The 263836-nt window shown below is 45.1% G+C and overlaps 4 protein-coding genes and 1 non-coding gene across 8 annotated transcripts; 4 read left to right on the top strand and 1 right to left on the bottom strand.

Moving 5' to 3' along the window:
* Positions 1–1450: 1450 nt before the first annotated feature.
* On the top strand, positions 1451–87928 carry EPHX2 (epoxide hydrolase 2). Its single transcript, XM_061625861.1, has 19 exons — positions 1451–1645; positions 15489–15573; positions 18207–18366; positions 20101–20291; positions 23011–23133; positions 27528–27602; positions 29330–29425; positions 31510–31588; positions 35620–35654; positions 38118–38144; positions 58440–58525; positions 58698–58809; positions 63773–63847; positions 66899–66947; positions 69088–69190; positions 77490–77559; positions 80001–80081; positions 83361–83419; positions 86056–87928. Exons 1-19 carry the CDS (start codon positions 1539–1541, stop codon positions 86138–86140), a joined length of 1698 nt encoding a protein of 565 aa, XP_061481845.1. The 5' UTR covers positions 1451–1538; the 3' UTR covers positions 86141–87928.
* LOC133384705 (5S ribosomal RNA) lies at positions 57620–57738 on the top strand. The gene has a single exon (XR_009762645.1). It is a non-coding gene; the product is annotated as a 5S ribosomal RNA (ribosomal RNA).
* Positions 87929–120386: 32458 nt separating the features above from the next.
* LOC133384569 (L-gulonolactone oxidase) lies at positions 120387–179200 on the top strand. 2 transcript variants are annotated; one of them, XM_061626507.1, is made up of 12 exons: positions 120387–120579; positions 121413–121514; positions 123062–123187; positions 123926–124020; positions 125686–125776; positions 144611–144796; positions 166127–166234; positions 167273–167349; positions 170028–170177; positions 171809–171973; positions 178189–178279; positions 178935–179200. In XM_061626507.1, exons 1-12 carry the CDS (start codon positions 120577–120579, stop codon positions 179061–179063), a joined length of 1323 nt encoding a protein of 440 aa, XP_061482491.1. In that variant the 5' UTR covers positions 120387–120576; the 3' UTR covers positions 179064–179200. The 2 variants fall into 2 exon arrangements, with proteins under 2 accessions (XP_061482491.1, XP_061482492.1); XM_061626508.1 differs by lacking the exon at positions 121413–121514.
* Positions 179201–182292: 3092 nt separating this feature from the next.
* On the bottom strand, positions 182293–211941 carry FBXO16 (F-box protein 16). The gene is made up of 10 exons (XM_061626505.1): positions 211814–211941; positions 203553–203655; positions 200370–200405; positions 199001–199207; positions 197371–197535; positions 196439–196674; positions 194917–195022; positions 190303–190347; positions 186207–186432; positions 182293–182726 (listed from the first exon to the last, which is right to left on the bottom strand). The coding sequence occupies exons 2-10, from the start codon at positions 203646–203648 to the stop codon at positions 182614–182616; spliced, it is 1230 nt and encodes a 409-aa protein (XP_061482489.1). The 5' UTR covers positions 203649–203655; positions 211814–211941; the 3' UTR covers positions 182293–182613.
* A 215-nt stretch (positions 211942–212156) lies between these two features.
* On the top strand, positions 212157–250996 carry FZD3 (frizzled class receptor 3). Of its 3 annotated transcripts, none has more exons than XM_061625859.1 (7): positions 212204–212294; positions 219400–219951; positions 231497–231693; positions 234256–235273; positions 241047–241195; positions 248744–248977; positions 250543–250996. In XM_061625859.1, the coding sequence occupies exons 2-7, from the start codon at positions 219763–219765 to the stop codon at positions 250739–250741; spliced, it is 1986 nt and encodes a 661-aa protein (XP_061481843.1). In that variant the 5' UTR covers positions 212204–212294; positions 219400–219762; the 3' UTR covers positions 250742–250996. The 3 variants fall into 3 exon arrangements, with proteins under 3 accessions (XP_061481844.1, XP_061481843.1, XP_061481842.1); XM_061625858.1 differs by having other exon boundaries at positions 250528–250996; XM_061625860.1 differs by lacking the exon at positions 219400–219951 and having other exon boundaries at positions 212157–212294; positions 250528–250996.
* The last annotated feature ends 12840 nt before the right edge of the window (positions 250997–263836 follow it).

The following is a 263836-nucleotide window of genomic DNA, read 5'->3' as shown; positions in this document are numbered from 1 at the left end:
GTTGGGTATGCTTTAATTTGGATTCCTGCATTGAGCAGGGGGTTGGACTCTATGGCCTTATAGGCCCCTTCCAACTCTACTATTCTATGATACTGTGGCTATCACCCACCCTCGAACTACGAGGCCACTCACTCAGCAAGTGAACTTGCTTTCATATTATCCTGCTGTTGGATGATTGCCTGGTCTGCTAATTCACCTCCTCCATGTGGAAGAAGTTATTTGAAATGTGGTGTTAGAGGAGAGTTTTGCAGATACTATAGACTGTGAAAAAGACAAATAATTGGTGTTAGAACAAATTAAACCAGAACTATCACTAGAAACTAAAATGATGAAACTGAGGTTATCATACTTTGGACACATCATGAGGAGACCTGATTCACCAGAAAATATAATAATGCTGGGGAAAACAGAAGGGAGTAGAAAAAGAGGAAGGCCAAACAAGAGATGGATTGATTCCATCAAGGAAGCCACAGACCTGAACTTACAAGATCTTAACAGGGTGGTTCATGACAGATGCTATTGGAGGTCGCTGATTCATAGGGTCGCCATAAGTCATAATGGACTTGAAGGCATGTAACACACACACACACACACACACACGGAAGAAGACCAAGCTATGCTGAATGCCACAGCTATTGTGTGCTGTGTTTTGTTGAGGAAGTGAAAAGCACTTTCACTTTGGCCCACCTTGAGATCCACTCAAGCATCCACAGATTCAAAAGTATCCACAGATGCTTTTGTGACATCACAGTCAGCCAGCAGCCAATGGCAACCAATGTGGGCTGGTAGCTCTACATCAGCGGGGCACTGGAATCCAGGCTTTAGTCTGAATTTTTAAGGAGCTGTCCAAGGTGCCTAACCTACTGTGGGAGTAGGTGTCAGCACCTTGGACTGCTTCTTATATGGTTGGGCTAACACCCAGAGCGGATTCCACTGCCCCACTAACTTGGAGCCCCCAACCACCACTGATGGAAGCATATGGGGAGGTGTCCCCCTAATCTTCTCAGGCCGCACAGTTGGGAGGGATGGAAATTCAAATAATCCTAATAACAATAATGTGCATTTCTATAGCCCATCCCTTCACCAAGCAGTCCGAGAGCGGCTACCAATTTCCCCATATCTAGGAGGGTTGAAATCTCTTTTTTTGTGCGGGGGGGGAGTTTAACTAGCCAGTGAATATTTTTTCCAGGGGCCACCACAGAGCAGGACTGCCTGCTTGTGGGTTTCTTGGAGCCTTCCAACTGGCCGCTGCGGGAAACTGCTCTAGCTTGCAGGGCTCTATTTGGGCTTTTATGCCACTTTGTATATGAAAGGGCGGCACTAGGACCACGCGCGTATCCCCGGGAGAAAGAAGGCAGGAGGGAGAAGGCGTGGCTTCAAGGAGGCGGTGCCCCGTGGGGAGGGCGTGGGGCGTTGCCCGGCCCAAAGAGGCGTGGCTTTGGGGAGAGGGGCGTGGCCGGCGTGCCTGTTCCCTCAGAAAGGTGAACTTTCCTCCGCCTTTTACTTCAGAGCGGCTGTCGGCGGGGCTCGCGGAGGCGATGGCGGCCAAGCGGCGGGTGGTGCTCTTCGACCTGGGCGGCGTCCTCTTCGGCACCGGCTTGCAGGGCGTCCTCCGGCGCTTCGAGCAGGCTCTGGGCCTTCCCGGGTGGGTAGCCGGCCGCGAGTGGGGTCCGCCCGAGCCTCTTTCCCCTCCTGGCCCGGCGAACGTCAACCACAGTAATGATCGCCATGATTGCGTGTGTGTCGCGCCCGCCCGCCCGCGTGTGTGTCTGTGTGCTGCGCCGAGCTCTCTCTCGGGAGCCTCTCTGAGAGTCAGACAGAAGCACGGAGGCACAGCGAGGCGTCCCTTAAACGTAAACGCCCAGGTTCACGTGCCCCAGGGCGGGCGAGCCAGAGACGTTTTGTGGCTGCCTGTAGCAGTGGTAGTGGGATTGCACTCTGCACATGCTCAGAGGGGCTGTCCTCCATATGCTCCAGGTGTTACTCACAATTTTTTTTAAAAAAGTGTACACGTGGCAGAGCTTTGATGAGTGCCAAGCAATCCATTGGGTGGATGATGCATTTTTGGTGGGGTGAAGACTTGTAAGCAGTGCATTGGTGGGTTCTGTGGCGTCTGGTTCATGTTAGGGACTTTGAGGTGTGTGTGTGTGTGTGTTATGTGGTGCCACTTTTAAGGGTGGATGTGTCGGGGAGGGAGGGGAGGAGTCTGAGGAAGGAGCTATTGCTTTGCAGTACCTGGTGCTGACGATGTGCATGGTGCCTTACAGAATATGAGAGGACAGGTCTCTGCCCTGAAGACCTTGCAGTCTAAAATTTGATGCAGGGGAAATGGAGGCAGCTGGTAAACAGGAGAAGAATGTGTGATGATTGCGCATCTGTATATATGTGCTTGAGAGCGTTTGCAGCGTTTCTTCTGCATAACCCTTACAACAACCCAGCGTGGTAGGACACCGTTAACTTAATTATAACTGTAGCCAAGCTACGGAATGTTCCCCCTCAGGAGGCAGTGATGTGGGTTTATTTATTTATTTATTGTATTCAGATATCGCTCCATAGCCAAAGCTCTCTGCGTGGTTAAACGAGGATTAGACTGATTCACGGAGGATAAGGCTGTGTTGTGCCCCCACTTTTGGAGGCAAGATGTCTCTGAATGCCAGTTGCTGGAAGGCACGGGTGAGGAGAGTGCCATTGTGCTCAAGGTCTTGCTTGCACACTTCGCTGTGGCATTTTGGATGGTCTAATCATGGCGTTGCTGTCACAGGAATTGACTCTAGGGGAGGAGGAAGTGGATCTCTTCAAGAAAATTGGCTTGCGTGTAGTCCAGTCAATATAGGCCTTGTTCACATCTTTTGAACTCGGGTCTGGAGTTCATATCTTTGCCTCCGATGCTAGAGGTGGCATGTCTCTGGACTCCAGTGGTTGGGGAGCGCGGCTCTCACACTCAGGTCCTACGTGTGCACCTCCCATTGCTTGGACACTCTGAGAACAGGAAGCTGGACTAGATGGGCCTTTAGCCTGATCTAGCAGACAGGGCCGACTTATCCATTAGGCAAAGTGCCTAGGGCCCACAATACTTTTAGGGGGCCATGAAAATGTTTTAATTTCTTTTAAAATCAGAAGGAAAAAAATGAACTTTTAGGGTTGAAGAAAATGTTTTAATTTTTTTCTCACATCGGAAAAAAATGAAACTTTTAGGGCCCACGAAAATCTGTTAAATTTTGCCTAAAACAGAAAAAAATAAAATGTTGACGTATTTAAAGTTATATGAAAAATAATTTTTAATACTGATATTATTATGGTGGGAGGGGCCCATGAAGGCAAAGTGCCCAGGGTCCATGAAAGTCATAATTTAGCCCTACTAGCAAACAGGCTTTTCTTGCGTTAGAGACAGAGGAAGCTGCCTTAGGTCGAGTCAGACTGTTAGTCCATCCAACTCAGTATGTCTACACTGATTTGCAGCAGCTCATCTGGGTTTTGGGCTGCAGTTTCTCTAAGTGGTTATGGGAGGCTACTGTTCAGCACCATGAAAATTATCTTGTGGTATTCCACAGGGTTCCATCTTGTCCCGCATGCTATTTCACATCTATATGAAGCCGCTGGGAGCTGTCATCTGGAGATTTGGAGTGGGATGCCATCAATATGCAGATGAGACCCAGCTGTACCTCTCTATTCCATCTGAATCAGGAGAGGCAGTTGAGGTGTTGAACTGGTGCTTGGAGGCAGTGATGGTGCTGGATGTGGGCCAATAAATTGAGACTGAATCCTGAAAAGTCAGAGGGGTTATGTGTCCAGAGTTCTCATGTCCTGGAGATGGGAAGACGGCCTGTTCTGGATGGGGTTGCTCTTTCCTTGAAGTTGCAGGTCCACAGCCTGAGGGTACTCCTTGATCCAACACCATCACTGGAGGTTCAGGTGGCCTCAACGGCTAGGAGAGCCTTTTTCTAGCTCAGGCTGATTTGCCAGATTTGGCCCATTTTGGTCAGAGAACGCTTGGCCACAGTGCTCCATGGTCTGGTAACTTCTAGACTAGATTATTGCAGTGTCTGTATGTGCAGCTGCCCTTGAAGATGGCTTGGGAACTTCAACTGGTCCAAAATGCAGCAGTCAGATTACTGGCCGGGGTTCTTTTCGCATTGGTTGCTGGTTTGTTTCCAGGCCCAATTCAAGGTGCTCACATTAGTGTTTAAAGCCCTAAATGACTTCGGTCCCAAATATCTGAAAGTCCGCCTCCTTCTCTACAGACCCTCTCGGGTGTTGAGATCGGCAGAGGGGGCCCTTTTGGTAGTTGCACCACCCTTGGAAGTTTAGGAGGGTGGCCCGGGAGAGGGCATTCTCTGTGGTGGCCCCTAAGCTGTGGAAATCCCTCCCCACCAAGGTGCGTCTGGCAACTTCACTGTACAACTTTCGGCGAATGCTGAAGACCGTACCTCTTTACCCTAGACTTCGACACCTGAGATGCAGATGTTTAGGACCCACCCTGTTTTCTGTGATGTTGCTTAGGTTGCTTTTAACTTTTTAATTATGTGTTTTAAAGTTGTTGTAACCTGTCCCGGGACTTTGGGTGAAGGGCGGGTAATATTATTATTATTAATAATAATAATTAATAATAAAAACACATAAGTATTAATAACATTAAACATTATTAAACATTAATAAGTATGGATATTATTTATTTATTTATTTTAGCATGTCTGTGTCCTGTTCATGCTTTAAGTGTTCAGTATCCACCAGATAATAAGTCATTTCGAAACAAGATTGGGAATGTTTCAGAAAGACATGACCATGCTGCAGGCAACAATAAAAGGAAAAAGCATCATGTGTTCAGTCTTGGCTCCAAAATGGGACCCTCTCGGGTGTTGAGATCAGCACAGGCGGCCCTCTTGGTAGTTCCACCACCCTCAGACGTTCAGGGGGTGGTGGCCCTGAAGAGGGCATTCTCCATGGCGGTCCCTAAGCTGTAATAAGTCTAATAACAATAAGTAAACAGAGAGCAGAACCTCACTATAAGCCTTACAGAGCCCAGCTTGCTAGAGAAGTAAGGGGAGCAAGTGCCTGCTCTTCACTGGAGAATCTGTGGCTGCCCTGCCCCAGGTAAGCCCTAAAGGCTGAGTACCCAAAAATGACTTTTTTGTCTTGAAAAGAACCATCCTCTTTCCAGTGCCTGCTACTGGTTTGCCAGCATATTTTGAGTGCCTGGACATATTACGGGGCAGTGAAGGTCAGTCCATTAGGACCAATGGGACACTGCTCCACAAATCTCACTCTGCCTTCAACCAGCTCCCACCTGCCCGCCTTCTTATTTACAACCAGCCCAGGGGTTGGCCCTGGCTTCCAGCGTCCTCCTGCCGAGTCCCTATAGAGCTCAACAGCGAAGAGGACGGGGCTAAAGCCTGAACTGGTTGGCTGCCTGTCACTGGCTCTGTCTCCACTGCCCGTTGGGGTCCCTGCCTTGCACCCCACTGGCCACCACCCTTAGAGACTGCCCTGCCACCGCTCCTGTTACTGGAAGGTGCCTCTGGCACAGAAGGACCCACCCCACATTTAAGGTCTGCTATCTTTGCGCGTGCAGTTCGCCATTCAGTTCAAGGAAGCACATTAACGGCCACTCTCTCGCCTTCTCTGCAAGACATTTTACAGAGAGACTTTCTTGATTAACACAGCCACAGATCACGAGTTAGGGCTCCGTTAATCCTCCCTTGAATGTCAAATATGCTATGGCTGGATTTCACAGGCTCGGACCCAAGAAACTACTTTCTTCTGAGTCAGGTCGATCTAGCTCAGTATTGCATATGCTATCTGGCAGTGGGGGTCTCCAGGGTTCAAGCAAGGGGTTTTCCCAGCCCTACATGGGGGTGTCATGGGCTGAACCTGGGGTCATTTGCATGCAAAGCAGATGCTCTTAGCTTCCTCCTCAAAACAGTTCACTGAAGTCTCATTCTCTGCACTCTTGCAGTGCTCAGCTGTGATGGCCACCCCCTAATTTGCAAGCAAGGGCCTGAAGGACTCTCCAACATCTTAAGCCACAAGATGTCCACGTCCTTCATTACCTTGCATTTCATTCTTCTTCCAAGAAATTAGAGATATAAAATTTCCGGAAATTTTGAAGTCATGGGAAAAAACTTTTTTTTCTGTTGTTTTTTCAGAAAAAAATGGAAATTTTTGGAAAAATTGAAAAAATGCAATATTAGCACTTTTTGCAGATTGAAAGTCACTTTGTTACTTCAGGAACATCAAATGTAATTATGTACAAATTGGTTTGGCATAACATCACGTTTGGTATATTAAAAGTACATTTTATTCAAACAATTATTACAAATTGAATTTACTTTTTAAAATTTTTACTTTTTTTGGTAACAAATGGATCTACAAGATCCTGAACTGTAAGAACACCTGAACTTTAAGGGACCTATTTCGTTTTGCCAGTTTATGAGGAGCAGGCAAATTGTTTAAAAAAACACAGAAGAAACCGTCAACATTAATAACAAAGAAAATCATTTGTCTCCGCTAGTCCTCCACAGTGTCAACCAGACATATTTATTTATTTATTTATTTATTTATTTAAAATATTTATACCCCGCCCTATTTCCAAGGAACTCAGGGCGGCTTACAAATAAAAACCATAATCAGTTAAAAACAAGTAATATACAGTTTAAAACAATTAAAAATAGATTAAATCAGTAAAAGTTAAAAAATGACAATATTAGTTAAAAGCCCGTCTGAATAAAATAGTCTTAACCTGGGCACGAAAGGATGAAAGTGAGGCAGCCAGTCGAACCTCGCTAGGGAGGGAATTCCACAATCTAGGGGCAGCCACTGAAAAGGCCCTATTCTGTATTTTTACAAAGCAAGTTTGTGAGAAAGATGGAATAGTGAGCAGGGCTTCACCGGATGATCTCAAAGCTCGGACAGGGTAATAGAGGGAGACACGATCTAACAGATAGCTTGGACCTAAGCCGTATAGGGCTATATAGGTTAAAACCAGCACTTTGAATTGTGCTCGGAAACAGATTGGAAGCCAGTGGAGCTGGTACAACAGCGGGGTTGTATGTTCTCTGAGCCCAGCTCCAGTTAACATCCTGGCTGCAGCTCTTTGTACCAGTTTAAGTTTCCGAGCAGTCTTCAAGGGCAGCCCTACGTAGAGCACATTACAGTAGTCCGATCGGGATGTAACTAAGGCATGTGTCACCGTAGTCAAGTCTGACAGGTCAAGGAACGGGCGCAGTTGGCGTACCAATCTTGGTTGAGCAAAGGCACTCCTTGCCACAGCCGAGACCTGTGCCTCCAGGTTCAAGGCCAAGTCCAGGAGAACTCCCAAACTGCGAACCTGTGATTTCAGGTAATTTTCAGGATACATAAAGCATCCATTCCCATAAACAGAACTGAGAAAAAGGGAGGTGCAAAGATTCATTTTTATTCATCATGCTAAAACATTCCATAATTCATTTTTTCTTCATTTTTTCAATTTTTCCAGTTTTTCGGGGGGGGGGGGGACAAAAAAGGCTTCAGAAAAGACGGGAAAAATTTTTTTTCTGAATTTTTCAGTTTTTTCCCGAGACTTCACATTTCTACAAGGAACATAGGTTCCACACACCCTCATTTTGTCCTGACAGTCCCATGAGGAAGGTTAGGATAAGAGAGCAACAAGCCCAAGGTCGCTCAGTATGAATCTCTTCTGAACCCAGATCATCACAGTCAAAGACCTGCACTACACACTACTGATTCTCATAAGTGGTTTAAGGTACAGCCTCCTGCACTTTTCAGGCAGAGGTTGCAGCAGGATTTGCACTGGTGGCCGCCTTGTAACTTACCATGTGATACCAAGGGTGGGAGGCGGAAGAATGGAGTTGTTGTTGTTATTATTATTTAGTAAACTTCTATCCTGCCCATCCTCCCAGATGAAGCCAGGGCAGCAAACAAAGAACGAAACAGTGAAAACCTCTTAAAACATCTCAAAAACCAAACAAAAACACATTTTAAAAATAAAACATCTTTCAAATAGCTTTTAAAAAATCTTTACAACCATCTTAAAAAGCTATTCCAAAACAGACACAAAATGGGATAAGGTCTACTTGAGAGGCTTGTTGAAAGAGGAAGGTCTTCAGGAGGTGCCGAAATAACAGAGATGGTGCCTGTCTAATATTTTCTTATTGTTATGTGCCTTCAAGTCGATTACGACTTATGGTGACCCTCTGAATCAGTGACCTCCAAGAGCATCTGTTATAAACCACCCTGCTCAGATCTTGTAAGTTCAGGTCTGTGGCTTCCTTGATGGAATCAATCCATCTCTTGTTTGGCCTTCCTCTTTTTCTACTCCCTTCTGTTTTTCCTAGCATTATTGTCTTTTCTAGTGAATCCTGTCTTCTCATGATGTGTCCAAAGTATGATAACCTCAGTTTCATCATTTTAGCTTCTAGTGACAGTTCTGGTTCAATTTGTTCTAACACCCAATTATTTGTCTTTTTCACAGTCCATGGTATGCGCAAAGCTCTCCTCCAACACCACATTTCAACGAGTTCATTTTTCTCTTATCCACTTTTTTCACTGTCCAACTTTCACATCTGCCTTCACTGTTGGAGCTGTTTTAAAATGGATTGTATGAGTTCTAAAGAGACCCCGGGCCAGTAGCCTGGCTGCTGCACTTTAGACCAGTTGAAGTTCCCAAGTCACTCCATTGCAATGATCCACTTTGGAAGTTACCAGAGCATGGAATATTGTGACCAAGTCATCTCTGTTGTTAATCAATAGGACAGTCAATTGGGTTCTAGGCTTTGTAGCCTGGCCCCACTGAAGCAGTGCTAGAGGTTGTGCATGAAAAATGGGACACCTTGTTTTGAGCTTCCCAGGAGATCTGACTGGGGTGCTGCTCGAATGGGAAGGGCTGTGGCTCCGTGCTAGAGCAGGTGCTTTGCAGGCAGATGGTCCCAAAGGTTCAGTCCTCAGCATTTCCAGTTAGGGCTGGGGAATAATTTTGTCTGAAATCTGGAGAGCCGCACCCAGTTAGTTTAAACAATCCTGAGCCAGATGAACCAATGGTTTGACTCTGTATAAATCAGGGTTCTTGGTCTCATCCAACATAGCAATTCCTATTCCCTTTGCAGTAATATCTTATAAAGATTTCTTTCCCGGTTCCCCAAGCAGTGGAGTTCCTCATTATGTAATCTGATAAGTGCATAAGAAAATTCCAACTGGATCAGACCTTTTCATGTAGGAAGGCAGAAGTTGTTGTTCACTATCTTGGGAGCCATTCGTGGAGATGTCTCTCCTGTGCGTTTCTAAAAATTACGTATGAGCTTCAGTCGAGATCACCACTCAGCTGTGACTGGTGCGAACAGACTTATTTTGTCTGTTTTTCTAACCTGAAGTTCCAACCAGACAAGGCTGAGTCACTGTTAATGGGAGGTTCCCTAGACCAGATGGAGGGGATGTGGCCTGCTCTTCATGGGGTTACACTCCCTCTGAAGGAGCAGGTGTGTAGCTTGGGGTACTTCTGGTTCCATTACTGTCACTTAAGTGGCCTCGGTGGCAAGGACTGCATTCCATCAGCTATGGCTGGTGGCTGAGTTACCACCCTATCTGGACAGGGATAGCCTGATGTCTGTTGTCTAAACTCTGGTAACCTCTAGGCTAGATTACTGCAATGTGTTATATGTGGGGCTGCCTTTGAAGACAGTTTAGAAACTACAGCTGGTGCAGAATTCAGCAGCAAGATTGCTCACTGAGGCAAGATGGTCTGAGCACGTAACACTAATTCCTGTACAATTGCACTGGCTACCAATTAGTTTCAGGCTCAATTCAAAGTGCTGGTTGTGACCTGTAAAGCCTTATATAGCTCAAGACCTCAGTACCTCAAGGACTGCCTCTCCCCATATGAACCAACCGAGACCCTATGTTTGGCATCTGAGACCCCCTTCATATACACCCCCCAAGGGAGGTGTGGAGGGAGATGACATGAGAACGGGCCTTCTCAGTGGTGGCCCCTCATTTGTGGAATGCTGTCCTCAGGGAGTAACAGAAGAGAGTAGAAAAAGAGGAAGGCCAAACAAGAGATGGGTTGATTCCATAAAGGACGCCACAGACCTGAACTTACAAGATCTGAACAGGGTGGTTTATGACAGAGGCTCTTGGAGGTCACTGATTCATAGGGTCGCCGTAAGTCATGATCGACTTGAAGGCACATAACAACAACTCCCCAGGGAGCCATACCTGGTGCAATCATTATCTGTCTTTGGTGCCAGGAAAAACATTTCTTCCAGGCATTTGGCTCTTACTTTTGGAGTGTTTTTGATGTTGTAGCCTCCTTTAGGGGGTTGCCCTCTTCCACTGCCTTTTATATTAATGTACTGTTTAAATTTTATATCAGTGTACTGTTTTTAAGCTTTAATTTTAGTTTTTTATATTGGTTTTTATCTTTTTATTGATTGTAAGTCGCTTTGGGTTCACTTCTGTGAAGAAAAGCAACTAATAAATTTAATTAATAAATAAATAACCTCCCATCCTGCTCTTTGATTCTAGAATAGTTTTTTCCCCTTCCCTTCTCAGGAGCCTTCTAGATTACTATTTATACTCTCTTCTTCTGCGCACTGAGATCCCAGAGCAGCCCAAAGCTATACATTGCTGTGTTGGGGATGCTTAAAGCTCATCAGTCTCGGACAGCGCTGGCGCAGCTGCTTCTATTAAGAATGACCTTTACTTACATAATGCATATTTATGCTAATTGGCTTTCTTAATTTGGCAGCTCTGCTTTTTGTTTCATTTATTTGCATCATTTATGTCCAGTTTCGCCTGTCATCACAGGTACTATACCTTGGAGCAATTTCAAATTATAACAGTAAAATATTGGCCTTTGAAAATCGATGGTAATGAGGGTGGGTCATGGTTCAGTGGCAGAACACCTGCTTTGCATGCAGAAGGCTGCAGCTTGAGTCCCCAGAATCTCTGTCCGGAAAAGAATTGTTGTAAACCGTCCAGAGAGCTTCAGCTGTGGGGCGGTATATTGTCGGTGCGTGCGTATAGAGATCATACAAGGAAGAAATCCAAGTGTCGCATAGAACAGGAATAAGCCAGGCCAGGCAAGTTTCTTGTAAGAGTCTTTACTTAGCATAAGACATTAGACACAGTTCTCTCCACAAACGACTATTCCCCCACACTGAGCTTTTGCAAGCATCCCTCCTTATCTGCTTGCCAGCCAGCTGCTGACCTTGGCAAACCTGGCGCTCTGTTCTTCCAGCTTAACCCTTCTGCTTCAGGTTTCACTCTCTCCACTAAAAACCCTGTCTGTGAGTCTCACAGAATGCTTCACTGACCAACAGCCCCCACCTGAGACTCACAGATTACAAAACTTCATTGTTCATCATTACATTTCTACAATATTAACTTTTTCCATTACAATACACATCAGTTTGTTTCCTTACAGTTTCTATTTACATTTTCGGTTCAGTTTTTGTTTCTTTATTCCTTTATTCACACAAGTTTCACAGAGTCATTTTTGTTCACTTTTATTTGATAACACATTTATATTTCATTCCTCAACACAAAACTTCCACATGAGATCCATTGTTTCTTTATCTATTGGTCCTTCTTTTTCCCATTCTACCGGATATTCATCTGTCTCATCATTTTTATGTGTAACATTAAAGGTGAATCTCTGAGGTGGTTGTCCTTTTGTTTTTCTTTCTGATCTCCTAACATTATCTATTTCCATTTCTTCCTCACTCTCTATTTTACTTGGACCTGCACCTGTGTCTGCACTTGTACTTGGCACTTCTGTATCTTGCATTGCCATGTCTTCATTTCTCAGTCTTTTTACAGTACGTTTGCCACTATGTATTAGATCAGTCAATGCAGTTCTTAATGGAATTTGCTGCCCAAAAGGAACATCTGCTGCTTCCTGCTTGCTTGCACCCTCAAGTATCACTGTTTGACTGTCTCTCCAAGGTTTATCTATCACCTTTATGCTTCTGCTTAACACTAATTGTTGTTTCTCAGGCAACCAAACTCTATAATATGCATTCTGAAATCCCAAAACGCGTCCTGCCTGAGCTCTTGAGCCTAATTTACCATGCCTTTTCTGTTTTGCAATATGTACCCAGCATTTTGCCCCAAAACGCTCTATGTGTTTCACCCTGGGCTTTCTTCCAGTCAGTTTCTCATAGGGAGACATGCCTATCACTCTGTGCATAAGGCGGTTCTGAATGTATGTAGTGTACAGAATACATTCACCCCAATAAGTGTTATTCATATCTGCATCTGCTAGCATGGCTCTCATTGAATCCTGCAATGACCGGTTCCTCCTCTCTGCAGTTCCGTTGGAGGATGGGCTAAAGGGAGCAGTGAGACTCTGTATTATTCCCTTCTTTTCCAAATATGTTTTAAATGCATTACTGGTAAATTCCCCACCTTGATCTGATTTGATATTTTTGATAACAACCCCATATTGTGTCTCTGTCCTCTGTATAAATGCCTTTAATTTCTCTTCTGCTTCACTTTTCTTTTTCAATAAGAATACATGTGTAAATCTGGAGAAATCATCCACAATCACTAAATAAAACCTTGCTCCACCTTTTGAGCACTGGAAAGGTCCAGCCAAATCCACATGTATGAGCTGATAGGGTTTAGTGGTCGTGCTTTCACAGCTCTTATTTATCGGAGTTACAGTCATTTTTGTTTTATAGCATACCTCACATTCATCCACATGCTCACAATGTGTTAATTTCAAATCTTGACTATGCTTTGGGGTGTTTATCACTTTTTCAAAATGTGCGTGTCCCAATCTTCTGTGCCATTCATGTAAACAATTTTCATGTTTATTTTTATTTACTCCTATCCAGGCACACGTGGGTTTATCAAGAGTGCTCTCAACCATAAACATTTGGTTCTGTAATTTCCCTTGCATACATATTTCACCATCCTTTCTCACAAAACATCTATCCCATTCAAATGTAATTTTACAACCTATTTGAGCCAATTTTCTTACTGATAGAATGTTATATTTTAAACCAGAAACCAATAACACATCTGTCAATATAGTTCCCAAATTACATAACCTGAGCGTGCCTCTTGCAATTGCGTCCTGAGTCGATCCGTGAGCCAGATAAATCTTCTCCTGCACTGGCTTTGAAGTGTAAAGTAAACTAGAGTCTGTGATCAGGCAATTAGACGCTCCGCTGTCGAGAAGCCACTTAGAGTTAATTAGTTTATTGTCCTCTTTAGTAACAAAGTTCACGCTTGTTCTCTGACTTCCAAAGTCCCTGTTATTTCTCTTTTTCCTTAAACAATGTCTCTGTATATGTCCACGGGACCCACAAAAATAACATATTTTATTCTCTTGCCTGTTTCTTTGATGTTGTTGTTGTTGTACAGCCACAGTCTCTTTTAACTCATTTTTCTTATTCTCTTGTCTTCTATTCCATTCTTGTTGAAGTTTCTGTTCTACAAAGTCCAAATTCAGGTTTCCGTCTGGTAAACTTTCCAGGCTAGAGACCATGACATCCCATTTTTGATCAAATGAAGATAACAGTATATAGACCATCTGAATGTCACTATGATGCACTCCTCTATCTTGCAGCTCAGCATTTAATCTACGAAATTCAGCCAGATGCTCTGTCATAGTCACTTCATCTGTAAAACGCATCTGATAAAGTTTCCGTGCTAAACACAGCCTGCTCCCTGCGGTTTGCTGCACATGAGCGGCTCTTAGCTTCTCCCACATTTGATTAGCTGTCGGCTCATTACTCACCAGCAACAGTTGAGAATCAGACAGCCCCAGAGTAATAAAAGCCTTCGCTTTCTCATCTTTCTTCAACCACGCTGCTGAAGGAGCTGCCGGAGGGGGGTTTTCTACGACATCATTCAAATCTTCTTTAATCAGAACTGCTCTCATTCTCCACTTCCAGCTGGAGTAGTTTACAGCATTCAGTCTCTCCATCGGCATCCCGAATGACAGGTTTACAGCCATGTTGCCCACTCTTACTTGCCTCTTTCTTGCACTTTCGTTTCTCTCTGCAACAACGTCACGTCAACGACTCTCGAACCCGCTACCTTGTATGATAAGCTGGGCCCATAACCCCTGTCGGTGCGTGCGTATAGAGATCATACAAGGAAGAAATCCAAGTGTCGCATAGAACAGGAATAAGCCAGGCCAGGCAAGTTTCTTGTAAGAGTCTTTACTTAGCATAAGACATTAGACACAGTTCTCTCCACAAACGACTATTCCCCCACACTGAGCTTTTGCAAGCATCCCTCCTTATCTGCTTGCCAGCCAGCTGCTGACCTTGGCAAACCTGGCGCTCTGTTCTTCCAGCTTAACCCTTCTGCTTCAGGTTTCACTCTCTCCACTAAAAACCCTGTCTGTGAGTCTCACAGAATGCTTCACTGACCAACATATATAACAACAACAACAAGACAAGTTCATGTAGGAAAAGGTTGTCAGTGGCTACTAGCCACAATGGCTGTGCTCTGCCTCCGCAGTCGGAGGCGATATGCTTCTAAATACCAATTGCTGGAAACCACAGGAAAGGAACGCGCTTTTGCAGTGGGGTCTTGCTTGCTTGTGGGTTTCCCATGGGAAATTGTTTGGCCACTGTGAGAACAGGATGCTGGACTAGATGGGCCGTTCTTAAGCATTATCAGAGTTGAAGGACACAGTCCACTTGGACAAAATTTATTTATTATTTATTATTTCAATTTATATACCGCCCTTAGCAGAAGAGTTCTCAGGGCGGTGAACAAACAAGATAAAATACAATATATCATAGTAAAAAAAATCACAAAAACATGTACAAACAAACAGAAAGCACAACAAAAACGAAATACAACACATTAGACTAAGTTATTTTTAAATCACATGTGATACTTGAAAACAATTATCTAAGCAATTATTTAAGGCTTAGTTGACTTGTCAAACAAGCCCTATTCTATTATAGTAAAAGGTAAATTGTAATTATAGGATCAACTATCATTAAATTAGAACCAAAGAAAAGCCAATTTGCTATGTTATACCACAGAGCTTCTTATTATGAAAGTATCATTGCAACTCCTTATTTGTAATGCAAGCTATGAACCTTTTTTTTATTACAGCAGTACAACAGTTCACTATAAAGCGATACAATGGTAGTGGGACAAAAGCTATAATGCTTTAAACACTCTAGGGGTGTGTGAAGCCGGGCCAGTGAGGGGTGTGACCTGGGAAAAGAGGGTGTGGCTAGGGAAGGGCGTGGCCTAGGGGGAGTCCCAAGGGCCAGATAAGAGAGTCCCAAGGGCCAGATAAGAGAGTCCCAAGGGCCAGATAAGAGAGTCCCAAGGGCCAGATAAGAGAAGCCTAGAACGCTAAATCTGTCCCTTAGACCTGAGGTTACCCTCGCCTGGTTTAAATTGTTGAATCCATGCTTGGTCTTCAGAACATATTAGTTTTAACCAGAGTGCAAAGATTCACTTGAACCATTGCCATTGTTAGTCTGTTCTAATGTGTGTGTGTGTGTTTCATCTTCTAGCAACTTCTTCCAAAATGTCATCCTGCACGGAGGCCTTGAGGGACCTGTCTCCAAAGCGATGACGGGCCAGATTGGACTAACCCAGGTCAGACTGAATCACTGCAGCGAGTGGCCTTAGCTCAGGGCAGAGTGGGTTTGGAGGCACAAGCACCCATGCCCCATCCCTGGCATCTCCCCTTAGAAGGATTTCTAGGTGGAAGGACTGTTGGCAAGGTGGCCTGGCTCCTTGTGTCATTCTTGCTGCCACAAAAACTGGGTGCTGGCCGTGGCATGGCTGCCTTCTGGCAGGCCTGGCCTAGTGTCTCTGGCTGCGCTGCAAGGAAGTTGCCTTTTCTTGTGCGTCTGGCTTAAAATCCATGTAATTCCCCATAAGACTCAGTCTGTTGCAGACAGACCACAGCCTCTCCCTTCCCAGGTGGGCTTGTGCAGCACCCTTCTCTTAATGTGGAGATTTGCAGACTTCAGGCTTGTGGGAGCTGCTTTTTCAGTAGAGTTCTGAGGTCCACAGCCAGGTGTAACAAGGTGGTGGTGGTGGGTGGAGCCAGAGTCAAAATGGTGGATGTCAGGCAACAGGCAAACCCCCCCATGAGCCATGCATTGGGGCGATCTGCATGTGCAATTCAAATCTACCTCTGAGCTGCTGCAAGTCAGCGATTTAACGTTAGAATGCTAAAACTTCTCAAAGACCAGGTTATAAGCAGACAATTAATATTCACATTTTACAGGTGAGAAACACTCGGGTTGAGCAATGAACAGAAGGCCAGCCATAGCCAAGCACCTGGTAGCAGTTTTTCTTGCCAATGTGGAACTATTGGGTATCAGAAACCCTTGCTGATGCCACACAGTCACCCAGATGTCTACTGCTGGATCCCAATCTAGATGATGCGTATTTTGGGGGATGTGTACCAAACGTATTAAAAATGATTTTTTTATGCAAGCAAAAGGGGGGAAAGAAGAAGGCAAGGAAAAAACTGGTCAGTTCACATTAGTATCACAAGAAACACCAGGATATCCATCTTAGTTTACACATATAGCTCAGTATCTGCCATCTGTATGTCCGAATAGATACCCAGGCGAAGCTGGTGTTTATAAAAAGTACATTCAAATGTAGCAAAGGTGTCAACCATTGCACAATAGATGGCGAGTATTTCTCCTTCCAGGCTTAAAGCCGAAGTATTTTAAATACCAAAAGCACTCATAGACTTGGCGGGACACTAATTGTCCACTATATGAAGTAGTTAAAAATGGCTTAGAATGGGAAGAGACCCCTGGGAGTTATTTGTCCCAGTGCCCACCCTGGAACTATGGGACTGAAAAGGGCCCCAAATTGATAAGAATCCAGATTTCCATTGGTGGGTAGGCGCCTTAATCACCAGCCACCCACAGATGAGCCCATGCAATATGGTTTGGGTAGCACATCATAACTCTATTTTTCCATGAGTATATATACCTGTCCCAGCTGTTCTCTGGAAACCTTCCAAGATTGCAGCTTCTGTAATCTTCCAAGTTATATCCGGCTGTCTCCACAAGTTGTACCCTGTGGAATAAAGCATGTGGAAACCACAGCTTGGTGATTTGAATCTTGCATACCCACTGCTGCAGCCTGGATTTGGTTTCTGGTTTCCTGCAGTAAAAGTTGGGCGTTAAAGGGAGCAGGACCTATTTTGTAGGTATTGTAACCTCTCCCAGGTTCAGTTCCTCTGGTTGAAATGAGAAGGACCAAGAAAGGATCTCTAAGACCCACAGCCGGTCAGTGTACCCCTACCTTCTCCACCCTGGTGCCCCCCAGATGTCTCACACAACCATGCTGGCTGAGGCTGATGGGAGTCGTAGTCTAAAACATCAGGGTGGGGAAGGTTGGAATAGACAGTTGAGCATCTATGTGCACAGCCCTTTCATGTTACAGTCCACTGTGTGGGAGCTCTCAGGAAGGCCACATGGGGAGTGCAGTGCCTTGCAATTGGTGAAAATGGAAATGGGCTGCCTTCAAGTCAATCTCAACTTATGGTGACCCTGTGAATAGGGATTTCATGGTAAGCAGTATTCAGAGGGGGTTTCCCATTGCCTCCCTCTGAGGCTCGTCCTCCCCAGCTGGCGAGGGCCTGCTCAGCTTGCCACTGCTGCACAAGCTGGCCCTTTCCTTGTCCGCAACTGCCAGCTGGGGGGCAACTGGGCTCCTTGGGACTCTGCAGCTTGCCCACGGCTGCACAGGTGGCAGGGCACGTAACCCCTGAGACACTCCCTGTGGGGTGATCTTTAGCTGGCCCTTGACACCCAGGAGACACGAGCGGGGATTGGAACTCACAGACTCGACTCCAAGCCAGGCTCTCCTCCCCACTGTGCTATACCAGCTGTTGCAATTTGTGAAGGAGCCCCTTATTCCACCCTCCCAGGATAATTCCTAACCTTCAGTCTCAGAATCTGCCTAAAAATGGGCCTCCTTCTCTCTCCACCCACCCCATCACCCCCAATGGTATTAGCATAACAATTAATGCATTTTCGTTTGGGGCTTATCAGGAAGGATCGTAGCTCAGTGGCAGAGCGTCTGCCTTGCATGCAGAAGGCCCCAGGATCAATCCCCAGTGGCATCTCCAGGTAGGGCAGGGAACATACCCAGCCTGGAACCCTGGAGAGCCACTGCTGCCAGTCAGCGTAGACGGTACTGAAGTAGATGGGCCAAGGGTCTGACTCGGAATAAGGCCGCTTCCTGCGTTTCAGCTGATCAGTGACTTTGAAGAAGACTGTAAGAAGATCGCTGCTACCTCTGGAACCTCCCTGCCGAAACAGTTCTCCGTGGCTCGGGTCTTTGAGGAAATGACAGAAGGAGAGACTTTCAACTACCCTCTCCTGCGGGCAGCTGTGACCCTCCGAAACCATGGTAAAGGCACCCTCCGCTCTGCGAGGGGCTGCTGGTGGACAAGCCTCGGTGCCTGCTATGATTTAGCCCTGCATTTGCTGCTGTGATTCGTAACACAGATGTTTTTATAGTTCTGTTTTTAAATGCGCTTAGAAGAAGCTTTTGTTTATGTATACCCTGCCCCAAGAAGCCCGCCCTCCTCCCTCCCTAATGGTTTTTGGAGGTTTTTGAAAACCATCTTGTTCTGGAGAGCCTTTGGGAGGGACTGATGGGAGAGCCCGAGACTGTTTTTATGCTTTTTATTTTTATTTTTACTTTTTAGTCCCTTTAGTGTCACTCCCTTATATATATATATATATATATATTCCCATTTGTTGTTGTTGCTATGTGTCTTCAAGTTGATTTTGACTTACGGCGACCCTATGAATAAGTGATCTTCAGTAGCATCTGTCATGAACCACCCTGTTCAGATCTTGTAAGTTCAGGTCTGTGGCTTCCTTTATGGAATCAATCCATCTCTTGTTTGGCCTTCCTCTTTTTCTACTCCCTGCTGTTTTTCCCAGCATTATTGTCTTTTCTAGTGAATCATGTCTTATTATGTGTCCAAAGTATGATAACCTCAGTTTCATCATTTTAGTGACAGTTCTGGTTTAATTTGTTCTAACACCCAATTATTTGTCTTTTTCACGGTCCATGGAATCCATAAAGCTATCCCCCAACACCACATTTCAAATGAGTTGATTTTTCTCTTACCCACTTTTTTCACTGCCCAACTTTCACATCCATACATAGAGATCGGGAATACCATGATCTGAATGATCCTGACTTTAGTGTTCAGTGATACGTCTTTGCATTTGAATATACTCCCATACAGTAGGGCCCCACTCATACGGTAGGTTAGGTTCCAGACCCCCGCCGAAAAGCGAAAACCGCCGAAAAGCAGATCAGCTGTAGTGCGGGGGTCTGGAACCTAACCAGCTGATCACGCCGGAGGAGATGTCCTCCTCCGGCGCGATCAGCTGTAGCGCGGGGAGTTCCAGCCGCTGCGCTACAGCTGACAGTGGTCCCCGCTCTAAAGCTGTTTGTGCGCTATAGCTGTAGCACGCAATCAGCTGTAGCGTGCGATCAGCTGTAGAGTGGGGAGCTTCAGCCACTTGGCAGCGCTTGGCCGCTGAAGCTCCCCGCGCTACAGCTGATCGCCCCGCTGGCACCGTATTAGCGGAACGCTGAAAAGCCGGGCGCTGAAAAGTGGGGCCCTACTGTACTAGGAAGAGGTGTGAGAATGAAGATGCATTAGGGCCTGTTCTCAGAAAGTGCATGCCACCTACAGTTTTTAGAAGGACTTCGATTAAAAATATCTGGCTTAAACAATATTTTGCCTTATTAATCGGGAATGCCTTTTAAGTTGATTAAACATGTTTTTCTTATCCAGCTTATTAATTGGTTAGATTCGTTAATCCAACCCTACTTCATACGCTCACCTTGATCAAGGTGAGTGTGTCGTTTTCTCAGCCACATAGTGGTGGTGGAAATAGCCTGACAATGTTAAGATACCCCTCTCTCTCTCTCTGTCTCTCCCTCTCTCGCTCCCTCCCTCCCCCCCTCCCTTTCCCCCATTCTCTTTTCCATCTGAATCTGCATTTGGAATTAGCGCACATTTCCTGACTGTGGCACAGAGCACTGCAGTAGATAGGCCAATGGATCAAGCTTCCCTTTTTCTCCTTATTCTACTGAACTGTTTGCTGCCCCTTGCAGGCTTCAAGATTGCTGTCCTGACAAACAACTGGATTGACGACACCTCCTATAGGCATCGCACAGGGCTTGCCTTCACTCTACTAAGGAGATATTTTGACCGGGTGATTGAGTCATGCCGTATTGGGCTGCAGAAGCCAGATCCCAGGATCTATGAGTATGCGCTGGATATGTTGAAGGCAAAACCTGAGGAGGTCAGCTGTGCACATCTGTGAACCTTTTTGTCCTTGCAAGAGTGCCTGTTATCCCCTTCCAGATCTCTCTGTGCAGATTGTGTTTACTTCAGTCATGCCTCAGTACAGGGGTGGGGAACCTCTGGCCAGGCTCCCCCCATTTGGCCCACCAGGCCGCTGTTGGCTAAGATGCACTTACCCACCCTACAACTGATGTCATATATGTGCCCTTTGTTTTTAAACTGCTTCTAATGTACTTTAAATGGTTGTAACCTGCCCTGGGACCTTAGGGTGAAAGGCAGGTAATTAATAATAATTCAGACTCTGAATCCTAGCAAGATGGAGATGCGGTGGGTTCGTGGTCCCCGGGTTCGGATAATTGGTCAGTTGCCTGCTTTGGATGGGGTCGTACTCCCTCTGAAAGACCAGGTCCGTAGTCGGGGGGTGCTCCTGGATCCATCTTTGTCACTAGAGGCCCAGGAGACCTTAGTGGCTAGGAGTGCCTTTTACCAGCTTTGACTGGTGAGACATCTGCTGCTGTTTCTGGACCGGGATAGCCTGACCACTGTTGTCCACACATGGGTAACTTCCAAGGTGGATTACTGCAATGCGCTGTATGTGGGGCTTTCCTTGAGGTTGGTCCGGAAGCTGCAGCTGGTGCAAAATGTGGCGGCAAGACTGCTCACTGGGGCAGGGGATTGCCAACATGTCACCCCGCTGCTGAAAGAATTGCAGTAGCTGCCCATTTGCTACCAGGCCAAGTTCAAGGTTCTAGTTTTGGCTTGGAACCAGGATACCTGAAAAACCATCTTATCCCTTATATACCCAGTTGATCACTGCGCTCTGCAGGTGAGGGCCTCCTGCAGATGCCATCTTATCAGGAGGTCTATTCCACACAACATAGGAAATGAACCTTTAGCATTGTGGCACTGACATTTTGGAATTCTCTCCCCTTAAATATTAGACAGGCTCCGTCTCTGTTACCTTTTCGGTGCCTACTTGAAGACTTTCCTCTTTCAACAAGCCTTTTAAGTAGAGACCTTATCCCAGTCTGCGTCTGTGTTGGAACTGCATTTTGATATGTTTTTAAAGCTTTTTTTAAAAAAAGATTTTTAAAGTTTTTTAAAAAAAATGTTTTTAAAGATGTTTTGTTTTAATATATTCTAAAGTCTGTCTTTATGATGTTTTAAAGTGTTTTTGGTGCTTTTGTTTGCCTCCCTGGGCTCCTACTGGGAGGAAGGGCGGGACATAAATCTAATAAATAAAATGAATAATAATAAATAATAATAATCATTAATAATATATTACATCAGATGTGGGGCAGGTAAAGGCCAAAAGGGGGTTTGCAGGCACCACTGATCAGCTGACGGGCAGCACCTACAAAGCCCGAGGTGCAGCGCTTTCCAAGCGGGCAAAAACGGGTTACCTGAAATCATAGTGATGTCACATGATTGGCCCTGCCTATCATTATATGATTTTATTATTTTAAATTGTCCGCTGTTTTTAACCTATATTTTATGGTTTTAATTTTTCTCATAGTTTAATTCTTTTTTAATAATATACTCTGTATGTTTTAATGGGGTTGTTTTTAGTTGTAAGCCGCTCTGAGTCCTATTGGAAAAAGGGCGGGGTCGAAATAAAGGTTATTATTATTATTATTATTATTATTACCTGTCAAACTTTGCCTGTAGGAGTGGTGGTGATGGAAATAAGCTTCCCACCCTGCCATAGTGTATGAAGGGGGGCTGACTACATGTTCCATGATGCTATATCACAAGTTTAGTGTAAATTGGGCTGGCAGTGAAAGGTAGGCTTTTTCAGTTTCTTAATGGGATGTAGTTGGCTCTGTACAGCTATATGGGGTGATTCCAGAGAATCACATTAAAAAGTGCAGGATTGGGCCCCAAATCACACCTTCTGAGAGGAAATCAGAGGAGACCTTGGAGATCTGTGATCTGGTCTCCTTTCTCTTTTAATTTTTAAAAATAACTGTTTCTGTGTGTATTTACCGTAATTTGGACCCCACTAGTGGGTGATGGGGAGATCAGCCCCACACTGTTTTCTGTTCTGAACCACACAAGCTACTATTTGAGAAGTTAGGAAAAATGCCTGTGGCCCCAGTCGAAGCAGAGCAAACTGCAAGCGTGTGTGTTGGGCTTAGATCCAGGAAATGGTGGTAGGGAAAGGGTTAATCCCCTCCCCTAAATGCTGTGGTCTTGACCCAGTTCTGCCAGCCCTTCACTTTGAAACTCCTAAATAACAAAGCCAGAAAACAAAACCCGAGGGAGGCTTTGACGAGTGTGTCTGTCAAAATTGCGCTGCAAACACTCCCCCGCCCCCAGTGGCTGAGAGGATGTGCTTGGAAGCGGGTGATCGATGCTGCTGACCTCTAGAGGAGCAAGTGGATAAAATCCCCTTGGTTTTTTTTCCATTCTTTTTTTGTGCTGGAGGGGCTGGGGGAGGTTTAAGTGCCCAACAGCCCTCCTACCCTCTCCAAATTATGCAGATTCATCCAATTTGCATGTCATTTGCAGGTTGTTCAAGTTTTTCTTGTTGCAAAATTAGGATTGCCTAGGTGAAGAATAAAATTAGTATTAGTATTGTAGTAGACACACAGCTCCACTTGCAGCCTTAAGGAAGTCAGAGGTCCGCTAGATTTAATAATGGTGGAACAGGTTGGGTATGGTAGTTCTTTCCTTCCGTCTGACACTGAGATTTGACCACTTCTTCCTTACCCCAGGCTATTTTTCTGGATGACTTTGGTGTGAACTTGAAGCCTGCTAAGGAGATGGGAATAGCCACTATTCTTGTGAAAGATACCGGCTCTGCTTTGAAGGAGCTGCAGGATCTGACGGGGGTTCAGGTGAGGAGGTCTTCTATGTGGCTGTTGCATTGGAATGAATTTCTGTTGATCACATGGGGGACTGGTTGTAGTGTTGTAGTAGTATGCAGACAGGTGTGTGTGTGTGTGTGTGTGTGTGTGTGTGTGTGTGTACAAACTGGCATATTATACAAAAGTAAAATTCACCTGTGTTGCTGTGGTCGCTGGTGCCTCTGGCCCTACCCCACCACTGGCGTGCGGCCTCAGGAAGGTTCCCCAGGAAGGGAATACGGCCCTTGGGCAGAAAAAGGTTCCCCACCCCCATCATAGAGTTTTCAGCACATGCAGGGGGGTCCCTGTGATCCCCTCTTAGAACTCAAAGACTACTCCAATGCAACCTATGCATTAATAGCAAGCAGAAGGGAGTGCGTCTTCACAAAACCGCAGGATTAACTTGGGGGATTTGCGGCCCGTGTTGTGATGGCCCCAGCCGTCAATGACTTTAAAAGGAGAGTAGACGGATTCATGGAATCTATGAATGGCTATGTTGGCGTGTGTGCGTTGTTGCGTGAAACAGCATACATTACGTTGAAGTTAAGTTGAGCAAGAAACTTCTTCAGAGCATTAGAGCATGTTAAGAGTCTTTATTAGGACATTAAGGCTTTTCAGCAGTTTCCCCCCCCCCCTCTAGCTCTACAGCACATTTCTCTCCGAGAGCAAAAGTAAGACAGCCTCTCAGGTCAGAGGCATGATGCAGAAGGACACAACTCACAGACTCTGTTAGAACTTTCCCAGTCTATATCTTGATGGTTACCATAACAACGGCCTTCACTGTCCGTTCCCAGACTGGCAAAGACATAACTCCTCTTCAAAACTTTCAGACTTGATGGAAAACTACTAGGCCTCATGCCAACAGTCTAAATGGGGCTTCCATGTTTAGAGTTGGCGTACCTTTTGAATGTCAGATATATGGGGACAAATAACTGGGGAAGGCTAATAATGCCTTTATGTTTGGCTTGTGGGACTTTCTGGAAGCCTCCATCTGGCTACAGTGCAAGATTATTTTTATATATATATATTAGATGTATATCCTGCCGTTCCTCCCAGTAGGACACTGGGATTTAATAGGACACTGGGATTTAGGACACAGGATTTAGATGGTTGGCAACATGGTCTCCAGTCTCTTGCAATGGTGCCATTCCTGTCTCTCTAATGAGGTTCTGGCATATATAAATGGTGTTTTAAGTGACATTCAAAGCTTCTAATTACTTGGCGCCATATTTGTAACCAAGTTTGCTCTTTGCAGCTGTAGGCTGGCTACTTTTCCCACCTCTTAATGACAAGTTCTGTGTAGCTCACAAGCTTGTATGCCTCCGTACCAGTACATATTTAATCCAAAATCATAGGAAGCTGCCTTACACAGAGTTTGGCCATCTAGCTCAGTATTGATTACATGGATGTGACCACGCAGAGGAGGGCCAGGATCTCTTCTCGATCATCCCAGAGTGCAAGACACAGAACAATGTGCTCCAGTTACAGGAAGCCAGATTGCAGCTGAACATCAGGGGGGAAAAGCTTAACTGTTAGAGCAGTATGAAGGTGGAACAATGGTGGTGTACTTTCCAGCACTAGAGGCATTCAGGAGGCAGCGGGATCGCCACCTGTCAGGTATGCTTTAAGTTTGGATTCCTGCATTGAGGAGCAGGTTGGACTTGATGGCCTCATAGGCCCCTTCCGGCTATGACTGCCAGTGGTTCTCCAGGCTTTCAGATGGAATCTTTCCCTGCCAGTGACTGAGCCTGGGACCTTTTTGTAGGCACAGCTGATGGTCTGCCACTGAGTTAAGGCCCTTGCCTAAATACCATCGTATCTGGAATCTGCAAGCAACACCCCCACCCCCACTGACAAGGAATGAAATGAACCTGAGAAGAGGTTAATGGCAGGGCATCTGGAAGGCAGGGGGGAGGCAGCTGCATCAAGAGTTATACAGGACTGCTGATTTCAGCACTGTCGGGCGTATTAACCTTGTAAACCTTCATCCATGACTGGCTGACTTAAGCCCAACAGGATCTCGTTACTGAGTGTTGGAGCAAAGTGCCTCTCTGTAGTTCTTCCTAGGCTTCTTGCCTTCTTGCCATCTATGAAGGTAGCTCACGTAGCAGCTGATTCTTTGAAAGTGGATCCTCTCCATCCTCTGGAAGGTTTCTGTCTTCTGCTCTCCAGAGAGACATCTGTTGAGTGAACTGTTAACCACAGAAGTGTAGGAATTTCCTTTTCTGCACTCAGCCAGACTTGTACCCTTGCACTTGCCAAATTGCTAGGATTTGTGCTTTACATCCTGAAAAAGAAAATACAAAGGGCACTTTCAGATGGTGAGATTTTTAAGAGCAGGAAAAATATAAACCTTTGGATCTTCTTAGCTGCACTGCACTGTCTTTCAATGAGGGCATTTTGGGGTGGAATTGAATAGAATCTTGACTCTTGGCTTGGTTTTTTAAACATTAAAAAAGAAACAAATTCCCAGACCTCATAATTGTATACTCAATATCTGAAGACACTGTTTGCACAAGTCTTCCATGTCTGTGGGAGCTGAGCTTATTTGCTCTACATGATAAGTGCTTTTATCTCTTTGATATGCATGCATTTTGAGATATTTCCCCAGTTCTCTCCACTCTGCACCCCTTTGCCCATTAACTTACCAGTTCCTTTGCTGAAATATTGTTCTGTATTTTAAAAAAAACAATATAAAGCTTTATTCCATCTCTATAAAATCTCCCACATCAAATTTAGAATTGAAAGCAAGCCAATGGATAATGTATGTCAAACAAGCAAGAAAAAAGACCGCTATGCATGGCATGAATGCATAATTCTGAGCACATAATTAGTTCTTACTTTCTTAGTGTGGAATTTGGGGACTGAGGTTTGCAGGACTTCATTGCAGGTCAACTGTTAGTGTCTGCTTGCTGCTTGTTTTTGAAAACAACATCCCAAAACACTTCCAAACCCAAACACCACCTGCAAGATCCTGCAGTTGGGGAGCTGTGGTGAACAGAGGTTCTGAGTGCCCAACAGGTTATCAAACAAAGAGGCATGAAAAGGAAAAATAAAAATAAACAGAACCTTCCAAGTTAGCCTCACTAGATGCCCAAGTGTTGTAGCAGGTAGGGTGGTAGACACTGGGGTGGCTGGGTATGAGGGATGGGAAAAAAACCTGTCCATTTCTGTTCTCTGTTGCTCATTTTTCCAATCTTAATTTCAGTTCTCCACATTTCTGCATCAAGTTATGATTCTTTTTTATAAACAAAAATCTGCATGAAAATTTTCCAGCATTTCAGTGCACATTTCTCCTGATAAACACATTTTTGTAGACAGTTTGGACTAATGTACACATTTTTGCAAGCAATTTCTCATCATGTAATGCATTTTTGTATCTTATTTTCACTCACATGTTCATTTTTATGCACGTGTCCCCGTAACATGTGTATTCTTGTGAACATTGTTTGGTTGGCAAACTGCATTGCAAAATTGGAACGTGTGAATTTTGAAGGATGGCTTCTGATATGTTTCGGTTCTCATATTGTTTTGGAAAGCGTGAATTTGATTGATTCAGCTTGAAATGTGAATTGAATCTAATTTCTTGCCCATCTCTACTGAGTTCCCATCTCTGATCAGCCATGAAGCTTGCTGAATGCTTTTAGGCCAGTCTCTCTCTGCCTCTTAGCCTCGCCGAGGGATAGGGATGGAGAAGAAATTAGTTTGCATTTGCACTTAATTTGCAAATTTACCTAATTGCACTTTCTGAAACAATATGCAAACCGAGGCACAGCCATCTGTTGAAATTCTCATTTCTCTGAATTTTGCAGTTCCCCAGGCCAAGTAACGTGTAGAGAAATGCACATATTAAGGTAAAGTGTGCATAAAATGCATGTATTAGTGAAAACAGCAGACAAAATGCTTTATATTAGGGAAAATTGCTTTGCAAAATTGTATGTTGAGCAAAATTGCATACAAATGTTTATTAGGAGAAATTAGCACTAAAATGCTTGTGAATTTTCATAAGGACTTTTACAAAATTCACAAACATGTGGCAATGTGGGGAACTGAATTTAAGATTGAAAGAATGAGAAACTGAGAGAAACCAGAATTGACAGATTCGCCTGTCTCTACCCAGGGATGAACTAATTTTGCCAGTTTCAATTTCTCATTTTGCCACATTTTTGCATCATTTGCTAATTTCTTTTAAGTCCTTGTGAAAATTCGTCAGCATTCTAGTATGCATTTCTCCTAACGTACACCTTTTTTTGCAAATATTTTTCTCTAATGTAGTAGTGGGTTAGACAGGCTAGCAACTTCTCATGTTCCTACGCTCCCCAGGTCTGCAGAAGGCAATCTCTCTTTCTCTCTCTCTCTCTCTCCTTAAATTATCTACCTCATAGCTTCTTGAACAGGAAGAAAGCCTGCCCCCTGCTTGTGAACCGGAGAGTGTGGCCCATGGCTATGTGATGATCAAGGTAAGAGCAGGTGGACTGTTTTTAATGGCAATGCCATTTTAGTCATTTATAATTCTGTACATATTGTTACTTGAAAAACACCAAAAGAGCATTTGTTATTGGGTAGTATATGTAAATAAATAAAACTGGTACTGTTTTTGCTCTTTTGCGTGCCTCAAGTATAGCTGTGCAGATCCAGCGCTGGGTTCACAAGATGTGGGAGTGCTGCCTTTTTGACTGCTTGGCACTTATTTATTTTAGTCTAGTTTATTTGCAGATTTATAAGCCGCTTCACAGCCCAAAGATACCAAAGCAGAGTATAATAAAATAAGATAAAATTAAAAAAAGATTTCAAACTCAGTAAATAAAAGGCAACAAATCAATTTCTACAATTGTACAATTAATATTCCATAAAATGGTGGGCCATACATCAGGGAAAGCCTTCTTAAATAAAAGTATCTTCAATAGCCACCTAAATATCAAAATTCAAGGCGCTTTCCTGACTTCAGCTGATAACTGTTTCTAGAGGTCTGGAGCTGCAGCTTCAGAAGTCTGGTTTTATAGATCATACTAAGTGCACCTCTAGGATACATAGTACTTTAAGCTGTATCCTGTGTGAGCTCAGTTGCTGGGCATAGATACATGGAGCAAGTGGCTCCCTTAGGTCAGCTCAGTCTGAATTCCTCTGCTTGTCTTCCACTGGGGTCAGCAGATCTGGGCACAGTTCAGGCACTGCGCTTGAACCCTACATGCTTTGGGTCAGATGATCTTCCTTCTGTTCCAAGGCTATATTTAAGTTCAGTTGAGAGTTGTCATCTTGATTGTCAATTGTGTGTGGCACCTTAAAAGACTTGTGGCATGAGCTTTCGTGGTTCAGCATCAGTGCATCTAATGAAGTGGAATGTAGTCCATGAAAGCTTATGCCATAATAAATGTGTTAGGTTTTAAGGTACCACAAGGCTCTTTGTTGTAATTGTGTGTAGTCAGGTTCTAGCTGCAATGTCTCTTGGGGGGGTGCCCCTATTGGTTGCCCTCATGTGTAGATCTCTCTCTGCCTCCTCCCCAACTAGAAAGTTCATCAAAAGCAAAGACTGGCTATTTTCTGGAAGTTCTGGCCTTTTAAGCAGAGTTAAGCAAATGTGCAATAAGTTTAAATGTAGCCTTACCGTGGTGGTAAAATATTTATTGTTGTGTTGGGTGGGATGTGTATGGAAGGAGATCCTGCATAAAATAAAGGGTACCCAGGACCAAACTCAGACACAAAGTCTCAGCTGCTTTGAACTGGAACCAAACCCCTGAGCATACAATAAGTGCAACTTAACTGGCTTGATAATTGGAAGCTCAGGAAGAGCTTTTGAGGGTGTGACCTGTCCCCCCCTTTCAACACTAAAAGAGGTAGGCATGTGAGGGGGCAGGGACAGAAAGACAACTATATTCTCAGAAAGATCAGTGGAAAAGTCAGGGAGAGGGAAGAGCAGGATTATGGGGGGCACAGGAAGGAGAATGCCCTCCCTAAAGCAGTTTTTTGATTCATTTAAATTAAACAGGATTTGGGTATGGAAACATCCCTCTCAATCAGGGTTTGGTTTGTATTCACGTTCGTATGAATGGGTCACAGGCTTTTAAATGGAGGCTTTCCATACTTGATGGTCTTTGTCATGTTGGAATGTGTCCTCAGATTTAGACACACGGTTGCTTCTAGCTCCATCTGCGATTCTGACTCGGGTCTTGTGTTTCCCCCACTTTAGCCTGATACCCAGCTACACTTTGTGGAGATGGGTAGTGGTCCGGTCGTTTGCCTGTGCCATGGTTTCCCAGAGTCCTGGTTTTCTTGGAGGTACCAGGTAAGAGACGTTCCATTGGCATGGAGAGGAGGGTGGTATCCATTGCTCGTACTTGTTACAGAGAACTATCAGGGTTCACCACACTGAATATAGCAGTCTTCCCCAAACTGGTGCCCTTCAGACTTTTCAGACTACAGTTTCCATCATTCCCAACCAGCAGAGCTGAAATTTGTAGTCTAGAATACTTGTGATGTCTGGGGCTGATGGGAGTTGTAGTTCAAAACATCTGTAGGGCACCAGGTTGTGGAAGGCTAGTATAGAGTAACAAGCAAACAAATGAAGTCTCTGTCCTGAGGAGCTTACAGTCTAAAATTCAACACAGGAGGAGGCGACAGAGGGAAGTATGACTGAGGCGGACTTAAGGACACAGGAAGTCATTTTAGCTCATACATACTTGAGCACAATTTCAGTTCAGGCCTATGGACTTAACCTGAGTTTCAGTGGTGATTCCAGCAGTTCAAGAACTGGTTTTGTTTAAAACAGGGAAACTTTGGTTAGGCATGGGATTGCCATTGGAACAGGTTTGTTCATGTCATCCCGTGGTCATTGGGCCAAGTGGCTCAGTGACCTCTCTTGCTGCAGCTCTTTGTCTCTCTTGCTGATTGGGGTGATTCCAGAGCTGGTGGAGTAGCCAGAAATAGTTAAGGAGGGTTACCTCTGTCGCAAGTGGAGAGCCTACGAAAAGGAGGGGGGAGAGATGTTGTCGAGGCAGGCACAATGGAGGAAAATCAGCTTGGCTCCCCCTAAATAGACAGCCTCCTGTTTGGGGGCTGTGATAGTATTTAGGTTGGCTATGTATGTGTTCAGACTCCTGGCATTTCCAGTTAAAGGACTGGGCCAAGACTCTGGGAGCATTGATGGTTGATGCCATTGGGACTGGTAGGGTGGGAGGCAGGGAGACCAGCAGTGGGCGGAGCCACAGCCAATCACAGACAGAGCCAACTAATTCTAATTTTCCCATCCATCCTCCCCTCTGCTGAGTTCTAAGAAGAAGGGAGTCAGCAGCCAGGCTTCAGTGGCTGGTTTTAAGTAAGAAGGTGGTGGCTGGCTGAGGGCAGACTGAGGCTGGTGGGGCTGTGCCCCCCCTTGCCCTAATGGAACAACCTCCACTGTCCGGAAGGACCACTGGCCAGCAAAGTATATGGGTACCAGTGATCTGTTTTCTTACACCAAAGCTCCACTTGCAAAAGAATGACCTGCAGTGTAAGGCAAGAGAGAGGCCAAGGTCTAGGAGAGCTCAAGGACTGGCAAGTGCCCAGGATCAGCATCACAGGCTGTGCGTGGTATCCTGTCTCCACTAGAGACGCAGGTTGTGATTGCGAAAGATGGCCCTTTTAGCAGTGGTGCCAAAATTGTGGAATGCCCTGGGGAGATCCGCCGGGCTCTTCCTCTGTTGGGGGAGATGCTGAGAACCCATTTGTGTTGAGAAAGGTTTTCTTTAGTGGTTCACTGCCCCCAAAGCGAGTTCTTTAAGGTATCCTTTCCTCTCTCTCTGTTTTTCGATGTGCTGTCAACGGTGCCTTAATGTTTACAATTACGTTATTAGGTAACTTGTCAATTGCTCTGGTTATAGTTTTGTTTATAGAAATGCAGGAGGGGTCAGGGAAATCTATTAAATAAGTAACTAGTAAAAATCAAAGATCAGCAGTTCACCTGAGTGGCTCTGGTGGACAGGAGGAGGGGGAGATGAAAATGGTCTTGAGCAGGCAGACTGTCCAGGATTGGTTCTTCCTGGAGGTAGGCAACTCTGAACGCAGCCTGATTGGCTACAACTCCCATCAGCCAGCCTGCTGGGGCTGTCCTGTCCCCTCTGAAGGCCAAGCTGGAACTTACTCAAGAGCTGAGAAACACGTGACTGTGGCCTGCTTAGAGCCTCTTTGGAAAGAGGCAGCGAATCCCTTGTTCGCAGCAAGTGTTGACAGGCTGCATGTCGACTGACAAGGCCACCCAGGATGAAAGCGGAGGAGCAGTGTGTGGCCTGTGGGCAGGCCTGGGGGACAGAGAGGAACTGCACATTTAAATAATCCAAGTTAATCCCCCCCCCAACTCCTTTCCAGCTCACTCTGTTTCTTTCTCCGCCCCAGATCCCTGCTATAGCTGATGCCGGCTTCCGCGTCATTGCCTTGGAAATGAAAGGATACGGAGACTCCAAAGCTCCCCCAGGTGAGCTGGTGTTCAGCTCCTGTCTTGAGCTTATGGACATAGGAAACTGCTTCCTACTAATTGAGGCTACTAGTCCATCTCGTTCAGTGCGGTCTACAATGGGGTAGCCAATGTGGTGCCTACAGATGTTGTTAGATTATTATTATTATTAAATTTATTTATATACCACATTTTCTACAAATATACATGTGCTCAAAGCAGTTCACACGGTTTTCACACAGACATCAAATCATAAATGAGCATAAAGCTCAACAACAAAGCCAAAGCAAAAATATTTAAACACTAACCTCCAAGCTGATACAAAAATCTCTTCCGTCCCCGAAACCCCCACAGCTCCACCCAAAGGGCCAGAAAGTCTTCTGAAAGAAGCTGCGTTTCAAGGCTCCCAGGGCTGGAGAGTGGGGCAAGGCAGGTGGAAATAGCCTCCCCTGATGACTAACCGAGTCTCTCTCCCCTCATAGTCCTTCTCCTGAAGGCAGCTCCCTTTTGAAGGCTCCCAGGGCTGGAGGGTGGGGCAAGGCGGGTGGAAATAGCCTCCCCTGATGGCAAACCGAGTCTCTCTCCCCTCATAGTCCTTCTCCTGAAGGCAGCTCCCTTTTGAAGGCTCCCAGGGCTGGAGGGTGGGGCAAGGCAGGTGGAAATAGCCTCCCCTGATGACTAACCGAGTCTCTCTCCCCTCATAGTCCTTCTCCTGAAGGCAGCTCCCTTTTGAAGGCTCCCAGGGCTGGAGGGTGGGGCAAGGCAGGTGGAAATAGCCTCCCCTGATGGCAAACCGAGTCTCTCTCCCCTCATAGTCCTTCTCCTGAAGGCAGCTCCCTTTTGAAGGCTCCCAGGGCTGGAGGGTGGGGCAAGGCAGGTGGAAATAGCCTCCCCTGATGACAAGCTGAGTCAGCACCCTTCATGCATGACCATTGTCTATGCTCCCTGGGGATGATGGGAGCTGTAGTTTAGCAACATCTGGAGGGCACCACATTGGCTATCCTTGATCTCAACTGACTGACAGTGGTTTTCCAGGATCTCAGGCAGGAGTCTTTTCCTTGCCTTTTTTCGAGATAAGGGGACAGATCCTCTTTTTGGATCAGTAACTGGGTTAAAGGGTAGGAATCGGAGAGTCAGAATAAATGGGCAGTTCTCACAAGGGAGGGATGTAAAAAGTACCCTGATTAATAGTGGGACTTGTGCTTTTTAATTTGCTCACCAGAAATCTAGACCTTAGAGGTGGCCAAGTTTGATTATGATGCCTCGTTGTTCAAGGTGCTTAAAAAAACCCAGGATTGTGAGGAGCCCTAAAAGGATCTCTCCAAACTGAGCAAATGGGCAGTGAAATGGCCCATTTCCATTTGCAGTGCGGTGTAAGCAAGAGGAAAGTGATGCCCATTGTGCCCACAATAACAGTGGCCCTGGGTGCCCACCGTAACACTTGGGGACAAGGTGAAGTTAGGTGAATGGACTGTTGTCTTGCCTCTCCCATCTTTCCCTTGTGCTGCCTGCAGTCCAGAGCAAAACCCCAGGAGCCCTCCAGAGCACAAGGTCTGGCTGTAGCTGCTGGGCCATTTCCATTGGAGTTTGAGATACATTGCAGCGGGGTGCAGAAAGGAATTTGTCTGGTAAGATTGGTGGGTGAAGAATAAAGAAACTTGAGGTTAATTTCTCCTGGGAAGTAAAGCCATCTTGAGTACAGACATACATGTAACCATTATGGAGTCATAGAATCATAGATTGAAGGGGCCTATAAGGCCATCAAGTCCACCCCCTGTTCAATGCAGGAATCCAAATCAAAGCATTCCCAACAGATGGATGTCCAGCTGCCTCTTGAAGGCCTCCAATGTCGGAGAGCCCACTACCTCTCTAGGTCATTGGTTCCATTGTCATATGGCTCTAACACTTAGGAAGTTTTTCCTGATGTTCAGCTGAAATCTGGCTTCCTGCAACTTGAGCCCATTATTCCGTGTCCTGCACTCTGGGACGATCGAGAAGAGATCCCGGCCCTCCTCTGTGTGACAACCTTTCATGTACTTGAAGAGTGCTATCGTATCTCCCCTCAGTCTTCTCTTCTGAAGGCTAAACATGCCCAGTTCTTTCAGTCTCTCCTTATAGGGCTTTGTTTCTAGTCCCCTGATCATCCTCGTTGCCCTCTTCTGAACCTGTTCCAGTTTGTCTTTATTCTTCTTAAAGTGTGGTATCCAGAACTGGATGCAGTACTCAAGATGTGGCCTAACCAGTGCAGAATATAGGAGAACTAGTACTTTATGCGATTTGGAAGCTATACTTCTGTTAATGCAGCCTAAAATAGCATTTGCCTTTTTTGCAGCCACATCACACTGTTGACTCATATTCAGCTTGTGCTTCATGTGAATGCTTACACACATACTATCTGAGAAGAAAGAGGAAGGAAGTGAAGCCTGAGAAAACAAGTGCTTACTGCAGAAGGAATCAGTGAGGGAAGAATAGGCTGCCTTTCTGTCCATTCCCCCCCCCCGGTTTGGGTTAATTGTTACAAGCATTAGTGCATTACTCCCAACCGTTGTTAGGCAGGCTCCCACGGAAGTTTTTACCCTGCGGATGTGACATCTTCCACTGGTAGCCACAGGGCACCGGGTGCCCATTGCAGTATGAGCATTGAGAGGCAAAGGCCCTGGCACATCAGGCAGCAGAGCTGCTAATCTTTCTCCAAGGCTGCACCTGCGATAAAGGACTACCCTTCTCTCCCTTTGCCCTTGCTAACGCCAATGCATTTGCTGCAGCTGCTTATACCAGCCGAGGGCTTCTCTGTGAAGAACCTCTGCTGCAAACTGGTGCTGGAGATGAGCCTAGTGAAAGGGTGGGAAGGAAGGATGGAAGAGTGACGCTGCAGTCGTCTCCTGCTTGATGTGCTAACGCGAACTGTTAGAGCGGTACGACACCGGAGCCAATGACCTCGGGAGGTGGTGGGCTCTCCAACACTGGAGGCCTTCAAGAGGCAGCTGGACGGGCCTCTCTGTAAGGTATGCTTTGATTTGGATCCCTGTATTGAGCAGGGAGTTGGACTCAGTGCCCTGGTAGCCCATTCCAGCTCTATGATTCTATATGTGTTTCAATCAGTGCATGTCCCATAACCTCCTGCTGAAATGCCATAAACATTCCATGGTTTTCTTTGCCCTGCTTTTGTCGCGCTATGACACAAGAGCGCCCCCTCGGGACAGAAGAAATGTGGTACCATTGGGGAAGCATTGCAGCAGGGCCGGTGCCAGGCATGACTGCATCCTTGGGCACAAGCCCGCCCCAGGCCTGCAGCACCGTAGCCCAACACACACACACCCCATACAGGTGGTGCGGGGTTAATAAGGCCACCTGCGCTTCCCACTTACCTTTCATGTCATGTGAATGACATGCGAATGTAGCATACATGCCTACCATCAACCAAGATGGCAGTGGGGGCGTCAGCCCCTTAGGGAAGCCCCTGCCGCCATCTTGGGTGGTGGCAGGCATGTGCCATAGAGCCCATGGCATTCACACTGATGAGAGGTAGGTGGGGGGGGCTTATTGAAGCCCACACTGTCTGCATTGGGGGGCTGGGAGCTCCCTCTGTGATCCGCATCAGGATCTGATGCTGCTGCGGATCACAGAAAGAAGCGCCACCCTCCCACCTTAAGGAGGTGCTCTTCAGGGGCCCTTCTGGGCTGCAGGGGCCCTCAGTCAGGGCCCAAGCTGGCTGCCCTCTGACATTGGCCCTGTTTTGCAGAACAACTAACGAAGAATGATGTGTATAAATTCACCAACACAGTATTATTCTGTCATTGTCATGTTGCAGAATGCATCTGCCAAATAAAAAATAGAGGGACCAGTTAACCACTACACAACAGAGCCTTGCATATCTTCCTGTGATTGTCTACAAAAAGCAGTTTTCCTTTCTGTGTACAGCCCAAGGAGGCAAATGCTTGCATGTATCAGAAGGTGCATTGCTCACAGGGAGGCATATGGCAGCTTTTGAACATTAAAAATACATTTTGAGGGCACTGAAATGGCGTTAATAATATGTTTTATTTTTGCAGACATAGGGGAGTATTCTGTGGAAGAAATATGCAAGGTAGGTCACGGCATTCAAGAGAGTACCCCTGACATGTTCTCACTTGTATTGATCCTGTGCAGACACTTAAGATGCAAGTTTGTTTCAGAGTGAAAAAAAGGTAGCTTTGAAGGTGCATCAGTGGATTCTTGTTTGAGGAACTTGGAACTCGCACTTGCACTTTGGTTGTGACACAGAGCAAGCAAGGATAAGGTGGTGTTAGTGCTCCAGTTGTGCAGCCTGGTCTTTCTATATCCATTATCTGGAGGGTGCCAGGAAGAGGCCTAGTGTTCTGTCAGAAGAACCCAGGAAGCTGTCCTATACAGAGTGAAGCCATTGGTCCATCTAGCTCAGTGCTGCCTACACCAGGGGTGGTGGGCCTCCCCACTCAAGCCAGATTTGGCCCAGCACAGCTACCAGTTTGGCCCAGGAGGCCTCTCAAACCACAGCCAACTGCTGGATGTGCAGTTCCCAGTCTCTTGAGTTGCACCTGCAAAAAGCAGGCTGGAAGTTACCTCCCATCATAGCTGATAGGCAGCTGATCTCTTTGCAAGCCCTGTGTGGTGCTTTGAAGTCTGGGTGGTCATCTCCTGATGTCACTGTGATGCCAGGTGATTGACAGGTGGGCAGCTCTGCCCATGAAGGGTAGGGGAGACATGAATCTGGGCCCCTGGCATTTAAACAGACTGGTGGAGGCTCCCCAGGGCTTCAGGCAGGGAGCATTTCCCCTCCCAACCTGCAGATGCCAGGGATTGAACCTGGGACCTTCTGCATAAACAGCAGGTGCTCTGTCACTGAGCTACAGCCCATGTGGTCTTCTACCTGCATCCTGAAGTGACACACTCCCAGTTACTTCTCCATTATAAAATCCTGCTGATTTGAGCATTCCGGCTCCTAGTTCATCATCAATGTGATGCAAGGCTCTGGAAATAAAATTGCCAATATCATAATGCTGTTATGGTGCAACCACACTTGGAGTACCATGTAAAGTTCTGGTTGCTGCTTCTCAAAAAGGGTGTTGTAGGGCTGGAAAACGTGCAGAAAAAGGCAGCCAAGATGATCGAGGGGCTGGAGCAACTCCCCTAGGAGGAAAGGTTACAACATCTTTTTTTTTTAGTTTTGAGAAAAGGGGGGCATGATAGAGGCATGATAGATAAATGTCACTCTTGTAGTCCCCTTTAGTACCATTCCCTATATATATATATATAGTATTTTATGTGTTTTAATTTTGTTTTATGTATTTTAATTTATTTTAATGTTTTTGTGATTTTATTGTTTACAATTTTATTATGTACGTGTTTGATATTATTTTTGTAAGCCGCCCTGAGTGCCCTACTATAGGGTAGAAGGGTGGGACGGACATATTTTAAATAATTAAATAAATGAAATAGAGGTGCGGATGGCAACTTCACTGTACAGTTTTAGGCAAATGCTTAAGACACACCCTGGCCTTTGGCACCTGAGACAAGTATTTTTAGGACCCACCCTGTTTGGGGATTTTAGGTTGTTTTTAAAATGTTTTTAATGTCATGTTTTAAAATTGTTGTAACCTGCCCTGAGATCTTTGGGTGAAGGGCGGGTAACAGATGATGATGATAATAATATGAAATTACGCGTGATGTGGATACATTGGATAGAGAAGTTTTTTCCTCATATAATTAGAACTCAGAGTCATCCAGTGAAGCAGATTCAGGACACAGAAAAGAAAGGACTTCACACAGCACATAGTTAAACTGTGGAATTCACTGCCACAAGATGTAGCAATGGCCAACAATTTAGATGGCTCTAGAAGTCGACAGGAGAAATCCATGGAGGATAAGGCTGTCAGTGGCTGCTAGCCACAATGGTGACTCTCAGTGGCAGTAAGGGAAGGGCCGTGGCTCAGTGGCAGAGCACATACCTTGCATGCAGGAAGGTCTCAGGTTCTGTCCCTAAAGGCATTTCTAGGTAGAGCTGGGAGACACTCCTGCCTGAAACCCTGGAGAGCGCTGCCGGCCAGTGCAGACAGCACTGAGCTAGACGGACCAATGGTCTGACTCAGTTTAAGGCAGCTTCCTGTCTTCCTATGCCTCAGAATACCAGTTGCTGTTATATTGTTAATTGGTCAGGCACTGAGCAATATTGCAGAACCTACCCATGGAAAGTTGAACTGTTGCCCATTCACGTAGTGCAGCATTGCGATATGCTGGACAACCACCCAGAGTGGCTGGACAACTAGCCTAATGGGCGACTAATAAATCTAATAAATCTAATAAATAAATAAATGCCCGCCACGACCACTGCTGTGCTGGAGTGAAGAGGACGCATGGACATGTCCAAAGTGGATTGCACATGTTGTAATGTGGATCCAGCAGGTTAGCTGCCACTCACAATTTGCATCAACCTGTGATTAGCTGTAACTAGTGTGGATGCAGCAGCAATCAGAGGGTCCTGGTGGAAGAGACCTGGAGGGGTTGACCTCTCATTCTATTTTTGTTTCCTTAGGATCTGGTGGTCTTCCTGGACAAGTTGGTAAGTGGTTTTTTTTTTACTGTAGACTTAAACAAAAAAGACAAATAATTGGGTGTTAGAACACATTAAACCAGAACTGTCACTAGAAGCTAAAATGATAAAAATGAGGTTATAATACTTTGGGCACATCATGAGAACACATGATTAACTAGAAAAGACAATAATGCTGGGAAAAACAGCAGGTAGTAGAAAAAGAGGAAGGCCAAACAAGAGATGGGTTGTTTCCACAAAGGAAGCCACAGACCTGAACTTACAAGATCTGAACAGGGTGGTTCACGACAGATGCTCTTGGAGGTCGCTGATTCGTAAGGTCGCCATAAGTTGTAATCGACTTGAAGGCACACAACAACAACAAATTTATAAGGGCCTCATCTGTGTTTTAGTGGATTCCTGCTCTATCTCTTGTCTTTGTGATACTCTTCTACTGTCTTTATGCTGATTTGCATTACTTGTAAATGGCTTAGGATTTTTTAAAAAATATTGTTTATAAATACATTCAAATACATAAATAAAATCTCTGGGGTCCAAGGGCGTGTTTGGATCATGCATGTTTTGGTGCTCGCATGCACCCACTCATTTCTTGTCTCTTTCCTCATCTGTATGACAGATACAGGATTCTAAAGGGGCCAATGTGACTTCTAACCATCTACAGGGATCAATGTTTAGTGTAGGCATTAGTTAGCTGTGGCCTTCACTGGTGCATCAGGGGTGGGTTGAGTCCCTTGTGCCTTGGTCTCTGGTTTGGTCATAGATCAGGAATGGGGAAACTGTGGCCCTCTGGATGTTGTTTGAACTCCAGCTCCTATCATCCCTGACCATTGGCCCTATGCTGGCTGGGGCTGATGGGTGTTGTAGTCCCATAACTGCATCTGGAGGGCCACAGATGTTCCCCATCCCTCTGCTAGATCTCCAGCCCTTCACATTCCTGCAAAAGCACCTTCAGGTTAGCTCTGGAGTTCTGCTTCTCAACTCCAAACCAATTCCATTGTTTGCATTTGCATCTTCTTCCTGTGGCACGCCTCCTTAACTTCTGGGCAGAAAAATGGCAAATGCAATTCAATATAAACAAGTGTAAAATTATGCATATTGGAGCAAAAAACCTTAATTTCACATATACGCTCATGGGGTCTGAACTGGCGGTGACCGACCAGGAGAGAGACCTCGGGGTTGTAGTGGACAGCACAATGAAAATGTCGACCCAGTGTGCGGCAGCTGTGAAAAAGGCAAATTCCATGCTAGCGATAATTAGGAAAGGTATTGAAAATAAAACAGCTGATATCATAATGCCGTTGTATAAATCTAATAAAATTATGCATGGCATTGAGAAAGTGGACAGAGAAAAGTTCTTCTCCCTCTCTCATAATACTAGAACTCGTGGACATTCAAAGAAGCTGAATGTTGGAAGATTCAGGACAGACAGAAGGAAGTACTTCTTTACTCAGCGCATAGTTAAACTATGGAATTTGCTCCCACAAGATGCAGTAATGGCCACCAGCTTGGACGGCTTTAAAAGAAGATTAGACAAATTCATGGAGGACAGGGCTATCAATGGCTACTAGCCGTGATGGCTGTGCTCTGCCACCCTAGTCAGAAGCAGCATGCTTCTGAAAACCAGTTGCCGGAAACCTCAGGAGGGGAGAGTGTTCTTGCACTCGGGTCCTGCTTGCGGGCTTCCCCCAGGCACCTGGTTGGCCACTGTGAGAACAGGATGCTGGACTAGATGGGCCACTGGCCTGATCCAGCAGGCTCTTCTTATGTTCTTATGTTCTTATCCCTCTGTTTATAATTGACTGGGAAAAGATGATAAACAAAATGGAGATGCTGTTAAAATTCAGACGTCAGGGTTTTTTGGAGGGGGGTTGAACATCACAGGGAGAGAATAGTAAAGGAAGTTTTCCCAGTGTCTTGGCAAGCACCGGGAGTGAATGCTTTAATCAGTTTTCTCTCTTGGCTAAAGTACAGTCTCTCGTATCAGTTTAATAGCAGAGGCATCCTCTGTCAAGAAACTGACGCTTCAGGCCTGGAAATGGGAGTGTCAGCTAGCCGAAATCACACACAGGGGCACACTTTTGCTCTGTGCCATTGTCATAGTCTAATTAACCCCTAGATTTGTTTGGGATCATGAATTCTGATTGCCTCGGCTCTAATGCATCCCAGCATTTAGAAAGGCTTGATCCAGTAGGGGTGGGCGTAAGGGAGAGAGACTGTTTGTATGTGCCCCTTCAGCCCTTGGCTGCCGTGGTTTTTCAGAGTATGTTGATTTCCAGATGCAATTTAGTTGTGTGCGTATTAGGGCTTTGCTGAATGTCCTTGGGGTAAACAATTTTGGAACAAACAAAGCTTGATAGGGGGCAAAATTACATATTATTTCAGTGTATATCTTCACTTTTTACTGGTAACGCACAAGGCAGCAGTGGTAATAATAAAAGGTTCCTCGGAAGCCTAACTTGTTGTGTCTGTTTGCTTGCTCCTTGCTGTCTTCTTTGAAAGCTGCTTCACTGGATTTTTTCTCCACACAAGTCTTGTGCTACTTCCTTGCAACATGATGCAGCCAATCAGAGATCGTGCTGTGGGCATGATGCCATCACAGTGTGAGAAATAGCCGATCTGAGTTGGCAATGCGACAGTGTCACTGAAGGCAAGCATAGCCAATTTAGAGTGAGGGCAATGTTGTTTGTATTGCATTGCCCTCACTTGGAATGGACAGAGAAGGGAATGTTATGTCAGAAGGGATCTGGAGCTGCCAGTACTGCTGTTGCCTGCCTCCAAGATAAAGGGAGTATTTTCCACTTTCTGGTTTGTAAGGGTCTTCCAAAAACAGCTGAAAGTGTGGGGCCTTTTTTATTGCCTGACAACTATTTTGCAAAGTCAGGGTGTCTGTTTTGGCTTAGCCGTAATGAGCAAACCTGTATGTACCTACAGGTCCCTGATATCAGCTGTTGAAGCTCTGCTCCAGGCACTGTCTCTGAGTGCTTGGGTAGGGCCTTGCATTCTTGCAGCTATGGCATAGTCTCCCTGGGGAGGCTGTAGCTGCCACTTCACTTGCGCAGATGCTTTATTCCCATGTTGCTGCTGGTGCTGCTCCAAGGTTCCTTCCTCCTCTGAAGAAAGCAGGTAGCAATTTTGGAGGGAAGAGCAATACATCTGTCTTCCACCAGCTCCCAGACCCCTTTATCCTGTAGACCAGAAAAGGGGGACGTGTGGTCCTCCAGATGTTGTTGGATTCCACCTCCCATCAGCCCCAGCTAGCTCAGTGAGGTGGCTCATTTTAATGTGGTTTTATTTTTGAGCGTACACTCTTGTGGTGAGAGCTGGTGCTTAAGCAATTTTCCCTTCATGAAACTAGGACCTCTCTTATCTCCCACAACATGCTTGAGTAACGTGTGACGTTGTTGTTGTTTAATTTATTAGCCGCCCTTCACCCTGAGGTCCCAGGGAGTGTTACAACAGTTTAAAATACACCCTTAAAAACCATTTTTAAACAACTTGCAATAACAAACAATATAAGATATTAATCGAGCCAGTTGTGGATTTCATCCAAGGCTCGGTTCTGATTATGTGTTTTGACTGACGAGCAGATTAACAATTCATGTGTGCCCTTTTCATTGAAATATGCCTTCCTGCTTTGCTGACCTTCCCTGACAAAATGGCTTCCCTATCGCTCTTTTGATAAACGGTTTGTTCTCAAATATGGAGCCAAAGAGAGGTCACCAGAACTAGCGCCTCCAAAAGTAAATAACAATTCCTCCTTTGACCTCTGTGGGGACATTAATCTGTCTTGACAATATAATTAGGATTGTAGTTTAGATTGTCAGCCCCATTGGAAGGAAGAATCAATTCAGGATTTATTAAAATGAGAGGTGTGTGTGTGTGTGTGTATGTAACTAGAGAGAGAGAGAGAGTTTGAAGGATTGACGGGGGTGAGAAGCTGCAGTGTTGGCTTTGGCAGTTTCCCCCGTTGAATCTTTAAAATCTTGGAAAAGATCTAGAGCAGTTTTTTCTTTTTTGAAGTGGTTTTCTGCCAAAGAATTCAGTTTTTCTAAAACGAAAGGTTGATCTCCCCACCACGCTGTCCTACTGGATAGTTCTCTTGAAGAACTTCTGTCTCAAGTAAGCTACTGCTGTGAGGCTTCTTGCAACTGAGATGCACTCAGAGGAAGCTTCCCTCTCTGAGATCTTCTCCCAAGAAGCTTGCACCCAGTGCCCCTGCCTTCAGAAGTTAGACAGGTGATCCAAAGTCTGTAGTGGCATCTTAATTGTGGAATCTACTTCTCAGAGGTGCTTGTGTGGCGCCAACTTTGTTGACTTACATGCACCGGATTATTATAATAAGTTTTATTCTCTCGAGTTTTTAATTTAATGTTACTGATTAAATGTTTTTATACTATTGTCCTTCTGATGCCCGTCAAAAAATGAGGGGTAGGGGCAGATGTCCTTTTTATTGTGCATATATTATTATTTGTGCTCATGACGGTATTGGGGTAGTTTATACACAATCCCACTTTCAATATTATTTGTGCCTGCAAAAGTTTCAGGACACACTTCTTCATCTCCAGTTGCTGCATGTCCCATAAGTTCCTCCTGAAATCCTGTAACTTTTCATACCACAAATGTTCCGGGGCAAGGGGGAGGGGCGGTGTTCCACTTTTGTGGCACTATAGCACAAGAGTGCCCCTCCAGGGGGCAGTGCCTTGGGGATGCATCGCAGAACAAGTGATAAACTGGAATGACGTCTGAATGGTTTAGTATGAATCCAGGACTGATGCACTATTACTGTGTTAACGCCATGTGTTGCAGAATTTCTGGTTGTCATGTGTCTTCAAGTTGACCATGACTTCTGGCAACCCTATGAATCAGCGACCTCCAAGAGCATCTGTCATGAACCACCCTGCTCAGATCTTGTCAGTTCATGTTGCAGAATACACCTGCCAAAAAATCCCACCAGTCTGTTCAGGCCCTGAGTAAACAAATGTTTTCAAAAACAGAGTTGCCTTATTTCAAGGGAGAGATGATTCCACAGACCAGGCAGAATGAATGCTTCCGTATGGCAACTTATTGTGCACTTGTTGCTGCTTGTGCATGGAAACTTTGCTCAGCAGACATTATCGCCCTCATCAAAATGAAATAATGTATTCTCCTCCCACGCACGCACACATACTTTAATCTAGATTTACAGTTTTCCCGCTGAAAATTAGCTCTAGTCACTTGCAGGGAATGTGGTTTGTAGCGTTAACAGATCCTCTCCTCTGCTCTGGAAAATGTTTGTTGTCATCTGTACACCTCCTTGCTAAGGTCAGTAACTGTTCAGTGCTCTTGGAAGAATGAGAATTGCTGGCACAGCCACAGCATGAATAATTTGCTTAGAGAAGTGAAAGTTCAGCTGTTGGTGGAACAAGGACTTTGGAATGGCATTAGATAAAGCAGGGGAGAAAATGGCAGTAACAGAATTAGCTAAAGTGAATTGAACATATGTCGGTGCTTTAAATGTTTAATTCATGCAGTGACCTTGATCAGCTGTGGAGCTGTTCTGCTGCTCTGGTATGAGGCTTTGCAGGGAGCATTTGTGTGTCTGTGAAGGGGCAGGGAGTGCCTCTGCTGTTCTCACGGTCCCTGCTAATGGGCAAGACTGAATGTAGATAAGAACCTGTCAGCAGGGACCACAATAACAGCAAGACTGTATGTCAGGACATGCATGTCTCAGTGGGAAGCCTGCAAGCAGGAACTAGACAAGGTCCTCAAATGCAATGACATATCACAACACCAAAGTCAGGAACATTCAGACCATGGTATTTCCGATCTCTATGTATGGATGTGAAAATTGGACAGTGAAAAAAGCGGGTAAGAGAAAAATCAACTCATCTGAAATGTGGTGCTGGAGGAGAGCTTTGCGCATACCATGGACTGCGAAAAAATTGAGTGTTAGAACAAATTAAACCAGAACTGTCACTAGAAGCTAAAATGATGAAACTGAGGTTATCATACTTTGGACACATCATGAGAACACATGATTCACTAGAAAAGACAAGAATGCTGGGAAAAACAGAAGGGAGTAGAAAAAGAGGAAGGCCAAACAAGAGATGGATTGATTCCGTAAAGGAAGCCACAGACCTGAACTTACAAGATCCGAACAGGGTGGTCCATGACAGATGCTCTTGGAGGTTGCTGATTCAGAGGGTCGCCATTAGTCGTAATCGACTTGAAGGCACATAACAACAACAGCTACTGGTATTCAGGGGTAGCATCCCTTGTGAGAGTGGAGATGGATCCTAGCCACTGTGGCTAGGAGCCACTGACAGCCATTAATTTGTCTAATCCTCTTTTAAAGCCGTCCGTGTCGGTGGCCATTGCTACCTCTCGTGGGAGCGAATTTCAAAGTTTAACTGTAACTGTATGAAGAAGTCCTTTCTTTTGTCTGTCTTCCAACATCCAGCTTCACCGGGTGGCCCTGCGTTCCAGTATTTTATGAGAGAGGGAGAAAAACTTCTCCCTAGATGAACATACCCCTGAATAAGGCTAAATATGTCAAAGTGAGCACTTTGTATTATCCCAAGCGCTTGTAGGTTGGTAGCACAGATGTCCACAGCTTGGCTCCTTCTTGTCTGAACCCACCCTCTGGCAGATATACTGTCTGGCTTTAATGCCTCCTTGTGCTCTCTGGGATCTCCAAGGGATCTCCAAGGGTTGAGCAGTAAGTAACTAATCTGGATGGGAGCCTTCTCAACTCTCTTCATTGCTGTTTGTGTTGTCTACAAGTTAAAAAAAACCCAGCTACAGTGACTGCTAGCCATAATGACTATGTTCCGCCTACACTCTCGGAGCAGCTTGCCTTTGAATACCAGTTGGTGCAAATCGCAAGTGTGGAGAGGGCTGTTGGGTGCAAGCCCTGCTTGCAGACTTCCCATGGTCATGTCTTTGTCCACTGTGAGACCAGGATGCTGGACTAGATGGGCCACTGGCCTGATCCAACTACATGCATTCTGTTGCGCATGCAGGCACATATAAGATTTTATTTATTTATTGCATTTATATCCCGCCTTTCCTCCAATGAGGTGGAACACACAGTTCTCGTCCTCCCCATTTTATCCTCCCAGCAACCCTGTGAGGTGGGTCAGGCTGAGGGACAATGACTGGCCCAAGGTCACCCTGTGCAGTTCATGACTGAGTGGGGATTTGAACCCTGGTCTTCCCAGGTCACAAACCACCACTCGAACCTACATTTTCTTACATTTCTGTCCTGCCTTCCTTCCATCATGGAACTCACGGTGGTGCACGTCCAGGGTTCCCCGACAGTCGGCCAGACCCAGACCAGTGTAGCTTCAGCGTAGCCCCTTCAGACCATGCTTGCCCCACTCACAGCTTAGTGCCTGTTGTAGGAAGTGTTTCCTCCTTACGCTGATGGGGGGCGCTTTCAAGTGCAGGATGAGGACCTTTCCTCCCCCCCTTATCTTTCCTAACCTCTCCTCCATTCCCCCCCCCCAAAAAAAGGATCTTTCTCTGGCAGAAGCCAGCTTTGAATTTAATTAACTTTTCAGGTCAAGCCTTTGAACATGTAAGTGTTCTATAAGCGCTAGCTGAGGAAGTGTGCTTGGTCCTTTCGCCTGCTTTGCTTGCTGATTAAATGTCCCTTGCGCCATCTGGTGCCTGGCAGCAAGTGCGGAGGGAGATTAAGAAGAAGCGAGTAATCGAGAACAATGCACTCATGGTCAACTCCTTCTTTATTTTCATGTTAATCTACTCATCCAGTGCAAGATGCTTAAAGCCATTTGGTGGGGGTGTTTTTTTTTAAAGATGGGTTTCTCTAAAACACTTATACACTGCCTTTCAACTTTGCAAAGGTCTTCAGTGCAGCTAAATGGCAGTGGAAAGGTATTTTTTTCTTGCTTGGCTATATTAGAAAATAAAAAACGTTCTTTAGTGTTCTAATAATTAGCCTGCTAATTCATGTGGCTTGTTTATTCAATTCCCAGAGCTGAGCAAGCAAATCCCTCTCCCTTTGGGGGCAATTCTTGGCTGTTTAAAATTGACAACGAGGACATTGAACTTGTCAAGGATTATCAATACCTCGGCACAGTTATTAACCAAAATGGAGACAATAGTCAAGAGATCAGAAGAAGGCTAGGACTGGGGAGGGCAGCTGTGAGAGAACTAGAAAAGGTCCTCAAATGCAAAGATGTATCACTGAACGCTAAAGTCAGGATCATTCAGACCATGGTATTTCCGATCTCTATGTATGGATGTGAAAGTTGGACAGTGAAAAAAGTGGATAAGAGAAAAATCAACTCATTCGAAATGTGGTGTTGGAGGACAGCTTTGTACATACCATGGACTGCAAAAAAGACAAATAATTGGGTGTTAGAACAAATTAAACCAGAACTGTCACTAGAAGCTAAAATGATTGAAACTGAGGTTATCATACTTTGGACACATAATGAGATGATTCACTAGAAAAGACAATAATGCTGGGAAAACAAAAGGAAGTAGAAAAAGAGGAAGGCCAAACAAGAAATGGATTGATTCCATAAAGGAAGCCGCAGACCTGACCTTACAAGCTCTGAACAGGGTGGTTCACGACAGATGCTCTTGGAGGTCGCTGATTCATAGGGTCGCCATAAGTCGTAATCGACTTGAAGGCACATAACAACAACAACAACAGCTACTGGTATTCAGGGGTAGAATCCCTTTTGAGAGTGGAGGTGGACTTGAAGGCACATAATACACACACACACACGGCTGTTTGCAAATGCATTTGCAGCTTTTAATTAATAGTGTGTAATGCATCTCAAGGGATCTTTCCACTGCTCTTCCAGGCCTTGAATACACAAGGAGGAGCTATTGCAGCCAGAGTGCCACTCGTAGGGATGGGATCCATTGGCCAGGGCTGATTGGAAAGTATTCTGTCGACCTAACAGGCCAATATCGATTTGAGTTCATTCTTTGTCTGCTGCCTGCTGCTTTTGCCTATCTGTTTTTACCCTTCACAAAAAATATTGATATTAATATTGATCATTTCGAAAGTAAATATTGATCATTTTGAAAGGAAATGTCAATATTGATAAAATTATCATTCTTAATATTGATATCTTACAAACAGATTTTTTTTTTATCGCTACATAAAAATCCAATCCACAATGATAGAGAATAAGTAAATTAATGGAAAATTTGGTACCAATTCCAAATTGGGTGGAATTCTAGCACATCCCTAACCAGGGCTGTGGTGTGGGAGTCGTGGAATCAGAGTCGGAGCAATTTTGGGTGGAGTCTGAGTCGGTAGAAATGTTCCGACTCCGGCTTCAAAATAAATTTTGATTGACAAATTTTTTAAAATATAAATTCAAAATGTCAAAGAAGCTTCCCATGAAGTCAGCTGTAGTTGAGCATTTCACCATAACTCAAGATGGAAAACATTTTGTGTGTCAGTGTATGACACAGGACCCGGATGAAGACAAATGCTGTGATGCCAAGATCAGTGCATATTCAGGCAGCGATAAAAATGCTTCTATGAGAGCTTCCAATTTAAAAAGACATTTACAGCCCTTTCCAGGGCTGTGGAGTCGGAAGCAATTTTGGGTGGAGTCGGAGTCAAAGGTTTGGCTTACCGACTCCACAGCCCTGTCCCTAACCACTTGTGTTCTGCCTTCCCATCAAATTGTGTGCTCCAGGGACTAGCTCTTAATGCTTCTGTCCCGCAATCCCAGTTGGGAGAGTTGTGTGGATATGGAGACTCCTGATTATGCGTGCACCCCAGACCCCAGCTATGGGGAGCCTTGCATCTGGGTCCTTCTGGGAGGTCAGTCTTGTTTCCAACTATTATTTCATGGCATAAATTGCTTCTAAGTGCCGTCTGAAGCAAACAAAATCACCAGGCCCCTTCCAGTAAAACATTTGGCTCGCGCTGTTGTCTTCATCTGTGCAATGGAAGGTTAAACCTTTGCTATATTGTTCTCTCCTGTGCTTGCAAATCGCTGTCGGCTAAATTTTAGGAGGCTCAACCCTTCAATGAGGCAGGAAGGGATTTCAGGTGCAGTGGATTTTGTAGTGGGGGGATCAGGCTTTGCTGAACCTTCTGGCCCGGTCTTATCTAAACTTGACCTAGCACAATTTGTTCATTTCCCATCCACCTGGATATTCTTTAGGTCTGTGGCTTCAGACATGAGGGGAATAGGCAGCACAGAAATGGTTGTGTGTGTGTTTCGTTTTGTCTCTTTGTCTGCCGAAGTCTGAAATGGGGAAAAAATTGAGTTTGTCACATAATTGGTGCAGAGACTAAGCCTCTGTGGAGCGTCAGGGTCTGATAAGGGAACTTAAATTTCAGCCCTTCTCTGACACACCACAGAAGCACAGGAAAAATCCAATTAACACTCCCTTTCAGCAGCCACTGCATAGGAAACCTTGCTGAAAGGCTTTTGAAACTAAAATACCAGAAGGAGATTGTCTCTCACTTTAAAAAAAAAAAGATTTTGAGGCTTCACTGTTCTTTGCAGGGTCAGCCACCTGTCTCCATGATGCTAGCAGAGACTGCAGATTTGGGGGTTGCTGCTCCCTGGCCCTTAAAAAAAGGTTGCAGATTTGGTCCCCAACAAGTCTGGCCAATAGATCATTCTGTGCTGGGATACGTGTCTGCCAATCTCACGGACCTCCTCTCTCTTGGTGTAAGGGGAACGGCCGTAACTCAGTGGTAGAGCCTCTGCTATGATTGCAGAAGGCCTCCGTTTCAATCCCCAGCATCTGAGAGATGGGGCTGAGAGAGATTCCCTCTCTGAAAACTGGGAAAGCCACTGCCAGTCAGAACTGAGCAAGATGGACAAATGGGGCTAGCTCTGCATAAGACTGCTTGCTATGTTCCTCTCTGATGCCCTTGCTGTTCCAGGGCAAGCTAGAGGACACCATTTGGTACTTCAAGAAAGGATGAGAATGTGAGACGTGTTCTTCAGGAGCATGTGAATGTGCAAAAATGAAAATGGACTGCCTTCATAGAATCATAGAATAGTAGAGTTGGAAGGGACTTCCGGGAAGGGTGACTTAGCCTGTGCCTGCTTTTGAGACGGGCTCCTGCCTCAAAAGAAGCTTATTCAGATATATCAGTCAGTTTTTTCTTTTTTTTTTGACTGATTAAACTTCTCCCGGGCAGGGAGAAACGAAGAGATTAACCTCAAAGCCTATTTTTGTTGGGACGACCAGATCTCATTAATTTATGGGACGAGGTCCAGCCGACGAAGGTGGGACGGATTTTCAACAGCAAGCTCTATCTGTTAAAGCGAACGTTCATCTTATCTTCTAAGAGAGAACGCACTAACAGGCAAGCACCCTTCTTTCTATATTTTTCTTTTACTTGACTTAAATTGTTGCTGTTTAAAAGAGATTTGCCAGATTGATCAGTTTTTGACATCTCACTGGGGAGCCGTAACTTCTCTCTGCTACGCACTAATTAATAGCTTATCTCTGTTTTTGTTGCAAAAAGCTGTCCTGGATTTGCATTCTAAAGATATACACAGAAGAGGGATTTCTATTCCAGATTTTTATTTTGAAAAATATTATACTGTTTTGAGACTACTCTCTTTTTGGGCTATTTTATTTTGACGAATCTGTTTCTTGACGATTGCCATTAATTGTTTCGATCCTGGGAACTGCATTTTGTTTACTTAACTATTGGAGAGATAAGGCTGTCTGCACTGTTTATACTGTGATGTCACCAAGTTTGGAGTATTAACCCAATTGTTGCTGAAATAAGAAGTGGTTTTCCTATATTTTTCTTTTAAAATGGCAATTAAGAAAGTGGCTGAAAATCTGGAAATAACTATGTTTCAGAAAATAATGGATGAGATTGAGATAACGAAAATTGAATTGAGTAAAATGAAGCAGGAGATTAAAGATATAAGGGTCCCTGTGAGAGAGGTGACCCTGGAAGGGGTCCCTGTGAGAGAGGAGACCCCGGAGATTGGAACAGGGGTTCCTGTGAGAGAGGAGACCCTGGAGACTGGAATAGGGGTCCCTGTGAGAGAGGAGATCCCGGAGATTGGAACCAACGTGGAACAGGAACAAGATTTGGAGTCTATGGACTTTAGAAATAAAATCTATTGTTTGGAACTCAATGTTATCTCTGAAGAAATGAATGAAGATTCTAGAGATAAAGTTATCAATGGCATGGATAATCTTCTGGACTGGAATGATGTGATGGAGCCCAATATAGAGAAAATCTATGGAATTAACTGCAGCCATGTGACAATGGAAAAACTTTTAAGAGATGACCCAGTGCATTTTGAAAAAAAGAACAGAGATATGATTTTACAGCAGTATTTCAGCAACCTATTCAGAATGGATGGCAAGAAAATATTTGGGATAGAGGTAATTCCCATCAGACTCTTACTATATGACTATGGCTTTGACAGCAAGATTATTATGGAATACTGATAATGGAAGATTGGATATTGAAATTACTGGACTTAACAAGACTACTGAAGATGGAAGATGGAAAATGGAACTAATAGAGATAATAGAACAATGGCTACTGAAATTATTGAACCTAACAGATTCTGATGTGATGGATTAATTGAAATGTTTATTTTGACTATGGTTATGACAATAAGATTATCATAATTAGTAATGAGATGGATTAATCGATATGCTTATCTGGAAAAAAAAATTGATAGATATATTTCTTAAAGAATTGAAACCTCTCTTTGACTTTTTGTGGAAAGAATAAAGTAATGTTTATGAGATTTGATGATTAAGTAAGATAACTACTGGAGGAAAGTGATTTTATAATATGACTTAAGAGACAGGATTGTTATATATTATGGACTTATAACTGATTTGATCTTTGACAAATGGGAAGTCAATATTTTACTCTTTATTTTTTATTTTTGTTTTTTTTTTTTTTCTTTTTTTCTTTTTGTTTAACTATTTTTGATTTTGTTTTTTGTCTTTGAATGTTTTATGATTTTGTCTTGTATGTTTTATGAAAATCTGAATAAAAATTATTGAAAAAAAAAAAATAGTAGAGTTGGAAGGGGCCTATAAGGCCATCAAGTCCAACCCCCTGCTCAATGCAGGAATCCAAATCAAAGCATTCCCGACAGATGGCTGTCCAGCTGCCTCTTGAATGCCTCCAGTGTTGGAGAGCCCACTACCTCTCTAGATGATCTACCTTTCAAGGGATGCCGACTTATGGCAACCCTACGAATAGGGCTTTCATGGTAAGAGGTATTCAGAGGGGATTTACCATTACCTCCCTCTGAGGCTGGTCCTCCCCAGCTGGCTAGGGCCTGTTCAGCTTGCCACAGCTGCACAAGCCAGCCCTTCCTTGTCCGCAACTGCCAGCTGGGGGGCAACTGGGCTGCTTGGGACTCTGCAGCTTGCCCACGGCTGCACAGGTGGCAGGACACATCACCCCTGAGCCACTCCCTGTGGGGGTGATCTTTAGTTGGTCCTTGATGCCCAGGAGACACGAGCGGGGATTTGAACTGACAGACTCTGGACTCCCAGCCAGGCTCTCCTCCCCACTGTGCTATACCAGTTGTCCAGGGCAAGCTAGAGGACATCATTTGGTATTTCAAGAAAGGATGAGAATGTGAGACGTGTTGGTCAGGAACATAGGAATGTGCAAAGTGGCCTTATATCACCTTTGCTAACCTAGTGCCCTTCAGTTGTTTTGGGCTAGAAGTCCCATAGGCCCCTGCCCACTTTCCTGTGCTGGCTGGGAGACTGGTTGAGGCTGATAGGAGATGTAGTCCGCAGCATCTGGAGGGCAACAGGTTGGCAAATGCTACCTTATATTTGCTGGCCCATCTGGGCCATTACCGTTTTCAGTTCTGACTGTTGTCATCTCTCTAGGGGGTCCAGGGGGTCTCTCTCCTAGACCCCAAGGAGCAGCTCACTCTTTTGAGATTGGGCAACCAGAGCTGTGCATATTCATAGAATCATAGAATAGTAGAGTTGGAAGGGGCCTATAAGGCCATCAAGTCCAACCCCCTGCTCAAAGCACACCGACAGGTGGCTGTCCAGCTGCCTGTTGAAGGCCTCCATCTGTTTTTATCATCATATATTACATTGTTGTAACCTGCCTTGGGACCTATGGTGAACGGCAGTAAAGAAATCTTATAAAAAATAATACATTTTAAAAGTGGATTTTACCCTTTTCACTGTGCTACTTATGAAGCTGGCATTTTCCAGGGATAGCCACTCTTTCCCCCAAATAGTAGTCTGGGAATTGAGGGGAATGTGTGGCTTCTGGAAAGCTGTCCAAGCATTGGGCATCCTAATTCCCACGACTGGACAGCTGCTGGCTGTTCCCTAGCAAAAGGTCTGACACTTAAATGTCTGGGTCCAATGCATCACTAGCAGACACAGGCTAGTAGCTGTGTCTCTTCAGAGCAAGTGTTGCACTCCAGCTGCATAGCCATTTGGTATGCACCAGGCAGCGCTCCTTTGGGACATCAGGGCTGCATGTGGAGCACAACCAATTTGTGCAGTCTTAAACCACCGATGGGAGCTCCTTTCTAATCGCCGTGTTAGAGGCCTTGATAAGGAAGGCTCGCAAGGAGAACAGATGCCCTTTCCCTCTAGTCTTGATTGCTTCTTGGACTGAGGGCTCCTCCAGATGACCTGTCTTATAGCTTTTGTCCCGATTTGCTGTACAAAGCTGAGGCGGAGGAAGAGGTGGTGGTGGTAATAAACCTTCACCAGCAGGTCCCAGAGTGGGTTATAACAGTTTAAAATTCAGTATTAAAAACGTTTAAATTAAATTGCAATCACAGTAATACAAAGTCCACTGTTGATTGAGCATTCATTCTGATTTCATTATGGTCCCAGGCTATGGTCCAAAGGCACATGAGGCCAGCCCCCTGCTGCAGCTAAGCAGGGTCAGGTCTGGTCAGTGCCTGGATGGGAGACCGCCTGGGAACCATATGTAAGCCGCCTTGGGTTTCTATCATGGAAAGAAAGGCGAGGTAGAAATGTAATAAATAAATAAATTTGTTTGCAGGGAGCTTATATGGCAATGAGCATTCATCCTGACTTGCTTGCACAGATGAAATACATCTTCCTCTCAGTCAGTTGTTTATCTAACACTTTGTAGCACATTTCCAAAAAGTCTTTTTTGGATGTGTTATACGAGATCACTTTAATCCACTTTACTTGTGCAAACCTAAATTTCCCAGTATATAATTGAATTTCTTCTGCAAAATACTGAAAACCTAAAGGTAACCTGAGTTTACATTTCAGTTTGTGTGCTTCTCTCATTGGAAGGAGGGTGAAATAAAGCCCTCTGCATTTAATTCTGTCACCGATGTGCCACTTTGCAGGGAGAAGCCCCCCGCCACATCTTCCTGTCTTTCAGCTATAAACTTCCAATAGAGAAATGACAGAGGGCACTGCAGAGGTAGGTCATCTCTTCCCAACCCCACCCCACCCCACCCCGGCCAGGTGTATCCTAGATGTGAAGTGTACATTCTTCAGATTTTCATCATTGGATGTGTAAGAATGTAAGGGTTTGAGAGTGTGTGATGGGTGGATGGTGAGTTTGCGTGCAGGTAACGTGAGTTCCAGCATGGAAACACCTGTGTGGGGGAATAGAGCTGTAAAACTAAACTGTCCTTGCTCCCAACCAGAGAAGCAGACTCACGACTCTATGACTAAGTTTTAAACAAAACTTTATTCCAGAAGTCAGTTTAGGGACACAGCATCAGGCATCCTTGGCATGATTCAGGATGCAGAACATGAACAGACTAGGCATGTTCTCTGAAACATGTTCTCAGGTACCTCTCATGATATAAACTAGGCAAAATGGAAGCGACAGCAGACTACATATCTCAGGATACAAAGTAGGTGTGCAGAGACAACGGCAGACTGTTGTTGCAACACCTTAATCTCCATCCATCCATCCTAAATATAAGAAAGATGGGCAGGCACATACATGTCCAACCTATCTCAAGTACTTTCTTACTTTAGCTGCAAGGCAGGGGCTCCTTTTAGGAGCTGAGAACATATTCTGAAGCTGCCTTTTCTTTAATCTCCATGACCTTTATATTGACCTTCCCCACTATCTGAAACTCCTTCCAATCTTGCCAAAGGTTCTCCTTGCGGCCCATGACCTAAAGCACACAAAGTGGCTGCACATGTTTCACAGTGGACTTTTAGGAATCGTTGTTATTGGTATTAATAATTCCTGGCCTGTTGTTAAGTTTATTGCCCGTTCTTCATCAACAGTTCCCAGGGCGGGTTATAACAGATTAGAATTTAATATTAAAAGCTATTAAAACAAATTGCAGCCACAGGTATAGGTGGGTGTGTTGTCATTTTTAACATTTTTTTATATCACGTTAACAAAGAAAAAAAAAAGAAAAAAATGGAAAAATCCCCCAATAACAAAAAAAAGCCCAATGTCAGCTCACATTAAGAATACATCTCTCTCTCTCTCTCTCAGTCTCTCTCTCAGTCTCTCTCTCAGTCTCTCTCTCAGTCTCTCTCTCAGTCTCTCTCTCAGTCTCTCTCTCAGTCTCTCTCTTTCTCTCTCTCTCTCTCTTTCCCTCTCTCTTTCTCTCTCTCTCTCTCTTTCTCTCTCTCTCTCTCTCTCTCTCTCAATCTCTCTCTCTGTCTCTCTGTCTCTCTCTCTCACACTCACACACACACACACACACACACATGCCCTTTGATCTCCTATTGTAGCACAATCCGCTGCCATCTCATTTGCTGGCATGCAGCTCAGGCAAACGACTAAGCAAAGGAGCCTATTCAATCAAAAGAAATTTGCTACGCCAGGCCTGGCTGTGACAGCAGCTGCTGATGAGGCAGAAGCAAGAGCTTGGCATGCGGGGGGAAGCCGAGAACCTAAAGCACCCACAGCTGGGGGCTGATGGAAGCTTTCACACTGACGGCATGGTAGACCCTTCACTCTCTGAGTGATGGATGACTTAATCCATGCTGCAGGATGCACTGCATGCCTATCTCACAGCTGGGGTGTGAGTGAAGGGGTGGGTGGGTGTCCTTGAGCAGAATTGTATCACAAGCTTCCCAAGGCCTAAAGGATGCTGGGCGTCAAACCTCATAGAATAATAGAATAGTAGAGTTGGAAGGGGCCTATAAGGCCATCAAGTCCACCCCCTGCTCAATGCAGGAATCCAAATCAAAGCATTCCTGACAGATGGCTGTCCAGCTGCCTCTTGAATGCCTCCAGTGTCGCATTACCTCTCTAGGCCATTGGTTCTATTGTCGTATGGCTCCAACAGTTAGGAAGTTTTTCCTGATGTCCAGTCGAAATCTGGCTTCCTGCAACTTGAGCCCATTATTCCGTGTCCTGCACTCTGGGATGATCGAGAAGAGATCCCGGCCCTCCTCTGTATGACAACCTTTCATGTACTTGAAGAGGGCTATCCTGTCTCCCCTTAGTCTTCTCTTCTCCAGGCTAAACATGCCCAGTTCTTTCAGTCTCTCCTCATAGGGCTTTCTTTCCAGTCCCTGATCATCCTTGTTGCCCTCCTCTGAACCTGTTCCAGTTTGTCTGCATCCTTCTTGAAGTGCAGAGATCAGAACTGAATGCAGTACTCGAGATGAAGCCTAGCCAGTGCTGAATAGAGCGGAACTAATACTTTACGCGATTTGGAACCCCTGCTGTCTGTTGAGCTCCCTGGTCTTTGCCTCCCCTGCTGAGCTATAAATTGCAAAAGAAGTCTGCCCAGGCTGGGTTAATGTGGTTCCTTAACTAAGGAACACACTGTTGGTTCAATCAAAAGCATGCATTTCTAAAGGAAAAGACGATTATGTGTCTGGTTTCTCTCACTGCAGAACTAAAATGCATGATGGCTAAAAATGTTGCCGAGAGTTGCACAGGGGAGAGAACAGCCTTTTCAGTGGTGTCCCCCCGCCGGCCTATGGAATGCTCTGTCAAGGGAAGTTCACCTGGTGTCGCCAGAGTCGTTGAGTGACAAACTGTTGCTTCTTAGGGTGGGATCAGTTTGTAGCTATGAATTGTGTGGTGATGATGTCAAGACAGTTTTTGTACATTCTTATATGTTGTAACCAGATGGTCACCAGAATGAAATGTTTTATTGTGTTGTGAATTGATGAGTTTTTATATGCTTTTGTGATATGATAATTATGTTTTGTAATGTTTATTACCTAGAGACAACTAGTTTTAGGTGATCAATAAATCTAATAAATAACATTTCTGTGTTCAGCTATCCACTACGACTCCCAAGGTCTCTTTCCAGGTCGGTCGCCACCAGTTCAGACTCCATTAATGTATATGAGAAGTTGGGGGGGGGGAATGCCCCAGTGTGCATCACTTGGGCCCTTGCTTACATTGAACTGAATTTGTATTTTACTGCCCATTGACTTGGAGAGATCCTTTTGTAGTTCCTCATAATCCCCTTTTTCTTTTAACCACCCTGAACAATTTGGTATCATCAGCAAACTTGAATACCTCGCCCCAACTCTAACTCACTTATAAACAAGTTTAAAAGGTCAATCTCCAAGGGCTTCAAAAACCCCTTAGATATGCAGGGAAGGTTTTGGTCTGTCATCTTTGGATCAGTTTTCCTGAGAGAAGCGAGCCTCTCCCAGTGGCTGCGTCAGCAAAAGACTTGCCCCTTTGCGGAGGGGCTGCCCTAGGCAAGTCCACGCGAAAAGCATCTTGCCTCTCCCCAGCAGCCACGGCTGATTTAGGACTTGAAGGGCAAGCAAGGTGTGCTACTGTAGGTACTTGCCTCCTTTCTGTGGCCTTCATATCTTCTGCAAAAAGATGGTACTTAAAAGCAAGGACCCGTTCAAGTTAAGAGAGGGCCTGGATGCTTGGAATTCGAATTTTAATCCCCTCCCCACTCCTTTTCAAGAAAATTTGGCAAGGTGTCTCTTCCGAGCCCACATGGCTCTGTGCCAGTATGAAAAGACATCCTACTCAGTAGCCTCAACGGGTTTATTTTCCCAGGAGCAATTCTTTGCTCCATTATCCAGGGCTCAGTACCTCCCCTTCTCTCTCTTTCTCAATCGGGCTTGCCTAGACAAAAGAGCTCATCGCCAATTAAATAGTCTCCTGGACTGTACCATTACAAACTTCAGGTTGGGGTGCAGGACTGAATGCTCCCTTGTATTAATAATAATTGATTGTGCACGTAGATGTCAGCCATGGTGGCTGGTGCCCCTTGGGACTGGTAGGGCAGAAGGCAGGAGCCCAAGAGGAGGCGGAGCCACAGGCAGTGATGGGTGGAGTCAACTCATTCTAGTTTTGTCCCGCATCCTCCTTCCTGCTGTGTTCTACTAGGGCAACACTGAGGCTAAGGGAGTTGACAGCCGGGCCACCCCCGGGCTGGTTGTTGGTAGGTGGGTGGGGGAATGCTGGACAGAAATAGTCTAGTCCCTGAACTTCTCCCTGATCTTAATTTTATAGGGTGTTGTTCAATGCTGTTCCTACTCAGCAGTAGAGCCAGTGGAGTGAATAAACATGACTAACTTAGGATCATTAATTTCAATGGGTTTATATATCTGTCTATGGCCATACTACCCTGAACACGCCCGATCTCGACTGATCTCAGAAGCTAAGCAGGGTCAGGCCTGGTTAGTACTTGGATGGGAGACCACCTGGGAATACTGGGTGCCGTAGGCTTAGAGGAAGGCAGTGGTAAACCACCTCTAAATACCTCTTACCATGAAAACCTTATGAATATATATATATATAAGAAGATTCACAGGATCGCCATAAGTCATAATCTATTTGAAGGCATATAACAACAACATATCTGAGTGGGACTTTGTTGAAGAAGCCCCTCAGTGTTCAGAGAAGCATTTTCGTACTGGGCTCATTCGATCCCACAATTCCCTTCCTGAAGCGGTGCAGCCGAGAAACAACGTGAACATTTCAGTAGCTGATTTTTATATGCAGCATTTATTTTGATACTATGGAGGATGTTGTGTTGAGTTGTTAATTGTGTTTTAATGAATGTTGAAATACTTTGGTGTGAGGGTAGTTTTCTGGGGGGGTTGTACTTGTCATTTATTTAAGATTCTTAAGTTGTAAACTTATGTTATAAACTGCTTGGAGTTTTATTTAAATATAAGCGGTATAAAAATTGTCCAAGTAAATAAACTTTGCCATTTGACGATGGCCGGTTTCTTACCTGTGCCCAAGAGTCTTGTTCCATTCCTTCCATTTCCAAAAAGATAACTATGATGCTGCCACAGTATATAACCCACCTTCCGCAAAATTGCTCCCCCGCTTGAAGACCTGTGATGTAGGAAACGTACCTTATGCTTTTGGGAAAGATCTTGTCAGCATTGTGTTAACTTGTCACCATTCCTCTTCTCCAGGGCATCTCCCAGGCTACCTTCATTGGTCATGATTGGGGTGGGGCCATTGTATGGAATATGGCTCTTTTTTATCCAGAGCGGGTCAGGTAAGTTGCTTCTCATTGGTTTAGCATTTTTGTAAAAAAACATCAATAGGTTTAGTTATTTTTCTCACCCCCTTCAACATTTTATCCCTCTGAAATTTGCTGTTTCTCTACACTTTTGTGTTGAAACCTTCCATCTCACTCCCTTCTTTGATTTCTTGCTGTGGTGTATTAGGGCAGTGGCCGGGGTAAATACGCCCTACCGGCCTTCAAATCCCAAGAAAGATGTGATGAAGTTGATTGAAGCCAACCCTGTCTTTGATTATCAGCTCTACTTCCAGGAGCCGGTGAGTAAGAGTTGATGATGATGATGATATCCCACGCTTCTTCCCAGTGGGAGCCCAGGCAGGCAAACAAAAGCACTAAAAACTTTAAAACATCATAAAATCAAACTTTAAAACACATTAAAACAAAACATCTTCAAAAAGTTACTTTAAAAAGCTATCAAAACATCTTCTAAGATTAAAAACATTTTAAAAAAGAAGTTTAAGAACATATTAAAAAGCAGTTCCAACACAGATGCAGAGTGAGATCTGTTTATAAGCCAATGACGTGTCCTGTGCTGGTGTCAAGCTGAAGCTGTACCATAGAGTTGGGACATGTCTTTGGTTCCACAAGCCCAATCCTTATCAAATTTGGCAAGTGGCCAGGGCTGCCTACTTGTCAGTCACCTGACATCAGGTGCAAGGTGCTGCTAAAATGAATTTTTTTTAAAAAAAAAAACTCCTTTTAAACAAGACTTTCATTGAAAACCCATTGTTAAAACTGAGGAAAAAAACTTTTTAGCAGGAGTTTCCATTTGCATGGAATCCTGCTGAACTGAGTGGGATTTAATTCCCGCTCATCAGCTGATGAGGAGGGGTGTTAAATCCTGCTCCTTTGGCTATACTTCCCTGTTCCCTACTGGGAAGAGGGGCATGCAGCCTGTGCAGGATTTAACTCCACCCTCCCACTCCTCAGATGACATCCCGAGTGACAGAAGCTGATGGGCAGGGGGTCGTGGTTTAGGAAAATGCCCTGGCAAGACAGGACTGGCCCACGTGCCAGAGCTTCCCCACCCCTGGTGTTCCAGAAGCCAGGCTTGGGGTGAGGTTTCTTTTTCTCAATCCAAGGTCTCTGGTGTTCAGTGTTGCAACTGAACACTGAAGTAGAACACATGGAACATCCTGCTCTGCAGGGACAGAAGGCTGGGACAATCCAGAGGCAATCTAGCCAATCACAGGGGCTGAGGTCGCATAGCTGTATTCTTTCTCTGCCTGCTCTGAGACCTGAGTACATGGAAGGTAGTATCCAAACTAGCGTTTGTTGTTATGTGTACATAGAGATGGGGAATACCATGGTCTGAATGATCCTGACTTTAGTGTTCAGTGATACCTCTTTGCATTTGAGGACCTTTTCTAGTTCTCTCACAGCTGCCCTCCCCAGTCCTAGCCGCCTTCTGATTTCTTGACTATTGTCTCCATTTTGGTTAATGACTATGCCAAGGTATTGATAATCCTGGACAAGTTCAATGTCCTCATTGTCAACTGTAAAGTTGCATAAATCTTCTGTTGTCATTACTTTAGTCTTTTGGATGTTCAGCTGTAGTCCTGCTTTTGTCCTTTCCTCTTTAACTTTCATCAGCATTCGTTTCAAATCATTAGTGGTTTCTGCTAAGAGTATGATATCGTCTGCATATCTTAAATTATTGATATTTCTCCCTCCAATTTTCACACCTCCATCTTGGTCCAATCCCACTTTCCGTATGATATGTTCTGCGTACAGATTAAACAAATAGGGTGATAAAATACACCCCTGTCTCAGAGTTGTTGGATCTGCCTGCAGCCATAAAAGAGTCTTCCTTACTCTCCAGCACCTGTCCAAAATATGTACGGCCAACAATCCCACCTCATCAGCAGTTTGGCTAGCAGGGTTGCGAAGAAATAGTGCTGAGGCTGAGTGCTGAATCACAGCAGTGCTAGACTACAGCAGTAATCCAATTTAGCTTTGCAAAGAAGAGCTCCGTTACTCACAGCGAGCAGAGCGTGGATAGGGAATGACAAGCCTGACAATCCAGCTGCGTCCAGGCAATTGGAAACTGGAACCGACTGCCTCTTTCAACCTGGAGAGATGAGTGGCTATAAAATATGCTCCTGGCACCACCTGACTTTTATTGATTTATTAGTTATCTCAAATCAGGATATCAGGAGGGTGGTTTATTTAAAAGAAGAAGTTTCCCACCAGTTCTTTGAAAGCAAATTGGATTAAACTGACTTTAATCCCTTCTTTGTTTAACATCTTTAGTAGATAAGGGGAATGCGCTGAATGTAAAAACACCTGAATCTGCTACAAGGTGTTTTGCAGGTGCTGTTGCTGTGGGGCAATTGGAGGACTCTGTTGCCAGGGAGTACAGGCTGTTTTGAACGGTGCACTCAAAAATCGTGGATGTTGCCATGGCTGCCAGGTCTCCTGGGACTTGGGGGCTGGGAGGCAAGAAATGCTGAACCTGCTGGGATGGGGGGAGTTTCGTCAAGTCTGGTGCCAGAGAATAGAGAGGCAAAAAGTAGCAGAGACCAGACTGTTCAAACATACAAAACCGATTCTGGCCCGCTTGCATTGGCTGCCTGTGTTTCCGAGTCCAATTCAAGGTAATGGTTTTAACCTATAAAGCCTTACACGGCTTGGGACCACAATACCTGATGGAACGCCTCTCCTGACACGAACCTACCCGTACACTACGCTCAACATCAAAGGTCCTCCTCTGGGTGCCTACTCCGGGTGAAGCTGGGATTCTGGCAACAAGGGAGAGGGCCTTTTTAGTGGTGGCCTCCAAATTATGGAATGATCTCCCCGATGAAGTTCACCTGGCACCTACATTGTTATCTTTTCAGTGCCCGATCAAGACTTTCCTTTTCTCCCAGGCATTCTAACAGAATGTGCTGAGCTCTGACCCCAGGGCTTTTAACTTGTTTATCTGTGCTTCACGGTTTTTAAACTTTGTATAGTTTTAAAATTGTATATTTGTTTTAATGTTCAATGTTTTTAATTTTTGTAAACTGCTCAGAGAGCTTTGGCTATAGGGCAGTATATAAATGTAATAAATAAAATAGAAGGTAAGGATCGAAACCGTCAGAGCCGAGCACAAAGATGCCTGGCCTGCTTTGACTGTGCCCCCTTTTCCAGGAGATCGTGAGCAGGAAATTTTGAAACACTTTTCACTCCAAGTGAGAACCTGGGACTTTGCAGGCTGGGGTCCTGCAATCTTAGGCACTGCTTCCGGGGGGGGGGGGTTGAGGGGGGTTATATAAGGCTCCTCCAGATGACCTGCTTGTTGAGTATTTGTCCAAAATTGCTTCTGCAAAGCTTATGCAGTGGTTAGAGTATGTCCTGTTGTTATAGAGCATTTGTTCTGATTTATAGTTATGAGAATGAGCATTTGTCCTGATTTGCTTACGGGGTGTTTTTGTGTCTTCCCATTCATCATTTGCTTGTCCCACACTGTTTGCTACATTTCCCCATTACTTTCCTAATTGCAAAAAGCCTGTGTTTTAAAAAGAAGTGGATTTATTGCACCCGGCTGACAGAGCCCTTTCATCCACTGCAATTGCTCAAACCTAAATTTCCAACATGTGCTTGAATCCCTCTTGTAAAATACTGAAAGTCTGGAGACACTCAAAGTCCCACACTTTTTGTGTGGGTGTGGGGGGGGGGGGAGCCATGCATCTGAAGACCATTGGCTGTCTTTACCTTTTTTATACTTCATAATAACTACAGTAGCGTTAGCGGGTCAGTTTGAATACTCACCCATTCCATACAATTGCAGCCTTGACCTATTGCTGAAACCCTTTAAATTTGCAGAATTGCAAAATTCAAACAAGTTTTTAAAGGCCCTTTAAAAAAGAAATCTCTTGTGTTTTTCAACACTGACCTGAAAAGTCAAGCCAAATTCGTGGTGCCTTCCTGCTGTAAAAACGGGGACAGCATCAGTGCCAGGCAGATCGATAGACTGAATAGTGGATCTCTGAGTGTCTAATAAGGCTGCCAGGGCGCTGAGGCAGTGCGACTTCTGGGCTGCTTTATGGAGATACTTTTCTCTTTAGTGGCTTAAATAAAATGGAATCAAAGGAGCACTTTAATTGCAGAAAGACAAACTGCCTCCTTTTTCTTGGATGGCAGCTGTACAACGCTCAAGCAAGCCGTGGCAGAGCCACGGAGCCTGTTGTTGTTCAAAGAGAGTCCCTGCTGGCCGTTCTTATCAGTGGCGGGTGTGGGAAGGAAGGAGAGGTGATGGCCCTAAAAGAATTGAGCCCTCTAGGGACCAAGAAATGCCGGACCTTGGTGCAGTTGAGCTTTAATCTGTTTTGATAGGGGTGATTGGTTAGCAGAAGTTTTGATGTGCATGTTAAAATTTGACTCCCTGTTAATTGGCGGGGCATGCAGCAAGCAAAGATGCGCTTGCAGAGGATATATTGGAGACTGAGTGATAGGGCTGAGGAAGAAGGGGGAAGAAGGATGAGCAGAGCTTAGGCAAGTAGAGAACATAGCCCTCCTGGCCACAGGACTTGGGGGGGGGCTTGACCAGCAGTTTCCTGAGTACAATTCCAAGTGCAGCTTGCCACCTACAAAGTTATGGGACCAGGACACTTGAAGGGGACAGCCTGGCTGCCTGCTGTAATAGTTCAAGGCCCTGCTTTCTGCTCCCGTTGCTGTTAGAGGTCCAGTTGTGGAACCCCCAAACCCAGGAGATCAGATTGGCCCCTTTTTGATTGGTGTTCCTATGTGCTGGCGGAGCCTATTGGTTACGCCGCACCTTTTGGTTTGGATTATTCTGCCCCCCTTTTCCCCCCCTGAGATTTTAAAATATCTAGCATGTGTGTTTTGTCTTCACTCTTCGTGTTGTTTTTATGGGTTGTGTATGTTTTCGATTCAGCTTTCGCCAACTGGTGCCCTCCAACTGTTTTGTGCAACAACTCCTGCCTGTCCCTACCAGCAGAGTCACCTGGAGGGCTCCAGGTTGGGAAGGGTTGATTTAACTGACATTGTCTGCTACTTTGACCGGGAGTGTGTGAAATGGAGGAGGATGGCTGTGAAAGGCCAAGCACTGAGATATAAATAGTGTAATAAATGAATGCATCAAGTGATGATACAAGCCAAGCCTGGTAGCGGTGGGTTTTCGGGGAAAGAGGGATCCTCCGCCTACCGTACGTCCTGGCATGGGAGGTGCCCAACCCCTTGCATCCTCGTCAGTCTTTCTTGCCTTTCTCTCTGCAGGGAGTTGCGGAGGCCGAACTGGAGAAGGATCTGAGCAGGACTCTGAAGGCTGTGATCCGATCGACCAAGGAGGAGGTTGGTCCCCCTGAGTTGGGAAAGGAGGGGACAGCAGTGGAGGCTGGGGACTCCATTCTCAGTGGGGCAATGAGTCTGTTTTAGTCCGAACTTTCAGAAGAGTCAGAATATTGACCCATCTAGTCCTGTGTTATTGACTGCCTGGCAAGTGGTTCTGCAGGATTTTGGGAAGGGGTGTCCCTCAGCCTCTGGTACCAGAGATCAGTGACAGCTGGTGGCTCCATGTCAGTGGGGCGGTGGAATCCGCTCTGGGTTTTACCTTTAGCACCTTGGACAGCTCCTTGAAAGTTCAAACTAAAACCTGGAGCGGATTCACTGCCCCACTGACAACGAAGCCACCACCTTCCACTGAGGGACGGGCAGCGATGGAGATCAATACCATTTTAAACGGATTTATAAATGGAATCTGGCCGTTCCAATCCAGCCAAGCATTGCCCCTGTTGGACCGTCGCTTGCATCAAGTGCCTGCCTAGAACAGAGTTACACTTGCTTGTCAGAGTTTATTTTTTTTAAAGCCCAACTAATTATATGCAAAACACATGCAAATAAATATATATATTTACATGTAATACATATACAAGAATCAAGCCCCATGCAGTACGCTCTGTGCACCATAATTTTATAATATATAAGTAGTTTTGTACTTAACAGCTGGTCTAGCCCAGTGGGGAGGAGAGCCTGGCTGGGAGTCCAGAGTCTGTGAGTTCAAATCCCCGCTCGTGTCTCCTGGGTGTCTTCAAGGGCCAGCTAAAGATCACCCCACAGTGAGTGGCTCAGGGGTTACGTGCCCTGCCCCCTGTGCAGCCGTGGGCAAAGGAAATAGTCCCAAGGAGCCCAGTTGCCCCCCAGCCGGCAGTTACGGACAAGGAAGGGGCTGGCTTGTGCAGCGGTGGCAAGCCGAGCAGGCCCTAGCCAGCTGGGGAGGACTAGCCTCAGAGGGAGGCAATGGTAAACTCCCTCTGAATGCCGCTTACCATGAAAACACTATTCATAGGGTAGCCATAAGTCGGGACTGACTTGAAGGCAGTCCATTTCCATTTTCAGTTTTATACATTCTCGCATTTTTCTATGACTGTATTGTTCGTTTTATTTACTATTACTTATTCGATTTATATCCCACCCTTCCTTCCTAAGGAGCCCAAGACAGCAAACATATCCATAATGAAACAATTTACAATTTAAAAAAACATTAAAAAGCATTCTATCAACCAGGGTTGCCCGGGGAATTGACTGTAAGCCATCAGATGCCTGGCAAGACACGAATGTTATTAAAAGTGCCCTGAAAGTCAACAAGGGAGGGAGGGAAGGACAGCTCACCAGGGAGGGCGTTCCACAAATGCAGAACTGCTGTTGAAAAGGCCCTGTCACAGGTCAACAGCAGCCAGGGAGCCCCCAAAGCAGCACTACCCCCTCAAGGTCTCACCTGCTGATAGTAGCGTCCTGTTCGTGTGCTGGTTACTTGAGGAAGCCTGGCGTGTGTTTTTGGTGTAATATGCATGTAATACATATAATAATGTGTATAATGATGCACATAGTATGCAATAATTGTTTGTATTTTTATCAGAACTGGTGGGGAAAAATCATCCTCGTTTCTCGTCAAGTGAGACAGGAATTAGAAAAACTCCATCCCTAAAAGAGATGGTGATGGAAGTGCCCCTTTCAGGTCATGCTTTCCACCCTGGGTGATGTCAGGAATGGCTGGAGTTCAGTCGTCTAGCACAGGGACAGGCAGGAAAGTGGTCAACATCTCCAGGTAGATCTCTGGGTGTTCTGTAGTAGATTATCAAAGCTTCAAGACTCATGATTGTTCAACAATAGCAACAAGCTAAGAGACTTTTCTCCCATTAATCAGGTTGCAAAAATGAGGAAAGTTTGGAGGGAGAATAGGAGTGGATTTTAGGGTGAAAAGATTCTGAGCTCAGTTCTGGACAAACTCCTCTTCCGGAGAACCCTCTCAAATCTCTGTGTGTATCTGACTGGCCCTGAGCCACTAGATATACCTGTGTCCATCTGCTGGACCTTTGGCTGCTATTAAAAATCAAAAGTAGATTTCCACAAGCCTGAAGTCTGACTGCTGCCCTCCAAGTGAAGGTCACTGATTTCAGCACAACTGACACTCGGACACAGCCTGGTGGTACAGTCTGGGCTTAGGTTAGCCCTCATGCGGAATTCAGGCCTTTTTGTACTCTGTGCATGCTCAGAAGAACCACAGTAGTTTGAATGTGTTGCCGATGCCCTTATGGATGTCAAGGCAGGGTTTAATCAATAGTGTAGTGGCTATATCAGAAGTGCAGGGTCCCTTCAAGATAGTCAAGCCATACCCCCTCACAGCCACACCCCTTTTCCATTTTCCCTTGTCTCCCTTCCTCTCTCTGTCATGTTGTAAGTCCACACTCCTCTACAACAGATGTCCCTAGGAGCAATCAGCATGAAAAGGGAGGCTGTGTCTTAGCTACTGAGAAGAGTCTTCTAAGTGGCTGACTCATCTCCTTTCAGTCTGATTAGTTCCAATCAGCACAAAGGACAAGACTCAGTGGCTATACACTCCCCTTTCATGCTGATCGGTTCATACGTAGGGACCTGGCTGGGACCCTGCCCCCAAAACGTTAGGGGTCTGCAACCCCCGCAACCCGGGCAACTACACCCCTGGGTTTAATGGGTGAGCGTGCAATGCCTTACAACCTCAAAAGGCAGCGAGAAGGTGCGCAGTCAAACTTTGCAGGGAATGAGGCCCCTCCACATGACTGCAGAAGGTGAATTAAATGGTGCAGATTTAGTTTAATCTGCATAATTTTATTCAGGCTGCAAGAAAAGAACTTTCTTGGACTAAAAGTTTGGTTAACTTTGCTCAGATTTTTTTAAACTCTCTCTCAATACTGACTACCTTAAGAATGCTGAGGTATTTTGAGGTATATATATTTTTATACGCTGAGGTAAATATGCTGAGGTATATATTTTTAACTCCCTCTCAATACCACCTTAAGAATGCTGAGGTAAAGCACTCTTCTGTCTGGCCTAGCCAATCCCTTTCCTCAAAATCTTTCCTTTCAGGACGAGATAGAGGGGACTTCACTTAATGTCAGCAAAGTCCGGCAGAGAGGTAAGAAACTGTGGAGGCAGGAGAGCAGCTGACACGTGGTAAGAGGGGTATAAAATTATGCCTTCCGCGGGGCCGTTTGTCACATTGCTCTGGTGTCTTTCCATGTGATTTCCCCGCTGCGATGGTTCGTGGGATAGAGGTGTGAGAAACACTCATGCCATCCCTAAGGCTGCACAAGCGCCTTCTCTGTGAAGCTGCCGGATGTGGGATCTCCTCCTCTTCTGAGGGCATCTGGGGTTGTAGAATAGGGCTTAGAGCAGCCTTTTGCAATCTTTGGGTCCCCCCAGATATTGCCGGATTACAACTCAGTGGTCTGGAATTATGGGAAGTGTACACCAGCAACATCTGGGGACCCAGAGGTTTGGAAAGGCTGGCTTAGACAGATGCTTTCTTGTGGCAAACATCTTGGTAAGCAGTGGGCCAGTGGGAGATGTACATACGCAGGGCCGGCACCAGGCATGACTGGGCCCTTGGGCACCAGCCTGCCCTGGGCATGCAGATCCTGCCTGTTCCACCTACCTCTCTCCTGTGTTTGCTGCTGTGCACACAAGGCTACCATCAGCCAAGGTGGCGGCAGAGGCTTCTCTAAGGGGCTGATGCCCCTGCTGCCATTTTGGTTGATGGCACGGATGCACTGTATGCTTCATGCGTGCACATGCCTGCCATCAACCAAGATGGCGGTTGGGGCAATAGCCCCTTAGAGAAGCCTCCACCACCATCTTGATTGATGGCAGCCCTGCGCACGCAGCAGCGAAGACGGGAGGGAGGGAGGTGGAGCGAGCGAATGGGCAGGCAGCCTGGAAGCTCCCTCCCTGTGATCTACGGCAGGGACCCTGTCGCGGATCGCTACTCTCCCACCCTAACAAGGGGCCCTCTAGGCCACAGGGGCCCTCAGCCAGGGCCTCACCTGGCTGCCCTTTGGCACCAGCCCCGTACATACTTATGGCCATTAGCGGTGCTGGCTGGTGGTGTTGGAATTTTGGGCTTCAGCAACATCTGGAAGGCCACAGGATTCCCCATCCTTGCCCTAAATAAATAAAATTGTGGGGAACCTTGACTGGAAATTAGCTCTTCCACCCATACACTCACCTCAGCCAGCATGGCCAATGGACAGGACTGATGGGGGTTGTGGTCCCCAAAACATCTGGGGGGCTGCAGGTCCCCCATCCCCAGTTTAGACAGAATAATCTTTAGAGTTTATGCCCTACAAAGTGGGTAGAAATCCATTAAATAACAGTCCTGATCCCAGAAAGGATGAGCATAATCTGAAGTGGCCGGCAGTACCAGGTTTCATTTTTCTGCAGTGCCTAGGTGCTCCTTTTAGTGCGCTGTGACTCACTGCCCTGCTGCGTAATGAAACATTTATACAGCCCCACCCAACTGAGGTTGATGGACAGCCTAATGCTTGATCTTTTCCTGCTGAAAAGTAGAGCATTCAATAAATTCAAGCTGCAGACAGGACAGTCTGTTCCAGTCCTGCCTGCGAGGAAAGAAATTTGGTCCTTGAATGTTGACCGCTGTTCCTTCGTCTGTTTTGACAAGCCCAGAATGTAGCCTGTTTTGTTCTGATACGATGTGTTTCAGCCTTAGAACTCTATGCCTACAGATTAGCATAGTGTGATTTAAACATTATTCAGAGAGAGAAAACAGTTTGCAGATCACACTACATGGATGGTTTGCAAACAGATGCAAAGTAAATGGCAGGGACTGAGAAAGGCTTATTGCGGGGCATGCAAAAGTACTCGCTCTGCAGAAACTTTGGGCGCTTCTAGATACCCTGTTTACTGACCATCCTGATTTGTTTGCAGGGAGATTAGAGGATATTTACTATTAGTTCATTCCAAATTGTTTGCAGTGAGGTTAGATGCTGCTGCGTCAAAACAAGTGTTGTCCCCCTACTTTCCAGTATATTTTTTCTGTCACTTTTCTTATTGCAAAAAGTCTCATATTTTGGGGAGGCAGGCTTGCGGCACAAGACCTCTGAATCAACTATAATTGCGCAGTCTGAATTTGCTGATATGGGATTGAATCCTACCCAAGAATAGCAGTCTGGAAATGCCCTGATCCTGCCATTTGCAGTTAACTGTGGCAACAGCAGTGTTACTTTCATTCCAATCTTCCTTTTTGCACATCGCTGCAGGAGGGCTGCTGGTGGGATTACCCGAAGACCCACCTCCAAGTTCTCTTCTGCCAGAACCTGTTCTCCAGTACTATCTCCAGCAGTATCAGAAATCTGGATTCAGGTAAGCAGGGAATGGGTTTGAAGCAGGAGTGCCCCTTGCTTTTGTTAGGTCTGGAAGGTTGCACATGTTCCAGAACACGTTCTACAAAACATTTCTTCCCATAATGAATAGAATCATAGAATAGTAGAGTTGGAAGGGGCCTACAAGGCCATCTAGTCCAACCCCCTGCTCAATGCAGGAATCCAAATCAAAGCATTCCCGACAGATGGCTGTCCAGCTGCCTCTTGAATGCCTCCAGTGTCGGAGAGCCCACTACCTCTCTAGGTCATTGGTTCCATTGTCGTATGGCTCTAACAGTTAGGAAGTTTTTCCTGATGTCCAGTTGAAATCTGGCTTCTTATTCCATGTCCTGCACTCTGGGACATTATTCCGTGTCCTGCGCTCTGGGACAATCAAGAAGAGATCCTGGCTTCCACAGGAATTTGCTTCCACAGGACTGCTAGTTTTAAAATACTTTAGGCAAATTTGTGAACAGTATGGCTTCCAATATGTATGTCTTAGAGGCAGCATACAACTGAATTCATAAGTCCATTCTGTTCCGTTTCTGCCTTAATCTGTGATTTTTTTTTAAAGCACAAAATTTGTATTTAAGTATGTGCCTCAGTACGTATTTTATCACTTATTTAAATATATCTGTATGCTAATCTCAGTGTTTGCATTCCTGAACTTATTGTATCCTAAAATGCGTATTTTTGAAAGTATTTTGGTATACCATCTGAACATCACAGAAGTTGGAGGAGTCCGAAATTATACAAAGGATAATGATGTTCTGATCCGTGTATTATTCCAGAAGGTGTGAATTAGGTCAGTTTCTTTTAAAAAAGCAGACCAAACGAAATTATCTCTTCCTAGCTGCTCTTCCAAAGGTGCATGGAAAGTGATTATTGGCCCAGCTGGTTTCAGGTTTTGCACCCGCTCTTCAGGAGTAGCTGGCTTGATCCACTCAAAAGATGACTGAAGCAGGATTCTGTCTATTGAAGTTTGGATTGAATAGCCCAATAAATCTTTATTTATTTATTTATTTATTTATATCCTGCCTTTCCTCCCAGCAGGAGCCCAGGGCGGCAAACAAAAGCACAAAAACGCTTTAAAGCATCATAAAAACAGACTTTAAAATACATTAAAACAAAACATCTTTAAAAACATTTTTTAAAAGCTTTCAAGACATCTTTTTAATAAAAAGGTTAAAAACATAGTGTTTTAAAAAAAGGTTTAAAAACGTATTAAAAAGCAATTCCAACACAGATGCAGACTGGGATAAGGTCTCAACTTAAAAGGCTTGTTGAAAGAGGAAAGTCTTCAAAAGGCGCCAAAAAGATAGCAGAGATGGTGCCTGCCTAATATTTAAGGGGAGGGAATTCCACAGGGTAGGTGCTGCCACACTAAAAGTCCGTTTCCTATATTGGCAGAACGGACCTCCTGATAAGATGATATCAGGCACCTGGAAAAGCTGAGAGAGGCAGAGAGGAGTGTGGAGGAGGCCTTCAGGGACGTTATAGCTGTGTCCCACTCCAACAATGATAGCTCTTCTGCTATCATGGAGAACAATGGTCTCGAGGAAGGAGAGCATCCAGCTGAGGAAGAGGGAAACGATCCCTTAGAAGGGGCCCATTCCTTGGGGGATGAGCAGCTATCCTCTCGTGCCGAGGATATATCTCCAGGGGGTGGAGGGATCCTTGTAGTGGGTGATTCGATCATTAGGAACATAGACAGTGGGGTGTGTGATGGGCGTGTAGACCGCAAGGTGTTTTGCCTGCCTGGTGCGAAGGTTGCAGATATCGCCCGTTGTTTAGATAGTTTGGTAGACAGTGCTGGGGAGGAGTCAGTGGTCATGATGCACGTTGGCACCAACGACATCGGGAAATGCAGCCGTGAAGCAAAATTTAGGTTGCTAGGTAGGATGCTGAAAGCCAGGACCTCCAAGGTGGCTTTCTCTGAAATGCTACCGGTTCCACGCGCAGGCCCAGCCAGACAGGCCCAGCTTTGCAGTCTCAATGCGTGGATGAGACGATGGTGTCGGGTGGAAGGGTTTGGATTTGTTAGGCACTGAGGAACATTTTGGGACAAGCCGGGCCTGTACAAAAGGGACGGGCTCCACTTGAACCAAAATGGAACCAGACTGCTGGCACTTAAAATTAAAAAGGTAGCAGAGCAGCTTTTAAACTGACTGAGGGGGGAAACCCGACAGGAGCTGAGGAAGGTCCAGTTCGGAATACACCTCCCCCCTGGGATAAAAACCAAAGAAATGATGAAATTTTAAAAGGGGTAGGCCTAGAAGTAGGCATTGTGAGAGCAGGGCACAGGATATAAATTCAGAAGAGCAAAATTACCACAGGCTTAACCACAAGTGCCAAAGACACTTGAAGAGAGACACTGCTTACAAGTGCCTGTACGCTAATGCTAGGAGCCTCCGAACCAAGATGGGAGAACTGGAGTGCTTGGTCTTAGAGAAGAGCATTGATATAGTGAGCATAACGGAGACCTGGTGGAATGGAGAAAACCAGTGGGATACGGTTATCCCTGGATATAAACTATATCGGAAGGACAGGGAAGGACGTATTGGTGGCGGAGTTGCTCTATACGTGAAAGAAGGCATTGAATCCAGCAAGCTCGAAACCCCAAAAGAGGCAGACTCCTCCACAGAATCGTTGTGGGTGGTGATACCGTGCCCCAGGAGGGACTTAATACTGGGAACGATCTATCGTCCCCCTGATCAAAATGCTCAGGGAGACCTTGAGATGAGATATGAAATCGAGGAAGCATCCAAACTAGGAAATGTGGTAGTAATGGGTGACTTCAACTACCCGGACATAGACTGGCTGCATATGTGTTCCAGTCATGACAAAGAAGCAAAGTTTCTAGATATTCTAAATGACTATTTCCTAGACCAGTTGGTCATGGAACCGACCAGAGGGACGGCAACCCTGGACTTAATCCTCAGTGGGGACCGGGACCTGGTGCGAGATGTAAGTGTTGTTGAACCGATTGGGAGCAGTGACCACAGTGCTATTAAATTAAACATACATGTCAATGGCCAATTGCCAAGAAAATCCAACACGGTCACATTTGACTTCAAAAGAGGAAACTTCACAAAAATGAGGGGATTGGTAAAAAGAAAGCTGAAAAACAAAGTCCAGAGGGTCACATCACTCAAAAATGCTTGGAAGTTGTTTAAAAACACTCTATTAGAAGCTCAACTGGAGTGCATACCGCAGATCAGAAAAGGTACCGCCAGGGCCAAGAAGATGCCAGCATGGTTAACGAGCAAAGTCAAGGAAGCTCTTAGAGGCAAAAAGTCTTCCTTCAGAAAATGGAAGTCTTGTCCGAATGAAGAAAATAAAAATGAACACAAACTCTGGCAAAAGAAATGCAAGAAGACAATAAGGGATGCTAAAAAAGAATTTGAGGAGCACATTGCTAAGAACATAAAAACCAACAACAAAAAATTCTATAAATACATTCAAAGCAGGAGACTATCTAGGGAGGCGATTGGACCCTTGGATGATAAGGGAGTCAAAGGTGTACTAAAGAACGATAAGGAGATTGCAGAGAAGCTAAATGAATTCTTTGCATCTGTCTTCACAGTGGAAGATATAGGGCAGATCCCTGAACCTGAACTAACATTTGCAGGAAGGGATTCTGAGGAACTGAGACAAATAGTGGTAATGAGAGAGGAAGTTCTAGGCTTAATGGACAATATAAAAACTGACAAATCACCAGGCCCGGATGGCATCCACCCGAGAGTTCTCAAAGAACTCAAAGGTGAAATTGCTGATCTGCTAACTAAAATATGTAACTTGTCCCTCGGGTCCTCCTCTGTGCCTGAGGACTGGAAAGTGGCAAATGTAACGCCGATCTTCAAAAAGGGATCCAGAGGGGATCCCGGAAATTACAGGCCAGTTAGCTTAACTTCTGTCCCTGGAAAACTGGTAGAAAGTATTATTAAAGCTAGATTAACTAAGCACATAGAAGAACAAGCCTTGCTGAAGCAGAGCCAGCATGGCTTCTGCAAGGGAAAGTCCTGTCTCAGTAACCTATTAGAATTCTTTGAGAGTGTCAACAAGCATATAGATAGAGGTGATCCAGTGGACATAGTGTACTTAGACTTTCAAAAAGCGTTTGACAAGGTACCTCACCAAAGACTTCTGAGGAAGCTTAGCAGTCATGGAATCAGAGGAGAGGTCCTCTTGTGGATAAGGAATTGGTTAAGAAGCAGAAAGCAGAGAGTAGGAATCAACGGACAGTTCTCCCAATGGAGGGCTGTAGAAAGTGGAGTCCCTCAAGGATCGGTATTGGGACCTGTACTTTTCAACTTGTTCATTAATGTCCTAGAATTAGGAGTGAGCAGTGAAGTGGCCAAGTTTGCTGACGACCCTAAATTGTTCAGGGTTGTTAAAACAAAAAGGGATTGCGAAGAGCTCCAAAAAGTCCTCTCCAAACTGAGTGAATGGGCGGAAAAATGGCAAATACAATTCAATATAAACAAGTGTAAAATTATGCATATTGGAGCAAAACATCTTAATTTCACATATACGCTCATGGGGTCTGAACTGGCGGTGACCGACCAGGAGAGAGACCTCGGGGTTGTAGTGGACAGCACGATGAAAATGTCGACCCAGTGTGCGGCAGCTGTGAAAAAGGCAAATTCCATGCTAGCGATAATTAGGAAAGGTATTGAAAATAAAACAGCCGATATCATAATGCAATTGTATAAATCTATGGTGCGGCCGCATTTGGAATACTGTGTACAGTTCTGGTCGCCTCATCTCAAAAAGGATATTCTAGAGTTGGAAAAGGTTCAGAAGAGGGCAACCAGAATGATCAAGGGGATGGAGTGACTCCCTTACGAGGAAAGGTTGCAGCATTTGGGGCTTTTTAGTTTAGAGAAAAGGCGGGTCAGAGGAGACATGATAGAAGTGTATAAAATTATGCATGGCAAGTGCAAGAACACTCTCCCCTCCTGAGGCTTCCAGCAACTGGTTTTCAGAAGCATGCTGCCTCTGACAAGGCTGGCAGAGCACAGCCATCATGGCTAGTAGCCATTGATAGCCCTGTCCTCCATGAATTTGTCTAATCTTCTTTTAAAGCCGTCCAAGCTGGTGGCCATTACTGCATCTTGTGGGAGCAAATTCCATAGTTTGACTATGCGCTGAGTAAAGAAGTACTTCCTTTTGTCTGTCCTGAATCTTCCAACATTCAGCTTCTTTGAATGTCCACGAGTTCTAGTATTATGAGAGAGGGAGAAGAACTTTTCTCTATCCACTTTCTCAATGCCATGCATAATTTTATACACTTCTATCATGTCTCCTCTGACCCGCCTTTTCTCTAAACTAAAAAGCCCGAAATGCTGCAACCTTTCCTCGTAAGGGAGTCGCTCCATCCCCTTGATCATTCTGGTTGCCCTCTTCTGAACCTTTTCCAACTCTAGAATATCCTTTTTGAGATGAGGCGACCAGAACTGTACACAGTATTCCAAATGCGGCCACACCATAGATTTATACAATGGCATTATGATATCGGCTGTTTTATTTTCAATACCTTTCCAAATTATCGCTAGCATGGAATTTGCCTTTTTCACAGCTGCCGCACACTGGGTCGACATTTTCATCGTGCTGTCCACTACAACCCCGAGGTCTCTCTCCTGGTCGGTCACCGCCAGTTCAGACCCCATGAGCGTATATGTGAAATTCAGATTTTTTGCTCCAATATGCATAATTTTACACTTGTTTATATTGAATTGCATTTGCCATTTTTCTGCCCATTCACTCAGTTTGGAGAGGTCTTTTTGGAGCTCTTCGCAATCCCTTTTTGTTTTAACAACCCTGAACAATTTAGTGTCATCTGCAAACTTGGCCACTTCACTGCTCACTCCTAATTCTAGGTCATTAATGAACAAGTTGAAAAGTACAGGTCCCAATACTGATCCTTGAGGGACTCCACTTTCTACAGCCCTCCATTGGGAGAACTGTCCGTTTATTCCTACTCTCTGCTTTCTGCTTCTTAACCAATTTCTTATCCACAAGAGGACCTCTCCTCTTATTCCATGACTGCTAAGCTTCCTCAGAAGCCTTTGGTGAGGTACCTTGTCAAACGCTTTTTGAAAGTCTAAGTACACGATGTCCACTGGATCACCTCTATCTATATGTTTGTTGACACTCTCAAAGAATTCTAATAGGTTACTGAGACAGGACTTTCCCTTGCAGAAGCCATGCTGGCTCTGCTTCAGCAAGGCTTGTTCTTCTATGTGCTTAGTTAATCTAGCTTTAATCATACTTTCTACCAGTTTTCCAGGGACAGAAGTTAAGCTAACTGGCCTGTAATTTCCGGGATCCCCTCTGGATCCCTTTTTGAAGATTGGCGTTACATTTGCCACTTTCCAGTCCTCAGGCACGGAGGAGGACCCGAGGGACAAGTTACATATTTTAGTTAGCAGATCAGCAATTTCACCTTTGAGTTCTTTGAGAACTCTCGGGTGGATGCCATCCGGGCCCGGTGATTTGTCAGTTTTTATATTGTCCATTAAGCTTAGAACTTCCTCTCTCGTTACCACTATTTGTCTCAGTTCCTCAGAATCCCTTCCTGCAAATGTTAGTTCAGGTTCAGGGATCTGCCCTATATCTTCCACTGTGAAGACAGATGCAAAGAATTCATTTAGCTTCTCTGCAATCTCCTTATCGTTCTTTAGTACACCTTTGACTCCCTTATCATCCAAGGGTCCAATCGTCTCCCTAGATGGTCTCCTGCTTTGAATGTATTTATAGAATGTTTTGTTGTTGGTTTTTATGTTCTTAGCAATGTGCTCCTCAAATTCTTTTTTAGCATCCCTTATTGTCTTCTTGCATTTCTTTTGCCAGAGTTTGTGTTCTTTTTAATTTTCTTCAATTTTTCTTGTTTGCGTGTTAATGAGGAACTACCTAATTTGCACGTCTCAAACCAATACGCGAATACCTATCATTAGAATTCCGCAGGTCTCTGAATTTTGTGATGCAGTCCTTCATCTAATCAGTGTGTACAAAACTGCATATATTAATGAAAATAAGTAAACATACATAAGAACATAAGAAGAGCCTGCTGGATCAGGCCAGTGGCCCATCTAGTCCAGCATCCTGTTCTCACAGTGGCCAACCAGGTGCCTGGGGGAAGCCCGCAAGCAGGACCCGAGTGCAAGAACACTCTCCCCTCCTGAGGCTTCCGGCAACTGGTTTTCAGAAGCATGCTGCCTCTGACTAGGGTGGCACAGCACAGCCATCACGGCTAGTAGCCATTGATAGCCCTGTCCTCCATGAATTGGTCTAATCTTCTTTTAAAGCCATCCAAGCTGGTGGCCATTACTGCATCTTGTGGGAGCAAATTCCATAGTTTAACTATGCGCTGAGTAAAGAAGTACTTCCTTTTGCCTGTCCTGAATCTTCCAACATTCAGCTTCTTTGAATGTCCACGAGTTCTAGTATTATGAGAGAGGGAGAAGAACTTTTCTCTATCCACTTTCTCAATGCCATGCATAATTTTATACACTTCTATCATGTCTCCTCTGACCCGCCTTTTCTCTAAACTAAAAAGCCCCAAATGCTGCAACCTTTCCTCGTAAGGGAGTCGCTCCATCCCCTTGATCATTCTGGTTGCCCTCTTCTGAAACACACTTACAGAAACGCACTGTATACAGCAAAGTGCACAATAGTCAGAGCAGCATACAAAAATGTGTGTGTGGAGAGAAATTCGCACAAAAACGCTGATAAATTTTTAAAAACAAAACCCTGCAAATTGCTGCAGAAATGTGGAGAACTGAATTTAAGACTGGAAAGACGAGAAACCAGTAGAAGCTAGATGTAACAGCTCTATGCATCCCAGTGTTGTTGTTGTTGTTGTTGTTATTATTATTATTTGATTTCTATCCCGCCCTTCCTCCCAGCAGGAGCCCAGGGCAGCAATATAAGGCAGCTTCCTTTGTTTCTAATGACTGGGGGGGTGTGATGATGGAATGATAGCTGGTAACCACCAGGAAGATGATCTTCACCACCAGTGCCACCATTCCCCCCCCCCTCCATACACGCTTGGAAAAATAATTAAAGTGCACCTCTGTCCCCGCCCCATTTTGCTGCATGCAAATGGAATGGCGAAATGGGGGCACCTCAGCTTGGCCCTACATGTTCTTATGCTGAAGGACTACAGAACAGCTTGTACTGGGAGGGCAGATGTCACGTTGGCTGAAGGGACTGTGAGACTCAGCAGTGGCATCCTCCGAGGGGACTTGTAATCGGCCTCTAAAAAGCCACCTCCTCTCTCCTTCTGCCTCTTTCAGAGGACCACTGAACTGGTACCGAAACCTGCAAGCAAACTGGCGCTGGGACATCTCTGCGCAGCGCAGGAAGGTAAGGGCCGGAGGGGAATGTGGGTATTCCTTAGCACTTCAGAGGAGGAAGCTCCCTTGATTTGTCCGCCCTCTTGCCTAGCACAAAGCTGGAAAAGCCCACCATAAACCTCAAGCTGATCAAATGGAGAAGAAGATCTGTATTAGTATCACCATCATCATCATCATCTGCCCTATCCCCAAATGTCCCAGGGTGGGTTACAGTCTTAAAATCCATAATTAAAAACACTTAAAAACAACCTAAGCAACATCACAGAAAACAGGGTGGGTCCTAAAAATCTACATCTGAGGTGTCGAAAGCCAGGGTAAAGAGGTGCATCTTCAGCATTTGCCGAAAGTTGTACAGTGAAGTTGCCAAACACACTTCATTCGGAGAGGGAGTTCAACAGCGTAGAGACTGCCACAGAGAATGCCTTCTCCGGGGCCACCACCACCCCAAACTTCCGAGGGTGGCGGAATGACCAAGAGCCCCCCCCTGTGCTGATCTCAACACCCAAGAGGGCCTGCAGGGAAGGGGGCAGGGAAGGGACTTAAGTTATTTAGGGGTTTAAACCAGAGCTTGGAAAAGTTAATTTTTTTGAACTACAGCTCCCATCAGCCCAATCCAGTGGCCATGCTGGCTGGGGCTCGGGCTGATGGGAGTTGTAGTTCAAAAAAGTAACTTTTCCAAGCTCTGGTAAACACTAACATGAGCACTGTGAACTGGGCCCTGAAACAAACTGGCAACATTGGTTGTTTTAAAACGTGCATGAGTGAGTGAGTGTGAGAGAGAGATGTGCATTTAAGTCGACTACGACTTCTGGCAACCCTATGAATCAGAGACCTCCAGTAGCATCTGTCATGAGCCACCCTGTTCGGATCTTGTAAGTTCAAGTCTGTGGCTTCCTTTATGGAATCAATCCATCTCTTGTTTGGCCTTCCTCTTTTTCTACTTCCTTCTGTTTCTCCCAGCATTAGCCACAGACCTCAATTTACAAGATCTGAACAAGGTGGTTTACAACAGATGCTATTGGAGGTCGCTGATTCATAGGGTCGCCATAGTCATAATCGACTCGAAGGCACATAACGACGACATGTCTTCTCATTGTCTGTTATATGAGTTCTAAAGGGAACCGCTGGCAGTAATCTGGCTGCTGCACTTTAGACCAGCTGAAGTTTCTGAGTGTAGCAAATTATTCATCTCTCTGTCAGAGTTAGCAGAGCCTTTGCTGTGTCCTTCCAGCTGTTTTAGGCTACAACTTGCAGTTGACGCAGTGTGCAGCAGCTGTGAAAAAAGGTGAATTGTGTCCTAGGGATCATTAGGACAAGTATCATAATGCCGTTATACCAATCTGAGCCACATTTGGAATACAGTGTACAGTTCTGGTCATCTCCCCTCAAAAAAGATACTGTAGAGTTGGAAAAGGTTTTGCAGAGTAACAGTCATTCCCTCTTTCCAGGGAACTCTGGGAATTGTAGCTCTGTGAGGGGAATGGGGTGTCTCCTAACGACTCTCAGCACTCTTAACAAACTACACTTCCCAGGATTCTTTTGGGGAAGCCATGGCTGTTTAAAGTGGCATAATACTGCTTTAAATGTATAGTGCAGATGGGCCTACATCTCTGTGTTCACTACCAGAATTGGCCTCCACAGTCACTTACGGGCCCACTGTTAAAGACCTTATCTTGGAAGACAATCTTACTCGGCCATGAGAGATCGCCAATGAAAATGTTTACTACCTGAGGATAGTATTTCATGCATCTGACAAAACAAGCTGTACCTGTCCACAAAAGCTTACTTAGAATAAATCTCTTAGTCTTTTAAGGTGCCACAAGACTCTTTGTCTGTGGCAACAAGCTCAGCTATCACAACTGCTACTCTGGAATTTCCACTATAACCCTCGATCTTGGCCTCTTGCATTGTGACTTTGTGTCTGGCAAGAGGGACTATTCCTTGCATATAGGATTTGGCAGCTGCACCCAAGCTGACTGTCCCCTGGCCATCACCAATGGTCTACTCCTCATTCCCCCCATAAAAGCAGCTAGATTGGTGAGGACCAGGTCTACAGCCTTCTCAGTCGTAGCCCCCTCACTTTGGAACTCCTTGCCAACTGACCTCCGCCATGCCCCCTCCCTGCTGTGTTTTCGACGGGCCTTGAAGACCTGGCTCTTTAACCAGGCAGGGGAGGGGGGTTAGGCTGTCAGAGTGCAATTCTAGGGGTTTTTAACTTTTTAATCTTTTAATGTTTTCGGTCTATGTTTTTATATGGATTGTATTTGTGTTTTTGTTGTATGTTGCCCAGAGCGGCAGACTAATCTCTGCCAGATGGGCATCTAACAAATCTAATAAATAATTATTATTATTATTATTCCCGACCCAGTCAGAGCAACGCATAAAATAATGCATGGTTAATCACTGCTGCAAATCGGCCTCAATTCTCCTTGCATCTTTTTAAACCTACAGATCACAGTTCCCGCTTTGATGGTTACTGCTGGGAAGGACGGCGTTCTCCATCCAGATATGAGCAAACGCATGGAGGAGTGGGTGAGTGGCACGTAGTGTCAGCCTTTGTAATGGGCAGCTGACCTTTGCCCACAAATGCACAGACAATCCATCGCTTGGGGAAGGGCTCTAACTCAGTGGCGGAGCATCTGCTTTGCTTGCAGAAGGCCTCAGATCCAATCCCCAGGGATCTCCAGGTAGGGCTGGGGATGCCCCCAATCTGAAATCCTGGAGACTTGCTGCCAGTCAGTGTAGGCGATGCTGAACTAGATGGACCAATGGCCTGACGCAGTATAAGACAGTGCCCTGTGTTCCTGTGACACTGCAGTTGGTGCAGCCAAACCATCCCTCTCAAATGCCCTTCCTGTTGTATGGTCTCCAGATTGGATTGCTGTAATGCTCTCTACATGGGGCTGCCCTTGACGACAGTCCATAAACATCAATCGGCCCAGAATGCAGCTGCCAACATTATTTAAAACTGAGTTCAGTAACAACATGAAGCCAAGAAATTGAATCACTTAATGCCCTTTCCTGTTATCCTCCATCTGCATGGCTTCCAGTTTGCTTCCAGGCTCGATTGAAGGACCTGGTTTCGATCTTTTGTAGCCCTGAACAGCCTCAGCTAGGGTACTTCAACAGCCGTCTCCTCCCATGTGAGCCTGTCCAAGAAAATCCAAATATAGGAAACACAGGGACCTGCCTTATTCTGAGTCAAGACCATTGGTCCATCTGGCTCAGTACTGTCTACACTGACCGGCAGCAGCTGTCCACGATTCCAGACTGGGTACCTCTCCAGCGCTACCTAGAGATGCTGAGGATTGAAATTGGGACTTTCTGCATGTAAAACAGCTGCTCTAGCACTGAGCTATGGCCCATCCCCAATCATCATCATCATGATGAAGGCTCATCTCTGTGTTTCCCCACGGATGGAGGTGTAGGAGTGAGCCCAAAGTAGTGTGGGGGGCTTTTTGATTGGGGCAGCCAAATTGTGGGACGGCCAGCTATGCCTGGCCCCCTCACGACACCCTTTCAGGGTAGTACTCTTAGTGTTGGCCACTGAGCTGCCACCCTTCTCCCTCTACCATAGAAATGCACCCTAGTTATGCCTCCCCCTTAAGAGGTTTCCACATTCAGCCTTGATTTTCCTTCTCACTAGTAACAGATTTTGGCTCTTCCGCTCCTGATCTCTCACTGCACAAAAGCCATCCCACTGCTGAATCCCTCAGTTCTTCACCTTCATTCTTTAGTTCATGGATGATCAAAGCACTCATCACCTTTGGGAATTCCAGGAAGGGTTCTGAGGAATGTTGGGAAACATTTTCTCCCAACTGTTCCTGTATCCTATGCCTATTCCAAGTTTTCTACTCTTGACCCTTTTCCAGGACTGGCTACCCTCCCTATGCAACTCAAACCAGTCATGGGCACCTCCAGATGTCCTTTTAATTGTGCATTCACAATAATTTTTGCTCATGATGGTATCAGGGCAATTATACTGCTTTCAATGCTATTTGCACCTAGCCTACAAAAGTTTCAGGGTGGACACACTGCTTTGCTTCTAATTAGTGGTGACCTGTAGCTGAAAGATTTTCTTACCCCTCATATACCCAGTCGGGCACTGCGCTCTGCAGGTGAGGGCCTCCTACAGATGCCATCACATCAGGAGGTCTGTTCCACACAACATAGGAAGCGACCTTTAGTGTAGTAGCACCAACACTTTGGAATTCCCTCCCCTTAAATATTAGACAGGCGCCATCTCTGTTATCTTTTCAACACAGACTGAAGACCTTCCTCTTTCAACAAGCCTTTTAAGTAGAGACCTTACCCCAGTCTGTGTCTGCGCTAGAATTGCTTTTTAATACGTTTTTAAAGATTTGGTGGTTGTTTTTTAAAAATGTCCTTAAGATCTTTTGTTTTTGATGTATTCTTAGTGTTTTGTCTCTTGTTTGCTACCCTAGGCTCCTTCTGGGAGGAAGGGTGGGATAGGAATTTAAAAATAATAATAATAGTTTCCTGCTGAAATCCTGTAACTTTTCGTGCCATACATATTATGGGATTGTTTTGGGGTTTTGTCCCATTTTTGTTGTGCTATAATACAAGAGTGCCCCCTTGGGATGGCAATAGTGTGGTCACCTTGAGGAACCATCACAGAGCAACTAATAAAGTGGAATGATGGGTGGGACAGTGTTGGGTTCAAATCTAATTCGCCCCCCCCTTCCCTCTGAAGGGGCGAGCTAACACACTCCTCAGCCCTGGATAGGAGGGCAAGCTTGGTGCTTTAATTTACCTGTCTCAGTGGCTCGGCCAGATACCAGACATAAACATAAAGTAGACACACAATACTGCTTGATCAAGAGGGGTCTCTAAGCTGTACAGACAGCAGTCTGACAGGGAAGAGAGCATGGTTTATTAATTGAAGCATCATTATATAGATTTCATAAGCAAAACAAGATACAATATTATTAAAATCATAAGATGGGAATACAATATTACATAGTTAAAGCAAGCGCATCTTCTTATCCTTGTTACATTTCTTATAATTCTTAAAAAGCGAGGAATTGATAAAGAATTCATACACTTGTCAATCTAAGAAAACTTAATGTGAGATATGAACTGAGGAAAAGCGAGGAAGAGAGTTAGATTGACACCAGTGAAAGATAAATATGGGGCTAGTATGCCTGTGAAAGTTATCCACTCAGCAGTATAACGTAAAGCTATGGATACAATTCTAGCAAAGTATTTTGGGAACACTTATTCTTTTGTGCTGAGTTTGCTACACTGCACAGGATGTGTAATATAAAGCAAGACAAGAGAAAACAGCAACAATCCAGAAGGGATACACTTTATCTCCTTTTCAAGATATTACAGCCTGAGAGGCGCCTCTGGTGTGATCCCTCATGACAGAGAAGAAACGAAACTTAGAGCCTTCTGTTCCCCACCTTCTCTTAGTTCCACCATTCATTGCGGCTCTAGCTCTGAATACAATTTAGCATCTCTGAACAACTTTTGGGGCCTAGAAATAAAATATTTCCTAACAACAGTACAGTGTAAATCCACCATGAACTTGCTGTTACTGCCTCAGTGACATGTTGTAGAAGACACCCAGCTGGAGTGGCCCAAAATACACAGGGCTGCCAATGAACTGGCAGAGGAGACCACATTCCCCAGTCTCCTGTTCAGTGTCTCAGTGATAAGACAATGGCGTGCTGCTCCTGAGTCATGTTTAATCCAAGAGTTATGCCGCAGTGCCCACAAGGAATGCTGGATCAGCACCTCTCTCATTTTGGGTCGGCTGGAACCTTTAACCTGAGCCTTTCTTTTCAGATTCCTCAGCTGAGCCGTGGGCATATTGAGGAGTGCGGGCACTTCACACAAATGGAGAGGTAAATGCAGCCAAGAGCCAGGCTGGGATGAATAAATCTTGTTTAAAAAGTTAGTGTGAAAGTTAGATTTAAAAAAACACACAGTTTTTTCAAAAATTCTTTTAATAATTACTCGGGGGGAGGGGGTGGATTTTTGTAAACCTGTAATGAAGGGCTAGATCTGCATATGCACCATGGCAAATTTGCTCTGTTCAGAGTGAAGCTCTAAGTGTTATTTCTGTGTACCCCAGTGGGTCTGGCAGCTAAGCTACACCTTGGCTCCCTCTGCAAGAGATGCCACATGAAGGGGGAGAGTAATTCCCCACTGTTTTAGCACACAGAAATTTAATATTCAGGGATTACTCTCAGGCACATTAAGTTTGGTAAACACATTTAACAGAATTTAATAAAACATCACAGAAGAGAAAATAAATGAAAATAATAACATAGAAGCATTATAAAATATGCTATTATAATTCTAAAATATTGATGCAGAGCTGAAAAACGCTACTAAATCATAATTACCTGGATCAACAAGGCTATCTAGGCCACAAGCAAAGGTTAGTTGGGCCCCTTGGGAATAAGAGAGAAAGATGCTCAAAAGGAAGGAATGTTTATACTAATGTTTTCCTTGGAAGACTGATGCATCCCTGAATTTAATTGCTAACTTTCTCAGTTAGCAAAGAAAAATAAATCTACATTCCACAAAATATCCAACTATATGAAAGACTTCAATCAGTAATATGCCAAAGTAACATACATTGCAACTTTTCCAACAATTTTTATTAAACATAATTTACTGTCATCAAAGTGAAGTAACTGTAGCCACATCTAGTTGAATTACATCAAATACAAACAGTTGCTATTTTATTCATAGAATCATAGAATAGTAGAGTTGGAAGGGGCCATCAAGGCCATCAAGTCTACCCCCTGCTCAATGCAGGAATCGAAATCAAAGCATTCCCGATAGATGGCTGTCAGCTGCCTCTTGAAGGCCTCCAGTGTCGGAGAGCCCACTACCTGTCTAGGTCATTGGTTCCATTGTCATATGGCTCTAACACTTAGGAAGTTTTTCCTGATGTCCAGTCGAAACCTGGCTTCCTGCAACTTGAGGCCATTATTCCGTGTCCTGCACTCTGGGACGATCGAGAAGAGATCCCGGCCCTCCTCTGTGTGACATCCTTTCATGTACTTGAAGAGTGCTATCATATCTCCCCTCAGTCTTCTCTTCTGAAGGCTAAACATGCCCAGTTCTTTCAGTCTCTCCTCACAGGGCTTTGTTTCCAGTCCCCTGATCATCCTTGTTGCCCTCCTCTGAACCTGTTCCAGTTTGTCTGCATCCTTCTTAAAGTGCAGAGACCAGAACTGAATGCAGTATTCGAGATGAGGCCTAACCAGTGCTGAATAGAGGGGAACTAATACTTCACACAAAACCTAGATTATTATATATTATCAAAACCTAGGTTATAATAGTAAGAGAATGTGTCTGGTTCACATCTGGACATAGTAAACATGTAGGCCAGTGTTAGAAGCAGCATTTGCTGTGAACACAACTTGTAATCTATAAATGTTGCAAACGGATTGTTTGAGTTTAGCCGATTCAAAGTTTTCTTTTTATAACAGGAAACATAGGTATATAGATTCAAGATAAGGAATGGGGAATAGTGATGCAGCAGTTTGGTTTGCAAAGCTGCTCTGTCTCCGAAGGACATCACCAAAATAGAAAGGTGCCATCTATTCACAGTGTAATTATTTTAACTGAGCTGCATTGGGGTAAGGGAAATAGTCAATTAAAGAACCAAGGATGGGGCTTGGTCCAGTGTCTCTGGAACTGGCCGCAATGGGTGCAGAAGTGGGTATATTTGCCACAATGCCATACATTTAAAGCACATTTCCCCCTCCCCAAGGAATCCTGGGAACTGTAGTTTAAGGGTGCTGGGAATTGTAGCTCTGTGAGGGGTAAACTACAATTCCCAGGGTTCTTGGGTGTGTGTGCTTGAAATACATGATGTATTTGCATCCTGACACTTCCATTGTGGGGGGAATGTTGATTGGGCCCTTTTTTTCTCCTGTGTTGCACTGAGGTAAGCCAAGGTTAGGCTCAGTGTGTTGTCTAGTCTGGTGCTCACGGTTAAGCTCTCCTCACTCACGACAAGCTTCAGCTCATAAGGAGAGTGCTTACCCATAAGTCCAGCAAACTTTGGCCTTCCTCAGTGTGATGGAGAAGGAGCAAAGGCGCTGTGGGGTCCTCTTTGGGAGCCTGCATATTCGTGCTGTCCCAGCAAACCACGGTTAGGCTTAATTTGTCTTGTGAAGCAGGCCAGTGTCACTCTGTCTTGCCAAAGGCCTCTCTGCTGAGTTCATGCTAAAGTGACATTCGGTGCAGGGCCGTGCAGGTTTAGAGTTCCTATTTCCAAGCAGTCTGTTCAGGCAGCTCTCTTGTCTGTATACTGTATATATCATGTGTGTGTTCTTTTACCAGGCGTGGTTCAAAATGCACAAAGTGAGAAAGTGAGCATAAAGCGCTGCGCCACATGAAATGAATTAGCATAATGTGATTTGGCATCAGTGTAGGTTGTCTGGGCACTGAGTTGAAATCTTCTTTGTTCGTGTGCGTATTACATACCTGCCTTGCCAACAGCACACTCTCCCCGCAGGCCTGCAGCTCTGAACAAAATCCTCATTGAGTGGCTGGAGGGCGTTCACAAGAATGCTTCGCTGCAAACTATTGCCAAGCTCTGAGCAGGACTTCGGTGCCCATCCGGACTAAATTGCTGCTGGTTGGTTTGGGGGAAGAAGGGTCATAATGGATATTTTCTGGAGCTCTTTCAATGCTTTCAGAAACAAAATGTATTTTCATGTTGGTGACATGCAAAAATGTGTTATATTGGGAGGAATTAGTTAACGACAGAAAGTGGACTTAAAATCATGTTTTAAAAGCACAAAACACCCAAAGTGACCTCCTTCCTCAGCTCATTATGATTCTGCTGAAAGGAGAAAAATATTTTTAAGAAAACAGTCCAAACCTGTAAACCGCCCAGAGAGCTTTGGCTATGGGGCGGTATATAAATTTAATAAATAAATAAATAAGAAATTTTACAGTGAACTGGTTGAAGTGTTGCATTTCTGGTCCAACACACCATGGTTTGTTAGATTGAGAACAAGTGGTGGGCACCTCCTCCTCTTCTTCCTCCTCTGCCTGGCTTCAGAGGGGATGTCCTGCTTTGTTGAACTGCAGTTTTCCCATGACATACAAATCAGGAGCCGTTGATTTATGTGTCTCCTGCAGAGAAGCATTGCAAGCCAGGATCAAACCATGTTTGCAATCCAGGTCTGTAGGGAGCACTTAAACCACAGTTTCCAGGTTCCAGTGTCACAGTGAAACTGTAGTTTAACAAACCTAGGAAGTCTCGTCTGGAGCTGGAGTGGGGGAGCACTTGTTCCTAATCCAGCAAACCATGGTTTGATGTCTGAACTGGGCATATGCTTAGAATTCCATTTAGGGTCGTGGCAATGATTCCTCCACTGTCTGCAATAGTTTGCAGTTCTTAAAAAAATCATTGTTACATCTGTCACCTTTCTGTGCACATTGTAACTTCTGCAGTTTGTTCCTTTTTAATTGGCCAATCAGAGCAAAGACAAGCACACATTATGCTTCTGTGATCGGGCCACAGGAATCTGGACCTATGAAATAAAGCAAAGATGTCTTTATGCTGACTCCGCCCATTGGCCCATCCAGCCCAGTATTTCCCAGCCTGGATACCAGAAACCCTTTAGCCAAATGTTTCTATGTGTACTTTAGTCCTGTGGAAGCGCAGAATTTGGCAATGGGTACAAAATTCAGCTTCCTGAGAATCTCAATTTATCTTTAATTTTAAAAAAAAGCTACCAAGTTCCTAGCCCTTAAGGCAGGGATAGAGAACTTGTGGCCCTCTAGATATGGTTGGACTACAGTTGCCATCAGCCATAGATAGCCTGGACAATATGGCGGGTCTTGTAGTTCAGCAACATCTGCAAGACTACAGCTTTCCCAGCCTTTTCATCAGATTTTGAAGATACGCTTTTAAGTGTGTAAGCCGTCGCTACTGAGATCTCAAAAGCCAAAGAGTCTGCTCAATAGAATTTCCACCGAGTGACAGTGTGGCTTCTATGCCCTGCATCTGCGCTTCTTCCCGTAACTAGGGAAATCAGAACAAATCATGCAGAATAAAGACTATTATGCAAATCCTTGGTGCAGAATTGTAACAGAATTGAAATTCTTCAGGATTGTAACACTGGCAAAGTGGATGCAGCTGGTATTACGTCTGGGCCTTTCCATTTCCCTACAGAACATGTGCCTTACTACTGAACCAAAGGCTTCAGTCTTTCTCTGCTGCTGCTTCAGATTACCTTAGGAATCTTTCTACGGGGAAGGTAAATTATTGGGTGTTTAGGTTACAGGGCATGTCTTTTTCTCTGGTGATGCTTTTATTGCTGCAACAGCTACTTGCGGAAAATCAGTAACTGGAATAAAAAAGTTTACAAGCATCATTCTTGTGGCATTGAATAAGCTTTGTTTGGGAGACATGGGGTACATTTGTCCAAGGAAGCACTGCTTCGGCCTGCCTTGAAGTTGGTGCCTTCCAAGTGTTTTGGTCGAGAGCTCCCATCAGCCCCAGCCAATAGTCTACTTTTTATACTAGTCTACTGTTTAGAATCATATAATAGTAGAGTGAGAAGGGGCCTATAAGGCCATCAAGTCCAGCCCCCTACTCAATGCAGGAATTGAAATCAAAGCATTCCCGACAGATGGCTGTCCAGCTGCCTCTTGAATGCCTCCATTATATCATCTGCCTGTAAACTGTAGCAGAACCCCACGCCCAGTAGGTGGGGCTCAGAGGGCAACAGCCCAACATAACACCACCCTATTCTGAACTGGTGAAGTTTTGCAGTGAATTTTCCCACTGGTTTCCCTGAGTGTCGCTACTTGCAAGGAGAAGAGTAGCGATAAGCTACACAGTGGCATAAGGCTACAGGAAGAGAAAAAAACACTCTCCTTTTAAATTGCAGTCCTGTTACTAATGAAAAAGGAATTAATACACACAAACGCACAAAGTTATAAAGCAGTGGGCGGGAGGTTTATGCAGACTAAATCACACCTGAGAGCTGCCATCCTCCTTTTTTAGGACTGCACACAAAGAGGGGCGTCGTAAGATGGGACTTAGTCAGGGTGTTATTAAAGCATTTGATACAGCAGCTCACAAAGTCCACCTTGGGGAATGAATTCAGATTCTGGTAGACTTGGATCTGCTCATTTGGCAAAGTAGGTTGAGGTGAGGGTGACTTACGCTGAACATTTGGGAAGGGGGTGATTGCAGTCTGCTACCAAAACATGCACAGGGCAATGCTAAGAGTGCAGGCATGTTTCTTGTCCATTCTGGGCAAGGAGGGTTCCTTATCTCGTCCAGAGTGCCTAACCCCCCTCCCCAAAAAAAGTCCAGGCTCTCCTAACAAGGTGCTTAGCTGTGGCATTTCAGGATGGATGCCAGCTAGCCATGAAAAGCACATTGCTCCATTTTCCTGTGTCACCTCACCAACATCTGCAGTTTACATACAAGCAAAGCCACAACACACACTCTGCACCATCTTTAATCACTTAAAAAAGACCCACACACACCTGCACAGAATTGACAGATTGCTGTGGTCATCACGTCTATCCCACCTTTCCTCCAAGGAACTCAAGCTGAGCCAAATGGATCTCCACCTTCCATTTTATCCTCACAACAACCCTGTGAGGTAGGTTAGGCTGAGAAGCCGTGACTGGCCCAAGGTCACCCAGCGAGCTTCTTGGCTGAGTGGGGGATTTGAGCCCTGGTCTCATAGGTTATAGCCCAACAATCTAACCACTACACTTCACTTCCTCAAGCCATATCATGCTAAGATTATTTTCCCTACAGGCTGAATATTCACACAGGCTTTTTAAATCCAGGCTGTAAATTATTTTATACGGCCTCTATGCAAAGTTACCCACCCACCCAGCATCTTTTAATGTTTATGTTGGTTTTTAATTATTGAACATCGGGTTTTTAAATATTGAATTCATGGAGGCCGTCAGTGCCTACTAGTCATGTTGGCCATGTTCTGCCTTCAATGTCAGAGGCTGAGTGAATCACGAGTGCGGAGAGCGCCCTTGTGCTCAAGTCCTGCTGGGCTTCTCGATATGCATCTGGTTGGCTACTGTGAGAGCAGGATGCTGGATTAGATTGCCCATTGGCCTGATCCAGCAAGGCTCTTCTTATGTATATATGTTTGTTTGTTTATTATTTAATTTGTATCCCGCCCTTCCTCTCAGCAGGAGCCCAGGGTGGCAAACAATGCATTGAAACACTTTAAAACATCATAAAAGCAGATCTTAAAATACATTAAAACAAAACAGTGTTAAAAACATTTTTTTAAAAAAAACTTTTAAAAAGGTTAAAAACATTATTAAAAAACATATTAAGCAATTCTAACACAGATGCAGACTGGGATAGGTCTCAACCTAAAAGGCTTGTTGAAAGAGGAAAGTCTTCAAAAGGCGCCAAAAAGATAGCAGAGATGGCGCCTGCCTAATATTCAAGGGGAGGGAATTCCACAGGGTAGGTGCTGCCACACTAAAGGTCCGTTTCCTATGTTTGGCAGAATGGACCTCCTGATAAGATGGTATCTGCAGGAGGCCCTCACCTGCAGAGCACAGTGATCGGCTGGGTATATAAGGGGTAAGACGGTCTTTGAGGTATCCTGGTCCCGAGCTGTATAGGGCTTTGTACACCAAAACTAGAACCTTGAACTTGAGACCTATCCCAGTCTGCATCTGTGTTAGAATTGCTTAATATGTTTTTTAATAATGTTTTTAACCTTTTTAAAAGTTTTTTTTTTAAAAATGTTTTTAACACTGTTTTGTTTTAATGTATTTTAAGATCTGCTTTTATGATGTTTTAAATGGACATGTTCTTAGGCCATACCCTCAGGATGAGGAATGGCTGTTTATTTTGGGGACGAGTCATGTCCAAATTACTGTCCACAGTTAGCATGCCTCTATTTTCTCCACATCGCTAGCTCCCAAACACTTTTTCCTACGGACCGCTTGAAAATTGCTGAGGGTCTTGGATTGCTGTTTTTATTTCTTAGGCATTGTATAGTATTACCATAAAATTCAAATTGTACTGCAATAAAATATGATAAAAGAATAAAAAGATGCCATTAAAAATCACTATGAATATTGAATGCAATGGATGGCGTTCAAGAGGCAGCTGGACAGCCACCTGTCTGGGATGCTTGAACTTGGATTCCTACACTGAGCAGGGGGTTGGACTCAATGACCTTATAGGCCCTTTCAACTCTACTATTCTATGATTCTCCAGGCGAGCAGTGCCATGCTGCAGTTCTCCACTCACTCAGAGGGAGACTGACCAAGCCTATGCTTGTCATCCAATAAAGGCCTACCTGTTTGCTGCAAGCCTGTGACTTCAATTCCTTCAAGGACCCCCAGTCCAACGAACTACAAAATTCCCCGTCACCACCTCCTGTCTTCACCTACAGAGCCACAGACATGCCACAAATTGCCTGAATGAAGCTCTCAGACCACCATTTAGCAACCCCTGGTCCATATGGTGCTCAATGGAATTCCAACAGCCTGGCAAAGTGCTCACTCTCTAAGGCAGCTGGTATTCTTGTGTCTTGTACATCACCTTGAGGCACCTGCATGGACAGTGGTTCAGTATAACCTGCTGCTCCACCCATTTCTGGCTGTGGCCCTCCCCACCTCTGGAAAGTTGTCCATGAGGAGTTGGGCTGAAAAAGGTTCCCCACCACTCATCCCCACCCAACAAAAATTCACAGCAGAGATTACTCAACTCTCACATGGTCAAGTCCTAGTTCAGGCCGCCGGTGAGAAGTTCTCGTGGTTGAATATTGCCCTAGGTCGGTGGCATGCAGGCTCCTAGTGCTCACCCTTCTCCCTGAACTCCTAGACTTGTATGTGCAAGGTGTTTTTGTGTTTTGTTTTGTTTAAACATTTGAGCATGCAATCCCTCCCATCCCCAACTGATATCTGATGTGGCAGAGCCCACATCAGAATGCTGAACGTGTCACCTGGGCTTGATCTGCCTTGCTTCATTCCCTGCAGGCACAGACGCTCCCCTGTTGCCAGGGATATCTCTAAGCCACTTTCCTTGCTGACTTCGTTGCATTTCCGTTCGCCTTTGATACCCCTCAGCCAGCTGGGTACCCGAGGCAGCAGGTTTAACAATTATTTTCACTAACGGGTGGGCAAAAAAGAAGCAACAAATGTTGTGCCCCCGAGCGGTGGCAAATGTTTGCATGTCTGCAATGAGAGCATAGAAGTGTCCATTAGACACCTGTTTGATTGGCTGTCAGCCCAGACCCCATAAAAGCTGGCCTGAATGATGGAGGCAGCCATTGGGCAGCCTTGGGCTTTTAGTCACATTAGAAGCGAATGCTGTGGCCCGGCATGTATTCCATCTGTTTTCCAAGACAAAATTAAGCAAACATGACGGCAAGAGAAGAAATGTCTGCACTCAGGTCTGGCACAGCAAGGGGGGCCGGTGCATTCTCTGCTCTGTGCAGCTTCCAGAAAGGAAGGACTCACTCTAATACTGACTCCACTTACCCAAGTGGTTGCCTTCTGCAGTCATTAATCAAAAACAACTACCGGCCCCCTGATTCTGCACTCAGGATCACAAGCATTGATGGAAGTTCCCATTTTGCCCTATAAACTGCACAATCATAGAAAAGTAGAGTTGGGAGGGACCTATAAGGCCATCAAGTCCAACCCCCTTTCAATGCAGGAATCCAAATTAAAGCATATCTGACATGCCTGTCCAGCTGCCTCTTGAAGGCCTCAAGCATTGGAGAACCCACCACCTCCCTAGGTCATTGGTTCCAATTGACATACTGCTCTAACAATTAGGAAGTTTTTCTTGATATTCAGCTGAAATCTGGCTCCCTGTAACTTGAGCCCATTCTGTGTCCTCCACGCCAGGATGATCGAGAAGTGATAGAAACTGTTGACATTTGTGTCACTCAAATAGGTATAGTAGGGAAGTTAAAGTGCGTTTAAGAGATAATAAATCAGGGGTGCTTCCAGATAATCTGTTTGTCAAGCATTCATTCTGATTTGTTTGCAGGGAGATTAGACAAAGCTGCCAGTTTAATGAGCATTCATCCTGAATATTTTTGCAGGGAGATTAGATGATGCTACATCAAAGCAGGTGTTATCCCACACATTCCAGTGCATTTTTCCTGTCGCTTTCCTTGTCACAAAAAGTCAGAGCTTTTGGGAAAGTGGGTCTGTTGTGCAAGAGCTCCCAAACAACTATTTAAGAACATAAGAAGAGCCTGCTGAATCAGGCCAGTGGCCCATCTAGTCCAGCATCCTGTTCTCACAGTGGCCAACCAGGTGCCTGGGGAAAGCCCGCAAGCAGGACCCGAGTGCAAGAACACTCTCCCCTCCTGAGGGTTCCGGCAACTGGCCCTCAGAAGCATGCTGCCTCTGACTAGGGTGGCAGAGCACAGCCATCATGGCTAGTAGCCATTGATAGCCCTGTCCTCCATGAATTTGTCTAATCTTCTTTTAAAGCCGTCCAAGCTGGTGGCCATTACTGCATCTTGTGGGAGCAAATTCCATAGTTTAACTATGCGCTGAGTAAAGAAGTACTTCCTTTTGTCTGTCCTGAATCTTCCAACATTCAGCTTCTTTGAATGTCCATTCTTTGAATGTCCATTCTTTGAATGTTCTAGTATTATGAGAGAGGGAGAAGAACTTTTCTCTATCCACTTTCTCAATGCCATGCATAATTTTATACACTTCTATCATGTCTCCTTTTCTCTAAACTAAAAAGCCCCAAATGCTGCAACCTTTCCTCGTAAGGGAGTCGCTCCATCCCCTTGATCATTCTGGTTGCCCTCTTCTGAACCTTTTCCAACTCTATAATATCCTTTTTGAGATGAGGCGACCAGAACTGTACACAGTATTCCAAATGCGGCCGCACCATAGATTTATACAACGGCATTATGATATCGGCTGTTTTATTTTCAATACCTTTCCTAATTATTGCTAGCATGGAATTTGCCTTTTTCACAGCTGCCGCACACTGGGTCGACATTTTCATCGTGCTGTCCACTACAACCCCGAGGTCTCTCTCCTGGTCGGTCACCGCCAGTTCAGACCCCATGAGCGTATATGTGAAATTAAGATTGTTTGCTCCAATATGCATAATTTTACACTTGTTTATATTGAATTGCATTTGCCATTTTTCCGCCCATTCACTCAGTTTGGAGAGGTCTTTTTGGAGCTCTTCGCAATCCCTTTTTGTTTTAACAACCCTGAACAATTTAGTGTCGTCAGCAAACTTGGCCACTTCACTGCTCACTCCTAATTCTAGGTCATTAATGAACAAGTTGAAAAGTACAGGTCCCAATACCGATCCTTGAGGGACTCCACTTTCTACAGCCCTCCATTGGGAGAACTGTCCGTTTATTCCTACTCTCTGCTTTCTGCTTCTTAACCAATTCCTTATCCACAAGAGGACCTCTCCTCTTATTCCATGACTGCTAAGCTTCCTCAGAAGCCTTTGGTGAGGTACCTTGTCAAACGCTTTTTGAAAGTCTAAGTACACTATGTCCACTGGATCACCTCTATCTATATGCTTGTTGACACTCTCAAAGAATTCTAATAGGTTACTGAGACAGGACTTTCCCTTGCAGAAGCCATGCTGGCTCTGCTTCAGCAAGGCTTGTTCTTCTATGTGCTTGGTTAATCTAGCTTTAATCATACTTTCTACCAGTTTTCCAGGGACAGAAGTTAAGCTAACTGGCCTGTAATTTCCGGGATCCCCTCTGGATCCCTTTTTGAAGATTAGTGTTACATTTGCCACTTTCCAGTCCTCAGGCACGGAGGAGGACCCGAGGGACAAGTTACATATTTTAGTTAGCAGATCAGCAATTTCACCTTTGAGTTCTTTGAGAACTCTCGGGTGGATGCCATCCGGGCCTGGTGATTTGTCAGTTTTTATATTGTCCATTAAGCTTAGAACTTCCTCTCTCGTTACCACTATTTGTCTTAGTTCCTCAGAATCCCTTCCTGCAAATGTTAGTTCAGGTTCAGGGATCTGCCCTATATCTTCCACTGTGAAGACAGATGCAAAGAATTCATTTAGCTTCTCTGCAATCTCCTTATCGTTCTTTAGTACACCTTTGACTCCCTTATCATCTAAGGGTCCAATTGTCTCCCTAGATGGTCTCCTGCTTTGAATGTATTTATAGAATTTTTTGTTGTTGGTTTTTATGTTCTTAGCAATGTGCTCCTCAAATTCTTTTTTAGCATCCCTTATTGTCTTCTTGCATTTCTTTTGCCAGAGTTTATGTTCTTTTTTATTTTCTTCATTCGGACAAGACTTCCATTTTCTGAAGGAAGACTTTTTGCCTCTAAGAGCTTCCTTGACTTTGCTCGTTAACCATGCTGGCATCTTCTTGGCCCTGGCGGTACCTTTTCTGATCTGCGGTATGCACTCCAGTTGAGCTTCTAATAGAGTGTTTTTAAACAACTTCCAAGCATTTTCGAGTGATGTGACCCTCTGGACTTTGTTTTTCAGCTTTCTTTTTACCAATCCCCTCATTTTTGTGAAGTTTCCTCTTTTGAAGTCAAATGTGACCGTGTTCGATTTTCTTGGCAATTGGCCATTTACATGTATGTTTAATTTAATAGCACTGTGGTCACTGCTCCCAATCGGTTCAACAACACTTACATCTCGCACCAGGTCCCGGTCCCCACTGAGGATTAAGTCCAGGGTTGCCGTCCCTCTGGTCGGTTCCATGACCAACTGATCTAGGGAATAGTCATTTAGAATATCTAGAAACTTTGCTTCTTTGTCATGACTGGAACACATATGCAGCCAGTCTGTCCGGGTAGTTGAAGTCACCCATTACTACCACATTTCCTAGTTTGGATGCTTCCTCAATTTCATATCTCATCTCAAGGTCTCCCTGAGCATTTTGATCAGGGGGACGATAGATCGTTCCCAGTATTAAGTCCCTCCTGGGGCACGGTATCACCACCCACAATGATTCTGTGGAGGAGTCTGCCTCTTTTGGGGTTTCGAGCTTGCTGGATTCAATGCCCTCTTTCACGTATAGAGTGACTCCGCCACCAATACGTCCTTTCCTGTCCTTCCGATATAGTTTATATCCAGGGATAACCGTATCCCACTGGTTTTCTCCATTCCACCAGGTCTCGGTTATGCTCACTATATCAATTTGAATTTGCCAGGATGTGATTAAACCCAAAAATAGTGACAGCCTAGAAAGTGCCCCAGGTCACAAGACCTTAAGCTGGACTGTACAACTGACATGCACCATCAACCCGAATGTTGCCCATCTGTCATTTACGGTGGCTCTACAAACCTGGGGGGGGGAAGCCTTCTTGCAACAGGCTGTGTCAAGCCATACTTTGCAATCATCATAGAAGCAGAAAGGTTGGACTCATCATGTGGATTCCAATGTCCAAATTAGCAGAGGATTTGGACATTTGAATCCACATGGACATTGGCCATGCTTGCTGAGGCTGATGGGAGTTATAGTTCGGCAACATCTGGAGGGCCAAAGGCCTCAGCAAGCAGGGCCAATGGCTAGGGATGATGGGAGTTATAGTTCGGCAACATCTGGAGGACCAAAGGTTCCCCACACCTGAGTTTGACCAAGGCCTAAAGGTGGTCAGAGAGCCACTGGTTGCCCACCTCTCCTTTATATGCACATGTGAATCCAGTTTACTGTCAGGCCATTGTTCTGTCTAGTTCAGAGTTGCCTGCTCTGGCTGGCAGCATTCCAGCAGACATTTCATTTCCAGCTACCTTGTAACTCCAAGATGGAACCCGTGACCTTCTGAATGGAAAGCACTGCTTCACAAGTGAGCTACAGCCCTTCCTCTACACAGAGGCAAACCTTTGGTGGATCTAGGCCAGCATGCACCATGAGCAGGTCTCCAAGGCCCCAGGCAGAAGCATCTATTGGCCTTGCGATCTGAGATATGTTTCAGGGTTGGGGAATCTCCAAGTGGTGTTGGACTTCAGTTCCCATCACCCATGGCCAGGACAGATAAGAGTGAGGGATGATGGGATTTGTTTACCAGCAATATCTGGAGAGCCACAGGCTTCCCCAACCCCTGCTTTGACTGGAGATAATGGGGGTTGAACCTGGGACCTTTTGCATGCCAAAAGGCATGTGCTCCCCCACTCGGCTACGGCCCTTTCTCTCATCTGAGACCAGCAGGACCACGGCGTGACCTACAAAGCATGTCTCTGGAACTGGCCAAGGAAGCGAAGGAACTCCAGCTTGTTCATGGAACTCATTATATGCTTTGTAAACTGGCACATCCTTTGTATTACAGTTGAAAGTGGAAATGGGCTGCCTTCAAGTCGATTCCGATTTATGGCGACCCTGTGAATAGGTTTTTCATGGTAAGCGGTATTCAGAGGGGGTTGAGAGCCAGTGACCGGCCCAAGGTCACCCAGTGAGCTTCATGGCTGTGTGGGGATTCAAATCCTGGTCTCCCAGGTCATAGTCCAACACCTTAACCGCTACAACACACTGGCTTTAGCTCCAGCTAGAGGTCTTGTAAGTCATGGCTGTTTGTTCCAAGGGCGGAGAATAAAAGAGCCTCAGCTCTCTTCCGCTAAGGCCATTTTCAGGATGGGTGAAGAAAGAGAAACTCAGTTCATCTCATGTTTGAGCTCAAGGCATACAAACCATCCTTCTCTGACCTGCTGATGGCTGGGGCTGATGGGAGTTGTAGTCCAAAACAGCTGCGGGGCAGCAGGTTGGAGACATCTGATACAAATAGTTTGGGCACTGCTCGTCAGCTAATGCTTCAGATATCTTCCCCCTCCTCTGCCCAATTTATATGTTTTCTTACCGAGAGAAAGAGATTGGTACCATTTGTGACCTTCAGCACGTCTCCAAAAGAGCTGCACCTCTCTTTCCTGGGAGCGTCGCCCGTGTGTCATTTGTTGGTGTCACGCACCACCTTCTCAACACTGTTTTTGATCAAACCATTTGCATACAATTTCTCAAAGGTCAGTGAGGCATAAATCGAGGGGGTCTGATCTCTTCTCTTTCCACCAAACTGCACGATTAAAATCGCTGTGATTGCCGGAAACAGCTGGCAGGGTCCAGCCAGCAGTTAATTCTCCTAGCACGGAGGTGGAAATCAAGCGACAGCTTGTAGCGTAATGAAAGATTTATTCTGGCACTAAACCTTATATGCCGGAATGAACAGCTTCATTTGCCCATTTATTTATTCTCCAATTTAGTTTATTGTTTAAAGCGGAGCGTTACACAGAAGCTGTAACCAACCAGGCTGGAGTTCTTACTTGCAAAAGCAATAAAAGGCTGACCCCACCCCCACCAGTCTTATAATGGGGGGGTTCTCCTTCCCTTCTTTTAATCACTTCTATATAAGGCAGCTTTAAATGGAGCCAGACTCTCTGATTGGCAAATGGCACACCATCCAGTGCACTGACAGACTGGGGTTGGTGGGCTTCAGGATATTTATTTTGAACATTTCACCCACTCTGCTCCCCAAAAAATATTTCAATGGTGATCTTCCTTTGTATCAGAGGCCATGTTCTCACTGGGGGGGGGGGTTGGCTTCCATTTGCATTTTATTGCAAACCTAAATCATTCAAACATGCCAGAAGAATATACAGTAATACCTCAGTTGACAAACTAGATGCGTTCCTGGACGTTAATTCTGGGCTCCTGCTGGGAGGAAGGGTGGGATATAAATCAAATAATAAATAAATAAATAAAATCTGTTTAATGCAAAGCACACATGCCTGTCAGTTTCACCCTAGCAAAGCAAAGACACAGGCTTGAAGGTTTATCCTAGCAAAGCAAAGAAACAGGTTGCTCAGTTTCACCTTAAAGCAAAGGCACAGGCTTGTCATTTTATTGATAGGAAAGCAAAGACACAAGCGGTCAGTTTCACCTTACAGCAAAGGCACAGGCCTGGAAGTTCATGGCATCAAAGCAAAGCTGGTCAGTATCACCTTGAAAAAAGCTTTCTAGTTAAAAGGAGCTGGGTTCCTGGAGGGTTGGTTAACGGAGGTATTACAGTAAAAACAATTATTTAAAATTTGCACTTTTTGGAATGTTGTGATGCAATTTGCCAAACAAAAAACTGTGTGTATTAGGGGAAAGTGTTTGCAGAAATTGCTGCAGGAACGTGGCAAACTGAACTTAAGACTGGCAAAATGAGAAAATGAGAACAAAATGAAACTGGCAGATGTGTTCACCCCTAGTCCTCAGGGATGCCTGTGGTCACATTGTGCCTGGCCTGTACCCCTTCAGACCAGGGATGGAAAGATCTGTCACTTCTGGCTCTCTCAGTTCCTCATTTTTTCAGTTTTAAATTCAGCTCTCCACATTTCTTCAGCAATCTGCATTTTAAAAAAAAGTCCCATGAACATTCTCCAGGTTTTAGTGTGAATTTCTTCTAATAAAACATTTTTCTAGGCAGTTTTGATAAATGTACACATTTGCAAGCAATTTCTAGTCATATAGTGCATTTTTGTATGTCATTTCCCCTCATATATGCACACTTTCCCCTTTTTTTAATTGCTGTGAACTGCCCAGAGAGCTTTGGCTATGAGGCGGTATATAAATGTAATAAATAAATAAATAAAATAAATAACATACACATTTTTGTAAACATGGTTCGGTTGGCAAATTGCATTGCAAAATTGGAATGTGTGAATTTCGAAGGATGGCTGTGGTCCACGTCTTATATTGTTTCAGCAAGTGTGAATTTGATACATTCAGTGTGAAATGCAAACTGAATCAAAATTCCCACCCATCCCTCCTTCGGACTGCAGGGCAGGGACTCCCTTGCTAGAATGCTCCACCATGAAAACTAGACCACAGAGATACATTTAGACTAGACTCAGCTCACTGGTTGTAGAGTCTGTGGTTGCCAGTATTTGACTGTACCACCAACCATTTTCTTAGTAAGGGCTGCATATACACTCCCCTGCCTGGGAACGCCTCCTCCACAATGGGGTGGTCTGGTGCAGGGCTGATGTGTGCTGGCCTGGTTTGTCTTGGCTCCCAAGGAAGGAACCTTTGGGATTAACTGTCAAGGTGAGGTAAAAATGTAAGTTGTAGATGACAGAGGAACTGTAACTATAGAGGGCAGCCAACAACTCTCCAATCCTTCCACTTTCCTCTGTTTCTGTGGGAGCTTTAAAATACACAACTGTCAGATTGCGCAGGGGGTTGGACTTGATGGCCTTATAGGCCCCTTCCAACTCTACTATTCTATGATTCTGTCTTATATATGATTGCTGAGAGGTGTTAGGAAGCCCCTCTTCCCCTCCCAGGCCTACAGTTCTCAGAGTTCCCTGGGGAGAGGGATTGATTGTTAAACCACTGTGGGAACTGTAGGTCTGTGAGGGGAATAGGGATCTCCAAACAACTGTCAGCACTTGCAACAAACTACCCTTCCCACAAATCTTTGAGGGAAGCCATGACCTACTAAATTGGTCCGCCCCCGGAGACTAATGGATCCTGAAGGTTTTCAAAGGGCTCTGGGGGATTTTCCGACTGATAAGACTGGCGCTCCTGTCGATGCCCTGGTCGAACTGTGGAATGCGGATATGACCCGGGCTGTCGACACGATCGCTCCTGCGCGCCCTCTCCTGTGTAGAGCTCATACAGCTCCATGGTATACTCCGGAGCTGAGAGCGATGAAACAAGATAGGAGGCGGCTTGAGCGGAAGTGGAGGCGAACTCCCGATGGATGCAATTATGAGCTGGTAAGTCCTTCCACTAAGCTGTACTCAAGAGCGGTGAGGGTGGCAAAAAAACAACATTTTGCTGCCACTATCAAGTCATCTCTTTGCCACCCAGCGGAGCTTTTTAGAGTTGTCCGAGGGCTACTGCATTCCGGCCCTCAGGACATAGTAGAGTCATCGGTGACCTGCTGTGATGAGTTTGCTGGACACTTCCAGAATAAGATCTTATGCATCCGCCGGGACTTAGACTCCCAGTTTATAGCAGTTAATCCTAATGAGGTGTCCGGAGCACAGTCTTGTCATGTTTTATTGGATGAGTTTCAGTTGGTTCAGCTCGAGGACGTGGACAAGGTGCTTGGACAGCTGCGTCCAACCACTTTGGTACTAGATCCTTGCCCCTCTTGGCTTATAAAAACTAGCAGGGATGGAACAGCTGGTTGGGCCAGGGAAGTGATAAATGCCTCTTTACGAGAGGGAGTGATCCCTGGCCGTCTGAAAGAGGCGGCAGTGAGACCACTTCTGAAAAAACCTTCCTTGGACCCAGAAAATTTCAACAGCTACAGACCAGTAGCGAACGTTCCATTCCTGGGCAAGATCTTGGAATGAGTGGTCGCTGGCCAGCTCCAGGCGCTGTTGGATGAAACCGATTATCTAGACCCATTTCAATCGGGTTTTAGGCCCAGTTTTGGCACCGAGACAGCCTTGGTCGCCCTGTATGATGACCTATGTCGGGAGAGGGACGGAGGGAGTATGACCCTGTTGATTCTCCTTGATCTCTCAGCTGCTTTTGATACCATCGACCATGGTATCCTTCTGGGAAGGCTCACGGAGTTGGGAGTTGGGGGTACTGCTTGGCAGTGGTTCCGCTCCTACTTGGCGGGTCGTCTCCAGAAGGTAGTCCTTGGGGAACACTGCTCGACACCGTGGGTTCTCCAATGTGGAGTCCCACAGGGGTCAGTTCTGTCTCCCATGCTTTTCAACAACTACATGAAGCTGTTGGGTGCGGTCATCAGGAGTTTTGGAGTGCGTTGTCATCAGTACGCTGATGACACGCAACTCTGCTTCTCCTTTTCATCTTCTTCAGGTGAGGCTGTCAATGTGCTGAACCGTTGCCTGGCCGCGATAATGGACTGGATGAGAGCTAACAAACTGAGGCTCAATCCAGACAAGACTGAGATGCTGTTGGTGCGTGGTTTCTCTGATCAGGTGGTGGATATACACCCTGTCCTGGACAGGGTTACACTCCCCCTAAAGGAGCAGGTTCGTAGTCTGGGAGTCTTTTTAGATCCTTCCCTGTCACTTGAGGCTCAAGTAGCCTTGGTGGCACGGAATGCGTTCTACCAACTTTGGTTGGTAGCCCAACTACGTCCCTACCTGAGCAGGGAGGACCTCACATCAGTGGTACATGCTCTGGTAACCTCGTGATTGGATTACTGCAATGCGCTCTACGTAGGGCTGCCTCTGAAGACAGTTCGGAAGCTACAGCTTGTGCAAAAAGCAGCGGCCAGACTGATAATGTGGACCAAGCGGTCCGAACACATAACACCTGTTCTGGCCCACTTGCACTGGCTTCCAATATGCTTCCGGGCCAGATTCAAAGTGCTGGTTTTAACCTATAAAACCTTATACGGCGCGGGACCACAATACCTGCTGGAACGCCTCTCCTGATATGAACCTGCCCATACACTACGTTCTACATTGAAGGCCCTCCTCTGAGTTCCGACTCATAGAGAAGCTCGGAGGGTGGTAACTAGAACTAGGGCCTTCTCAGTGGTGGCCCCCGAACTTTGGAACAGTCTCCCTGATGAGGTGCACTTGGCGCCGACGTTACTGTCTTTCCGGCACCAAGTCAAAACCTTCCTCTTTTCTAAGGCATTTTAATCTAACTTAATTAACTGTTGTTCACCGCCCAGAGAGCTTTTGCTAGTCAGGCGGTATAAAAGTTTAATAAAATAAAATAAATATAAATAAATAAATAAATAAATAAATTTAGTTTTAACATGTGTTGTAGTTGCTTTTAGTTTTCTTATTCTTTTACATTGTTGTTGTATTTTACTATGGAATTTTATTGTATTTTTTTGCGCTTTGTTGTACACCACCCAGAGAGCTATGCTAGTCGGCCGGTATAAAAATCTAACAAATAAATAAATAAATGACTGTTCAAAGTGGTATCAAACTGCTTTAAATGTCTAGCACTGCAGATAGGGCCCTAGATTGATTGATTTCATTTGTATACTGCCCCATAGCCAAAGCTCTCTGGCCAGTTTACAACAATTAATTTTGTTGTAGATTAGATTTGAGATGGGGCTGCATCTGGCTTCACTTCTCACCAGAGACTAGGGCTCCTTATGCCACAGTTTCCTTCATGTCTTTCATAGGCTGCCTCTCTCCATGCAACCCAAAATTCACCTTATTTTTGACCATGAGGGTGCTTATGTAAATTCTGTGCTGCTCCCTCTGTAATTCATTAAGATGTCTTTGAGGGATAAAAAAGGCATAGCTTGTCAAGGAAGAGTGGGCAAGTGATGAGGAGGCAAATAGATTCTGACAGGTGGACGCCTCCAATCAGCGGAAGCGTCAGCTCACAATTATTCCAATTTGTTTGAGCATCGCTGGTCATGCCTCATTGGCTTGTTTCCGTTTTTACTCTCCAGCAAACAATGTTCAAATCTGAAAAAGGTATAATACACCCGTGGGCCTACTCCTAGAATGACATGATTGAAGCGGCGAATGCTTCCTCCCCCACCCCCTCCCCATGCCAGATTCTCCATTGCGTCAACATTTCATACCTGGAATGGGAAATCTGCTGCCCTCCAGATGTTGGATTCTAAGTCACAAGAACGTAAGAAGAGCTGGATCTGGCCAAGGGGGCCCATCTAGTCCAGCATCCGGTTCTCACAGTGTCCGGCCAGATGGCTCTGGGAAGCCCACAAACAGGACCTGAGCACAAGAGCGGCTCTCGTCCCGTGATTCCCAGTAGCTGGTATCCAGAGACATATTGCCTCCGACGGTGGAGGGAGAGCGTAGCCATCATTATTCAACTGGCACATTTCCGCCTTCCAAGAGGTAGCAAAGTGTTGCCAAACTGTTTAGGGGGAGAATGGGTCACCCCATTATTGTTGTTGTTTATATTTCTCTTGATCAAAGTACATTTATTTATTTATTTATTCCACTTGTATACCGCCCCATAGCCGAAGCTCTCTGGGCGGTTTACAGCAACCAAAAACATTAAAACAAATATACAATTTAAAACACATATTTTAAAAACAATTTAAAAGACAATTTAAAAATTTAAAACAATTTAAAACACATGCTAAAATGAAGAGGAAAGTCTTGACCTGGCGCCGAAAAGATAACAGTCTTGGCACCAGGCGCACCTCGTCACAGAAATCATTCCATATAGCTTAGCAAACTCTTGCTAGAGTTCAAAATAAGCGTAAGCCCACAGCAGATGGCACCGAAAACAGCACCGCAGAACACATGGTAAAATGGTTTGACTTCTACAAAATCCTCCTTAAATGAAGACTTTGTCCTTTGGAGCTTGCGTGATGGTCTGCTTTCAGACCCAGCCGTTCCATGAGTCTTCTGGAGAGGCTTGTCTCAGGGGACAGATGAAGAGTGGCTGCGGAACGAGCCCCCCTCAGCCACTTGCTCAAGGCCCCAGCAGAGCCCCCAGAACCAGCAGGCCACCCTCAGACCCTGCCACACCATGCCATGTGCCACTGGCGGCAGCAGCTGCATAGCTGGGCCAGGCCAATATCCTGACACACAGCGGAGCACCACTCAACCCACCACCACCCTTGGCTGGCTGGGCTGCAGAGCAGTACTGTTGGAGGGGTGTTTCCTCTTCTGATTGAAGCACAGCCAGTCCACTGTAAATTGAAAAGGAAGTGAATGGCCGCCACCGCCGCCTCGCCAGGCACTCCCAAGTATGTTACCGCCTGGTTAGGCTGGCCAGCAGCTGGAACCCCTGACCGAGCGGCAGATGCCAACAGATTGAAGCTGGGTAGAGAATGGCTTTCGATAGGCCTCCCCAAGCCTGACTCAGCTTGTGCTGATTCCTGGAAGACTTGCCAAAATGGTTGGCAACCTCTGGCATAACTTTACAATAGTGCAACATTCCCCAGCGTTCGGGTGTGTTGGTCTACAGTTGTCCTAGACGATAGGCCACGCTGCCTGGGGCTGGTAGGACTTGGAGCCCAACAACAGGGGGGCACCAAGTTGGGGAAGGCTGCCCCAATTTCCTTTACACTGAACCAGTGGATTTGGCTCTTTATCTTTCCTTATGTTGGATTTCATTTAATTTATTTATTTTTATTCATTATTCAATTTCTATCCCGCCCTTCCTCCCAGCAGGAGCCCAGGGCGGCAAACAAAAGCACTAAAAACACTTTAAAACTTTATTTATTTATTTATTTATTTATTTATTAAATGTATTAGTCGCCCATCTGGCTGGCTGTCCAGCCACTCTGAGCGACGTACAAAATAAAAACATACAAATACATTAAAACATTAAAAATCTCAACAACAATAATAAAACCTAACCCACCCCAAAAGCCTGCCTGAAGAGCCAGGTCTTCAAGGCCTGGCGGAAGCTCATCATAGAGGGGGCATGGCGGAGATCATTTGGGAGGGAATTCCACAAAGTGGGGGCCACAATTGAAAAAGCCCTCTCCCTAGTCCTCACCAGTCTAGCTTTTTTAACTGGTGGGATAGAGAGAGGGCCTTTTATAAAATTATAAAAACAGACTTTTAAATGCATTAAAACAAAACATCTTTAAAAACATTTTTTAAAAGCTATCAAGGCATCTTTTTTTAAAAAAGGTTAAAAACATATTGTTTTTTAAAAAGTTTAAAAACATATTAAAAAGCAATTCCAACACAGACGCAGACTCATTCCATTCTTAATATCAACCCCCCCCTTTTTTTTTTACTGGTGTTAGACTCTTCTCCACAGATCGAACAAATTAATTTGGACTCACCTAACAAGGACAAGCCTGCATGTCAGTTAGCCAAAGCTGCTGCCTGTTTCACTCCTGATGCAGAAGTGGCTTTCTTTACAGAAGAATCTTTCGCAAACGGTCCTTCAACAATGATATCAGCAACACCTGAGGTTAAACAAAAACAACCAGGAAGGTCTGCGGCATCAGTTCAAACAGATAACAGATTAATGGACTGCTCGGCGTACCAGGTTGTTCATGAACTTATTTTCTCGTATGTAAAATGCCTCTGCTACAGTCTCCAATATTAAAAGACGCCAATCACTTTAGCAGCTGGGAAAGGGACTCAGCACTGGAGTGCCCGTGGGCAGGGTGTCTGCTGGGACACTGAGTCCCTGGCTCCCTATTTATACCAGGGACCACCATAGCATCCTGCTCCCCCTCCCTTGCACAGAATCATAGAATAGTAGAGTTGGAAGGGACCTACAAGGCCATCGAGTCCAACCCTCTGCTCAATGCAGGAATCCAAATTAAAGCATCCCCGACAGGTGGTTGTCCAGCTGCCTCATGAATGCCTCCAGTGTTGGAGAGCCCACCACCTCCCTAGGTCATTGGTTCCATTGTAGTTCCGCCCTAACAGTTAGGAAGTTTTTCATGATGTTGAGTTGAAATCTGGCTTCCTCAACTTGAGCCCATTATTCCATGTCCTGCACTTTGGGACAATCGAGAAGAGATCCCGGCCCTCCTCATAGCAACCTTTAATGTACTTGAAGAGTGCTATCATATCTCCCCTCTGTCTTTTCTTCTCCAGGCTAAACATGCCCAGTTCTTTCAGTCTCTCCTCATAGGACTTTGTTTCCAGTTCCCTGATCATCCTTGCTGCCCTCCTCTGAATCCGTTCCAGTTTGTCTGCGTCCTTCTTAAAGGAAGGGCATGTGTAAACACTGTACATGTACACAGAGGAAGGACATGTACACACTGTGTGATCATGTGCATTCAGTGCTTTGCTGTACACACTACACTATTCTGCTGGAATGGCTATAATCCACTTTGTGCTGAGAATGCATTTCTCAAGCGCTTGCTGCATGCATGTGTACACGCAGTGAACGCTTTCTCAGGTCACTTCCTACGGAGGCAGACCTACTGGCATTGCAGGGCTGTGCCACTCCCCCTCAACAGGTTTCCCTTGTCTAAGAGTGAAATTGGCAAAATAGGAAACAGAACAACCACTTAGCCACCACTCTGTACCAATATATATCCCATTATACCAGGGATGTGTGAGAATTCCAATTCAGTTCGCATGTCAAACCAAATCTGTCAAAGTCACACTTTCTGAAACAATATGAGAAGCAAAACAACAGCCACCCTTTGAAATCCACACTTATTCAATTTTTGCAATGCAGTTTGCCAACCAATATTTACAAATATGCATATATTAGGGGGAAAGTGTGCATAAAAATGAATATATGAGGGAAAATAATATGCAAACATGCCTACAAAAATGTGTTTTTTTAGGATAAGTTTACATGAGAATACTGGAGAATTTTCATGAAGATTTTTTTTAAAAAAATCACAGATTGCTGCAGAAATGAGGAGCACTGAATTTTAGATTGGAAAAATTAGAAATTGAAAGAACCGAAATTGACACACCATCCCTGCTATTTACCAGTATATCAACATACAAGTTTCCAGCCACTCTCTTTCAAAAGACTGCAAAATGTTTGAAAAATAAAGGTCTATAGAAAGTGAAACACTAATTGAGGGGAAGGGGGTTTGAAAGCAGACGTGCCTGTGTGTGCAAGCAACATGGGTAAACAGGAATGTTTTTAAATTCCTCCTGAAAGTTGGCAATGGCAGCTGGGTTACTAAATGGGACCTGTGAAACAGAACAGATTTTGCCAGTTCTTAGGCAGCTCTACAGGCTCCCGGTCCTTTTGTGGGCACAGCTCAAAGGGCTGGTGGTTCCCTATGCAGCCCTACATGGCCTGGGACGTGAGTACCAGAAGAACCATCCCTTGTGGCAAAAGCTTGCCAAGCACGGCATTCCTCACCACAGACTCTCCTGTACATCCCCCTTAATCTAGGTGGATGGTGACCAGGGAGTGAGTCCTTTTGGAAATAGCACCCCCACATGTCCACTGCCCTCCCAGCAAGACACTCTGAACGCAATCTCACGTTGGTGCTTGGAGGAGATTGATGGGGCCTCCTCTGCTCTGTGGACCTCTCGTCACTTTCTTGATTTGTTCTGCATCTTGTTATAAACCAGGGGTGGGGAACCTTTTCCTGCGTGAGGGCCACATTCTTTTCTGGACAGTCTTCTGAGGGCCACATGCTAATGGGGGCAGAACCAGAGGCAAAAGCAGGCAGAGTAGTGAATGTGAATTTTATAGTTTCTACACAGTCAGGCACCTCTCAATCCTCCACCCAGACAAGTAAGAGGCGTTATCAGAATTCAAGGTCACATCCCAGCCAAGCAGAAACACTCAGGAAGGGCTCAAACCAGGGCCAGGGAGGAGTGTGGTCTGGGGAGAGTGCTGAGGGCCACACAGCGAGGCCTAGAGGGCCACATTTGACTACTGAATCTGAGGTTCCTAAGCCCTGTTTGAAATTGTTCTTTTACTTATTGTTGCTCATTATTTTGTTTTACACCATTCTGATTATTTAGAAATATCTTACGTACAGAAATGAAAGAATGGACATTATGGTATGTCATGGCAGCATTCCACAACTTGGTGCCCTCTACATGTTTCAGACTAGAACTCCCATCAGCCTCACTATCATACGGCTGTGCTGCCCAGGGCTGATCGGAGTTGTGGTCCAAAACATGCAGAGGGCACAAGGTTGGGGAAGGTTGTGTTACGTTTCTGTGCATAAAAGTCTGTGTGTGTGTCTAAGGAAGTAGCTGAGCTGATCTAGTTCATAATGTGGAAACAGGTGTTCCAGTGGACTATTTTCGCCTATGTCACGGAGTCTCCTTCTCTGATGAACAAGATGAAGCCCATCTCATTCCTAGATGGATGAACAGGAATGGAAGATACACCGTGGTGTGGTCATTCCCATTTTGCAGAGTGTGGCGCAGTCATGTCAGTTGTCAGCCCTAGCTGATGTTGGGGGCTGGACTTGATGGCCTTATAGGCCCCTTCCAACTCTACTATTCTATAATTCTATGATTCCATGTTTCTCTTAAATTAGCATGAAATCATCCTTACTGCATGCAGTGGCATGTCTGGGTCCACTTGTCCTAGACTTAATGACAATTGCACCACGACTGCGTGCATTCATGTATCAAACTGTGCATTTTTTAGTTCTTAAAACAAACAAGGCATTGTGCATTTTGTATCTTCAGCTGAGGTTAGAGTTAAGATGTTCTTGTGTGCAATTAACAGATAACTCGCTGCAAATAACAAGTGCGATAACCCAAAAGGTGCTCTGCAATTAACGGTTTTAATTCCATCCACTTCAACAAAAGCAGCACTCCCGTGTGTGTGTATGTGTGTGTGATTAAGACGATTTGTGCCTCAGATGATTGGGGGGGGGGGATCTACAGACAAAAATGGGACATGTTATTACATGATGTGTGAGGCCTCAGTCTCATGATGTGATGAAGATACTGTATCTTGGCATTACCAAATCCCTTGTCAAATAAATGAACCTCATTGCAAGTTGTAACCATAGCACTGAGCCAAAGTGGTGAGTGTGTGTGCATTTTGCAGAGATGGACATTTTGCAGAGTGATGAAAGACGACACCCGAGGGCAGACTTCCCCAACCAGGTGCCCTTCAGATGTTTTTGAGTATAACTCCCCATCCATCTAAGCCAGTTGTAAGCAAAACATCTGGAGGGCACCCGGTTGGAGAAGGCTGCTTGAAGGGTTTGTGTAACTGTTTAGAAAAGGGTGGATTTCAGAGGAAAAAAGGAACATCTCCCCTTTGCTACAGCAATCGAGGTAAGGCTCATCTTCATATTGCATCTGCGTCTGTGTTAGAATTGCTTAATATGTTTTTTAATAATGTTTTAACCCTTTCTTAAAGTTGTTTTTAAAAAATGTTTTTAACACTGTTTTGTTTTAAAGTATTTTAAGATCTGTTTTTATGATGTTTTATAGTGTTTTTAGTGCTTTGTTTGCCGCCCTGGGCTCCTGCTGGGGGGAAGGGCAGGATACAAATTAAATAATAAATAAATAAAATAAATCTGCCTCTGAAGTGCATTGAAATGTGTGAAAGCCTGATTGCCTTGGCAGTGGGGACAAATTCTCACTCCAGCCCCTCATGTGTCAGTTTGGGGAAACAATAGCTATGTGTGAACAGGTACAAAAAATGCAGGAGGGTGGAAGGAGAGGTCTTTCGGCAGCTCTGATGTCAGTGGGGCAGTGAATCCGCTCCAGACTTTAGTCCGAACTCTCAAGGATATTCCATAGAGGTTCTTCTACGTCCTTGTTCCTGACACAGTGGGACATCGTGACATTTCCTTATCTTCAAGGCCGCTCTGTCCCTGAGTAAATCATGTTTGTTTATCCTCCCCCCCAAAAAGAGTGAGATGCAGAACACGCTAGAGAGGTAAAAGGAGCATGATGAGGGGGAGAAAGAACAGAGCAGGCAGAAGACATGGGGAGGAGGGGGTTCAATGCCATGAAAGTTCCAATGGAAATGCTTCTTCATAGGGATGGATTATGCCGCATCGGGTTAGCTGATATATCACGGGCAACGTCCATGGAGCATGATGCCCTTTTGCAGTGCCTCTTATCTGATGGATGGCAACACTCCTTAATTAGCTCGGGGGGCCGCTGGAGCTCTTTCTATTAGTCCGACAGCTCTGCTGCTGCAGGAAAGAAAGAAAAAAGATTCATTTACCCAGTGACATTTGTCTCCCAAGCCTTTTGCAATATGATTGGCGGTGGCCTGGTTTAATAAAATACTGCCTTTGTTAGTAAAACCAGGACATAAAGAAAAGACAGCATGGGCTGATTTCCTGGGCTGGTGTTGCCTTCAGCAAAGCTGTGGCATGAATAGTTACTCAAAGTTCAGAGTCTCTCTCTTTCTCTCTCTCTCTCTCTCTCTTCTCCCAGTTAATTTAGCTTTGCAAATGAGACATTGCTCTCATCTGAGACGTGAGACATGGTACTATGTAGAGAAGCAACTGAGAATCATCTGGACAGGTCTCGGTGGATGCACGCGGTTGAAGATGCTTGCATGTTGGAACGAGAGCTGGGCACAAATGGGCTCTCAAAATCCTCCACCCTATTTGCAGGCAGTTTCTCCAGTGTGTCACCATTTGCAGTGTCAGGAGCACAACAGCTTTCTTTTTTCTTATTTTTTTCTTATTTTTGTCTTGGCAGCCTGGCACACCATTTTTCATCCTCACGAGAACAGAAGAAGAGCCTGTTAGCAGGATCAGGCCAAAGGGGACCCACATGCCTCACCATCCTGTTCTCCCAGGGGCCAACCGGATGCTCCAAAGGGAAGCTGGCATGCAGGAGACGAGTCCAACCGCACTCTCTCCACCTCTGCTTTCTGGCACCTGCAATTCAGAGGCATCCTGCCTCCAACAGTGGAGGCAGCACACACCCATCAAGGCAATGCATGTGTGTGTGTGTACAGTAAAAGGGCAGTCACAAAAAGTGGTGGAGAATAAGGTGGAGAATATTTGCAGAAAATTCTACAAAGTTGCCTTCTTTTTCTAAGCAGGGTGAGAAAAAAATTAGTATCTCAGATATTTTCTCAGGAAAAAAATGACTTCCAGGAAATTTTGGCTCAGCTCTAACTGGAAGACGCTGTGGCTGGGTCCTTACAACCCTTTCCCTGCTCATTATCGCGGTGATGGGAACCTGTGGAGCTGCCTTCCACTGGGTCAGAATTTTGGCCCCTTCACATAGCGTTGCCTGCTCCAGGGGTGGGGAAACTGAGGCCCTCCTCTCATCAGCCCCATCAGACAGCAGAGCCAATATTCAGAGGCGATGAGAGCGATAGTCCAGCAACAACTGAAGGGCCGCAAATTCCCCACACTTGACACAATCAGAACCAGGGCACATAATCACATAGTCTCTGCTCAAAACTGAAAGAGGTTGGTGATGGGTTATACACACACTCCCTTCTTAGATGTCACCTGATGCTATAAGTGACTTTCAAGCATTTTTCTGCAGCCATGAGGACTAGAATCATGTTTCTTGAAAGGAAACATGAGGCTAAGCATGCCACAAGTACCATGCACAGCGAATACAAGACGTGTTGCTTTTCCCTTGTGGTAGATTTAGTTATAAACTTATGGGCGGGGAGGATGGCTCTTAGATTCCCCTCTTGACTAATGAATAATAAAACTCTCAGAAGGTTGTCCTGGGGGTGAATCAAATATGTCTTGCAAAAAGTTCTGTGTATAACACGGGCAACCAATGTGATGTCTTCCAGCTGTTGTTGGACTGCCAGCTCCCATCAACCGCAGCCAGCATGGCCAATGGCCAGGGTTTATGGGAGCTGGAATCCAGCAACATCTGGAGGGCACCACGTTGGCTGTCCCTGGTATAAAGCCCGCTGTGGGTCTTGAACTGGACACCTGAGGTGTTGAGGTAGGGATTGGTGCCACCACCAAGCTTTAGCCAAAGGAGGGCGCTGCAGAAACACCAACTGCACCATCCAAAGAAGTCTCTTTTATGCCCAATCCATAGGCCAAACGAGGTCAGGTGGTCCTCTTTTAAAGACTTCAGGGCTGCATAGGTTGAGTGACAGAGGCATTCTCCTCTCAGCGGGCTGACCTCACTGTAATCCAACGGCGGCCAGGTCTGACATCTGAGCACTGAGTGCCATAACCTTTTAAAACCCTTTTTTTCTTTTTTCTTTTTTAAGATGTCTTCAAAGCTTTTTTAAAAAAATGTTTTTAAAGATGTTTTATTTTAATGTATTTTAAAGTCTGTTTTATGATTTTTTAAAGTGTTTTTACTGCTTTTGTTTGCCGCCCTGGGCTCCTGCTGGGAGGAAGGGCGGGATATAAATTAAATAAACAAATAAATATGAATATTCAGCAGCAGTGCTGGCCCTCCCAAATATACGCACAATGTTCACTTTGCATCGATTCAATCAGGGTAATGCTTCTAATTACCATACGCATTCAGAACTCTGGCTGCCTTCACAGTCATCAGATCATTGATGTCGACATGCAGTCATAATCAATTGGTTGTAATCATAACTGCCTTCACAAAGTTTCCAAGTATTCGCATGCAAATTTGCATTTGCAGCCTATGCCATGCATTATTCAACTGCATAAATGTATTGTATTTACATGCTCCTGACTAAAACCCATAACTGCATGCCTCTCTCTACTGGACCTGTTTAGCAGACACAATCCTCTTTTATGCACCATCATCAATTAAGTTGATTGCTAGCTGTTCATCCAGAGGATTGTGTGACGTCTCATCACTGATTGCTAATGAGAGAAGATAGGCTCCTGGTAGCTGGGATTCTCTCCAGAACGTTTGAAATGAGATACCTACCATAGTTTGGGGAAGATAGTACCACTTCAGCTGAGAGATGAAGAAAGAGACAGCAAAATATGATTGAATTTGATAGCAGTTTTGTGGCTGGAGTTAACTGGAAACTAGATGCAAGCCTGGAGGGTACAGAATGGACCGGTTGCATCTAGAAATCTCTCTGGGACCAGCACTGTGTGCTTATAGGAGTATACTTACATTTACTATGCTCTGTGTGTACATGGGTAGCCAATATGTTGCCCTCCAGATGTTTCTGGACTCCAACATGCATGGCCAATGGCTGGGGTTAATGATGGCAGCTGAAATCTAATAACATCTGGAGGGCACAATTTTAGCTACCCCTGGTATATTTGTTGATAAAGCAAATATTACAAAGACACCAGCTATTAGCTGACCTCTCCTCTTCCAAGAATGTGCCCTTTTCAAAGTCATCTAAGTCAATGTCTTGTGCTAGTGAATGCCATAGTTTAACTGTGCACTGCGTGAAGGAGTCCTTTCTTTTATCTGTCCTGAATCTTCCAACACTCAGCTTCATTTGACAGTCCTGAGTTCTAGTGCTATGAGAGAGGGAGAAAAACTTTTCTCTGTCCACTTTTCCCATGCCATGTATATTTTACACACTTCTATCGTGTCACCTCTGACTTGCCTTTTCTCCCGAGAATCCGCGACCTTTCCTCATAAAGGACTCACTCCATTCCTCTGATCATTTTGGTTGCCCTTTTCTGAACCTTTCCCACCTCTGCAATATCTTTTTTGTGGTGCGGTGACCACAAGTGGGAAGAGCAACCCAAAGATTTTAACCCTTGTTACACATGCCTTTGTTTGATGGGAAGGCAGGGAGGAGGGCATCAAAAACAAGAATGAAGAGGCGACCTCAAAGGTACGGTCATGTAGTGGCCCAATGCCTTTAATGTCAATGGATCGTTCGTTGGGGAAAACGGATTTAATTCTTTCAAAAGATGCACCAAACTATCTTCTAGTCCATCCCAGAGAAACTACCTTCTCATTTTCTTCTTGCCCTGCCCCGCTGCTTAAGGGTTTCTCCTCCCTGCAACCCCCTAATAAAAATAAGATTGTCAACCCTGTTGGGGTGGAGGCATGCCATTTTTGCTGACGAAGCTCTTGTAAATTCTTCAATCCCCCTTCTTAATCTTCCCCAGGATTATGATGATGATGTTATCTCCTCCTTAATCCACTTTGTCCACTGCGTAACTCAATTTTATGTTTGTGTAATGGTAGGCTTGTTCACACAATACACTGAAGACAGGTACAAACTGTCTCGTGTACACGTCTGTGGGAAAGAGTGTACACTCACCTATTGTGTATACAGGCAGACAGACTGTACACTCATTGAATGTTGCATGTGAATCACTGGACAAGTGTGCAGCTGAACTATCTGTGTACACAGACTGTATACTCATTGAATGTAACGTGAACACCCTAACGTTTCCCCTTGTTCATCCTTGCATGTCCCTGCCCCTGTTGCATTTCCGTACAGTTTCTTGTAAGCGCTGAGGGAACTAAGCACTTTGTGGGCAGGGACCTGGCTAGTGTTATATCTGAATGATTGGAAGGTGCTGTTATTGTTTGGTGTGCTGTGTACATCAAATAGCCTAGCGTGTACATGGGTAGTGCTAGGAAATTAATTATCATAATATCTGGACTGTAGCTAAACAGCCTGAAGTGTCTTGAGAACTATATTTTGTTGATTGGTAGTAAATTTCTTGAGAAGGAAAAATTTCCCCAGGGGATCCTATGTACTCAAATATGCCCAGAAGCATTTGGGAATTTAAGGGGACTCTGAACCGGTCCAGGCAATAGTTAACTTACTGGCTGATGCCCTGCTGTTATATTAACTATGCCATGATTAACAAGATAATTATCTGAGTTGAACTTTGGCCTGGAGCAGGAGATGGAGGCAAGATGCACTTTCTGGCTGCTTCTGTGAGTCTAGATTTAAGCATGGGGTGGGGGGGAATGTGTGCAAAAGGCATGCCCCACCAATGCAGGCGCTGCTATTTATTTGTTTGCTTATTTTTTAAAACAACATTTCTATGGCACAAGTTCCATCATGGTTATCACCAATAAAATAGCAATAAAAGCACAATTAAAAACACAACACAAAAATGCAAACAGCAGCATGGCAATCAAAATAATTCACGGCCGAGCAGAGGCTGCTTCCAAAAGGCCTGCAGAAAGGAGGGTGGCATTCCTGTTTCCCTAGGAAGGGAGCTCCATTAGTGCTGGCATGCCTAATGAACAGGGCCTGCTCCTGAGGGTAACGGGAGAGGCCGTCGCTCCGTGGTAGAGCATCTAAGTCCCAGGTTCAAACCCCAATGGCATCTCCAAGTAGAGCTGGGACAGAGTCCTGCTTAAAACCCTGGAGAGCCCCTGCCAGTCAGTGTAGACAATGCTAAGCTAGATGGGCCAATGGTCTGACTAAGGCAGCGTCTTCTCTCCCCAAGGGCCTCTTCAGGAGATCTTCATGCAAAGGAGGCCAGCACTGCTTCTGAACATCTCGCTCCCCTGTTGCACCTCCATCAGGCACGACAACATCTTCATGCCATCTTCAAACGCTTTTGCCTACATGGAACGTGTTCTTGAAATGTGAAAACGTGTCTTGCTTCCCTGGATTAGGGATGGGTGGGAATTTCGATTCAGTTCGCATTTCAAGCAGAATTTATCAAATTTGCACTTTCCGAAACAATATGAGAACTGAAACAAGGACATCCTTCGAAATTCACATTTATTAGAATTTTAGGATGCACCTCACCAGCTAAACAACATTTACAAAAATGCATATATTAGGGGAAAGTGTACGCTTGCCAGCCCATCTGTGCCTGCCCGCCTGCTTGCCCCCCTGCCCGCCCGCCTACCCACCTGACGGCTCACTCACTTGCCCTCCTGACCCCCACCCACTCGCTTGCTCGCTCACCCACTTGCCCACCCTCCCGCTCATCTGCTCACCCCCCTCCCACCTGTCCCCTGCTGCCCACTCGCTCACCCTCCCACCCCTCTGCTCACCCCCACCCCTCCGTCCCCCCACCCCTATTCGCCCACTCGCTTGGTAGTAGGTATGTGGGGCATGCATGCGTGCAGGTGACAGGGCCCAGGGCAGGCTGGTGCCCAATGGCCCTGGCATGCCTGGCGTCGGCCCTGAACACATAAGTGAAAATAGCATGCGAAAAGGCATGAAATGAGGAGAAATGGCTTGCAAAAATGTGCACCTTTGTCAAAACTGCCTACAAAAATGTGTTTATTTGGAGAAATTTGCACTAAAATGGGGGAGAATTTTCATGAGGATTTTTTGTTTTTAAAATGCAGATCGCTGTAGAAATGTAGAGAACTGAATTTAACACTGGGGAAATGAGGAACGGAGATAACCGAAACAGACAGATCCTAGCCTGGATGGAGGGTGTGTGTGTGTGCGTGCTTGCTTTTTGTGTAGCTACAATCTAGATATTATTATTATTATTATTGTTTCATGTATGAATTGCTTTCTATGAGGCATTGCAAAGCAATTTAAAATACAGTGAAAACATATATAAAACCAATACATATACAAAAACCGTTTAAAATAATTACAAATATGCAAATGATTAAAACATAAAAACAAAACACGTACACATTTGCATATAAAACAATGACAAAACAATAATTGTATATATAAATCAATTTCAAATCCAGTGCAGATACCATTGAAGAACAACAATCTCCACTTGGAAAGCTTGTTGAAAGAGGAAAGTCTTTGACAAGTGGCTAACAGGCAATAAAGATGGCACTTACTGTATAGAAAGAAGACTTATACACCTTTTGTTCCACCCATGTTTGCCTCTGGCCTTGCCACCACTGGCATGGCCCCTGGAAAGTTAGCCATGAGGGAATGCGGCCCTCCAGCTTTAAAAAGTTCCTCATCCTTCCTGGGACCTCATTTGGTATCATTTGCTCCGGTTTTTGGCTTTCAGCCAAGAACTTATAACTGCAGGAAATGGAAGAAGAAGGAAAAGGAGCAAAGTCACAATTGAAGGAGGTTCAAAAACAGATTTTTGAGGAGAAGCTGAGCTGTAATGTTAACCTCAAAGGTGTCAGGAAGAACATCTCCATAGCTAAGCAGATGGGAAGGACAGACATTGGGACCCTCGAAGTCTTTGACGCAGAATGGGACTGGGCTGGCCCAATCGTTAGAGAGATGACACATTTGTCCTTGGCGAAAGCACCAAAGAAGGTGCCCAGAAACCAACTGGCTGAGTGCCGTTCTTGAAGCTGCCTTCCTCATTGTGGATGCCGGTTGGACTTTGCCAACTTTTGATTTCACAAATACCAACAATCTGCTGTTTTTAATCAGAACCTGGCAAGTCCTGAAGAGCCTGGTTGGGTGTAGCAGAACCAGCAAGGTTCTGGATGAAACTGGGTGAAGATAGCTTCCAGTTCCAGAACCACAACCTATTGTTCTGGGAGCCAAGGATTTTGATGGCTAAGTTGTCATGGGGTGTTAGTAGCCACAACTGGCCCCAGGGCCTTCTGCATGCTTTGCCACAGAGCTGTGCTGGTCCCCCACCATCCCCATCAAATCATCCAGCTTTGTCAATTCTAACTTCTGCTGTGACTTCTTCCCTCGTGGGTTGAACATTCACAGCAAGCTCATGAAACTCTACTGGAAATCCAAGTTGGTGGGGGTATAAGGAGGGGGAGAGGTGAAAGGAAGGGGTCTTCTGACCTGGAGTCAGCAGATTTTGCTCAGACAAGGTGGAGGAGAGGGGGTCATTCATTGCAACTCCTCCAGACATCAAAACTGCTGACTGAGACTTCAGGCCAAACTGCAGGTGATGATGGAATGGTGTGTCCACAACTCCGTCTCTTGAACCATTTTTCCAACAGCAGCTACGCTAAAGCAATCCAGGTTGGAACCATGGCATGGGCACACACAGAGAGAGCCTAGTGACAAGTTCCCAGTGATAATTCCCTCCCCACTCCTCAAAGCTACTATTTGCCTCAACAGCAAAGCCATAGATTGGTTTTGGCACTGATGCAAATTGCAATGGGGAGGGAGACTATTTTCTTTTCTTTTTTTCTTCAAATAATTTTTATTAACATTTTGTTTTACAGGAATACATTGCCACAGTAGATATCTCTAGGAGATAAAGTGTGTACATGTGGATACGTGTGAGGAACTTGGGGGGAACTGTAGAAATACATTAAAATAGTAATAATAATGTAGAAAAAGAAAGATCTACATTGACTCCAGGAAAATATACAGCAGTCACACACAAAAATCCACAGGATATACTCTTACAGGTAATGGTTTTTACTACATCAATTATTTTACGATTATTGCTACCAATACAAAAAGTCCCGCTCAATTTCTCCCATACATTAACTAGAACTAAACGACAAAACTATTTAACTAACTAAACCCTGCAAAGGAAAGCATGCAGGTAAATATTTTGTTGTTGTTATGTGCCTTCAAGTCGATTACAACTTATGGCGACCCTATGAATCAGTGACCTCCAAGAGCATCTGTTATAAACCACCCTGTTCAGATCTTGTAAGTTCAGGTCTGTGGCTTCCTTTATGGAATCAATCCATCTCTTGTTTGCCCTTCCTCTTTTTCTACTCCCTTCTGTTTTTTCCAGCATTACTGTTTTTTCTAGAGGAGAGCTTTGCGCTTACCATGGACTGCGAAAAAGACAAATAATTGGGTGTTAGAACAAATTAAACCAGAACTGTCACTAGAAGCTAAAATGATGAAACTGAGGTTATCACACTTTGGACACATCATGAGAAGACATGATACACTAGAAAAGAGAATAATGCTGGGGAAAACAGAAGGGAGTAGAAAAAGAGGAAGGCCGAACAAGAGACACATTGATTCCATCAAGGAAGCCACAGACCTGAACTTACAAGATCTGAACAGGGTGGTTTATAACAGATACTATTGGAGGTTGCTGATTCATAGGGTTGCCATACGTCGTAATCGACTTGAAGGCACGTAACAAATTTAAGGAGGTATTAAAGCTGTCAAATGTTACGTAGTCGGTGATTTGCTATACGCTGAGAGTTAGACTGTTTTTGTATCTGGAGCTATTGAGCGGGACATAACATTTACCAATTTCCATTCACTTCCTAATGTGTATCAGCACCGAGCAAAGATTAATACAATAAATGTGGTCAAACATACCATATCCATACCTATTGTGCTGGAGGGATCATATTATTAGCTTCATCATTAACAAAACAAATGAAACTATCCCATTCTCCTAACTAGTAGTCAGTTCTTGCTTGCCGAGGGAGACTGTTTTCATTGGGAGGGCATTGCACAGTCGCAATCGAAATCACACACAGCTCTTGGAGAGCAGCGTAGGACGCTGCCGTGAGTCACACCCTTGCTCTATCTAGCTCAGAGTTGTCTACACTGACTGAGAGTACCTCTCCAGGGCTCCTGACAGGGAGTGTTTCCCAGTCCTACCAAGGGATGCAAAAACGGAACCTTCTGCATGCAAAGGAGATGCTACCACTGAACTACAGCCCTGCCCCTCTAAAGAAAAATGGAAAAGAGACAGAGATACCTCTGCGGCTGAGGCTGGTGGGAAGTGTAGTCTGAAACACCTGGAGGGCAGCAGGTTGAGGAAGGCTGCCCTTTTGTAACAAAGCCATAGGACACGTAATGGAAATAATTGCATATTCTGCTCCTGTTTATTCCAGCCTCCATTCCCCCGCCTCTTCCACTACTGTTTGCTGGTGTTTTTGATCAGATTAAAAGCTCTGCAGGGTAAGGGCCTGTCAAATCTGCTCTTTTTACAGCACCATGCTGGACACAGAGGGTGTGTATAATTACGATGCTGGTGTTCAGCTATGTTTGCAAAACTGGCGCATGTCTAAACTTGATTCCAGATATCAAATCTTAGCTGAATGTTCACAAATGGGGACACTATTTGGAGAATACTCACCATAGCCATTCACAGGGGAGAATTCCAAGCTTTTTTCATATATATATATATATTTAAAAGCAATATAGCATAACCATGAACATTAACAAAAAAATAACATAATTGAAATCTGTATATAAAGTAAGAAGGGAACAAAATCTCCAGGAAATCTATAGGAAACTACAAAAATCTATAGCAAACCGTACACACACGTGTGTGGTGTGTGTGTGATGTGTGGGCGTGTGGGTGGGTGTTACAGGAATGTTAGCTGAGTGGTTAATGTGCATAATAACCGGCCAGTGTGCACATTCACCAGGCCTCATGAAGAATGTGCATATTAACCTTCCATGAAGAGGGAACTGTGCACATTTCCCAGTCAATATACATAATCCCCAACAGGCCTTGAAGAATGTGCATATATCAACTTTGTACATTCTCCAGCCACATCTCCCCCATACCATTAGTCCATCTAGCTCAGTATTGCCTACACTGACCGGCAGGCAAGGGTTCTCTCACAGCCCCACCTGGAGATGTCATCAGGGATTGAACCTGCATGCAAAGCAGGCGCTCTAACCACTGAGCTACAGCCCTCCATCTGCTTTTATCGTCTTACTATTTCATCAATATCAGTTGCATGTATTGTGTTCCAGTTTCTTCTGTCTGCTAAAGTTTGTTTTCAAGCATCTATACCTGCTGTCTGTCTGCTACCTAAAGAGGAAGATAGCTGGCCTCAGTCCTAAATTCTTAACCGCATGCCACCATTGCAGCTGTTACTCATTAACCCTTTTTTTCTGGCAGGCAGATCTTACGATGACACAGAAAGATTATACCCCTCGCCTTCTCCCAATTCAGCCGCTGCAGTTAAAGTTCTGAGGCCCATCTCTGCACTCTGCTGCCCTTTTGGTCAGCATTTGGAAGGGACCAGTTCTAGAGACCCCTCCCCGTCTCTGAGGAAGACCCTCGGTGTCCCGCTAAGTTCTCCTTTGGACATTAAAAGAAGCCAAACATAATGGTAAGAAAGCTCTTTTTTTACGCCAGAACTGCTCTTGATTTTGAATCGGGGAGGGGGCAGGGATATCCACATATGGTAGGTGGACAGCAGAGGGCCACAATTAAATAACAGGAGTGGAGTGGTGGGTGGATAGCCTGTACAGAATGAAGCTGTTTCCTTGAACAAGACTCGGGTCGCATGTCACCATACGCATTGCCATAGAGTCACAGAATAGTAGAGTTAGAAGGGGCCTATAAGGCCATCAAGTCCAACCCCCTGCTCAATGCCTATCACTGTATAAGGCAGGATAAGGGAACCTTGTGCCCAAGGGCTGAATACCACCCCTAGGCTGTCTACCTGGGCCCTGGGACTCTCCCAGGCCCTGTCCCTCTCCATGTCCTGCCTCTTTCCGTGGGCCACACCCCTCATGGATCCTCTTCTCTGCAGTCTCCTTCAATGCTGGCTGGGACCTGATGGGAGTTGTACTCCAAAACATCTGGACGGCCTCAGTTTGGGGAAGGCTGCTAGAGGGAACTAGGGGAATGATTCAAAGGCTTCCCCAAAATAGTTAGTTTTGAGAAGGGGTTTAAAGGAAACGGGTGGTGGTCATGGGTGCTTAAAATTAGAGCCTCCAAGTTCAGAGGCAGCATATCTCTGAAAACTTAACAGCAACACAGTACTTTTAGGTGGAAGCAGTTCACGCCTTGGACCAAGAGCCATCTCAGTGGTAAGAGATGAAATGATGTTCATACATGCCCAGCGGTGGGAAGTAGAAACTGGCAGTTTGGTGCCCAGACAGAAGTCCCACTGCTGAAACCATCCTGAATGGTGTGTTTTGTGTCTCCGGGCATTAGGTCCATGGTGAAGGTGGGGTCAGATTCCAAAACTGGGCTAAGACCTATGGATCCTCTCCAGAAATGTATTTCCAGCCAACTACAGTGGATGAGATCAAAGAGGTAAGTTAGGAAGGAGGTTCCAGTCAGTGCAACGTTCCCAACTTTCCAAATGTAGGGCACTCATAGCAAGATAAACACAAGAACCATCCTTCTAGCCATCCATATCCATAGTCTAGGAAAACCAGGAAGAGAATGGGATTATCACAAGATCAGTGGGAGCCAGGGTCATGACAACACACAAGAAAAGTCAATCACATACACAGAGTCTCTAATATAACTCCGAAATGGTAGCAAGAAACCAAGAATGATTATTGTGACCAAGGCCTTTGTCAGTGGCCTTTGTGTTTATGTATGATTTATTAATGTGAACATCAGAAAATCATGTGCAATCAAAAGTCCTTCTAAATAATCTCCATTAGTTCAATCCATGCAACACCAGGGATTTTAAAATGGGGCTCTTGTGACTGGAATAGACAAAAGCTTGTTTTTAAGTTGCTTGTATCAGAGTGTGCATTCCTTCCTTCCTTCCTTCCTTCCTTCCTTCCTTCCTTGTTATGATTAGCTAAAGTCCGTCAAGTTTGGCTGGGGAGGGGTGAGAATTGGAACGTTCCACTCATTTCTCAAACCATCTCCTGTGCTATTTCCAGACAGGCTCGACTCCATCCCAGATTCTTCAGTGGAACCATCGTGGACCCCTCCAGATATTGTTGGACTTCAGTTGACATCAGCATGGCCAATGGTCAGGGACGATGGGAGCTGTTGTCTAGCAACATCTGGAGAGCCACAAGTTCCCCAGCCTTGCTCTGCAACAACAACAAGGCTTCCTCTGTGCCCTGATACCTCTCTCCTTAGAATGTGATGGAATGTACATAGAATTAAAATTGTAACACAAAAAATTCAACATACGAAATAAAAGAAGCAATAAAATACAATTAAAAATCAATATAAATATTTAATGCAATGGATGTGCCACCTCCCATCTTCAGCCACAGATCCACAGACATGCCGCAAACCATTCGAATGAAGCAGTGGTCCTCAGACCACAGTTTGGGAACCCCTAATTTAGAACATTCAGAGACAAAGCAGAAGGAAGGCTAAAATATGGGATACTATAATAGGTAGACCTCAAAGCCTCAGCCTATCTAGGGCAGAGCTGGGGAACCTGTAGCCCTCCAGACGTTGTTGGACTCCAGTTCCCATCATCTTTGCCCATTGGCCATTATGGTTGGGGCTAGAGTCCAACAATATCTGGAGGATTCTGAGCTGGACATCTGGAGGGCAGTGGAGGCATGGAGCAGGGGGCTGGACTCGATGGTCTTATAGGCCCTTTCCAACTCTACTATTCTATGATTCTATGATGCCAAGTTGGGGGTGGCTGGTCTAGAAGGCTAACATGTAATATGGCATATGGGTGGGCCTCAACTCCTCAAAGCAGGGATATGGAACTTGAGATCCTCCAGATGTCACGGGACTCCAACTCACATCATTCCTGACCCTCAGTTATACTGGCTAGGGCTGTTGAGAGTTGGAGCCCAACAACCACAGGCTCCACGTCCCTGATCTAGCGATTCCTTGGTATAAAATGTATGTGACTGATATCTCTTCAGATCTTGGATCTGGCCAGGCAGAAAAGTAAGAAGGTGAAAGTGGTTGGCGGTGGACATTCCCCTTCGGACATTGCCTGCACAGATGACTTCATGATCCAGATGGGAAGGATGAACAAGGTCCTGAAGGTAAAAGAGGTTGTTGACTGTAGGGCTGCCGTGCTGGGTCAGTCTAGCTCAGATTCCTCATGATAGTGGCCAGCCAGGTAAATGGTCTGGAGCAGAGCTAGCCAATGTGGTGACCTCCAGATGTTGCTGGACTCAATCTCCCACCAAACCATGGTGGCTGATGGGGTTGATGGTTGCTACAGCCCGATAACATCTGAAGCTTGTTGGCTGACCCTGATCTAGAGCCTAAGCAGAGCGTGATGGCATCCATCCTACGCTCAATAATCCCCAGCTTCTCATAACTGGAAGTATATGAGGTATCTGAACATGGAGCTGCTTTTGAGCGCATGGTTTAAGGTTTGCGGTTGGCAAAGCCTTATAAAAATTGGGGACAAATAAACCAAACGTAGTAACATGTCCTGAGGAAAACATAACAACTTTTTTTGAAAAAAGAAACATAAAATAGTACTTAAGCTTTAGCAACAGATATTACATGCTGTGGTTCAGAGTACAAATGTAAGAGAGAGTCCACAGCTTACCCTCTAACCTGTGGACCTCCTGATGTTTCTGGACTTCAATTCCCATCATCCTTGACCACTGGCCACACTTGGCTTCAGGGGCTGATGGGAGTTCCCCATTCCTGCCCCAGACACAGCTTACTGGGTTTGTGGCTTTGAGCCAAGATCTCTCTAGCTTAGCTGGACTGTGTGAGATGCTCCCTTTCAGGGCCTTCATAAGAGCCAACCTTATCACCTGCAGGTGGACGAAGAGAAGAAGCAAGTGACTGCAGAAGCTGGAATCCTCCTTTCTGATCTGAACGTGGAGTTGAGCAAACATGGCTTGGCTTTGCCCATGTAAGTGAGACAAGTTTGCATGGGATGAGATGCCTCCAATGTCACATCTTAGATACGGTCTATAAACGCAGCACAATCAGGCAGAAGGAGAATCCTGGGATGGTAGAATAGACTGTACCACTTCAGGCCACGGGAGGACCCCCCAACGTAAAAGCCTCCAGTTCTGTATCTAAACTAAAGATTGGGGAGAATTTCAAATCAGTTCACATTTAAAGCAGAATTTATCAAATTTGCACTTTCCGAAACTATGTGAGAGCTGAAACATAGCCAACCTTCAAAATTTGTACTTATTTGAATTTTTTGATGCAGTCACCACCAAACAAAGATTACAAAAACGCATACGTTAGGGGAAAGTGTGTACAAAAATGAATACATGGGAGAAAATAACATAAAATGCATTATATTGGGACAAATTGCTTGCAAAGATGTGTACATTCGTCAAAACTGCCTACAAAAATATGTTTATTAGGAGAAATTTGCATTAAAATGCTGGAGAATTTTCCTGAGGATTTGGGGGGAGGGAAACCCTGCAAATTACTGCAGAAATGTGAAGAACTGAATTTAAGATTGGGGAAATGAGAGACAGAGAGAACCGAAATTGACAGATCGTTGCTTGTTTAAACGCACCGAACTGACACTTTAGCCCTAAAGTTGAAGACACAAATAGGTTTACTGTTGTGAACGGGCAGGCCAGTTGGCTATTTCAGTTATGAATAGTGGATTCAGCAGAGCAGCTCTGATGCAGCCACCTCCAAAGACTCTTTGCTGTAGACAGGAGAATTTGCCGACCTGGTACCCTCTAGACATTTTGGACTACAATTCCCACCTGCCCCAGCCAGCATGGCTGTGCTCCCATCAGCCCCCGCCCACAGCATCATATAGCCATACTGGCAGGCAGTGATGGGAATTGTAGTCCAAACCATTGGAGGGCACCAGGCTGGCAAAGGCTACTGCATACAAAAGGCCCCAGCCGCAATCCTTTACCCCCATTGACCTCTCCTTAGTGGAGGGTTCATTAAAAGGCCTTTGTGGCAAATGAGTTCTTTTAGGAATGAAATGGGCTCACAGTTTCCAAGGCAAATTCACTCGGGTGCCCTGAAATCAGGACAAAAGGAGCTCTTTAATCCCAGGATGACTTAATAAGATTGACTTTTTTCATTCGACCCACAGTTATCCTAGAATAATTAGTCTCAGGCATTCAGAACTGGTTTTCAACTGGATTTTGAATGAAACTGGAGGGAGTGGGGTGGGGAATATGCCTTGATTTGACAGGAAGGAAGGGAGAGTTCACGGTGGAGAGGAAATGCTGAAAAACTGGGGGGCCCTGCTCCTTCTGGGTACACAGGAACGCCCTTTTAGTCACACAAATCTACGAACACCTGCAAATCCTGGCTACACCCTTGCTGATGTCAAAGGAGCCATTGTCAAAAATGTGGATGAGCTCCTTCCTATCTCAGTGCACTCTCTCTGTGGCTTGATGCGCCGTGACACTTGCATAGCATTCAGTTTGGCATGTTCTGGATCCAGAGCAGGTGGCAATTAATTACCTATTGTGCCGAGTGTCACATTGTTAATGTCATTGCCTCAACAGCCACCTTTGGGAGCAAACTATAGCTAAGTCTCCCTCCTTCGTACCTATTGTTCACTGACCCTTTTTGGATTCAGTCTAGGGGCTGTTTCGGATGTGACGGCCGCCGGGGTCATCGGCACTGGGACACACAACACAGGCATCAGGCATGGCATTTGGGCTACTCAGGTAAGACCCAAATGGGCTGGAGCCAGAGGGTCAAGGCAGCTCCTTGGCCAGCGCATCACTGCAACTGGTGAAATGGAATTTAAGTAGCACAGACATGGATGGAGCTGATCGGAAGTTTAAGCTTTTTCCTAATATTTTCTCCAGAGAGAAAGAGAGAGAGCAAGTCACTTGCAAGCAATAGTTTGCAGCTCGCCAAGAATCTGAATGGCTGCTGAGAGTTTTCTATCCATATTATCTCCTCTTTGCTCTCTGCTAGAGGAGAGCTACCAAGTCCTCATGTGCCATTCCTCACCATCTAATATTCTTACTCCAGAACTCTTCCTTCATGACCGAAGGCTGTGTCAGGTTTTGCACAAAGGTGTTCAGTGCATCCTCAGGTTGATGACATCACTCCCAGGTCACACTAACTTTGCTGGACGTGCACTAGAAGCCTCACCTCTGACGTGGCAGGATTCTGATACAGTAGCATGGTGGCATTCCTGAGCATATGCGACAAGGCCCATCACAATCTGCAAGTTGTCAGACTGGCAACAGAACCTACCATAAGCAATGCTTGGTTTCCAGTCTGGAAAAAACATAAGAGCCTTGCAGCCAGATGAGGCCAAAGGCATCCTGTCCTCACAGCAGTCAACCTGATGTCCCAGTGGGAAGTCCATAAGCAGGATCTGAGTGTGGCAGCTCTCTCAGTACTAGTGATTCCCAGCCACTGGCATTCAGAGGCACGGTGCCTCTAATCCTGGAGACAGCTTTATTATTTATTGATTTATTGATTATATTTGTATCCTACCCTTCCTTTCCAAGGAGCCCAGAGTGGCAGTTTATATATCGCTTAATGCCAAAGTAGGCTTCTAAGCAGTTCACAACGCATAAAAACTGGTTACACAAACATTAAAAATAGACAATAAAACAATCCCATTAAAACAATACAGCTACTGAAATGTACTAGTAGCCACTGATAGCCTTATCCTCCATTAATTTGCCTTGAAGTCATCCGAAGAAGCATTTGGGCTGGATCTTTAGCATTTGGTTTTGGGTTATGCCCTCCCCAACTCAGCCTGAATTCTGTTTGGGGAGAGGGTTGGAGATGCCCTTAGTGGGGTCAAGCAGTGCGGCAGCAATTTAAAAGTGTGCATGCCCTAAAAAGTAGTATTTCTTTTTTTAAAAGAAATGCCAGTATAGGAAAATGGGGTTTTCACATGGACAGACATACCCCTTTTTGTTTAAAAAACAAATATGGAGAGGCAGGGGGAGGGAAGCGCTACAAGATCAGTGATGTGGCAACAGGAAAGGAAGTTAACCAGATTGTAATTGGCCAGGTAGTGAGATCATTAGAAGCCTTTCCTAGGTTTAGGGTGACAGGGAACGAGTCGGTAAAATTGGGCATTTGAGTGAAATACTCCCTCAAAATATGCAGAGGGAACTATCATATTTCACACAGCATCCGGCAGATCTCCCCCAAAATAAAGAAAGCTGAGCTGATGAGGTACAACACAATGCGGACTCAGCTGAGGAGGCATCTTGACGCTCATTGTTTATGACCAAAAATGAGGAAAGATGGGAAGATTCCCTGCGTGCCACCGCAGCGCCAACAAGGAAAGGGGAACTGCAACAGGGATTCTTTCGAATCCAACATACGTCTCTATTAATAGTCTGCTACTGTTTAGCCAAGCTGGCCCCCAAAGCAGATGACAATTAAACTCCCCACTAAAGTACAATAATTTGGGGGATATATTAAGGAGAAGGGACAGCCTTTTATGGCACCTGCCAGTTAGCACTGAGCCATTTACAGGTGGCAAAACTGAGGTCGTTCCAGTGATATTCAAGGGGATGAAACGGAGCAGCAAAGGCAGTGATGCTGGTCCTCTGGGTGGTCACCATTTTCATTTCCCATAAGCCCCCTGGGGATGATGCTGTCTGATGACTGAGCAGGCACACAAGTATCTTCCCATCTCTGGTGAGAGGTATTTCTATTTAAACCTAAGTCATCATGTCGAAATCTGTAACTGTGCATACAAATTACCACATGCACATTTTATGCAAATTGGTGTCCTCTTTTGCCCTCTTTCATGGTGATGTAAATCCTCTGTCGTGGCCTTGAATTACTGGCCTGAGCACACGTGCAGCAGGTTCCGGGTGCAGTTCATGGCACCTGCAGTTTAAAAGATCACAGGCAGCCAGACAGGGACAGATCCTTCCCTGCTTAAGAGCTTGGAGAGCAGTTGCCAGTCAGAGGAGGCCGGATGGACTGATGGGCTGACCCTGTTTGAGGCAGCTTCATGCATTCCAGCGCATGCGCATGAAATGAGTGAGATGGTCTTTGGGGACAATAAGGGAGAAAATGTCACATGTGCATTGCCTGTGAAAAAATGCACACTCTTCCCAAACTCCTGTGTAATGCAGGGATGATTGGCGTGTGGGGGGGAGAAGCTGCAATTTACCCCCAGTTGGGTGCACTTTCTTTCTCTGAGCCTGGCTTGGGGTGGGGGATGGGCATAAAGCCCCTTGTTTGAAAATGTTCAGGGAGACATTAAAACATACATAGACCCTCTAGATTAGACCAAAGGCCCATCTAGTCCAGAATCATGTTCCCTGGAAGCTCACAAGCAGGACCTAAATCGCTGTCTCCAGCTCGTGATCTCCAGTGCCTGGAATTCAGTAGCAGGTATACTGGAGGCAAGATAGCCATCATGATTGGTAGCCCTTGATGGTGGGGTTGGGGAGACATTTGATCAGTTCGCATTTAAGGCTGAATCTGTCAAATTTCCACCTTCCGATACAACAGGAGAACCGACGCACGGCCATCCTTTGAAATTTGCACTTATCTGAATTTTGCAACGCAGTTCTCCAACCAAGCAATGGTTACAAAAATGCATATATTAGGGGACAGCGTGGATTAAAAAGCATATTTTCAGAAGATAACATATGAAAACGCATTGTGTTGGGAGAAACCGCTGCAGAAATGTGCACATTAGTCAAAACTGTGTACAAATATGTGTTTATTGGGAGAATTTTGCACTAAAATGCTGAAGAATTTTCATGAGGATTTAAAAAAACAAATTGGAAATTTCTGCAGAAATGTGGAGAACCACATCTAGGATTGGAAAAATGAGAAGCCAAGGGAAAGAAAATGGACAGATCCTTCCATCCCTAATTGATTACCTTTTCCTCCATGAACAAGAGGCCGGCTCATGGAGAGTTAAGCACACAGCCCTGCCTGCCTGCCTGATGCGTGTCCCTGCCCACATTAATGGAGGAATTCATTTACTTAAAAGCATATGTGGGGAGGAGAGCCTGACTGAGAGTCCAGAGTCTGTGAGTTCCATTCCCAGCTCGTGTCTCCTGGGTGTAAAGGGCCAGCCAAAGATCACCCCACAGTGAGTGGCTCAGGGGCTACGTTCCCTGCCACCTGTGCAGAGCTTGGAAAAGTTATTTTTTTGAACTACAGCTCCCATCAGCCTAATCCAGTGGCCATGTTGCCTAGGGCTGATGGGAGTTGTAGTTCAAAAAAGTAACTTTTCCAAGCTCTGCACCTGTGCAGCCGTGGACACGCTGCAGAGTCCCAAGGAGCCCAGTTGCCCCCCAGCTGGCAGTTGCGGACAAGGAAGGGGCTGGCTTGTGCAGCTGTGGCAAGCTGAGCAGGCCCTAGCCAGCTGGGGAGGACCAGCCTCAGAGGGAGGCAATGGTAAACTCCCTCTGAATGCCGCTTACCATGAAAACACTATTCGTAGGGTAGCCCTAAGTTGGGATCGACGTGAAGGCAGTCCTTTTCCATTTTTTTAATATTTCAAGAATCTCTTAGTGGCGTGCAGTCTAAAGAAATAAAGAATATATCATTAAAACATTAAAACAAAACCCTAAAACCAGGACAACAGTACTATAAAAACACCCTCCAAAAAGCATAAAGAAGCAAATAAAAGAGGAACTGAGATGATTCAAACGCATAAAACAGGATCCAGTCTTATGGGTCAGGGGAAGCCGAGGCAAAAAGAAAAGTGTCTTCACAAGACGTCTGAAGCAAGTGATGGTTGATCCGTCGGGGACGGTGGATCTTGTAGCAGATGGTTCCGCTCTGAGACAGTGAAGGAAAGAGCCTGAAGGAGAAAGTAAACCAATAGCAAAATTCACACAAGGAATAAGAGGTAGACGTCTCCAAACGGCCTCTTGAGAGTATCCAGCCTCTTTGGGCACAGAAATCGAGTGTGTGTGGGAGGGGGCCTGTCCCACCAAGGTTCTCCAAGGAAATTCTCCAGCAGTTTTTCATGGGTGGGACTCACCATTAGTGCTGGCAGAAGCACAGATACTCTCTCTTCCTCTCCCCCCAAGACTTTTCTTCTTGTTGCTGCTACTACAGATAGAAATAGCAGCAGCAACTGTCTTGGCAGCCTGACTTCCATTGTGCATCCTCCACAATGACTTGCATCAAAGTGAGTGTGTGTGTGTGTGTGCGTGAGAGAGAGAGAGAGGGAGAGAGAGAGAGAGGACGTTGAAAGTGTTCAGTTGGATAATATATGGAGAAAATTCTGCAAAGTTGACTTCTTTTTCTATGAGCACGAGAAAAAGTCTTGGAAATGTTCTCTGAGAAAATACTTTCTGAGACATTTCAGCTCACCCCTTATATTTATTATTGTTCAGAGTGGAAAGATTTAAGGGATTACTGCTTTTGAGTCGAGGAAGACGATGACGGATGCATCGCTAGGGAGCTTGTGCCAGACACAGAGTGATGTCATGCCCTTCTGAGTTCACTGAAGACAGTTTGGCAGGTATCAGTCAAGCTTCCCGTCCTCCAAGGAGCTTAGAGCTGCATACCAGATTCTCTCCTTACCCCACCATCTCCCTTTTATCCTCACAACAACCCTGTGAGGTAGCTTAGGCTGAGTCCCACAGCAAGTTTCATAGCTTAGCAGAAGGTTGAACTGGGTTTGTTGCAACTGTCATTCTACCCTCTAACCACAACACCCCACAGGTTTCTGGGCTGCTCCTAGTAGGTGCCAGTCAAGATGAGGTAAAAGCAAAATCCTATTGTTGAGGCTCTCCTCCCCCACTTCATTGGGTAAGAAGAAGAAAAACAGAACAATATTGTGCCAACTATACAACATCACCATCATTCCATAGCTGAAAACGGAGACAATCTTAGAGCAAAGATCACTGTTGAGGCTATCAGTGGCTACTGATCCTGATGACTCCACTCAGTACGCTTCTGAATACCTGTTGCTGGAACCTGCAGGAAGGGAGAGTTGCTCTTGCACTCAGGTCCTGCTGAGGCTTTTTCTCTCTCACCCCACTGCAAAGGAGGGGTCTGGATATGAGATGATTTCGTGTGTGTCTGTAAATTTTCAGAGCTTGGAAAAGTTACTTTTTTGAACTACAACTCCCATCACCCCAATCCAGTCGCCATGCTGGCTGGGGCTGATGGGAGTGTAGTTTAAAAAAGTAACTTTTCCAAGCTCTGGTCTGTGTGTGTGTGTATGGGAGTGGTAGTCCAAAGCATCTGGAGGGCGCCAGGTTGGCAAAGGCTGCTGTATTCATCTACTTTGCAACACTCTGCCGTCTACTCATTTAGAAGCCAGGTGAGGTCTTTGACCTTCAAATTAAACACACATTAGAAAGACATAATTGCCAGATAATAATTGATCAAGAAGTCAAAATATATGCACATATGAAATGGCATGCTGTGCACTGCATGGCACCTCCGTGCCCAGGCACATGCATTTACATGCATGATGAACATTAGAGTTAAGGTCCATTCACACACACACACACAGAGAGAGAGAGAGAGAGAGAGAGAGAGAGATTTAACTCCTAGAGCAGGTGTGGGGAATCTTGGGCTACAACTCCCATCAGTCCTAGCAAGCATGGCAAATGACCAGGGTTGATGGGAGTTGTAGTTCAGCATCATCCGGAGCTGTTTCCAGACTGGTAAATGGCCGTGCTGATCTATTGCAGCTAAAGCAGCAACGTGTCTTGTTGGACCTTAAAGACGAAACCAATTTATTATGGCAGAAGCTTTTGTGGTCTAGAGTCTGCTTTGTCAGATGCATGAATCCAGCAGAACGACAATGTTAACAACTTGCGGTAATAAAATTAATAGGAGTGAATTCCCCCCAAGGTGATAATAAGGACAAGATAAAATGTGAACTCTCCATGATAAAGCTAAGTGGAGCAACTGTATTTACAAAGTCGTTCTTTCTCTCTCTCTCTCCCTCTCTCTCTCTAACCTGGTCTGTGAATGCACCATGTAAGTGTCACAACATTGTTGAACAGGAGCCTTGGGCCTTTGCTACCAGTCTCAGACACCTCTTAGATATGGGGTGTTTTTCTGTTGGTGGGAGCTGGGGGCTTTATGCTACAGTGGAAGACCCAGCTACCCCCCCAACCCCCTCATTATTTATGATGTCATTAAGATCCTCTCAAGGCTGTTTGCAGAATGAATAGCTGTTCCCGGCTCGGATTGTGGCTGCGGAATGGATTATCGGGCTTTTGACGCAAGTGATGAATTCCCCCTGCCCCTGCAAAAATCGGTGCATTATTTCAGAGGGAGCTAATAAAAGGGAGCAGGCAATCAATACAGAGACAGAGATAGGCGTGTTGCTGCCTTTCAGAAATTGACATGAGTTAAAATTCATGGGCAGCCGTCAAAAGCAAGTCTATAAAATAACTAAATAAGTTTTTTGGGGGGGAGGTGAAAATGGAATGCCTAGGGTGTCATTCTGCAGCAGCCAAGAGGAGCCCCCGAATTCTTGTTAAGGGGTTACAATGAGGAGGGCGATGGCTTCACTCCCCACCCACCCCTCGCCTCTCCTTTCCAAGTTGCCCATGAAGATGCCTCTCCCCCAAAATGTCCTGCTTTCATACGCAGAAATTATCAAGGCCCTATCGTGCATTGATTAAATTCTTGTTCCCCCGATGATAGGCCGCCTCCCAGACGGGTTCTTCTGGAGTTGCCCCTGATTGCTGACATCTCCTGTTAAAAGGGTCTGAACAGGTGGGCAGCCCTGGGGGAATGCCATTCTCTGCCAAAGACCTTGGAGAGTCACAGCAAGTCAGCGTAGATAGACTCGGGGTAGGAATCTCTGGCCTGGGTGCCAAAAGCAGCCCTCTAGGCCTCTCTGACTGGCCCTCACCACTCTCCCCAGACCAAACCCGCTCTCTCCAAACCACACCTCTCACTGGCCCTGCTCTGCACACACACACACACACATCAAGTGGTTTTGCATGGCTGGAATCTGTCCTTGAATTCTGATCAGGCCTCTTGCTTCGAAAGATGGAGGACAGAGCTCTGTCTGCATGTACATGTGCATGTGATGTAGAAACTAGCCTATTGTTTTGTTGTTGTTATGTGCCTTCAAGTCAACCACGACTTATGGCGACCCTATGAATCAGCGACCTCCAACAGCATCTGTCGTGAACCACCCTGTTCAGACCTTGTAAGTTCAGGTCTGTGGCTTCCTTTATGGAATCAATCCATCTCTTGTTTGGCCTTCCTCTTTTTCATCTCCCTTCTGTTTTTCCCAGCATTATTGTCTTTTCTAGTGAATCGTGTCTTCTCATGATGTGTCCAAAGTATGATAACCTCAGTTTCATCATTTTAGCTTCTAGTGATAGTTCTGGTTTAATTTGTTCTAACACCCAATTATTTGTCTTTTTCACAGTCCATGGTATGCGTAAAGCTCTCCTCCAACACCACATTTCAAAGGGGTTGATTTTTCTCTTATCTGCTTTTTTAACTGTCCAACTTTCACATCCATACATAGAGATTGGGAATACCCTGGTCTGAATGATCCTGACTTTCTACTGTAGAAAGAAAAAAATTACATTCATTACTCCACCCATTTTTGCCTCCAGCCCCAACCACCACTGGCTTGCGGCCATTCGAAGTGAATGTGGCCCTGGGGCTGAAAAAAGGCTCCCCACTCCTGCCGTATCAGCTCACTGCACACAGCAGGATGTGGCAGGGTGGCACAGGCAGGGCGACATGGCTTACCTGCCTCCCAACACTGCGCATTGCTGCTGGTTACCAAGTGGGGCAGGGGGAGGCAGCGGGGAGCTTGGCACAGTGGCAGGCACAGTGGCAGGAGTAGCAGATCGGCTCTGCCACTGTGCCCACAGTGCCCCACTAGCTGTGGGTGCTGGTGCACCAGAAGCAAGCAAGTGCAGCCTACCATGCTAGCATGACATGGAGAGACTGAAGTTAGTAACAACCAGGGGTAAATGGCGCAAGATGATAATCGCCCCTTTCCAGAGCCCCATGTGCGCTCTGAGGCACACACCAAACTCATGCTAGTGGGAAGTGTCCTCTTCCTTTCAAGGGCAGTTGCAGATTTCCCTGGACAAAAGGAAACAGCAAGTGGCATGGTTTCCTCCATAGGAGTGAATGGGGAGCTCCTTCTCAACAGAAGTGCTCTGTGTAGACAGCGTAGCTCTTGCACTCAAAAGCCACCAGTTAGGAGAAGAACCTGTGTGCAAACTCTGAAGGCAGTCTTGCCTGCCTTCAGTGGAGACTGGTGGCTGAGACATCAGTGAGGCAGTGAATCTAGCCCAGGTTTTAGTCTGAACTTTCAAGGAGGTGTCCAAGGTGCTGAAAGCTGAAAGTTCAGACTGAAATCCAGAGCAGATTCTCAGCACCTGGGACAGCTCCTTGAAAGTTCAAACTAAAACCCGGAGCAGATTCACTGCCCCACTGACATCAGAGCCGCCAGCCTCCACTGGCTGCCTTGTAGCACGAACATCCAAAATAATTCTTATTCTCTGGTTCCTTCAGCCGACCTCACAGAATTTAATTAAGCACAAGACCGTCTGTCTCTCCTTTTTCTCAATGTTCTGGGATTCAAACAGATTTGCAATCACTGGTGTCTCACATCCACCTCGATTGGCTCCCATTTTTCTAGGCTTTACCCTGTATTTGATAGGATTATGATTTCACAGGCAAGAGACCCTCTACTGCCCGGATGATCCATGATAACTGAGATGTTCTCTTTTCGATGAGTATCACAATGTGAGTCATTATATAAATCTGCTGCGTAGCCGCCAGTGGTCTGCAAGCGTATATGGCTCAGGTTGTCATGTCTCAAACAGGACATCGAAGAGTTACAGCAGGTACAGAAAAGGGTGACTGAAATGATGAAAGGGCTGGAGAACGTTCCTTACAAGGAAAGGGTAACATGTTTGGGAGTTTTCAGTTTAAGAAAAGCGTTGTCTCAGGCTGAAATCCTATGCACGCTTATTTTGGGGCAAGCCCCATTACTGCAAACAGGACGGAGGGGGAAGGGAACGTCTGTGACCCTCCAGAAGTTGCTGGACTTCAAGTACCATCAGCCGCAGTTGGCATGGCCAACAGCCAGGGATGATCACAGCTGTACTCCAGCAACATCTGGAGGGCCACAGTATAAACAATACAACTTATTTCTGAACAGATGTGGTTAGATCAGGCTGTATTCCTAAACACCCTTATTCTAGGGAGCAGTGGCGGACTTACTTTGGAGTAAGCAAGCATGCTTATGATTCCATTGTGAATGGGGGACATATTGGGATAAAATTATGAATAGCATGGAGAGAAAGATAAAGCAGTGAAGGGAAACATCTGTGGCCTGCCAGATATTGGTGGGCATCACATCACCCCCTGCCGCCACAGCTAATGGTCAGGGATGATGGGCCCTGTAGCCAAGCAACATCTGGAGAGCAACGTTGGCTATCCCTGGAATAAAGAGAGGTTGTTTTTTTTCTCTCTCTTACTATTGAAACTCAGAGTCAGCCACTGAACTTGATTATCAATAGGTCCAGGCTAATGAAACACTTCTTCACATCACTTGGAAGTGATGTGAGACCACTCCTGAAGAAACCTTCCTTGGACCCAGATAATTTGAACTATAGACCGGTAGCGAATGTTCCATTCCTGGGCAAGGTCTTAGAACGGGTGGTCACCAGCCAGCTCCAGGTGCTCTTGGATGAAACCGATTATCTAGATCCATTTCAATCCGGTTTTAGGCCCGGTTTTGGCACTGAAACAGCCTTGCTCGCCCTGTATGATGACCTATGTCGGGAGAGGGACAGAGGGAGTGTGACCCTGTTGATTCTCCTTGATCTCTCAGCTGCTTTTGATACCATCGACCATGGTATCCTTCTGGGGAGACTCATGGAGTTGGGAGTTGGAGGTACTGCTTGGCAGTGGTTCCGCTCCTACTTGGTGGATCGTCTCCAGAGGGTAGGGCTTGGGGAACATTGTTCGACACCCTGGACTCTCCATTGTGGAGTCCCGCAGGGATTGGTTCTGTCCCCTATGCTTTTTAACACCTACATGAAGCCGCTGGGTGCGGTCATCAGGAGCTTTGGAGTGCGTTGTCATCAGTATGCTGATGACACGCAACTCTATTTCTCCTTTTCATCTTCTTCAGGTGAGGCTGTTAATGTGCTGAACCGCTGCCTGGCTGTGATAATGGACTGGATGAGAGCTAATAAACTGAAGCTCAATCCTGACAAGACCGAGACGCTGTTGGTGAGTGCCTTCTCTGACCAGATGGTGGATGTTCAACCTGTTCTGGATGGGGTTACACTCCCCCTGAAGGAACAGGTTCGTAGCTTGGGGTTTCTTTTCGATCCATTCCTGTCTCTCGAGGCGCAGGTGGCCTCGGTGGCACGGAATGCGTTCTACCACCTTTGGTTGGTAGCCCAGCTACGCCCCTATCTGGAAAGCGACGACCTCGCTTCAGTTGTGCATGCTCTGGTAACCTCTAGATTGGATTACTGCAATGCGCTCTATGTGGGGCTGCCTTTGAAGACAGTTCGGAAACTACAGCTAGTGCAAAACGCAGCTGCCAGACTGCTGACGAGGACTAGGCGGTCTGCACATATAACACCTGTTCTGGCTCGTTTGCACTGGCTACCTATTTGTTTCCGGGCCAAATTCAAAGTGCTAGTTTTGATTTATAAAGCCTTACATGGCGCGGAACCACAATACCTAGTGGAACGCCTCTCCCGATATGAACCTACCCGCTCACTACGTTCAACATCTAAGGCCCTCCTCCGAGCTCCGACTCACAGAGAAGCTCGGAGGGTAGTAACAAGATCTAGGGCCTTTTCAGTGGTGGCCCCCGAATTATGGAACAGTCTTCCAGATGAGGTGCGCCTGGCGCCTACACTTTTATCTTTTCGGTGCCAGGTTAAAACCTTTTTATTCTCCCAGGCATTTTAATCTTTTGTGTTTTTAATGTATATCAGGTTGTTTACTTGTTTAACAATGTATACTTTACTGCTTTTGTGATTTTGTTGTATTTTATCCATGTTGTGCACCGCCCTGAGAGCCCTCAGGCTGTGGGCGGTATATAAATCGAAATAAATAATAATAAATAATAATTGGGGTTAATATAAGACTAGCCTTCCCCAACCTCATGCCTACCACAACTCCCATCACCCCCCCAGCCAGCACAGCTGTAGGAGCTGCCATCCAAAACATCCAGAGTGCACCAGGCTGAAGAAGGCTGGATTAGTTAAAAGCCCTTGATGGACCTCTTCTCTTTCTCTACAGTACATTTAACTACTTAGAACCTCCAGTTTCAAAGTCAGTATACCGGTGAATACCAGTTGCTTTGGACAAAACCCCAGAAGGAGATTGTTCCAAAATCAAGGCCCATCTACAGGGAAGGCCCTTCTACAAGTCCCCTCAAGACTAGAGACGATCTTAAGGATCTAGTTGGCTGCTCCTGGAGGGGGCACTCCTGCAGATCCTTGGGCACTCACAATGTAGGGCTTTATTAGACCATTGTCTGATACCATGAATCAGGGCCAGCAGCTTACCAGGGCAGAGTTTTTAGGATTGCTCTTACATGGTCCCATTTCCCTGTCCCAGTTAATAAGCAGACAGCTGCATTCTGCTCTAGCTGCAGCTTCCAAACTATTTTCAAGGGTAAGTCCCATGCAGAGCGCACTGCAGTAATCCAAATGTGAAGTCATCAGAGCATGAGTTACGGATACCAGACTCTCTTGGTCCAGGAATGGCCATAGCGAACCAGCCACGGCAGGAAATAGGCAGTCCTTGTCAGTGAGGCCAGTGCCAACAGAGGGTCAAACTACTGTACATACCTTCTCCTGGGGGGGGGGAGGGTAATGGTACCCCACAGGCCACAACAGGCCACCCTTCCAATTCCCAGGCATGAAGACTGCCCACCCACAGTACTTCCATCTCAACAGGACTCAGTTGCTATTGGCTCCCATCCATCTAATCGCTGCCTTCAGACATCAGTCCAGAACATTGACAGCCTGTCCTGATTCAGATGGGAAGGGGTGAGAGAGAGACATGTGTCGCCTGCATTTGGGGACACTGCACTCCAGATCCCCAGATGACTTCCTCCCCACAGTTGCTTTGCTTATTTTTATTTATAGGAGCATTTCTAAAACACCAACTCATTCGAAAAACTTCATGGTGATGCACAACACAGGATTTAAATCATCATGAAGTCATAAAATACGGAACAAATGGCCCACACAAATTAATTCTCTAAAAACGTCTGGTGAAAACAGAACGGGACCCCAGACAGACCGCTGTGGAACCCCACAGCACAATTACTGGGGGGATCAAAGAGGAAGCTCCTATTGCTACTCTCTGATAGTGGCCCTATAAGTAGGGATGGAACCACTTGGGACTGCCCTAGGGGTTAGTCTGGAAGCTGCAGCTGGTGCAAAATGCAGCAGCGAGACTGCTCACTGAGGCAGGGTATAGCCAACGTGTTACCCTGCTGCTGAAAGAATTGCACTGGCTGCCCATCAGCTACCGGGACAAGTTCAAGGTTCTAGTTTTGGCGTACAAAGTCCTATACAGCTTGGGACCAGGATACCTGAAAGACAGTCTTACCCCTTATATACCCAGCTGGTTACTGCGCTCTGCAGGTGAGGGCCTCCTGCAGATACCATCTTATCAGGAGGTTCGTTCTGCACAATATAGGAAATGGACCTTTAGTGTGGCGGCACCTACCTTGTGAAATTCCCTCCCCTTAAATATTAGACAGGCACCATCTCTGTTATCTTTTCGGCCCTCCTCTTCCAACAAGCCTTTTAAGCAGAGACCTTATCCCAGTCTGTGTCTGTGGTGGAATTGCTTTTTAAGATGTTTTCAAATATGTTTTGTTTTTTAAGATTTTTTTTTAAAAAAAGATGTTTTTAGTGTTTTATCGCTGTTGTTTGCTGCTCTGGGCTCCCTTTAGTAGGAAGGGTGGGGTATAAATTTCATAAATAAATGAATATACACCCCACTGCAACACAGTGCCACTCACTCCCAACACATTCCAGGTAAATATCATAATCCATAATATTGAAAGTCGCTGAGAGGGCAAGGAGGAACAACAAGGGTAGCGCTCCCCTGGCCCTCCCCTGCCAAAGGTCATCAATCAGAATGGCCAAAGCTATTTCCATGCCAAAACCAGGTCTGAAACTAGCCTAGGGAATCTGCTTCCTCCAGATGCACTGCAGCCACCACCCTCTTGAGCACCTTGCTGAGAAAAGGGATGTTTCCATCATCTCTGGGTCCAGGGGCATTCTTATGCCCTTACTTGGATTTTCTTTGGTTGATGCAAAAGCTTCATTGAAACAACAGCACTGCCTTATCGCTCAGCCAAAAGGCTCTCATAGTTGCTACCATAAAACAAGTGGATATCTGTCAATGAATAAAGGAATCGGGCATCAAAAAACCAGAACAAATTTAAAGAAGTCAGTGCAGCCGCTCCAACGCTCCCTCTAACAGCAGACTCAGCTGGCGAGGGCCAACTTGATTGTAGCACTGAGAAATAAGAGGGAGAGATGGACACGCTTGGGGAAACGCCAAAATCTGCAGAAGTATAAAAAATCTTAAAGATAATAAAACGTTAGCAGGCAAGAACTAGCACAGAGCACAGAATGGTGTTTATGATGAGGGGTGAACAGAAAACCAGAGAGAGGGGGGTGGAATCCTGGCAGATGGCAGAGCTGCTGGCTTGTTGTCTAGAACATTGAACAGGAGCATTGCACACTGCAACATTTATTTGCAGGTCCCACTTATGTATGTATGTGTACTGCCTTCAAGTCGATTCAACTTATGGCGACCCTATTAGTAGGGTTTTCATGAGGCTGAGAGGCAGTGACTGGCCCAAGGTCACCCAGTGCGCTTCATGGCTGTGTCGGGATTTGAACCCTGGTCTCCCAGGTCGTAGTCCAACACCTTAACCACTACGCCACACTGGCTCTCACGCAGGTCCCACTTATGCCTTCCTAAATAGGGAGATGTTAACAGCCTTCTTGAACAAGCTCAGTTGAACTGGCCAAGTGACCTTTCCTATTCAGAGCAGTCCACAGAGACATCACCACCACAGAAAAGGCCCTGTACCTCACCGTTGTGAGCTTTAGCTCTGAAGGATCTGACAAACCCAGAACACTGCTTTCCTAGGAGATGACAGGAGAAGGGGTCCTTCAAGTATCAGCCTAGCTAGGACCCCTTCAATGGATTATTTTCTAAAAGGCAGCCCTTATGGTGCAAGGGCTAGAAAGCTGGGTATAACTCAGAGACTTGGCTCCTGGTTTTCTCTCTGCTTCCCAGCCCCTGTTTTCTGCCTGCAAAATGGGACAATTAGCAACCTGCCCTATGAGTGTGCTATGAGTTGCTCCTGTGGACCAAATATCATAGCTGGAAGGGGCAAGGGGGAAAATCTTGGCAAATTCGTATTGTGCTATTATATACATAAAAGTCAGCATGCTTGCAAGTTATACAGCAAGAGTAAAACCTGGGTCATTGACAATGGCTTACCAGCACTGCATCTCTTTTTCCACGAAAACCACAAGTGAGAAGTAAATAGCTAAACAGGGAAATGTCAGAGCTTCAGCTGCAAATGTTGGAGAGTGATAGGCAGGTTGGTTTCAATTGCTTTCTGCATGATTTCCCTAGAGCTTGTTTTCTACTCTGAACCTCTTTGACCTCAGAAAATTACCTACATGGAGAGAAGGCCCAGCAACAGCACCTGGCTCAAGATCTCTCTCAGGTCCTTCAGTCTACTCATTCCCATTCTGTATTTCTCTTTCTGAGGTTAAACACGCGCGCACACGCACACACGCACACACACACACAAAGAGCTGGCATCATCATTGCTAAGAGGAATTCATTCAAACTGACATGATGCTGCTCCTTCACCTTGAGCCTACAAACTCTGCAATCAAGGTGCCCAAAAGTAATTGTCAGCTAAGCAGGTCAGCACAGGGAGAGCAAATGGGGAATGGAAACAGGAGGAAATTTGCTTTGGTATGAAAGGCGGCATGAAAATCAGCTCACTGGTGCCATCTGCTGGAGAAAAGCTCATGAAAAGGACCGAGAGTTCAACAGATCCGTGTTCTCCCCTCCCCAGATATTGCTGGACTAACACCCATCATCCCCAGCCAGTGTAGCCAATGGTGAGGGATGATGGGAGCCTGCTGGTCCAGCAACATCTGGAGACCTAAGGTTGAAGAATGCTGAAATAGCATTTATCAAAATCAGCAGGGGAGTCCTCGTGGTGGTTCCAGGAGAGGGGGTGGCAGCCCAGGATTCTCTGTGGGAACCCCTAAGTTATGAAATTCCCTCCCCACAGAGGTGCATCTGGTATCTTGATGATGTAATTTTCATTGTGCGCTGAAGGTGCATTGCTTTATCCTGACCTTTGACACTCCTACTGGGAGGAAGGGTGGGATATAGATTTAAGAAACAAACAAACATTTTAGGACCCAACCTATTCTCCTTATTGTAATCTAACTGCTTTTAATACTGTATTGCCACCCTGGGCTCCTTCTGGGAGGAAGGGAGGGATATAAACTAACTAAATAAATAAAATTGTTGTAACTTTCCCTGGGACCTCATGGTGAAGGGTAGGTAAGAAATCTAATGATGATGATGAAAAACGAGTAGAATTGAGGATAATTAATTTCAAATTCTGAACAATTTGAAACTTGAGCTTATAACTTCTTGGCACACTTGGGGCTCTTGGTTGCAGTCAGCGATGTAAACAGGCTAAGGGTCAGCGATGTGAAGGCCTGGAAAAAAGGATGGAAAACTTAGTGGAGGAAGGACTTTTTGCTTGCTTCTTTTTTCCTGAAAAATAAGAACATAAGAACATAAGAGGAGCCTGCTGGATCAGGCCAGTGGCCCATCTAGTCCAGCATCCTGTTCTCACAGTGGCCAACCAGGTGCCTGGGGGAAGCCCGCAAGCAGGACCCGAGTGCAAGAACACTCTCCCCTCCTGAGGCTTCCGGCAACTGGTTTTCAGAAGCATGCTGCCTCTGACTAGGGTGGCAGAGCACAGCCATCATGGCTAGTAGCCATTGATAGCCCTGTCCTCCATGAATTTGTCTGATCTTCTTTTAAAGCCATCCAAGCTGGTGGCCATTACTGCATCTTGTGGGAGCAAATTCCATAGTTTAACTATGCACTAAGTAAAGAAGTACTTCCTTTTGTCTGTCCTGAATCTTCCAACATTCAGCTTCTTTGAATGTCCACGAGTTCTAGTATTATGAGAGAGGGAGAAGAACTTTTCTCTATCCACTTTCTCAATGCCATGCATAATTTTATACACTTCTATCATGTCTCCTCTGACCCGCCTTTTCTCTAAACTAAAAAGCCCCAAATGCTGCAACCTTTCCTCGTAAGGGAGTCGCTCCATCCCCTTGATCATTCTGGTTGCCCTCTTCTGAACCTTTTCCAACTCTATAATATCCTTTTTGAGATGAGGCGACCAGAACTGTACACAGTATTCCAAAATTGGGAAAAACCTGGGGGAAATGTGGGGGCTTCCCCCCTAATTTTTCCATTTTCCCCCTCAGGCCTTCACATCTCTACTAAGGGCATCTCCAAACTCACTCAGGAGATTGGCAATGGAAATACGATCCCAAGAGAATCCCCCAGTTCCCAGACTCAGGTCTACAGATGCAGAGATGGAAACCAGGGAACCCAACCTTGATTTGTTCTAAAACAGAATCTGAACCATCATTTGAAAGTCTCTGTTGAATCTGAGCATAAAATGAACCTTAGAAAAAAGAAGTAGTCAGTTTACCAGTTCAGAGTAAAGTTGTGCTGCTTAAATCTCTGTTTTTGATTCTGGGTTAAAATTGACAATTTGGGTAGGGTAGAAATCCCCCCCCCTCCATTGTTGCTTTAAATTCTGTTCTGCACAATTCATTTCCCTGTCCTAGCCAATCAGGGATCATGTCATGAATGAGCTGGTGTGAACAATGTTATGTAGTCAATCTGACTGAACTAAACACACAGAAAGTGAAGGCAATTTAAACAAAACAACAGAACCCTTTCACAAGGAGTGCCACAAATTCACTATTTTTATGGTATATCCACTGGCTTGAAATTGAACCAAAATAAATTTTGGGGGAGACATCTGAACATTTGGATTTGACTAGACTTCTCTTCTCGGCCACCTTCAAGGCACCTTCTGCAGTATCTTTCAATATCTAGTAATCATCCAGCAGTGTTAAGTCTCACTTATTTACATGTGAGAAAGTTAAGAGTTTGTATTATCCCATTGAAGCCAATGAGATCTGCATTCCTGTGCACATTTACTTTGAAGCAACTTCACTGAATCCAATGGGACTGACTCCCAAGTAGCACATAGGACTGCAACCTTAGAAGTACTTATCACTGGCTGGATTGCACAAATTTTTCTGACGTTTCTTCTCTCTCAGTCTAGTACATTTAACCATGTACTTACTATTGGGATTAGGATGCAATATTACATTCACAGATTAGCATGGTAGTGTAACGACTGCAGCATCAAGCGATGGCTTCCATGCCTGAAGGGTTCACTACAGATAAAGTGCCACAGGTGTAACCTTGGTTTTGCTTCATGCTACCTCAGATGCCATGGTTTCTGGTGACAGCACTGAGCTGCCAATCATTTGGTTGCCAGTGATCAAAATGTATCACAATCAAGTAATGTTTGTGCGCATATCAAGAGCTGCCACCCTTTTTGGGCCCATGAGTACAGTAGTGTAGTGGCCAATCCAGAAGTGCAGGGTCCCTTCATGATAGTCACAACACGCGCCTCCCACTGTTTTTGCTGCTGGGATGAGAATGAGATCCTTGTTAAGGCCTTTTCCCACAACGACAGATGTCCTAGGAGCCAATATGCATGAAAGTCTTACCTACTGAAAAGAGTCTTCTCAGTGACTGACTCACCTCCTTTCACACTGATTGGCTCCAATCAGCAAAGGGACAAGGAAGCATGTTAGAAGACTCTTCTCAGTGGCTGACACACTCCCCTTTCATTGGCTTGTAGGATGCTGGAGACATAGGGACTCTGCTTGGACCCTGCTCCCAAAAAAGTAAGGGGTCTAAGACCCCCCACCCCGTGACCCTGGATTATTACACCCCTGCATGGGTACCTTTACAAACTGGATATGTTATTGTGGGCACCACACACTCCCTGCAACCAAGCCCATGCCACAACCTATTCTGTTGGCTACATCAGAAGATGTCTTTCAAGTCTAATCCCAGCCGGGGAGGGGCAAATGGGGAGGGGACCCCACAGGCGCCCAACAAGGCCTTTGCAGGCACATGTGCAGCCACAGGTGTCATGTTAGAGACCCCTGACCCATCTGAACCAATCAGGCCTGACTGCTGGCAACTGAATGTGAGAAGCACAGCACCACTGAGAAGCAGTCTGTTTGTGCCAGCGTGAAAAATCTCGCTGGTGTGCTGCATCTGTGGGGACCCATTCACCCACATTGCCAGTGTAGAAACTATCGCACAGCTGAACCAAAAGGAAATCTGAGACAGAAAACGTAATGGATCGACAGACTCACAGACTAAAACTTGTGTGCGTTTGTGTGTCCATCTTCCCCTGGCAGGTGGCAGCCTTGACACTGTTGACAGCTTCTGGGGAAGTCCTGGAGTGCTCAGAATCTGTGAATCCTGAACTCCACCGAGCGGCCTGCGTCCACCTGGGCTGCTTGGGCATCATCCTGACCATCACCTTCCGGTGCGTGCCAGAGTTCTACTTGCAAGAGACCACCTTTCCATCCACACTCAAAGAGGTACTTGAACTGTGTCCGGGAACCAAACTAACACCACTTTTGAGGCGTGTTTGTGTGCTTGTGTGTATGCGTTATACAAAGGCGGGCCTCAAGAGCAGTTCTTGGCAGGACAAACTCTTCTAGACCAGTTCAGCCAGCAGGCAACTGCAATTAGTTAATGAATATTCTTCCCACATGCCCACAGCCTCCATGTGTCTCATTTGTTAGGAAATCTTTTAAGCTGAGGGCTTTAACTAGGAAGATTAAGTGACTTGCAGGCAGTATCTGTTCTTTGGAAATGGCTATTTCAGTGTCTACAGTACTCTGTGTGTGTGTGTCTTCTGTCATGTTTCAGAGTTCTTAACTATTTGTTTGCCACATGCAGAGTATAGTCCATGGGCCTGCCATACTCGCATCTCATGGAATTTGGTATGCGGCACAGGTCTGACAACCAAAGCTTTCATTTTATTTTAAATCAAGTTTCTAGCTCTTATTGTTTCTCAGACCAGTTTGAAGCAGTTGGTCTGTACTCAGTAACCCCACAGAAGACATCAAGGAACTAAGCAAAATTTCCAATAGTCAGAAGATGAAATTGCTCTTTATTCCCCCTACGTCCAGGAGAATCAGGATACACTTATATGTATACATCTTAGTGGCTTAGTTCGGTGTCTTTCAGATGTGTAATCTTCAAGCAACAACTTCTCACATTGACTAGTCTGCTGCCAAGGTACCATTTAACATGCCAGGGAAACGCTGTGCATTGCAGAGAGTTCTGGGGCATTTCCTGGATGTGCCAGGGCTGAGCCATTGGCACCTGTCTGAGGGGAGCCAGGATTTGTGCCAGGGAATCACTGCCAAGGAAGACACCACAGCCAGGAAGATCTAGTTGCTCAGGGCTAGGACCCTTCCTGTCTAGAAGGGCCCAGTGGCCAGCCCGGGTGTGTAGAACCAGTCCCGTATCTAAAGATACTTCAGTGCTCTAGGAGATATTCTAAATCCCAGCTCTGGGGGCTCACCACATGGTACAGCTACGTACGGAATTGAGAGTTCTATACCTGGCGGCTCTTGCTTTGCTTTGCTTCATATTTTAATGTGAATCTGCCTAATTTGGATCTCCCAAAACAACTCACAAAGCAAAATGCAGCTGAAATGCGCACTTCAGTGAATTTTGTAATGTGGTTCTCCAACCAAACAATGTGTATATTGAGGGAAAGTGTGCATGGAAATGCATTCAACAAGCATATAGATAGAGGTGATCCAGTGGGCATAGTGTACTTAGACTTTCAAAAAGCTTTCGACAAGGTACCTCACCAAAGACTTCTGAGGAAGCTTAGCAGTCATGGAATAAGAGGAGAGGTCCTCTGGTGGACCAGGAATTGGTTAAGCAGGAAGCAGAGAGTAGGAATAAATGGGCAGTTCTCCCAATGGAGGGCAGTAGAAAGTGGAGTCCCTCAAGGATCGGTACTGGGACCTGTGCTTCTTTAACTGGTTCATAAACGATCTAGAGTTAGGGGTGAGCAGTGAGGTGGCCAAGGTTGCTGATGATACTAAATTGTTTGCTCTTACTTCAAGTTGATTCCGACTTATGGCAACCCTATGAATAGGGTTTTCATGTTGTTGTTGTTGTTATGTGTCTTCAAGTTGATTACAACTTATGGCGACCTATGAATCAGTGACCTCCAGTAGCATCTGTCATGGACCACCCTGCTCAGATCTTGTAAGTTCAGGTCTGTGGCTTCCTTGATGGAATCAATCCATCTCTTGTTTGGCCTTCCTCTTTTTCTACTCCCTTCTGTTTTTCCCAGCATTATTATCTTTTCAAGTGAAGCATGTCTTCTCATGATGTGTCCAAAGTAGGATAAACCCATCATTTTAGCTTCTAGTGACAGTTCTGGTTTAATTTGTTCTAACACCCAATTATTTGTCTTTTTCACAGTCCATGGTATCCGCAATGCTCTTCTCCAACACCACATTTCAAATGAGTTGACTTTTCTCTTATGCACTTTTGTCACTGTCCAACTTTCACATCCATACATAGAGATCAGGAATACCATGGTCTGAATGATCCTGACTTTAGTGTGCAGTGATACATCTTTATAGCTGAGGACCTTTTCTAGTTCTCTCATAGCTGCCCTCCCCAGTCCTAGCCTTCTTCTGATTTCTTGACTATTGTCTCCATTTTGGTTAATGGCTGTGCCAAGGTATTGATACTCCTTGACAAGTTCAATGTCCTTATTGTCAACTTTATATAAAATCCTGGAGAGTTGCTACATAGGAATGAGTGAACCTGTCAATTTCCACTGATTTCAGTTCTCATTTTTCCAGTCTTAAATTAAGTCCTCCACGTTTCCCCATTAGTTTTCAGTTTTGTTTCCTTTTTTCCTTTTCTTTTTTAAAAGTTCTCATGAAAATTCATCTGCATTGTAATGTGAATATCTCCAAATATCCACATTTGTATGCAATTTTGCCTTACAGACATGTTTGCAATTCAATTTCCCCTAACAGAACACACATTTGCATGTTCTTTCCACGAATAGATGCATTTTATGCCCACTTTGCCTTAGTATATATAACACCTTAGAGTAAATGTGTACATGTCCCCCTAACTTCTGGCTGGGATCCAGATGGGGCCCTAGAGAGGCCAAAGTGCCATAATGATGCAGCTCTCCCAATAAAATCACAGGGCCACATATTCTGTGCAATCTGCTTTTCCTCGGGGGGAATTTGGGTGGCGTTTTGTTAGTCTTGCCATTTAATTTATGAGAGAACTTGAGTTGTGACGACAGATGAGCCCCCAAAATAGATCTTTCCTGGGCAGATTCTGCTTTTGTTAGAGTCCTGCTGGAACACTGATCACAGCCAAGGACGGCTCTTCGTCGATGGAGTGAAGCCTCCTTGGAGCGCTATGCCCAGGGAAAAGAGGCTGCAATGTTTGAGCTTTGAACTAAGGTTGAACCAAAGAGCCATGGGATGGACACGCTCGTTCCTTCTTTCAGGGGGTGGCTGAAGTGGTCAACGCAGTGAAGAAAGCCAACAAGATATGCCTCTCAAAGCCCTTTATGTGAGCAAAGTTTTTTTTTTTTTGGTACGTGACACTTTTCCATATTTCAGTCAGAGGTTCCTGAAACTGCTGCCATTTTTAAATTGACTGTAGGATGCCGTCATCTATGTGGCATTTCCCTTTAGTTGGACAACTGCAGAAAGTCTGATTACCCATTCTTAGAGTTCAGTCAGTCTGCAAGCAGGAACTGAGTAAGCAACTCTCTTCCCACCTGCAATTCCCAGCAACTGGTATCCAGAGGTGTTCTGTAACTACCTCTGACAGTGGAGGTCGATGCCTATAGGAAGTCCACAAGGAGGAGCTGAGTGCAGTAACCCTCCCCAGTGGTTGTTCCCCAGCACCTAGTATTCAGAGGCTGCCTTCGACAACAGAGGCAGAAAGTAATCAACTCCTGCTGGGCTCCTGCTGGGAGAAAGGGTGGGCAATAAATCAAATAAGAAATGAATAAAATAAATCATGGCTAGTAGCCATTGATAGCCTTTTCCTTCATAAATTTGGCTAATCACATTTTAAAGCAATCCAAGTTGGCCATCACCATAATATAACTAACAACGCATAATTCTCATGGAATTTGTAGCACTGATATAATAACTATGTATCCAGCAGACCTGAAATAGTTGTGCATTAGGCCATAACTAATCAGAAAAGAAGCTGTTTTTTCCAATGTGACATCATCTCTACCTCTGACCTCATCAGTTTTGTTCTAAGACCAACATTGCCTTGACTTGCAAAACATTGTTATGGGCTGAGAATGAATAACTTTGAGGAATGCACAAAGTCAGCTGATGGTGCTGAGACCTTTGTTTCCTGATTCATTCAAAGCTTCTGTTGACCTTCAATGGTCAAAGTCCTCTTTGAACCACCACTAAGACCCAAAATCCTAATTTACGTTCCTAGAAAGAGCATTTTGTCTTTAAACAAAAGCTCCTGCTGGGAGGAAGGGCAGGAATCAGGACTGGTTCTAAAGGGCAGCCAGATGGAGCACTGGCCCGACAGCCCCTGGAGCTACGGGGAGGGGCCCTCAGCCACCCCTCCGCTCCCCTTCCACGATCCATGCCCCCCACGCCCCCTACCTGTCTGCTGTCTTTTACCATTGCCCTTAACTAAGATGGCAGCCGCAGTTTCCCTAAGGTACTGAAGCCCCTGCCGCCATCTTAGTTGATAGCAGAGATACACGCGCATAGCATGCATGCATGCCATCAACAAAGATGGTGGCGGAGGCGTCATCCCCTTAGGGAAACCGCGGTTGCCATCTTCATTAAGGGCAATGGTAAAAGACAGCAGACAGGTAGGTGGGGGGGCGTGGGGGGGCCACACGCACACACACACACATCAGGGCCCAGGACAAGCTGATGCCCAAGGGCCCCAGCATTCCTGGAGCCGGCCCTGGGCAGGATATAAATCAAATCATAAATAAATAATGGAGGTTCTGGACAATAATTTATTTTATCTGTTATTCAGTTCTAAAATATGCAGACCTGCATCACCTCAAAGCAATCCCAGTGCAGTTTCCAACAATACAACATATGCATCAAGTGTATAACAATGATTAAAACAACCATCATCATCATCACTGTTTATTTGTATGCCGCCTTTCCATAACCATTTATGCGCAAGGCGGCTCACAACATGAACAGAAGAAAAGTTACACAACTCACTGTAAGAAATAAATTCAAATGGTCAATAAGTTAACAAAAACATCATAAAAAACACACAATAAATTGATACATCCATAATTTCTAATAAAATACAGAAGCATAATCCCAATAACAGCAGAACAAAAAACCAACCATCAGAAATTTAACTTTTACCCAAACAGAAGCCCCTAAACAACACCCCACAGCCAAGATGGTCTCTGGCATCTTCAGGTAGTGATACATTTTACAGCTGCAGTCAGTCAAGCTGCAGCTTGACTGCAGTCAGTCAAACCAATTAATTAAACCCTTCTATAAAAGCAACAACATGACAATGCTAAAACCAATGGAGGGTCTCCCTAATTATCTCTAGATGCTTGGGAGAATAAGATTGTTTTCACTTTTTGTCAGACTTCCCATCAAGTCTCTATCATCTGTTCTTCCAGAAGAAGGACATTCCACAGTTAGGGGGCCACCACAGAGAAGGCTATGTTCGCCCTTCACTGTTGGCGGCAGAACACCTCTGAATACCAGTTTCTGGGAATGACAAATACATCAGGTCCTCCTTGTGGGCTTCCCATTTAGGCATTGATGGGCCACTGTGAGAATAGGATGCTGGGCTAGAGGAGCCCCTTTGGACTGACCCAGCAGCCAGGATCTTCTTATGACCTTGCTTGTGGCCCAAGCTTGTTAAAAACCCATCACACTTCCTGAGGAAGTGAACACCATTAGTCTTGCAGTCTCAGCCAAACTGCCACTGAATTCACTCCCTGGAATCCTGGATGAATCTGTTCAGACTCCTGTATTGCACCCAGAGGACAAAATAGAAGCTAAGATGATCATGAGGCTTACTCCCAACTCAGGAGGTGACTGTTAGGAAATCAGGGCCCAGGCACTGCCACCGCCCTCCCTTAGCTGCTACTTTTAACTTTCATCTTCATATGGAGAAGAAACATCCTTACTGTAGAGATAGCAGCCACGTGATAAATAGATGCTGTAATGGTTCAGTTCATCTTGTCTAGGAACGCTTCGGCTTCCACCTTCATCAGCTGCTGACATACAAATGATGTTACCAAGGTGGCAGTTACAGAGCTTTGAGGACGGAATGCTCAGAGGGGCTTCATGTGCAGCCCCGTGATGTTTTGGTCATAAGGCGTGGATACCACCACTTTCTGAAGCTAAGTAGGTCTTGGTATGGTCAGTGCCTGGATGGGAGAGTACGTGGGCACCCAACTATATATATATAGCTGAGACAAATCAGCTACTTCCAGGTGCTGGGTAATGTTTGATCAGGGAACTAGCCTGAAATGGAGGTCAGCCTGTGGCAGGGTGCAACAGTAAAGACAGGCACTCAAACAGCAGAGGCACTTATTTGCGGATGCAACTGAGAGCTTCAAAGATCAGCAGGAGTTGACACAATGGAGTCTGAAGCTCAGGCCAGAATGGCATCATTCAAAGCACATAGGGCTGTTTCTGGAAATGACACCCTCGAAGAACATAAGAAGAGCCTGCTGGATCACGCCAATGTCCCATCTGAAAGCACCTTGGACAGCTCTTTGAAAGTTCGAACTAAAACTCGAGTGGATTCCACTGCCCCACAAACATGGTGCCACCAGCCTCCACTGGAGGTTGGAGGGCACTGGTCTAATCAATTTACTCCTTCTCCTGACATGATTGGGATGCGGATTTGGACAGGGGAGAAATGGACCTCATAATAACATTGGGACACTGGGGGGTGAAGTTAGACATTACAGAGGAGGGAACTTGAGATGAGGTCATTTTCAACAGGAGCCCTGTGATGTTTTGGTCTTAGGACATGGATCCCACCACTTTCTGAAGCTAAGTATGTCTCGGTCTGGTCAGTGCCTGGATGGGAGGCTACGTGGGCACCGCAAATATCCCACCTTGAGTTCCATGATCGAAATATGGGACAGTTTCAGTGTTGAGAAACAAAGAAGAAAATTAGTTTGACTGATTCTCATTCAGGGTAAACGTGACTGAGCTGTACCACTTCAAACAGCAGGCCTGGGGGAGGCTTCCCATTGGCAGAGAGGAACAGAACCATTCCTGGTTCTGCCAAAGTATTTCAGAGTGGAACCAGGCCGTTCCCATCTCAATCTACAGAAAGCAACTCTTTGATAATAACCACTGGAGTTCCGGGAAGGGTGACTTCACTTGTGCCTGCTTTTTGAGACGAGCTCTCGTCTCAGAAGAAGCTTTTTCAGTTTTAAAATCAGTCAGAACGTTCTTTTTGACTGGTAAAGATTTTCTTCCTGGCAGGGAGAAACGTAGAGATTAACCACAAAAGCCTGTTTTTGTTGGGAGGACTGGATTTCATTAATTTATGAGAAGGTTCAGCCAGCAAATGCTGGACAGACTTCCAACAAGCTCTAACTGATTAAGCGACACGTTTATCTTTTCTTCAAAGAAAAACGGACTTTAACAGGCAAGCATCCTTCTTTCTATTTTTTTTTCACTTGGTTTAAATCGTTGCAGCAAAAAGAGATTTGTCAATGAATCAGCTATAAAGAATTTCTGGGTGAGTTATAACTCTTCTCTTTTATTCACGAAATTAAGGAGGAAAGAAATTGAAAAAGCTTATCTTTGTTTTTATTGCAAAAAGCTGGCCTGGAAGTGCATTCTAAAGATACAAACGGAAGAGGGATTTCTATTTCGAGGAGGGAAAATAAATAAATAAATTTGATTTATGAACTTTGGAGTATTATATGTCCGGGACTATTTTCTTTTTGGTCTGTTTCATTTTGACGAATCTACTTGTTCACGACGCCACTAACTGTTTTGAAGCTGGGAACTAAATTTGTTTTGTATTCCTGAACAAATAAGAGATAAGGCAGGCTGTACTGTCTATACTGTGATGTCATCAAGCCTGGAATATTAACCCAATTGTGGCTGAAATAATTTTTGTTTTTGTGGTTTTAAGAATGGCAATCAGGAAAGTGGCTGAGACCATGGAAGAAATTATGTTTCAGAAAATAATGGATGAGATTGAGATAACGAAACAAACCCTGAGACAGGGTAGACAGGAGATGAAAATTGAATTAGGCAAAATGACGCAGGAGCTTAAAGAAATAGGGGATCTTGTGAGAGAGGAGATTGATGAGATTAGAGATGAGAAAAGAAAAATTAAAGGGAAGATACAAGCCCTGGAGATTGGAACAAATGTGGAATTGGAAAAAGATCTGGAGTTTATGGATATTAGAAATAAAATCTACTGTTTGGAATTTAACGTTATCTCTGAAGAAATTAATGAAGATATTAGAGATAAAGTTATCAATGGCTTGGATAATTTTCTGGACTGGAATGATGTGATGGAGCTTGACATAGAAAAAATCTATGGAATTAATTACAGATATGTGACAATGGAAAAATTCTCAAGAGATGAGCCAGTGCATTTTGTAAAAAAGAAGAACAGAGATATGACTTTACAACAATATTTCAGCAACATATTCAGAATTGATGGCAAGGAAATATTTGTGATAAAGGAAATTCCCATCAGACTCTTATTATATGACTATGGCTATGACAGCAAGATTAATATGGGATACTGATAATGGAAGAATGGATACTGAAATTACTGGACTGAACAGGACTATTGAAGATGGAAGATGGAATTAATATTGATAATGGAAGAATGGCTATTGAAATTATTGGATCTAACAGGTTTGATGAGATGGATTAATCGAAATGTTTATTTGGACTATGGCTATGACAACAAGATTATTATGGGATACTGATAATGGAAGAATGGCTACTGAAATTACTGGACTTAACAGGATTATTGATAATGGAAGATGGAATTAACATTGATAATGGAAGAATGGCTATTGAAATTATTGGACCTAACAGATTTGAACGAGATGGATTAATCGACATGTTTATTTGGAGAAAAATTGAAAGATATATCTCTCAAGGAATTTGAAACCTCTCTTTGACTTTTTGTGGAAAGAATAAAGTAATGATTATGAGATTTGATGATTAATTAAGATAACTACTGGAGGAAAGTGATTTTATAATATAATTTAAGAGACAGGATTGTTATATATTGTAGACCTATAACTGATCTGTGACAAATCGGAAGTCAACATTTTATTTTACTGTTTAATTATTTTTGTTTTGTTTTGTTTTTTGTCTTTGAAAATTTGAATAAAAATTAATGATAAAAAAAAGATAATAACCACTGGAGCCTGATGGCAAATCGTCTACCTTCAGCCTCATATCCATGGACAAAATAGATGCTGAGTCAAGAGAGCTTTGCCAACATTCTTTGCTTCAGCATCTGATTCTACCACATGGCAAAACCAAGGCTGAAGGGAATCCTTGCCTCAGGATAATGGGTTTTGAAAACAGTTCAAAAGCCCTTTACGTTGAAGTACAACTGATGGAGAAATTGTTGTTTTTCTCCTGTGGGTTCTTTGCTGGGGGTCCCTTAAATAATAATCTCTGAGACAGGCTTAAAGCAAAAAGGTAGGCCTTTATTAAAAAAAATAAAACAAGCATATGCAAGGTCAGTCCTCCAGCACACATCCAGGAAGTATCCAAGAGGGACTGCAAAGAAGTATGATGTGTACAGATCTTTTATAGAGTGCAGTTACAGCATGTGACAATGATTCCACCAATCCCCTAAGTTCTTTGTAATAGTTCTTCCTTCTTGAACTATTTCCAGCCAACCAGATAACTTTATTAAAATGAATACTTGTATATTCATACTTCCCATCTCTATTGTATTCACTGATGTTAACCTGTCCCCTTTGCTGATATTACCACTATTCAACTGTCATATATTCCTGATGATCTTGTTCTGTTCTGAAACCAATATGTACCGTTGCATTCCATTTTATCATGGCTCCTGACCAGTCAAGGAATATCTCTTAGGACATAACAGCATGTTCCTTGGGTGAAGTCATGATTACAAGCCAAATCTGGCTCTCCCTAGGCCTAGAGTGACTAGCAGTTTCTATGTGAAATTCTGCTTATTACTACTTTGCTATATAGAAAGATTAATTTAAATCACCATATTATAACCAAAAGCCACATAATATAAAGAATGATTAGAGAACACAATGAAGGGAAAAAATAAATCTGAGCTTAGCCACAGAATTCCCCCACCCCCATAACACACTTAATTACTTCAATGAAATATAATTATACACATCATGCCATTATAAAATCAATATCAAGCTAAAATTTCTATCTACTTAGATTTTCCATTATAAAGATTTCAGCCTTTTGCTTTCTAATAAAAACCAGAAACCCATTTTCCAAGATCTAATAGTAAAGCATATTAACTAAGAGATGGCTTAACAATACTAAATTAATGATCTTTTGGTCATGGTTTTAGCCATTCCTTGGCACAAAGTGAAGCTCAGGAATTCGCAGCGAGGTGAGTCTGACCTCTCTGCTTTTCTCTACACGCAGGGTTTGCTTTTAATGCCTGCTGTGTGTGAATAGGGGAAAGAAATCCATTTTTCCTTAATCAATTTTCCAGGGCCCTAATTGCTTGGGGGCCAGGGTGCTTGGGGGGTTCTCCCTCACATACACTTTAGTTGGACTAATAACGGCAGTATTACCCCCAGTAGTAAGCAATGTGGTGCCCATGGGCGCAATGGTGGCCTTGGGGTCTTTCCCTGGCATCCATGAAGCCTCAGATCCCCCTTGGTAATGAGGTGGTGAGAATGGTTGCCTTGCTTCTCCCTTAAAAAGTAAATAGAGCTGAAGGAGGAAGTTAGAAAAGTGACACTCTTTCCCCCTTCCTTGTCATGCTCTATGAGCTTTTCAGGGCTCAGGTTAATTCTACTGGATCTGACTTCTGGATCCGTGCACTTTTTCTCTTTCTGTCTCTCTGTGGGAAGAGGCTGATCTGGTGAGAGTGGGGACTGTTAGTGATCAGAGGAGGTAGCACCCACAGCACCCATTCAAAAATCCCAACGTTCCCCCTGGCCTAAAAAAGGTTGCCAACCCTGTTAGGGTTACCATCATTTTGTCATTTCAAAAAAGAGTACATTTGGCTTCGATAAGTGAAAAATAAGAGTATACTGTTGCACCATCTCAAAAAGAGTACATGTACTCTTAAAAGAGTACAGTTGGTATTTATTATTATTTTATTTATTTATTTATTTAATTCAATTATTATACCGCCATAGCAAAGCTCTCTGGGCGGTGTACAACAACAAAAATATAAATTTACATTTCAATATTAAAACCACATAATCATCAAATCAACAATTAAACAAACAGATGAAACATGTAACTGACATATACAACAATAATACAGCTACTAGAATACTAAAATATTAAAAATATTAAAATGCCTGGGCAAAGAGGAAGGTTTTCACCTGGCACCGAAAGGATAGTAAAGTAGGCGCCAGGCGTACCTCGTCAGGAAGGGTGTTCCATAGTTCGGGGGCCACTACCGAGAAGGCCCTCTTTCTTGTAGTCGCCTTCCGGGCGTCTTTCTGAGTAGGCACCCGGAGGAGGGCCTTCGATGTTGAGCGTAGCGCACGGGTGGGTTCATATCGGGAGAGACGCTCCACCAGGTATTGTGGGCCCGTGCCATGTAAGGCTTTATAGGTCAAAACCAGCACCTTGAATTGGGCCCGGAAACGTATAGGCAGCCAGTGCAAGCCGGCCAGAATTGGTGTCACATGTTCCGACCGCTTGGTCCCGGTTATTAATCTGGCTGCTGCATTCTGCACAAGCTGCAGTTTCCGAACCGTCTTTAAGGGCAGCCCCACGTATAGTGCGTTGCAGTAGTCCAATCTTGAGGTTACCAGAGCATGGATAACTGAGGTAAGATGTTCCCTGTCCAGATACGAGCGTAGCTGGGCCACCAGCCTAAGTTGGTAAAAAGCACTCCGTGCCACCGAGGCCACCTGTGCCTCAAGTGACAAGGACGGGTCCAAAAGGACTCCCAAGCTACTCACCTGCTCCTTCAGGGGGTGTGTAACCTCATCCAGAACAGGTCGAACATCCAACTGGTCAGGTGATCCATTTACTAACAGCATCTCAGTCTTGTCTGGACTGAGCTTCAATTTGTTCGCTCTCATCCAGTCCATTATCGCGGCCAAGCATCGGTGTAGGACCTTGACAGCCTCACCTGAAGAAGATGAAAAGGAGAAGTAGAGCTGCGTATCATCAGCATACTGATGAGAGCGCACTCCAAAACTCCTGATGACCGTACCCAGCAGCTTCATATAGATGTTAAAGAGCATGGGGGACAGAACTGATCCCTGCGGGACTCCATATTGGAGTGCCCAGGGTATCGAGTAATGCTCCCCAAGCACTACTTTCTGGAGACGGCCTGCCCTAACCCTAACCCCTGCCCTCATCTGTAGTTTGAAGATCAATCAAACCTTGATGCTGGCTAGAAATAGCCAAGGAACTGGCGTTGAGGAAGAGGCCTTGGTACTTTCTTTTAAAAACAAGGCCAGTCCCTCAACTCAAGTTCCTCGACCCTTTCTAGCCAACACCAGAGTTGTTGCAGAGATTCCTGGAATGCAGATCTCCCCAGCTCAGAAGGCACCCACACAAACACGGAGAAGGGATCCAGTTTTGTTTGAAAAAAGGAAAGGCCATGCAAATGCTAATCTTCCCATTAATGCTGTATGTCCGGGGCCATTTCCCAACCTTCAGGCTTTCCATCGACAGGCCCAACAAAGTGGAAGAGAACAAGGAGGCGAGGCGATGCTTGAAATATTCATGGCCAGTGTGGGGCAATGTCCTCAGCTGTGGCAGCCAATACACATTGTAGAAAAAGGGCTCACCCTTGTCTCTGGCAGTGATTCATAGTTATGTAAGGCTTCCCTGTGCTTTCTCTCTCTTCTTCACGCCTGTTGATTTGTTTATCTACAGAGAGCCAGTGTGGTATAGTGGTTAAGATGCTGGAGTACGACCTGGGAGACCAGGGTTCAAATCCCCACACAGCCATGAAGCTCACAGGGTGACCTTGGGCCAGTCACTGCCTCTCAGCCTCAGAGGAAGGCAATGGTGAACCCCCTCTGAATACCGGTTACCATGAAAACCCTATTCAAAGGGTCACCATAAGTCGGGATCAACTTGAAGGCAGTCCATTTCCTATTTACAGTAATATTTGGCTTTAATGCCCAAGAGGCTGTCAGCTGAGACAGCAAAACCTTTTTTCTTGAAAGCATTTCTGCTTGAGCTCAGAGACAGGTTGTTCCCTCTGGGTAGTTCACAAATGGGAACACCTGTCTTTCCCCCCTGGAGCAGAAGCAACAAGCACAAGATGAAAGAGAATGCCCCCCCCCCATTTTTTAATTTGCAGCTTTCAAGAGCCCATTCTAATCTGACAATGATGGCAACAAAATTCCCTTTGACTCACAGCCCATGTGCCAATACCTGTGGTGACTGAGCCATTATTTCTGCTTACTTTCTGTACCACTTTTCCTGAAAAGGTGCAAATCAATGGCACAAGGGATTTTGGTGGTACATTTTATTTCACCACTTGAAATTTATAATCGCTTTATTCTTTGCTGGAGGAACTGTGTAGGCGGGCGAGGACTACAATCCAGAGTGCCCTTTTTCAGTGTACAAATTCATTTAGAGCAACCCCAATGATGCAAGTTAGGCTCAGAAAAACTTGTAATTTCTTAAAATATATATATTTAAAAGTAGAAGAGGGTTGGATGACACAGTGACTGTTACTGTTGGTTTGATGTAGCTGGTGGGAATGCAAACCACAGCTGTTAGAACAGCTGCAAAGCCTGCTATCAAATTCTGAAGCACTTTGAACCACAAGGCCATTATGCTTCTCCTCTTCCTTCCTTCCCACTGGCCAATTCCCATCTCAGCAGTATCTCTCTTGATTCCTTCCCACCTTTTGCATGCAACTTGGTGGACAAATCTTTCCTCAAATCCCACCCCCTTTCTGTGGCAAACAAACACAGTTTCAATGCATCCTTGGAGAGGTGTAGTCTGCGTCCCCAACAAAGTCAATCAATAACTGGTGCAGGTAAATTCATTCGTTCTTCTTCAAAGGATGCAGGCAGGCAATGAAGGAAGTCGGATAATGATATAACTGTTACTAGAAGCAGTAGCCTGTGATGGAGCATTTTGTCTTCTTAAATTGAATAGAGCTGTTGCTAGTTTGCCAGATTTAACTAGATTACACTCCTAAACACAGACCACTGCACCAATGTGCATCGCTGTTTCACTTTTTCCTTGAACTGACACCTTTATATGACTTTTAAGATAGAGTCACTGTCTAAGCCAGAAAGCATATACAGTGAGGGAGAAAAATGGCTTCACACTATTTATTTGTTTGTTTGATTTACATCCCATCCTTCCAGTAGGGGCCCAGGGCGGCAAAGAAAAACACTAAAAACATTCTAAAACATCATAAAAATAGACGTTAAAATATTTCACAACAAAACATCCTTAAAAATATATTAAAACATCTTTAAAAACATTTTTTTTAAAAGCTTTCAAGACATCTTTTTTTAAAAAAGGTTTAAAAACATATTAAAAAGCAATTCCAACACAGATGCAGAGTGGGATAAGGTCTAATCTTAAAAGTCTTCTTGAAAGAGGAAGGTCTTCAATAGGCACCGAAATGATAACAGAGATGGTGCCTACCTAATATTTAAGGGGAGGGAGTTCCACAGGGTAGGTGCCACCACACTAAAGGTCCGTTTCCTATGTTGTGCAGAACGGACCTCCTGATAAGATGGTGTCTGCAGGAGGCCCTCATCTGCAGAGTGCAGTGATCGACTGGGTACATAATGGGTAAGATGAACTTTCAGGTATCCTGGTCCCAAGCTGCATAGGGCTTTGTACACCAAAACTAGAACCTTGAACTTGGCCCAGTAGCCTGTAGGTAGCAAGCCACTAGCCAAGCCAACAGTGATTCCAGACCAGCTGGGGGCGGGAGCAATGCCTTCAGGCAATGCCTTCATTGCTTAGGGCATGAACCTTGCATGAATGTTTCAGGTGGTGCCCAAACACATAGACAAACGTCATGTAAGAAGAATCTAGTGGTGACAGACGTTGTTTGGCAGCCAAGTGCCATGAGTGCTGCTGGGTACGTAGTTTTCATTCAGAAGAACAGAACTTGCTGCCACCCAGTAATGGTCAGTGCTGGACTCCTGCATCATGTGAGTATGTTGCAGCTATACATGTAAATTAGCAGATGCAAATGTTATACAAATCTGTGCGCTCTCCTTTGTCCATGTTTTTATTTTTTTTGGAGTGATTCATTTCCTCTTTCTTGGCAATGCACAAGTGGCCACTCCACTCACAACAACCCTTTGTGGTGGCTGAGGCTAGCAGAGCCTTGGCAGACGGCTCTCCCTGTCAGGAGTCTCACGCTGCCGAGCCCAGCCCAGTCCACCAGCCCTTTGGCAAAGAGCTCTGCTCCTGAGTGTATTCAGCCATTTCCAGCAGCAGAAAGGAAGGGCATAGCTTGGCATGCCCCTTGCTGACAACTCCACCCCACAGCTGGTGTTCACAGTACGGCTAGGCCAGGGAACAGGGTGCCATTGGTTGCCCCAAAAGCAGCAGGATCATCTCCTGCACAGGCTGCCTTGTGCCTCCTCCCTCTTCCATATATAGGTGTGTGTGTGTGTGTGTGTGTGTGTGTGTGTGTGTGTGTGTGTGTGTGAGAGAGAGAGAGAGAGAGAGAGAGAGAGAGAGGGAGAGAGAGAGAGAATTCTAGGATGGCTAGGCTATCCCCAAGAATATATCATAATAATTATTGACTCTGTTGTCCTTTTGGCACCTACTGAAGACCTTCCATGTGTGTGTGTGTGTGTATTGCATTTGTATCCTGCTTTCCTTCAAGGGGCTCAAGGTGGTGTACAAGTATCTCCGCCCCCCCCCATTTAATCCTCGCAACAACCTTATGAGGCAGGTTAGGCTGTGATTGGATCAAGGTCACCCAGTGAGCTTCATGGCCAAGTGGGGATTTGAACCCAGGTCCTAGTCTAGCACTCTAACCACTTTGCCACACAGGCTGTCTTCCAACAAGCCTTTTAAGTAGAGACCTTTATCCCAGTCCGCATCTGTACTGGAATCGCTTCCATTATGTTTTCATTGCTTTATCACTTGTTTTTTGCCACCCCCTGGCTCTTTTTGGAAGAAAGGGGGGGTACACATCTAATAAATAAATACATCAAATATTGTTATTCCTGCCCACAGCAGCAGACAATAAAGCAGCAAAACGCAATTTAAAAAATAAAATAAACAGTTAAAGACATTAAGAACGTGCTGAGAAACAGATTTAATCATGTAAGAACTGATTATTCAGCGGTTCCTCTTTATACTATTTATACTAGCTGATGTCTGTACTGCTGAGGTCCTTCAAAAGCGGGTCTAATTGTAAATACTAAATTGTAATTAACAAACATTTTATTGCTGCATGTCTCTTAATATACAATATTACACTGTTACATTATTGTGTATAAAGCACTTTAAGATTTTTCAAATAAAACAATCTGAAAAGCACATCAAGAGCATCTACAAGCATTTAAAAACAGTCACATGTCCTCACAGCTAATAATTTCAAGGCTGCCAAGAACAGTACCTTTCAGCTCTTAAACGCCTGGCTGAACAAGAATGTTTTAAAATTCCTCCTGAATGTTGGGTAGCAGACTCACCTCACCCAGGAGGGTATTCCACAAACAAGGGACCACCACCAAGAAGGCCCTGTCACTGGTCAGCACCAACTGAGCAGCTCCTAGCAGTGCCACTACTGACAGGGCTGCCTGCATGGAAGGCATGCTCTGATTGGCTAATAAGAACCTTGTTCTGGTTGGTCCCTTCTCCCTATAATACTATACTCTTCCCCATTGGCCCTCTAGTTGCACACCTCCTTCCTACTTTGCTAGCCTTTCCAATTCATCTGTAGATGATGTTCTGTTTTGACTCCTGCTCTGCAGACACTCAAAGGTCACAGGAAGCTGCCTTACACTGACTCAGACTCTTGGTCCATCTAGCTCAGTATTGCCTGTGCTCACTGGCAGTGACTCTCCAGGGTTTCAGATGTTGGTGCTTCAACCTCAGACCTTCTGTATGCAAAGCAGAAGCTCTGCCGGTGAGCTACAGCCCTTCCCCTACCCAGCTCATTTGGAGATAAGCAAGGGAAGAGAGAACAGAAAGAAATATTCTTTTCAATCACGCACATGATTGCATCTCTTGCTGGCAGCCAACATTCGTCATTCTAATAGTCCTTTGTGGCACAGAGGATCCATTATTGATTTCTGTCTCCCCCCCTCTTTTTAAATCTCAAAGTGACCTTGCCTAACCCACCCTCTACACTTCCTCCTCCACCTCTTGGGAGCAAGCAGCAATCTGACCATGCCCAGGATGCCAGCTCCCTTTGATCCTGGTCTTGGTCCTGGCTCTCACCTTGAAAGCTCATCTGAAAGGTTCCACTTAGGATGAGGCCGCAGCTGTCCCAGCCTCTCATTCTCTGGCTTTTAAGTCAACTCCTCTAGTGAGACAACTGAGAAGTTAAACGTTATTTGTGCTGAAGAAGTGAAGGCCGAGTGTCTGATGGCGCAGGCGGATTTTGCAATGTGAATGCCTGTGATCAAATTTTGCAGACAAGACATTCCAGGAAAAAAAATGTAGCAGGGGACTCTGCTATGAATATTCTTGTTCCTATAGTTTATGCAGAGCTTGGAAAAGTTACTCTTTTTTGAACTACAACTCCCATCAGCCCCAGCCAGCATGGTGATGCAGTTCGGCAACCAAACAATGTTTACAAAAATGCAGATGTTAGGGGAAAGTGTGCACAAAGATGAATGTAGGAGTGACAATAACATGTAAAAATGCATTAGCTGATGCGAAATTGATTGCAAAAATGTGTACATCAGTCGAAACTGCCTACAACAATGTATTTATTAGGAGAAATATGCACTAAAAATCACAGATTATTGCAGAAATGTGGAGAACTGAATTTAAGATTGGAAAAAAGAGAAATGGAGATCTTGCCATCCCTGGTGCAAATGATGAGCGAGCAAGTTGGGAATGCATATGCTGGCAGCAGTGGAGGAAGAGAAGGGGTGGTGGTGAAGGAGGAGGAGGAGGAGGAGGAGGAGAGTGGGAGTGGGGGCGTGATGGAGGTCACTTCGCTTCCCCTGACCACAATTGACCACAATTGCCCGGCGGCAGCATCGCGTTAAAAGGTGGCAGTGCTGCAGGGCATTGTGGGTAATTGCAATGGTGACTGACTGGTGCTCACTGGAGCACTGGAAAAGGGGGCAGAGGCAGGGTGGGGGCCTTGAACATCAGAACAGAGGAAGCTGTCTTATGCCGAGTCAGACCATTGGTCCATCTAGCTCAGTACTGTCTACACTGACTGGCAGCGGCTATCCAGGGTTTCAGGGAGGAGTCTCTCCCAGCCCTACCTGGAGATGTCATCAGGGATTGAACCTGGGACCTTCTGCATGCAAAGCAGATGCTCTGCCCCTGAGCGATGGCCCTTTCTCAAAAGGGGTCAAGGGTACCACCTGCTGGTGCTGGGCTTGGCAAGGAGGGGAGGTTTCCGGTCTGATTTCCTGTTCACCGGCATTCTGCACAAAGAGTCGAGAGTCAGTGTTCTTTCTGCGATTTCTGTAGAGTCCCATTGCATCAACGCCTGTATTCTGAAGATGGAAAACAGGCCAGATTTTGAATTTAGGTGAGATTTCATTCTGGGTCCAGAATGTGGCATCAAGAGAATCTTAGGTTATCACTTTTCAGCATTGTGGAGCCGTCATTTGCCCTGGGTTTCTACTGGGAGACACAGCTGATATAGCACAGTGGGGAGGAGAGCCTGGCTGGGAGTTCAGAGTCTGCGAGTTCAAATCGCCGCTTGTGTCTCCTGGTGTCAAGGGCCAGCTAAAGATCACCCCCACAGGGAGTGGCTCAGGGATTACGTGCCCTGCCACCTGTGCAGCCGTGGGCAAGCGGCATAGTCCCAAGGAGCCCAGTTGCCCCCCAGCTGGCAGTTGCGGACAAGGAAGGGGCTGGCTTGTGCAGCTGTGGCAAGCTGAGCAGGCCCCAGCCAGCTGGGGAGGACTAGCCTCAGAGGGAGGCAATGGTAAACCCCTCAGACCATGGTATTTCCGATCTCTATGTATGGATGTGAAAGTTGGACAGTGAAAAAAGCGGGTAAGAGAAATATCAACCCCTTTGAAATGTGGTGTTGGAGGAGAGTTTGCGGATACCATGGACTGCAAAAAAGACAAATAATTGGGTGTTAGAAAAAATTAAACCAGAACTATCAGTAGAAGCTAAAATGATGAAATGATGAGGTTATCATAGTTTGGACACATAATGAGAAGACATGATTCATTAGAAAAGACAGTAATGCTGGGAAAAACTGAAGGGAGTAGAAAAAGAGGAAGGCCAAACAAGAGATGGATTGATTCTATAAAGGAAGCCACAGACCTGTACTTACAATATCTGAACAGGGTGGTTCATGACAGATGCTGTTGGTGGTCACTGATTCATAGGGTCGCCATAAGTCGTGGTCGACTTGGAGGTACATAACAACAACAACAGAGTAGCCTTAAGTTGGGATGGACTTGAAGGCAGTCCATTTCCATTTTCTACTGGGAGGTAGGGCGGGATATGAATTTAACTAATACTAATACTAATAAATAAATACATACATAAATACAAACTGCAGGAAGCCAGATTTTGACTGAACATCAGGAAAAATGTCCTAACTGTTAGAGTGGTACGACCATGGAACCAATTACCTAGGAAAGTGGTGGGCTCTCCAACATTGAGAGGCATTCAAGAGGCAGCTAGAGAGCCACCTGTCTGGTATGCTTTGATTTGGATTCCTGCATTGAGCAGAGGGTTGGACTTGATGGCCTTATAGGCCCCTTCCAACTCTACGATTCTATAAAGATGATGAGAGCTGTAATCCAGCAACATCTGGGGGGCACCAGGTTGGGGAAGGCTGAGCAAATGAATTGTGACGTAAAGGCTCAGAATCACAACAAGGCCTGCTGATCCATCAGGGAGACTGAAAACTGCTCTCAAGGTGACGTGTGGAAGATTTAAACAGTTCCATCTTCTTAATGATGCTACTAACTCAGTCAATGGAAGTCAAGAACAACCACCACCATGCATGGATAATTTCTCAGAATGAAAAAGCACCACTGCCTCCCCCCTTCCCACCCCCTTCCAATAAATGTAGGCTGAAAATGAGAACATTTCAGTGAGAGATGCAGGCGTTGGGCTCTCTGCAATTTTATTTATTTATTTATTATTTGATTTATATCCCGCCCTTCCGGCAGGAACCCAGGGCGGCAATTTTTTTGTGCAAGGTGAAAACCAGAATAAAACAACTTCACATCCCTGAACTCGGGTTCCCTTCTGTAACCCCTTAATAGCAAGCAGGATTGTGCTGAGACTTCAATTGCTGCAAATCTGGATGGTCAATTTGTGTATCTTATGTACATTTAAAATTTATGTAGAATTGTCACAGAGATTTTGCATTTCATGACCAGTTGTTCACCATTTTTTCTCAATACATGGCAGCATGTGTGTGTGTCTATGAATGACAGACATACCTGTCACCTGAGGATAATGTTCATGCATCTGTTGAAATGGACACTAGTTTGCAAAGGTTTCTGCCACAATCAGTCTGAAGGTGTCGCAAGACTTTTTTTTCGCTGCATCAGACTTATGACTATTATTATTAATCTACTAATTGCCTTTCACATAAATTTCAAGGTAATTTACAATCATACAATAAAAAAGACTAAAATTTAAGGCAGAGACTTGCCTGTCTTTTTTCATCCAGCTGGAAAGCTTGTTGAAACAAAAAAAAAGTATTCAGTTGTTGCCAGAAACTACAAATAGTGGACTGCTGATGTATCTCTAGGGATGCTGATCCACAAAACAGGGGCAGCCACATTGAAAGCTCTTAATATGGCCATTGCACTGGAAATTATTTTCTTACAGGGTTCTGCAAGTTTTGCATCTGAAACTGAATTTTTCAACACACCTGACTGTTCCTCAGCAGTAGCGTAGTGGCAAATTCAGAAGAGCAGGGTGACTTCATGATAGTTACAGCCACCAGCACCCCTTTTTTGTTGCTGTAGGGTTGAGAGTGAGATCCTTATTAACGCCTTCTCCCACAACAACAGACATCCCTAGGAGCCAATAAGAATGAAAGAGGAGAGTGTTAGCTACTGAAAAGAGTCTTCTCTGTGGCTGACTCACCTCCTTTCACTTTGATTGGTTCAATCATCAGGAATGGACAAGGAAGCATGTTAGAAGTCTCTTCTCACTGGCTAACACAATCCCCTTTTGTGCTGATTGGCTCGTGGGATGCTGGAGTTATGGGGACCCTGCTGGGACCCTGCTTCCAAGAATGTAAGGGGTTCCCAAGAGCCTGGACCACTACACCCCTGTTCCTCAGGAATATAGGAAGCTGCCTTATACTGAGTCAGACCATTGGTTCATCTAGCTCAGTATTGCTTACACTGGCTGGCAGCAGCTGTCCAGGATTTCAGTCAGGGAATCTTCCCTGGCCCTACCTGGAGATGCTGGGGGTTGAACCTGGGACCTTTTGCATGCAAAACAGGTGCTCTACCACTGAGCTGCGGCCTTCCCCAAGACTGGAAGCTTGAGCAATGTCTCCTCCATTTAACTATGTGTCCATTTTGCCTATCCCAGGTCCTGGACAACCTAGACAGTCACTTGAAGAAATCTGAATATTTCCGTTTCCTGTGGTTTCCTCACAGTGAAAATGTGAGCGTCATCTACCAAGATCACACCAATAAGGTAAATCCACCCTACAGTGGCTAATGCAAAGTGCCATAATGTTCTCTGGAGAATGGAGAGTAAGGGGGCAGAGATTAGGGCTCCTACAGTTGCTATGGGGCATAAACGAAGGTTTTGTGCTTGCACAACCATCCTGCACATTTCAGTGGGGGCTTCCAATGGAGTGCACCCCATAATCCTTTTCTTCCTTGTAACAACCCTGTTAGCGGCAGGCATAATCACGGTTGTTTTTCAAGCAGAAGACTCAAATTGAGAGAGCTACAGTTCCCATCACAGAGCTACAATTCCCAGCACCCTCAACAAGCGACAGTTCCCAGGATTCTTTGGGTGAGGGGGAATGTGCTTTAGATGTGTTTTAAATGTCTGGTGTGTACGCAGCAAACTCTCCCTGTTCTGTGCACTCATTCACACTGGACTTCACAAAGTGAGGGGTGTTTGGGGCAGACATCAAGACACGAACCGCTACCATCACCCCCTTAAGCACCCCTAAAGTGCTTTTAGGGTTTTTGTTTGCCACCCAGGGCTCCTTCTGGGAGGAAGGGTAGAATATAAACACATTAGATAAATAAATACATTAAATAAATAAATAACAAGGGTAGATAATATTTTTCACCCAAGGGGGCCATATATTAGCTATGGGTATGATCACTGCACCCTCGCTCACACACAGAGATCCCCTCCATAGGTGATCTGTGCAGATCACCCCTCCCTGCTCATGAAAGGATCAATCTGACAACTGGGGAGGGAGAGATTTCCATCCCCATATATATATATATATATATATATATATATATATATACACACACACACACACACACACACACACACACACACAGCCAAAACCAGCAGGATCTTGAGGTGTGGGGAGAATATTTTGCATTGTGGTGGCGGCAGGGGGGCTGATCCAAGCCAGGGGTTAACCACCCCTACTATATAGGGCTTTAAAGGCTATGTCCTCTCATTCTGGCAGTGTTTGTGACCAATCTCTCTCCTGCTTTATATGAATGAATGAATGAATTGCTTCATATGCCTTTTCAGCCTCCCTCTTCCTCAGCTAACTGGTTTTGGGATTATGCCATTGGATATTACCTGCTGGAGTTCCTGCTTTGGATCAGGTGAGCTTCCTGTGATCCTCACATCACAGTCATGCAGAGGCTCCATTGATTGGAAAGCAGCATGCTTCCATGGTGGACGGAAGGATTTAGTAGGATGGGCATACCATTTTTTCTGTCTAATCCTCACCTCTTCCTTGACAGCATTTGGAGCAGCTAACATATGATTCCCAGGTTGCCTCCATTGAAGAATCCCTCAGGACTAGCCTTTTTTTAGTTTGTGCAAATGAATATTAATGTAATGCCTCCAAACTGTCCTTTGAGCCCTTTGAGAATGAAATCTGAATGAACAAATGAAAGCGTTTGAACCTTGACCGGAATATTTGGTATCCTGATTAGGTTTTACAACTTGAGGTCAAAATGTTTGCTCCTGTACTATAAATCAGCCATTGCCAACTTGGTTTCCTCCAGATGCTTCAGACTACAACTTCCATTAACTGCAGTCAGCTGTGCTGGAGCTGGCAAAGGCTGCTGTAAATTAACCAGGTTTACACAAATATACTATACACCTTTGGCTGTAAATCTGCCTGTTCCTTCCTGACTCCAGAGCAGAAGAGTGTTGTGATCTGTGCAGTTGTGCTGCCATCTTGTGGCCAGCTGCAGGAAAAACACACAGGTGGATTGGATGGAGTGGCTAAATAGCTCTTGGCTGTTGGTGGTGGCTTCTGCAAGATGCACCCATAGAAATATTTAATAGGAAGGAGCATCAGGAGCAATCAAGCCAAACTTCTCTAGCATTTAAAATTTTTAATAAATGTGACCTGGTTAAACAGTGATGCCTTGAGCACTGCACTGACGCAAGAGGGATCAATCACGGAAAGCATAGATCTTATGAAGTAGGTATTTTGTTTTTTAATTTGAATTGTGATTTATTATTATTATTATTATATGTTTTGTCACTTTACAAAAATATCTCAAAGTGACACAATTATAAAGGCATATGATACAAAATTTAAAATACATAATAAACATTAATTGACTAAAAGTGCTCATCTTGCAGTTACATAAAAAGGGCAAATCCCACCCTACTAAAAGATGAACACCAATACAGGCTGGGATATAATCATACACGATGACCCCAGTTAAGACCCAAATGCTTGGGTGAACAGGATCGTCTTTGTCTAGTGCCCAAAAGTTGATAATGATGGCACCAGGTGTATTTCTCTGGGGAGAGCATTCCACAGTTGGGGAGACACCACTGAAAAGACCGCTTCTCGTGGTGCCACCCTCGGCATCTCCCTCCGTTGTTACTCTGTTGTAACTTGCCCTGGGATCTTTAACAAAGGGTGAACCTATTTCTGTCCTGTGCAAGGTCTTGTGCAGTACAATGGCAGCAGCACAGGTTACTTGCACAGATACAACATCAAGCGGGGCTGACTGCAGGTTCTTTCTTGGCCACCCGGCAAGAGTCCTGCTTTACCAAGCCAATCTTCAGTAAAGTCCAGAAGTGCCCCATTTCCTACCCTTCCTACCCTTTCACAAGTAAGGAACAAAGGAAACGTCCTAATATTAGGTCAGATTTTTGTCTATTTAGCTCACAAGTGTCTCCTCCAAGCTTTGCCTGCCTGGTGCCCTGGAGATGTTCTGGACTCCAGTTAGCATCAGCCCTAGCAAGCACAACTACCCCATTCCAGGGCTAACAGGAGTTGCAGTCCAATATATCTGCAGGGTAACAGACTGGAGAAACAGACTGGATCCCATTTACCTGAAGGTGCCAGAGACTGGACCTGGGACTTCTTCATGTCATCAAGGTGTTCAACTGCTGAGTTAGGACCCCTTGTTGTTTTGTTTCCAGATACTGTTACCAGATTATAGCAGAGGTAGGTGTGTGTGCACCCAAAAGATAAATAATTTAAAATATCCTTCACTGAGTTATACAGCTGGTATAGCACAGTGGGGAGGAGAGCCTGGCTGGGAGTCGAATCTGTGAGTTCAGATCCCTGCTTGTGTCTCCTGGGTGTCAAGAGCCAGCTAAAGATCGCCCCCACAGGGAGTGGCCCAGGGGTTATGTGCCCTGCCACCTGTGGAGCCGTGGGCAAGCTGCAGAGTCCCAAGGAGCCCAGTTGCCCCCCCAGCTGGCATTTGCCGACAAGGAAAGGGCCGGCTTGTGCAGCTGTGGCAAGCTGGGCAGGCCGTAGCCAGCTGGGGAGGACTAGCCTCACAGGGAGGCAATGGGAAACCCCCTCTGAATACTGCTTGCTATGAACACCCTGTTCACAGGGTCGCCATAAGTCGGGATCAACTTGAAGGCAGGCCATTTCCATTTTCACTGAGTTATAGCAGCTTCTGTAGGTAGAGTACCTGCTTTGCATGCAGAAGGTCCAGGTTCAGTCCCCAGCATCTCCAAATAAGGCCGGAAAAGACCCCCATCTGAAGTCCTGGAGAGCTGCTGCCAGTCAGTGTAGACAGCACTGAGCAAGATGGAGTGGTGGCCTGACTCTGTATAAGGCATGATAAGGCATGTTTCCTGCCAGGGCGCTTCTACAGTGGGAGGTGGGACACCCTTGAGACCCCTCTCCTGATAGAGCGCCCTGCTCCCATCACTGTTGTTGAGACACAATCCATAACCCACTGTCCCTGTTGCTCTCCGAGGCACAGAAGGAAGGGACGGCGGGAGTGCTGTTCTCTGGAATCCCCATGCCGACATCCACCTTTCAGCCTGTCCTTTCCTTCTCCTTCAGCACGTTCCTGCCCTGCCTGGTTGCCTGGATCAACCGCTTCTTCTTCTGGCTCCTCTTCACCAGCAAAGTGGAAAACGTTAATTTGAGCTACAAGATCTTCAACTACGAGTGCCGTTTCAAGCAGCATGTGCAAGACTGGGCCATCCCCATGTAAGCAGACTGGGCCTCACATGGCTGAGGCTGCAGAGGAGTGAAAGAGCAACATGGATTCCAGGATGATGCGAGGGGTGTTTTGGCATTTGAAATTCAAGTTCCTATCTCCCGAATTTGAGTATGTCTAACTCTGTAGTCAGGATCCTGCTCCTAATAGGCTGCGGGTCTGCAGGGCGGTGAGAAAAACTTGAAGGAGACTGAACTGGATCAAGGAAAGGCAAGAAGCAAGTACATGGTTCTGATAGCAGAACAGGGTCTGGCTTTTCAGGACCTTGGAGAGCTCCCGAGGAAGGCAGGTGCTACTCCAGCAATGCCCAAAGCCCGGCTGAGCTCCTAAATCAGGGGATATCTCAGGCCTGGAGGCCAAATGCAGCCCTCCAAGCCTCACTCTATCTGCCCCTTTGGGGCTCTCCCTAGGCCATGCCCCTCCCTAGCCACACCCCTCACCAGCTTTTCTTTGCACCCTCCTTGCATGTTTTTGTCTGTCCAAATAGTGTCCTTGAACTCTGATCATGCCTTTTCCTTGCCTGGATGGAGAGGAGATAGGGGGCGTGTGAGTGTGTGTAGAAACCATTCATACACAGGTAACATTTGCATGAATGTCTCCATCCACTTTTGCCTCAGCTCTAGCCATTGGCATTTGGCCCCTGGAAGTTTGCCCAGAAGGCAATATGGCCCTCAGCTGAAAAAGGGTCCTCATCCATATCTAAGATGAGCAGATCTGCTGAATGTCCAGACCTTGTCCCCTGTGCTGAGGACTAACAGGGATTCAAAGCTTGGGCTTTAAGCTATGCACTCCAGCCTCATCGAGAGGCCTCTTGCTAGGGCACTCTTGCCTTAGGGACATTGGAAAGTCCCTTATACTGAGTCAGATCATCGGTCCATCAAGCCGTGTATGTGCAAGAATGACTCGCAGCAGCTCTCCAGGCAGGGGCCTCTCCCAGCCCTACCGTGGATGGAACCTGAGGCCTTCTACATGGAAGGCAGATGCTCTACCACTGAGCCACGGTCCTTCCCTTAGCTAGTCAGCTGAGACTAATTACAAAGGAAGGAATGTAGCTCAGTGGCAGAACATCTGCCTTGCATGCAGAAGGCCTCAGGTTCCATCCCTGGTGTCCTAGGTAGTGCTGGGAATGTTCCCTCCTGAAATGTGTTGTTTTTAAGATGATTTTGTTTTTGCTGCCCTGAGCTCCTTTTCGGAGGAAGGGTGGAGTGTGAAATGAATAAATAACCACGGGGCATAAGATGCCTGGAAGAGGATCCCATAACTACCACCTGTTAAAGCCTACAGGGGCCAATTCAACTGAGGTGGGATTATCAGAATTTCTGATTCTCACGCTCCAGACAGTAAATCATTTCTGCCCTCAAGACAGACATTCAGTCCTTCTTCAGTCATGAGCCATAGTTTCTTGACCAAAATTTCCTTCCATTTCACGGCATAGTTTCTGGGTTGATTGCCTTCACCATGCTTGCAGATTTGCTCCCCAAATTGAGCTTCTGGCCTACAGGCGCAGAAGGAAGGCAATGACAGTTCAACCAGGTTAGGTTTCTCAGATAAACATGTTGCCTCTGCTGCAAGGCATCTTCATGGCTTGGGTGGTGAGCCTTCTTGTATCATCCTCTCACAGTGAGAAAACAAAGGAGGCTCTTCTGGAGCTGAAGGGGATACTGGAAAGCAACCCCAAAGTGGTCGCCCACTACCCAGTGGAAGTGCGCTTCTCCCGGGGGGATGACATTCTTCTCAGTCCCTGTTTCCAGAGGGACAGCTGCTACATGAACATCATCATGTACAGGTAAGATGGGGCGGGTCAAATTGGGGCCATTTGGGCTATAGGGTGGATATAGAGCTAGAGGGAGCCCCAGATAACAAAGCATCAAGGCGAGTTAAGCAGCAGAGTGAGTTCGGCAGCAGGGCAAGGAGGCCAGGGCCCCCCACTCTGCCCGTCTGTTCCTTGACCTCAACTAAACCGCAGTCTCCAACCCATTGACGTAATAAACCTTAAACAAAACTATGCAGGTAAGAAGCCAGCAGGGGTGTGGGGGCTTTCCAGTGTTTTGCACCGCCTGCAGCATGTACGACTATCTGCCTGTTGGACAGAAGTCGTGGGTGTGCTCTCGGTGCAATGAGCTCCTGGCTCTCCGGGAACAACTTCATTTCCTTGAGGCCAAGGTGGCGGACCTGGAAAAGCTGAGAGAGGCAGAGAGGAGTGTGGAGGAGGCCTTCAGGGACGTTATAGCTGTGTCCCACTCCAACGATGATAGCTCTCCTGCTATCATGGAGAACGATGGTCTCAGGGAAGGAGAGCATCCAGCTGAGGAAGAGGGAAACGATCCCTTAGAAGGGACCCATTCCTCGGGGGATGAGCAGCTATCCTCTCGTGCCCAGGATATATCTCCAGGGGGTGGAGGGATCCTTGTAGTGGGTGATTCGATCATTAGGAACATAGACAGTGGGGTGTGTGATGGGCGTGTAGACCGCAAGGTGTTTTGCCTGCCTGGTGCGAAGGTTGCGGATATCGCCCGTCGTTTAGATAGTTTGGTAGACAGTGCTGGGAAGGAGTCAGTGGTCGTGGTGCACGTTGGCACCAACGACATGGGGAAATGCAGCCGTGAGGTCCTGGAAGCAAAATTTAGGTTGCTAGGTAGGATGCTGAAAGCCAGGACCTTCAAGGTGGCTTTCTCTGAAATGCTACCGGTTCCACGCGCAGGACCAGCCAGACAGGCCCAGCTTCGCAGTCTCAATGCGTGGATGAGACGATGGTGTCGGGTGGAAGGGTTTGGATTTGTTAGGCACTGGGGAACTTTTTGGGACAAGCCGGGCCTGTACAAAAGGGACGGGCTCCACTTGAACCAGAATGGAACCAGACTGCTGGCACTTAAAATTAAAAAGGTGGCAGAGCAGCTTTTAAACTGACTGAGGGGGGAAACCCGACAGGAGCTGAGAAAGGTCCGGTTCGGAATAAACCTCCCCCCTGGGATAAAAACCAAAGAAATGATGAAATTTTAAAAGGGGTAGGCCTAGAAGTAGGCATTGTGAGAGCAGGGGCACAGGATATAAATTCAGAAGAGCAAAATTACCACAGGCCTAACCACAAGTGCCAAAGACACTTGAAGAGAGACACTGCTTACAAGTGCCTGTACGCTAATGCTAGGAGCCTGCGAACCAAGATGGGAGAACTGGAGTGCTTGGTCTTAGAGGAGAGCATTGATATAGTGAGCATAACGGAGACCTGGTGGAATGGAGAAAACCAGTGGGATACGGTTATCCCTGGATATAAACTATATCGGAAGGACAGGGAAGGACGTATTGGTGGCGGAGTCGCTCTATACGTGAAAGAAGGCATTGAATCCAGCAAGCTCGAAACCCCAAAAGAGGCAGACTCCTCCACAGAATCGTTGTGGGTGGTGATACCGTGCCCCAGGAGGGACTTAATACTGGGAACGATCTATCGTCCCCCTGATCAAAATGCTCAGGGAGACCTGGAGATGAGATATGAAATTGAGGAAGCATCCAAACTAGGAAATGTGGTAGTAATGGGTGACTTCAACTACCCGGACATAGACTGGCTGCATATGTGTTCCAGTCATGACAAAGAAGCAAAGTTTCTAGATATTCTAAATGACTATTCCCTAGACCAGTTGGTCATGGAACCGACCAGAGGGATGGCAACCCTGGACTTAATCCTCAGTGGGGACCGGGACCTGGTGCGAGATGTAAGTGTTGTTGAACCGATTGGGAGCAGTGACCACAGTGCTATTAAATTAAACATACATGTAACTGGACAATTGCCAAGAAAATCCAACACGGTCACATTTGACTAGCTACTAGCCATGATGGCCATGATGGCTGTGCTCTGCCACCCTAGTCAGAGGCAGCATGCTTCTGAAAACCAGTTGCCGGAAGCCTCAGGAGGGGAGAGTGTTCTTGCACTCGGGTCCTGCTTGCGGGCTTCCCCCAGGCACCTGGTTGGCCACTGTGAGAACAGGATGCTGGACTAGATGGGCCACTGGCCTGATCCAGCAGGCTCTTCTTATGTTCTTATGTTCTTAAATTGTAATTAACGTCAACCAATACTAAAGTGAAACTCAACTATGGTGTTCCATAATTAGGAAGCTGCCTTATACTGAGTCAGACCATTGGTCCATCCATGCAAGTCTCTCTCCACCACACCTGGAGATGCCAGGGATTGAACCTGTGACCTTCTGCATGCAAGGCAGATGCTCTGCCACTGAACTATGGCCCTTCCCCTAATTGACATTAGACAGACAGGTGCCTTTGCTGTACTCTTTCTGGCACCTGCTTAGTTTTTTATTTTAAATTTACATTCCGCTTGATTTTAGGAAACTACGTGGTTCACAAGGACTATAACAATTATCAATAAAAATAGTTAAAAACAAGTAATTAAAAACATATAAAAGACAATTAAAATCTTCAGAATTTTGTAAAACCTTTTTGAATTATTAGCAAAACCACTATTAGAAATTGTTAGCAAAACCACATACCTGTTGGGGATGCTTTGATTTGCATTTCTGCACTGAGCAGGGGGTTGGACTCGATGGCCTTATAGGCCCCTTCCAACTCTACTATATTATGATTCTGTGTTAAATGAAGTAATGTTATAGGTTCCCTCAAAAATTGTGACTAGCTAAAGTAGTTGTAATTCCTAAGAAAGGTAAGGACCTTGCTGACCCTAGATCGTATTGCCTGATAGCTCCGCTTAATCAAGATTTTAAAATCTGGACAACAATTTTGGCTCAACATTTAAGTTCAGTAATCGAAAAGTACATTAAGGATGACAGGTTTCATTAGGGCAGAAAGCCCTCAATGAATTTCAGGAGAATGATAAGCAGAACTGACAGTATAAAATGAACAGAATATCCATTTGCAATGTTTGTTCTAGATGCAAAAAAGCATTCGATCTCCTTGAATGGGGATTTCTATATAAAGTGTTAGATTTATTAGGATTAGGAGGAAACTTCCTAAAGTGGATCAAGATTATTTATGCTAATTAAAAAAAATGTCTCTGTTAACAGGATATATTCAACAGTATACAATGTATTTAGAGAGATAAGGCAAGATGTCTCCTCTCCCCACTGCTTTTCACTCTAACTATTGAATCATTTGCAGAGGCAATAAGACAAGATAACAGAATTAAAGAGTTATTAGTAAAGGGAAAGGAATTTAAACTAAATTTATATGCCAGTGATGTAGTGTTAATAATCAAGGACCCAGAGATATTAATTAAAGATGTAGTTGCAATAATTTCTGAATATACTAAGGCCTCCCAATATAAAATTACTTTTGGGAAGTCTGAATGGCTGGGCTTTAATCTATCTAAAGAAAAGTTTACACAAGAGTGTAGAATTCCATGGAAGGTGAGTAATATAAAATATCTTGGAATTTATTTCATGGAGAATTTAAATGATATAGTAAGGTATAACTATAGCAAAAATTTCCTTCAGGTTAAAAATGAACTACATTTTTGGAGCTCAGTTAAGATATCTTGAATGGGAAAGTTAGTGGCTATGAAAATGATGGTACTTCCCAGGATTTTGTTTTTGTTTCAAAATATTCTTTTGGAGGCACACAAAAATATACTTCAGGATTGGCAAAGGTTAACACTCACTTTTATTTGGGAAGGGAAGAACCTCAGAGTGGTCACTGAAACTCTTATGAAATCTGTTGAAAATGGATTCATCATACTATGAAGCACCGATATTAACAAGTGTTCATTAATTGTTTTTCCAAGATAGAGCAATAATTTTAGAAAGCGGTGATATCTCCACTGAAATTAAAAACTATACTGAGGCATCACACAATATTTAACAAGGATAATGTAAAAATGAATCCATATGCAAAGGTTTTGTTCGATAGGAACCTAACACTGGATCTATCTCCTCTAACAGCGTTGCCTTATTATTATTATTATTATTGTTGTTGTTGTTGTTGTTATTGTTATTATTAAATATCAGATGAATCTCTGTTGGGTAATATGTTAATATTTGGAAAAGGTTCCGCCTGAATGAAATAATTAAAGCATGACATTATAAGATCATATGAACAAATTATTCATGTTATGCAACGAAATCGTCCCCCCTTTTATCGTTCTCACAAATTAGATATATTGTTTATGCATTGCATTCTAATAATGAACAAATAAGAGATCTTACAGAATTTGAAAGGCTGATGGAAAGGTAGAATTGCTAGCAGTTGCTCAGTAAGGTACATACTGAAAGGTGTGTCCCCGCACTTGTAGTGCGAGTCGTTTCCGACTCTTAGGGTGACGTCTTGCGACGTTTACTAGGCAGACCGTATATATGGGGTGGGATTGCCAGTTCCTTCCTTGGCCTTTCTTTACCCCCCAGCATATGCCGGGTACTCATTTTACCGACCACGGATGGATGGAAGGCTGAGTGGACCTCGACCCCTTTTACCGGAGATTCGACTTCCTCTTTCCGTTGGAATTGAACTCCGGCTGTGAGCAGAGCTTTTGGCTGCGTTACCGCTGCTTACCACTCTGGGCCATACTTACTCAGGCCAAAAACATACCAGCAGCCATGAGATCATGATAGGCAATTGGAAATGGATCTGCAAGGTTCCATGCCAGATCTTAAATGTTACCCCCCTTAAGGAAAGCTGTTTAAAAATTTTCTTTTGGTATTTGACTTCATTGAGACTGAATCACATATATTCCACAGCAAGTTACAGATGTTGGAGATGTTAAGTGCCTAATGCTGGGATGGTTCATATCTTTTTGGACTTGACTTATTATTACAGAATTTTGGGTCAAGAGATAGAGTTGATAACAGGTTGTGAACTACCTGTTGACCCAATAGTTTTATTATTTGGGTATGTGAGGGGACAAGTCCTCTTTGAAGACTGTGAACTAATTCAACATTTATTAACAGCTGCAAAACAGGCCATATGCTCTAACTCAGCCTTTCCCAGCCAGTATGCCTCCAGATGTTGTTGGACCACAACTCCCATCAGCCAAAGCCAGCACTGCCAATTGTCAGGAAAGATGGGAATTGTGGTCCAACAACATCTGGAGGCACACTGGTTGGGAAAGGCTGCTCTAACTAGAAAAAAACTATAAAACCTTCAGTTAATGAATGCGTTGCAAACCTATGGGATATCACGAATATGGTAAAGCTGATCAATTGAAAAATTGAGCCTATTTATAATGTACAGGGCTAATCAGAATGTAAACCCATACACATTACTACTGATTCTGTGAAGTTTGGCAAGATGTGTAAGGAGAGAAAAAATGATGAGACTGAATCATTCTTTCCTTTTTTTCTCTTTGCTATTTGATATTCCTGCTTAGTATTTGTTTTGCTCTAATATATATAATGCATTTATCTTTTTTTGTATTATGTTGTCACATTTTATTAATTAACAAAGGGGAAAACTGTTCAAAATAAAAAAGAAAATTAAATTCAGCAGTAAACTAAAAAGAGATTAAAACACATCAACATTTATGTTGGGATTCACTTGCCTAAACAGAAACTTTTTAAGCAGGTGCCGAAAAGAATACAGCAAAGGCACCTCCTGAGGCCAATAGGAAGTTCCAAAGTATAGGTGGTGCCACACTAAAATATCAATTTCTTACACGTGCAACATCGCCAGTTCTGCAGATCAAAGCAGCCAAGTGGGCACTTAACGGGGTAAGGCAATCTTGCAAGTAAACTAGTCCCAAGCTGTTGAGGGCTTTATATAACAGAAGCAACACCGTGAACTGGCCCACAACGTTTTCTTTTAGGCCAGCCTATCCAGACAGGTAGAAGTTAACTGTGTTGTAATCTGTTTTCAGCTTATTGTTGATTTTAATTAGTTTTTGAATGTTTTTAAATACCTGTTTTTAGCTACATTTTAGTGATAATTTTAATGTGTTTTTATTTGTAAATGACATTGCGGTTTTATTGCAATCAAGCAGTATATACATTTTGTTAAACACACAAATAGGGAGTAATTCAGCCTCCCCTTTCCTCCCACACTTTCCTTCAGGCCCTATGGGAAAGACGTCCCACGCCTCGACTACTGGCTTGCCTACGAGGGCATCATGAAGAAGGTTGGAGGGAGACCACACTGGGCAAAGGTACTGCCCTGCAACTGACTTGCACCCCACCGGTTTTGCAAACGCAAGACACTCCAGCACACACAGGGCCACCTCTTAGCTCAGTTTTGCAAGCAGAAAGAAATAATGGGGGGGGGACAGGCTATGTAAAAGGTCCCCAGTTCAATCCCCATCAAAAAAGGGGGGGCAGGTAGCAGGTGATGGGAAGGATCCCTGTCTGTGCCTCAGACCTTGGAGAGATGCTGCAAGTCGGAGTAAGTGATACTGGGCTGGATGTAACACGTAACCTGACCTGTTCATATGGCAGCTTCCTATGTTCATATGTATGTGGACATACAGAATCAATTTCAGTTTCTATTTTTTCCAGTCTTAAAATTCAGTTTGCCACATTTTCATATCCTTTTTGTGATTTTTTTAAAGAAAGTCCTCATAAAAATTCATCAGCATTTTAATGTGCATTTCTCCAAATACATGTTTGCATGCAGTTTTGTCTCACACACCCACTTTTGACATTGGCATCGCCACTTTTGGCTCTGGCCCTGCCCACCACTGACACGCAGACCCTCAAGGAAAACGTACCTGTCAGGCTGAAAAGGGTTCCCCACCCCCTTTACAGACACACCAAGAGGAATGAAGGACAGCGCTGTAAAACCAGTTCTCTTCCCCCCACTGCCAGGCCCACACATGCACTCGGAAGGACTTTGAGAAGATGTATCCTGCCTTTCAGAAGTTCTGCTCCATCAGGGAGAAACTGGATCCCAGAGGAATGTTCCTGAATGCCTACCTGGAGAAGGTCTTCTATTGAGGGATGGAACTGAGAAGTTGGTGGTGGAAGCAGAGAAACCCCTCACTAGGGGGTCTCCAGTGGTTTTTGCTGTAATGGATGGGGCAGTGCTCCTTTGCAGAGATCTGTTGCTAAATAAAGCTACCACCAGACACATTGCTTTGAGGACTGTCCTGCTTGTAGAAATGCTATTTTGTCTGCTGGACTGCAGGGCTTAACCACAGGTTATATTCAACTAGGTCCTACTCAAAGCAGACCCATTGGAATTAATGAACCAAAGTTAGCCATGTCTATTAATATCAGTGTGTTTACTCTGAATAGGACTAGCATTTAATTCCACTCCATGTCTACTCAGAAGAGCTCTCAGATAAGTAGGGTTAGGATTGCAGCCACAGAGAGGAAATAAAATCCAAAAGTAACACCGGTGAAATTGATTTATTAAAACCAACTAAAAGGCCGCAAAGAAGTGAGCCAGATTTTGAGGTCCATCACATCTCTTCACTGGGCTAGATGAGAAGCTTAAAATCAAAAGGGGTGGTGGTGGTGGTGGGGAGAAACAGATGTTCTGAGGCCAGGCAATGAAACGAGGTTCAGTTTGCAATTCGTCAGTCTTCAGATGGAGCAGGGGAGGTGCTGTGCTCGGTCAGCCTCCACTAACCAGGTACCCGCCAGATATTTTGGACTACAATTCCCATCAGCCCCCGCCAGCGTGACTTAGTGAAGCCAGCGTAGATGCAAAAGGAACTCATGTTGCACCAACAGCTAGAACGCAAAGGGGGAGGGCAGCATTCCCTTTGAAATGATAAAAAGCCAAGGAAGTAAAATCTTTGGTTTTGTCTCTAGTGCTTTTTGGGAGTGTTACTTTTGGGTTTCCCCCCCTAATGGGCCAACATGTCTACCTGCAAACCTTTCTTACATTCTCTGCTGAAGGGCGGGGTCGCCTGAGTGGTGTTGTTGAGTGTTGTTTTCCATATCTATCAAGCTGCCTCTGGACACATTTCAACATTTGTTTACATTTGTATGAGTGGGCTTCTTATTCATTAAAGCATAGAGCAATCTCCCTGCCCCCGTGAACCTAAGCTGGACTGTGAGCTGTGCTGAAGGAGTTTGGCCACACAGGGACAAAGATCTCTCCACATGAATTGCAGCAGCAACTCCATAGCCAGTTCACTTCAAAAGTCTGCAGCAGATGTAGACAACATTTGGCCCTCCAGGTGGTGCTGAACTACAACTCCCAACAGCCCCAGCAAGCATGGCCAATGGCTAAAGATGATGGTAGTTCAGCAACTTCTGGAAGACCGAAGTTTCCCCACACCTGTTCTGGAGACAGAGGAGAATTTAAGGGCCCATCAACAGCAGCTGGAGCAAGGAAGGGTTGCTGCTCCTGCAGGCCAGTCTTTGACAGAAAGTACTGACAGCATGGTGGATCTCCTCTCAAGCCTTTGCTCCTATTTCTTCCTGAAGCAAATAAAACCTGTGCTAATCCCCCTCCCATTGGCTAGAGCTGATGGGAATTGACTGATTAAATTTATATCCCCCCTCTAGGATGCACACCTTAATGTGGTGAGGGGGTTTGAGTGTCGAAGAAGCTGAGAGCAATGCCGTCAGGAGTCTAGACCAAGAGGCTAGACTCCTAGCAGGGGCACCCAAGGCGGAATGGTCAAAGCTGAAACACCAGACTAAGATGCATCCAAACTCAGAGAAAAGCAATGGTAAACCACCTCTGAATACCTCTTACCACGAAAACCCTATGAACAGAGTATCCAAAATGATGCTCTTGGAGGTTACTGATTCATAGGGTCACCATAAGTCATAATCGACTTGAAGGCACATAACAACAACAACAAATTTATATCCCACCCTTACTCCTGAAGAAGCCCAGGGTGACAAACATTTCAACAAAACAGTTGAATAAAAAAAGCATTACAAAAAGTTTAAAAAATCCTAAAACACAATTGCATTTAAAAATGTTCTTTCATCACCATGTTGTAGTCACAAACAGGGGGGGGGGGCTCCTGGCAAATGCTTCAATAAACTGTTAGGGGACTCTAGCAGGCCAATTCTCTCTCTTCCCCCCTCCCCACAAGTCATCCACAACTCTCAACCTTCCTGAGCATAACTATGCTGAACAGGCCCTACAAGCACGTCGGTTGTTTTGTAAGTAAGATTTTTGTTTGAATTTACAAGCTACCATCACTTCAGCATGCCTTGGGAGTGCCCCAACTACGCAATTTTTGGGTGGCTCCATATTGCTTCTAAACTGATAGGTCCAGGGACCACCCAAACATCATCACCATGTACAAGATGCTTTATAAAAGATCAGAAGCAAAACAAAGAAATGCATGGAGGACAGGGCTATCAATGGCTACTAGCCGTGATGGCTGTGCTCTGCCACCCTAGTCAGAGGCAGCATGCTTCTGAAAACCAGTTGCCGGAAGCCTCAGGAGGGGAGAGTGTTCTTGCACTCGGGTCCTGCTTGCGGGCTTCCCCCAGGCACCTGGTTGGCCACTGTGAGAACAGGATGCTGGACTAGATGGGCCACTGGCCTGATCCAGCAGGCTCTTCTTAGGTTCTTATGTTCTTAAAGAAGCAACTCTGGCCCAAACCGCTTACAATCTAACTGTTAATAATGAGGAAACTAGAAAAAGTGTCCAGGGAAAGGCGGGAGAGGCAAGGGGAACAAAGAATATTCACTCATTCATTGGCAATCACTCATGAGCGAGTAAGATTGTCTTCCAGGGTAAGGTGTTGGAAGACGCCTGTGCGTGAATTTGTTTTATGTGGGGAGATTGGCACACCACGATCAACACGCAATCTTGACAGAAAAAGGCTTTGATCCAATGGCATGGATACCACGACTATTGGAAGTCTTTTATCTGCTGCAGCCTTCATCCGCCTTCGCAGCCGTTGTAACATACACATTGTTATCCTCTGCCTGTTCTGCTGTTGAGGACATTCTTGGATTGTTCTTTGTCTGGTTCCTCTCCCTTGACCTTACCGCCATGGGTGACCCTGCTGGGAGTACATGACTCCAGACGGCATTGCTCACAGGGTTCATTGGAACACGCAAGTCCACTCACCACTACAAGGACCTTTACCTCTTTATGTAATTCTGCATTCAAAGTTGGGCCAGTAATAATTACAAAGAGAGAGTGCACTTGATGTTGCGATTCTATAAATGCTTACTAATGAGTAAGTTCAATTGAATTAAATAGTGTTTACTTCTGAGTAGACATGTATAGGACTGCATTGTTAGAAACCTTATAACATTCACTTTCACAACAACCCTATGAGGTAGACCACCACCATTCCCATTTACAGCTTGGAAACTGAGGCTAAAAGATAGTGTCTTATCTAAGGCCGTATGGCATGTTCCTGATTAAGTGGTGGTTTTAAATCCAGGTTGTCCAACAGTCTGCCAGTAAGCCTCTCCATGGAAATGCAGGCTTGGACCATGGACCAGCCACAGGATTCTTAATCCTCATCCAAACAGCCCCTCTTCAAAGAGCCTCGCTGTGGCTCAGAGAATATGTTTATAGCCTGAAAGGCAACCATCTTTCCGTTTGGGAGATTAATTCAATGGTATTGCTTTGGAGATCTTCCTTTCTCCATCTTCCTGCTCTGTATCAGATCCAAGGTTTGATGGGGGAACTTCCCAAGGCTGACTTTCAAAGAGTGGTGATGCTGAAATGGGGAGAGAGATGAAATAATTAACGTTAACAGCGAGAAACTAGAAGAAAACAGCCATTTACAAATTAAACCTGACACTGACAACATTCTTCCAACGTATCTGTATATATTACAATGGAGGCTTGTCTTAAGCGCTGGGGGTCTCCCTGGACACACCCAGCGGTGCCTTCTCTCTCCCATCATGCTCAGACCATCACACCCCCACCTGCTGCCTGTATTTCTGCCTCTCTGCAGTGAACAGCTGCCTGATTTATGGCTTAAGATCCCACAAAGTGAAATGACGGCCACCAACTCTGGAACCTCTAAAAGGGAATTAGATAAATGGATGGAGGATTAGGCTGTCAACAGCTGTTAGTCATGACGGGTACATATTACCTCCAGGATCAAAGGTCCTCTTAATGCCAATTGCTGCGAAGCAGAAGCAGGCAATGCCCAGTTGCACTCAGGTCCTGCTTGAGGGTTACCCAGAGGCATATGGACGCCCACTGTGAAAACAGGGTGATTAACCCGATCCAGTAGCTAGGCTCTTCTTATGTTCCTGTTGTTTGTTTCACGGCAACTAATATTCAGAGGCATGCTGCCTATAAACCTCTAGGTTTCATTCAGCCATCACGATTGGCACCTATTGACAGCCTTATCCCTCCATGAATTCGTTTAATCCCAGAGGCATCTAAACTAGGGTACATCATCACATATTTGGGCAGCAAACTCCACAAATTAATTCCATGCTATATCAATAAGTACTTCCTCTTGTCTGGTTCCATAGTCTCATTTTGTCCTTAACTGTTCCTCCATAGCCATGAGGATTAGAAACTTGTTTAAAAAATAGAAAGAAGATTTTTTTTTCAGAGACTTCCACTCCAGAGATTACAATGTTTGCAAAGCAAACCCATGAGTGTACAGCAGCCTTAGCCCAATTGCTGCACTCCAGATGCTTTGGACAGCAACTCCTATGAGCTGCAGCCAACATGGGGTTTGATGGGGGATGTAATCCAAAACATCTGGAGGGCACCAGGTGGGCAAAGGCTGTTGCATAGAATATGGACATCCCTGGCAAACATCCACTCTCTGGAGCCAGTCCTGTCTCCTTGCCTTGATAGCAAACGTATCAGAAACAGTTTCATATGCAAACCCAGAGCTGTCTCTGAATCAGGGCCCCTTTTACACATTACTTATTTATTAACAGGGACATCTGAGAAATTTTAAGCATATACCCAAGAGCCAAATGAGACACTATGAGGGTGGCCACATTTTTGGCTCATGTGCCTGTCCCAGTGCATATAAAAGAGAGGATGGAGTCTGATTTTGTTCTTTAAAAGGATGGATGGGGAAGGAGACTTGTACTCTTCCCCACCTCTCCTCCCTGGGGTCCATTGCCCCAGGCACTTTTCTCCCAGCCTGGCTCCGATAACAGAAGTGAGCTGGGAGAAATATGCATGGAGCAATGGACTGGGGGAAGGGAACAGAAGTCAAAGTAGGATGTAGCATACTGTCTTCGATGCATAAAATGGAGAGAGCCCGATTTTTTTCATCAATGGGACAAGCACATGGGCGATGAACAAAGCCACCCTTGTAGTGTTTCATTTGGCCCTTGGTTATATAAATGAGGCTGCCGCCAACCCTGTTCACATGTAACCCCCCATCCAAATATTAATTATGAATGCATCAAACAGGTGCTTCACGCAGGCATGCTTGTGCAGGAGCCAAGACTGGCTGCAGTCCCAGCTGAGTGTGCTGTCGGTGGCAAACCCAGCTTACATTCTGCATAATGTGTGAAGGTTTATTTATTTATTTGCAACAGTGTTTCTGTACCACCACACAGTGGAGACTGGTGGCTCCAACGTCAGTGAATCCGCTCCGGTTTTAGTCCGAACTTTCAAGGAGCTGTCCAAGGGCCACCAGTCTCCACTGCCACCATATCGTAAAATATTTATTTATTTATTTATTTCATTAAACTTATAGACCGCCCCATAGCCGAAGCTCTCTGGGCAGTTTACAAGAACAAGAACAACATCCGAAATACAATACACATATGACAATATAAAACATTAAAATTTAAAATGTTAAAAATTAAAACAGTTCCAACACATACTAACTTAATTAAAATGCCTGGGTGAAGAGGAAAGTTTTAACCTGGCGCCGAAAAGATAGTAATGTTGGTGCCAGGCATATCTCCTCAGGATGTTGTACAACAATAAAACATAAAACACCATCAAAAGCAACACAAATAATCGTTAAAGTGACTGGCTACCTAAACAGTCGCAAAGGCCTGTCGGCATGTAACGAATGGACCTTGGTTGAAAGCTAGGCATTGCGGAGGGGGAGCACCCCCTTTTCCCTTCGATATACCACTGGGGATTTGTGAGAATCCTTTGGAAGAACTCACAAAACGTCAAAGGGCTTTACAAAGCACTCGCCCAGAATACTTGCACATCTCCAGCGGTTTCTCCACCACCACCCCAGCAATGTCACAAACAAGAGATCATCGTGTCTTCCTTTATTTCAAGAGGGGGAGTTACAGTCAGAGGGTGACGGGGAACAGCAGCCCAGCACTAAAGACCTTTGGGACAAGGAGGAGTCAGGTGATGGAGCTGTTTGCCCCAACCCAGCTGGTTTCGGGCTGCAGCCTTTTAATTCTCCCCAGTGAAATCAGGAGGAACGACTACATACTCACCATGCATTTAAAGCTCCTTCCACTCCCCCCCCCAAATCCTGGGAATTGTAGTTTGTTAAGGGTTCTTGGAATTGTAACTCTGTGAGGGGTAAACTACAATTCCCAGGATTCTGGAGGAAGCCATGCGCTTTAAATGTATGGTGTGTGTTCAGCCCTTGTCTCTCCCTGCGTCCCCCCCCCGCCAACATCTCCCTGGATTTTAGAAGGCAGATTAGAACGTGCAATTCTACAAAGGTAAAAGGTTTCGCTTTTGTCTCGGCCATGTTATTTGTTTGCAAGGAGGAAGAGACTGGCAGGAAGGGCTAGGGTGGGGGTGAGAAGCTGACCCACTTCTACTCTGACCAGCAGGGCTGTGGAGTCGGTACGCCAAACCTTCGACTCCGACTCCTCTACTTTTCTACTGTCCGACTCCGACTCTGACTCCGACTCCTTCATAAATGGCAAATGTATATTAACTAGTAATAACACATTTACTGTAGTAAAATGGTAGCACAAGGCATTTCATCACCACCACGTGAATCCAGAGCTTGGAAAAGTTACTTTTTAGAACTACAGCTCCCATGAGCCCAATCCCTGAGGTACATTTCTACCGACTCCGACTCCACCCAAAGTTGCTCCCGACTGTGACTCCACGACTCCGACTCCACAGCCCTGCTGACCAGGACTCGAACGAGCCTCCAGCAGATCTTAAATTAGGTCACCCACCATTCAAGCGGGAGGGGCTTGCAGTTTCCGAGCTCTCCCTCTTCAGACCCTCGCCCTACCCTTGTTTGAAATGAATAATACATTTGTTTACTGACTTGGTGAGCTTCTGCTTGTTCGCATAAAGGCCTTCTTCCCCTTCTCGCTCAGCTTTGGGACTGGCCCCCGGGCAGGTGCTGGCCGTATCCCAGCATTCCACTGGGCACTCTGGGCAAGGGCCTTAGCAGTCGCTTTGGTCACAGGATAGCCATTCGGGTGGTAAGTAGCCCAGCTTGGGCGAAGCGGGTCTTTTGGCTGTGAGCCAAGGTCTGCCGAGAGGGACATCTGGGGAGCAAGGCAGAAATAAAGCAAGAAATGTCATTCCTCCCGAAATAACAAGGGTACGTCATTTTCTCCTCCCCTGTTATTGCCCTTCCAAAATCCTGGTGATGATAATAGCTAAAAGCCAGGCAGACCACCGGTAACAGGCAGGTGGGCAAACGGTCCAAGCCTGGCTGCCTCTATCACATCAGATATGTGCCTTCTGCTAGGAAGAGCAAGTCAATTCACGACGGGAGAAAACGTTGCTGGCTCAGCATACTGGGAAGCTCTTGGGAGCAGTGAGCCTGCTGGGGACACTGGTAGCTGAAGGAAACGGCCTATAAGAGTCAAGCATGCAACCCTGGAAGTCTCTGCTTTTAAGGTCCTGTCCCTCACTGTTTGATGGGAAAGAAATCTTGAAGATGTGTGGGCAGTTTCTGCTAAAATCATAGGACCCAAGAGTGCTTCTGAAAAGCCAGTGGGGAGCCGCAGCTGCAGGTGCTTCACCTGGCTTGCAGTTCCTGTCTTCCCACATCTCAGCCTACAAACAGGAAGACCATCTGTGTGCCTTTCAGTCAGGAGACAATTGCGGCTGGGGCTTCTTCTGCCTGTTCACTCCCCAGCCGCTCATCCCTTCTCTTCCCTCACTTGCTGTAACTGATCAGGGCTCCAAGCAGATCACACAACAAACAGAGAAGGCAGGGTGGATAAAAGGGCCAGGAGGGCAAAGGGCAAGAGAGGATGCTGCTGCCTTCACCTCCTGCCATGCTCAGAGATTTAGAGGGATACACACCTGCAGCTTTGAATCTGGCAACCTGAGCAGGAATCACAGTTCCTGCCCTCAAACAGTACACACACACCACCGCCTCTGGAGTGCCCACCCAACTTCCGTGTTATCTAAATTCTGAGCAGGTAGGAAATGTGCAGGAAGACAAAGGGCTGCAATCCTACACACATTGACTTGGGAGGAAGCCCGCAAAACTGTATTCATTTTATTTACTTTATATGAATTACTTGTTTAGCAAATTATTTGTTATCCACAAGTAGATTAAGGTCCCAGGGCGACATGCGATTAGGAGAATTAAAAAACGAACAACAAAACACAGCAAATCACACCAATAAAAGCACACAGAAAATGACAAACATGGATTGTACATAAAAGGACAACTGACAGCAGCTGTATGAGATGCCAGAATGCCCGAGTGGATTAAGTGTTTCTGAAAAGTCTTTGCCTGGCACCAGAAAGACATCAGAGTGGGCACCAGGCAAGCTCCTCTGGGGAGGACAGTCCAAACAGAGGATGCCACTATCCAAAAAGCCAATGAAAACAAAAGACATGATTTGATTCCTGTTGCAGAAGGTGGGGTTTCTTTGGGAAAGGGGCAGTGAGTAAGTAGGCCTGGCTTGTTGAGCTATTTCCTGACATGGCTTAGCAATAGATAACAAATCTGGAGGGGACAGGGTGAGAATTCTTTTCCCCTGGTTGTATCCCATGATGTCATACTCAGAGCAGACCCAATGAAATCAATGGACTGAAGCTAGCCATGCCCGCTGACTTCAAGTTGGACGCAACTCCATGTATCAAAACATGCTAGAGATAAAGGAGAATCTGCGTAATGGTTTTCTCAGCTGAGTACTTGGGAGTTGTCCCTTGATCCATGCAGGAGCAGTGTTAACCTCTTTCCATTGCTGACATCCATAAGTACAGGGGGACACGGTGGGGGGAGGGAGAGGGGGCACTGGCCTGAGACTGGACAAAGAGCTCAGCAGAATCAGTTACTACTAAGAATAGGCTACGCTATTTATTTTATTTTCATTTATTTTACCTCATTTACAAATTGCTTCCTATGAAACATCTCAAAGCGATTTACCATTAAAACATATATATAACAGTTTCAACCTTGGACCAGTCAGTCACTGCGTCTCAGCCTCAGAGGGAGACAATGGGAAATCCCCTCTGAATGCCGCTTACCATGAAAACCCTGTTCATAGGGTCGCCATAAGTCGGGATCGACTTGAAGGCAGTCCATTTCATTTTTCAAAACAGTTTCAAACCCAACACAGGTACTAACTGGTAACAAACTGGAAAAAAACAGGTCTGCCTGGGTAGTTTTTCTTTTTCTTTTGGACCAGGTTTCCCCCCAATTCATTAAGTTATTTGGGTGGTACAAAATTATCCAGAAAAGGCGGAAAAAGCTTCTAAATTATTGCATTTACATGCCTGGTGTTACTCTCAGGCATCTGCAGAGTTATTGAATAGACAGCCTTCTGTTTTCAGTTAAATGAGCAGGAAGATAAGGAGTGAGACAGAAGGAGAGGTGAAAGAGTGCCTCTAAATCAAAGTTTGGATGCTGAAGAGAGTCAGCGTCTGCAGGCTATAAAGTGCAATTGGTGTTACTATGTGTGGTCTGTGTATCAGCCACCCTTGATTCAGGCTTGGCTGCCACCAAGACTGGATTAAAACGCTTCTGCTTGACATGCTAGTTTTCTGTGTGTGGGGAACATTTTTGTATGCTATCATGGTACCAGCCGAGCCCACACCTGAAGTTTGAAGGCAGTAATAAATAGGCCATAGAGCTTTACAGGAACAAAAAGCCCTCTGACTGAGAAGAAAGTTCCTCTATGTTTGTCTCTGTTTATTTGCATTTTTAGAACTTGAAATGGAAATGGACTGTCTTCAAGTCGATCCCGACTTATGCTGACCCTACAAAGTGGGTTTTCATGGTAAGTGGTATGGAGAGGGGGTTTCCCGTTGCCTTCCTCTGAGGCTGAGAGGCAGTGACTGGCCCAAGGTCACCCAGGGAGCTCCATGGCTGGGTGTGGGGAGTCAGACCCTGCTGTCCCAGGTTGTAGTCCGACACTCTATAGACCGTTAAATCATAAAAATTTCAAGTGGTGTGCTAACAAATACAAAAAATCCCAATGTAAACAATAAAATAAATACAATTTAAAACAATTAGAATAGCAAACTAACTGTCCTAAAACATGGCTAGGTCACTAACCCAGAAAAGTCTGGGAAAATATGGCAGCTTTCAACATACCTTCAGAAGTCAAAATAAATAACACATGCCTGATGTGAACGGGCAAGTTACAGCACAGAGTGGGTGTCTCAGCGCTAAGAGCTCTGCTCCGTATCACTGCAGAACGGACCCCAGGCACCTCTTCCGCCACCAGAAGGGCCTCATCAGGAGACTACAGTGACTTGGCAGGTCTAGCAGGGGCTCACTCCTAGGCAGCAGCCACCTGTGGGAAGGGGCAGCATCCCGGACCTGGCCTCCCAGCATCAGCATCACTGCCACACACTGGGATGGGAGTGAGGTCAAGGTGGTGTGGGTGCATTGGCAGTGCACCCACCCCACCCCAACTTTGCCCCTGCCTCTCCAAATGGCAGCAACACCAGTGAAGGGAAGCCAGATCTGTGGCTCAGCCACACCCCACCCGCCACTCCTGCTCCCAGGCACTTTCTCCAAGGAAATGTGCAGAAGATGACAGCCTTAATCTTTTTGTTTAATCTCTTGCTTAGAGTGTTGGGAAAAGCCAGGAGCAATAACACACTCCATTCAAGCAATAAAGGCAGATAATGGCCCAGCAGTGAACAGTCAAATGTTAAGAGTGGAAAAGGTTAATACTGGCATTTTCCTTTTTTGCTAGCCTTCAGCCAATGAGACTGGGAGACGGTGGCAGTGTGCGAAAGGCAGAGGTTAATTTTAAGTTACTAAAAAGCAGCAGAGTAGCAGGTGGGCATGCAAGAGCTTAAAATGTCAGGGGCACCATTGATGCTATGTGACAGGACTGACAGGACCGGGCATGCAGAATAGAGTCCCCACCCCTTCAGTAATGAGCGCAGCACACAAAGGGCTGAGAAAAGCAAACGCTCCAACAGGCTTCTTGTACCTGATTCCTACACTCCTGGGATCTTGGCAACTCGGCCCTAGGCTGCTGGAGGACAAGGAGGCAAAGCACGTCAGATCACAAAGCCTTGGTGAGGTCCTTCCAAAAGTGACAGAAATATGCTCGGTTCTGCAGCCAGAAGTACCCCCACGCAAAGGGTCTAATGGAGCCCAAACACGGCCACCCACATAAATAACTTCTGGGCACACAGGAAGCCGCCTTGCACCACTACTGCCTCTTCTGAGTGGTGGTGGCTGTTCAAGGTGAGATGTCACAGACTAAACCCGGCACCTTCTGCATGCAACGCACGTGCTCTGCCAGTTACAGTCAAGGCTGCATGGTGGGACTGCAGAGCCACAAGGGCAGGGCAAGGCCAAATGTGTCCAGCATTTGCAGGTAGCCACTGGGCTTTAAACCCCAGCTCATCTGGGCTGCACACAACTGAAGAGTTGGGAAGATCTTCTTCCAAAACGCCAGTCTTGGTGTGCATCTCTTGGGCTGTGTATTGATGCGCTGTGGTTCCCGTAAACAACAGGCTCGCCCGCTGCTTGGGATTATTTACTTATTAATTCCAAAGGTCTGATAATCCCCTCATCAGCTCAAAGGCTCCGAGAGGGGCTTAAAGGTAAAGGTAAAGGTGTCCCCGCACTTATAGTATGAGTCGTTTCTGACTCTTAGGGTGACGTCTTGCGACGTTTACTAGGCAGACCGTATATATGGGGTGGGATTGCCAGTTCCATCCCCGGCCTTTCTTTACCCCCCAGCATATGCCGGGTACTCATTTTACCCACCACGGATGGATGGAAGGCTGAGTGGACCTCGACCCCTTTTACTGGAGATTCGACTTCCTCCTTCCGTTGGAATCGAACTCCGGCCGTGAGCAGAGCTTCGGCTGCGTTACCACCGCTTATCACTCTGCGCCATGGAGGATCTTGATAATCCCCTCATCAGCTCAAAGGCTCCGAGAGGGGCTTACCTAAGTTTAAAACACACAAAACCCTCCCACAAAAACCAAAATCACTGTGACTGGCAGAATGACACAAAATAGCACTCCAGTGCATGTTTCCTCAGAAGTCAGCCCCACTGACATCAGAGGGGTCTACGTGTGCACAGGACTGCAGCCAAAAATGCTCTAAATCAGTTGTTCCCAAACATTTCTCCACTTGAAAGTTGCTGACAGTCTTGGCGGGCCACTTAATGATCTTTCTGCCTGTATTAGCAATTACAACGCACCATGCTAGATGCTGCCTAATATTTAATTGTATTTTTACTCCTTCCTTTATGTCTTATATTGTATTTAATTATATTACAATTTGCATTCCACAGAATTCAAAATGCAATACCATAAAATACAATGTAAGAAATAAAAGAACCAGTAACAATACAATTAAAAGTGAATATTTAATACCGACATGCCATGGATCACCTGGATGAAGCTCACAGACCACTGATGGTCCACAGACCGCAGTTTGGGTACCTCTGCTCTAAAAGGACAAGAGGTGTCATCCTAGGCATGCTTACTCAGAAGTAAGCTGCACAGTATCCAGTGGAGCTTACTCCCAGGTAAGTGTGCATAGGATTAAGAACATAAGAAGAGCCTGCTGGATCAGGCCAGTGGCCCATCTAGTCCAGCATCCTGTTCTCACAGTGGCCAACCAGGTGCCTGGGGGAAGCCCGCAAGCAGGACCCGAGTGCAAGAACACTCTCCCCTCCTGAGGCTTCCGGCAACTGGTTTTCAGAAGCATGCTGCCTCTGACTAGGGTAGCCCTGTCCTCCATGAATTTGTCTAATCTTCTTTTAAAGCCGTCCAAGCTGGTGGCCATTACTGCATCTTGTGGGAGCAAATTCCATAGTTTAACTATGCGCTGAGTAAAGAAGTACTTCCTTTTGTCTGTCCTGAATCTTCCAACATTCAGCTTCTTTGAATGTCCACGAGTTCTAGTATTATGAGAGATGGAGAAGAACCTTTCTCAATGCCATGCATAATTTTATACACTTCTATCATGTCTCCTCTGACCCGCCTTTTCTCTAAACTAAAAAGCCCCAAATGCTGCAACCTTTCCTCGTAAGGGAGTCGCTCCATCCCCTTGATCATTCTGGTTGCCCTCTTCTGAACCTTTTCCAACTCTATAATATCCTTTTTGAGATGAGGCGACCAGAACTGTACACAGTATTCCAAATGCGGCTGCACCATAGATTTATACAACGGCATGATGATATCGGCTGTTTTATTTTCAATACCTTTCCTAATTATCGCTAGCATGGAATTTGCCTTTTTCACAGCTGCTGCACACTGGGTCGACATTTTCATCGTGCTGTCCACTACAACCCTGAGGTCTCTCTCCTGGTCGGTCACCGCCAGTTCAGACCCCATGAGCGTATATGTGAAATTCAGGTTTTTTGCTCCAATATGCATAATTTTACACTTGTTTATATTGAATTGCATTGCATTTGCCATTTTTGGATTTCACCATAAAGATCCGAAAGGCTGGGCATGTGTAGCTAGCTTGGCCAGAAACCTGTGCAAGGAAGGAGAGAAGGTAAAGGCGGAGGACCAAGAAAGAAGGAGCCACAAAGAGGAAAGGGCCAGAAGCAATGATCTGATGAACTCTGGACTCATGGCAAATACCCCCCTCTGCAAAGGTGGGGGACCAATTAAGAAGGTTTGCCCCAGAGACTTCTGGATCCTGATGGATTCCTGAATGCTCTGGGGGACTTTCCAGTGGACAGAGCGGTGATCACGTCGAGGCCCTTGCCTTACTGTGGAATGGTGAGATGTGGAGGACTATTGACATAGTTGCTCCTGAGCACCCTCTCTGGCGTTGTGGCCCTAATGCCCCCTGGTACTCTAGGGAGCTGCATGTGAGGAAACAAGCTGACCGACAGCTAGAGCACTCATGGGGCCGAACGTGCTCCGAGGCTGACTGAATACTGGTTAGAGATCATAGTCACACCTACCATAAGGCAATAAGGGCAGCGAAGAAGGCTTAATTTGTGGCCTCTACTGCATCCTCAAGTAATCGTCTAGCACAGCTCTTTCAGGTCATCTGGAATCTGGTCTCACCTGTTGGTGGGGATGGGCCTCTGGAGGCAATGGGAGCCTTCCGTGGCCATTTGGTCCATTATTCTGATGAGAAAGTTGCTCAACTCCACAGTGATTTAGTTGCTAACATTAAGGCTACAGTTCCAGCGGAGGTGTCCAATGCTACATCTTCTCCAACTCTGTGGGATCAGTTTCAGTTTATAAGGCCTGATGACGTGGACAGGGTACTTGCAGGAATGTGTCCAGCTACATGCCCTCTCGATCCCTGCCTATCGTGGCTATGGGCATGGAATCGAGCACAGGTGGGCTGACTGGGTGGGTCCATGGAGTGGAAAATCCCTCTTTGCGTGAGGGGGAGGGGCCTGCCACCTTGAAAGAGAAGGTGGTGTGGCTGCTACTGGGAAAAACCAGCCCTGGACACTCATCGCTACGGATAACTGCTCAGATGTGTTTTCACAACCAAGTAATATATAAATTTTGTTAAATAAATAAATAAAATGGAAGGATCTGTCACGTTTGGGTCTCTCCGTTTCTCATTTTTCCAGTCTTAAATTCAACGTTCCACATGTCGGCAGCAATTTGCAATTTTTTTGTTAAAAAAAGAAATCCTCCTGAAAATTCTTCAGCATTTTAGTGTTTCTCCGAACACACACATTTTTGTCTGTGGTTTTGACTGAAGTACACATTTTTATAAGCAATTTTCCTTAATAGAATGCATTTTTGTAAGTTATTTTCACTAGTGTATTAATTATTCTGGATACTTTCCCCTAATATATGCATTTTTGTAAACACTTGTTTGATCAGAGAACTGCATCATAAAATTCTGCAAAGTGCAAATTTCAAAGGCTGGCTGGTCTTCAGTTCTCATATTGTTTTGTAAAGCGTGAATTTGATAGATTCAGCTTTAAATGAGAACTGAATCTAATTTCTTGCCCACCATACTTCAGGGCAAGGAATTTAACCATTACAGGTAGCTGGACTGAATGCCCCCCATGCGCCCTTCTATTGTGGGGAGAAAAAGACCCAAATTACCTATTGGGTGGAAGACTAATTCCCAGAAGGGGCTTACACACACCCCTCTGCTAGCGCTGCTGCTCTGATCAAAAGCGGCAGATTCCCCTGGCTACATTTACATTTTTTAAAAAAAGGAAACACCACAACAGCCAATCACGGCTCTCCAGTATAACATCCACCTTGTCTCACAGTCATCTGGCTTTGGAGAAGAAGCCCACATGCTCTTCCTGGTCATGTCTGTGAGAGCTCAGCCCTGTGACATGTTCCTGACCCCCCTTCCTAAAAGTCTTTCATCCAAGAAGAGCCTGCTTTACCCAAAGAAACCACACTTCACACTCGAAGATTCGGTGCCAGCTTTGTTCAAGTTGCCGCTTTGAAGTGGTGGCCCAGATCATAGCTCTGTGGACTCAAACAGCACTGCAAAGCACTGGGGCAGGAACAAAAGGGCTTTGGGGAGGAGGCTGCCATCAGCAGGGTTGCTCCCTTCCTCACTGAAGGCTACGCACCTCACAGAGTTTGCTAATTAGACTAGAAGGTCAACCATTCATGATGATACTTGCCAAGGACTTTGCTTTCCGGAATTTGTACGTTCCACTGCCTGGTGTCCTTTTTTTCTGAAAGGCTGATTGGCTGAGGTCTGGGGTGAGCCCTCCTCCTTTCTTTCTACTGCAAGGGTGGAGAACAGAGCAGGATTAAACAAAGTTAAGAGGCTTCCTCAGAACAAAGGGGAGAAATACTTTTTTGCATCTCAAACAAAGCCTAAGCCTGGTGCTTGTTCTGCCTGCTCTCCTTTCAGAGGCTGGACTGCGATCCTAAGGACACTTACCGGGGAGTAAGTCCCAGGTGCTTAAGACTGAAGCCCCAGGCCTGGAAACGAGAGCTGCCTGGACTCAGTGGGACTTATTTCTGAGTTGACATGCATACAGTTGTGCTGCGCGGGGGCTGAAGCCCAGGTACACAGGAAGCTGCTCTATATCAAGTCAGTCCATTGGTCCATTTAGCTCAGTATTGTCTACACTGACTGGCAGTGGCTCTTCAGGGTTTCACAGAGGGAGTCTCTCCCAGCCCTACCTGGAGATGCCGCTGGGGATTGAACCCGGGACCTTCTGCATGCAAGGCAGGTGCTCTACCACTGAGCTACAATCCATTCCACGCACACCCCTCTCTGGCCTCCCTCCGGGCGATGCAGGTATACAGGTGTTAAAGCAAGGTTAGGTGAAAGCCAGTACAGTGTTATGTAGTGGTTAGAGTGCTATACTAGGGCCAGGGAGACCTGGGTTCAATTCTCCACTCTGCCACAAAGCTCAGCAGGCAACCTTGGGCCAGGCACTCTCTCTTAGCCTAACCTACCACACAGGGAGTTTTGTGAGGATGAAGTGGGAAAGGGACAGCCACGGACACTGCCCTGAGATCCTTGGACGGAGAGTAAGATCAGTATGTAAGAAACAGGCAGGGCCATTGTTGCAAACCAGCCCTTCACCAGAGATTACCCCTCCTGACACCCCAAGCTTGGTTCAGGAAATCCCCACCCAGCAGGACGCTTGCCTCAGCCTGGGTCAGATATGTTCTCTGCACCATAGGAAGCCACAGACCTGAACTTACAAGATCTGAACAGGGTGGTTCATGACAGATGCTCTTGGAGGTTGCTGATTCATGTTGTTGTTATTGTTATGTTCCTTCAAGTCGTTTACGACTTATGGCGACCCTATGAATCAGCGACCTCCAATAGCATCTGCTATAAACCACCCTGTTCAGATCTGTGGCTTCCTTTAGGGAATCAGTCCATCTCTTGTTTGGCCTTCCTCTTTTTCTACTCCCTTCTGTTTTTCCCAGCATCATTATCTTTTCTAGTGAATCATGTCTTCTCATGATGTGTCCAAAGTATGATAACCTCCGTTTCATCATTTTAGCTTCTAGTGATAGTTCTGGTTTAATTTGTTCTAACACCCAATTATTTGTCTTTTTCGCAGTCTGTGGTATGCGTAAAGCTCTTCTCCAACACCACATTTAAGTCGTAATCGACCTGAAGGCACATAGCAACAACAACAACCCAGAAAAGATAGAAATCATGGTGTGTCTTACGCCTGCCTCGCTTGCTCAATGGGATCAAAGTTGTCCAAGTAATTGAATCTGATGGTGTCTGTTGGATGCTTATCCGAGGAACGCCAGGGAGGGTGGTCTCTCTTCTCCTTATTCACCTTCTTTCCTAACAGAGATGCTGACTGGAGGACTGATGGGGACAGGGACAGTTTCCCCTCCAGGAACTCTTTCGTTATAGGTTGAACATCGACCACCACAAATTCCTCTTTTGCAGGGATCTAAAGGGATGAAAGACACATTAGCCTGGGATTGATTTTGCTTTTATAGAAAAAGATCCCTTGGCTGTGCTGGATCTCTTCCCTGCTGGCCACTACTGAGCTGGAAAATTGTAGAGCACTGGCTGCGCTGCACACGATGACACACTCATGGTCTCTTTGTTGCAGAACAGAGGAACCATTGGTCTATGTGGCTCCCAGCCCTGTCTGGAAACACCAGAGATGTAACCTGGATCTTCTGCATGCAAGCCGGTGCTCTACCCCTAACCTATGGCTCTTCTTTTAAGACAGGTGTTTGCTGAACTACAACTCCCATCAGCCTCAGCAAGCACGGCCAGGGATGATGTCAGCTGCAGGTCAGCAACCTCTGGAGAGCCAAAGGTTCCCCTCACCTGCTCTAATGTAACATCACTACACCCTTCTATAAAGTCTTGGAAGGCACGTATCAGAGACATGTGTGCATGACGCCTTTAGGGGATCAGGTACCTCAAGAGCCAACTGACACTTTTAGGAAAAGCACATGGTACAGTCCTGCTGGGACTGCTCCACTTCAGAATGCAGGTAAGTTCACAAGACTGAATGTTCCCCATGTCAAAAATTCCCTGCATTTGGAAAAGATAATACATCCACTGCAAGGCTCCGCTACAGCTTTTCAGCTAATCTCCAGAACTGTTTATCTCTCAAGGATTGCAGAGGTACCTTAGGCCTGGTGACCCAGAACTCATTCACCACCTCAATGTAGTGCCTCTTCCAGACTCCTTGCTCAAACGGGGTTGGAGAGAAATTGATGTACCATCCAAAACGCAGACATTTTGGCATCCAGAGCTGATCTAGTTCTGCCAAGTTTTTCCAGTGCCAGCTCACCTGAGAATGTCAAAGGCAACGTTACTGTTGCTTCAAAGGGCCTATCGCAGGAAAAGCCAGGACCGAACATGGATGCAAAAACTATTTCATAGTCTTCAGAAAATAATACAGTTTTTAACTCGGCTGGCAACTGCAAATGATTTTGAGGCAGTTTTTCTTTGGATATACCTACCCCTGCCTAGACTCAGGTCTGGTTCACGCATGCAGGAATGCAGTTATATTTCAGGCTTATGCTTGCCCTCATTTGCATGGGCAGTTCCATTCAATTGCTGTGATCATGCTACTCCAGAGAGGGATCTCTGCATTGCAGTGATACAGGTCTTTTTTGGGTCATATACAACTTATGAACATACTGTATGAAGCTTCCTTAAACGAGATCATGCCATTAGTCCATCTACATCCAATATTGTCTACTCTCATCAGCAGTGGCTTTCCAAGGCCTTTTCCAGCCTTGCCACCCCAAATGCCCTCTAATGGTAGATGCCACAGATTGAACTTGGGACCTTTCCACATGCAAAGCATGTTCCATATGCAAATATGCATGTTCTACCAATGAGCTATGGCCCCCGCGACCATATATGAAGTTACCTTATACCAACCTTTCCCAACTAGTGGGCCACCAGATGTCGTTGGACCACAATTCCCATCTTTCCTGACCATTGGCAATGCTGGCTGAGGCTGATGGGAGTTGTGGTCCAACAACATCTGGTGGCCCACTAGTTGGGAAAGGCTGCCTTATACCATAACAAACTGTTGTCCATCTACCCCAGTATTGTTTATTTTGACCAGCAGCAGCTCTCCAACGTTGCAACCCTAACTCTGCTGCTTGAGAACCTTTTAACTGGAGGTTCCTGCGACTGTACCCAATAACTCACACTGGTGTACACACAACACCCACCCACACAAGTGCACTCTGCTCACTGAGCTACCGCCACCACATGCTGGAAAATCAGCAGTGCCACCACATTTGTAAACTGACTACGTTCGGACTTCTGCAAAATCACACAATTGGAACAGGCCCAACTGATTACCTACTCGTAAACCGCTTAGACGTTTTCTACAATCAAGCGGTATATATATTTTGTTTAATAACAACAACAATAATAAAATTGTCCAGAGACAGCGTTCCATGCCAGGGCACCTAACAACAACTCAATAATCTCCGATAGGGATTTGCCCAACCTTGGCTTAAAAACCTTCAAGGAAGGGAGGAGACTCCCTAGAAATATTCAATTGAGGAACTGCTCTTACAGTTTGGAAGAGCACCTTAAGCTTTAACCAAAATCCACCTTTTGCAGACATTTCTGTATCTCCCATGGCTAGTGTGTACGGCTGTTGCCCTGTCTCGGCCACTTTAAAAATATCTGAAAACCATCACAATATCCCCTCTCTAGGCGAAGCATAACCCAGGGCTTCTAGCTGCGTTATCTTTCTGCTTCATCCTTCCTGACACAATGAGCCTTACCTGGGCACATCGGGAGAGACTCCGAGGATCCAGGAAAGAAAATATGTACAGGGACAAGACCCTGGGGAGCCTGGCGGTGAAATCCAGTGCTTCATCTGGAACTCGGTTCTGGAGCTGCTGGAGGCAGAACTTCATCTGCGAGAGGGAGCAGCGCTCTAAGAAGTCCATCAGGACCCTTCGCCTCTGGTTGTCGGCCCATTTGTCAAACTGGGGAGGTGGGGGAGGGGAATAGGTAAGCGGAGGGCTTTGTGGCACGCGGACACAGGATGACAGAAGTGACTTTCCCACCATGTAATAGTTTGCAAACAAACATATGAACCACAAAATCCATATTGTTCTTTATCTTTCAGAAGAGACCCTCACTCTAGGAATTTGGTTCTCTGTCTAATGAATAACACAGGAATGGCTGGCTCAGGCCAAGGCTCCATCTAGTCCAGCATCCTGACTCCGAGAGCGAGTGGCCACTAGCATGGCTTGAAAGGGCCAAAGGCCTTCGCCAATAGCATGAGAGACACAGTATCGCATCTGCTCATGGAGATTTATTCATTGAGGTCCGTTCCATCTGACTAGCAGAGCTAATGGGCATTGGCAAATATAAAGCACCTTCCCTAACCAGGCACCCTCCAGGGCAGCCTTTCTCAACCAGTGTGCCTCCAGATGTTGTTGGACCACAACTTCCATATGCCTCAGCCAGCATTGCCAATGGTCAGGAAGATGGGAATTGTGGTCCAGCAACATCTGGAGGCACACTGGTTGGGAAAGGCTGCTCCAGGGGATTTGGACTACAGCTCCCATCTGCCCAGCCAGCACAGCCATGCTATCTGGCGCTGATGGGACCTCCAGCCAAAACATCTGGAGGGCATCATGTTGGGAAAGGCTGATAAAATAATTCCCTTGCTGAACCCCAGGTCCAACTATTCCAAATTGTGTTCCCTGCCAGTGTATTCTGGGAATCTGGCAGGACAGACACAATGCAATCACTACTGTACCCTGAACACATTGGGCAGACCACCCTTTTGGAGACTTGGGGCACACGCTTGACATTCTTGGTACAAAACATACCTCTACATAGATTAATCACTGGTAAATGTACGCTTCTAAAGACAAACCAGCATGTCAGCACTAATTTTTTTAAATTGTTTTATTACACTCTGAACTATACAAAATGCAACCAACCATAGAAAACTAAAAAAAGTAAAACTTTTTTTAAAAAATCTAAACATTGTACAGGGTACTGTGCCTTTTCCTGCTCACGATCACCTTACATTATACAACAATGTTAGCTACGTGCTTACATTTCCTAGTATAGCCTGATGACTTCACAAAAAGCAGTAAAGCCCATGGGATTTGTCGAAGAAAAGATTATTACCCATTTCCCCAACAGGTTTCTTCTTTCTTCAAATACCTTAAAAACATTTAAATAAGACATACAGTTAATAAAAATAGGACTGGAACAGAAATTTGAACAAACCATTAGACATGACTCAAGCACCAGGCTAGGGGGAGTAGGATGTGGCGGACCCCCGGCTGAGGAGGCAGGCTCCTGGCTCCACCGGCAGAAGCCCCTCATCCCAGCTCAGCTGTGGTGCCCCCAGGGGTCTGATGGGGACGGCCAGCCCGGCAGACGGAGAGCTGGCAGAAGCCCTGAAAACAGAGCATTCCGGGGGTGTGGCAGGGGAGGAGCCGTGGGGGGGATTTACATGGCATCCAAGTCCCCCTTGAAGCACTCCCCCTGGCCCCAACCCAGGCAAGAATTCCGCCAGCAAAAAGGTCAGCAGAAGGAAGCAATTCCATTGATGCTCTACAGGGAATGCTCACTTCCCACTAGGGCTATATGCCGGAGCCGGCTCTTCCCTTCCGGCTCCTGCACGCAGCTCGCAACAGAGCCTGCGTTCAGCTGGGCCAATGGCACCTGGACGGCAAGTGTATGCCACAGGGCTTTCCACCAGCTCCTCCTTCCCTGGCTTCCTGAGTTAGATTGCTCTGTCAATAAATGATTCGCCAAACTGTTAAACTACACATGGGAGCTATGCAGACATTCTAATTTAGAAAAGTATTTGAATTCTGTTGGCTTATTTGAAGGGCCATCTGCATCCATTATCAGCCTGCCCAGGCAATGAAATTGGACTCAGGGACCCTGCCTGTGGGCCCACCATTGAGGTCCAAGAGATTGTTGGGCACAAAAGACAGAGACTTTTTGGTAGTGATCCCATGCTTGTAGAATTCCCTCCCTAAAAAAGATACATATGTCCCCTACTCTGCTGCTTTTAATTTCAATTTGCTTTTAAATATGTGGTGTATTGTTTTAACTACTGCTGTTTTAATGTTGTAATATTTTAATATTTTAGTTTTATATTTTGATTTTATTGTTACACCAATATTTGATATTATGATTTTGATGTACACCAACTTTTGCCCTGAAATGCAGGATATACATTTTGAAATAAATTAGTAAAATGATTGGGGCTGTAATAAGTCTAATTCATACAGATATTTCTGGTGTGTGCACGGAGAGTGACTTCTCACCCCAATGTCATCTTGCAAAGGGACACTCCCTCAGTGCCCAGAAAGATCTGTCCAGAATCTTTAGTGGCTGTCCAGGTGATTACCAAAAGCCCACAGGCATGGCCTAAAGGTACAGCCCTCCCCCTCTCAGTAGCAACTAGTATTCTGAGGTACACTGCCTCTGAAGATGGAAGTTCCACTTACCATTAGGGCCAATGACCTCTGGTATACTTACAGTCAAGGAATTTGCTTTTTAGAGTCACCTTCAGAAGTGGCAGCAAATGCTGTGAGTTTATTATGCGCTGGGTGAAGAAGTAGAAACACGGGAGCCTATAAAACTGTCTTACACTGACTCAGACCATTGGTCCAACTAGCTCAGTATTATGTACACTGACTGGCAGCAATGGCCCTCCAGCTGCCTGGAGATGCTGGTGTCTGAATCTGGGACCTTCTGCATGCAAAGCATGTGCTCCACCACTGAGCTATGGCCCTTCCCCTAAGTCCATTATTTAGTAAATTCCAATCTGTTTCATCCACATGACTGCAGGAGAGCAAGCAAAGATTCTTGTTTAAAAACTATGGAACAGTCCTAGACTAGAATGACTAGAAAGGCATTTGGGAGTTGGCGCTGCTGAAGAGAAAGGAGTCATTATAACACATGTAACTCTGGGATACGTTTCTCCCCTCCCTTATTCACTTTGTGGGCTCCAAGAGAACTTCACAGGGCAGGCTGTTTTCCATTTCTAGTGGGGAATTTGCCAGTTACAGCTGATGTTACAGCAGCTTGGGCTATGGCTTAGGTCCCTGCCTTCACGGGAAGGAGAGGGAAAACCATATATACATGCTTTGGTTGGCTTCATTTTAGTTGGCTTCCTTCCGCACCCCACCGCACCCCTAACGTGTACCTGAAAAAAGGAGCCTTTCTCCATTCCAGCCCACCGTTGCGTGGGCGTGGGAGATTCCTTACCATCACAAGGAAATGACAAATGGCCCCTGGATCAAGTTTGGGTTCAAGTGCCTCAAGGGGGAGGATGGAAGAGAGTTACTCGCATTGCTCAAAGCGAGTCTCACAGCCTTTGATCACGGAAACATGCAATGTTTGCTTTCCAAGTTCTGATGTGTCCACCTTAGCCAACTCTTGTCATGAGACACTCCGTTAGGAAACAAAGCGTACATTTGTTAATCCCACACAAAATCATCAGCGTCCCGAAGCTTCTTTTTGTCATAACAGGTCTGAATATTCAAGTCTCACCAGGTCAGAGGAGGGTCAAGGCTCGACAACTGAGGGCCTAGCTACCTGTTACTGGGAATGGCTGTAGTTACTGCCAACCTTTACCCCTCTCCCACTGTGTCTCCAGTGTAATGTCTGGGGAAAGACATGTAAGAAGATTTCCCCACTCCATGCAAGTGGCAGACAATGAAGTGGGCTGGGGGGAAACGCTGAATGGATGACCTCACAATAGGGGTTTCTATTAAATGTCACAGTGAGACATATGGGGGAAGGGGGGGTTGGGTTGGTGGCAGCCATGTGTCCCCCTTAATGTGCAGTTCATCCCTGAAATATGCAGTGAGGGAGGTGACTGGGATTCTTCCACTGAGTGACCAGCACCGCTTAGCTCCTTCTCATCAAAGGTTTCCATTCCGGGTGGTTGTTACAAGAACTCCAGCTATGAAACAGTCCCTGAGTTTGCTTTTTCCCTCCTCCTTCCCAAGCCCTTTTCCTTTTCTGTTGTGTCTTTTATACTGTAAGCCTGAGAACTGGGATTGTCCTATCACTGATATTTGTAAGCCACTCTGAGTCTATTTTGGTTGAAGAGCAGCATAAAAATGCTTTAGATAAATAAAGAATATTATCATTCAGGCAACACAGCCCTCCAAACAGAACTGGGACTTACTAGAATCTATCTTACTGCACATGTGAAGGAGGTCCTTGATGTGTCACAAATGACATCACTGCTATCACTAGGGGCCTCCACACTTGTTGGGCTGAGTGAATGAGATGAGGATATGGTACAGCCCACATGTAATTCAGCTAGACGATACTCACCTTGTCATTCATGAGCTGATGATTCAGGGGTGTCCATGTGCTCATCTTGGTTTGCATCTTGGGACGTTCTAGGTTTTTAGGAGGTGCAAATGCCATTGCTTTTCTGCAAGAAGATGCCACAGTTAATTAGATTCAAGAGTCAATATTAGTCCAAGAGCCATTGCTACAAATGCTACAGCTGCATACAAAGTCTAAAGTATTGCTGTCCTAGACGTGCATCTTCTGCCACTTCCACTGACGTTAGAAATTCAGGCATTATTTTATAGCAGGGTTGATTTGATTTAAATCTAATTGATTTAAATTGCTCCTCTGAAGGACTCAATTTTAATCATTTTAAATCACAGTTTAAATCTCTAGTGAGGAAGATTCTATTTAATCATAATTTTTAGTAGAAGTACATTATTGCTTAATATAACCTTCAGAGATGCAGGTTTCATTAAAAGGTAGGTGCACACTGAGCAATTATTCTAAATTGTTTTCAGATTAATTTTCAGCAAAAAATGGGATGATAGTTTGGTCTTTTTAGTACTAGAGCAGAATGAACTTGTGAAGTTATTCAGGAGATGAATCAGCTCCAACTGTTCAATTAATCATGATATTTTTCTCATGATGTGCCAGAATCATTACCACCAAACTGGCTTTTAAACTGTATTAAGATTTTTTATTCTTCTGGTTAGTTTTCTTCTTTAACAACAGCATTAACAAAATATGCAAATGTATGGTTAACTATTTCAGTTTTTAAGTAAATGTAAAGTTCTTTGAAAAATAAAATTTAGGGAATTTCAACCGTCAACATGAGGAACGTAAAATATTGGATGGTATAGTTAACTCAGTCTTCTTCTTCACCTTTGCCTTCCTTGTTCATTGTCTGGAAAAGAAATACAAACTTTCCTGCTTTTTCAGTTCCCAACTTATTTTTCAATTTAGAATGAACTAGTCCAAAGGAAGAAAAAATTCTCTCTACACCTGCAGAAGAGGCTACTGCTGTTAAGAGCTGGATTGCCACTTAAGTGGTCTTCTCCTTGTTCAGATCTACTCCATCTCCCCAAATTCTCTATTCACTGACCTTCTCTATCTTTGCACTTAGAGAGAGGCAAGGCCTAAAGAGACAGAGGGCGCATGGGTGCACTTCATGTACATCACCTTTAGAATAGGACTGATCAGGTTCTCTCCCACTCCAAAAACTGCTGTTAAAATGTTCAGAGAATATAATTAGAAGTTATATGATTAGTATTCATGATTATATCTTTGATCTAGGCTCTTTTTTACTAATGGTTTTAAGAAAATTTTGAAATCCAATTTAAATTTTTTAAAATCCTGTTTTTTGTTTTTAGAAAATAATTGATTTTTATCAGCCCTGTTTTACAGTTCTCCTTATATTCCTATATTTAATGAACATTTCTAAGAGCAGCAAATAATGTGCATTCTTCTTGATGGCTTTGTTGTGAAAATGAGCTGGGGACAGGTCTCTCATATAAGTGCAGTACTGACACTATTTCATTGGAAAAACGCTCTGATTAGTTATTGTCATGGTCAGACCACTTCCTGGTGAAGTTTAGACTTGTAGCTCTGATCCTTCCCTGCAGGGGTGGTGGACAGATAAAGATCCTCTGCCCCTGGAGACTAATGGAATCCACTGGATTCCTGAATGCCCTGGGGAAGTTTCCAGTAGATAGAGCAGGTGACCCTGTGGAAGCCCTTGCCACTTGGTGGAACAGTGAGGCGCGTCAGGCTCTTGACATGGTTGCCCCTGAGCGCCTTCTCTGGCACTGTGGAGCCCGGTTTGCACCTTGGTACACCAGTGAGCTAAGGGCAGTGAAACAGGCTGGACGACGGCTAGAGGGCAAGTGGCAAAAGAAGTGCTGTGAGGCTGATCGGGCACGAGTAAAACATCATAACTGTGCCTACTGTGCGACGGTGAGGGCAGCGAAGAGGGCCCACTTCTCTGCCTCTATCGCATCCTCAAGTAGCCGTCCAGTGGAGCTTTTCCATATTGTCAGGGGTCTGTTGACATCAGCTCCAGGAAATGGAGTTTTAGACCCTTCGGAGGCCCACTGTGAATTGTTTGCAAGGCACTTTGAGGGTAAAGTTGCTCGCCTCCGTAGCGGTCTTGATGCCTCATCTATATCTACTGTAGTCCTCAATGAGGTGTCAAGTGCAATGTCTGCTGCAACTTCTTGGACGTAGACAAGGTGCTTGCGATGATGCCGCCAGCAACGTGTCCCCTTGACCCTTGCCCTTCTTGGCTTATGAAAGCTTGCCGAGGGGGGTTGACCGAATGGATCCAGGGTGTGGTCAATGCATCATTGTGGGAGGAAGTGGTTCCAGCCACCCTGAAAGAGGCGGTGATTCGACTGCTCCTGAAAAAGCCCACCCTGGACCCATAGGTCTGTGACAATTACCGACTGGTCGCAAATACCCCCTTTTTAGGGAAGGTTGTGGCGCAGCAATTGCAAGTACTCTTGGATGAAAACAGATTATCTTGACCCATCCCAGTCTGGGTTCAGGCCTGGTTATGGGACTAAATCGAACTTGGTCACCCTGATGGATGACCTTTATTGGGAGGACAGGAGGAGTGCAACCCTGTTACTCTTACTTGATCTCTCAGCAGCTTTTGATACAATTGACCATGGTATCCTTCTAGATGACTTGGTGAGATGGGTATCAGAGGCACTGTTTTACAGTGGTTCCGATTCAAGGTCGTTTTCAGAGAATAGCATTGGGTGATTCTCTTTCAGCCCCCAGGCAGTTGTGCTATGGGGTGCCGCAGGGTACCATCTTGTCCCCCATGCTGTTTAACAGCTATATGAAGCCCTTGGGAGAGGTCATCAGCAGATTTCGGGTGAGGTGTCAGCAGTACACTCACGATACTTAGCTCTATTTCTCCATAACATCTGAATTGGGAGAGGCCGTGCAAGCCCTGGACCACTGCCTGGACTCGGTCTTGGGATGAGTCTGAATTCTAGCAAGACAGAGACTCTGTGGGTTGGTGGTTCCCGAGTTTAGATAATTGGTCAGTTGCCTGTTGTACTCCCTCTGAAAGAGCAGGTCCATAGTCTGGGGGTGCTCCTAGACACATCTTTGTTGCTAGAGGCCCAGGTGACCTCAGTGGCTAGGAGTGCCTTTTACCAGCTTTGACTGGTAAGACAGCTGCGGCTGTTTCTGGACTGGGATAGCCTGACCACTGTTGTCCATGCATTGGTAACCTCCAGGCTGGATTACTGTAATGTGCTCTATGTGGGGCTGCCCTTGAGGTTGGTCTGGAAGCTGCAGCTGGTGCAAAATGTGGCAGCAAGACTGCTCACTGGGGCAGGGTATCGCCAATATGTCACCTGCTGCTGAAAGAATTGCACTGGCTGCCCATTTGCTACCGGGCCAAGTTCAAGGTTCTAGTTTTGGTGTACAAAGCTCTATACAGCTTGGGACCAGGATACCTGGAAGACCATCTTACCCCTTATATACCCAGTTGATCACTGTGCTCTGCAGGTGAGGACCTCTTGCAGATACCATCTTATCAGGAGGTCCGTTCTGCACAACATAGGAAATGGACCTTTAGTGTGGCGGCACCTATCCTGTGGAACTCCCTACCTTTAAGTATTAGACAGGCGTCATCTCTGTTATCTTTTCGGCACCTATTGAAGACCTTCCTCTTTCAACAAGCCTCTTAAGTTGAGACTTTATCACAGTCTCCTTCTGTGTTGGAATTGCTTTTTAATATGTTTTTAAACCTTTTTTTTAAACAATATGTTTTTAAACCTTTTTTAAGATGTCTTCAAACCTTTTTTTAAAAAAAGTTTTTAAAGTTGTTTTGTTTTAATGTATTTTAAAGTCTGTTTTTATGATGTTTTAAAGTGTTTTAGTGCTTTTGTTTGGCGCCCTGTGCTCCTGCTGGGAGGAAGGGCGGGATATAAATCAAATAATAAATAAATAAAATAAATTTCCATGGGTATAAGAAACCTATAAAAAAGGGGGGTTACAGGAGTTAAACACATCAACTGCAATTTCTTAATGGAGATGCCAACGCCTTGAGACACAAAATTTCTAGGGTCCCCAGAAAACACCTGAATCTGTTTCCAACACATTTAGAGCAGAGATACACATACAGGAAAAGTACAAGCTGTCTCTGTTGTCTTTTTGGCGCCTACTGAATACTTTTTTCAGCAAGCCTTTTAAGCACATACCTTATCCCAGTCTGCAACTGTATTGGAATTGTTTTCAAGATTATTATTTTTAAAGGTTATTTAAAAAATGTTTTAAAGATGTTTTGTTTTAAAAATGTTTTTAAACATGTTTGCAGTGTTTTATCGTTTGCTGTTTGGCACCCTGGGCTTTTTCTGGGAGGAAGGGCAGGATATAAGTTTAATAAATAAATAAATAAGTAAATGGCACAGTCCTCGAGGGACTGACTGTTCTACCTCAGAGTGCAGGAGAAGGAGTGCATGACTGAATGTTCACTCACATAGAAAAACTCTGTGCCTGTGAAAGTCTGATGTTTCAGGGAAAGCGGTTCTTTTACAATTTTCTTCAAGCTTCCTGTGTCTGTGTGTGCAATACTCAGATAGCTGAAGTAGTATGATCTGAAGAGAAATATACCAAGTGCTTTTCCTGAATGCATAGAACAGTCTTTGCCAACCTGGTGCCCTCCAGATGTTTTGGACTACAATTCCCATCTGCCCAAGGCTACCACAGCCATGCTCCCATCAGCCTTAGCATCATACAGCCATGCTGGCTGGGGCTGATGAGTGAAAAACATCTGGAGGGTGTCAGGTTGGCAAATGCTGGGCTAGGACTATTAAAACGTTTGAGACGCAGTCTAACAGAGTTGAGCTTGCTGATCGAAAAGGATACAATTATTCAACTTGGTCAGCAAATGCCATTCACACTGCAGATTCTGACTAAATCACAGGATGATCTCAATGTAGCCACATGAGTGTTGGCATACTGCATCCTTTGGTGAGGAATATTCTGGCCACTTCCTTGACCCCACCCATCCATGAGTAGGCTACACTGCTGCAAGATACAAGGGTGGGGTGACAGGGTTGCTACAATATTTTTTAGTGGCACTGCTCAACTATAGAAAAAGATTTTAATTTAAGCCTGGTCCTACACTCCTAACAAATCGCGTGGGAAGGAAAGGTGGGAGGCCAGGCCAGCTGTTAACTCAAAAGATGTAATCTGATAATGTTTAAAGAAAGATTAATGTACTGTAATGCTCATATCATATTAGCTAAGGACATTAGACTGATTTCCTGGATTGTGCAAATCCAGGTTTAACCCAGCAAAAATGCTAAACCAAGGGCCTTCAAAAAAGACAGACCTGTTTTGTTAACGGCTTATGTCAACATTACTAGGAATATAAATTCAATGAAGCATTGTTTGGTAAAGCGCTCTCTCTCTCTCTCACTCACACACACTCACACACACACAATCCACATGTTGACAATAACTGGATGGTGCTGAATTTTCCTTCCAATGGAAAAATAAATGCTGCATCTGAAATACCTGGATCCAGAATGTTAACTGAATGTAAATAAACCCAGAGGCCTGTCTTGACTACTACCTGTGCACCAGATTTGGACAGCAAAGGCATATATGGAGTTGTTCTTGGCAGTTGCCCCACAATTTATGGAAGTTTTGTCCACTTGCATTTCACGAATATTTTCAGAAACTCCACGAGACCTTGTTATCTGAATTTGCTGTTAGCAGCCAAGAATCAATAGATCTGGGATATTTTAACCCATTTTTAGCATACAATGCTTAATTCTGGAAGAGCTGTATGCATGTCTATATAACTATATATATGAAACTGCCTTATAATTGCTGAGTCCACTTCGCCAAGACCTTGGACAGAGGTTTTCCTTTAGATTCTTACCAGGGAGCCTTTTTAACTGGAGACGGTACAGACTGAAAATGGGACTTCAGCATACTCTACCAAAGGACTCTAAGCTTGTAATCCATGTAACTGGGAATAATTGCCATTGAACACAGTGGGACTTAAGTCCACATAAATGTGTTGCATAGGATTGCTCTGAATAACTTACACTTTGGTGTATGTGTGGGCCACTGAAATAACAGCACATTCTCCCCCTTTTTACTGCTGACTCTATTACTCTCTCCTTCCTCTGTTTTTAGACTATAAACCACTGGGGCACAGACCAGTCCTGGTGCTTTTCAACAACATTGTGCACATAGATATAACCAGCCAAGATTTTTTCAGACGTATTTGTATCTGTACAAATATTTATCTTCTTCTGAAAGTCAACAAACCACAATACATTTAAGTTGTTTATTATGTATTTCTATCCTGCCTTTCCTCCCAGGACCTTGTGGCTAGCTACATCAGGGGTGAGGAACCTGTGGCCCTCAAGATGCTGCAGTACTCGGGCATCTCCCAGCATCACTGGCCACGCTGGCGGGGCTGATGAGAACTGGACCTGAACAACATACAGAGGGCCACAGGTTCTCCACTACTAGCCTACATGGTTCTACCTCTATTTTATGCATGTAATAACCCCCTGTGAGGTAGGCTAGGCTGAGAGAGAGAAAGACAGACAACATAAGAAGAGCCTGCTGGATCAGGCCAGTGACCCATCTAGTCCAGCACCCTGCTCCCACAGTGGCCAACCAGATGCCCATAGGAAGCCCAAATGCAGGACCCAAGTGCAACAGCACTCTCCCCTCCTATGGCTTCCAGCAGCTGGTTTTCAGAAGCATACTATAGCTGACTATGGTGGCAGAGCACAGCGATCATGGCTAATAGCCATGAGTGGCCCAAGGTCACCCAGTGAGCTGAGTGGGGACTGAAACCTGGAAATCCCTGAATCTAGTCTGGCACTCTCTAACCATGACACCGCAGGGGCTCTCATTGACCGCAATGACACCCCTGGGTCCCTTGACTCAGTGTCAAAGCCCTGTTCATGGACCACTGTTTATACAGGGGAAAATGCATTGGCCCGTAACAAATGGATTTTAGTATCTGACATTTTAAAACCAGAAACCCACTTAGGTGCAGTGGCAGAAAGAACATGAACGGAAGCCCTGCTGGATTAGACCAAAGGCCCATCTCTGGCAGATGCCCCAAAGGGGAGCCTGCAAGCAGCACCTGACCACAGCAGCAACACTTGCCAACAGCTGGTATTCAGAGGCATATTGCCACCTCCCACGGTAGAGGTAGAAAGGCAGCATATACATGCAAGAAATAAAACTTCCATTTTAGGACTATACCTTTCTTAGTCCAACCAAAGCATCACAAACAAAATGATGTGGAAGCTTTCGAGTCCTCCAGAGCTCTTCATCAGGCCACCCTGACTGACAAGAGTAGCTCTGGAGCACCTGAAGGCTTGCACCCTATTTTGCCCATGAGGCTTCGCAGGGAGGTGAGGCTAACATAGGCATCTTGGCCCTGCCATTTGTAACCCACACTTGCCATCCACACAGGGCCGGACTTAGGAACCAGCCACACAAGCCAAGCCTTAGGGCCTCACATTATAAGGGGCCTCTAAATATGTTGTAGATAATTAAGAAGTTTCATTTTAACTGAAACTGCTTTGGCTTAAATAACCTTTCATATAAAACCCACCCCCAAATTTCTGAACCCCCTTACCATTCCATCCCAATCCCATCAACATGTCCCTTCCAGGACCGCTGGACTACTGGCATCATCCACAGGTTGCCCAACCTCACCTCAGACCCAGGGGTACAGTCATGCAATGTCTTGGGTGTGTGTGTCTTAGACCTCTTACTTTTTTGGGAGCAGGGTCCCTATTCACCATCCTATGAACCAATCAGCATGAAAGGGGAGTGCGTTAGCAACTGAGAAGAGTCTTATAACGTGCTTCCTTGTCCTTTCCTGCTGATTGGAGCCGATCAGAGTGAAAGGAGGTGAGTCAAACACTGAGAAGACTCTTATCAGTAGCTAACACTTTCGTGTTTATTTGTTCGTAGCGATTCGCAAAAAAAAAAAGGGATGAGAGGTTGGGCATGGCTGTGACGAACATGAAGGGACCCTGCACTTCTGGGTCTGCCAGTACAGTACTTCTCAGGCCTCAAGAGGAGACGGGGGAGCCTGCCTGCCTGCCAACACAATCTCCTCCATCCAGGCCAGGCATCGCCTCCGCTAATCCCCTCCTCGCCATTTCCACACCCCCTTCATTGTTGCTTCTATGGTGCGGGGGCCTCTGCATCTTGACAGGGCTTACGGCCTCGTCGTGCCTGACTCCGGCCCTGCAACCACCCCGCGGGCCACGCAGGCCCTCTCTCACCTGGCCTCTCCGGCCCTCTGTCTGCCCGGGCGGGCACCCAGACTCCCTGCCTGCCGAGGCGACGAGCCCACCCAGAGCCCACAAGGCAGCGGCCTACGCGTCGTCGTCGTCGTCGCCGCCTCCTCCTCCTCCTCTTCCACCTGCCAGTGGATCCCGTTCGCCGTGGCAACCGTTGCCTAGCTACGGCGGCCAATGGGCCCTCTCCACTCCCCTTCCTTCTCTCTACCTAGCAACCGGGCGGGGCGGCGGCGGACGCGGCTGGGATCTGATTGGCTACCTTTCCCCCCTCCCTCCCTCTCTTCCTCTCTCCCCCCCTGCCACCGCGCGCCTCCTCGCTCGGGGCTGCCAGGGGGGCCGGGAGGGGGCGGGGCAGAAGGCGCGGCCGGCGGCTGAGGAGGATTCTCCGTCGGGCCCTTCGCGCCGCGGCTCGGGCAGGAGGCACCTGAGGGAGACGGGGAGGAGGAGGAGGACCCGCAGGCAGGTACGGTCGGGAAGGGCCGGAATTAGGAGCACCCCCCCTACACACACACGCACACACGAGTCTCTCTTTCCCCCTATTTCTATTCCTCTCTCTCCGCCCCCCCCCCGCTGATAATAAAGAGCTTCTCACTCTCTTCATTAGAGGGGGGATCTGTGCCCCCTCTTTTTGGGGGGGGTTGTGCGGAGATCAATTCTTGCCCGCCTCGTAGAAAGTGGAGAGGTGGGGGCGGGCGCGAGGATTAGCCTCCCCCCAACACGCCCCCCAGAAGACAATAAAAGGGGGAGGGGGCTTCCAGGCCCTTCGTGACAGGGCGAGGCTTCAGCGACACGCACACCCTTTCCCCTCCCCCTTTTCTTGGACACACGTGGGGGTGGGGGTTGCACATTAAAAAAATGTTTCGCGGTCTTTGGTGTTTTGGGATGTTTTGGAGTGCTTTTAGTGTTTTTGTTTGCCGCCTTGGGGTCCTTCTGGGAGGAAGGGGGGATATGAATTTAATTAATTGATAATGCACACACCCCCTGCCGGTATCTCCAGGTCGAAGGAGGGCTGGGGAGGGAGCTTGAGAGCAGAAAGGCGAGGTGAATAATACAATCGGGAACCGAATAAAAAGGAGTGGGGGGGAGGGGCGTGTATATTCAACTCCCTATCTTTTTAGAAGGGAAGTACATTATGTATATATGGATGGATGGATGCATGCATGGAGAGCCAGTGTGGTGTAGTGGTTAAGGTGGACCACGACCCGGGAGACCAGGGTTTGGAGACCAGGGTTTGAATCCCCACACAGCTCCCTGGGTGACCTTGGGCCACTTACTGCCTCTCAGCCTCAGGAAGGCAATGGTAGCCCCCCTCTGAATACCGCTTACCATGAAAACCCTATTCATAGGGTCGCCATAAGTCGGGATCGACTTGAAGGCAGTCCATTTCCATTTTTTCCCATTTATGTATGTATGTATGTATTAGACTTTTATCCCAAAGGAGCCCAGGAAACACACAAACAATAAATCTGTGTGAGTGTGTAGGAGGGGGACATCCTTCACAAGCAAGCAAGGTTTACATTTACGTTGTGTGCCCCCTCCTCTGTATTGGATAGGATGGGACAAGTATAGATGGACTCATGAAGTTGTAGGTAATCAGTATTTATAATTAAAATTATTTCTGCCCTGCTTTTTCCCCCTGCCTGATTGCGGGCCTGCAAGGCAGTTTGCCATAAGTTAATAACATGGTAATAAGCATAATAAGGCTTAAAACAAAGAGGCAGTGATGACTGATGAGGGCTCATACCCTTATTAGTAGTAATTAATGTGCTTGAGCTTGCCCTGTGTGCTGCCTCTTCCTCATCAGAGAGAGGGGGAGAGGGAGAAAAAAGGGATATTTTGATTATTTCCTCTCTTTTTTCTGCCCCCACCATATGCACATATGTAGGCACTGAAATATGGAGGGAGGGGGAGGATTTGCTTTCATAGCCCAGACTTTGTGTTTTGCAGGGAGAGCTAGTGATGTTCCCAGCCTTTCAGGGATGCATTGTTTTGGGTAAAGCATCAGAGATTAACTGATCCTGTTGAGAAATTAGGTTTCTAAACCACTACTGTACACAAGGGAGAAAATGAGAGGAAACTGAAATGAAGGAATCGTAAGCGGGCTCAGCCTCTAGCTTCCCTCAAACAAAAGAGATGGGGTGGTGGTAGAGGAGGAGGAGAGCCTCCAGCTATCTCCTGCCTCCTTCGCATTGTGGGCTTCCCCTTTGAGCTGGGTGCTGTTGGAAACTGAATGCTGGGCTAGTCTGGCCTTCCCCCCCCGCCCCAATGCGGTGCCCTCCAGATGTGGTGAATTACAATGGCTGTGATGGCCAAGGCTTATGGGGAGTTGTAGTCCAAAACATTTATTTATTTAGAAAGATGAATAAAGCTGCCACACTAAGAGCTGAGCTCCTCACAGATGCAGAACTAATATTATGTGGCACTTGCAAAAGTGCAATTCCTAAGAGTGAAATGATCAAATAGGCATGTATAGGGCAAGGTGATTCCTTAAGTAAACTGGAGGGTGCTTGCTTGGGGATGGCTGACCTAGTCTGATCCAGTAAGGTAGTTCTATTTTTATGACTCCTTAAGGGCATCTTAGTTTCACAGACATGTACTCTCTGCCCCCACCTCATCCTCACTAGTATCTCAATGTCCCACTATCTCCCCTGAAATGACAGAGGCAAAGGCTAAGGACCAGAGCTAAGTAAAGTGGCTGCAGCTCTTTTTGTATGAAGGAACACTGAATGCAGGCTGGCTGAGTCTTTTATGTTTCCTATTATATGTAGGAGGGGTGCTTTGATGGCGGGGCGGTGATGGAGAACACTTCAGTAAATGGCAGTATAAGGAGTGACTCTTCTTTCAATATGTGAGATAGATATTTCCCTGGAGATGAAGTGGCAGGAGAAACCTCCATTTCAGCAGGAATAAGTTAGTGTGGATTACTTTTTCCCTTCTAGTTCTGCAGCTTGAAAGATGCCTAGCTGTCACATTACTTGCAAAAGATTATGCTCTGCGTGCCTCCCAGGACTAAAACAAGGGCATGAAGGATAGAAAGTCTGCAGTTGTTTTATTACCCTGCCCTGCACACAGTGGGGCTCAGGAGGAAAGGGGTGGGGACAGAATGAACCGTCAGGGATAGGATGGCTTAAAAATTGGAGATCTGGTTATAATCACTAGAATAGATTTAGAGGGCTTGTTTTCTTTTGTACTTAAGCTGCAGTTAGAATCATTACTGCCGATAGCACTTTGCCACTGAGCTGCTACAATACCGCAACAGTTAAGGATTGTGTTGAGTGAGCACATCGTTCTGGGAGGTACATCTATTCTCTTCAAAAATTCTGGGGATTTGTCATTATTATTATTTTTATTAATTTTTTATTAATTTATTAATTACCTGAATTGGCTCTGTTTATACTTCACCTGCAGTAATTCTTTTTGTAAGTTTAGGAAAGTAACAGAGTTGAGTTCAAATTGTTTAATATGTATATGTACAACTGGTTAGATTTTTTCTCAGTCCTAAAGATGATTTGATGATGATGGGGTGTAAGTGTCGTAAGTGATCTAGGTTAGTATGGACAGCGTGACTAAGGCGGCAATATGGCAAAACTTTTTGGGCGTATGATTGTGTGTTCATGCTTGCTATATTGTGTTTAAAAATAGTGCAGAAATCAAGTGAGAAGAAACTGTTAGCACCTTAGGAAACCGAAATTGGGATGGTTTATAGCGCAGCCTGTCAGTACCCATGGATCACCAACATTTCTTAATTGTAGTTAAGACATCTGTGTGGACGGGCTCAATTCAAATATTTCTTGGATTACCTCCGTATTGCCACTGCCTACCGAGTTGTTTCCCTCTTGGCATGTTGCTTTTGGTTTTTTATCTTTGAAGATGCTGAATTGCTTGTGTTATCAATAATAGCCAAACATTGTCAGATAGTCAAGCATTTAAAGCGCTTGAAGTGTAGCCACAGGGAAGTGACCAGGATGATGAAGGCTCTGGAAACCCAAGTCCAGTGAGGACGGGCTAGAGGAGCTGGGTTTGTTTAGCTGAAGAAGAAAAAGTTAAGGGGAGACAGGATAGCTCTCTTCAGTGTCTGAAGGGCTGCCCTGCAAAAGAAGAAACAGGCTTACTCTCAGTTGCCCCAGAGGGCAGGGCTAGAATTTGTGGGTGGAAATTGCAGGAAAGCAGAGTCTGGCTAAACATGAGGTGAATCTGCCTAATGGTGAGGGCTACTTGGCAGTGGAAGAGACTGCCTCAGGAGGTAGTGAGCTGTCCTTCACTAGAGGTATTTATGCAGAGACTGGGTGGCCATCTGTCAGGGATGTTGTAGTTGCATCCTGCATTGCAGATCCTGCATTGAGCAGGGGAATGAACTCCAAGGTCCCTTACAGCTCTGTGATTCTATGAAATGCTCTTTCATCTGCTGCCGTTTCTTGCATAAGGAAATGTTTTCACAAGCAGTGATCCTGGTGATATTAACCCTTAGCTGACTGCAGTTATCAACTAAAGATAGCCTTTTGCCCTGAAATAGCCAGATAGCAGTTTACCTTTAGAACAACAACCCATAAATAGAAAAGTAACATTCAAAAACTTCATGCATTGTAAATCTTAAGACATGGTGAGCAATGGCAACTTCAGACCACACATTTGGAATGATTGAAAGCTTGACAATATCTGCTAAAAGTGCATATGTTCAGTAGAAAGCTCTCTGCCGTTGGACTGGGTTTTATTTCTTTATTATCTGTTAACTATATGTGAGAGTGTGATGTAGTGGTTAAGGTGTTGGACTACGACCTGGGAGACCAAGGTTCGAATCCCCACACAGCCTTGCAGCTCACTGGGTGACCTTGGGCCAGTCACTGCCTCTCAGCCTCAGAGGGAGGCAATGGTAAAACCACCTCTGAATACCGCTTACCATGAAAACCCTGTTCATAGGGTTGCCACAAGTAGGAATCGAAGGCAGTCCATTTCCATTTTTTGGCTGCCTTACCGTGATTAAAGTTGAGATGCTGGCCAGCAACCTGTCATTTGGCCATGTCCACACATGGCTTGTCTTCTACAGGACAGGATTCTAGGAGAAGCATCAGGAAAGGGCACACCAGTGGGTATTGCAGTGGAAGAGAATCCAGATGCCCAGGAATTGACTAGCAAGTCTCCAGGGTAGTTACTGCTAGATATCTAATTGATTTTGGACTTTAAGAGAGGCTGGAGCACATGTGTATGTTGGTCAGTGCAACTGGTACATCTCCACTCTACCAAATGTCAATTAAATGGAGTTAAAAATATCAGAATAAGCACATTTCCTCATCACTACTTATGTATCCTCTAGAGCCAAAAACTGCAAATGGCCTTTTTAAATTTAAAGTTAACTACCCAAGGCTTTACCCGTGCATTATCATCATCATCATCATTATTATTATTATACCTGCCCTTTACCAATAGGTCCCAGGGCGGGTTACAAAATCTAAAATACAATATTAAAAAGAATTAAAGCACATTTCAATCACAAGAATAGGGTGGGTTCTGAAAACATACATCTCAGGAGCCAAAGGCCAGGCTAAAGAGGTGTGTCTTTAGCATTTGCTGAAAACTGTATAGCGAAGATCCCAAACGCACATCTGTAGGGAGGGAATTCCACAACTTGAGGGCTGCCATGGAGAAAACTCCCTGGTCATCATCCCCTGAACATCTGAGGGTGGTGGAACTACCAAGAGGGTCCCCTCTGCTGATCTCAACACCCAAGAAGGTCTATAGGGAAGAAGGCGGTCTCCAAGATATTCAGGACTTCAGTTGTTTAGGGGATTAAACACTAACGGGAGCACCTTGAATTGGGCCCGGAAATGAACTGCCAACCAATGCAGCTGTTTTAGAACAGGGGGCTATATGAGTTCTAAAAGGAACCCCAGTTATACTAGTTCAAAAGAGCAGTGTTAGTCTGAAATGTCCAATACCTCTCATCGTGCATCTGAATTCCAAATACATCTGATAGTATGAGCAGCATAAGCTATTGATGTGAGCTGCAAGCTTTAATCGATTTAATGGTAGGTTTAATCCACTGAAGCTTTAGTTGCAGGTTAAAATTTGTCTGTTCCTTTTTTAATCAGTGGTGTCAGGACTTGGCACACTTTTCCATGCCAACAGGCACAGTTGTGCCAACCAGACTGAAAATGTGCCAGCTACCTTCCTCCTCTTTGGCAACTTTTCTCAGGTGAAACTACTGTGGATTTTTTCCATTGAGGAAATATGCTTCATGTGTTCATATGCGTTTTTGGAGGGATGGTGAAAACATTTAAACGCAACTGAAGAGTGTGAACATCAAAATTATTACTGTTTTCCTCCATAGAGTGATCATAGCTAGTTAAAGTTCTTACTGTTCAGTAGAAACCTGTTGGGTTGGCACATGTATCTCTTATCTTACCACAGGCTACAGCAACCTTCCACTCTTTGGTGTCTTCTAGATGTTTGGACTAGAGCTGCCATCATCCCTGACCATTAGCCATGCTAGTTGGGGCTGATGGAGTCCAAAACATCTGGAGGGCATCAGGTTGGGGAGGGACAATACACAATAGTTTTGATCCAAAGCCAGAAGTTTATGTTATGCCTTTATATTTTAGTACTCTAGGAATTGGTTCTCTTTGCTGCATTTCCATAGATTATTCTACCATTTTTATGGTATAGATTCATCGTTAAGTTGTGTTTAATGCTTTTTCACAAAGATCATGTGTTTGCAAGACACAGTTTTGTTTTCTTTTTAATCATTTATTTGAAGTGGAAAATGTTCCTAGTCTGGGAGTGTTTAACTCATTTTGATTTCTAAATTAGTGCTAAAAGTATTTTTAACAAGTTAGCACCTTCCCTTTCTCTTCTGATGAAACAAGCCGCAATAGAGCAGAGATACTGTATTTTTGTTTTTTGTATATAATGTTTTATTAATTTTCCAAATAAAGTTTACAATGTGATGTAACAGAAATTCTTGTCATTTCTTCTAAGTGGGTAATACACATATTATAATTGATTAAGATTATGCAAATGTCAACTTCAAAGCAACTAATTACAAGCCCCTCAAACAAGCCTCCCTCTCCCCTAACCAGGTAGCATTGCTGTCTTAAGGAATAAGGGGGAAAAGGGGGGAAAGAAAAAAAAGGGGGGGATAATGGTGGTTGAAGCAGATACTGTATTTTTATGCATGGAAGTGTATGTGTGTTGGGGTCTGGCAGAAACCAAAGTCCAGGAATAGATTTGTATGAAAAATAGTGCAGAAATCAAACTACTGTAGCAGAGAGGGCTTCATTTGATAGTAGTTCTATATTAAAATATATTCATGGACACAAAAGCTAATAGGAACTTTATGAATAAGTTCAAAAATGGCACTGAAAAATTGTCCTTACACAAATTACTTCTGAATTCTATCATGGCTTAGAGTGTTCTATCCATTTTTTATTTCAAGTAGCAGCACCTCTGGAGTACTCAGTAGGGGTAAGTGAGGTTTGACTTAAAGAATTTGTGAGGGCCCATGAGTCATAACTAATAAGTTACTTTGAATTGTTAGCAATGCACTTTTAATACTTTTATTATTTCATCTTTAGAGTGCTTAATAAAAGAAGAGAGACTGTCAACATGGGGTCTATTTGGGAATGCAGTTAGACAATCTGCTGTGATGACCTGACACAACTTGTATGGTGATAGGAAACAAAAGGCCAAGATGAAGTATATTAATAGTGCTTTGGGAATGAAAGCTTTCTGTTGGACTCTGCTATGTTCTGTCAATGCACACACAGAATCTTTCAGTCTCTGAAGAATCTTAAAATGAAAACCCGGAATCCTGACAATGCCAAGAATCATTCATCCTCTGAAGACCCTTAGAATGAAAACCTGAAATCCTGACAATGGTGCATAGGTACCCAGCAAGGTCTAAATAATCTAGAGACTCTCATGATCGCTGCAGAAGGATGGCTGCAAACTGGGTGTTCCACTGCCTGTGGCCATTGGCTGTTCTAGTAGGATGCACCGATGGCCATAGCCTGTTCTCATGTGAGCCTATCGTCTTGAGGATGTGCCAGGATCTTCCTTACAATACCACTTTCATGCCTAACCTTTTGAACCATTATGATCAGCAAACAGCAGCACTAGCAATGGAGGTAAGAATTAACTTTCCCTCAAATATATGGTAGCGTTCACTTTCTGGTGGAATTACCTTTAGTACTGGAGAACTGCAAAAGAACGCTTTAGTATAATCAAGAGTTTCACTACATCTGCTTGCAATAATAATGCACATAACAATACAGATGTGTTGGCATTCTTGAGGGCACTTCATAGATTATGAACAACCTACACGGGAAGCACTGGGTGGCAGAACAGTTTAACACCTGTGTATAGGGTAGTCATATGTGGCTATGTGCATATGGAGTTCACAAACTTGTTTTTGCACAAAGGGCTTTCCATCTGAAATACATTATATTTGAAGCTGTTCCTTAGGATAAAAATGTGAATTCTTTGCATGGTATAGATTAATGTTGATTGCCATAGTAGCAGTGGGTCTGGGACCAGTTTTGTGACATATTTATATTTGGGAAACATCCAAGAAAAATATAAGGAGGTGGCAGTTCATCCAGGATTTTTTCATCCTAAGAATTTGCAGTGGGTTGGCTGAGCAGTGAATCCCTGTGCTCTTCATCTTGCGATGAACAAACAGGAGTATTTGTTTATGAAGTGTGATTAATTTCTGTTGCAGCACACTCTTTGCCTCTTGTTTTTGGCTAAGTGCCTGAGCTCTGGCAAACAGCTTAGTTTTAGGGCAAGAGTGGACAATATGTGGCCCTCCAGATGTTGCTTGTGGTACAGTTCGCATCATCCCTCACTATTGGCGATGCTGGTTGAAGCTGATGGGAATTGGAGTCCAACAACATCTGGAGGACCACAGGTTAGCCATCCCTGCTGTAGGCTGACTCCAGTAGCACAAGCTTTTGGATTCTGGACACCGAGGAAGACAGAGCACATCTTAGGTTACTTTCAATATCCAGTCTGTTGTGCTTTTTTATTTTAATAGCCATAAGGAAAACTAGCTTTGCAAAGGTATGTGGATGAAAAAGGAGTGATGATATGCAAAGCCTGCTCTCCTGTGTTAGAATATCCAGAGAGATATTTCAACCAAAACTCTTCCAAAGTGAATTGTTTGAAATAATCTTTGGCAATTGAATCAAACCTGAGTTCCAAAAACCCTTCTTGGAGATGGTCTGGCAAGAACGTCAGTAATAAAATGGTTCTTCACAAGCTTTTAAGATGATACTCACGAGATAATGCCAAACTACTGCACACTCATGATGATGTGCAGATCACCTAATAAGCTGCATACAATCAGTTCACCTTCCAAACATAACATTTCATACTTTTATAATATTGTTAATTTGTTTACTTAGATTGTACATATTTTTTGGAAACACTCATACTCCCCCTTAAGATCGCTGTACGCCCCTTGGGAAGCATGCCGCTCTGGCTGAGAAACAGAGCAGGAGTATATGGCTGATGATAAGTATGTTCTGGAACAGGATCTTCCTCGTTACCAGAAGCTGCTTAACATTTATTTCCCTATAGACTTTAAACTCACATGAATAGATTGAAGCATTTTTGAAAGTAACACAAGCAATGTGTGCAAACTTTTCATTTCCCAGAACCTCCTTTTCAGTCAAATCTTTTTGAACTCCTGCTCCTGGAAGTTTCCCTTATTATTAGAGGGGGCTGAAACATCCAGGTTCAGAAGGGAGCACTGTTTCTGTAACAAAATCTGGTAAAGATGAATGTGAAATGTTGAAAATTACAGACGTCTCCCATCTTATGTTTTGATGTTTTATATGTCTTTGCTTTGTACGTCGCTCAGAGTGGCTGGTTAATCCAGCCAGATGGGCGACTAATAAATCAAATAAATGAATAAATAAATGCCTTTGCAGGATCCAAAACATTCTCAGACCCTTCTCATTGTTTTTTCTTTCCCACCATCCCTGTTTAACTTCAGGTTATCAGCTTCTGGTACTCCAATGACTCCCCCTATGACTTCTTGGAAGTCTCAGATGGCTTCAGCTATGAGATTACGCTTGGTCTGTGTTGGAGAATGCAGGCTGGGAAATCCCATGTGCATCTCCAAGGCTGGTGGCTGAGACATGCAGAGAGACACTGTCTCTTGGTGCCCCACCCTAAGCATCTACAGGAAAACAACGAAGGTGGTGTCAGTCTTGACTGGCAGATTGGGAGGCCAACAGTATACAAGCCCATTCCACACAATTTCCCCACTTCCAGGATGTTAGCAGGGGCAGGGTGTAACCACCACTTGCAGCTATCAAAAAGCACCTCTTTTCATAAGAGAGGTATGGTGCTGTTTGACGAGTTTATATAAATCCTGGGTGTTTGGTCAGATTGAGCTGTCCAAATCGTAGGGGCAACTAGGATCTGTCCAATTTGGTCAGTGTACTATGAAGACAGGTATTGACTTACAAATAAAAGCTTATGTACATTTCAACATCTACTCATCTCTTGGAAGTATGTGATAAATTTGTTGAAGGTCTCTGTATGTCACTGAACATTGCTGTGCTCCCTCATGATCCAATTGTGAAAGAGCTCAGTACAGTGTTATAGACAAACCTTCATCCAGCTAATGTTGTATGTATTACATAGAGATAGGTGCATAATTCTTACAACCTATTCATTTGTTAGCAAAGTATTGAGAGGGAAGTGATGATAAAAGTGTTTATACCTATAACTAAATAATAAATAAATACAAGGAAAAGCTGTAGGAACCATGCCCAGTTCTTTCAGTCTCTCATAGGGGTTTGTTTCCAGTTCCCTGATCATCCTTGTTGCCCTCCTCTGAACCTGTTCCAGTTTGTCTGCATCCTTCTTGAAGTGCGGAGACCAGAACTGGACACAGTATTCAAGATGAGGCCTAACCAGTGCTGAATAGAGAGGAACTAATACTTCATGCGATTTGTAAACTATACTTCTGTTAATGCAGCCTAATATAGCATTTGCCTTTTTTGCAGCCACATCACACTATTGGCTCATATTCAGCTTGTGATCAACGACAATTCCAGGATCCTTCTCACATGTTGTACTGCTGAGCCAAGTATCCCCCATCTTATAACTGTGCATTTGGTTTCATTTTCCTAAGTGTAGAAATTTGAATTTATCCCTGTTGAATTTCTTTCTGTTGTTTTCAGCCCAATGATCCAGCCTATCAAGGTCCCTTTGAATTTTGTTTCTGTCTTCCACGGTATTAGCTATGCTCCCCAATTTTGTACCACCCTATTATTTAAAGCATTTTAAAGTAATAGATAATTATTAGGTAACAAGGCAAAGTAATGGATTTAAAAGTTTAAGCAGATTGGTGGACATCAAGAGCAGGCAAGCAGTGGAAATAATTGCTTAGTGAGGTAGATTGTCTATGGCCATTTTCCAGGTAGGATGGAGACGTAGGTCCTTATTAAGCCTTACCTCAGTTGAGGGGCTTCTTGTAGTTGCCTTCCCCTGCAGGTTATGTTGACAAATTAGCAGGTACTCTGCTTTATTCCCACTTTCCTTTTTTTCTTCTATAGTAGTTCTCTTTCTTGTGTCGTTCATTTTCCTTGTTAGAACAGCTAGTGTCTTTTCCTTAATCTTTGCTCAGATCCCGCCCTCCCCCAAAACATTCTGGCAGTGTATCTTTCAAGGAAGGTTAAAATATTTGCACACAAGTATGGAAGGTAAATAATGTACAATAAAACGTAATTAGAAAACTTTCTAAAGGTTTTTTAAAGACTCTGTTTGGTGGCTAAAACAGACATGTTACTTCTAGAATGTATTTTTCTTAACTTTGCCATTTCTTCTCTTTAATTTATATATACTGACTTTGGTTTTCAGGGTCACCCAGGCAGATGGCTCAGTATTATGGTTAATTCAAATGTCTAGTAGAGGCTTAACAGGGGAATTACTCTGTGTTAGAAAAGATGAAAGATACTCATCTTATGTGGCCTGATGGATCCCCTCATAAAAAAAAAAAATCAGATGCCGAGACTTTTGGATTTGTTAGAGCTGCATCCTAAACTGCAGAAATGTGTGTTGATAGGGTTTTTTTAAGTATTTCCGCCAAGGTTCAATAGCTGATACTCCTAATGCAAGTTTGCCCAACCCTGCGTGTCATCCCTTTTTAAACCATTGATATTTGATGCATAATATGATAGTTGCAATATGAATAATAGGTAAGAGGGAAAAACTGCATACACTTGGCACATGAGAAACTGAAGGGCTGTGGAACAAGGAGCCAAGTGGGCTTTAAGTTGCCAGGGCCATTTTTCTGTGCCTGAGCTGCACAGAGCAAGAAATTCCACCCAATGCAGTTTTTTCCCATGACAGCATTGGGGCAGGGGGAATATATCTTTTCTGTGCAGTCAGAAAGTGCTGAATGTAGAAATGCTTCAAGGACTGAATGTAGAAATACTGTAGGGACAGTAAGACCAACGAGATGGATGGCAAGGTCCCAGCTTCACAGAGAGAACTCCCCAGAAAAAACCTGCTGTGTGCAAAAGGAGGCAACCCAAACCCTAGTTTGGGTTGCTTCCACGCTTCTCATTTCTTTTACTCCTCCCCTTTACAGCAATGGTGGTTTTGAGACAGGTGGGGCACTGCACTCTATACCAAGTGAAGCTTCCAAATATTTTTACAAGAGTAGAACTCCAGTCTTCAGCTATCGAAAAGCAATGATGATTAGTCTGCATCATGGCCTTTCAGATTTTCAGAGCTCCTGCCTAGGTTTGGCTAGAAAATAAGCTGAATGCAGTGGGTGTTGGGCAGCCCTCATTATAGTTACATTTGACCTCTGCTAGCCAGTCCATTACAGACTCCCCTACAGCGAGTCTTGCTTCTGAACAACTTGCCTAGCCGTGAAGTGATTCATTTGTATAAAGCTCAAACCGTATGATTTCCTGAAACGGCAGAAAAAGCAAAATGATCTCCTAGAATAAAGTTCATGGAATGTGTGTATTTGCACATTTGTGTGTTCTGTGGCCCCTTTGCCTCTGTTTCCCATGTCTCTGGCCATGGTATTAGCAAGACCATTTATCTGTTGGCAAAGAACTGTTCCTATGGATCCTAGCCTTTTGTGATGTGACAAAGGTTGGCGTTCAGATTCCCCTGAGCCAAATTGTACCCTTTGACTCTCTCCCCTTTTCACACTCCTTCCTCAGCTTCGCCTGTTGCTATGCTTCAAAGCCTGTGGGTGTAGGGTTCCTATGGCAATGGGGATGAAGCTCTGAAAGAAGGAGCCAGTGTTTGAATAGAACACACAAGCCTTGTTAATTTGAATGTGAATGAAGAAGGAAGGCTCCTTTGTACTTCATCTCTGTGTTGCAGGAACCTATAATTTATCAGCGGGAAGCAACTTTTTCATTTGTTAACCTACTTATATTTGCTGTGTTTTGATATTTGTAGAACAAAAGCGATAATGTCAGAAGCAGCGGGCATCACCTTGGGCTTTAATAAAAATAATTCCTTTGTCTTATTTTGTTCCTTTTACAGCCAGAACACTGCTTCTCAGTGCTACTCTGTAACTTTTAGTTTTAGCTCAGGGCTCACTTTTCATCTGAAGTTCAGCATCCATGCTGTGGGTGGGTGCAGGGAAAAAATCCTGCTTAATCTATATCCCTCATTCCCTGCCGTCTGTCTGTTAGCTGTGCTTGTCTAGACATGAGCCGTTGTGCTGTTCAAGAGGTGTGGAAGCAAATTTTGATCACATATATTTAAGCCTCCAGAAATTTATTCATCCCATGAGAAAAGTAGGGTTAGGGATTCCTGCATGTTTGACTGTAAATCCTGAGACTTCCTCTCCATTGCTGAGGGAAGGAAAAGGCTTGGAAAAGTAGGAGGCCATGGCTTTTGGCTTCCAAAGTACTTCACAGCCTCATGAGACCATCATAGTCCTGTTGCAGATTGGAAGACAAAGGAATGCTAGACTGGGGTGGCCCCTCGGGAATCTTTTTCCTCCCCTTTTGCAAATGCAAATTGTTACTACGGTAACACGCAGGCAGCAGTCGTGCTCCCAAGTGCAGACGCCATGTTCGTTAGGGTAGCAAAATGAGACATGAATTCTACCCTGTTACTAAAGGTAAGGGGAGAATGTGAAATAAAAATTTAAGAGGAAAGCACTTTTGCATTGAACAACTCTTGGTTAAGAAATACTCTTTTCCATGCTGCTGCCTTTGCAGGTATGCTTCCCACTGCATGAAGTCTTCTTTTAAGTCTCCTTTTAAGCCAATAAAGATGTAATTACTTCTCCACCCTGCTCCCAGCCTGGCATGGTACCGTACCATACATGGGAGAGTGTGGACCGAGGCTGCTTCAGTAAACACATGTCTGCTGCAATAATTCATAAGGGTTAGCACCACTTAGCGTCAAATGGCCACTCACGTAGTCATCTGTGACAAGTAAAGTCTTCCCATCTGGTCTGCAAAATGTTTGCATTCCTAAAGGTTTAGTGGGGGAAAGTCCAGTGCAGAACCTCCATAATGCAGCCCTGTTTAATTCAGTGCTGCATTCTAGAGCTGTGCTTGCCAACTTGGTATTTTGGACTACAATGCAGCCCTAGCCGGGATGGCTTTATGATACTGTGGCTGATATTTTGGGTCATAGCCCAAAATATCTCTAGGGCACCCATTTGGGGAAGACTGTTCTAGAGGGTGTGTATGGAGCTGTCTTCCACCTTTGGAGCTAGAATGAAGTAAGTTAAGTTGAAGAATAGATTTGCCACCAAAGATTCACAGAGGGCATGTTGCTTTCTCCCTCCCCAAAGTGGTAGAATGGCTTTCTGCATGCTTGCTTTCATAGGTAATAGCCAATTCAGAATTTGCATACACTAATAGTATCTGCTCATTTGCATATGTTCACTTCCTCTGGGAAAATTGGCAGTCCTAGCAGCTATTGACAGCTTGTGCGTTTCCCTACATTTCATGTCTGGGCAGTTTATTGTACTATTGGGATGTGGAGAATTTATTACATCATATTTGCATCCCGCCCTTCCTCTAATGAGTTCAGGGTAGTATTCATAGGCTTATCTCACCGCATCTTCCCAACAGCTCAGTGAGGTAGGATGGGATAAGTTAAGATATAGTGACTAGCTCAAGGCCATCCAGCAAATTTCTTGGCTGAGCGGGGATTAAGCTATATCTTTCCTGATCCAAATCCAACACATTATCTGCTACACTACTCTGACTCTGTATTATTATATAATACCTGTGTTTTAATATAGTATAATATCTGGCTTTTATACAGCTGACTGGCACATCAGTGTTAACTTGCAGGCATGTATATTGTTTTGGTCTCTTCTTACACTTCCTCTCTCATCTCTTGATTTCACAGAGAATTTGCCATATTTTGTTTCTCCTATCTTACTTGGCGGCTTAATGTCTAGTACAGCCCCCAAGGTGAATTCAGATTTCCAACCTACAGTGCATTAGCAAGGAAAGGTAGCATCTTAGAATACTTTCAGCACAAGACCTATAGAGAGTTAAAATTGTAGCTATCTGAACATGTACGTCTGACTTAGTTTTGCCCAACAATAGCATAATGAACAATGCTGTGTGTCTGTGTGCTTTGCCATAGTGACAGAGCAGGCATTGCCGTGCCCACAGATACCGATGCTCCCACCAGCATCTCCTTTAATGCCTGCAAAAGAAAGGTCCCCTCAAAAATCCACAATGCAGGTGAGATTGTAGACTCTTCCTGCTCTGTTCCTGTTTGTACTGGCTCAGTTTCTCCTACACTGAAGACACACTCCCTTACACGATGATGATGATGATGATGGACTGCCTTCAAGTCGATTCCGACTTATGGCAACCCTATGAATAGGGTTTTCATGGTAAGCGGTATTCAGAGGTGGTTTTACCATTGCCTTTCTCTGAGGGTGAGAGGCAGTGACTGGCCCAAGGTCACCCAGTGAGCTTCATGGCTGTGTGGGGAGTTGAACCCCAGTCTCCCAGGTCGTAGTCCAACACCTTAACCACTACACCACACTGGCTTACACATACATCTACATTTGATTGGATGCCGGGATTGGACACCCACCTTCCCTTTCATTGTGAACAGAACAGGATTCCAAGACCTCTCTGTGAGCAAGCATTGTGGTGGCTGAGGCAAGTGTCTTTTTTTTTTTTTTTTTCAATAATTTTTATTCAGATTTTCATAAAACATACAAGACAAAATCATAAAACATTCAAAGACAAAAAACAAAATCAAAAATAGTTAAACAAAAAGAAAAAAAGAAAAGAAAAAACAAAAATAAAAAATAAAGAGTAAAATATTGACTTCCCATTTGTCAAAGATCAAATCAGTTATAAGTCTATAATATATAACAATCCTGTCTCTTAAGTCATATTATAAAATCACTTTCCTCCAGTAGTTATCTTACTTAATCATCAAATCTCATAAACATTACTTTATTCTTTTCACAAAAAGTCAAAGAGAGGTTTCAATTCTTTAAGAAATATATCTATCAATTTTTTTTTCCAGATAAGCATATCGATTAATCCATCTCATTACTAATTATGATAATCTTATTGTCATAACCATAGTCAAAATAAACATTTCAATTAATCCATCACATCAGAATCTGTTAGGTTCAATAATTTCAGTAGCCATTGTTCTATTATCTCTATTAGTTCCATTTTCCATCTTCCATCTTCAGTAGTCTTGTTAAGTCCAGTAATTTCAATATCCAATCTTCCATTATCAGTATTCCATAATAATCTTGCTGTCAAAGCCATAGTCATATAGTAAGAGTCTGATGGGAATTACCTCTATCCCAAATATTTTCTTGCCATCCATTCTGAATAGGTTGCTGAAATACTGCTGTAAAATCATATCTCTGTTCTTTTTTTCAAAATACACTGGGTCATCTCTTAAAAGTTTTTCCATTGTCACATGGCTGCAGTTAATTCCATAGATTTTCTCTATATTGGGCTCCATCACATCATTCCAGTCCAGAAGATTATCCATGCCATTGATAACTTTATCTCTAGAATCTTCATTCATTTCTTCAGAGATAACATTGAGTTCCAAACAATAGATTTTATTTCTAAAGTCCATAGACTCCAAATCTTGTTCCTGTTCCACGTTGGTTCCAATCTCCGGGATCTCCTCTCTCACAGGGACCCCTGTTCCAGTCTCCAGGGTCTCCTCTCTCACAGGGACCCCTGTTCCAATCTCCGGGGTCTCCTCTCTCACAGGGACCCCTTCCAGGGTCACCTCTCTCACAGGGACCCTTATATCTTTAATCTCCTGCTTCATTTTACTCAATTCAATTTTCATTATCTCAATCTCATCCATTATTTTCTGAAACATAGTTATTTCCAGATTTTCAGCCACTTTCTTAATTGCCATTTTAAAAGAAAAATATAGGAAAACCACTTCTTATTTCAGCAACAATTGGGTTAATACTCCAAACTTGGTGACATCACAGTATAAACAGAGCAGACAGCCTTATCTCTCCAATAGTTAAGTAAACAAAATGCAGTTCCCAGGATCGAAGCAATTAATGGCAATCGTCAAGAAACAGATTCGTCAAAATAAAATAGACCAAAAAGAGAGTAGTCTCAAAACAGTATAATATTTTTCAAAATAAAAATCTGGAATAGAAATCCCTCTTCTGTGTGTATCTTTAGAATGCAAATCCAGGACAGCTTTTTGCAACAAAAACAGAGATAAGCTATTAATTAGTGCGTAGCAGAGAGAAGTTATGGCTCCCCAGTGAGATGTCAAAAACTGATCAATCTGGCAAATCTCTTTTAAACAGCAACAATTTAAGTCAAGTAAAAGAAAAATATAGAAAGAAGGGTGCTTGCCTGTTAGTGCGTTCTCTCTTAGAAGATAAGATGAACGTTCGCTTTATCAGATAGAGCTTGCTGTTGAAAATCCGTCCCACCTTCGTCGGCTGGACCTCGTCCCATAAATTAATGAGATCTGGTCGTCCCAACAAAAATAGGCTTTGAGGTTAATCTCTTCGTTTCTCCCTACCCGGGAGAAGTTTAATCAGTCAAAAAAAAAAGAAAAAACTGACTGATATATCTGAATAAGCTTCTTTTGAGGCAGGAGCCCGTCTCAAAAGCAGGCACAGGCTAAGTCACCCTTCCCGGAAGTCGAGGCAAGTGTCTTTTTTTCATAGTGCCCACCCACACCATTTTCTGGTCCTTTTTTGGCTCTTTTAGATGGGGCAGCCATTTTGTGTTGTGCTATACCCCATGGCAGACATATTGTATTGTGACACATCCCTATGGCAGTGACTAGTGCCCATGGCACTCTCAAAGCTCCAAATGTGCCCACTGGCCCCAAAACATTGGCTTTCTGTGTAATAGAAAGACCCTGCTAAAGTGACTTAAGGTGGAAGCCTGCAACTTAGAAATCAATATGCATGAGGAGACTTGTAGATGGCAATGTAGCATTTCCTTGTCCTGCGGATATGCCTTGTGAGTGGAGGTGAAATGCAGCCCAGCCAGGCATTGTGCCCATCAAAGGCTTGTTAAATTCCAAGTTTTGCTACATGCATAGGACCGCAAATTGGTGATGTATTTTCAAGCACTTGTTCAGCTCAGTGGGCCATAAATAATGTAGCAACTTCAAAAGAGCAAGTCCAAAGCTGAAAAGTCATGATAACATTGAACAAATATTAGTGTTGCCATTCTATGAAGTCTGTTGCCTGACTTATCTATATTATTATTTATTATTTATTGAATTTTTATACCGCCCCACTAGCATAGCTCTCTGGGCGGTGTACAACCATTACAATAAATACAATAGAATCACACAGAACAATACAAAAAATATAAATGCAAATCCACAATCTAAAACCAATTAAAACATGTTTAAGAAAAGCTAAAATGCCTGATAAAATAGGAAGGTTTTGACTTGGCGCCGAAAGGATAGCAATGTTGGCGCCAAGCACACTTCTTCGGGAAGACTATTCCACAGTTCGGGGGCCACCACTGAGAAGGCCCTAGTTCTTGTTACCATCCTCCGAGCTTCTCTATGAGTCGGAACTCGGAGGAGGGCCTTCGATGTTGAGCGTAGTGTACGGGCAGGTTCATATCGGGAGAGGTGTTCCGAAAGTATTGTGGTCCTGCGCCGTATAAGGCTTTATAGGTTAAAACCAACACTTTGAATCTGGCCCGGAAGCATATAGGTAGCCAGTGCAAGTGGGCCAGAACAGGTGTTATGTGTTCAGACCGCCTGGTCGTCGTTATTAGTCTGGCCGCCGCATTTTGCACCAGCTGTAGCTTCCGAACCGTCTTCAAAGGCAGCCCTATGTAGAGCGCATTGCAGTAGTCCAATCGAGAGGTTACCAGAGCATGAACAACTGAGGTGAGATCTTCTCTGTCCAGATAGGGACATAGCTGGGCCACCAACCGAAGTTGGTAGAACGCATTCCGTGCCACCGAGGCTACTTGAGCCTCGAGTGACAGAGAAGGATCTAAGAGTATTCCCAGACTACGAACCTGCTCTTTCAGGGGGAGTGTAGTATTTGATCTTTTCCTTCCCACCTTCACCCCCCAAAAGCTGGTCAAAGATTCTGAGACCTTAGATTATTATAACCCCCTGGACTGTTTCACAAGATGGAATCTGGGTTATTACTTAAGTGATGGCCTGGAGCTATTTAATCTTGTTTTCTCTTCATAGCCATTCCACCCAATGGTAAACCTTGAATGTTCCCGGGACTTTCGGCCATTCCTGTGTGCTCTCTATGCTCCTGTTTGCATGGAGTATGGCAGAGTCACTCTCCCGTGTCGCAGAATTTGCCAACGAGCGTACAATGAGTGTTCAAAACTCATGGAGATGTTTGGTGTGTCTTGGCCAGAGGATATGGAATGCAGCAGGTGAGAAATCCTCTGAATTTGTTTTTGTTTCGAAATGGCCATCTACAGTTTTTTAACATGTTCCAGGAAGTATAAAATTACTTTGTTTCTTTAGCCTAAGTACTATACCCTCCCTTGTTTGTGTGTCCCCCCCCCCTTGAGGTAACTAACTTTACTGGAGAAGAAAACAGGGCTGTGGAGTCGGAGTTGTGGAGTCAGAGTTGGAAGCAATTTTGGCTGGAGTCAGAATTGGTAGAAATGTACTGACTCTGGCTTCAAAATAAAAACTTTCATAGGAATTTAGGAAAGTTATCTTGTTCAGAAATTTTAATCAAATAAATATATTTTATGTTCTGTCAATCTAGCCTGATGATTCACGTGGTGGTGATGAAATGCCTTGTTACCATTTTACTACAGTAAATTAGTTATTACTAGTTAATATACATTTGCCATTTATGAAGGAGTTGGAGTCGAGGTTTGGCGTACTGACTCCACAGCCCTGGAAGAAACCAACTCAGTGACCTACAATGCCTTCTCCAACTCTTTGATTCTGTGATTAAATATTTGTGACAGCAGTATTTAAAACGTTGGGAGTTTTAAATCTGTTCTCAAGAAGTCTTGGAGCCTCTGAGTGAGAGAGAGGCCTCCCAGAAATCTGTGTGGTGACTGGGAGGAAAGGCAAATTCCACCACAGATGACAGATTCTTGACTGAGCCAGGAGTGTGACATTGCAGACATGCCCACCCCACAAATTCCCTGTTGATATTATTCAGGCACCTCTCCACTCCCTCTTTGTGTATGACAGTGGTGGGGAGGCACAGATCGGTCCCTGGCTTTTGCAAACATTTAAACTGCACATAGACTAAAATGTGCTACGGAGCAAACCAACACAATGGTTTACCTTGTGACTCTCTTGTGTTGTCTGGGATCAGAGCTTGGAAAAGTTACTTTTTTGAACTACAACTCCCATCAGCCCAATCCAGTGGCCATGCTGGCTGGGGCTGATGGGAGTTGTAGTTTAAAAAAGTAACTTTTCCAAGCTCTGGTCTGGGTTACTACCAGTCAGGCACAGATACAGTTCAGAGTCTTGTCAAAGTCTTGAAAGTTCCGGTTTCAAATAAAACTAGACGTTATCTCCTTCTTAACACTTTATTTCTCCCTGCAAACAAATTTGCCTCTTTCAGACAAAAAGGTGGTGATGTGGTGAATGACAAGACAGTTGTATGGTCTTCAAACCAGCTATGGGGTTTTTTTGCATTAATTCATTTTTTTTTCATTCAAAAAGAAAAATATGCCAAGTGAAGGTTTCATATCACATAAAACACACAAAGGAAACATACACAGGCAGGTTGAGATGCACAGACCAGAAAGGCATTACAAGCTTTATAAAGGCATTATAATTGGGCTAATCACTGAACTACAATAACAAGTTAGTTGTGGGTGTTTTTTAACATTTCTTGATTGTTCAAAGAGTGTCTCTCCCTTTTCTCTTTCTTCATTTGGCTAAACTAGAAGAAAAGGCTTAAGGTTTGTGTTTAAAAGGTCAAGAAAGCTGGTCATGATCTACAGGAGATCAGACAGTCAGTGTTCTGCTCTGTTTTGCACTGAACTCGAGTCATCTTTTGTGATTTGTCCTAAGCATGGCTCCAGTTTCCTAACAGAAACTTCTTTATTCCGCTATTGGCATAAAGCCTCTTGGACTATTCTGTCCACTTCTCTTCAAGTCCAACATGGTTTCACTGTCCATCTGCTGTCCTACACGTCTCATCTCGTTATTGGCATGCAAGCCAGGGTAGTCTAGTGGGCCGAATACTGGTCTAAGGCCTGGGAAACCTGAGGAGATACAGGCATACCTCGCTTTAACATACGCAATGGGACCGGAGAGTGTACTTTAAGTGAAAATGTACTTAAAGGGAAGCAATTATCTTCACTTGTACTGCACGCAATCACCACTAGATGGCAGCGGCGTCATGCCAATAAAGTGTCCGTTATTGCGAAGCGCCCGTACTTTAAGCGGGGTATGTTAGAGTCTGGAGCATGTTCTTTATAGCGAGGCGACTTTAAGTGAAACTATTTTAAGCGGGGTATGCCTGTAATCTAGAAGAGAGGAGAGGTATGTGTAGTACATTGCTCAGGAGAAGAGGAGGACTGAACTCATTTATATATATCTATATGTATTGACTTAAAGAAAACAAAACTTTGGCTGCGAGTGGCCAGTGATTTTATTTTATTTATATAACAAAATTTATATACCACTTAAATAAAACCTCTAAGCAATTAATGAAGAATGTAAAATGTGCATTAAATATTATTAGAATTATTAATAAAAACAATTAAAAGTGGATGTTTGGTCAGTGTCTAAAACTCCCAGACTACAGAGTCTATGCAATAGTTTGATTTATAGATACAGAGCAAGTTCCAGGGGCTTGAGGTTGCAACATGTCACCACCATCCAACATCTTGCTACCGCTCTCCAAGGCTATTCTGGTTTAGGGCTAAGGAAGTTGGATGATTATTTTGCTGACAGTAATAGAATGTGTATATAAACTGTCCTCAGCAGGCCCTCTGTTCTTGCCATTCTAGGTTCCCAGATTGTGACGAGCCTTACCCTCGTCTTGTCGATCTCAATGTAGTCAGGGAACCAACGGAAGAAGTGCCGGTGGTGGTGCAAAGAAATTATGGCTTTTGGTGCCCCCGAGAGTTGAAAATAGACCCAGATCTGGGCTACACGTTCCTGCGGGTACGGGATTGTTCCCCTCCTTGCCCAAATATGTATTTCAGGCGTGAAGAGCTTTCTTTTGCACGATACTTCATCGGTGTGATCTCCATTGTCTGCCTTTCGGCCACATTGTTTACTTTCTTGACTTTTTTGATTGATGTCACAAGATTTCGCTACCCAGAAAGGCCCATCATCTTTTATGCTGTCTGCTACATGATGGTGTCGCTCATTTTCTTCATCGGCTTTTTGCTCAAGGACAGGGTTGCCTGCAACGCCTCCAGCCCCACTATGTTCAAGGCCTCCACAGTGACGCAGGGCTCTCACAACAAAGCCTGCACTATGCTTTTCATGGTGCTCTATTTCTTTACCATGGCCGGGAGCGTCTGGTGGGTGATCCTGACCATTACTTGGTTCTTGGCGGCCGTCCCCAAGTGGGGCAGTGAAGCCATTGAGAAGAAGGCCCTCCTTTTCCATGCTAGTGCCTGGGGCATCCCGGGGACCCTCACCATCATCCTCCTAGCTATGAATAAAATTGAAGGTGACAACATCAGTGGCGTGTGTTTTGTTGGCCTCTACGACGTGGATGCCTTGAGGTACTTTGTTCTCGCTCCTCTCTGCCTCTATGTGGTGGTTGGAGTTTCTCTGCTGCTTGCTGGCATCATCTCCTTAAATAGGGTCCGTATTGAAATTCCTTTAGAGAAAGAGAACCAGGACAAGTTGGTGAAATTCATGATCCGGATTGGTGTCTTCAGTGTCCTCTATCTTGTACCTCTCTTGGTTGTGATTGGCTGCTATTTCTATGAGCAAGCTTACCGAGGTGTGTGGGAGACAACTTGGATACAGGAACGGTGCAAAGAATATCACATCCCCTGCCCGTATCAGGTGAGCAAGCATCTCTCTTCAAAGCATCTCCACATTTTATTTATTGTTTATTTTATTGATTAAATTTATACCCCGCACTTCCAGCAGGAGCCCAGGGCAGCAAATAAAAACACTAAAAATACTCTGAAACATCATAAAAACAGACTAAAATATATTAAAATAAAACATCTTTTTAAAAAAACTTTAAAAACATCTTAAAGAGCAATTCCAACACAGGCTGGGATAAGGTCTCTACTTAAAAGGCTTGTTGAAAGAGGAAGGTCTTCAGTAGGCGCCAAAGTGATAACAGAGATGTTGCCTGTGTAATATTGAAGGGGAAGGAATTTGAAAGGGTCGGTGCTGCCACACTAAAGGTCCGTTTCCTATGTTGTGCGGAACGGACCTCCTGGTAAGATGGTATCTGCAGGAGGCCCTCACCTGCACAGCACAGTGATTGACTGGGTATAAAAGGGATAAGACGGCCTTTCAGGTGTCCTGGTCCCAAGCTGTAGAGGGCTTTGTATACCAAAACCAGCACCTTGAATTCCATGTATTTCCCCAGATAGGAAGCACTGAAGCTGTGCACAAAACCCTTGCACCATTGTCCTACAAAGGACTCATCTTGTAGGAATATACTGTGTGGGCATGCTCATATGGAAAGGGAAATGGACTGCCTTCAAGTCGATCCCGACTTATGGGCGGCCCTATGAATAGGGTTTTCATGGTAAGCGGTATTCAGAGGGGGTTGACCATTGCCTCCCTCTGAGGCTGAGAGGCAGTGACTGGCCCAAGGTCACCCAGTAAGCTTCATGGCTGTGTGGGGATTCAAACCCTGCGCTCCCAGGTTGTACTCCAACACCTTAACCACTACACCACACTGGCTCTCAATGCTCATATAGGCAACTGGAAAGGAGGTGCAGTGTTGCCTGTGAGCATCATGTTGGCAACCCACGGCTTACTGTTTTGTGATGACTTGCGTTCATAGGCAAATAAATAGAGGAACACCGCTGCTACCAAAAGGTAAGGGCAACTGTTAACTTAATGATACCTGCATTTACTTTTTGCTTTTACCACCTTTTCAAAAAAGGCTCTTACCCAACTGTTTCTTCAGTGGCATGCTATTTTTTGAAAAAGATTACCAGGAATGACTAGAAGCAGGCACTTTTCGTGTGTATTTGTGTTTGTCATGTGAAATTCAATTGTATCTGTCTGCCAGCAGAACAGGCACCATTGGCATAATGAATTCCCCCTTCCCATGCTCCCCACTATTGGCTCTGGAGAGTTGGGGAGCCCAGATTCCAGGGGGGCATGTAAGAGGGAAGAGAGCCAGCGTGGTGTAGTGGTTAAGATGTTTGACTACGACCTGGGAGACCAGGGTTCAAATCCCCACACAGCCATGAAGCTCCCTGGGCGACCTTGGACCAGTCACTGCCTCTCACCCTCAGGGGGAGACAATGGGAAACCCTGTCTGAATGCCCCTCACCATGAAAAGCCTATTCAAAGGGTCGCCATAAGTTGGAATCAACTTGAAGGCAGTCCATACTATTATGTAAGAGGGAGGGGGAAAAACCTGTTGTGCAAGCAGCTCTCCACTTCTGCAGTGTGGATGTTCCTAATCACACATCTGGTTTCACCTTTATACACTTTTGTTCATTATTACTGGCCTATTTGAATAGATGGGGTTTTTTTTACCAGCTTGGGCTGAAATGTGAAAGATCCTCAAGTGTTTCTGCAAGTGTGGTCAGCATAATGCAATGGACTTCACAAGTACATACACAGCCTTGCAGTTTCACCTGCTTTCTTTCTTCCAGAACCTGTTCTAGTGTAATGAGATTAAAATCTTTCTAACTGCTATGAAACATGACTACACCAGGAAATATCAAATTTCTTTAAGTAATATTAAGGGCGTATGAGTGGTGAATGCGTATTGCTGTGTAACTATACAGAATGGCTACGTACCAATTGCTTGGAGTTGAGAGTATCATTAGTAGGCTTACGTTGAAAGGAGCAGATTAATTATGGTTATTGGGTTACTGAAAGCTTAATGAGGAGAACATAATACTCACAATGTGGCTTTATAGTTAAAAGAGTGTGTGGGTGAAGGAAAAATGAGTAAATTTGCCACCTGCTGTTTTGATGTGAGAATGGAAAACTTGCCATTTTTCTAGTGACAAGCTTCATGTCTTTTGCACCCCATGCTTAAGACCGTTGAAATGGCTCCACATTTTAACACCTTTACAACTGTCTGGGAACTCTGACCCAGTCAGTTTTCTTGGACACTAGTGTGTAGACACCATGCGTGTTTAGGTTAGGCACCATGCATGTCATGTACACTCTACAAGTTTGCTGTGAGAGACACCAATGTAACGTTGGTGTATATGTAACAATAGTGTTTTCACATAAGTTGCCCATACCCAGACTGGCTAGGGTATTGTGTAGATGTGGAAAACCTGGGTTCAGAACCTCACTGTTATAAAGCTTTATAAAGGCAAGTGTTGTTAGCAAGGGTAAAATGCTCTTTGAGGATTTGGATTCCTGCATTGAGCAGGGGGTTGGACTCGATGGCCTTATAGGCCCCTTCCAACTGTGTGATTCTAGGATCTGGTGGGAGAGAAATATAATAAATGTATAATAAATATATAATAAATGCTGCTTAAGAAAGCACGTATGTGGAGCAGATCAGTTATCTGTCTTAGGAATCACTGCAACACCTTTTATTCTCAAGAGTTCTGTTCCAAGAAAACTGTTGTGCTCCTCCCCAGGTAGCTGCAGGCTTAATTCTAAGCAGTGACTGGAAGTAATTTGTTATAAGAGAGCAAGAGTGTGCTAGCTGTTAAATGCAACTGGCTGTTCTCCTGAGTGAAACTTCATTGAAGTGGAGAAATGGCAGGAAGGGAAGTCTGAGCATAGCTGTGTTGTGGCGGAAGTGTGGTGATAGTGGGCCTGTCCACTGTCGGACCAGGACAGAGTCTCAGGCACGCATCCTCTTCCTACTCTTCCCCATGTTGAAAAGTGAACCTCTGACTGAGGATCCTGCCGTTGTTTGAAATTAAATCCTCGCATTTCCTTGGTCAGAGAAGATCCCTGGGTTCAGATAATCAGAGAATCTTCCAGTTTTGATGTTTTACTCCTCTCTGTGATGAGAGAAGCAGGAACAGGCAGGGTCATCCATGTGAGCCAAAGGGCCGCTCCTGGTCACTCCTTGACATAGTCTGCGGGGTAAAATGTTGAAAAGGGTCCAGGTTGTTTTTAACTTGCACTCAGGAGTGAAATTGCTCAGGCCAGAAGCTACTTGCCATCTGGTCTGATTACTTACACAGCAGCCATCTGAGTTATTGGTAATGGGGCTAGCAGAAGTAGCTGGTGCTTGGAATTGGGGAAATCTAGAAATCAGAAGAAAGCTAGGACTGGGGAGGGCAGCTATGAGAGAAAAGGTCCTCAAATGCAAAGATGTATCACTGAACACTAAAGTCAGGATCATTCAGACCATGGTATTTCCAATCTCTATGTATGGATGTGAAAGTTGGACAGTGAAAAAAGTGGATAAGAGAAAAATCAACTCATTTGAAATGTGTTGGAGGAGAGCTTTGTGCATATCATGGACTGCAAAAAAGACAAAAAATTGGGTGTTAGAACAAATTAAACCAGAACTATCACGAGAAGCTACAATGATGAAACTGAGGTTATCATACTTTGGACACATAATGAGAAGACATGATTCATTAGAAAAGATAATGATGCTGGGAAAAACAGAAGGGAGTAGACAAAGAGGAAGGCCAAACAAGAGATGGATTGATTCCATAAAGGAAGCCACAGACCTGAACTTACAAGATCTGAACAGGGTGGTTCACGACAGATACTGTTGGAGGTCGCTGATTCATAGGGTCGCCATAAGTTGTAGTCGACTTGGAGGCACATAACAACAACAACAACAAAGAATTCTCAGCACTCCATCCTAGTCTGCCTTTGCCATGTGTACTGCATCCATTAAGAGGACAGGGAAGGCAGACTGAGACCACAACACCATATGCATTTTTTTAGAAGGCTTTGTATTCATTCCTAGCAAGTGGAGTCAACCGTCACTTCATTGTCCAGCCACTGCTTGGCATCCCTCTGATATGTTTTTCTGCCTCTTTCCAGCTCGCAGCCATAACAGAGACATTTGACAACACTATAAATGTGTTTTGATTCAGCTGCTAAATAGCTAATGTTGTTGACGTAGAGTAACAATGCTTCAGAAGTTAGCTTTCGCTGACTACCTGCAGGGAGGCCTCCTTGCAGATCCACTGCAGCACCTGCTTCCTCACCACTATTTTGGTGTTGGACCCCAATCAGCTATGGTAGCTTGATAGCTGTACAACTTAATAAAGCAGGTGGGGGAGCCCCATTGCTGGAGAGAAAAAGCCTTTCCCATGGTGCTTTTCAGCATCAAGCTGGGAATGATGCTAAATATGCAGCTATTGCCAAAACCAGCAGCCCTACATCTTGCTTACCCATAAGCCATCTAGTAGAATTTATATCATGCTCTTAGGCACTCCTTTGTTCGTCAGAAGCATATGGAATATTGTGAGATCAGGATGTTGACAAATTACACTAGATATTATGGAGGAGGACCTGCATAAACAGGTGCTGTGTTTAATTCAAAAAAAGATTATGATGAACATAATTGGCAATCTCACATTTCGTATATGCACACTGCTGTGGCTCATAGATGTTCCATGTGAGACTGGGTTTGATTCTCCACATCTCATGGTGCAAATTGCACTTGTTAAGAGTCAAAGGCTATTTTAGGATTGTTAGTCTTGAGACAGTGACTCTTCACATTTAATAAGAAATTTCAGAGCATTTCCACCAAACAGGTTGATGATGGACGGACTGACTTCAAGTCGATCCCGACTTATGGGCGACCCAATGAATAGGGTTTTCATGGTAAGCGGTATTCAGAGGTGGTTTTACCATTGCCTCCCTCTGAGGCTGAGAGGCAGTGACTGGCCCAAGGTCACCCAGTGAGCTCCATGGCTGTGTGGGGAGTCGAACCCTGGTCTCCCCAGTCGTAGTCCGTAAAGGAGATATCTTGTGGTTTTTCCAACTGAAAGTGTTTTGTTCCACGGCCTCATGAATGCCATCCACTGCAGATTATAACCCTGCTACTGTTGTTATGGAGAGCCAGTGTGTTGTAGCGGTTAAGGTGTTGGACTATGACCTGGGAGACCAGGGTTCAAATCCCCACACAGCCAGGAATCTCCCTGGGTGACCTTGGGCCAGTCACTGCCTCTCAGCCTCAGAGGGAGGCAATGGGAAACCCTCTGAATACCGCTTACCGTGAAAACCCTGTTCATAGGGTCACCTAAGTCGAGATCGACTTGCAGGCAATCCATCATCATCATCACTGTTCTTATGATCCATTTGTACATTAACTAAACAGAATGGGAGCTGCTTCCTTGTGACTTCTTTACCTACTTCTCTAGTAAAATCTGTGGAAAGCAGTCATTCGGGTGATGTGATTTGTGGCTATTTTCCTTGCCAATGTCACATCCCCGTTTTAATGGTTATACATTGGTATGATCTCTTGCTTTGGAAATAGTTAATGTTCAGGAGGAACCTTAATTTAAATGATTTTCTGTGTCTTAATTGCCTTAATCCATCTGGATTCTGCAAGTTCATCCTATAGTTGGGAAATGAAGGGACCCAACTGATCTTTTTGACTTTTGCCTGTAGCTATTTTTTTTTTAAAAAAAATAGAGGTGTGGATTTGCCGCGGTGTCTCATGTCTGTCCTTGTCTCCTCTCTCCAGATCACCCAGATGAGTCGTCCAGACTTGATCCTCTTTCTGATGAAGTATCTAATGGCTCTTATAGTGGGGATTCCATCTGTCTTCTGGGTTGGAAGTAAAAAGACTTGCTTTGAGTGGGCCAGCTTTTTCCATGGGCGCAAGAAAAAAGAGTGAGTTGTCATATGTAAAAAGTGGCAACAGGTGGGAATTGCTATGACCCTTCTAATTTGAATCGAGCAGTTCTTCTTAAGTCAGAGGCAGTTTTCCTTGCCTCATTTTCCCCCACTTGCCTTTTTTCGACCTTTCCTTGACAGAGCTAAAGAAACCACAACCACACCCTTGTCTTTTTATTTTATTTTAGTGCTGAAAAGGGGAATACACATAGAGTAGATTAGGCAATCCTCACCTCACCTCCCACAAACGTATACACTCATTTCCCCAAATGTACATGACCAGTGGTGGCAGCAAGGTCGCCAACCCCTTTCCTCTTTCTGGCACCTAGAATGGTACACTAGCAGCCCCTGGGACACTGCTGCTGCAGTGTTCTTCTCCGTGCCAGAAAGGGGGGGGGATAGACTTTGCCACTACTCTTGCCCCTGTCTGACTGCTAGATAAGTTTGCAGGAGACAACAGAGAGAGGACCAGAGACCCATGTGGGACCCCACCCTGAGAACCCACAGGGCCAAACAATATCGCCCAAGCACCACCTTCTGGAGCTGAGCATCCAAACAGAACTTGGAGCCAGTGGAGTCCAGCGACCCCAGAAGGATACCATGGTTTTATTGATCATTAAGTATTTTTAGCCAGCTCTTCATTTATACAGATACCAAGGCAGGCAACAGACCATAACATTAAAACTAACCAACCAGTCATAAAATAAACATGCATGAAACATGCTATCTAAAACCAAGCAGAGGCAGTTAAGAACAATGAACAGGCTAAATAGCCAGCAACTTACAGCTTAAAATGTCGGGGCAAATAAGTTTTAACCTGGTGCCAAAATGATAGTGGTCCATACCAGTCATACCTGTAAGGAGAGGACATTCTACAAATGGTGTGCCACCATGGAGAAGCCTTTGCCCCATGTCACCACGATACAAGCTTCCCCAAATTGTAGACCTCCAAAAGGACTTCCTCTATAAAGATCTCAGTTGGTTCCCAGGCAATTTAGGGCTTCAAAGGTATAAGTGCCATCACCTTGACTTAGGCCTGGAATGAAATAGGAAGCCAGTGTAGTTCTTTCAGAATCAGTGTAAAAAGATTCCATCCAGCTGTGCCTACTAAAACTCGGCAACTGCATTCTGCACTAACTGAAGTTTCCAAATACTTTTCAAAGCCAGCCTCACATACAAAGCATTACAGTAATCCATTTGGGAGATTACCAGGGCATGGGTCACTGAGGCTAGATTGTCTCTGTCCAGGATCTGTCACAGTTGGTGAACCAGACAGTGCTGGAAATGGCCACTCCAGGGCACTGTGACAATGCTGGATCCAGGAGTACTGTGATGTTCCTATATATTAGTGTATATATGGTAAGTGCTGGTTGTTTAGAGTATACATGGTAAGTAGTGAAAGAGGAGGGGGAGTGAATGGGCAATAGAATGCTTGGTGGTGCCTAGAGACACTAGAGACACTATATTAGAAGCTCAACTGGAGTGCATACCGCAGATCAGAAAAGGTACTGCCAGGGCCAAGAAGATGCCAGCATGGTTAACGAGCAAAGTCAAGGAAGCTCTTAGAGGCAAAAAGTCTTCCTTCAGAAAATGGAAGTCTTGTCCGAATGAAGAAAATAAAAAAGAACACAAACTCTGGCAAAAGAAATGCAAGAAGACAATAAGGGATGCTAAAAAAGAATTTGAGGAGCACATTGCTAAGAACATAAAAACCAACAACAAAAAATTCTATAAATACATTCAAAGCAGGAGACCATCTAGGGAGACAATTGGACCCTTGGATGAGAAGGGAGTCAAAGGTGTCCTAAAGAACGATAAGGAGATTGCAGAGAAGCTAAATGAATTCTTTGCATCTGTCTTCACAGTGGAAGATATAGGGCAGATCCCTGAACCTGAACTAACATTTGCAGGAAGGGATTCTGAGGAACTGAGACAAATAGTGGTAACGAGAGAGGAAGTTCTAAGCTTAATGGACAATATAAAAACTGACAAATCACCGGGCCCGGATGGCATCCACCCGAGAGTTCTCAAAGAACTCAAAGGTGAAATTGCTGATCTGCTAACTAAAATATGTAACTTGTCCCTCGGGTCCTCCTCCGTGCCTGAGGACTGGAAAGTGGCAAATGTAACACTAATCTTCAAAAAGGGATCCAGAGGGGATCCCGGAAATTACAGGCCAGTTAGCTTAACTTCTGTCCCTGGAAAACTGGTAGAAAGTATGATTAAAGCTAGATTAACCAAGCACATAGAAGAACAAGCCTTGCTGAAGCAGAGCCAGCATGGCTTCTGCAAGGGAAAGTCCTGTCTCAGTAACCTATTAGAATTCTTTGAGAGTGTCAACAAGCATATAGATAGAGGTGATCCAGTGGACATAGTGTACTTAGACTTTCAAAAAGCGTTTGACAAGGTACCTCACCAAAGGCTTCTGAGGAAGCTTAGCAGTCATGGAATAAGAGGAGAGGTCCTCTTGTGGATAAGGAATTGGTTAAGAAGCAGAAAGCAGAGAGTAGGAATCAACGGACAGTTCTCCCAATGGAGGGCTGTAGAAAGTGGAGTCCCTCAAGGATCGGTATTGGGACCTGTACTTTTCAACTTGTTCATTAATGACCTAGAATTAGGAGTGAGCAGTGAAGTGGCCAAGTTTGCTGACGACACTAAATTGTTCAGGGTTGTTAAAACAAAAAGGGATTGCGAAGAGCTCCAAAAAGACCTCTCCAAACTGAGTGAATGGGTGGAAAAATGGCAAATGCAATTCAATATAAACAAGTGTAAAATTATGCATATTGGAGCAAACAATCTTAATTTCACATATACGCTCATGGGGTCTGAACTGGCGGTGACCGACTAGGAGAGAGACCTCGGGGTTGTAGTGGACAGCACGATGAAAATGTCGACCCAGTGTGCGGCAGCTGTGAAAAAGGCAAATTCCATGCTAGCAATAATTAGGAAAGGTATTGAAAATAAAACAGCCGATATCATAATGCCGTTGTATAAATCTATGGTGCGGCTGCATTTGGAATACTGTGTACAGTTCTGGTCGCCTCATCTCAAAAAGGATATTATAGAGTTGGAAAAGGTTCAGAAGAGGGCAACCAGAATGATCAAGGGGATGGAGCGACTCCCTTACGAGGAAAGGTTGCAGCATTTGGGGCTTTTTAGTTTAGAGAAAAGGCGGGTCAGAGGAGACATGATAGAAGTGTATAAAATTATGCATGGCATTGAGAAAGTAGATAGAGAAAAGTTCCTCTCCCTCTCTCATAATACTAGAACTCGTGGACATTCAAAGAAGCTGAATGTTGGAAGATTCAGGGCAGACAAAAGGAAGTACTTCTTTACTCAGCGCATAGTTAAACTGTGGAATTTGCTCCCACAAGACGCAGTAATGGCCACCAGCTTGGACGGCTTTAAAAGAAGACTAGACAAATTCATGGAGGACAGGGCTATCAATGGCTACTAGCCATGATGGCTGTGCTGTGCCACCCTAGTCAGAGGCAGCATGCTTCTGAAAACCAGTTGCCGGAAGCCTCAGGAGGGGAGAGTGTTCTTGCACTCGGGTCCTGCTTGCGGGCTTCCCCCAGGCACCTGGTTGGCCACTGTGAGAACAGGATGCTGGACTAGATGGGCCACTGGCCTGATCCAGCAGGCTCTTCTTATGTTCTTATGAGACAGGCAGTAACCACGAGCAGGTAGGAACCTGACAGGGAGAGCCAGGGAAGGAAGCATCACAAGTACCCCCAAGGTGTACATATATATGTTCCTTTTAAAGGGAGTGCAGTTCCTTCCTGAACAGGCTTCAGCTGAGCAAAAGCTCCCAAGTGCTACCAAGCTTGCAGGTAGGAGCGCAGAGCTCCTATATCATCGTGCCCCCAACTCCCATCCCACAAAGCTGATCCAGCAGGATAACATGGTTGGTGGCTTTATTATTATTTATTTATTTTATTTATTAGATTTATTAGTCGCCCATCTGGCTGGTTGTCCAGCCACTCTGGGCGACGTACAAAATAAAAACATACAAATTCATTAAAACATTAAAAATCTCAACAACAATAATAAAACCTAACCCACCCCAAAAGCCTGTCTGAAGAGCCAGGTCTTCAAGGCCCGGCAGAAGCTCATCATAGCACGGGCATGACGGAGATCGTTTGGGAGGGAATTCCACAGAGTAGGAGCCACAATAGAAAAAGCCCTCTCTCTAGTCCTCACCAGTCTAGCTGTTTTAACTGGTGGGATAGAGATGAGGCCTTTTGGGGCTGATCTTGTTGCGGGGCATCCTTGATGAAGCTGGGGGCACTCTTTCAGATAAACTGGGCTGAGACCGTATAGGGTTTTAAAGGTCAAAACCACCTTGAATTGGGCGTAGAAAATAACCGGCAACCAGTGCAACTCCTTCAGCACTGGAGTGATGTGATCTCGCTGGCGGCTCCCTTTGATCAGGCGAGCTGCCACATTCTGTACCAGTTGCAGCTTCCGGACCGTTTTCAAGGGTAACCCCACGTAGAGCGCATTACAGTAGTCTAGGTGAGAGAGACAAGGGCATGTACCACTGATGGGAGCAGATGGTTGGGAAGGTAGGGGCGTAGCCTCCGTATCAGATCGAGAGATCCAAGACAGTCGACAAGGTCATAAGAACATAAGAACATAAGAAGAGCCTGCCGGATCAGGCCAGTGGCCCATCTAGTCCAGCATCCTGTTCTCACAGTGGCCAACCAGGTGCCTGGGGGAAGCCCGCAAGGTCACACTTCTCCATCTCTCTTGACAAAAGACCATCCATCAGGGCGACTCAGGCTGAAACTAGATTGAAATGGGCCCAGATAATGTTTCATCCGCCACTATCTTTTCAAGCACCTTGCCCAAAAATGGGATGTTGGCAACTTGGCAACAGTTATTAGCATCTTCTAAGAGGCCACACAACTGCCTCCATCAAGGTGGCCCGCAGCAGCCTCTCACACAAGAAGGGATCACCTCTTGGGCCCGTCCAGTCAGTCCCCTTGAGCTAGCTGTTAGTGAGTAAGAATCAAGCTTCTAAGTCAGGAGTGGGGAATAGCTAAGCTCCCGTCCCCACCCCATGGGCCACTTTTACAGGTGGGTGGGACCGCCCACCAGTCCATCATGTCGCCACGACATCAGGTGACCCAGCTTCAAAGGAGAGAATTGGGAGTGCGTTCTTTAAGTGTTTACTCCACAAGTGCAATAAAAATAATTTTAGAAACATAGAACACCATCTTATGCTAGGTCAGACTGTTTGTCTACCTGTTTGTTTATTAGATTTGTATCCACCCCTTCCTCCCAAAGGAGCCCACTGTTGTCTACTCTGACTGGCAGTGGCTCTCTAGGATCTCAGAATTTTCCCTTCACTTGCTTTTCCTTTCCTTTGCCTTCACCTGCTGTCTGATCCTTACAGCTGGAGATGGCATTGGCAGTGAAAGTGGGACCTTCTGCATGCAGATATGCAGTGCCCATCTTCTGCCACTAAGCTGTGGGTGCTCCCCATTTTAAGTTCACTTATGTGACTATGTTTCTCTGTTTGGGAACTTTCAAATAAGTTCAGAAATGTGTCTGGGGAGGAACCCCTTTTCTGTTCTCTGTGGAATTTCTGGTGTGTGACAGCCTACTCAGGCCGTCTCAAGGACATTCTTGTGGTGGTGTCCCTTAAATTGCCCAAGAGCAGGTTTTGCGTCATGACGATGAAGTAGTATTTATTCCCAAGGTTCAAGGTGGCTTACACTAAACAGCTAAGACAGATGTTAAAAATTGGTACAAAAACAGCAGCAAAAGAAACCCAAGAGTCCGGCTGGCCAAGCCAAAACTTATCTGGAAGAGATGTGCTCTGCACCTCCTCTGAAAAGGCTCATAAAAAGTGGGAGAGCATTCCACAACTTAGGGTGACTGTCAGGACATAGTGGTCCTTATGGGGCGTTCAGTTATTCTTGCAGTTACTCTGTGATCTACCACTTTGCTATGAAGTCTGAGCGCTGGCAGAGATGTTTAAAATACGGCTTTCTTAAATGACATGACTGCATAGGTGCTCTAGTTTTCTGTTCTCCTCTTATGTAGGTTCCAGGTTTGTTCCTAATGCTCTGACTTATATCAGGGGGGCAAATGACCTTGTGAGGAGGCCTCTTTTCATCCCAGCAGTGCCTGGTCTGAGCTGGTTAGTAGTATATTTTTCAGGGTTCTGATTGCTGTGACAAACTTGAGAAAATCATGATGCTTCGCACTCATTTGGCATAAGTCATGCCCCAGAGAATGAATCATTATGAGCATCGAGAATGGCGTGCTGTGTGTTGTCTCCCCTCCCCTCCCAAATCCCTTGTTCTCAGTTGCACATGACACAGTTGCTTCTGCAGCAGGACTGTTTGTTTGTTTGTTTGTTTATTTGTTTATTAAATTTATACCCCGCCTTATGGCCAAAAGGCCCTCAAGGCTGATTACAAAAAACACAAATATAGCAATACAAAAGTGTTGCAAAAGCTACACTGTTCAAACCAACTTGTGTTGCTCAAATGCAATGAGGCTTTGGGAAAAGGGGCTAACTGGCAATGATTTGGCAGCCAGGTAGGGTAGCCAAGTTTGGGCCTAAGAACATGATAGTTTATATCCACTTGTCAGTTGTGACTAGTGCAGGGCTCGCTGTCTGTGTAGTCATTGGGGATTATGGACGGGAGAGGGCTACTCACACCCTGCTTGCGGACTTCTCCTTAAGGCATCTGGTTAGCCACTGAGAGAAAGGGATGCTGGACTAGCCGGACCTTTGGCTTGATCCAGCAGGGCTGCCCTTCTGCTCTTGTGTCTGGTTGCCCCTATTTTTGTGTGGGGGCAGTTTCATACAAAGCTGCCTTCTCTAGAGTCAGAGCTCTGGTCTGTCTAGCCATACAGACTGGCCGCAGCTCTTCAGAGTTTTGGACCGGGGTCGTTTCCAGCTTTACCTTGAGATGCTGAGGACTGAACCTGAAGCTTTTTGTGCTCTGCCACTGAGCTGTGGCCCTGCCAGACTGTCTGACCTGTGCAGTGTAGATGCTGGAGGTAAGAAGGGGCCTGCCGTATTTAGGCCCTGCTTGTGGGCTTCCCATAGGCATCTGGTTGGCTGGTGTGAGAACAGGATGCTGGACTAGATGGACCAGCAGGGCTCTTGTTATGTTCTTACATAATACTAGTTGAAATTAGACATTAGTAAGCTACTAGTAAATATGAGCATCGCCCATCCTCCAAAATCTAATGCTGGACAGTTTCTATTATTTATTTATTTATTTATTACATTTGTATACCGCCCCATAGCCGAAGCTCTCTGGGCAGTTTACAACAATTAAAAACAAATATACAAATTTAAAAACGCTTAAAAAAAAAACCAATTTAAAAACACATGCTAAAAGGCCTGGGAGAATTTATGTGACGGCCAGTGCCATTTCTAGGTCTGAATGATACAGGCACGGTAAGAAGAGACACCTCCAATTCACACTGTATATCCAGAAGGTGTGTTTTGCCACCTAACCTTTTCTGCCATCTCTCTCTCTGGTGTTAAACTGACCAGACTTTCCTATTGTCCAGGGTTGTGAATGAGAGCCGGCAAGTGCTTCAGGAGCCTGATTTTGCACAGCCGCTCTTGAGGGACCCCAACACGCCCATAATCCGCAAATCCAGAGGCACCTCCACCCAGGGGACTTCTACGCATGCGTCCTCTACCCAACTGGCTATGATGGACGACCAGCGAAGCAAAGCGGGCAGCGTCCACAGCAAAGTCAGCAGCTACCACGGCAGCTTGCATAGGTCACGGGATGGCAGGTGAGGAGATTAAAACGGTCATGCAGGTATAGAGCACAGCTGCATTAAAGAAAAGGCTGGATGAATCTAGGGAAGGTGGCAGCATTTCCCCACCCTTTAGCGGTATGTGGCAAGTTCCTGTCAATAGAGTAGGGAGCCTCTCTTTCTCTCCCCCCCCCCAGAAACGTAAGAAACTGCTGCATACTGACTCTGACCATTGGTTATCCTTGTCTTCCCTGACTGGCAGTGGCTCTCCAGGGTTTCAGACAGGGGTCTCTCCCAGCCCTGTCTGGAGATGCCAAGGAGATTGGACCCGGGACCTTCTGCGCAAAACAGGTGCTCCACCACTGAGCTATGTCCCCTTCCCCTGTCTGAAACTGAGCAGTACCGGCTGTTGCCAGAGTCTGCATGGGGTGGCCATTGCTTCCTAAGTTGCGCGTTTGCTGCAGGATTCCTCTTCCTCGCCCTCAGAAGGGTTCACTCTGGACTAGGAGATGAGAGCCTCCAGTCCTGTGCAGTTCTGTTAAGTGATATAGGGATAGCCTTCTTCTCTGGTCTGTCACATAGCTGAAATAATCAGGCCACTGTAACTGTTTGGGATGGCAATTATCTTTATACATCTGTTTTGCATTTTTAGACATCCTTTCCTCCCTCCCAGTCAGCTACCAAATATTAGGTACATGTAAAAGGTAATGAGTAGCTGGTATAGTACAGTGGGGAGGAGAGCCTGGCTGGGAGTCCAGAGTCTGTGAGTTCAAATCCCTGCTCGTGTCTTCTGAGTGTCAAGGGCCAGCCAAAGATCACCCTCACAGTGAGTGGCTCAGGGGTGACGTGCCCTGCCGCCTGTGCAGCCGTGGGCAAGCGGCATAGTCCCAAGGAGCCCAGCTGCTCCCCAGCGGGCACTTGTGGACAAGGAAGGGGCTGTGGCAAGCTGAGCAGGCCCTAGCCAGCTGGGGAGGACTAGCCACAGAGGGAGGCAATGGTAAACCCCCTCTGAATACCACTTACCATGAAATCCCTATTCATAGGGTAGCCATAAGTCGGGATCAACTTGAAGGCAGTCCATTTCCATTTTCAAAAGGTAATGAAATAAGCCAAGACACCTTCAGTGAAAAAGTAGCCTCTCTTTATGGGAGCCTCCCCAGTCGGAAGCAGCATGCTTCCAAATACCCAGTTGCTGGAAATTGTAGGAGGGGAGAGTGCTCTTGTGCTCATGTCCTGCTTGCGGGTTTCCCATAGGCATGTGGTTGCCCACTGTGAGAATAGGATTTGGACTAGGTGGGCCATTGGCCTGATCCAGCAGGCTCTCCTTATGTTCTCACATTTATATGGAAATGGTAGTAGCCCAAGTACTGTCTACTCTGCCCAACAACATGCCTAAAATCTTAGGCAGAGGTCTCAGATAACAGGTCTGAGAATCTTTTTAACTGGAGATGCCTGGGATTCAACTAGGGGACTTCTGTATGCAAAGCATGTGTTGTAGCACCAAGTTCTGATTTACGTATGGATTGGGTGCATGGGAATCACTTTCTTGCCTGTGTTACTGAAACGGATAAGTCTTTATGATTTAGGTATACCCCCTGCAGCTACCGTGGGATTGAAGATCGACTACCTCATGGCAGCATGTCCCGACTGACTGACCATTCCAGGCACAGCAGTTCCCACCGGCTCAACGATCAGTCGCGTCACAGCAGCACCAGGGACCTCAGTGGCAATCCAGTGACGCACATAACGCATGGCACCAGCATGAACCGGGTGATCGAAGAGGATGGGACTAGCGCTTGATCTGCACTTCCCTTTATTACATGAGCAGTGCTCGTTTCATTTCAGATTAACAGAGCTCAGTGTTATCCCTCTTATCAGGTACTAACTTTGTCAATGGGACCTAACTGGACGCTGCATTTTTCCACTAGCCAGCAATTTCTCAGAAATGTTGTTTCTAAGCAAGGTTGCTGCTTGATCAACAGTTTATAAGCTAAACTGTTTCTGGTACTTGTATTTTGGACTCCTCAGTACAGTTTTATTTATTATGCTTGACAACTTAATCTCGTAGCACTGTTTTTTAATTGTCCATATGCTTCTATACAAGGCATACTATGAAGATCCCTGTGGAAAATCCCCCAAGCCGAAGACTGGCCTTTTGTTTTGAAAAAATCCACCCTGCAGTCTTTGCTGTTTCTGATTAGATGATAAACTGGTAAGCTCTTCTCAGGCAGCACAGAGGGTGGGCTGCATATTAAAAACTGTGCAAAAGTCATCTGTAGGGAGCCAGCTTTTAAGCGTTCACACTAGAAGTGCAACAGGAGGACACTGAGTGGAGGTTCTGCATTAAGGGTGTTGGCTCTTAGCTGAAACTGCTAGCCTCAGTTTGGGAGGATGGGAGGGAGGGTATGGACAATTGGTGTGTAGCTTCTTGTATCTGTTTTTGTAGAAAATGTTCACACTTCCTGCTTGTTTACAGTTTTTTACACAGGAAAGAAGGAAAGTGGATGTTAGTTCCCAAATTGTATCCATCACCTCCCAAGCCCAACAGGAATAGGAGAGAAAAATGGATTTGTCAGCTTAACTATCTTCTGCGTTTCTTGAAGATATTATGTAAATACCCCAGTTCTTTATTATTATTATTATTAATTCAATTCCTTTCAACCTCAGTGCCTTGAACAGCTCCTGCTGTATCTAGGGCATTCTATGGGGAGGAGGGTTAATGACCTCTGCTAAAGGCTCTCTGATGGGAGGTGGGATGGTATTTGAATCCATTCATACACTTGATAAGCTGTTGGCTTGTTTAATGAAGTGCGTTTTGCCAAGGCCTGTGAGCAGTCGCTAAGGAGAAAAGTTTGAATTTACTCCTCACTTCATATTCCAGGCTCAAGATAGTTGGAGACCAGGAGAACAAATATGGCCTCCTCCACCCGGGTCCTTATGCCAGGTTCAAAACAGGGCTGAGGGAATTCTTTGGAGTACTTGCATTCCCTTTTTAAATTTGGTTGTAATGGCATAATGATGGTGAGGATGCTGCAGGCAGGCAAAGTCAAACCTTGTTTTTAGTTCAAGCATGGCTGGCAGCCTAAGTACTCCTCTTAGACAGGAGGTTCATGTGGGCTTTGGGGGGGAGGGGGCTATTAGATGGGGCCATCGTTTATATAGTTGCTATGATGGTAAGCTTCCTGGATGCAAGATGCCATTCGTGTACCGAAGACTTTGAAGTGAGAAGCAAATCACGGTGCTGCCCCCTGGGCTGGTTGCAAGTGAGGAAGGTAGGCAAGTGGGATTCCAAAACCTGCACTACCCCTTCCACGCAGCCGTGGGGACACGGGGCTGGAGTTTTTTGCAGAGGTAGATTCCCACAGAGCAGGACAAAAGAAGGGAACTTTCTAAAATCAATTCGAGATATGGCAAGGGGGTCAGCTGTAAAGACCAAAAGGTCCCACTGGGCAGTGGCACTGCTATCCGCTGGCACTGGTGGAGTATAAGGTAGGAAGCCAACAGGTGGCGCCAGAGCCAGTGAGTTCCATCGGCCTCCCTTCTTTCTGGGTTCTACAAGAGCAAAGCTGAGGCTGAGGAGGAGGGAGTGGTCAGCAAGGGCCACCCCTTGGCCCAGTTGTAAGTAGGCAAGTGAGGGCAGGCTGAGGTTGGTGGGCAGTGCCCTCTTCACCCTGATGGACCAGCTGCCACTGTCGTTGGGCACACTCGGTCCTTTGGGTGCATCTCAAGTAGTTTTTTGAATCCTGGCCAACGTGGAAAGCTGTTATCAACTCTTTTTTTTATTATTTGAAAATTTCAAGATTTAAGGGCCGACTCAAGGTTGTCAAAAGTGGGGTTTACAGTTTCAGAATAGGGATATCTGAGTAAGGCCGCAATCCTAAATGTACATACTACTAAATCCCATTGGCCAGAGTGGTCTTGGTTCCAACTTAAATGTGCATAAGGCCAAGCGTACCTTACCCTCCAGCTTTGGCCATGTATTTGGGTACTCCTGTGAATGATATGCAAACGAATCGCTCATATATGCAAATCAACAGCCCTTGATAAAAAAAGTTGCCCACACTGCTTTTTGGAAGTAGACTTGATTTGTCTAAGGCCGCTATTGGCAAGAGTTGTTGCCATAAGGAATCACTGGTTTGTGTCTGAGCCTACCTCACCTATTGCTCTATGACACTATTGCTGGGAAATGTGCACATCTTTTCTTGTTCTCTTAATATGCATCACCCCCATTTGATCCACCTCTGCTGTGCTATGTACAGGAAATGTGCCAGGTACCAAGAGTTTGGCGCTAGTGCTTGTAACAAAACATTGGTTTCATCTCTATAGAAATTGTGGTTCCTAACGCTTTGATACTGATCACGGTATGCACACTTGCATGGCATAACCTTGTTATGGTGATGGGGGAGGGGCACACTGAAGGCACCTTGCTCCATGGGTTTCATGGCAACAAGCCCAAAAGCGAATCCCAGTTACTAACCACGACCGACAGGAATGCGGTGAGTTTGACTTTACTGAGGATTTAGCCCTTGCTGATGACTCCCACTCCCTTCCCCCAGGCAACACAAGTCTAACCCCCCCCCCCGGGTCACAACAACAAAAAGGTCCTTTTGCCCATGCTTGAGTTTTACGGGGGTTGTCTCCTGAGGACGCCACTGCAGAAGCCAAGCGCCCCACCTGTGTCCAGTGGCCTTGGTTGGTTGGGGCTAGGGGCTCTCATCCAGCCCTGAGTCCTTTGGCTCCTCGGTAGCCCCTCTCTCAGGGTTACGGGGCTTGGGAAGAGGCAGGTCCGGAGTTCCTCTTGCTGGCCCCTAGGCAAGATACTCTAAGGAGGCCTTCAGTGGGCCGCTCCCACAGTAGCCTCGCCCCAGAGGGTTTGGGTTGTCAGGGAGGCGTCTTTCCCAAGCCCCCCACACTTGCCCAATGAGCAGGGGAAGACGCTCCAGGAGATCCCTGGGAGAGAAGCTCCTCAGCTCTCTGCTCCTTCCCCATAACCCCCCCCTCCACTGCAGGCTCTGGGCTCACAATGCTCAGCAGCTGCAGGAGACCCTCAGCAGTCCCAGGCATTACCAGCTGCTCCTTGCTGCACTCACCTCTTGGCTTGGGTGATGGAGATGCCACCCTGGCCCCTACAGGAGTGGATTTGGGCCTTTTTAAAGGGGCCATGCTGGTAGGAGCCCTTGGCCCAAGGCTATGCCGTGCAGACCTTCACACTCTTGGCCTTTAAAAAAAGAAAAGTCAGCTATCTGACCTTGGAGCAGCAAGAGTAAGGCTAAAAATTGAGAGGTTGGGTTTTTTCCATAAATTTCAAAGTATCAGCGGTGAGGTCTAGGCTGTTTGCTTTTGAACTGGAGCAAGTTCCCCAAGTACCACTAAAGACCAAATTAGATATTAATTGAATGAATGCAATTAACGTGCTCATTTTTGGTAACAAAATAGATATAGCGAAATGGTGTGTGTGTGTGTTAACTTTCCCTGCCAGGGTCCAGACAAAAAAAGCTTCTCTAAAGCAGCTGTTGCATTTCAAGGGAAGCCTCCATTGGCACCAGCTCTGGAGAGACTTTTACTGTTGTTGTTGGAACTATGGCAGAGAGAGAGTTCCCTTCTGCACCTGCCCCCTCCCAGTCAGGCTATGCCAAGCTTCCCCAGAGCTGCAATTTACATATTAAAAATATGCATGTCAATTTCATGTGTGCAATTAACATCAAATTTAGCCCTAAGGCTGCACAACAACTGGCCTGCATAGATTTCCTTTGTCTTAGGCATAGAGCAGTTTTGCAGACTTGTCTCCAAATGTCTCCTGAAGCAAAATGTGAGGTGACTGTGGATTTTTGCAGGTGGTTTATAGAGTTTCAATAAGCCTAAAATTTCTCAGGGTTTCTTTTGTTCACATCTCAACAGTGTGGAAAGAAAGAAATGGACTCACATGGGTCTTACCACACTCTTCAAAAAGAATCTCCCAGAAGGTAGGACAGCACTCAAGGTGGGCTACATTGTTTGGCTCTAACATTGCCAAGTGGTGCAACCTGCCTGTTTTTTTAGGATGTGTACTTGTGACGCCCTTCCCTGGCTCTCCCTGTCAGGTTCCTACCTGCGCGTGGCTACTGCCTGTCACTAGGCACCACCAGGGACTCCACCAGTCCGGACTGTCCTTTTTTATTGTTTCTCTCCCCGCTCTAGCACAGATCTCAACAGATCCCCCTGCTAGGCAACCACCAGTCATGTCCTAATACTAGTATTCCCAGAGACTCTGAATACTGGTATTGTTATTCTCTTCACCGCTGCCACCATTTGTTACAGTTCCCCTTCAGCCTTGGTCATTACCTTACCCTCCCTTCTGGTCTGTGAAACCCCAGCCAAGGATCAGGCCTTTGGTAAACCAAATTAAGTATTTATGACAGATAACAAAGCTAACAAGATTAACAAGATTTCTTCTTAAGGCACATAAGCATATGGTTTTACTCAATACTAATCCGAACTCCACCCCTCTCCTTCTCCACGCTCTCCTGACAAACAACTCTCTCAAAAACCCACCAAAGCAACCCACTCACTTTCATCACCTCCACCACCCAGATTCCACTCTCACTCTTCCTTTTATACGTTCAGCCATTTTAAACACTCAGCCAATCATCTCGCATTCTACTGCCCATTCACTCCCCCTCCTCTTTCACTCCACTTACCATGTATCTTCTAAACAACCAACACTTACCATGTATACATTAATATAGGAACATCACAGTACTCTCACTCTTTCTCTCTTTGTCATGTAACTGAAAGACCTGCCCTACAGGTTATGAGAAAAGGGAGAGTGGAAGGTGAGGCCTTCATTGTCTCCCCCTAGTAACCGCACCCAAGGTAGTCTGCCTTGGAGGACTTGGGTTTTAAATGATGCCCCATAAGAAACCCACCCCACTGCTGCTTTTTGAAAATCTGGAGTTGCTTTGGCATCTCTTTTCCTCAGATGAAATTGGTGGCCCAGCTAAGGCTGCATGCTGGAGAACCTGCAAATAGGAGCACGTGCAGGTGGTTCCGATGCAATGAGATGTTTTGCTCCTACCTTTTTTTCTTCCTGATATGATGCAGAAACTCTCCAAATCAAACACTGGTTTTCTCATACATTTAATAAAATAAATAAATAATACTAGCAAATTTACCTATTTAAATGAAATACGATGCTGAAGAAATGTTTTCAAAACTATCCAGTTTTTTTAAAAAAAAAAAAAATGCTGCGCCGGTGGGGATAGAAAATGTGGTGTTCACATTTCTCTTCGCAGCCACTGCTGACGGAAACTAGCTTTCCCCTAAGCTTGGTGCTGCTAAAAAGATGGCACATCTGGTCATAATGGGGCGTATCCTTGCGCTAGCCCTCAAGTGAATTTGGGGATTGCCCTGTTTATATCTCAAAGCATGTTTATATCACAGAGCACATTAGTGGCTTTAGAAATTCCAAACCATTCCTGCGACATTCACAGTCTTGGATTGCATGCCTAAAGTGGTCCCAGGCTATGGTCTGAAGGCACATGAGGCCGGCACCCCGCCGAAGCTAAGCAGGGTCAGGTCTGGTCAGTGCCTGGATGGGAGACCACCTGGGAGCCATATGTAAGCCGCCTTGGGTTTCTATCATGAAAAGAAAGACGAGGTATACATGTAATAAATTAATAAATAAAACAAAGTACTAGAAGAAAGCCACCAATTGCTTGAAATGCCTCTGCCCTGTTTTTCAGCTCTGCCTTTGGGAACATGGATAGATTGTTAGGCCAGCTCTCTAGCATGCGTCTCTAGCATGCATCCCGCCCCCCAGAGTGCCAGAGCAACTGTCCCTGCTTTAGCTATACTGGCTAAAACAAGCAAAACAATATACTGCTTGGACCTTTGGTATTGTCAGCAGGGATTAAAGTAGGTCAGAATAATACAGGGCTTTGCTAGTAGCAAAGGGGTGATGTTTATTGATACTTGGTTTTCCAAAGGGATTTTTCTCTCTCTCTTGGCTTGAGCAAAATGTCATGGATAGGGGGAATTAGGGTACAACTAGATCTGGCTTAAGTGGATATAGCTTCAGGAGTCAGCAATAATCATTTTGGCAAGTGGTACGAGTGATAGTAGAACAGTGTTTTTTATGTAAGATCTGTTTTCAATTTTTGGTTCCTGGATACAAAGGGGGCAGATGGAGGGTCTAATCGGAAGAAGATTTGCTTTGTTTTTCTTCTCGTACTGCCCCACTGAAATTCTCATCATAGGATTAAAAAGAAAGAAAGCTGAAGGGGATCTGAAGATCATCTAGTTCAGCCCGCTGCCAAATGGCTTTCCGCACTTATTTTGATCTGCACTTCTCTGCCAATGTCAAGTGGGGGGTCTTGGCTTGAGGAGCTGCCATGACCTCTGATGCACCCCACATCACCAACTTGAGTAAAGGGCTGGGCCTTTGCCTTTACTCTCAGCTGCCCATACCATTGAGTACCACTTCACTTTCCTGTTCTGTGTCTCTCTAAGAAGCAGCTCTTCCAGGAGAAGCCCTAAGCTGGCCAGCGACAAAGGTGTGTGCAGCACATCAGATCTCTGGCATGCTTTACCATCACCATTTAACATTTCTTCTAAATGTACCTCATTAGTCCTTTGGTTCCTCCTCTGTTGCCAGCGTGGGACAAAGAGCATTCTTGCTGCATGAACGTAAAATGGCACATTTGGGTCCTCTCCGCTGTCACCATGGTGGCCAAGAGTCTCAATTCTCCTACCCCCTTTTCTTCTTGACTCATGAAGTTTTGCAGAGGGACAATTCCTTCCTTCTGTGGGGAATGCTTTGATTTGGATCCCTGCATTGAGCAGGCGGTTGGACTTGATGGCCTTATAGGCCCCTTCCAACTCTACTATTCTATGATTCTCTGACTGCCAGTTCTTCTGCTTTGCGCTCCCATGCCTTGTTAGTGGCAAGGCTGTCCTGCAAGGTTTCTCTAGTCAGGACTCTGATGTCTCTTTCCTTTTCTAGCTCATCTTCGAGCTTTCCTGCCCTCATTTTCCATTCCAGCTCCTTCTGCCGGCAGCTCGCACAGCTGTCAGCAGAAGCCAAGCTAGAGATCCTGCACACTGCTTCTCCTTAGCTGACCATTTCTCCAGCTTCAGAGATTCAATTGCTGTCACCAGACCAGCTGGTGTACAGTCTCTCTCTACCTCTGGCCAGGCAACTGGTCCTGTCAGGACTGATAATTGCTTGGCCACTGGCCCCCACATCTCATGTTGCGGCCAGCCTGGAAGCCGATTCTGCATCCCGACCTCCATCAAACCCTCTTTCCCTCGAAGTCTAAACATGTCAGATCTGGTACCCAGCTCGCTGCGCCAAAATGTAACACTTCAGGTGGCTGGAATACCAGGGATGAGATGCAGACACGAGGTTTGCTTACAAAAAGTTTCTTAAGTTTACTTACAGCACACAGCAGGGTGCCCTCAATAAAAGTGGATCAGTGACACCGCCCTGCAGAAGCTGGTGTCCAACTGAACACTCGTATTGGGCACAAAATACACTTTTATAGCATACATGTTTACCGGCTCATTGATGAGGTTACATAGGCAATTGATTATTATAAAACATTAAGTCATTGCATCTTACTCTGTTGATCTTTGAATTAACAAGGCAACTTCAAATAAGCGTTAATTGCTAGAAGAGGCTACATCATGCTACTAATTAATGATGCCGATAACCAAGGCGTCTTGGCACCTTTAACTATCTTTTGGCAAGCTATGCGCTTACCTCACACTCGCCTCAAACTTCGCTAGAAGCAACTGGTTAGACACCTGCATTGCTAATGAATTTTACATTGACCGTCCTCTGACCCATCCCCCGGCCAGGAACACTCACAAGCTGAAATACCTAAGAAATGCTGGGCCCCTGAAGGGGATACAGACCTTCAGGCTGAAAGCAAATATGCTTCCTACAGGAGCCTTTGGCTATACATTATATATTTGGCTATAGACGGGCTACAGATTCCTTCCCAGGAAACCTAAAAACTGCCTTATTTGAGCTGCAAGGGAGTGCAGAACGATATATTAGCCTTCCCCAACCTGGTGCACTCCAAGTGTTATTAGATTATAACTCCCATCATCCCTGATTATTGCCCATGCTAGGCACGGTTTATGGGGACTGTAGTCCAAAACTTCTGGAAAGCACTGGGTTGGAGAAGTCTGATCTAGATTATCTTTTAGATCCTATGAAGGTAGCAAAATCCATCTGCAGTATGTCTCAGGTTGGTCCTTGAAGCACAAGTTCACCCCTTCAGCGCTACATTGTTCAAGACAGCCTTGGCTGTTACAACCAGGTGGATGTGGACAGTCTTCTGGTCAGTGAAGGACCCAACTGAGGTAGGAGATTAAAACAGCAAATGTTTCTGACAAATGTAGGCCATTCCTTCCCCCTGAACACACATACTTTCATATTAATGGGATTCTCTACCCATACAGCTGGTTTTAGGACAACTGTTCCAGAACCTTTGGTCACTTCCATTCTACCTTTCCCATTATTGTTTGGATCTATTCATGTCTCTTGCAATTTTCAGGTTTGCTATCTTTTTGATATATGAAAAACTTCTTTTGTGTTTGCGTGTGCAAGGTTCATCTGTAGCAGAAACACTTGGACCTCTAGCATGGTTCCTGATTTCTACTGCTAACTGGGTCAACTTGCACTAAGCTCCTTGTAGATGTGATCTCAGCGTTTACAGTACAGCATTGTCCTATTCAGTTTTGTTGTTTTAGCACCTTAACTGTGAGTGTACAAATGGATTACATAGCATTAATTAAGCATTTTGGGGTATCTGTTTTTTAATTTTTAATAAAACAACCAAAATAAAAACCAGCAGTGTCCTTTACAATTTTTTGCTTGCTTTTTTTTTTTACAGAAAGAGTGAACTGCAAATATGCATACAACAGTAAATTTAACAGCCATTAAGAGGAGTGAAAACTCAAGGGAGGTATATGATGATGCACTGTCCAAGGAGACGCATAAGCTGGTTGGCTGGTACTGAGCATTCCACAATATTGCTTGCTTCGCTGGAAATTATATTCAATAAATTCTGAAATTGCACACTCGTCCTACCACCTGAGAAAGTAAATTGCCCACCAGCACCTGGTTGGCATGTTCCCATGGCCACAACGACTCCTCTAAAGTTTAGAGTGAGGATAGCCAAACTGGTGCCCTCCAAATGGTCACCAGTTCCCATTAGCCTCTGCTAGCCTGGCCAACGCTCAGGGATGATGGAAGTTGCAGTCCATTGACATCCTTTCCAATCGGGCTTCAGGACTGGACACGGAACTGAAACAGCCTTGGTCGCTCTGGTGGATGATATGAGGAGGGCGTTGGATAGGGGAGAACATACTTTCCTCGTCCTCCTGGATCTCTCAGCGGCTTTCGATACCGTTGACCACGGTAACTTGTTAAATCGCTTGGAGGGATTGGGAATGGGAGGCACTGTTTTACGGTGGTTCCATTCCTATCTCTCCAACAGATATCAACGAGTAGCGTTGGGGGATGAGGTTTCAGACCCTTGGCCCCTTAATTGTGGTGTGCCACAGGGCTCTATCCTCGCCCCCATGCTATTCAACATTTATATGAAACCGCTGGGAGCTATCATCAGGAGATTTGGGCTGCAGTGTCACCAGTATGCGGATGACACGCAGCTCTATCTCTTGTTTAAATCCTCACCAGAGTTGGCTGTGGAAACCTTGTCCAATTGCCTGGAGTCCGTAAGTGGATGGATGGGAGAGAACAGGCTGAAGCTGAACCCCGACAAGACCGAGGTGTTACTGGTGGGGGATAAGGGAAGGTTGGGAAACTTTGACCTGGTGCTTAATGGGGTGAGATTGCCCCTAAAGGACCAGGTCCGCAGCCTGGGGGTCATTTTGGACTCTCAACTGTCCATGGAGCCCCAGGTAGCTGCAGTAAGTCAGGCAGCCTGGTACCAACTTCATCTGGTACAGAGGCTGCGACCCTACCTTCCTATACATCTGCTTCCACGAGTGATACATGACCTGGTCTCCTCTCGATTAGACTAATGCGCTCTACGTGGGGTTACCCTTGAAGACGGTCCGGAAATTGCAGCTGGTACAGAATGCGGCGGCACGCTTAATAAAGCAAAGCCGTCGCCGGGATCATGTCACCCCAGTGTTGATGGAGCTACGCTGGTTGCCAGTTGTATACCAGGCCCAATTCAAGGTGTTGGTATTAACCTTTAAATCCCTAAACGGTTTCAGCCCAGTTTATCTGAAGGAACGCCTCCAGTATCACCAAATATGCCGCCAAACAAGATCGGCCTCACAAGACCTTCTCTCGGCCCCACCAGTGAAAACAGCTAGGCTGGTGCGGACCAGAGAGAGGGCCTTCTCGGTCGTGGCCCCCACCCTCTGGAACTTGCTTCCTTTTGACCTTCGACATGCGTCCTCCCTGATGGCTTTTCGTCGAGCCTTAAAGACCTTGTTATTCAGGCAGGCCTACGGGATTTCTGGGGTGGGTTAGGCTATTACTAACAGGTGGTTTACTGTTGTATGAATATGTTTTAAATTGTGTTTTATATTGTGTAAGTCGCCCAGAGTGTCTGTTAAGTCAGACAGATGGGCGACTAACAAATAAAATTTTATTATTATTATTATTATTATTATTATCTGGAAAGTGTGGCATTGGCTGCCCAGAATTCCTTCTTTCCTGTTAATTTCCTCCTCATTTTTCCTGGCTTTAAAAATGTTTTAATTCTCTGTATAGTATCAGAGCAATTGGGATAGTATTGTTTTCTTTTGATAAAAATAAAATGATAGGTTTTTTTTCTCTTTTCCTAGTTGTGTGGCTTCTGAAAAAAGTTTTTCCCCAATTGACTGAGAACAAATTGGGAGACGTCTGCTCTGTGTGTTGAACTAAAATCAGAAATAAATTATTGCTTGTTTTTCAGAACAGTAACTGTTGTAGTAAAAACCCCCAACCTGTATAGAATTGGGGATTCGAATCTGTTCCTACGTTTGCTTAATGCAGCAGGAGCTGCATTCATCCTAAACGCCTGCTACTTTCTGAAGCAGTTAGATCTTTTAAATTCGCGTGTTCCGTCACCATACAGAGATAAACCATGAATTAATGATAAATGTGTCATTGTGTTGAAGCAACTTAATGGCTCTATTGCCTGAGCAGAATTCTTTTGTTCAATACACTGAGGATGCTTATTACCAATCCTTCAAACTAACAGCTCTGCAGCCCACCATTTTTGATCTCAGGTTTGTGTTGACTGATGTTGGAGTCTAACTTCCAGAGTAGTAATTCTGCGATAACTTGAGAGGTTGGAGAGGAGGAAGTAAGAATATCTGTACTTATGTAAATGTTTGGCTCTTTAGGTCAAATGTACTCAAAAATAAATTTGGAAAATGCCTTTGAATTTGGAAGCGCTATAGGAATGGAATTTAAGCTGTTTTTGCTTTTACTCTGTTCTGAAACTTTATTATTCTCTTTATTAATCGTATAGAGATTACAAACACAGTGTAGAGCATATGACAATAAAAATTACAATAAGCTGAAGACAGCCAGCATTAAATCCAAATCCAAAACCCAGAACTAAAACAGCCACTGAATACACATGTTAGAACCACCAATTGTGTCAGAGCCTTAAGACCAACTTTTTAAAAGCCTGGGAGGAAAGTCTTAATCTGGTGCCGAAAAGACTACAGTGTGGGTGTCAGGAAAGCTTCTCTAGGGAGAGCAACCCATTTGCAGGAAAGGGCCTGCCTCTTTTGGCCACCCTCCAAGCTTCAGGTTGAAGGAACAGATGGAAAAGTGCCTCAGTAAATGACCTTACAGGGGGTAGGTACACACAGAAAAAATGTTCCATTAGGTACAGGGGTTCCAAGCTCTTAGAGTTTTATAGGTCAAAACCAGCACCTTGAAATGGGCCTGGAAACAGCATGAAAGCCAGTGTGTGCAAGCAAAGACCCGTGTGCTGTGTTCATATAATGCCCGGTTACAGTTAACACTCATGCTGTCATACTTGCCCCCCTGGGCTGCTATTGGGAGGAAGGGCAGGATATAAATCAAATAATAAATATTTTGCATCACCTGAAGTTTCTGAACTGTCTTCCTAAAGGCAGCCACAATTGTCCAAAGGGGAGGCTACGAAAGAGTGGATCACTGGAGCTACATTATCCTCTTCCACATAGGGTCAAAACTGGGCTGCCAGCCTAAACTCTAAAGGGTTTTGTGCCTTCGAGACCAGCTCCTTATGACAACAATGGAAGCCAGGAGTTCCCTCGAGCTAAGCACCTGGTCCTTCAGTGGGAGCGCCTTCCTCCTGCCCCCATGCCGAAAAACATCCCCTCCCCCCAGTTTGGTGCACTCGTATTTCTTTTTCCTCTTCTAGTTGCTGACTTGGCTTTCTGTCAGTTGGCTTCAGTCTTTGTGAGTTCCCTCCCCCCCCCCAATCCTTTAAGGCCTTAAATTGCAGCATAATCCAGCTACAAATCCCTTCTTGGAAGCTGCCAGACCCAACACGTCCCAACATCTCTCTTGTAAATTCCTCTGATACCTTCACAATCCTTCAAGCATCTTCTTTAGAAATACAATGATTGGGAAATGTACTTGTTTGACAAACTGCACCAGAACTTCTTCCTGCTTTGGACAAAATGGGAACGGTTGGATTGAACCTAATTCCTTTTTGTGAAAACATATGAGAAATCTGGTCACAAACCCAGTGAGCTGTTAATTCTCAACTGAAAACAATGAAAAGAAACAGCCTTTAAGCTCTTATCTCACCTGGACAAATGGGATTTCTGTGTGTGCTTGTAAGGGTCATTTTTCATGCATGCTGTTCGGCTCCAAATCATGCTAAGCCAACAAGAATAAAGTTCGTTCATCTAAATGCATCTAAACTTTTAGGGTTGTATTCA

Source organism: Rhineura floridana, chromosome 4 (assembly GCF_030035675.1).
Source record: "Rhineura floridana isolate rRhiFlo1 chromosome 4, rRhiFlo1.hap2, whole genome shotgun sequence".
Classification (NCBI taxonomy): Eukaryota; Metazoa; Chordata; class Lepidosauria; order Squamata; family Rhineuridae; genus Rhineura; species Rhineura floridana.
Note: the sequence above shows the minus strand (reverse complement) of the source record. Positions and strands in the feature narration are given on the sequence as shown.

Excerpts from the sequence above, each read along its gene's own strand:
- EPHX2 (XM_061625861.1), top strand. The coding sequence starts at position 1,539 with ATGGCGGCCAAGCGGCGGGTGGTGCTCTTCGACCTGGGCGGCGTCCTC. Across the intron at positions 23,134-27,527 it reads AGGATCTGACGGGGGTTCAG|CTTCTTGAACAGGAAGAAAG; the intron begins GTGAGGAGGTCT and ends TCTACCTCATAG. Across the intron at positions 58,526-58,697 it reads TTTTATCCAGAGCGGGTCAG|GGCAGTGGCCGGGGTAAATA; the intron begins GTAAGTTGCTTC and ends GTGGTGTATTAG.
- LOC133384569 (XM_061626507.1), top strand. Across the intron at positions 125,777-144,610 it reads ATGGCATTTGGGCTACTCAG|GTGGCAGCCTTGACACTGTT; the intron begins GTAAGACCCAAA and ends TTCCCCTGGCAG. Across the intron at positions 166,235-167,272 it reads ACCAAGATCACACCAATAAG|CCTCCCTCTTCCTCAGCTAA; the intron begins GTAAATCCACCC and ends ATGCCTTTTCAG.
- FBXO16 (XM_061626505.1), bottom strand. The coding sequence starts at position 203,648 with ATGGCATTTGCACCTCCTAAAAACCTAGAACGTCCCAAGATGCAAACC. Across the intron at positions 196,675-197,370 it reads TCTGGGTCACCAGGCCTAAG|ATCCCTGCAAAAGAGGAATT; the intron begins GTACCTCTGCAA and ends TCATCCCTTTAG. Across the intron at positions 182,727-186,206 it reads AACAAGCAGAAGCTCACCAA|CATCACCACTCTTTGAAAGT; the intron begins GTCAGTAAACAA and ends TCCCCATTTCAG.
- FZD3 (XM_061625858.1), top strand. The coding sequence starts at position 219,763 with ATGGCTGCAAACTGGGTGTTCCACTGCCTGTGGCCATTGGCTGTTCTA. Across the intron at positions 231,694-234,255 it reads GAGGATATGGAATGCAGCAG|GTTCCCAGATTGTGACGAGC; the intron begins GTGAGAAATCCT and ends TTGCCATTCTAG. Across the intron at positions 235,274-241,046 it reads ACATCCCCTGCCCGTATCAG|ATCACCCAGATGAGTCGTCC; the intron begins GTGAGCAAGCAT and ends TCCTCTCTCCAG.